At 38.9% G+C, this 243,926-nt stretch overlaps 3 protein-coding genes across 3 annotated transcripts; 2 read left to right on the forward strand and 1 right to left on the reverse strand.

Annotated features, from left to right (window-relative positions):
• Nucleotides 1-29,286: 29,286 nt before the first annotated feature.
• Nucleotides 29,287-52,488, reverse strand: APIP (APAF1 interacting protein). The gene is made up of 7 exons (XM_063094614.1): nucleotides 52,332-52,488; nucleotides 41,771-41,871; nucleotides 37,018-37,066; nucleotides 35,124-35,241; nucleotides 34,655-34,790; nucleotides 30,152-30,319; nucleotides 29,287-29,579 (listed from the first exon to the last, which is right to left on the reverse strand). The coding sequence occupies exons 1-7, from the start codon at nucleotides 52,386-52,388 to the stop codon at nucleotides 29,480-29,482; spliced, it is 729 nt and encodes a 242-aa protein (XP_062950684.1). The 5' UTR covers nucleotides 52,389-52,488; the 3' UTR covers nucleotides 29,287-29,479.
• A 205-nt stretch (nucleotides 52,489-52,693) lies between these two features.
• PDHX (pyruvate dehydrogenase complex component X) lies at nucleotides 52,694-129,807 on the forward strand. Its single transcript, XM_063093639.1, has 11 exons — nucleotides 52,694-52,909; nucleotides 69,430-69,510; nucleotides 84,188-84,288; nucleotides 99,502-99,701; nucleotides 103,057-103,155; nucleotides 109,922-110,096; nucleotides 111,907-112,054; nucleotides 116,064-116,122; nucleotides 119,400-119,558; nucleotides 126,258-126,322; nucleotides 128,743-129,807. The coding sequence occupies exons 1-11, from the start codon at nucleotides 52,750-52,752 to the stop codon at nucleotides 128,999-129,001; spliced, it is 1,506 nt and encodes a 501-aa protein (XP_062949709.1). The 5' UTR covers nucleotides 52,694-52,749; the 3' UTR covers nucleotides 129,002-129,807.
• Nucleotides 129,808-133,097: 3,290 nt separating this feature from the next.
• LOC134374692 (large ribosomal subunit protein P1-like) lies at nucleotides 133,098-133,445 on the forward strand. The gene is made up of 2 exons (XM_063092606.1): nucleotides 133,098-133,171; nucleotides 133,247-133,445. Exons 1-2 carry the CDS (start codon nucleotides 133,098-133,100, stop codon nucleotides 133,443-133,445), a joined length of 273 nt encoding a protein of 90 aa, XP_062948676.1.
• The last annotated feature ends 110,481 nt before the right edge of the window (nucleotides 133,446-243,926 follow it).

Genomic DNA, 243,926 nt, shown 5'->3' on the forward strand with positions numbered 1-243,926 from the left:
TTTACAGACAACAGCTTTGAAGTGTGGAGCAGGAAAAGAACTGTTTCTTAGCTGCAAAAGCGAGTCTCGAAACAGGGAACATGGCGCCAGGGCTGCTGTGGATGCAGCCAGGATCCCAGAGGCCGGGGCCGCGCTGAAGGCGGCCAGCTGCCCTATTCAGGATTCCAGGTTTCAGACCGGCATTAAAGAAGATTCCTGGGAGCGCCCGAGCCGCACCGCGACTGAACAGCCTGAGGCGGCAGCGGCCAAGAACTGGGAAAGGCGGCAAACCAGAGACAGAGAGCAAGCACCCGACCTGGCACAGCACTGTGAGTGATCCCTGGCACAGCTCTGTTCGGGGGGTGGATGCCCAAGCGGCTCCCGCCTGCACCACCAGGCCACTCACCGCCCGGTGCTTCCTCCATTTTCCCAGGTGCGGGCAGCTCCGCCCTGCTTGGCCATCATTGAGCCCTCCCACTTGCTTGGCCTGGCGCGGGGGCCTCCGCTCCCACTCCCTCCGCAGTTCTCTGGCGGGGCTGGTGGAGGGGGTGTCCCGGGCCAGTGTCGGGAAGGCAAGGAAGTACGGGCGGGCCGACTGTCACTCCACCATACCCTGGACTCCGGCCCCAGGTAAACTCCCTGTTACTGGGAGGCAGATACCATCTCTGCGGCCACCAGTTTGGAAAAAAGCCTAATGAATGTCTGGTTGGGAATAGTGTGGTAGGAGAGTTCCCAGGTCCGCTTGAACCGGCCGGAGACCAGGCTGCAGGTGGGCGCTAGACTCAGTTTATACTGGGGGGATACAAAGGTGAACAAGACCCGAGAAAGATCTACATAGTGCTACAAAGGCACCCAGAGAGACCAGTCGTCTGTGCCCAGCAGAAACCTGGTAGACTTCCTGGGCGAGGCGGTGACGAGCAGGGTCTTGAAGGCCCAGCTGATAGACGAGGGGTGCAGAAGACACGCCCCAGCCCAGCACAGTGCGCACAGAGTGGGGAGACGTGCGGCCAGGGAGGGGGAGACTCGACAGAAACCACACACCCGGTGGGGTCGCCAATGCACATCTAACAGCCTGGGCCAGAGCACACGGAACAGGGAGAAGTCCTGCACAGGAAGTGAAAGCTCAACAGAGATCACACACCCTGTGGTACGTGATCCACTAGCCCAGCAGAGTCCAAGCTGACCAGAAAGGTGGCTCCCCGGAGAAGCCCAAGACCCGAGACAACCACACACACAAGGCACTAGAGGCCAACTGAGCAGTCATGGAGGGAGCCATACGAAATTGGCAACCACAGCAACATCCTAGTTAGTCATTAGTCTCAAACCGGTGAACTGTGAAACCCCCGGCCACAATGAATAAACACCGAAAAAAAGATACCAGAAATACAAAAAATCAAGAAAGTACACCACCAAAAGTTAATAAATCTCAAACTCTAGATCCTATAGAACAAGAAGCCCTTGAAATGACTGACAAGGAATTTCGAGAGATAATTCTAAGGAAACTGAATGAGACACAAGAAAACTCAGCTAGATATCATGATGAAATGAGGAAAAGTATACAGGATCTGAAAGAGGAAATGTACAAGGAAATTAATGTCCTGAAAAAAGATGTAGCAGAACTTGCTGAACTGAAGAAGTTATTCAACGAAATAAAAAACACAACGGAGAATTTAACCAGCAAGCTTGTTGAAGTTGAAGAGAGAACCTCTGAACTTGAAGATGGGCTGTTTGAAATAACACAAGCAGACAAAAAGAAAGAAAAAAGAATCAAGGACATTGAAGAAAATCTGAGAGAGATATCAGACAACCATAAGCGATCAAATATCCGAGTCATGGGTATTCCAGAAGGGGAGGAAAATGGAGATTCCATTGAAAACATATTCAACAAAATAGTGGCAGAAAACTTCCCAGGTATAGGAAAAATCACAGATCTTCAGATCCAGGAAGCTCAACGATCTCCAAATGTATTCAACCCAAAAAGACCTTCTCCAAGACATGTCATAGTCAAATTGGCAAAACTCAGAGATAAAGAGAGAATCTTAAAAGCTGCAAGAGAGAAGCGTCAAATCACCTATAAGGGAGCCCTAATCAGGTTAACATCAGACTTTTCATCACAAACCCTAAAAGCTAGAAAGGAATGGGATGATATTTTCAAAATACTAAAAGACAAAGATTGCCAGCCAAGAATACTCTACCCTGCAAGGCTATCCTTCCGAAATGAGGGGCAAATAGTATATTTCTCAGACAAACAAAAACTGCGAGAGTTCACTACCACAAGACCACCCTTACAAGAAATCCTCAAGGGAGTACTGGGTTTGGTTCCTGAAAAATAACTACCACTGCCATAAAAACCCAAGAAAAATCTAAACCTGCTAGTATAATAAAAATGGCATTCATGAAGAGAAAACAAGCTAACAAAAACACTATCTGCAACCTAAGGAACCAACAAACACAGAAAACAAACAGTAAATCAGAAAGCAAGGAACAAAAGACACCTAAGACAACCAAACAACCAATAAAATGCTAGGAATAAATCAACACCTTTCAATAACAACTCTTAATGTAAAAGGCTTAAATTCCCCAATTAAAAGACACAGACTGGCCGACTGGATCAAAAAGCAGGACCCAACTATATGCTGCCTACAAGAGACCCACCTCACCCATAAAGATTCACATAGACTAAGAATGAAAGGATGGAAAAAGATTTACCAAGCAAACACAAAAGAAAAACGAGCTGGAGTAGCTATTCTTATATCTGACAAAATAGACTTTAAACTAAAAACCATAAAAAGAGACAATGAGGGACACTACTTAATGATAAAAGGACTGATCCATCAAGAAGACATAACAATCATAAACATGTATGCACCCAATGTTGGAGCAGCCAGATTTATAAAACAAACTCTATTAGACCTAAAGAAGGAAATAGACACTAATACCATAATAGCAGGGTACCTGAACACCCCACTGTCAATATTAGACAGATCATCTAGGCAAAGAATCAGTAGAGAAACACAAGATCTAAACAATACTCTAGACAAATTGGAATTGGCAGATATCTACAGAACATTCCACCCAACAACCTCAGAATATTCATTCTTCTCAGCAGCACATGGATCATTCTCCAGGACAGATCACATATTAGGTCACAAATCAAGTCTCAATAAATTCAAAAAAATTGCAATTATCCCATGTATCTTCTCAGACCATAATGGATTAAAACTAGAAATTAATAACAAACGAAACTCTGGAAACTATACAAACACATGGAAATTAAACAGCATTCTACTTAATGACATATGGGTCCAAGAAGAAATCAAGCAGGAAATCAAAAAATTTCTTGAAACTAATGAAAACAATGATACATCATACCAAAACCTGTGGGATACTGCAAAAGCAGTATTGAGGGGAAAATTTATTGCATTAAACGCTCACTTCAGAAGAATAGAAAAATGGCAAGTGAACAACCTAACACTTCACCTTAAAGAACTAGAAAAACAAGAACAATCCAATCCTAAAGTTAGCAGACGGAAAGAAATCATTAAGATCAGAGCAGAACTGAATGAAATTGAAAACCAAAAAACAATTCAAAAGATCAACGAATCAAAAAGTTGGTTTTTTGAAAAGATAAATAAAATTGACAAACCATTAGCATGGCTAACAAAAAAAAGAAGAGAGAAGACTCAAATAACCAAAATTAGAAATGAAAAAGGCGATATTACAACTGATTCATCTGAAATACAAGGAATCATTCGAGACTACTATAAACAACTATACGCCAACAAATTTGAAAATCTGGAGGAAATGGATAAATTTCTGGACACACACAAGCTCCCAAAACTGAACCGTGAAGACGTAGAAAATTTGAACAGACCAATAACAATAAAGGAGATTGAAGCTGTTATCAGAAGGCTCCCAACAAAGAAAAGCCCAGGACCAGATGGATTCACAGCAGAATTTTACCAAACATTCAAACAGGAATTGACACCGATTCTTTACAAACTATTCCAAAAGATCGAAACGGACGCAAATCTCCCAAACTCATTCTATGAAGCAAATATCATCCTGATACCAAAACCAGGTAAAGATATAACCAAAAAAGAAAACTACAGGCCAATATCCTTGATGAATATAGATGCAAAAATCCTCACTAAATTACTAGCAAACAGAATACAGCAACACATACGCAAAATTATTCATCATGATCAAGTGGGATTCATCCCAGGGATGCAAGGTTGGTTCAACATACGCAAATCAATAAATGTGATACACCATATTAATAAACTCAAACACAAGGACCATATGATCATCTCTATAGATGCTGAAAAAGCATTTGATAAAGTTCAGCACTCATTCATGACAAAGACCCTCTATAAGTTAGGTATAGAGGGAAAGTATCTCAACATAATTAAAGCCATATATGCCAAACCCACTGCCAATATCATCCTGAATGGGGAAAAGCTGAAAGCTTTTCCTTTAAGAACAGGAACTAGACAAGGATGCCCACTCTCACCACTCCTATTCAACATAGTGTTGGAAGTACTAGCCAGAGCAATCAGAGAAGAGAAGGAAATAAAGGGCATTCAGATTGGAAAAGATGAAGTCAAACTGTCCCTGTTTGCAGATGACATGATCCTATATATCGAACAGCCTAAAACCTCTACAAAAAAACTGCTGGAATTGATAAATGATTTCAGCACAGTAGCAGGATACAAAATCAACACACAAAAATCAGTAGCATTTCTTTTCTCCAATAGTGAACATGCAGAAAGAGAAATCAAGAAAGCCTGCCCATTTACAATAGCCACCAAAAAAATATTAATCAGCTACAATGTATATCGACAAAATAAAATATAAAAAAAAAATAAATAAATAAAAAAAATAAAATACTTAGGAATTGAGTTAACCAAGGAGGTGAAAAATCTCTATCATGAGAACTAGAAACCACTGCTGAGAGAAATTAGAGAGGATACAAGAAGATGGAAAGATATCCCATGCTCTTGGATTGGAAGAATCAACATAGTGAAAATGTCCATACTACCCAAAGTGATATACAAATTCAATGCAATCCCCATCAAAATTCCAAAGACATTTTTCTCAGAAATGTAAAAAACTATCCAGACATTTATATGGAACAATAAAAGACCACGCATAGCCAAAGCAATGCTGAGCAAAAAAAATAAAGCTGGAGGCATAACACTACCTGACTTTAAGCTATACTACAAAGCTATAATAACCAAAACAGTATGGTACTGGCATAAAAACAGACACACTGACCAATGGAATAGAATAGAGAATCCAGAAATCAACCCACACACTTACTGTCAGCTGATCTTTGACAAAGGCACCAAGCCTATTCAGTGGCGAAGGGACTGCCTCTTCAGCAAATGGTGCTGGGATAACTGGATATCCATATGCAGGAGAATGAAACTAGATCCATACCTCTCGCCGTATACTAAAATCAACTCGAAATGGATTAAGGATTTAAATATACACCCTGAAACAATAAAACTTCTTAAAGAAAACATAGGAGAAACACTTCAGGAAATAGGACTGGGCACAGACTTCATGAATACGACCCCAAAAGCACGGGCAACCAAAGGAAAAATAAACAAATGGGATTATATCAAACTAAAAAGCTTCTGCACAGCAAAAGAAACAATTAAAAGAGTTAAAAGACAACCAACAGAGTGGGAGAAAATATTTGCAAAATATACATCTGACAAAGGATTAATATCCAGAATATATAAGGAACTCAAACAACTGTACAAGAAGAAAACAAGCAACCCAATTTAAAAATGGGCAAAAGAGCTAAGTAGGCATTTCTGTAAGGAAGAGATACAAATGGCTAACAGACATATGAAAAAGTGCTCAGCATCACTCAGCATCCGGGAAATGCAAATCAAAACCACATTGAGATACCATCTAACCCCAGTTAGGATGGCTAAAATCCAAAAGACTATGAACGATAAATGCTGGCGAGGCTGTGGAGAAAAAGGAACTCTCATACATTGTTGGTGGGACTGCAAAATGGTGCAGCCTCTATGGAAAATGGTATGGAGGTTCCTCAAACAATTGCAGATAGAGCTACCATACGACCCAGCTATCCCACTGTTGGGAATATACCCAGAGGAATGGAAATCATCAAGTCGAAGGTATACCTGTTTCCCAATCTTTATCGCAGCACTCTTTACAATAGCCAAGAGTTGGAACCAGCCCAAATGTCCATCATCGGATGAGTGGATACGGAAAATGTGGTACATCTACACAATGGAATACTACTCAGCTATAAAAACGAATGAAATACTGCCATTTGCAACAACATGGATGGACCTTGAGAGAATTATATTAAGTGAAACAAGTCAGGCACAGAAAGAGAAATACCACATGTTCTCACTTATTGGAGGGAGCTAAAAATTAATATATAAATTCACACACACACACACACACACACACACACACACACACACACACACACACACACACACACACAAACCAGGGGGGGGGAAGAAGATATAACAACTACAATTATTTGAAGCTGATACAACAAGCAAACAGAAAGGACATTGTTGGGGGGGAGGGGGGAGGGAGAAGGGAGGGAGGTTTTGGTGATGGGGAGCAATAATCAGCCACAATGTATATCGACAAAATAAAATTAAAAAAAAAAAAAAAAAAAAAAGTTAGGTTTTTCTGTAACTAGAGTCCGTGTTCTTGCTAGTACTAAACTATGTGTTTTTACTCAGTTTTATTCTTGATGTTTTGGCAGCAGATGATCTTTTAGCCTCTTTCTCCTTTTTTGAAATTCTCACATCTTAATATAAGTGCTGTACTCTTCTAGTTTTGCACATGCTTCCTCTTCCTCCATTTCCTTTGCTGGTTCCTCTTCTCATACCCTCCAGAATGTGCTCCTGAGCTTAGTGTTTCTGCATACCCTTGGAAAGATCATCTATACTCATGGCTTCAACTAAACTTCCATGATCTCACCAGACTTTAAATTCCAGGACAACAGAGTTCAGATTTATCTTATTCACTGGCAAATCGATAGCATCTTGCAGAGTGCCTGACACATAGTAGGTGTTCAATAAATATTGTTGAATAAATGAATGGATAAATGGATGGGTGAACCATTGATCTGCTGAGAATTCTCAGATACTCCTTTTCCCAAAGTCTAGACTCCTATTTCTAGCTACCTACTGGATAGTTCCACCTTAGTGTCCTGCCACTGCTGTAAAATTGTAGTAAGAGTTTGGTGGAACCATTGAGTGTTTCAACAATTTAACAATTTGCTGGGGCTACCACCCCAGTTAGACTCTCTCATGTTTTCCCACTGGCGGCAGCTATACTAACAAGATGGAATATAGACCTCCTATGAGGAAGAATAGCAGCTAGATTCCAACTGATGACATGAGTTTGAGCTCTTTGGGGAGGGTTCCAGTGCAGCCACTGGGTGGAGTCCTTGCTAAGTACAAAGGAACAGAGAATACCTGGATCTGGAGCAGCTGGTAACTCATTGGGGGTGACAAGATCACCACATTCATTTGGGTAAATGCATCCTAGTATTGACTGCCCAGGGGAAATTTAATTCCAGGTCATGTCTAGACATGGAAGAATAATGAGCTCATAGCCATGAAGACTCACAGTCCTATTAGGGCCAGCAGATCTGTCTCTTGGTTGTCTCCTCCTGCTTCAAGTCCTCAAATATTCCCATAAAACTTGGTTGTGAATACCAAAGTTGGTGGTTGTCCTTAGTTATTAGGGGTGTGTCCACTGAGAATTTGTTCACTCTGAAGTAATTAGTCAAACAACTTCTTGTGGGAGAGGTTATTAGAGAGACCTAGAGAGGCTGGATGACCTCTACTGGTTGAGTCATCCTGTTCACCTAATTCTTTCACACTTATTCTATAGTATGTGCTTTCTGGTGGACATGAACATATGAGTCAAAGACATTCACACTTCATGCTTGCTGTCATCTATTCTCATGCTTCTATCCCAGATTATTTTGGTCCCAATTTTCTAATCTTTCTTCTTCCAGATTCCAGATCAGCTAGCCATTGCCACTGCCAGTGAGTCTGTATATATTTTAACCTTGGGCTATTTCTTTTGTCCTACAAAGAGAGTGGCCAGATTCATTACCCGAAACTCTGCTCACTGTAAGAATTTTTTCCTCACCACTCTTGAGGCCACCCCCCAGGGGGGATGTAGTGCAGCTGCTGACCATTTGGCTTGCCCCCACATACTGACTTGAACCATCCATAAACCAAGCCCAAGCTTTTTCTCCTCTGTCAGCTGGTTGTAAGGAATCCCTCATGTGGCCACAGGGAGGCAAGGGAGGGGTGCTGGTGCAACAATAATGAATGATGTGGAAGCCTGGGCTACATGCTATTGCAACTTGCTTGTGACCTCTGTCCTAGCTCGAGCTTGACTCCAGGTGTACTATTTCCATTTATGATGCATTGTGCCTAGGCCTGTCTCAACTATGACTTGGAGGTCTGACAAAACTCAGCTCATGATGTTGGCTGGATGCATAATCACTTGGTGTATTAGTCAGGGTTCTCCAGAGAAGCAGAACCAATAGAAATGCATATATGTGTATGTGTGTATACATACATACATCCATACACATACACATATGAGGGGGAGAGAAAAAAGGAGGGGGGAGAGAGAGAGAGAGATTGATTGATTGATTTTAAGGAGTTAGCTCATGCAACTGTGGGGTTTGGCATGTCCAAAATCTGCAGAGCAGGCTGGAGACACAGGGAAATGCTGTTGCAGTATTGAGTCCAAAAGCAGTCTGGAGGCAGAATTTCTTCTTCCTCAGGGGACCTCAGATGGGATCCCTCAGGGGACCTTAAGAAGGCTCTTTAAGGCCTTCAAGTGATTGGATGATGCCCACCAATATTATGGAGGGTAATCTGCTTTACTCAAAGTCTACTAATTTAAAAGCTGATCACATCTAAAAATACCTTTAGAGCAACATCTAGACTGGTGTTTGACCAAATATTTGGGCATCATAGCCTATTCAAATTGGCACATAAAATTAACCATCACCCTCGGTGTCTCATGGGCAAGTTCCATCTCTACCAGGGCCTAGTAGCACACTAGTATTTTTCAAAAGGCAAATAATTCTGTACTGCAGATGGTATGGCCTTTCTCCAGCAGCCCGGGGACCTGGATAGTGATTCCCCCACTGGGACTTAACATAAACTACACATGGCATCCTTTTCCAACACAGACTCTCAAATATCACAGGGTCTTCTGAGCTCCCTGGCCAAAATGTCAGGGAGCTGCTACAGGGCTCTTTCATGCTCTGGGTCCCACTCAAGGGTGGCAGCCTTTCAAGACACCCAGTATATAGACTGCAGCAGTATTCCCAAGTGTGGAATATGCTGACTTCAGAACCCAAAGAGATCTACAATGCATTGCGCTTTCTTCTTCCTAGTGGGAAATATAAGATGTAATAATTTGTCTTTCACTTTGGATGGGATATCCTAGCATGCCTTTAAAATTTTTCCTAATGTCAAGCCCTTGAATCTTCATAGGGTTTACCTCTCATCCACTAGTGCAGATACTAGCCACTTCTCAATCATTCAGTCCATTGAGCATAATGTCATCCAGGTAGTGGATCAATATGATGTGACATATACAGAAAGTCCAAATCTCTTCAGACTGTATTACAAAAATGAGAACTAACACAGCGCTGGGGGAAAACTATAACTGCTGCCTGTTTCATGTGAAGGTAAACTGTTTCTGATCTTCTTTTCTGAAACCAAGGGCTCTGTACTATGTACCCAAGGCTACTTAATCTGCTGTGGTGAAGATTCCATATCTGGCATGGCAGCAGCAGTTGGGTTCGTGGTAGTCTACTCTCGTCCTCTAGGATATCCATCTAACTTCTGTAGGGATCCAAACTGGTGATCTAAGTGGAGATAAAATGGGATCTCTACCCCTGCCTACTTTAGATCCTTAAGGGTAGCATTAATTTCTGTTATCTCTCCAAGGACATAAATTTGTTCTTTATTTAGTACCTTGCCTGGGGACAGGGTGGGAGTAGGTGGCAGTTTCAAAGGCTTCGACTGACTTAGTGTTCTCTGCTCTATAATAGATAGCTTTTACCCCACAGTCCAAGGACCCAATGTGGAGGTTGCATCATCTACCAATTATGTCTATTCCAACTATTCACTTGGAAATGACCAGTAGAAAGGTCCATGGACACAGTGGGCCCACTATGAGCCAGATCTTGGTCAACACACGATTTGTAACTTGGCCCCATATGACCTCACTCTAACAGGGAGGACCATTAAAACACTTTGGGTCTCCCGTTATCAACATCACCTCAGACTCTGTGTCCAACAGTAGCCAAATGCTTGGATATCCCCGCTTCCCCAAATGTAATGTTACCCAAGTAAATGGCCATAGGTGCCTTTGGGAAAGCACTGGAAGAATCAATATCTCTTGCTATGGTATTACAAAATCCTTTCATCTGACGACTGTCCTCTCCTTCAATCAATGGGTTCTGGGTCTATAAAACAACAGTTGTGATCATGAAACTGAATAATAGATTGCGACTTTTTATTGGGGCAACTGCCCTCAGCCTCCTGATAATCCATTCTTGATGTCTTCTGATGGTACAAGTTGAATGCCAGTCCTCTGAATCTTTGTAGGATTTATCTTTGGGTTCCTTTGTTGGCTGCTCATCTGTTTTGCTCCTAGGATGCCATGTTTTCTTTTTAATCATCTATATAACTCTGCAGATGAGACCCCTTTGGCTACTTTGACTTTGCCACTCATGAGATGCTTGCATCACCTGGCTTTTGATGGTGAGGTGCTGCCACCTGACCTCTATTGTGCCAAGGTCTCATCAGCATTGCTACCTGTGAGCTAAGTTATGTAATACAGTTGACCCTTGAACAATGAAGGTTTGAACTGTGCAAGTCCACTTTTATGCAGATTTTTTTCAGCCAACTGTGGATGGAAAATATAGTATCTGAGGGATGTGGAACTTGCATTTAGGGAGGGCGAACTTTTGATATCCACAGTTCCATAGGGCCAACTGCAGGACTTAAGCATCCATGGATTTTGGAACCAATCTCCTGAGGATAATGGGGAATGACTGCAGTATCTCCTACTATCACCCTAGGATACCAAAGTAATGTTGGGGTCCCTTTTGCCAGTGCTTTTCTACAGCCTTGGTAAGTAGCATATCCAGGCCTTCCCATGGAATGCAATAATCTGGTGTGCTATCTGGCCTTACACTGTCTACTTCCCTAACCTTGTAATCTATTTTTTAATCATCTGCTATGGAAATTCTTATATCTCAACTTCATTTGGCATGGACTTTTTCCATGCTTCCAGAAGCCATCATGTAGCTAGTGGACCCATCTGCTGGGATCCTAGCCAGAGTGTTAAGTCCTGTACCTTGGGAAAACAAACTCTCCCTAACTAGCCATGTGTCCCAGCTTTCTTGATCAAGCACCCTTGTAATTCATTTCCCTAGAACTCCCCTGGCTCCTGCTTATATATGCTAGCTAGGTGTTACAGTTTCTTCAGGGTCCCTTTCTTCCCTTATCAGGCTAGCACAACCCTGGCAGGATAGTCTGTGACTTAAACCAGTGCCCAAGAGGGGAAGTAGAAACAGTTGTCTTGAGCAGGAGACAAAGGTAGGAGTACTAGCTCTTAATAGGGAGAGTTTACTTCCAAGGTTCAGAATGTTCATAGAATCTGGGAATTAAGGATTTTCAGGGCCATCAATGTTGCTTTCCTCATCCAGTATGTCAGGGTCCTATTCTTTCCCAACAAGGGCCTTGACCTTGTCATGGTAGACCTGCCTTAGTTTGGAGTTTAACATTTTATTTTTCCTGATGATAGTACATTTTATTTTATTTTATCATTACACAATGTAAACATTTTCGGTGGCCCTTTACCAATTTCTCCCTAACCACCCCCCTTCCCCATTTCCCACCTCTGGTGGCCTCGGGGAAGTTCAACATTCTTTGAATCTCAGGTATTCTAATGATTAAAACCTGAGCCTGTTCTTCAGCTTTCTTTGCTCTCCTACTGCAGGAGATAAGAGCCTTGTGGCTACCAAGGAAGCCCTCTGTCTTTCACTCTTGGCTTTTAATTGCCTATTAATCACTCTCCGCTTTCGTTATCTTTAACAGAGCAACAATCACAGTAGCCACTGAATCCTACTGTCATTATAGTGACTACTTCCTCCATAAATTTCAAATGCCAGATATACTGCATGTGCTAGTGTTTTCCCTTCCTTGGTATACTATCTTCTGTGGTTTGAATGTACCCTCCAAATATCATGTTGAAACTTAATCCCCATTGTAACAGTATTAAGAGGGTGGGGAATCTGACTGTGATATTTGAAAGGTGATTCCTTGAATCAGGAACCTAATACTTGGAACAGTCTCTGTGGACAGGGGGATGGTCTGCCTTGATTGGCCAGTCCTGGGTCACGTGCTTATGCCTATGGCTAAAGGGCAGACAGGACACTGTGACTGTCATTTCAGAACCTCATGGGGGGACAGCCCATGGCTCACTTGGGAGAGTGTGGTGCTGATAAAACCAAAGCCATGGATTCAGATCCCTATATAGGGATGGCCAGTTAGCTCAATGGGGAGAGCGTGGTGCTGACAATACCAAGTCAAGGGTTAAGATCCCCTTACCGGTCATCTTTAAAAAAAAAAAAAAAAGAACGTCATGGGATGCAGGGTGAGATGGAAGTGGATGTAATGAATGAGAGAAACTGGGTAAACATCAGTGATGGCTTACTGCTACATATGTGCTAATACCTGAGTACTGAAGAAGTACTGAGTGTAAAAGAAAATTAGGTGATAATTATCCTGATTTGGTCATCACACATTGCACACAGGTATAGATATTCAACACTCTACCCCACAAATATGCATAATAAATTATGTTTCAATAAAAAGACAAGCAAACAAACAACAGATTACCTGAAATTAGGAATTCAAAGACCCTTAGAAAATGCCAACCAAAAAAATACAAGGTAAGTGATTCTAGTGTGGGTCAATGTATATTTTAAAAATGCAAAGGGCCGAGCCCGTGGCGCACTCGGGAGAGTGCGGCGCTGGGAGCGCAGCGACGCTCCCGCCGCGGGTTCGGATCCTATATAGGAATGGCCGGTGCACTCACTGGCTGAGTTCCGGTCACGAAAAAGACAAAAAAAAAAAAAAAAAAAAAAATGCAAACACGTATGCTGAGAAAATAAGTATTAAGAGAGAAAGCATATGTGAAAACAGAAGATTTCAAGAATAAAACAAAAGATGTATATTTAAAGAATAAAAGGAAGAGAAATAAGGAAAAGGAAAAAAAAATAAGTCAATGAATAAAATCTCCTTAATTAAGAATGCATGGGTAGAAGGAATTGAAAAGGAAAACCTCAGTCCCAGGTGTGAAAGCATTAAGAAAGATTATGAGTGATAATATACAATATCGTGAGTTTGGTTTACAGTCAAGTTTTTATTTCATATTGGAACTGTAGGTGAAGATTTGTTTCTTAAATAGCACAGTGCCTGAAGAATATGTGAATGGTATGGAATGACTGAAGATTAACAGGTAGAAGTAGTTAAGGCTTCTACTTAAAATCACAACTTATTTGTAAGCTGGATGAGTCAGAATCATTGTAAATGCTAAATGGTAATTTTTGCCTAGTTACTCAGGGCAAAAGTAATATCCTTAATGTTTCCCCAACACAGCAAGGTTTTTTAACAATGTCATTTTTGGCTGGGAAGAATCTTGAAATAAGAGTTCAATTCTGCTTTCTGGATAAAAAGAGGTAAAGGAGAAAATCATAATAGGTTCTGAAATTAGAAAGATAGAGGAAAGAAGTCTTTTTCAGAGTATTTCTATGAAAAGCACACATTGATTGCTGATATGACATTGATGAATGTTAATCAAAATGAGTTAATTCATTCTACTGTGTGATAAGATCATTAGTTAGAAAGGCCGTACAATTAAATTAGCTGCAATAATTGCTGAAAACAAGGGGATTTAAAGGGCAAAATTATAATGGACATCCTGTAAATGGCTTTGAAAGTGACTTTGGAAAGTATCACTTAGTTGCAAAGCCCTTAGAGATTTGAATTTAAAACAGAGGTTATCAAGATCCTCATACCCATGAAAAATTACTAGAACAAAGTGGAAAGAGGAGAAGTATGCAGGTTTATCAGTTTGTTTACATTCATTCTTAGAAATTGTAGAGGGATTTAGGGAAATAGCTGCTTCTTTGATAATATCCTAATATTCTAACATTGTAATATAAATAATCTCTATGAATATTGTTCAAATATCTGTGCAGTTTTACTAAAATGTCTGAGGGAATATGCCTGAAATTTATAAAAGGAATAAAAACAGATAAATCAACCTGAAAATGTCCCTATGTATATTATCTTGAACAATTTAAAAAATGCATGAGTCAAATGCATAGATGTGCATGTGCTGAGAAATATTTGTTCAATGAAGTTTGGCAAACGCCAAAGAATACAAAGCCAAAGACCTAGGACAAATTCCCAGCCTCTACTCACAGGCCTTGAGCAAGTTAACTTTTCCAAACCTGTGCCTTCCTTTGTAACATGGGGGCATATTCAAAAACAAATATATTTTGATTGTCTACTATGAGTGGGCACAGGGCTATGGAAGTAGACAAGATATGGCCCTGGTTCACCAGAAGCAGCTTATATTCTTTGGGGAATGGAGATAACACTGAAATCACAGGATTGTTGAGAAAATGACTAGAAGAGTGAAAGTGCTTGCTAAACTAAGATTTTATGCAATTATTATTAAACACATTCATGTAAAGTGATTCATAGTTTGCTAATAGGAAGACATAAGAACTCAAGACATTCGATAAAGAGATATCAGATATGCTTTACTGGCTCAACATGATTTTATAATCCTATTTTTCCCAATTCTTTCCTTTCAGATGTAATATATTACTAATTTGTTTACTTATAACCTCCCTCCCAATTCTGTTACAAACAGAGATTTAAGATTTTCCCAGACCTACTCCATTAATCATAATGACCAATTATGTTCCACAGCATAAAAGTTAACATGATATTCTTTCCTCTTAAGCTCAATTCTCTCACAGTGGAATTGGGAGGAGGAGGTAAGGTAGATATTTCATTTTATTCCTCATTCTCATCTGCTTTAATATTGCTGGAAAGCCAAGAGTCATTCAGCATTTCCTGACATTGACTTACTAACCAAAGTTTACAGTAATGTTATTTGAGGGGTAAAGATTTCCCACCCAGTCTTGGGTAGGAACATTGAGTACCCTGAGTTTGTCTACTCCCATTCTCTTGCCTCTTGTACCTTTCTTAGGGCATCCTTTAGATCATTTGTATCAAAGAGATAAGCTTACAGATGGCTGCTGGTGTTTTGATTGAAAGCCTTACATTGGACACCAACACAACTGATTGCTTTAAGAGCATACTTATTAAACTAATACATTGTATTTCCTTGGTCTAGGGTATTTTGCTTTTCACCCAGTTTTTATAAAATAATGCCAGCCTAAATGAGCATAAGATTACACACACAATTTTTTTTTTTTATATTTAGAGCATGGGAAATGAATGTTTGTTAATAAGAAAGTTGAGCCATGCATGAGGAAACAGATCAGATCCTAGGTAGTGAGTGAGTTCCAATTACAATGGTATTGAGTCATTTTAAAGAAAACCTAAAGGGATTGTATACTAGGACAACATCCCTTTTTCTTTACTTATTTTAAATGCAATGAGCTGAGGGAAGCCCCCACTGACAGCTGGCAGGAGCATGAGGACCTTCAGTAGCAGAGAGCAGCCCCTGCTGACAGATGGCAAGAGTGCAGGGTGCTATCGTGTGGGTGGCCCACCACAGCCACAGACACTGCTGCTGTGTGGGTGGTCTATGAAAGCCACCACCACAGCCACCACTGCAGCAAGGGTGGCCAACTACCACAGCAGCCACCACCACCATGCAGATGACCTGCCAACCACCTGAGTGCATTGGCATAAGGAGGGGGTCTCCAGTGGAGGCCAGGGAAAGAAATGAGTGAGCACAGAACTGTGACCCAGTGGACCAACCCACAGAAGGAATTATGCTACCCCCTGGGGTAGCATACCTGGGAGTGGGAGGTATGTGCACAGCCTATGTAACTGCCTTGATCCAGGGAGAGACATATGTGGAACTCCTGGAGGTTGCATAAACCCAGGATAATCAAAGGAAGTACGGAAGAAAATTCTAAACCACCACCAACCCATCTCCCAAATGGGGGAAGCAAGGACCCAGGTGGAGCCTCTGGCTGTAGGAAAGAGGAAAGAGAAACCCTGCTCAGCATCACCCATCCAAACTGAGGAGCTCCAGTATGCCCCAGTGCATCTACCAGGGTCATGGAATGCTAGCTGGGGTGCCAGCAAGCCCCCAGGGTCACCCACCCCAGCCAAAGAGGAACATGGCACCAAGGTGCTTCTCCCAGGAATTCAAGAGCTCACCATCATCCTTGATAACCCTAACAGTGTCACTACCCTCAGCAAGGAATCACTAAGTGCCTCAGTGCCTAGGCCACAGAGGCACTCACAGGTAAATCTGACACTGAATATGGCTGAAGTACCCACACAGAGACTATACTCTTATATCTACCTGGAACCAGTACTAAAACATCCAACTCAATAGTCAATATAAAACACATCTACAGGAGGAAGTCTCTCTCCTTGAAGCCCACTCCAGAACAACAGAAAAAAGCAACTGCTCTACCAGATGACCAGACATCAATGAAGAGATACTAGAAATATGAAAAAATAAGAAAATATGATACCACCAGAGGCATATAAAAATTCTCAAGTACCAGACACCATAGAGTGGGACATCCTTGAAATGACTAAAATGAAATTCTGAGCAACAATCTTAAGTACATTCAATGAAATACAAGACAGTTAGATGACACAAGAAAATGAGAATAACTGGGGCATAAAGGAGGAAATTTACAAAGAGATTAATACTTTTAAAAAGAATGTAGCAAAACTCTTGGAACTGAAGGATTCATTCAACAAAGTAAAAAATGCTACTGAGAGTTTAAGTAGCATGCTAGAGTTAGCATAAGAAAGACTTTCTGATCTTGAAGACAAGTCTTTTCAAAATAAATGAGGTGGACAAAAAAAAAAAAAAGAAAAAGAAATTTTAAAAAGAAATCAAAGAGAGCTAGCAGACAACCTTAAGTACACAAATATCCAAATCATGGGTATTCCAGAAAGGAAGAAGACAGGAAAAGGCATTGAAAACATATTCAATGAAATAATAAGCAAAAACTTCCCAGGTATAGGGAGAAACATGGATGTTCAGATCCAGGAGGCTCAAAGATCCCCAAAAAGATTCAATTCATAAAGGACCTCTCTCAGGTACTTTATAGTCAAACTGGCAAAACTCAAAGACAAAGAGGGAATACTAAAAAAGCAAGATAAAAGCATTAAGTCACCTACAAGGGGGTTCCCCTCAGGAAAACAGCTGAATTCTCAACAGAAACTTGATAAGCCAGAAGAGAATGGGGTGATATATTTGAAATACTAAAAGAAAAAACTGCCAACCAAGAAATCTATACCCACCAAGGCTTTCCTTCAGAAATAAAGGAGAAATATTGTGGTTCCCTGACAAACAAAAACTGCAGAGGCTCACCACCACATGACCAGCCCTCCCTACAAGACATCCTTGAGGGAGTCCTGCATCTGGAATCCAAAAAACAATAATCACCACTACAAATACACAAGAAAAAACAAAATAAAACACATTGATAGAACAAAAATGCAAATGACAAAGAGAAGGAAACTATATCTTATCACCTGAAAAAATGAACAAACACCAAAGACAAACAATAAAAGAGGAAGAAAGGAACGAAAGATATTTAAAACATCTAAATGAAACTGATAAAATACCAGGAGTAAAACAATATCTTTCAAAAACAACCCTAAATGTAAATGGATTAAATTCCTAATTCAAGGACACAGACTGATTGGATTAGAAAGCCAGACCCAATTATATGCTGTCTAAAAGAGACTCACCCCAACTGTGAAGACACACACAAAGAGTGAAGGGATGGAAAAAGATAATTTATGCAAATGGAAACCAAAAAAAGAGCAGGAGTAACTATTCTTTTATCAGATAAACTAGATTTTAAACCCCAAACCATAAAAAGAGACAAAGAAGGCCATTATATAATGACAGAGGGATCTCTTCAGCAAAAAGACATAATAATTGTTAATATATATGCACCCAACACTGGAGCACCCAGATATATAAAACAAATACTATTAGACCTAAAAAAAGAGATGGACCCCAATACAGTAATAGTTGCAGACCTGAACACCCCTCTCTCAACATTGGACAGATCATCTAGGCAAGAAATCAATAGAGAAACACAGGATTTAAACTACACATTAGACCAATTGAACCTGGAAGATATCTACAAAACATATCATCCAACAACTACAGAATATACATTCTTCTCATCAGCACATGCAACATTATCCAGGATAAACCACATGTTAGGTCACAAAGCAAGTCTCAACAAATTTGAAAAAAATTGTCATTTCAAGTATCTTTTCAGACCACAAGAGATTTAAAACTAAAAATTAATAATAAGCAAACTCTGGAAACTATACAAATACATGGAAATGAAACAATATGCTCCTGAACAACCTATAGGACTGTAGTGGATTGAATTTTGTCCACCCAAAACTCCCTGAAGCTTGAATTATGTCTCCCTAGTTTTATGTATTAGAAACTTAGCTCTCACTGTGACTGTTAAGAGGGTGGAAAATCATATTATGGTCATTGAAAGGTGGAGCCTTAAAGAGGTGATTAAATTGTAGGACTATGCAGTAGTGAATGGATTAAAAATGGTGGTCAAGGGCATGGTCCTGAGGGCTTTAAAAGAAGAGGAGAGTCTGTCTCTCTCTCTTGCTTTCTCTGCTTCCACCATCTTGCAATGTGAGACCCCTGGGTCACTGTTGCCACCAGCAGATGGACTTTGGACTTTCCAGCCTCAGAAACTGTAAGCAGTAAATTTCATTTTCTTTGTAAATTACCCAGTTCCAAATATTTTGTTATAAGCAACAGAAACAGACTAATACAGGGACTAAGAATAAATTAAACAAGAAATCAAAAAAAATCTTAAAACCAATGAAAATAAACACAAATTATACCAAAACCTGTGGGATACAGCAAAAATCAGTACTAAGAGGGATGTTTATTGAAACAAAGGCTTATATCAAAAGAACAGAAAGATTTCAAATAAACAACCTAACGCCATGACTCAAAGAACCAGAAAAACAAGAATAATCCACCCCCCAAATTAGTAGATAGAAAGGAATAATTAAGATCAGAACAAAACTAAATGAAATAGAAACCCCCCAAAATGATATAAAAGATCAATGAATGTATATCGACAAAATAAAATTAAAAATAAATAAATAAATAAATAAAAATTAAAAAATAAATAAATAAATAAAATAAAAGATCAATGAAACAAAAAGTTGGTTTTTAAACAAGAGAAACAAAATAGACAAACTGTTAGCTAGGTTAACTTGAAAAAGAAGAGAGAAGTCCCAAATAACAAAAATCAGAAATGAAAAAAGAGACATCACAACTGATACCACAGAAATATAAAGAATCAATAGAGACTATTATAAACAACTATAGAACAACAAATTTGAAAACCTGGTGGAAACTGATAAATTTCTGGGCACACATAAGCTACCAAGATGGAACCAAAAAGAAATAGAAAACCTGAACAGACCAATAACAAGCATTGAGATTGAAGCAATAATCAACTGTCTCCAAACAAAGAAAAGTCCAGGACTAGATGGCTTTACTGCTAAATTCTAACAGACCTAAAGAGGAATTAATACCAATTCCCTTGAAACTATTCCAAAAAATTGGAACAGAAGCCATTCTCCTAAACTCATTCCATGAGACAAGCATCACCCTGATACCAAAACCAAAGATACAACAAAAGAAAACTAGAGGCCAATATCTTTGATGAAGCTAGTTACAAAAATCCTCAACAAAATATTGGAATCAGAATACAGCAGCACATCAAAAAGACCATAAAAACGATCAAGTGGGATTCATCTCAGGGATGCAAGGATGGTTCAACACACACAAGTCAATGAATGTGATATATCACGTCAACAAAATCACGAACAAAAATCATATGATTATCTCAATAGATGCAGCAAAGGCATTTGACAAAATCCAACACTACTTCATGATAAAGACTCTCAGCAAATTAGGTACAGAAGGAAAATATCTCAACACAATAAAAGCCATATAAGACAAATCCACCATCCTGAATGCTTTCCGCTTTTCCCTTAAGAACAGGAATGAGACAAGGATGCCCATTCTTACCACTCCTATTTAACATAGAACTGGAAATACTATTAGGGATGTATGAGTACATATGTGTATGAGCCAGAGCAATCAGGCAAGAGAAAGAAATAAAGGGCATCTAGATTGGCAAAGACGAAGTCAAACTTTCCCTGTTGGCAGATGGCATGATCATATACATAGAAAAACCTAAAGACTCTACCAAAAAACTCTTAGAATTGATTGCTGAATTCAGTAATGTTGCAGGATACAAAGTCAATGCCCAGAAATTAAAATAGCATTTTAATACTCCAAAAACGAAGTCACAGAAAAAGATATCAAAAAAGCAAGCCCATTTACAATAATTCAACAACAAAAAAAAATATCTAGGAATCAATTTAACCAAGCAGGTGAAAGATCTCTACAATGAGAACTACAAATCACTGCTGAAAGAAAGAGGACAGAAAAAATTGGAAGAACATTCCATGCGCTTGGATTGGAAGAATTAACGTTGTGAAAATGTCCATACTACCCAAAGAGATCTACATATTCAATGCAATCCCTATGAAAATACCAATTACATTATTCACAGAAATAGAAAAAACAATCCTAACATTCATATGGAACAACAAAAGACCCCAAATAGTGAAAGCAATCATGAGCAAAAATAAATAAATAAATAAAGCTGGAGACATAACACCATCTTACTTCAAGTTATACTACAAAGCTACAGTAACCAAAACAGCAGGTACTGGCATAAAAACAGACACTTGAATAGAGAACCCAGAAATCAACCCACATATTTATAGCCAACTAATCTTTGACAAAGACAACACAATCACTGGGGGAATGACTACTTCTTCAATAAATGGTGCCGGGAAAACTGGACATCTATATGTGGAAGATTGAAACTAGACTTGTACCATTCGCCACATACCAAAATCAACTCAAAATGGATTAAAGGCTTACATGTAAGAGCTGAAACTTTAAAACTCCTAGAAGAAAACATAGGGGAAACACTTCAGGAAGTAGAATTCAGCAAATGACCCCCAAAACACAGGCAACAAAAGAAAAAAATCAATGGATGGATTATATCAAACTAAAAAGCTTTTGCACAGTCATAGAAACAATTAACACAGAGAAAAGACAACCTACAGAATGAGAGAAAATATTTGCAAACTATGCATTGGACAAGGGACTAATATCCAGAGTACATAAGGAACTCAAACAACTTAACAGTACAAAAACAAGTAACCCAATTACAAAATTGGCAAAGGAGCTGAATAGGCATTTCTCAAAGGAAAATATACAAATGGCCAACAGCCACATGAAAAAATGCTCAACATCGCTAAGTATCAGAGAAATGCAAATCAAAACCACATTGAGATATCATCCCAACCAAGTTAGAATGGCTATTATCAAAAAGACAGAGAATAACAAATGTTGGTGAAGATGTGGAGAAAGGGGAACCTTCCTACACTCTTGGTGGGACTGTAAATTAGTGCAGCCATAATGGAAAACAGGATGGAGGTTTCTCAGATAACTACAGATAGAACTGCCATACAATTCAGCTATCCCACTGCAGGGTATACACCCAAAGGAATGGAAATCATATCAAAGGGATACATGCATGCCCATGTATGTTTATTGCAGCTGTATTTGCAATAGCCAAGGCTGGAACCAATCTAAATATTTATCGATAGATGACTAGATAAGGAAAATATAGTATATATACACAATGAAATACTACTCTGTCATAAAAAAGAATGAAATTCTACCATTGGCAGCACCATGGATGAACTTAGAGAAAATTAGGTTAAGTGAAATAAGCCAGAAACAGAAAGAGAAATACCACATGTCCATACTCATAAATGGGAGCTAAAAAAACAAAGAAACAAATGAATAGAGAGAAAGAAAGATATAGCAATCACAATAATTCACTGAACTTTCAAAAGGAGAGAATAGAACTGAAGCCACCAATGGTGAAAAAGGGGGAGAATGAAGGAGGTTTAGCAGGAAATTGGTAAAGAGCCACAAAAAAATGATTACATTGTGTAATGTTGAATATACTAATTATCGTGATTTGAGCACCACACATTGCACACAGGTATTGATATTGAATGCTGTACTCTACAGATAGTACAATCAATTATGTTTCAATTAAAATATAATATAAAAGCAATGGATGAAATTAAATGTGAAACTAACAGTGAACCTTTGTGAAATCAATGGAAAACTGTGTGAGTGATTTTAAAACACATTGTTCAAGTAGTAAATAAGTGGTTGGCAATGGTTTGATGAAATCCTCAAGAAAGGAAACACAAAGTATGATCAATTGAGGACCATGGATAAACACTTACTATTGAATTGATGAAAGAATCTATATTAAATGCACAAGTCACAAATACAGTACTATACTTTATGGGTTATTTAAAGGATTTTTTACAGTAATTTTGACTGTTGGAGATTTTCACTTTACTCGAATTTCAAAGCTAAGATTCAGCTCTACTATATATCAAGAGAAATAATTCCCTGGTTTATTTTGCAAAGACATGGTTCTTATTGCAATAATAAATAATATCATGTAGGAAAAGTAAAAGGTACTTATTAAAAATGTAAGTAAAACGACAGAAGGAAAAACACTACATTTATATTTAAAAGTATAAAAATTTATCATACAGTTGAATAATCAATGAAAACCCAATGCATCTTCAATAAATGGTCCCCAAAGAAATTCTGGGAAATATTAGGTCTGTAGGGCCAAGATGCTTCTTTATAAACATATTAAAAATTCTGTTAGGTCTCTAAGTCCTTAATACCTATATTAGAAGCCAAATTTGCTTTCAGAACATATTTGTGTTTATAACTTATAACCACAAAAGAATACTTATTTCAGTGATTATCATCCAAAACTTGATGATTAAGTGCTTACAGATTACAGATCAGTGAAATGGAAACTAAAATATCTTCCTCTTGTAGTGCTGTTTTAAAGAACCTCGGTGGGAGAATTCTAACTGGTTCTTGAAAAGTGATATCACTATTAACAAGCGTACTTCAAAAAGTTCATGGAAAGATTAATATTAACTTCTAATTCTATTTACCCATGAACCTTTTGAAGTACCCTCATATTAATCCCTTATCTGGCCACCTTGATTAGTAGTGCTGATGAGACATGGCAAAGTCTCCTCCCTCAAAAAGGAAGTATTTGAATCAATTAAAATATATGATGAAATACTCAAGATGTGACTTTACCTTCCTGATTGGGACATTCTCTGGGGGACTATATGATTTTGAAGTACCTCTTACAGAAGAGTTGGATGGGACTTAAGTGTTCTAAAATCATTTGAGAAACAAATGACAATCTCTTGACTAAAATACATTAATCCCTTATTCAGTCTGAGTAAATGGCATGTCCTGCATTTAATAAGAAATGTGTTTGATTTACATCTCTTACCAGTTGAATCCTTCATTCATAACTAACCTTTCCCTCTTATTTAAAGCACAAATAACTGAGAAAACAACAGTTACAAGGGCATGCAAGGAATGCCTGTTGCTCCCTGAGCACCTATGTGCCGGGCACTGAGAATTAGCCTTCCTAGTCTGCGTTTGTATCCACCTTTGGACTTCAGTTCTGAGCAACTGCACAGGTGGGATCATATTCTCAAAAAAAAAAAAAAAAACCAAAAAACAAAAACAAAACAAAACAAGCAGCAGCAGAAAAAGAGAATTAACTGAGGGATAGAGACTTCCGCCAGCTGCTGTTCTCTCATCTCTAAACCAGGTTTTGAAAATCTTTTCTGCACTCCCAGAGAGGAAGAAACATACAGCTGGAGATGTGCTGCTGTGGCACAGTGTAAATGATTTACTCGAATGACAATTACCTTGAGGATAGCTAGGCAAGGGGTTTTTAGGAAAGGTTTTTTGAGGGCATACCTAGTATATGACAGGTACTGTATTAAGAAGTTTATATACCTCCTCTTATTTAAATTCTACATATTTTCCCTAGCTGAGCTTCAATTTCCTCATCTAAAAAAAAATGGAGATAATACCTACCTCAAAAGACTATTATGAAGATTAAATGGGACTTATAAAAAGGAGGTAATTAATATTTATTGAACACCTACCATGGATCAATCACTGGTTTGTTCTTTCACTTACTTTATCTCAACCATTAGTTCCATTTCTTTGTTTTTTTTTTTTTTTCATTTTGAGGAATAAACAGTCTTTATTGGGCTCACACCAGGAGTCCATGGGTCTTGAGAACCTCTGTGGATCTGCCAAATTTCTTCTCAACGTTCTTTTCATCCTGTCTCCATAGCCTCATGAGCTGTTTTTAATTCTGGTGAAGTAATGCCCTCTTTTCCAAGAGCAGGACCTACGCCACTTAAGATAGCCCCTCCATTGTGTGAAAGTTAGGCGGGAAAGTGGGGGTGGGATGGGAGGAGCTCCACTAACTGCAAAATTAGCTCATGTACTGTTGTCTTGCTTGCCTTGGCTAATACCTCTTGGCGTGGTGATCAGGCAACCGAGTTGCTGCACTTGCAGCTTTAAAAACCAAGAACAAAGACAGTTCGGGGCCGCACCTTGAATTGGCTGGTGCGGTCCTGGCTGCTGGAAATAAAAATCTTTTTCCCTTTTTCTATATCAGTCTCCAAGGGTGATTTTCTCCCGATGCCTATAACACTGGTAATAGAGCTTGGCCTTTTCTCTTCTCTTCTGGGTGGCTGTCACTGCCCCATTTTGAAAATGGGGATTATGGGGTTAAGCAAAAGTGACCAAAACAATTTTTCCCCAGTGCAGGAACCTCCATGAAGAATCCACAAAACAAATGTTTACTGTATGTTTGCAGTGTGGCAGGCATTTTTCTTGGTTGTTGTGAACAAGACAGTATGTCTCAAAAAAGTTTTTGGCATAAGCACCTAGAAAATGTTTGGGGGTGTGAAGAAGTAATGGTTTATAGGGAAGAACGGTGAATAGCACCGTTTTGGCCACGGTAGGTTCAAGATATCTTTCCAAGTGGTGATGTTGAATAGGAGCTGGAGATATGTCTGGAATGTAAAGGAGAGGTCTAGGCTAGAGATGAAACACTGAATCATCAACATTTTGGTAATATTTTAAAGCTATGGCACTGAGATTTCCTAAGAAAAAAGTAAAGGCAAACTGAGGCCCTCTAAAATTTAGAAGCCTGATAGAAGAGAAATATTCAAGAAAAGACCCACAGAAGTCAGCCATGAGGTAAGTAGAAAACTGCATGAGTCTGGTGTCATGTAAGCCTGGAGAAAAACGTTTTCAAGAGGAAGTAATCACTAGTAATGCTAAGTCAAGTGAAATACAGAGAACTGATCCCTAGTTATGGCGAAAGGGTGGTCTTTCATTCAGTAAAAATTTATTGAGTACCAACTGTGTACCAAATACTGCTCAAGGGCCTATGGATACACCAGTGAACAAAACATAAAAATTCCTACCCTCAGGGGATTCACATTCTAGTGGAAGGAAAAAGACAAATGATAGTATGTTAGCAGGGAAGAATGTTCTATGTGGGGGAGGGGTTATGATTTTAAATAGGGTTGTCAGGGAAAACCATTCTGTGGTGACATTTGAGGACCTGAATGAGTACAGGGAGCAAGCCATGCAGGTGTCTGGAGGAAGAGCATTTAAAGAGAGAAGAAAATGTGAAAAAGTGCCTGGAGTGTTTAATGACTCACGAGGATACTAGAGTGGCTGGAGCAGAGTAAGAGAGGAGGGTAACTGAATGAAGCAATAAGGGAATTGAGGTGGGGGGACTGTGTTGAGATTTTGTTCTGAGACATGAAGCCAGGGTTTTGAGCAGAGCAGTGACACTGGCTGACCTCCATGTTTACAGAATCACGCAGATAGCTGTGCTGATGATAGTAGACTGTTGGGGTCAAGGTAAGGGTTGGGGTGAGTGGGAAGGGTCAAAGCAGGGGAATTGGTAGGAGGCAACTGCAATAATTTGGGTAAAAAATGGTGAGCCTTGGGCCAGGTGGTAACAGTGAACACAGTGAGAAGGTTAGAGACTCTAGACATTTTGAATGTAAAGCTGATCAGATTTGCTAATTTAGTTGGATGTAATGTGTAAAAGAAACCATCAAGCATGACATCAAGATTATTGGCCTGAGTGACTGGAAGGATGGAGTTACCATTAACTGAGTTGGGGAAAGACTTCAGGAAATTGGGAATTCCAGTTTGGACATATTAAGATGTCTATTAGACATTCCTCAGAGCTATCAAAAAGTCAGATATATGAGTTTGAAGATTAGGAAACCTATGTGAGCTGCAGATGTAAATTCCTGATGTGCCAAAGTACAGCTGTTGTTTAAATCCATGAAACTAAACAAGATTACCAAACGAGTGAGGATAGAGAATAAACTGTCCAAGAGCTGACATGTGGAACACCTGACTTTGCAGAGCTGGAGAGGAACCAGCAAGCCTGGGAAGGAGTGGACAGTGTGTGGAAAACCAGTGTTGTGACCTCAAAGATTTGATAAACTATGTCAAATGCTGATAGGTTAAGATGAGGACAGGGGCTCATCACTGGATTTAACAGTGTGATCATCTTTAGAGGCCGTGGTGATAATCTTAGTGTATAAAAGCCTAATTGAAGTAAAGAGTGTGGGAGAAGAGGAATTGGACAGAGAGAACAGAGCAACCCTTTTGAGAAGCTTTGAAGACAAACACAGAGAAATGAGGCAGTAGCAGAAAGTAGGCTTGAGACTTTTTTTAAAGATATGAGCACATTTCTATATGCTGAAGGGAAAAATCTAGTAGAGAGAACGAACTGGTGATGTGGGAGGGGGAGAAATTGCTGGAATGATGTCTTTGAATATGAGAGTGGAGATCTACTGCAGAAATGGTCTGGTCTTAGTGGTCAGCGCAGATCATCTATACCACATGTACATGCAGGAAGGTGGGAAGTTCTCTTGATGGCTCCTGTTTCTTCAGTGAAACAGTAATTAAGGTCATCAGCCAACAGTGGGTACGCAGGGAAGTTTCAAGTTTGAGAAGAGAGAAACAGTTGTCCAGAAGAGTGGGAGAATGAATGGACAAGGGTAATAAAATTCCCTGACAGCTTTAAAGTGACGTTAATATGGTTGTGTTTTTTCACACTAAGGCACATATGTACAGGTGTGGAGTCAGAAGAGAGCTGGAATTAAATATGATCGAAGGTTTGCTGAGTACAATGGAACAAGGGAAGGGGAAAGATGTTAGTGTGCAAGGATTTCACTCACCCCACCCCTAGGTCCAGTGGTAAGAAAGTGAAGAACACCACCACTTGTCTTTGGGAAAGAGACAGCTTTCATTTAGATCAAGAAGGTAAGAGCCCCATTCAGAGGCTGAGAAAACAACAGGGAATTTGGTTACTCTTGGTAAGAGCTGTTTCAGTGGAGTGGTTTGGCATGATTGGAGTGGGTCAAGGAGCAAGTGGCAGACTGGTAAATTGGCACAAAAGTGGACAACTTTCAAAATTTTTTGATCTAAAGTTGCTGGTTTGCTGAAGGTTGAAGGCAAAGTTTGTGTGTGTTTTAAGATGGAAGATAGTACAGCAAGTTTCCGTGGGAAAGACCCAGTTAAGAGGGTAAAAATTAACAATACAAGAGAGAAATGAGATAAATGGGGGAGTCTTTGCAGAAGTAAAGCCCTTGAAAAAGTCAAAGGATAATGGATCCAAAGCATAAGTGGAAGAACTAATCTTAGAACTATCCTGGTAAGAAGGTTGGTGGTATTGAGTTCTCTTTGGAACGAATCTATTTTATCTCTTTAGGTATGAGGTGAGGTTATCATCTGAGAGTTGGTGGTGGTAGTGTATTAATATTGGAGATTCGATGAAAGAGAAGGGTGAGGAGAAATAGTCATAAGGTTGGGAAGATGAATTTACTAGGGTACTGAAGCAGGATTGTTTGGTAGTATTGAGTACCATCTGAGATTTGGGGTCATAAATTTGAAGTGAGATCAGTCAACATGGTTGTGTAATTTTCCCCCTCAGGCCTTGCTGCTTGGGTGCAGGTGCCAAGTAAGTGGCTTAACAAGGACTGAGGTCTTTCCCAGATGAGCCTGACTGAGGGAGCAAGATACAAGGGGATTAAGATGTTTGCAATGCACAAATACTGGACCATGCAATCTAAGCTTCATAAGGAAGGAAGCAAGGACGAGAAGTAGTAACAGATAGTGAAAAATCCTAAGAGCAAGGGACTAAGTCTGGAAGAAGTTAGAGAATTGCCAGAGCAAGACATCTGGGGTAAATGAGATCAAAAGATGGATGATAATAATATGAGATTAATATTTTGAAGATGGTGCATTATTGATTTTCTCCCCAAATTTAAAAAAAGCTTTAACCAAATAAAACCTTTATGATCAAGTTGATGTACATTTTGGCTATATTTGCAAAGCACTTTGTGATTACATTATGGGTTTGGGGTTTGTTTGGTTAGGAGAATTTCCATTAGTATCACCTGATTTGAATTTCACAATTGATCTCAATATAAAACAAGTGCCCCGATGTTATAGTATAGGGAAACACTAAAGCTTATAGGGAAAATTTATAAAACTTTTTTTTTTTTTAGTGGCTGACCTGTATGGGGATCTGAACATGTAACTTTGGTATTGTTATAAGGCTGTGCTCTAACCAACTGATCTGATTAATCAGCCAGCCCTATAAAACTGTTGACATCAACAATGAGGGATACATTTGGCTTTACTGTTTCACATAAGTTTTATGATACCAATATCAGAACAAGAAAATGCTCATTCCATAATCAAGTGGAAATTTTCCAATGAATGTTATTATCACCAACAGCTTTAAAGATTAAGAGGAATTCTCTGGGAGTGTATAGAAAAAGGAATTGATTTAAAGTCAGATATTTTGCTATTAATGATTTAAAAACAAACATAAGACATTGTGTATAAAATTTTATTTCACTGCCCTGTCACTTAAAATTATAAGAATATAAGCAAATATTATCCAATGTCAGAAGAGATTCAAGGTGACCATCTGCAATATTCAATGACGAGTTAATAGTGTTGTGAAAATTTTCAATTCATTTAAAAAAATAAAGTTTCCCTTAAGCAATAATTAAGTTTAGCTTTATCTGTCTATATAATTAAACTTCCACTCGGCTTATACAATTCCATTTTCTCCAACTGGGAGCTGTGTAGGATCAAGCCCTACTTTCTTCATTGATACAGCAATATCAAACAAATAGTCATAACATTCACACCTGTAAGAGAAAAAGCAAAAAGAACTGAAGGTGTTTACTGAAAGCGCTTCTCCAACCCTAAACAATCACATTTCTCCTCTCTATCCAGTTAACTCTTCTTTGTTCCTAGCATATTTTTCCCCTCAATTCTAGGCCCAAATTTTCTTATTTTGTCCCAATTATTTTTAAAATCATGGAAAGAAATCATTTTGAATCATGCAAGGATATTATATATTTCTCAGGAAATAAAAGGGAGTTTAAAGTATACTACTTATATAAATTTACATTTCTTACTATGTGCCACTTTTTGAAATAAAACTTAGTAATTTGGGATCTGTGTCTCCTTCCTCTTTGTATCAATGTCCATAGAGCCTTGCCGAATAACAGCTCACCCAATAAATTCTTCTTAATGAATGAACAATAATAAAAATCAAATAACTAGAAACAACAATAAACTATTTAAATATAAACCAATATGATCAACAAAACACACAAAAAAATCACACTTCATTTTAAATCATAAAACATACTCTGTTCTCTTTCACATTTAGAGTGTGGTGACTTGTCCCAAGGGTTCTTTGATTTACACTTACATGGTTTTAGCCTTCTCCCATGTTTCTCCCCACACATATACTCCATGACGTCTGACTAGTACTGCACAGGAGTCTGGGTATTCATTCATTGCACGAGCCATTCGTTCTTTGAGGTCTTTCTCCTCAGGCGTATTTTCAATAATGGGTACTACTAACATATCATCATACCTGTAAGATGAACCAAGCCATTTTTTTTACTCCATTACAACAAATAAAAATATTCATATATACAATTTGTAATTTTTCCAAGTAACCAGTGAGACATTCTTTTTATATCTGGAAAGCCACTCCGAATTATGAACAAGATGCTACCTTGGGAATCTGGCAGGCATTCTAATCCTACATGGCAGAAATTTGTACAGTATACCAAATCTTGACAAAGAAGTCATCAAGATCATACAAGCATTTCCTTGAAGCAGAGACAATAATAATTTTTAACAGGAGATGGGAAATGATAGAGAAGTAGGAATTTTCCAACAATACAAAAATCATTGTATTTCATGTCTGCAGGACTCCAGAATGTCTTAGATGGGCAAAGCAATAAATACAAATGTGGTTTGTGGCACTAGGATAGCAAGACCCTTCTAGAGATAACTACTAAAGGTATGAAAACATTTTCAGATCACTGCCAAGTCTATAGCTAGTGTTAGAACTTCCCTTACTTCCACTTTGTTATCAGTAAATACATGTTTTGAAATCAGAATGTTAATAATATTCAAGCAAATAACTTAGTCACTGGTAAAATTAAGTCTATTCTTGAGGTCATTAATAACCAACCAAAATTCGGACTGTTTTCCTTTTTACATGAATTTCCCTTGCACTGTGAATATAATATCTGCTTTTTTACTACCTCTGTAGTGTCTAACCCCAAAAAAGTTCTAGCTATAGTATTGTCAGAATTGCTACTGTAGGGCAGGTATAGACTAAGTAGCTATCATGTGATCAAGATTTGGCCAACCATTATCATTAACAGTGTGGAGTTGCCTATTATTTCACTTAAGTAAAACAGAGGTAATTATAAAATATCCTTAAATATGGAAGGAATGAGTTGCTAGTCCCAAATCTTTCCAATACTGGCCTGGAAAACCACAAACATATTTTCATAAAGCATACACCAAACAGACAGAAATATTTCCAGGTACAAAATGATTTCACAAAAAAAATAAGACCTGAGAGCTAATTCAAGCTAATCCCCTCATTTTACAGAAAGGATACTGATCCTTTCAAGTTAAATAAGAAACAGAGCCAGGGTAGTCTTTATCAGACAGTGTTCTTTTCATTCTACCATAGGCACACTACTTCCAAAAGGGAGGACAATTATATCTATACATGTTAACCTCCCCTGGTAAGAACTAAGTCTTTTAAAGTTGGATCTTTTTAAAGGTGAACTTAAAGAAAAACAGAGTGGAGAATATTAAAACTCCATCCTTTCTTTCTTTATCCAGCTTTCATTGACTCTTCATTTTTAATTCTTGAGACTCTTAAGATTCTCCCCAAATTCAGATAAAATATCACTGCCTCCTGAGCTGTGATAATGACCCTGTTATTCATTTCCCAGCTAAGCTCAAATAGAATTGCAAAGCGTACCTTAAAAAAGTTTTTGTTCTTCAAATTCTGAAACATTCAAAATAATATATAAAATGTATATGTTATGTATAACAAATGGCATCTTTTCATTCATGTCATTCTTTTTTCCACAAAATTCCAAAGGCTCTCTACTATGCTCTGTTCCTCCCCCCACCATTTCCCACATTCTTCCAACCTATTTTTATTTCTTCACCAAAGCAAACAAATGCATATAAAATTTATAGCATCCATAATATCTTTCTTTCAAGACTCAGATATGGAAAAGGCAGTATGAAGCTATTTCTTTAGTATGTATACTTTTCATAATTTAAATATTTAACTTGTGTAAATAGTGTTTTACAGTGCTGAGGAATGCCTTAGACACACAATAAATATTAACTGAAATTAAATCACATTAATTTTTCAGCACACTGGTTTAAACATGTACGTTCTATTACATGCAGTGATAATATATTGCTGTAAGAACACTTTAGTAAAACTGGCTCTGTTTTCTTCTAAAAAAGACAAGGTAGAATTAGGCCCTTTAAGAAATTAAGAAAAGTGAAGGTTCAAGAATAAGAATGCTAATAAATTCAAATGCAATGCTTAGCCTGCACCAGAGCACTGAGAACATGTTTATTCAGGCCATTATATTCTAGATTTATGAATAATTGCTACATTTTTCTGGGCTGGTGGATTTATTTAAACTCATTTAGGGGGCTTCTGGTCAAGACAGCTGAATAGATGTTCCCCAGTGTCACTCTCTCTCACAAATCAACTGATTTACAACTATAAAAAAGCAACAACAGCCAAGCTGGGGCTTCTAGAGCTCAGGGGAAGAGGAGGAGAGACCTATGGAGTGCATGAAGGTGGGAAAAGCCATAATGAGAGAAAGAAAAAAACTGCTCTGACCGTTTCGAGCCCTGGCCACTTCCAGGCTAGAGCTGCTGACCACACAGAGAAGGAGCCGACAAAAGCCACAGCTGTGCCCTTTGGTTGGAGTTGCTTGGAGGTGGCAGGGGAGAAGAGGGCCATGGTGACCTCAGGCCAGCAAGACCACTAATAGGGTTCCCGTGGACCCATACAGGAGCGAGGAACCACAACAACTGAAAAAAAGGAGCCACTCAGAGGCCAGTGAGTCATCACAAGGGACCATCAGTGAGTCAGTACACAGCCCATCCTGTGTGAAGTGTTTGCAGCACAGGCAGTTGGAGAGATGGGCCCACCAGGTGAATGCTGGGGCACAGCAAGGACAATTGATCCACCCCCCAATCAGTATAGGACCACTCAGAGGAGATCGGTCAGGAATATAGAACTGCATGGGGTACAGTTTGATGAAAAGATTCAGGCCCAGACCAGAGTGTCTACACAACCCAGGTGCACTGGATCTTTCAAAAGCCAGAAGTACCTATAAAGTCAACCATTAAAACCTGAGCTGCACAAAAAGCCTTCCCCAGGGAATCAGCGGCAAGGCAGCAATTTAGCTCAACCACAGAGCTCAAGTGCTGGTGGTCCCCACAGGAAGTTCGCCCATTTCAGAAGTGAGCAAAGGACAACAAATTAGTTCCAGTCAGAAATCAAATGGTGGGAGCAGCAAATAATCCAACACGGAAGTGAAAGAAAAAACAAAGTACCCACAACTGGAGACAAAGTTTCATATTAACTAGTAAAGGTCTCATTTCACCAAAGAACACCTATTTATTACACCTAGAAGGACTGGAAGTCCCCTGGGCTACCAAGTCAGAAAGGGGGGAGTGCTGGGGGCCTCAGCAATGCCCCCCAACACCTGCAACCAATCCCAAGCGTGGGGGATGAGGGCCTTGGCCACGCCCCCCTGACACGCACAGCCAGCCCAGCAGTGACCACCGAGCCACCAGAGGAAGTGCCCAGGGCTCTCCCAACCCGGGGTGGTGGGGGGCAGAGGGCCTCAGCCATGCCCCCCTGACAACTGCAGTCAGCCCAGTGGCGACCACCAAGCCACCGCAGGTAGTGCCCTGGGCCTCCCGAGCTGGGGTGGTGGGGGGGCCTTGGGCCTTGGCCACACTCTGCTGACACGTGCAACCAGCCCAGGAATGACAACTAAGTCGCAGCAAGAAGGGTCCCGGGTTCCCAAGCTGGGACGGAAGGGGGTGAGGGCTTTTGCCACATCCCCCTGACATCTGCACCCAGCCCCGTAATGACCAAGCCACCGTTGGAAGCCCCCTGGTCTCCCTTGTGGGAATGATCAGGGTGCCACAGGCCTCAATCCCGCCCCTCCTCCTTCCTCCTTCTTCCAATCCATTTTCTTCCCCTTTCCCCCCCTCCCTCCCAACTGCTCCACAACAACATCCTAGAATGTAAAAAATAATATTAATAAAATTACATTTTCTTTAAAAAATAAAAAATAAAAGAGAACTTTGTATCATTAAAAAAAACTTATCTAAAAGATTACTGTTCTATACTTACTATCCATGCCACCTTCTGTACTGAAAAATTCTAAAAATATAGAGATCTACTTACTTAAAATAATTATAAAACTTATAAATCTGAAAATATTTCCGAAGTACAAAATTATACCAACATAAAGTATAAACTTTAGTCATAGCTCAAACCTCCTGAAGACGAAAGGAAGGTGAGATCTTGCTCTTTGGGTACCTCAATACAGGAACATAATCTTTTCATCTCTATAGAAATCTCAGCCAAGGCTTATTTCATTTTACTCTAACAAACATTTCATTATTCATATTGCTAATGATTTACCATGACTGGAGTAGGGTTGGAGAAGGAGGGAAGCCACTTGATTGGTGTTACTGAGAACAGATGTGGAAGTTTAATATTAAGTGGAGTATTATTTAACATAGATCCCATGATATCTCATTACATGCATAGAAAGATCAGTATCCAATTTGTCAAGGAGAAGGAAAAAGACTTTCAAATTATGTAAGAAAAAGAAAATACCTATAATACCCTCCTGAAGTACATTTCCTTATTCCTTTTATCATCTCTTGATGTGTAATTTTGAACTCCCGTCCTGGAAAGAGAAGGGTGGCCATCACAGCAGCTTTAGAGTGGGTATGAATCACTGCGCCAGCTCCTGAAGGTGGAAGAACAAAGTCACATGCTTAATGAAGACTAAATTATACCTTTTAAAGAAAAAAAATTTAAGCCTATATTTTTACCTACAGTTATATGTGGTTACACACTTATTTTTCCTGGCATGGAATAATCAGTTGGCAAAGGGTAGGAGGGTGAATGGAATAATAATGGACCTTCCTCATAGGATGATGTGAGACCTGAATGCGTCAATACATTTATAATTCTTGCTCACAGTGCGTCTTCAAGAAATATTAACTAAAATAATAACTGCCATTATTTAGAGGAGCCTACTCTGCAAACATTCTTTAAGTTGAATACATTTTCTACATACCTCTCATTGTGTAAGCATTCATGAAAAGAGGAGTACACTGGCTTTTTTTTAGCTTCTTAAATGATGGAGGTCCACTTATGTCCTGTTCATTTATATCACAAACAAACATGTCTTCAGGCTATTCATAGAGGGAGAAAAAGCAAACGAGAACGCTTATGCAATATCAATTAGAAATGCCCCTTTTCTGGTATATATGTAGTATACACACAAACACAAACACATATTTAACTCATATTTTAAGTATAGTCATGCACCGCATAATGACATTTTGGTCAGTGATGGACCGCATATATGATGGTGGTCCCATAACATTATAATGGAGCTGAAAAATTCCTTTTCTGTGTGTAGATATGTTTAGATACACAAATACTTACCACTGTATTACAATTGCCCAGAGTATTCAGTGCAGTAACGCTGTCCAGGTTTGTAGCCTAGCATCAATAGGCTTTACCATATATCCTAGGTATACAGAAGGCTATACCATCTACGTTTGTGTAAGTACACTCAGTAATGTTCGCACGACAAAACTGCCTAAGGATGCATTTCTCAGAATGCATTCCTGATGTTAAGTGAAGCATGACTATGTTCATATAATTATAGTTTCTCTCAAAACATTTTAGCAATTTTGAGAAATAAAAATATTTTCTACTAACAAAAATATTTTTGAGAATTTTAAAAATCACCTTCCTTTAGAATTTGGAGAAAAAAATTGATATGGAAAATTAATATGTATGTAATGATACGGCTCTCATTTCATCAATTTAACTTTCCAGCTTTGCCCTGTAATTTCACAATTATATTTCAGAGATACTATATTAAGAAATCAGCATTCCCAGATAGGTGTTAATTTTTTTTCACATTTCATAAAAGGAAAAATTTAGAGTAAAATTTTCTTATCCCCTGAGAAACTTAACTGGTACAGCCAGCCTTCTGTATCTACAGATTTCACGTCTGTAGACTCAACCAACCATGGATAGCAAATACTGGGGGAAAAAATACAACAACAACAACAACAACAACAAACCAAAAAAAAAATGCAGTATAAAGTATAAAAACGATTTACATAGCATTCACATTGTATTAGGTATTTTAAGTAACCTAGAGATAACTTAAAGTACATGAAAAGATGTGCATAGGTTGTATGTAAATACTGTGCCATTTTATATGAGATTTGAGCACCTGTGTATTTTGGTATCCACAAGGGGTCCTGGAACCAATCCACCATGGATACCAAGGGACAACTGTACTGAGAAAGATCAATCTGAGTAAGATACATTATTCTTAAAGTTTTAAGAAATTATGTAGATCCACAGATTCTTCTTAGTAATGCATGTGTATTTCTGACATAACTTTCATTTGCCATGGTTGTACAAACTACAATATAAATGTTTTATTAATGAAGCAGCTTCTTTTTTTTCTTACCTTTGGCAGAACTTAAGTATTGTGTGTTTGTTTAAAATAGATTTCAGGTATTATTATAGAATTAATAGAATGGGACTTCTCAAAATTTTGAAATTGGAATAGCGCTATTATGAAATATGAATCAATTTGGTCCGTCTGAGACCATCAATCTGATTATCCCACTAGTCTGATAAAGATATTGTTATAAGTCTGCAAAGTTATAATCACTTTTTAATTAAAATTTAAGGCTGCACTATTCACTTTTCCAGTCTACAGGTTGAATGAGATTTTAAAACATACACTGGTTGCATGCAGGATACTTTACCACCTTAAAAAACTTTAATAGTTACTCAACAAATGTTTGTTTATTAGTTGTTGAAGTTATCACAATATAACCACCCTTCAAAACTAACATTTTCTTTTAAAATTAATTCCATTTCACAAAACAATAGTTAAGTAGAGAAGAAAAGACATTTGGATCCCTTTACCATACCTGAATTCGTTCCTTTTGCACTCCTGAAGGAGCAATGTAGATTTCATTGCTGGTAACACAAAATGTAGAAATTGGTATTTATATAACTAATTTTCTGCTTTTTCACAAAGAAAACTGTATTCTTGCAGTCCAATCACTAATGTTCTTTATAAATCAAGTCATACAAATAGCTGCTTGATTTAATTAAGGATTTAGGCTGCTTAGAAAGAATACCAAACTACTTTAATGGATTTGTAAATGCTTCTGGCACAGTAAAATGTTGGTAGCTGCTTTTTTTCATGTTTTCATATATATTTCTTTCTTTTTATGGTGCAAAAATCATTGGTAATCAGGCTTTTACCTAGTTAGGAGAAGTAAAAATCTGAAAACATAAGTCTCTAGCATTTTTAAACATAAATAGCAGAGTTTATCCTATTATATGTGAATTACAGTTATTCTTAAATACAGTCAGGAGAAAATACAGTCAATAGGAGCAGATTTCTGTCATGCAAAGAATTGGTTTTCATTTTATTGCTTGAAATATTGCTCTTATTATAAACCATGAAGTTCAGAGACCTCTGCTGGACAGTTTATTAAATTACAGCATTAACACTGGGCTACTTTTTGGATAGAACAATATGCTAACTATTTGAAAAGCACATGTATCTTGGAAATATTTGATAATACAACTAAAACAATTGCAAAAAGTTAAAAAGAAGAAGAATGGCTACATGTGGACATCTCTGTTACAGGATGTTCTGCTAAGGAAGATGCTATTTCCTACCCTTTTCCACAAGGTGCTCTCAAATTTGATCTGGAAATAACTTCAAAATCTTCTCTAAATCCTCTCCATTCTCAGCAAAGGTTCTTTAGCTCACTTATCAGTTTCTGCTGCTGCCAAAGAGTATTAATGAGCTTCCACTTACATGAAAACCAAGGAAATGCCAGCACCTGCACGCTCTAGCTTCTGCCACTGAGGCACAGACATAGGGACACTGAACAAATAGCAAATGTTTCCTGGTCAAAATGAGAATGGAGGCCTATCTCAATCCATCAAAGTTACTGGGCCAGCCCCATGGCTCACTCAGGAGAGTGCGGCGCTGGTAGTGCCTAGGCCGCAGGTTCAAATTCTGTATAGGGATGGCTGGTGCACTCACTGGTTGAGTGTGGTGCAGACAACACTGTGCCGAAGGTTGGGATCCCCTTGCCGGTCAAAAAAAAAAAAGTTGGGTTACTAATAAAGCTATAGACTTGGATCTGACAAAAATGTAAGGTGAAATGAAAGTTTCTTTAAGCCTCCACTGATAAAGTGTAGAAAATAAGAGGAAAAATTTAGAGTAAAATTGTCTTATCTCCTGAGAAACTGAACTGGTACGGCCAGCCCTCTGTATCTGCAGATTCCACATACATAGACTAAACCAACCACGGACAGAAAATATTCTGGAAAAAAAAATAACAATACAACAATAAAAAAAATACAAGGGAAAAAATGCAGTGTAACAACTATTTACATAGCATTTACACTGTGTTAGGTATTAAAAGTAATCTAGAGATGACTTAAAGTATATGGGAAGATGTGTGTACGTTATATGTAAGTACTATGCCATTTCCTGTAAGAAATGTGAGCATCTGTGAATTTTTGGTATGCCTGATAACATGAGTGAAATCCATGCACAGTGAGCTGTATGCAAGCATAAGCTTTCATGAAGTAATTATTGTTTTTGAGCCATGCTGCATAAGGACATCATAGAGGGATAATCCTATGGGAACCAGCAGAAATGAATGCGAACTATACTGTTAAAAAGGGCCCTTTACAAATACCAGCAATCCAAATCTTTGTCCATGTGTAACATGAGAGAAACTCTAGAATCATGGATGGTAGGTACACAGTCCAATCATCTCCACAGGTAAGTGGACTCATAAGTCTTCTTGCGTGGGGAGAAATTTATGAAGTCCTGGGAACAGACCCAAATAAAGTACAAAACAGTCTGCTGGTAAATAAAATCCATCTACAAAGTAGGAAAACCAAGATTATTTATTCTGTTCATTCAAGTGATAAGGTATGCTAAGCCTGTTTTGTTTTTTGGTTTTTTTTTTTACTACCTTTGTAAAATGGAAATCAATTTAGACTTTGATCAATTTTAGGTAATTAAGAGATTAGCTAAATAGGTTTAAGAAAAAAATATATTTACACCTATAAAGAAAGAAATATCTGGATAAAAATACAAAGATGACAGAGCTTTTATTTTAGGAGGGAAACATGCCAAAGTGAAGTACTTACTTGGTGCTGTAAGCTACAAACAAAAAGCACTCTGTATTTCCAAGTATTAAGTTTTGTAATTTATTTCTCTATACTTCTGACGCTTTCGCTGTATGGTAAGTAAGGACCAAAATCTAAGAGTTCATGATACATCTATGTTTAGTTGCTTCTATTTTTATTTACTTTCTAGTCACTAAAAAAATAAATCTTACTATGCCTCAATTATCTTGTCTACAGTATGAGTTTATTATTTGTAATCCTAATGGTGTGCAACAGGATTAGTGTCTCTGACACATATCAATATTACACTGTGAAAAGAGAAAATGCTAAATTTGAATGGTAGGGACCCAATCTGAACACAATGCCTGCTGAGTATCCTGGAATTGCTTTGATTACTGTTATTTTCTTGGTCCTACAGTCTCTCCTTCTGACTTCACTCTTTATTTGTATCTTAAGGTGTCTTTTATATACATCTTTTGGTTCCAAACACCATTAGCATAAGCTGGAATTGTATCATCTAAACCTTGGAATCAGTAAATAAATTTATATCCCCAAAGAGCTTATTGTCAATATTATTCTGGAAACATCTATTGGGTTTGTACTTCATTCCAAATTTATTTGTCCTAAGCATCAAAAAAAACCCAACCTTTCACTAAGAACATGAGAATGATATTGCTGATAAAGCTAGTGATGTGGGCTTCTGAAATTATTTAAATATTAGGGAAAAAATTCAACATTTCACTACAAAATACCCATTTTACTCTGTAAAGCACAAATTTAATAAGATTCTAGTGTCATAAAACTGTGGTTCTTTCCATCTGCGACCTCCAGGAGGAGCTCCTCACCCATTAGGAGTCCAAGCAAGGAGAAAGCATTTTACACACGATTGTGACTTTCCTATAAATTGATTGTAGAGCTATAAAAGCCATTTAATTTTAAAAGACGTGCCAGTGAGTGGTTTATGGTGGCCACATTCAATTGCAGCCAAAGGATTAGTAAAATTATGCTAGAAAAAAACACAGTCCTTTATGTCTTTTTGATCAAAAAAATTCCCTCTTGAATTCTGCATTCTCCTAATGTTAATTCTTCCTTTTTTTTAAAAAAAATAGCTAGTTATAAATGTTTATTTTAGCTCGGTTTGGTAGAAAGCTCTATTTTGTATATACACAAGCTACTTCTGCACATGAAATAAAAAGTAGCTAACTAAAGACAACATTTAAAATATGATTGATTATAAATAATACAGCTAGGAAACCAAATAACTGGAACACAACTTCCAAATGGATAAATAAAACAAGAATAAATGTTATCATAGGGTGTGCTATGAACAGGCCAACTTGAAAGTTTTGGCAAAATAATCTGAAAGCTTGCACAATGCTGAACTGACACGTTAGCAGCTGGGTTGATAGTAAGAGAAGAGGCACAGATGGATGTGCAGATCTACTATGTAGAACATGATGTTACTAAACTCTGAGTGCACATTTACACCCATAACTATATTAGTTGTTGACTAAGGCTCCTCTTGTCATTTCCCACTGTTCAATTAGTATTTCATAAGTTACTTGGTAATTTGAAGCAGATAAAATTACAATAGGATCATCTTGTGGTATGCCATAAAATCCCTTTTGTTCAAAATATTCTGTTTATATCTTACATTCCATTCCTTACTATGCAATGCAGCCTCCTTGGGGGCATGACTATATATATACCTGATAACATATAAATATTTTAATGATCCAATTTTGTTAAAGAAAGTGAATTAGGATAAAGAAATAAATCAACATCACTCAGTTTAACACTCAGCCTCCAGACAATAATATTCCTAAAACATTTCAGGAGGAAAAACATTAATCCTATTTCAGAAACCTTTGGGAGAATGACATTCCACAACCTTTATTTTCATTGTTAGTAAATTATTTATTTCTTCATCCTCCTGGAGGAAAGATAATAAATCTAATGAGCAATTAAATACTATGCATTCCTTCTTTTTCAATTTAAGTCCAGTACTACTTGTTTTGTCCTCTGAGTATAGACCAGCAGGTGCTATGTTCATTAATAACAATATACATGCTTAGGAAGGCATACAGTCTTTCTCCTGACTGAATAAAACACAATTTTTATGTTTTTTTAATGGTTAGTAATCTGTATTTAAGTGACTTAAAATACATACATTTTTGAACATTTGAAACAAATCCTGTCTACCTAGAGAGGATCTTTATAATTCCAGAATTACTGGCAGCATGTTATTTAGCTTTGGTACCCTAAAGACTGAAGACCACATTATTCTCATTAGAAATCACGGTTCTTAAATTCTTTGCTATATATTATATCTGCAACTTCTGCACATAGCTCCCATTCAGTTATGCACATATCCATTTTTCCATTTAGAAAATAAATACCTTCAGAATTACATAAAAATGATCATCAGTTGTTCTTTGGACATAACACATGTTAGGCTCCCTGTGGTCTACTCATATGGAGAATTCCCAGAACTTAAATCAGCCAGAAACTTACCCATGCTTCAAGCTAATTCCTCCTCCAGTCCCGGTGACCCAGCCCAAATGGTAAAACTGTTTGCAAAGTTCTGGGATCAGATATCTTGGATGTTCCTTGTCCTTAAAAAGAAGATAATGATTTTTAAAATAGACATGACTTTATCACATAACGATTCAAGCTGACATTTCTAATAAGAAGTCAATTTAAGGAAGTTTATGCAGCCACATAGTTCAACCCTATAGCACAGGCTGCAACAACAAAATGGGGAAATGCGAAGTATATACTGTAAAGCATCTACTGAAATGGCTGAAAGAAAACAGAATGTAATGCTGATAGAAAAATGCTTCAATCTGTCCAGAAAATTTCTTTATGCAAAGCACCTTATTCAAAGGTACAAAGCACGATATACATGAGATATTATAATAGTTACATGTTCAACACATACTAGGTGCTGGTTCAATTTTATTTTTATTCCAAAAATGTCCTATCTTTTTTCCATAGTAATTTTATTGTATTCTCTTATTACTAAAGCAACATATACTCATGGAAAATAAAATCAAGCAATTAACATAAGCACTCAAACAATTACAAGTAATACTTGCTGGACCCAAGTCTATGAAGATATGTGTTTATGGGAATATATGTACATATAATGAGATAAACATCAAGCCTTATTTTTATATAAGTCCGATGATTACTTAAAAAAAAAAAGTGCAATGTTTTCCCCCCCTTTTTTTACAGTTTAAATTAATGAAAAGAAATACAATAAAGAAGAAATACAATGAATTCCATTTTTGGCAGTATAATATACAACCCATACCTTGAAAACAAGTAAAAATGCTGAATAAATTATTTTTTAAAAATTTCAAAATAAATTGCTGAGCTGGCAAGAAAGTAAGGTTTCACAAGGGCTATCAAAGAAATGAGAGTAAGACTCCCTGGGAGGGAAGGAAGCAACAAAGCCAGAATTTTTCTGAAGGTATTTGCAAAACTCTCGGCTTCAATTTTGAAAGCTATGCAAGTCACTAGAAACATGAGATAAAACCTAGGTACTGCTCAAAATGGGGGCATCTGACAGAAAATCCCGACATATGCTTGAGACCACAAGGGAACAGATATACTCTCAAGGTAAGAATGAACAAGAAATAGACTCACTGTGCAGAAAAGCATAGAAAGAAAGCTTGCCTTTATTGACCTTGGCTCTGGGTAAAGGGAAAAAACATCTTTGAGTCCAAAGAGGAATCATCATTTCACAGACTGAATTTTTAGCTACTCAACTGAATATGTGAAATTATGTTATTTTTCCAAATTGACTGCTAATGTTATACATATCTATTTTATTTTAGGTAAGTATTATGAATGATGATTGACCAAGTAGCCTTCAAAATTTAAAATTATGGGAGCCCAGAAATTTTTAAAAGTTCTGATTTGACTTAGGCTTAGGAGTTAGACCTAGTGAAATCTACATTACACCTTTTATTGCTTACATGACTTTGGGTCTGTCCATAAAATGAGAACGCTGTGAGGGTTAAAATGAGATATGATGGATATAAAGCCCTCAGTACAATGTGTGACACAATATTAGTTTTGGATCTCATTTTGAAGAATTAAAAATGATTGAATTAAAATTAATAATAAAGTCACGTTGGCATTATATCTGTCCTTGCAAAATCTAGCCAAAATTATTGATGCTATTTCTTTTTTTAGAGATATAAATGATATTTTAATTATATATTAAAGTACAGCTAATGGGAAGACTCCTACAGTTTTCCAAACGTTAGAACAATCAATTTGTACAGCAAATTGCGAACATTACAGAAAATGGTCTCCCCTTTTCCTTTTGTCTTTTCCAGTTCTGAGGTATTACAGCAATTAGCCAACTTCATGCTATGGGAATAACAATAAGGCAGCTGCTGTTAATAAATTTTCATTCAATCATTCAGACCCACGAAATCACAATTTCAAGAAAATAATCACTTAGCAGGCACCAACAGAGATATATTTGGTGAAAATGCAGTCATTTATCAACACCACACTCTAACCAACTGAGCTAAATAGCCAGCCCTTGAAAATGCAGTCATTTAAACTGCCCAGAATAAGAAAGTAAAAATCAAAATATATATTTTAGCAAGAATTGATAAGAAGGAAAGGTTTAGTTAATATCTAAGTTCTCCCCTGAATGTCAATAATATTACTTGTCTGTTATTATTAGATGTGGTTTTCAGTTAGAATAAGAATTTTGAAATATATATCTAAAGATTGATTGCAATCACCTATTTACAGTAAAGGAGGGAGAAACATTTAATAGCATTTTGTATGTATTAAAAACATTAAAGTTTAAAAAGTTTTTGGTTCAATACTTAATTTTTTCAATTTTTTGTGTAGTTATTTTAAGGAAATCAGCCTTGTCACTGAGATATCTGGAACAGTCAATAATGGCTCTAATCCACTTCCCCACCTTTTCTTTTGAGCAAATACAGGTATGTATTACTCAGACATAGTTTTTCCTGGGAGACTCTTACACAAATATGAAATAAACATGTACCAAAGATATTATTTAACTCATCAATTAATAAGGAAACCAGTGAGATGTTATGAATGGTTCAAAAGAAAATTCACACGCACACACATAAGTAACCAGCAATCCTGAATTTACAAATAAAGCAAAACTGACCTAAATCCACAGGGTAATGATAAATGAATCTCCATTGAACACAACTTTCCTTTCTATGAAATACAATCATCTGCATTACTGTCAGTAGTCCACAATTTACAGAGTTGTAAAAATGGCTTAAAGATAACCCCAAAACACCCAGTAATCTTTTTTGCTCATTTCAATGTCTTTCACAATTTTTTCTGACAAGGTCCTTAGAAAGGGACTGGATGCTGGCACAGTAAAGTTGTCAGGATTTTCTCTTTGGTGTTTTGTTTTCTCTCTGCACATCTGTTTCATTCTCCTCTCTGTGCATATTGGTTTTCTTTGCAACTTCACCTTCACTCAGAAGCCCTCTCTCCCTCCCTTCCACCTTCACCTGCTTAAAGACTACTTCTTCATATCAGTCAAGTGTGGACTAGAAATCAGAAGACATGGAGCCTGGTGTGAGCTTTGACCTCCACTAGCCATATGCCATAAGGCAAGTCAGTGAAACTTTCTGGGTATCAGTTTTCTTATATTAATAATCTGGATCAGTAATTGCCAGACTTCTGAATTTCAAGACCAGCAGGGATTTTTCGTTTGTTGTTTTCTTCTTTTTTTAATTTTAGGGACTGACATAAGGTTGCCTAGTTACAACATTAATTATATTTAACCATCCACTATTACCTTCTTCAAAAAAGAAGGTACATATTTAACATCAGAGTAGGAAGGATAATCAAATAAAAGGTAGTCTTTTGAGCTGAATGCAATTAATTTTGTAAAAATTCACTTTTTCATTGTTTATTCTTCTTATTTTGCAACCATATAGTAAAAACTCTTTCAGGGACTGATATTTAGGGTATTAAGGTTATCTTTTCCTATTTGGTCTCCTTGCGTACAATTTCTCCTTCGACTTTACACCACGCTCCCCGCCCACTTCAGTCATGACACTTTCTCTCATTCCCAGCAGGAACTGATCACCCCCTCCTCTACTTGTGTGCCACAGCATGTGCTCTATGTACTTTCTTTTGGTATCTGTTACATATTCCTTTTACTCATTCATTCAACAAACTTTTACTGCTAAATACTGTGATAAGTTCTGAGGAAACAAACATGATTAAGATAAAATATTTACCCTTGAGGAGCTCACCATCTAGTAAAGAAGTTAACAGTTATAAGAAGACAAAGCAATATATAATACAAGGTGGTCCAGGGCATTATGGGAGCCGAAGCTACTGGTGGGAGGGAAGAGGAGTAGGGAAAAGGTCCCTAGAGGAAAGGATGACTGAACTAGGTCTTAGTGAAGGGTTGTGGGAGAATGCTGCTAAGTAGGTGGTGAAGAGAAAAGGCATTTCATCAGACACTGGAACTTGTTATAAATTAAGTTTCTGTGGGATGGAGGTGGAAGGGAGGCAGAATATAACGGATCTTCTATACTATGCACAGGAGTTTGGACTTTATGATCAGATTTTGTATTTGAAACATTTCTATAGTGGTGGTGGAGACATGAGACTGAAGGGTGGTGACCAGGAAAACGAAAGACTAACCTAGTAAGAAGGCTGCTGAAATAGTTTAAAAACGAAATTGTAAGGGAGGGATGATGCATATGAATTTGGAAGATATTTAAAAAGTTAAACAGAAAGAGAAGACTTCGGGTGAGAAAACTGAAGGAAAGAAAGGAAGCCTTCAAAGACTCCCAAGTTTTTGGTTAGCTGAATAGCTAAGTGGCTAGTGATGACATTCACTGGAATGTCAGTCATAAATATTTACTTGAGTGCTTCCTACATGAAGAGCACTATTCTAGGCCCTGGGAATTCAGCCACGAACAAGACAAAGTCCCTGCCCTAGAAGAATTTACACTCAGGGGTGGGTGGGAGGAGTGTTTAAAAAGTAAACAGAAAAATAGATAAATTATAAGAAATGTTAAGAAGGAAACAAACAAGGGACAGAGAAAAATAGCAGGGATGGACTTTGATTAAAGTGGTCAAGAAAGGCCTGTCTGAACAGGTGCCATTTATCTAAAGAATGTGAAAAAAACAGCGTGCTGAATAAAATGGGTGTGAACACGCAAGGTTTTGTGTTGGGGAGAGTCCAGTACTCCAGGCAGAGGAAACAACAGGTGTGAAGGCCCTGAAGTGAGAAAGTGCTTTACGGGCAGACCAACTGGCTAGAGCAGACTGGTGACATGCTTAAAAGTGGCAGAAGATGAATTTGTAGGGGCCAGGTTTGAAACTTGAAAGCCATGCTAATGAGAATAGTCCCATCAGAAAGAAAATGATTCACAGTAAGAGAGATGGGGAGAAGGAGAGAAATAACTTTAGAAGGTGAGATGGCCTGGAGATTCTAGTGAACTAGTGGAAGAATTAGGCTTTCATTTTACAAAATGAGAAGGAGAAGTTGGGTTCATATTCGGGCAGATTTGTAGGTTTTGTGGTAGGAAGGTGAGGAAGTTTATATCCAATGATCTCTATTTTCTTAAGTGTAAACAAAGTCATCAGCAGCTGAGTGAGAGTCTGGGGACAGGATATAATAAGCTTGACAAGAGAATAAAAGGTGTGAAACAGTCACTTTGGGGAGTGTGATAGCAAACTACCAGGAAAACACAGGAAGGTTGTTGGGCTGTGTTAAGTGCCAATTTGAGGTTGGAATCATGAATATGAAGTGAGGCCAGGCAGCACAGTTGTATAATATTCTCCAGCAATGTTCGGCTGCTCAGTACAGGCCCAGAAGAGGTGGGGAGCAGGGTTCATCCTGGCTAAGGGTTTTGCTAGGCCAACTACATTTGGAAATTAAGTCAACCACAATATTAAGTAACAACTGTTTCAAAAGATTGGATGTGGAAGCCAGATTGCTGTGGGCTTCACTCACTTTCATTTAAAAGTGAATGAAACTAGGAGGCATGAAATTCTGACTCTTTCAATAGTATTACTATGAAGAGCAGCTAGACAGGGAAATGGAAGGGAAAACTGATTAATAAACACAGTTTTCTATTACATGCTAAGGGGTAAAATTAGCAGACAGGGAGAGATTAAAGGCACAGGAGAGCAAAGGCTTAATAGGTCAGCCTTTGTGGAGACAGAGAAGCTGGAATTAGAACAAGGAAATATTTGTCTTAGACAGGAGGAAAAGAAAAGATGTGGGGAACTATGTAATAATATTATGATAACAAGCATTGCTAACATTTATTGGGTGCTTATTTTGTTCCAGGGACTATTCTAAAGGCTTTATATGACTACTTTACTTTATCCTTGTAACAACCCTATCATACTAAGAAAGACTGAGTAACTTGTCTGAGGCCACCCAGATAGAGAGTGGCAGAGCCAGGATTTGAATGCAGGTAGTCTCATTCTAGATCCCTTTACATTATACTATAGGTGGAATGAGGCAGAAATTAAAGTTGGAAATTTCACACCAATAGCTTTCCTTTTCTTTGCAATTTTGGAGGCAAGATCATCATCAAAACAAGCTTGGGGTAGAGAAAGAGGTGAGATGGTGAGGTTTTGGCATAGCCACTTAGGGGAATGTAAAAGGAAGCTCCCCAGAGAACTGCCATGTGGTGCTCAGGAGCTAACTGTGGGAGGACATCACAGTATTTGTAGAGACACCAATTGATGAATGGTCTCTCCCTTCCATCCCTTGTGACCAGTTCTCAGCAGCCTGAATGGGAGGCATTCAAGTAAAGGCAATTATTTGAATTACAGTGTTGAGGATCCTCTAACAGAGGGTACACAGAGAGAACTAAAGTAGCAAAAAAGAAAAGTCCCTTACCCAAAAAAGTGTGATGAAGGGGTAGGGGTTGAACAGGGAAGGGTATGACCTTGAGACTGGGTTGCTAGAGTAAGGGGGAGATAAAGATGAACAGAACTAATGAGGTCAAGGAAAACAGAGGGCAAGGGGATTAGTTGGCCTTGTGCTGCAGTGTATCAAAGAACAAATATTTATTCAGAGTGAACATATAAACGAAACTGTGACAGGTAAGATAAAATTTAAAAAATAGAAACAATGCCTACCTGGTTTTTCTCCCCAACTAAGCACAGCTCCCTAAAGGGTAGAGAACATGTTCTTGATATAGATATACTTACCACAGTGCTTTGCTCAATAAACATTGGTTGAATGAAGATCACATCTCTTACATCAAGAAAAGTCCCGTATCAGAGGTTATGACCTGGTATCTTGTGGACTGAATCAGGCTCACCAGAAGTGGTTTATTTGCTCTGGACAATGCTTAGAAAGAATCTGAGCCAACGCTTTAAAATCAAGAGATTTCATACAAAAATCCAAGTTTCTAGTTTCCCTTAAAAAAGGAGAACTAGACAATGTGCCCATATACCCATATAGCAAAAATGATCAGCAGTTGTATAGTGCTACCTCTTAAGACAGCTTACATGCCAGCCCTAGAAACATCTTTTGGTTTCTATCTTGAAATCTGGGCCAATCTAAAATGCCAGATTCTCCATTAGCCTTCCATGAATTACCATTTGAAATTACCTTCCCCTGTTCTGTACTTGCAAAATATTTTGTCCTTCTCTTAAGTAACTTAGTCTTCTCCTCTCCCCCACTGTCTGATATGCATTTATACTGCCTAAGCTTCTGTCTTAGAATGATTTATTCATGTTTGCATCTTTCAGAGTCTGGGCTTTGTTAATATATAGTTTCTGAGTAAATGCTTTATCTCTTAGAGAAATACTCCCTGACTTCTGTTGCTGACAGAAAAATTCAGTTCAAGAGCCATTAGTGATTGGGGATTTAATTTCAGAAGTGTTAAACCAGTTTAGAGATTACTGTCACAACCTGTATTTGACCTGAAAATAATACACTCAGTGCCTGAAGAATCTTCAGAATACTAGAAAATAGTCTATGAAACATAAATCAAGGAGCCAGCCCGTGGCTCACTTGGGAGAGTGTGGTGCTGACAACACCAAGTCAAGGGTTAAAATCCCCTTACCGGTCATCTTTAAAAAAAAAAAAAAGAAAAAGAAACCTAAATCAATTGGGAAAGTTAGAGCAAAGGATGATAAACGGCTATAGAGGGCAGCAAGTAACATAATATGGGTTCAGAAGACGATGACTATCAAAGAACAAACGATAAATACACAGGTTTCTAGAGGGAAGATTTTGGAGAGAGAAAGTCTTCCAAATCTTTACCTCCAAGTCAGTGCTCTCTCTCCTGAGCTTGAGAGCCATAAATACAACTATTGTTTATAGTACTGCACACTGAGCATGTACCTCAAACTCAACATGTCCACAGTAGGCTCATCATAAACTGCTTCTTTGTCCTGTGTTCTCTTTCTGGTAGACCGCCAGGCTCCAATCACGTAGAAATCTAGAATTCATTCTTGGTTCCTTCTCTCAGTACACACATCTAGTCAATAATCAAATTCTCCTAATTTTACTGCCTAAATCCCTCACTGCGGCCATGGGCATCTCTTGCCTGGATTACTGGCACAGCATCCTAGTTTGTCTTCAAGCCTCTAGTCTCCAACTCTAGCAAGCACCCCCTATATGTGGTTTCTTCAGTCATCTTTCTATCTCATTGCCCTTAGTATTTTGAAAGTTGCAGACAAAATCACTCTTGTGAGGCGCAAACAAATTGGAGCCAGGAAAGCACTGAAGAAGGAGAGTTCATGCTTGCATGTCTAAGATAAGGCCTGTTTCAAGGACTTTCTAAAATAACCCCATAAGAAATTCCTTCTTTAGGACTGCAGCAATTCAGATAAGATGCCCTCAAAAGAATACGTGCCCAGTTACGGCATCTCTACCAATAAACTGAGGCCAGCTCTGGCTTTGAGCTTCTAGAACCAATGAACTCTGTTGCCAAGCAGCATACATGAACTCCTTTTTTCCAAAAAACGCTTCCCTTTACCCTCCCCTCTTGGGATGCGCCTGTGGCTTCCCATAGCTGTGCTTCCCAGATCATAATCCTTTCTGCTTACTCCTGAATAAAATTATTATGTTAAAAGATATTTTTCCCTGATGTCTTTTTTAGGTATAAAAATCTATATTTCAAAGATCGGCTTATAAAGTCCTCTAGGTCTGGTCCTAGCTTCCTCTTTAGCCTCATTTCTTCCCAAGTTTCTGCTCCCTATTTTATGTTCCAATAACACCAAACATCTCTTGATATGATAACACATCATGCCCTTGTCTCTAAGACTCTGTACATGCTATTTCTTCTACATGGAAAATCCTTACCTTCATTTCATATGGTATGTCTTCCCGATCCTTTAAGCCTCAATTGAAACCTTCATTTCCTCCTCAGGAGTCCTCTAACCCATTCAAGTCTGTGCTCCTACGGTTCCCTGAACTTTCCCATCATAGTATCATGTCATGTCCTTGTCTCTTTACTTATTTGTATCTTCCACTATACGGCATGCTCTATGGCAGAAGGAATGAGATGTAGCTTGCACTATGTTAAATCCACGTCTGGCACATAGTAGGTACTCACTCAATATTTGTTGAATTAACTACTTACAATTGAACACTCCCCTTCCTTAAGGCTAAAGAGACTGTCTCTCAATTGTCCACAACTCCCCTAAAACCACAATGAAATTTTATGATTTCTTAAAACCTTTCTTATTGCTGTTTTATTTGTGTAAAACCAGGCAAACACAAATATATAGAGGGGCTAATGTATTTAAGTGCATATGCAAATCTAGAATGAGTAGTGGAAGCTGCAGTAATCTGATCGCACAAGCTCTGGATAAAGATGGTGCACACTGGTCAGCTCAATCCAGATGCAATGAAAGAATGAGGGCACAGTGCCACCAGATATTCTGAAGTATTAAGAGAAGTCGAAATTGTTCTGAATTTTGAAATGTTGGCTCAAATTTTTCATGAACATTGAGTGCAGCAAACAAAACATCCCTGTCCATCAAGTTGTCTGTAGGCCACGTTTGGTTTGAGAACCCTAGTTTATTCTCAGGTTCTGTAATTAAGGTTCTCTTTGATGCTCATTTAGAAGACATTTCACCAAGATTTAATTATGGAGGGCATGAACACGTGTGCTATTGAAACATCTTAGCAATACTTCTACTAACAGGTGGCTTTCACTTTCCTCATTCTGCATACACACCTGTCTAGGAACGATCTCCAATTATCTGTCCTGTATCCAAGATCTTCTCCCTCTCCATTCAATTTTTCCTATGGAGCATTCTATCCTCAGAGTCGTCTTTACTAATTTTGGGAAGGTCACTTATTCAAACGAGAGAATGGTTGACAAATGTTTAGCAATAAAATCTATTGGGACCTTCAGCCCTAAGTAAGAACAACGGGAGATACAAGGGAGCGAATTTTAGGGGACTTGCCTTGCCTTCTCAGCAGGGCTTATCACACTGTATACTGTTTATTCACCTAGTTGTCCTCTAGACCCTAGGCCATTTGTCTTAGTCACCATTATATCTCTGAGCACATAGGTGTTCCATAAAATTGTTGGTGTGTATAAGTGAATGAGAAATATATGCAACCTGATAGTGGATTTCCTTTAGACTTCAGCTTACGTAAGAATCGTTTCCACGATGGTCGCGTAATCAATCTAAATTGAGGTAGGCGAGGAGCAACTGCTCAAAGGAAAAGTGCTGGCCACCGAGGTACTGCTCCGGTTCGGCAAACTTCTCCGGAGCGCCTGTCGCGTGCCAAGTGTCCAGCTCGTCGCCAGGGCGCAGAAAATAAGCTGGAGGGCTCAACTCCATTCCGGTGCTTCACGGCTCCTTCTTTGGCCTGTGTTCCTAACCAACACCTACTTAAGTCGCCCAGCCCCCCTCCCCACTCCTTAATTTGTCCTTTCTCAAGGTTCGGAGCGCCCACACCTGAGTCACAGATGCGGCGGGCCGCAGTCTCACTTCCACCTACGCACGCCGCGGTGCGCGGGGGTCGCACGCAGTTCCCGCCGCCGCGCCCAGCCAGCGCCTAGTTTCCTAGGAATTCAGGCACCGGCGGCCCCGCCCCTACCTGCGCGCCGCGTCGCCGGGAGCAACAGTCTCCCTCGGGAGCGTGGCAGCCAGACATGTCCCAGGCGAGGAAGACCCGCTACTTCCAATCTAACCTCGGCTTTACTCCCGCAGCTTCGCCTGGGCTAATACGGCGAGGTCGCAAGTGCAGTCAGGCGGCGCTGAGAGCAGCCCAGGGGCGGGGCGGAAGGCGGGGTCTGGGAGGGCCTCGCTGGCTGGGAGATCCAGAGGCGCCATCGCCTGACCTGGAGGCGTGGCCAACAAGGTTGGAGGCGGGGCTAGGAGGCCTTCACACCAAGACCTAAAGGAGCGGCTGGCGTTCGGGGGGCGTGGTCAGTCAACGGAAGGTGGGGCCCTGGGGGGCCTTGAGACTCGGCGATCAGGCTGTCCTGCGGGCAGCCTGTGAGAAGGCCGGGAAGATGGCGGCCTCCTGGAGGCCCGCCTGTGACCCGCGGCTGCTACACTATCTCCTGGGCTTCGCTGGCCACCGAAGCCTGGGACTGGTTAAGAGGGCGTCTGTGTGGTCTGTCGGCCGCGGATCTAGTTGGAGATGGTTTCACAGCACGCATTTGCTGCGGGGTGAGTGGCCGGGGCTCGCTCAGCTTCTCTGCGTGCCTGAGCCATGGGCCTGGGTCAGGGACATGTTTGATTGATGGCCTGCGTCTGAGTGTGAAGGTGCCCGGGCTTCCTGTTCCCTTCCGCTTTTATCGGGGAGTGGTCTGCTGACTTGGCCTAATATATGTCGCAAAAGAGCTTTCTTGGGAGATGGGAGAACTTGACTCCGTCCCTGGCCCCCTGGTTTGTATGGCTCCTCTGTGACCTTGCCTTGGAATTTGGGGGATTTGTGAGGCGCGGAGATGGTTCCTAAACCCTTTTCTCGCAGGCCCTTTCTCAGTAAAGACTCAGATTTCTTCAGGGTCGTCAAGCATCTCGGGCGGGGAAAAGCTGTCCAAGTTTACTGAGGTTCGGAATTCACTGTTAGCCGTTCTTATTCATTCTCTAGGCCCGTTTCTGTTGGGAGATCTTCGAGGCCAGTCCGGGTTGCACCACGCGATGACTCGTAAAAGACTTAATTTGTAAATACCTAAGGCATCACAGACATAAGTCAGGGAGAATGTTTCAAACAAAACATTCGCTTGAGAGAGTGAAAATTTAGGAGGGGAATCAAACCAAGAAGTTTATTATAGAAAATGGGCTTTCAGTAGCGTTAGTGACACAATTAGCACAATTCTTCCAGTATTTACAGTAATAAAATGACATGCTGGACATTATTTTCTCTTACTTGGGGCGGGGGGTGGGGGAGGAGAGGCGGAGAATAGGACTAACATTTTTTAGTGTGACGTGTTACCTGCCAATCCTCATTACTGGCAGTCGACAGAATGAATTTTAATCTGAAAAATAAAGTGCAGTAGACATTACTTTCATATTCTGAGCCACACATAGTCCTGCATCAAAATGAGTGCATTGAGATTTCTAAAGATTCAGTGATGGGAACAATTTATTTCAGTTTCTTCAGTGTAATATTTCCTAAAATATCTCTTGGAGCAGTGATTTAACTGTGTGCACAGAATTCTCTCTCTTCCCTCCTCCCAGTTTGTTAAAATTAAACTTTCCTATAGCTTCTAAAGATTCTGTCTGGCGTGAGGCTGAGGAATCTGCATTTTACAAAAAAACATTAGAAGAGTTTTGATGTTTTATTTTAATGTTTGATGGACTACAGTCTCACTGCCTTAGAAAATTATGTAGTGTTAGAAGCTTAGTATTGGAGATAACCTAGGAAGAGTGTTCTTAAGCTAGTTTGCAAAACAGATTCTTTTGAGAACCTTTGAAAATGCTGTATACAGAGAAAGGGGGCATACATAAGTGGTTGCACACAAAAAATATGCATGCAGTTTCAAGAGTTTTCCTTAGACCCAGTTTAATGACTCCTGACTTTAGAAACTCACTTAGGCAATCCCTGTCTTTATCATCGTGACATTTTACCTACTCCGCATTCACCCAGACACAGGCCATGAACAATTTGCCTAATTCTGTTTGAACGTCATTTGTAAGGGAGAAGGTAGTGCATCCCAAGGCAAGCTGAATTAGTTTCCTAGTGCTGCTGCAACAAATTACGATAAATTAGTGGCTTAAAACAATACAAATTTATTATTTTATAGTCCTGGAGGTCAGAAATCCAAAAATGGATCTCATAAGCTAAAGTCAAGGTATCAGCAGGCATTGTGCTCTTTTCTGGAAGATTTAGGGGAGAATCTGTTTCCTTGCCTTATCCAGCTTCTAAAGGCGCGTCTCAGGTTCCTTGGCTTCTGGCTTGCCTCTATTTTCAAAATCAGCAGTGGCTGGTCCAGTTTTTATCACATTACATCTCTCCTGACACACTCTCCTGCCTTCCTTCTTCCACTTGTAAGGACCCTTGTGATTATATTGGGGCCACCTGGATAATCCAGGATATTCTCCCCATCTCAAGGTCACCTGATTAGCACCCTTAATTCCATCTTCAAGTTTAATTCTCTCTTGCCATGTAACATAACACGTTAATAGGTTCTGAGTATTAGGATGTGGACTTATGTGGTGGAGAAGGAAGGGCATTATTCTGCATGGTGAAGCTGTGTTGTTGGGCAGCTCTAAGATACTTGGAAATTTTGGACTTTTTCCCTAATACTAAGTCAAGATTTATATTCTCCTGACTTTCACCTACAGATTTTTGTTTTGCCATGCTGAAAAAACATGGCAATCCTTGAACTATTTGTTTTTTACAAAGCATGAGTTTACAGTGGTGTTTGTTCTTTATATATGGCCAGTTTTTCTCTGAGCTTGGTAGAAACTGTAGTTTCTTAAATCTAAGCAACTATTTGGATTACTGTAGACCATGTGAATTAAGTACATTTATTGAATTATTTCCTCTTTCACACATCTATCCGGGATTTAAAAATCTGTCAGTTGGAAGTACCCTTGGAGTTTTGTTTTCCTTCAGAGGTGTTGGCAGCATTTCTGTGAGCTATGACATATGCCATGTGTTTAGCACTTCCTAGAATTCCGTAATCACTTTTCACAACCTGGTAAAGTTGCTGTCATCTGCATTTAATTGGACAGAAGTGCCAAGTCTCAGAGAAATTGAGTGGGTCTCGCAAAGGCACACAGCTATGATGTTAATGAACTGAAGAGCATATATGTATGTATGTTTATCTTTAACAAATTCCTAATTTGTTTCATTCTTTCAACTAAGGTGTTAATTGAGAAGGCAGAAATTATATTATTCATCACTGATATTGAAGAATGAGTGAAGAAATTAACACCCAAGAGGTGCCAGCCATGTGGTAGCCTGCATGGAAAGTTGGCCTACTGAACAGAACAGATTCCCAGTATTGCCGCATGGCACATTTAATCATATTTAGCTTATGGACCTGCAATTCGAAATTCTGTTTAGGCCTTATCCTTAAGGTATTTATAGTCTGCTTGGGGAGATAAACAATAAAGGCAGTTAGTGTGTGCGGTAAGCTCTGAGGAGTAATTTCAGGATGATAAGGAAGTAGAATATAAGAAGGCTTCTTCCTAGAAGAAGAGGTGGCAGCCCTTCTAGGCTGAAGGAACAGCAGAAACAAAGGCCCAGCGACCAGATGTGATATTTAAATAACTGATACCGTCTTTGTAAACAGTTTTCAACCTACCCTAGGCAATTAACTTTGAAGGGTTTATATTGCTGTCCTTTCAGAGTAGGTGGCGTGGTCTGAAATTTACTTAGTAATTTCAGGTATTAATTAATAACATTGGTTTTAAGCTGTCTCCAAAGAATAACATGTTGAGTTTAAAATAACATGTGAATAGAAAAAATAAATGAGGTTCAACCTTGGCAATGATTTCCCTAATCTATAATTATAGGCCTTGCATACTATAGATGTTAAACATTTAGAGAAGCTAGAGATTTGGAGAGTTATAGAAGGACACTAACTGCTGTAGGATTAAGTTGGCAGCCAGTGTACTGACCCGCGTTGTTTCAGAAGAAAATTAAATAGGAGACTTTACATAAAAAGCAAAATTTTTGTCTTCTCTTGAAAATTTAAAGTTAGACCTTATATGTTAGCAGTTGCCTGAGACTGAGTAATAGTTATTCTTTTTAGGTAGGTAATTACTTCGTAGTTTGCCACTATTCCCCTCTACTCTCCATTCCCTCTTCGTCAGCAAGGCTGAATATCCCTTGGTATTTGCCATCACTTCTAGTTGTCATTCTTTTCTTGTACCCTTATCTCTATGGAAGGCAGAAGACAAAGATAGACCAAGAAAAGTGGGAGAGAACAGATGTGTGTGTGTGTGTGTGTGTGTGTGTGTGTGTGTGTGTGAAGGAGGAAAATTCTTAGCCGTTTAATATAAAAATAAAACATGTCTGAATCTAAAGAAAATACCTTATGATGCTAGCTCGCTTCTCTTACCTGCCTGTGTTCTGTTGTCATCTGAGTTTTTGAGAGCAGTTTTATAACAAGGAGCCAACTTCTTTGATAATAGTTGATGGTACAGTGTTTCTGCCAAAACATGGATACGCTTTTAGGCCTGGTTCTCAAGTGCTTCTACACTGATACTGATGAAATTGATCCTCTTCTTCGAATTCTCATTTAACTGTGGAAACAGAAACACAAGACTAGCTGAGGTGAAAACAGGATTTATTAAGATAAACCACCACATATATGAAGCGCTGCTGGGTCACAGGGGAACCGTAATGATTTCATCTATATCTTCTAGGGCTCCTAGAAGAAATATTATTTGTCTTCCTCTTTCTCTGTTTTATTTTGTTTCTCTTTACAGACTTGTTAATCTGTTCACTCGTGGCTTTTTTTCCTCTATAATGTCTGCTTGCCTTGTCTTAATGCTGATTCAGGCCTTAATGAACTTTTTCAGCGTACTTCAAGTGCCCACTATCATTTCTGTGATCTATTTCAAAATTCCCTGCATAGAGAAGAAGCTAATTGACCCAGTGTAGGTCATTTGTGGTATAGGGCACGCAAGGCTGAGTCTTTCAAAAGCTGTGATTTGTGTGTTTTCTTTAAGAAGGAAGTATGAGTCAGGAATCAGAGATTGATATGTCTGTTGACAACCTGATTAAAATAGGACATTAGTGCAGTAGTCCTTTATTTTAATTGTTCCTAGGCTAAGTAATGACTGAGCAAAATGTATCATATCATAAGCAAAGCAGATCTAGGCTACTCAGTAGTTGAGATGTGTGGACATGCAAGGAAAATGGGAAGTGGGTAAATGAGATCTTAGTAAATGCAGCAGCATGAGGAACTAAGAAGATCTAAATTATCAGGAAATACTTTGTACACATTTACTTTGCTTTACAACATTTCATTCTGTATATGAAAGTGGCCCATTAGAAGTAGCCATACTGAGCACTCACTATTCGCCAGGCTTCATTTTCAATCTTTATTTGCATTATCACTAATCACCGTAAGAACCCTGCAAGGGTTTGTTGGACTTTACAGGAGAAGAAATAGACTCAGAGGTTTAGCAGTTTGCCCAAGGTTGGTGAGTAAGTGGATGACTACTTTGGCACTGTGCACATGATGAAGTGCAGAGGAAGAAAAGGGCATCTTAAATGTCTGTTTTTCAAAACAAGGAAACTTCTTGGGTTAACACAACAGAATTCCCTTGTACTGATTGTATTGACCAGAATTGGATTGTGTGCCCTACATAAGCCAGTTGCTGGCTTGACTTTTCTGGTGTGACAAATGGATTGACTTTGACTAATCAAGGAGCTGGGTGATAAGGTCACTAACCCTGAGCACATGTGTGCAGATACGTAGCTGAACAAAACTAGGCCTCTGCCACCAAGAAAGAACTTTGGGGAGTAGGTTTGGGAGTAATTGGTAGCATTTATTGAGTGCTTACTATGTACCAGGCACCCTTTTAAGCACTTCACATGAATTAATCATTTAGTACTCATAGCAACTAATGCTACACTCTGGCGTAGAGTTCCAATTTCACCCCAGGTCTGCCTGACGCCGAAGCCTGTTTTCTTAACTATAGTCTACCTTAGTCTTAAATGGTAGCTTGATTATAGACATCAGCAGAACAGTATCAGCATGCCAAAGTTTTGTTCACCATATGTATATTGTAAGTGAACACCTATGGTTTTTTTTTTTTAATGAAGTAAGATATATTTTAGTAATAACTGTATTATGAAATAGTATTTCAGTAACAGTCATGATATCAGTATTATTTTAGAACAATTTAAGGTACCAAAATTCTAGACTGTATAAAAAGTGGCAGGACTATTTAAGAAAGTTATTTTATATATTAACTTTCTGCTATCTGAAAGTTTCTAAGATGATAAACTCTTAAATATGCCTTCTTATTGTTGTCTTGAGGTTAATTTGCCTTTTATAACAAAACGTGTAAATCTCCAAACTGTCATGTGTGTGTTCATTCTTTTGCTAAACTGTAAGTAGAGTGGTGGTTTCTTCTTGCCCTTCCAACATGGTGAAATAAAGTAGGATTCATGTAGAATTTTTATTTTATAGTTTAACACCAAGGCCAGTATTGCAAGCTGAAACCTCTTCTAAAGCATTTGGTTTATTTCACTCAGAGGAAATATATTCCCTAGCCATACACTACCTATTTCCATAAACATTTTGATCATTTCCTACAGAAAATAGTTGTGGTAGTTTGCAAGATTATTTAACATGTCTAAGAACAAGAAAGGTGTGTTTTAATATAGGGGTTTCAACTCTAAATAAATGACTAGTGGCTACATTTACATAAGTGACCACAACAAAGCCAGTTATTTGGAAATCATGATTCAGATCTGGGTGTGGATTAAATTTACGTGTGCAGTTATGCTCATCAGACCATTCACCTTTCCCTAAACAAATGTACTTCTCTCTCTTTTGCTCATACTATTCCTTCAGATTGAATGACCGTCCTTTTATATATGGTAGTTCTCATGCTAAGAGACGGGTAGGGATATAATTTCTACACTTGGAAGGATCAAGCATAGTTTCTCTGTATTGTGTCTATAAGCCAGTGCCTTGTGCAAGAACAAGCAGAGACTTTTTAACTGACCTGATTTTTAATGGGATTTTTCTGTCTTACGTTTGAATAGCTGAATAGGAGTCAATTCTATGTAGTTTATAAGGCTCCATGGGCACTTTTTATAGGAAGAAAGATTTTCTTTTTGGAGCTGTGGCATCTGGTTTTGCTTTTCATTCTTTCACTTGTGCTGCTAACTAGAGTCATTCTTCTTACTTTCATACTCCACATTCAGTCTATCAGAAATTCCTCTTGGCTTCACCTTTCAAATGTAATCTGACCATTCCTACTGCTCCCAGCTAGACTGGTCCAAGCTGCCATCATCCCTAATTTAGATTATTGCAGGAGTGTCCCAATAGATATCCCTACCACCATCCTTGCCTCAGTACAGTACTACCATGTATGTACAGTATACAGTGCTTGGTAATTTCAGTGCTAAAACTGAGATATAAACAAAGCATAATGACTGATGGGTATGAATTAGGTGGGTATGGGTGGTATCTTCCATTTGTTCTTCTCCCACACTACTGAATAAGCTACATCAACTGGACTCCTTGCACTTGGCCTTCAATTGGATTCAGCCATTGGGCAGCACAGGCAGGAGACTGAAGGGAGAGAGGAGCGTGAGGTCAGGGTATTTACATCCCCAGTTCCCTCCCTGTAGGGTTACCTGGGACTGGCTGCATCCTTTAGTGAAGGGCACAGCTTGAACAGTCAGAGTTCCTCCCCACAGTCTCTCTGTTCTGCACACAGCTTTCAGAGTGCTTCTTTTAAATTATAATGGAGATCATGCCACTCCGTGACTGAAAACCTCCGATAGCTCCCCATTAAACTCAGGATAAAATCAGAAGACCTTACTCTGGTTTACAAGGCTCAGTATGGTATGAATGCCTCCACTTCTCTGAATGCAGCTCTTCCCATGCCACTTCTTGCTCACTCCACTCCAGCATACTGGCTCGCTTAGTGTGTTTTGGACATCCCAGGCACTCTACTCATTCATTCTTTGTGCTTGCTGTTGTGTTTTCTCTGTTTAGAAGGCTCGTTCCATCAGATATTTGCATGACTTTCTCCATTCAGCTCTGTTCACCTTATCAGAGGAGGCCTTCCCAGATCAAATGATAAAATAGTTCCTCCTCTGTCACTTCGTCTACTTACCTTCCTTTCTTTTCTTAGTTCATATCACCGCTGAGCACATTATATTGTTTGTTTTCATTCCCTTCACTTCAGAATGTAAGCTCCATGAGAGTAGGGATTTTTGTCTGTTTTTATTCACTTTTGATCTCCAACTTCTGAAAAACTGCCCAACTAGCACCCAGTGGTTGCTTAATAAGTATTTAGCCAATAAATGAACTAGTGAATGAACTAACAGATCTTCTTGTTTGTTCTCTTTCTCCTCCACTATTCCACTCCTGTATCATGAAGTGATCTTCCAGAAATGCAAATCAGATGATACCACTTCCCAGCTTAAAGCCCTTGTATTTCTCTCTACCATTGTTACTTTGAAGGCCAGACTTTAAGAACAATCTGATTCCTAGGTGCCTTTTCAGTCTCTCAAGTCTGAGTAAAGGAGAACGGGTAACACATTTATAGGTATCTTCACTGTGTACTTAAAATCTGAAGGCTCATTATTTTAGCTTCTCTGGCAAGTTTGTAGTTGTGATATCCTCAAAGGATATCAGGGTTTTTTGGTGAATTACGGACATGTGAACGTTAACCATAAATGTGAAACTGCAAACAAGTTCATTTTTTTTATTGTGATTATTTCTCTTGTTCAAAAAATTTTTATAGTTTTCTATTTCTACTTAAGTAACATCAAACCCATTAGCTAGGTATTATAGAGTACCATAAGGTACCTTAGTACTATTGAGGTAGTCCTAACATACTTTTTGAATTTAAATGGCCCATTTTTTATTTTCATTACATCTACTCTTCAGCCAAACTAAGCTGTAATTACCAGTTCTGTTTCTTTGTATATAATGTTTCCCTTACCTGAAATGTTTCTGCTCATCCCCGCACTTTGGTCTGTTTGCCTGGCACAGATTTTTTTAAGTAAAGAGAAATATGGTAAAATATGCATTACAAAACTTAACCATCTTAACCATTTTTAAGTGTACAGTTAGTACATTCACATTATTGTGCAACCATCACCACTGTCCATCTCCAGAACTTTTTCATCATCCCGTACTGAAGCTCTACCCATTAAACAATAATTCTCCATTCCCTCCTGTCCTTAGCCGCAGATAACCACTGTTCTTTCTGTCTGTGAATTTGCCAATTCTAGATACCTTATATAAATAGAATCATACAGAGTTTGTATTTTTGTGTCTGGCTCATTTCTCTTAGCATAATGTCTTCAAGTTTCATCCATGTTGCAGGTATTTCAATTTCATTCCTTTTAAAAGTGATTATATTTCATTGTATATCTATGAGTATATACTATGTTTATTCTTCTGTTGAGCATTTGGGTTGTCTTTACCTTTTGGCTATTGTCAGTAATACTCTTATGAACATGGGTGTTCAAGTATCTGTTCGAGTCCCTACTTTCAGTTCTTCTGGAAGTGGAATTGCTGGATCATATGATAATTCTTTGTTTAGCTTTTTGCGGAACTGCCATATTGTTTTCTGTAGTGGCTGCAACCATTTTCCCACCAGCAGTCCACAAGGGTTCCGATTTTTCTAAGTCTTCACCAAGACTTATTTTCTATTTTTTGATAATAGCCATCCTAATAGATATTAAGTGGTACTAGCACAGATCTTTTTTTCTGTTTTGATCAACTAAAATAGGCACGTTAAGATATTAGTAGGTAGAAAATAATGCAAACCATGCACAGCCTCAATGCATTGCTGTCAGTAAAACACTGGAACACCAAATTCCAAAGTGAACTAGAATTAGGGCACTGTGCTTAAGGAAAATACACACACACACTCACACACACATACACATACTTATATTGTAACATTAGTGATGCATCTCCAAACCCAAACCATAACAATGCTACATTTAATTGCAATTATTCTTAAAAAGTGCTCAAAGCTTAACACACTAAACACATTTGGAATTAATGAAATAAGCTTTCTATTCTCCTGTATTATGTTGTGTGTCTATTGCCTGTTTCATTTCTTATGTGGTTTGATGAACAAATAAAAACATTGGCCTACAGAATGTATAGACAGCTCAAGCCTCAGCAATTATTTTATTTAAGGTCATAGTGACAAATGGGCTTTATGTAAAAAACAAACAAAAAAAACACAAAAACCCCCACCTATCTTCTATTTAGCATCATGGTAAGAGGCCAGCCTCTTCTTGAAAAGCATAGCTTAAAAAAAAAGTCCCAGTAAGTTGCTCTGTCAAAAAGTTCAAGCTTGGCATTACAAGATGGAATAGTTCATAAAAATATACATATTAAGTTTATATATCAAATAGAATTACACTTCAAAGAAGCAAAATAAATGAACCTAAATGATTCTACATCCAGATTCCAATTTATGACAAATACTAAATTGAGTTACTCAAAACAAAGTGTCTCTTCAATATTTTTATACTTTAGTTCTAGCTGCCACAACACAATTCAGATTTATTTTATGATTTTACCTCCTATAATAATCTGTCACCTAAGAGATCTTCACATTTCCATTATTCCTGACATTAAGGTCCATATTATAAAACTTCTGCATTTATTATTATCTTCTTTGATGGTCTCATGGTACTTTTACCTACTCTTCTCTAGTAGTTGTGTGTTTATCTTCCCATCTAAATTATAATCCTTTTGAGATCAATGTTCTAGTTTTGTCCAGGGCTAGGGCTAGAATAAAAGGCGCCCAGTAGGCATTTGTTGAATTCTTAATTTGGCCATTAGCTTTGATAGTTAGCGGTATGACAGTACCAAAGGCAAAAATTTTCCAGTGATTTTAATGAGAATTTGATTTTCAAATGTGAAATACAGTTACAACAGATCAAGCGTACTTTAGCTGTGAAAGCAAGGCTGGAGTAGAAAAGGGTGAGTGAAAGGGAAACCTTCAAGTTTAAGCTGGAAAGATAAAAGGAACCTGTGACTCCATCTCATTACTTGAAGAAGGAATTGTGACATCATACAGTATCGTGATATTCTACAATATCCTGTGATAGGTCTCGCCAACTATCTGGATAGTAGCTTCCAGAGTCTACCCATTTCTATGCTGCCTATCGATAGTAGCTAACATTTTTGAGACTTAATCTTTTCCAGGCTCTTGTGTAAAGACTTTGTATGTGTTCTTATGTAATCTTTATAAAAATCTATATCACCATTTTATAGGAAAGGAAACTGAGGCACCGAATGATTAAGTAACTTTTTGGTGGCAGATCTATAATTTTTTTTTTTTTTTTTTTTTTTTTTTTAAAGATGACCGGTAAGGGAATCTTAACCCTTGACTTGGGGTTGTCAGCACCACACTCTCCCAAGTGAGCCATAGGCCAGCCCCAGATCTATAATTTGAACCTAGGCAGTTTAGCTCCAGTGCCTGCTCTCTAAATCACTGTGGTATCCTGCTTCTTAAGTTTTTTTTTTTTTAATTAAGTATTTTATTAAGTAGTGAAATATTTCGTTTAACACATTAAAACATGCATATAGTTTAAATAGTCAAGTAGTACTGAAAGGACGTACTCCAGTATACAACTTGTATACAAGTTGGGCAGATATCATGATGTATACTGTTTGTGGGCCATCTTTTATACATTTGTTACTATGTCATAACCTGTAAATGCTGTTTTCATACAAACTGTTGTTCATTTACTTTTTATTTTGGGGCATTGATATTTTCAATCTATTTTTATGCCGGTACGATACCAAAATAGCTATTTGAACAAAGTAGATAGACTATATGATGAGAACTCATTTTAAAAAAAATGCTATTGCTGCCTTTATTTTAAAGCTGCAGTGTTAATGTTTTCCTGTGCCCTGGTGCTGGTTTTTAAATTACCTTTACTTCATTCTGCTTTATTTCATCTAGCCTGCAGATGGCAGAATTGTTTTATTTAAACAGCAATTTTAAAGGTTCAATTTTATTTAACGAATTCTTGCACTGGAACGAGAAGTGATTAAATGAGCAGTCTCTCTTCCTATTAGAGAAGAAACTAATGTTAGGGAGAGGGAGCCATACTAAAGAAGTATTGAGTAATTTACTTCATTTGGTCTGTCTTCATTTTATGAATTTTGTGTGCTTGGATTATAGTCCTGTAAGTAGACTAGAGCATGACTTCTAAACTATACCATATGTAAACTGCTGAATTTCCTTAATACTTTAGTCAGAGTAATTAAGTATGGAGCTTAGATCTGCTTCGTATTAACCACAAAGCAATTTGTCCTGCATTTGTATTTTAAGAGGTTACTATTTTAATTTTGTTTTTAAACTGGAGACCTTTTAGAATTCATGTATAGATTATCAAGTTAAAGCTTTCGTATAATTGATTTTGCTGAAATGTGAATATTTTGTTCTTAGGTAAAAAGAAATAGTTTAGGGAACAAGAAATTAGAAATAAAGTACTGTACCATATTTGAAATTGAAGTCAGAATAATGCTGTAGAAAAACTGGAAGAGCAGGTTTGAAGAAATACAGGAATTGCTTAGAGAAACTACTGTGTAATTCTGTGATTGATAGATTGCTCATGTCTGATATGGTAGGTAAAGCACCAATATATATACTAAGCAAAAAATTTTTAATTTATTGTGTCATTCATTTGAGGCAAAAAAATGACAGTTCTAATGATTTGTGAGACTTTAATTTTAAAATAAGTATGTTTAAAGATGAATTACTGGAAATATACATAAACTGTAGTGATCATAAAGTTTTTTAAATGTGTTTTATAACTGCTACAGAGGGTCAGACTTTACAAGCCAATCAGGTATAATTTGCTAGCTTTATGAAAAGGAACAGAACACTAAAGTGACTATAAAAAGCGTTAAATTCTAACTAAATTTTGAGTATTTTTTGAGTACCAATTGAAATAACCTATATAACCAGTGGAGCAAAAACCATATTTCCTTTATTTTTTTTTTTCCAAGTGCAAGGGGGAATTTATTGCCTTAATACCTGAGAATATTAGAATTCAGAATGGCATAAACATGGATGGATTCTAGGACTCACATGTTGCCATTGGGTCCCTCACTCACTCAACTCTCCTCTCATTTATGTGTCCTTCCACATTTCCTTTATTCAAACCATAGTTGTGCCTAGTTAATATTAGTAGGAAATATAATTGGTGCACATTTCAAGGCTTTCTCAATTTGACAAGAGAGTGGTAGAGTAGAGTGTACTGCATACTGAATGAAGAGGGAGGCTATATTTAATTTCTAATGAAAGTTAAATAATATTAAGTGCAGGTTAAAATTTCATTCCAGAGAGTCTAGAAAAGCTCAGATCACACTATATAAATAGTGTCGACAGCAACCGTAAAGGGCAGATATTACTTACGTGCAGCCCTGTCACTCAAAGCTGCCAATATGATTGTATAATTACTTTCCCATCAGAAAAATACATTTTGAAAAAATGTATACCATATAATGTTTAATCAAAAGAGGATATTCTACGGTGGACTGAAATATGTGCTGTTACTAATAACTTAATGCTTATGTTTTGACATGGTTTTTCTAGCAGGAAAGTCTGAGGATAGATGAGTTAGAGTAATCAGAAAATATATTGCACATTCTACTCTCCATAACAAGCCAGTATAATGAATCAAGAGATAGTACTGAATAATAGACATGTCCAAAATATCTTTCTTTGATTTTTGTCACCTTCATTTCAGAGTAAGGTTAGTGATCTGTTACAGAATTTTTATATTTTATTATCATTATTCAGAGAAACAATTTCAATTCATCCATGAAGGGTGACTTTATGAGGAATGACTATGTTCTTTTTATTTTTAAAATGTGAAAATTTTTGAGGTTCTTGATATAGTAATTTGGAAGATAATAATAAATGCAGAAGTTTTATAATATGGACCTTAATGTCAGGAATAATGGAAATGTGAAGATCTCTTAGGTGACAGATTATTATAGGAGGTAAAATCATAAAATAAATCTGAATTGTGTTGTGGCAGCTAGAACTAAAGTATAAAAATATTGAAGAGACACTTTGTTTTGAGTAACTCAATTTAGTATTTGTCATAAATTGGAATCTGGATGTAGAATCATTTAGGTTCATTTATTTTGCTTCTTTGAAGTGTAATTCTATTTGATATATAAACTTAATATGTATATTTTTATGAACTATTCCATCTTGTAATGCCAAGCTTGAACTTTTTGACAGAGCAACTTACTGGGACTTTTTTTTTAAGCTATGCTTTTCAAGAAGAGGCTGGCCTCTTACCATGATGCTAAATAGAAGATAGGTGGGGGTTTTTGTGTTTTTTTTGTTTGTTTTTTACATAAAGCCCATTTGTCACTATGACCTTAAATAAAATAATTGCTGAGGCTTGAGCTGTCTATACATTCTGTAGGCCAATGTTTTTATTTGTTCATCAAACCACATAAGAAATGAAACAGGCAATAGACACACAACATAATACAGGAGAATAGAAAGCTTATTTCATTAATTCCAAATGTGTTTAGTGTGTTAAGCTTTGAGCACTTTTTAAGAATAATTGCAATTAAATGTAGCATTGTTATGGTTTGGGTTTGGAGATGCATCACTAATGTTACAATATAAGTATGTGTATGTGTGTGTGAGTGTGTGTGTGTATTTTCCTTAAGCACAGTGCCCTAATTCTAGTTCACTTTGGAATTTGGTGTTCCAGTGTTTTACTGACAGCAATGCATTGAGGCTGTGCATAGTTTGCATTATTTTCTACCTACTAATATCTTAATGTGCCTAAGTCCACGAAGATTTATTTTACTAAGAAAAAAATGCAAAGATTTTTAAAGCTATATTCTAGTTAGGTTTTGCATTCCAAACTAGAGGTAGCTTGGGAATTAAATGAAACTGTTGTGGCAGTAGTTAATGATAGTCGTAGTGGATGGGAGTTGGGTGGCCTGTGTTCTCCAATCTCTTCTGAAATAATTGTGTTTTAATAGTACATTAAGGATTAGGAAACTCACTGTGACTATTTTTCCTCTTGTGCTTTCAGCATACAGTGCACTTAGAGATTACCTGTTCTGTTCCATGTTTGAAATACTCATTGTCAGCAGTAAAAGTGGCTTCTCAATACAGAAATTCTGTATGCCCAAGGTAGAGAAAGGCTTTATTAGGATATTGATTAGACATATGAAGAATGCTCCATGGAGTTGGTATGTCTGGTCGGCTATGTTTAAATTTCTAGGTGAATATGCTATAAATAACCAGTGATTAACTGATGACCCATATTTGTAAGGAACACTAAGACTTCGAAAAGAACAGTATAGTAGAGTACAGCCTTGAAAGTTAGGCAGGCAATCTGGAGTGTGATTTTCTCATAGAAATGGGCATGTTGACTTGAAGTTCGGTTTAGGCTCTATCATTTTTGCAGCATTAGGAGTGATAACTACTTTTCTAGCCTTCTTAGAATATGGTACCAATTGAGAGAGAGGAAAAGAGTCAGACAGATGGAGATCCAAGTAACAGTCTTAATGCAGATGGTTATGTTGAATTGGAGAATGTAACTTAGATCTGTGGCCTTCTTTACTTGGTCTTCCTAGTACAACCCTGTATTTAGACTTTGGGCTTTTTGTTTCAGAGGGAGGGTTTGTGTATACAAGTGAACACACATGTCTGAATTGCTGCTTCACACTCGGTGGGCCCTGGTAACAGAAACAGAGAGGTGGGCTTTTGAAAGGCAGGTGCATTTATGCCTGGCACATGGAAGAGCTGAGGGGAAAACGCAGGTTCTCTATAGGCAGGAAGTTCTAAAAAGAAAATGAGGAAAAGGCTGAGGCAGATATGTATGCTCAAGTTCTTTCCCCCAGTTCTTTAAAGAGGAGTAAAGGAAAAGTGGAGAGCAGACAAAAATTTTCTTCTAAATCTTTCAGAGGGATGGAAACACCTCTATCATGAAGCCATAGGAACGCTCCATCTGAAATTACAGTAAAATTAGTTCAGTTTCCCAGAGGAAATATTTAACTTCATTTAACGTTACTGCTAAATTCCCTTGCTTTTAGCCCTAAAACATCAATGGAGACAAAAGAAGCCCTGTTCTGTCTGTCCTCTTCCACATGTGGAATATGTTAGTTATGCCATAGCATTTTGGTTGTTTGTATCTGGAGAGTTGAATAATCTGAGAAGAGAATAGTAGATTCTATGGAAGATTTCAGGGAACGTAATTTGTTCCATGGTGTTTTGTTAGTATGAACTTTATATAAATTGTAATCTAAAAGTTGTGTGCTCTTCGAGTATGGTCCTGGACAGTGGGCGACTACTGGGAAGAGCAGCTAGACAAATATAGCATCTTCTTTTTTGATGTCAAATGAAAAAAGTAGTTATGCTTCATTGAGAGTCTCTGGTTTGAGGTCTACCTTTTTGGATCCCCATTTGAATTGTGGTATGGAACAGAATCTGAGATTAATTTAGCCACCTAGGTTCTCTTGCTTAATCATCCTTGACAAGGTAAATTTTTCCTTTTATACTTAACAGCAGGAAACTTTGAATCTTGAATAGTGTAATATTAGAGGAAAATGAAAACAACCAGCTTAAAATCTGATTTTGATTATTCTTTTATAGGTCATCAGAACCTTGTTACTTCTTTATTTTTGTTTGTTTGTTTTATGTTTTTTTCTTTGATCATTTTACCTGTGAATAATTTTTGCAAAGACAAAAGGGAGAGGAGGAGATGAAAACTAAATCAATTTTTCTTTTTATTAACTTGTAAGCACTGGGCTTGAAAGTATGCATAGAGGACTGAGGAAATATGGGAAGGAGTTGAAAGTATTCCAAAAAAGAGTTTTATTTTTTAAAAAAGTTGAGAATTTTATTTTTCCGTACTATTTACTAGACACAATTTACAGTTGGGAGTCTTTTAGACTTTGGAATATTCTTTCTGAAAGAGAATTTGACATTAACTTACTTGAACTTATATTGATGCCTCATGAGGTACTTTATTTTTTGTGGCTGATCTTTCTTTTTTTTAATTTCAGTTGACCCTATTAAGATACTAATGCCATCACTGTCTCCTACAATGGAAGAAGGGAACATTGTGAAATGGCTAAAAAAAGAAGGTGAGCAAGTACATTATTAATGTCTTGTGTGCATGGTTATTTGATTGTTTTGTTTTGTCTGATTAGTTATATATAATACACGATACAAATGAAATGAATTGTGTTCCTTTGCAAGTTAATGTAAGTTTGTATAAATAAAAGTTTCTCATGATAGTGGAGCAAAGGTTTTCTGGGTTCAAACTATGTCTTTTCACAAGCACAGAATGATAACATATTTTAAGGCTTTTTCCCCCCAAGCTTTAGTCCTCATACCTAGCTTTTAGTTGCAACATCACAAATTTGTCAGTCCCCTTAATTTATAACTTTATTGTGATTGTTCATGTGTGTATGTTCTTGGAGGTAGGCAAGTTGATTATAAATTTCATTGGAAAGGAAAAAGGATGGATAATAAGGAACACCCTCATAAGAGGAACAGTGGAGGACGGTTGTAGCCCCATAGTAAACATATGATTAAGCCTCTATAATTAAAACTATGGGATTGGTGCTTAACAAGACAAATTAATAGAACTGAATAGAAAATAAAAAAATACATGCCATTGTACATGGGTTTTTAGTGTATAATGAAGGAAGACAGTATTAGATTTATTCTTTATATTATGCTAAGGATAAATTACAAATGAATCAGACACAACATACAAAAATGAAACCATATAAGTAGTAAGAAAAAAAATTGGTGAATTCCTCTGACCCTGGAAGTGGAATAAATACCCTAACTGTAACTCAAAATCCAGATACAATAAGGGAAATACTGATAAGTTTGATGACAAAAATAATAACTTTTGTATAGCTGAAAACAAAAGTCAAGTAAAACAAACAAGTGAAATTGGAAAAGAATGTTTGCAGTTTATATCACAAAGGGTTTATATCCCTAAAAAATTGAGTAAAACTATCAGCTCAATAGGAAAATGTGTAAGATAACAGGTGGATTACAGAAAAAGAATTGCAAATGGCTCTTAAACATAGAAAAAGGTGCTTAACCTTTCTAGTGATAAGAAGTGTGCAAACACTGGGCTGGCTGATTAGCTCAGTTGGTTAGAGTATGGTGTTATAACACTAAGGTCAAGGATTCAGATCCCTGTACCTGCCAGTCACACACACACACACACAAAAAGTATGCAAACAAATACTACTACATACCAATTATATTGACAGAAATCAAAAACTTTGACAAGCTATTCTGTTAATGAGATTGTGTAGGGAATGGAGGGAAGCAGGTACTCTCAAACATTGCTGGAGGAAATGGAAAGTGGTATAAACCCTAGGGAAGAGAATTTGGCAATATCTAGAAAAATAACATTTATTTTACCCTATGGCCCAGCAACTCTATTTCTAGGGATCTATCTCTATGTTACACTGGTAAAATAAGAAAAGACATTTACATGAGGCTATTTATCACAGCACTGTTTATAATAGCAAAAGGTGGAACCGACCCAAATGTTGGTCAACACATGATTTGTTGGATAAATTTTATTACGTCTACAACTGTAGAAAGGACTGAAGGACTCTTTATACAGCTGTGGAGTGATCTTCATTGAAGGAAGCAGGGTAGAGACAAGAGGGTATAGTGTGTATCATTCATCAAAGGAAGAGGTGGCAGTGCTGATATTTAAAAAATTTAAAAAGAAAGGATAAAACAAATTTTAAAACAATAATTAATGGTTATCTTTACAGTAACAGAGGGAACAGTGTGGTGGAGAAAGGAGTAGAAGCTAGACTTCTTAGAATATATCTTGTTTTGTCTCTTTGACTTTGGAACTGTGTGCATATTTTACATAATTTTAAACCAAAATTAAAATGTAAAAGAGCCCTTAAAATTGAAACAAAATGAAACAGGTAAGTCTAATTACATATCAAGTTTCTGGCATAACCATACAGAGAGGGACTATTTCAAATGTCAGTAAACTTGACTACATATCCCCAATAGATTGCTAATGAAGGACAAAGCATCTCCACAAAAATAATCCTAAACTGTTAGAGTAATCATATTATGGTGGTTATGTTGGTATTGTTATTCTAAGGCTTTTGTGGGTATTTTATAGGGTAAAACAAATGCGTGGTTAATATGATATCATTGAGAACCCAGACTTTTGGTGTGGTCTAAAGGAGATCATAAGATAGCTAGGTTTAAGAAATGCCTTGTGATTGTAAATTTTCTAGCTCTTTCCTGATACATTGCCAGGAAACAAGGATCAACCCAGTAACAATGAGCACCCTTGAGACAGACTATAGTCTCTAAATACCAACAATGAGACAGACTATAGTCTCTAAATACCAATTCCTACTTAAGTGAATGAAGACTCCTTGGAGAATAGCTACTTTCAGTTCAGGCACAGAAATGTACAGATGAACTTGGTATATCTTGTCAGAAAGCAAGTAAGCTATCAAAAATTCCTGACTCAAGAGGTAAAGATGGGACAGTTTGAGGATTAGTAATGATAATAATTTCAGTGTATTGAGAAGCATTAAATGTATATGAACCCTAAGGTCACAGTAATACTAAAGAAAAAAAAAACTAATAATATTTGATCAGCTTTGAAGGAGGCTAGAAAATTAACTCATTTTGAAAATTGGTAATAAATGGAAAGACTCAAGCATTTTTTTTTTTTTCCTGTTGTTCCTATTTGAGCTCAGGGTAACCAAGTAATTGATGAGAAGAAGTGTCTCATTATTGGTGTATCCCAGCTGTTAATTGATGGAAGAGTCATAGAAAGTCACATATCATCATTTTCCTTTCTTTAATGATGTAATGGATATAGCCAGTGATTGTCATTGGTTACTAAACTCACAAAAAGAGAGACAACTAGATATTACATGCTTTCTGATGTTAATATACCCCACTTGCTATGAAGCAATCTTGCCAGAAAACTAACTAATATGCTCCAACCTGTAGCTCCAACTACCATATTCTTGGAAATACGGGGGAAAGTGGAACATATTCAGTGACACTAAGAGGGAGTATATCTGCAAAATCTGGACTGTAAGGAATTCTACAGACTATTTTCTTCAACAAATAAATTTCAAGGATGGGGGCAGGAGGGAGGGCAAACCTGTAGCATAAAAGAGATTTAAGAGACCAGTGCCAATGTATGGACCTAATTTGATTATGATTCAAGCAAATAAAACAGATGGGAACATTTGAAAACTGGCTGGATATTTAATGAAATTAAGAAATTATTGATTTTAGAGGTTTAATAATGATATTGTTGTTTTTTAAAAAATGATCTTATCTATAAGTGATATGAGTTGAAATACATATATGTAAAATGATAGTATGTCTGGAATTAGCTTCAGAACAACCCTGGTGGAGGATAAGAGGGTAGGGAGGATTATAGATAAAAGAAGACTGGTCATGAATCAGTTGACAATTGTTTAAGTTGGGTAAAGAGTTCATATGGCTTCATTAACTTTCCTCACTACTTTTGTGTATGTTTGAAATTTTTGTAATAATGTATTTTTTTAAAAATTGTACATATTGTCTTCATGATATAATATGAGGTGAGAAGCTACTCTTTCTTCAGCCTTTTAAAAACACCAGATGAGTTTGAATGTTGATATTATTAAGAGAATATTTGATACAATCCCACCTATAAAGCTGTATTAATCCACTGTGTATAGCAACCATTTTGCCAAATTTTAAGTACCTCGTGTGGTGCTTAGACAATAAGACTAAGAATATGAGGGCCAAAGAGGTAAGTATGCTGTAGAACTTATCATATAGAAGAGCAAAGGAACACATAATGTGAAGGAAGCTGGAGAAGGAGACTTTGTGGTTTTCTGATAGCTGCTTTTTTTTTTCTTCTAGTCACTGCCACATGTGGTGGAGAGTCACCCCTCCAAGTATTGGCTAGAGGACAGCCTCTTTTAGCACTGTGTAGCCATGTTTTCTTATTGTTTACTCATCTTGCATTGTGTTAAACTTTTGTGGAGGAAAGAAGACAATCTTTAGTCCCTATTAGGGATCATTAGACAGATATATAGAGAAATTATAGGTGACCAGAAGAGTCCCCATAGCAATTATTATGCTTCACCTGGAAGAATGGTAAATCCAGTGTTAGAAAAAGAAAGAGAGGAGGGAAGAGCAAGTTGAGAATGAAGGACATGGCCTGGGGAAGACTTGTCGGATTCCAGAGACTAGCCCTGGCAAGGACTTCAGGGTGTCCGTGGGTGGTTCAGTGGGCACAGATGTCATTCAGCCAAATTCCAATATTGAGTGGTCCAGTCTAGTGCTTATAAAACAGCATCAAGAAGGTTTAGGCAGCAGCCAAGAATTCAGTCTGGCAGAGTTACATTGCCATTCCGTGAGGTCTAGCCATTCCTAACATCACTTTTGCCAGTGATGACGGTTGTGGGGATCAGGAAGAAGCCTGAGAACCCCAGCCAAATGAGCTTGGGAATTTGGGACCAGGTCCCATTTCTTTGAGGGAGTCTGGGGTGCTAGGAAAAGCAACAACATAGACAACAGAATGGGCCTTACAGCCGGAGCTTGATGCAGTGGATTGGGTCAGTATGGAAATTAGGAGGTATGGCGCAGTGAGGCTATCCAGATGACCAGGACTGGTCAGTGATGTACCCAAGTCTGATTGGAAGCATTGCTTAATTCTGTTCCTTAGCGGGAATACATCTGAGTTTGTTAATATGTTTCCTTCCACCATTATGACTAGCCCAGTACTTAGAACAGACTGGGCAGCACTATATGTAGTCAATTAGTAAATATATTGGCAGAAAGGAGAGTAAGCCAAAAGCAGGGAATGTGACAGGGATCCGGGGAGGCTTTGCAGATGAACTAGTATTTGAGCTGGTCCTTGTAGAATAATTGGGCTTTTTTTTTTTTTTCCAAAAAAAAAAAAAAGTGAGAAAGAAGGGCATTCCAGGTAATGTGAACAATGTGGACAAAGTCTTAGAAGGAGGATGTCGTGAGACATACCTTGGCAACAGTGGGTAGTTCTGGCTGCATTGAGGGCATAGTGGGTGTGAGATAAGGTAGATTATGGAGAGGATCTTTAATACCAGTCTGTATCTTATCAGTCTGTGAGGGTCCTTATCCTAAAGCCAGATGTATCTGCAGTCATGGTTGTTTAATTGGAAGTGGTTTCTGTCTGCTCTCCCAAGAACTGTTAGTAGCATTGCACTGGATGGCTAGACCCTAAGAGTACTCTGGTATCAATCAGGAGCTAACTATAGGCAGTTTAAGTAGCCTCCTTTGCCTGCTCTCATTTGAAAAACCAACACGAGAACTTCTAGTCAATATGATCTATCATCTAAGCAGATGGAGTAAGGCTTCTGCTCACTACTTGATATAGTATTATAAAACAAATCTTTTCATTGTAATTTGAATTTATGTACTGGAAAGAAGAATCACCAAGTGTCAGTAACATCCAGAGTGGTAAGTGGGAGTTGAGGCCATATGTACCACTGAGCTTGAGCTGGATGGCTGGAGTTTCTGAGACAAGAAACATATTTTGGGGGGTTGGGAGTGGAGGTAGAGAGGGAGGAAGGGAAATCAGGAATTAGGTTTAGGTTTGGATGTGGTAAATTTTGAGGTGCTTATTAGACATTCAGGGGAAGGTATTCAATAGACGGTTATAGGAGTTGAAGTTCAGGAGTGAAGTCTGGCTTGGAGATAGAAATTGGAGAATCATTAGCATATGAGTGAAATTTAATGCCATGTAATACAGGTAGATTGTATTGTTTGACTTTGGATCTATATGGTGTAAGAATGCCTACTTCCTTAAAAATTTGCTCTCTTGGGCCTGTCCTCATGAGGCTTTGGCATTCAAATTTATAGTACTTTCATTTTCTGGGAACTCACAGGTAGAAGTAAAGTTGTCCTGGTAATCCCCCTAGGTTACCTGACGAAGACATTATTTTGGAAGGACACAGCCTCTAATTCAAGGTGACACAGGATTTCCAGATGATTACTAAGAGTTTACAGGCCCAAATTTAATAATGCACATGGAAGCAGTCTTTTAGGAGCAAAAGTCAGTAGGCATAACAAGCAGCAGGACTAGACCTCCAAGAACTTCACTAATTGGAATTACTAGGTACATAAAAATGTAAGTTTGAAATGATTAAACATGTAAGAGAAGAAATTGAAAATATGAGAAAAAACAGACACTCTCCAAAAAGTTCAGGCAGATTTTAAAAGGACAAATGAAACTTCTAGCAATGAAAAATATTGTCTCTAAAATTAAAAAACAAAAAACTCAAGGTTAGGTTAAAGGGGGATTAGATATGACTGAACAACAACAGCAAAAGATATGACTGAACAAAGAATTTGTGAACTGAAGAACAATCTGAAGAAATTAGCTTGTCTGTAGCACAGGGAGATAAAGCATTGGAGAATATGAAAGAGAAGTTGAGACGTGAAGGATAAAATGATAATCATCTAATAACCTAATAGGAGGAATTCCAGAAGGAGAAAAAAAAAGGGAATGAGAAAGAGGCAATATTTAAAGAAAAAATGGCAGAGAATTTTCTAGAATTTAAGAAAGACATGTGTCATATAAATGAAAGAGCCAGTGCTTCATTAGGAAGCCCTTTGAGCAATTGGCTCTGCATGGCGGCTGCCATCTTTTAAAATAATTATCAGTATCTAAGAAAATTTCACCTTTATAAATAATGTAATCAACTGGAATCTATTTTTAAGTTTCTTTTCTCTGATGAATTATAGAGCCTTGGCTATTTTCATATTCAATATGACAGGGTGTTGGTGTCATTAAGTAATGATTCAGACACAGAACAGTGTTTTAGGGATTATTTTTAAAAGATTAAATTTCTCTTCACGCTTTGAAAATTTATAGGCAAGTAGATAAGAGGATTCTTTGGAGAACATTTATCTCTCAGACTTCCAGCTCACTGGCAAGCTGATAAGTTATTCACACCCGTTAGAATATGGACAGTGTGATAAAGTGCCAGAACACATATGGTCTCGTTATTCTGCTCTTTTTTCTTTTTGATTATGATGTGCTGTTTTCATGTAGAGACAGGCCAGGATGTATTTTAAGCCCCTGGAGCACGTTTCCCTGAAGGTTGCTCTTAAAATTCTTTCTGCCAACTGATGGGAAAATTTTTACCAAAATATTTGTAAATAATTGAGAGCAGTCTTAATCCTTGGTTCTTAGTAACTCGCTAGCTTCTTTTTTAAGCTCATTACCTTTCTGATTTAATTGTGATCTTTTAAGTGTAATTTGCTTCTTTTCATTAACACTTAATGTACTGTACACATGGGTATGACTGTATATGTATAAGTATGCCTGGTGCTTGGTACATTTGTGATAACTTGGTTCAGATGTCTTATATTAAAAGCAGATTTATATTCTGACAGTACTTTTTTATAAACCTTTTTCTTTTATTACCTATGTTTTTTTGTTTGTTTGATTTTGAGATCTTTATTAGTGTATGGTCACCATTGTTAAAATAATGAGTTTAGACACGTTAAGATTGAAATTTTTTCGTGAGAAAGAATAGTGATATATCTAATTATAAATTTAGTTTATTTTTAAGCAAAGGCTAAATAATGATCCATTAACTTTCCATGGATAGCGGTTCAGTCTTACAAACTTTTAAGGCTAGGTAACACCCACAATTTCAAAATCTCTTAAAAGGTGACTTGAGCTGTAATTTTACATTTTATTACAAGTTTTCTGTTTGGGAGGCAGGGGCTTCAGATATTTTCATTTTAATTAAGCTGGACATAGTGTATTTTTTCATCAATTGAAAGGTCAAATAAATTAACCAAAATAACAGAAAGGAAGAAAATATTCTTGTCTCCCTTTTGTGAGAAAATATTTGAGGGTATGAAAAACATTGTTTTCTTTATTAAGATTTTCTGCTCTGCCATAAAGCACTGAGGAACAAAACCCAGCTGATAGTTGCATAAAGTACTTAGCCACAGTGCCTGGAACATACAGGATATATGTGCTTACCAGAGGTGCTTGCTGCTGCTCTTGGTGTTGTCCTTCAGATACTGTCATTCTTTGTGATCATTCCTTATGTCATGAGACAGGGGATATTTATTGCATATTTCAAATAGTTTTTGTGAAGTCTTAGACTATATTGAACTAATGTAGTTTTATATAATATAAACTCAGAAATAAAACCGTTCTGAAAGAAGCTTTATTCTGCATCACTAGGTTCCACAAGAGAGTTATTCGAGTCTCTGGATTCTACTGTAGAAGAGGCTTTGGTTTCTGTTATTTCTGGGAATATGCATGTCTACAGTGCTAAAATGGAAGGTTTTTGAAAGCTACATTTCGCAAATAGCTCCAATATTTTTTCAAAGTACTACTATTTTAATAGCTTTATTGAGGTATGATTTACATATCATAACATTTTAAGTTCACAATTCAGTGATTTTTAGTAAATGTATAGAGTTATGCAGCCACCACCACATACCAATTTTAGAACATTTCTGTCACCCCCAAAAGATTCCTGCAGCCTGATTGCAGTCACTTTCTTTCCCATCCGTGGCCCTAGACAACGCTGTTCTGCCTTCTGTCTCTTTCTAAAATTTTGGCTTTTCTTGGCATTTCATGTAAATAGAATTATAATATGTGGTCTTCTGTGACTGGCTTCTTTCATTTAGCGTGATTGAGGCTCATCCGTGTTGTAGCATGTATCAGCAATTCTTTTCTTTTATTGCTGAATTGCATCCCATCATTATGCTTTTTTTTCACTTATTGCTAATATTTGTATTATATCAGAATTTTAAAATTGGTAAATGGAATTATAGATTACAGTATTATTCAATAGAACTTTCAGTAGTGATGGAAATGTTCCGTGTTGAACTTTCCAGTACAGTAGCCATTGTAGAGTTGATGTTCTAGACCAGAGGGATGTATGGGAGGTTAACCTTGCCTTAACAGGCAGGCTCTTTCTCAAATTACTACCATGCCTTCAGCCTTTAGGGCAGGACTTCAACTGGCCTAACAGCCAGGTTGCATCAGGTCTTGGGCCATGTAAATATTATCCTATTTGTGTGTGTGATGAAAAGGGTGGACAAACACTGACTAGGGATCCTTGTTCTATATTCCCGTTCTGCTGTAGGTGCTAATTGGATGGGATTGGCATTGCCTGCTTGTTGTACTCTTCTTCAGTCAGATTAGGAACTTCTTGAAGCAGGTCTGTCTTATTTTATTATTATTTTTAACATAGTGTCGCACACAGTGTCATTCACATAGTGGCAGCTAGTAAATATTTATTGAGTAAACAATTGAATTATTTTTGTTTCTAATCATGGTTGCTGTTATGGTTCAACATAGCACTGAGAAGAGGCTTTTTTCTTTAATGTTCATGTAAATGTGACTTACTTGGTCTTACTGATAAAAACTACCTATCCTCCACCCCTATCCCCACATACACCTTTTGGATAAGACTTTTATTCTTAATTTTTGGCAGAACAAAATTATTTTGTGAAAGCCACAGGATATGTTCAGTTAATAAAATAAACATCACTTTAAGTGTTTGACTGAGACTGTACTTTTAATACCTAGAACTTAAAAAGAGAAAGGGAAGTGTCTGTATATTCCAGTCCCCAGCTCTGGCAGCTGCCCGTCTGCACAAAGGAACAGGATGATGATGCTGGCGTCGGTGCTGGGGAGCGGCCCCCCGGGCGGGCCTCTGCTGTGGCCCCTCCTGGGGCCCGCACTCTCGCTCCGGGCCCGCTCCACCTCCGCCACTGACACGGACCACGAGGAGATGGCGCAGGAACACACCAGGGCTGCCATCTCCTTCTGCAACCAGCTATCAACATGACAGCTGAGAAGCCGTCTGTCACCTCCTGTCATCCATGAGCCTCGGTCCTAGTTGCTCAGTCTTTTCCGTTAGTCTATAAACTCTTTGTGGACGGAACCATATCTTGTTGTTTTTATACCCGGTGCTTAGTATAGTGCCTTATACATTAATGTTTATTGAATGATCTGTTTGAAATGACAGAATATGGAATAGGAGGCTAGAATGTGTCCTAATTCATAATGGTTGTTAGTAATGTACCTGACATTTTATTTTCATTTTTACGTAAAGGTGTTATAAAGTGTTATCTAAAGATGTATGTTAAGTGTTAACCTGACACTTCCAGTTCAGTGATTTTTTTATGTAGCTTCACATTCAAAATCTTTCTGAGAGTCAGAGAGATTAAGTAACTTGGTCAAGATCACTAGTGTCAGAGCTTGGAGTCAAACTCATGTCCGAGTTGGGAGTGGTTCCTTGTAAACGACTCTGCATTTATAAATTATAGCACTAAATTGTTGATCGAAGCTGAAACTGAGTAGATTTGGAATTTTCATGACTCATGATTTAGTCTCAAGTTTCTCTTTTGGCATTTACATTATGTTTGATTATTGATAGATAGAACCATAGTTTTGTGATAAATTAGGGGTAATGGTAGCATACATAATAATATTGTGTTTTAAACTTTGCTGTGGTTCATGGGTAGTTCACCATACAATAGATTTTTTTCTGTTTCTGTAAGCATTCTTATATAGCTGACATATATGTCTGTGTTATGTGAGTGGAGATAGGTATAGTTTTTTAAAAAAAAGAAAATGGCTCCTTTTCTTAAATGTTAGAAGCATGCTGCAAGTCAAATGTTAGAACCAAAAGAAATATAAAGGACAGTTTGATGTATACCTTATGAGGAAATAAGTGCTTGTGAAATTATTGTAATTTTTTTTCTAAAGCATTTTCATCTAAAATTCATTATGCCGGGCCGGCCCGTGGCTCACTCGGGAGAGTGCGGTGCTGATAAAATTCATTATGTGTGGGGCACTGGCCTGAGACCTGCACAGTGGGAGTGAAATATAAAACACTTAAGATATGTCCTGTTCTTATTGTGAAGAAGCTCGTAGTCTAGTAAACACAGGAAAACACAATTTAAAAAAGTAATTAACAGAAGCAGTGCAACATTTTATAATGCAGTTTGTGATTCTTTTCAAATTAATTGTAACTGCTATAGGAATTCAGGAATAAAATCATATAGATTGAGTTACTGCGAGAAAGTTATACGAATGAAGTAGAATTTGTAGATGGTTCTTAAAGGGTGGTTGCAATTTGAATATGGGTGAGCACAAATAATATAACATCATTTTATTGTTTTCCTATGGCCAGAATTTATTTTCTAGGCATCTAAGAAATATTGAATTGCTAGGTTACCTAGTTCAATAGTTTCTTTCATGCATACAGCAGAAACATATAAAGGAGTGATTTTTTTTCCTTTCTAAATACAATCTGTTTTAGCTCTAAAACATGTCTCATATAAAGAAGTATGTGATATTATATAATCCGGCACTGTAGCTATCTTTGTATGGTATAAAAAGGTCCTTTTTGGTCCGTTTCTGTTTATCTCACTGGCATAACCTCTCATTGCTTCACTTGTGTACTATTTGCCAGTGCCTCCAAAGTTTCATGTCCTCTTTGCCACCAGGGCTTTGGGTGTGTTGTCTTCTGCCTGGCTTACTGCCCTTTTACTGTATTTTCTCCTCATCTTTTCAGGCTCAAATAGGTGCAGTTTGTTTTAGGAAGCTGCCTCTTACCTTCCAAAAACTGAATTAGATGCACCTCCTAAATGTTCTAAGAGCATCCTGACTTCACCTTATCTTGCTGTGATTTCCAGTTTACTCATCACTAGATATTAAGCAAACTTCTTGAGGTCAGAAATCTTAAATCTTTGTTGTTGTTATTATTGTTGTTGTTTTCCATTGCTGTAGCCTCAGTGCCCCAATACATTTGCAGTAAATATTTGTTGACTAGGGCTATCTTGGGGTTAGACAAGGCACTTTTAGGTGATCAATAAATATCATTTAACAGATAAGCTTATTTCTATTAAAATAACATATTGGTAGCTCTGGACTATTTTAACTTTGGATATAATATAACTATCTATTTGAATATTTTGGTATATAGTGAAGTAGTTTCTGTACAGTGAACTTTCCGAGCCTATTTGTTAACTTAGTGTTTTAGATTTTCCTTCATGTACTTTTATTGTTTGCCTATTAATATTGCTATTCTAGCTATTTTTGGTGTGTGTGTTTTGGGGAATGTATTTGTATGTTTGTATTTTTCTATCTCTTTATTTTTTACTCTTTTATTTTAGGGCTATCTCTTATAAGCTACATTTACCCAGATTTTATTTTTGTATTCATTTGGTATTCATTTTGATAATCTCTCCTTTTAATATGTAATTTAATCTATTTAGATTTATTGTGATTTTTGATACATTTGATCTACCATTTTTTTGCACATTTCTATTTTTATTCTCTGCTTTTTTCTTTTCATGTGCTTGTCTTCAGTTAGATGATCATTTTTGTTATTTTCTGTTTTTCTTCTGCTTTTTCAAATGCTGTAGATTATATTTTTGTTGTTAAATTCTTAAGTTAAATTTTTCCTATAAAGTCTAGAGATATTCAGTATTTTTTCCTCCTAACTATCAAAGTTGTTAGCATGCTTTAACTATAACCTAAACATTCCCTTATCAATCTTATTATTTTTTAGAGTTTGTTTTACCTTTTTTTAATCCCTCAATCATTATCTTTTAAATCGTTAATAGCTGACAGTTTAGCAATTTCTGTGATACCTTGTTTCTTCCATCCCGTGGGTTATCTCTGTGTCCAATTCATGAAGAATTATCCTGTAAGAGCTCTTTTAAGTGATCATCAATAGGTAGTAAATTTTCTTAGCCTTTATTTATCTAAAGAATACTTTTCCTTCCTTCTTAAATGATGGTTTGGCTGCATATAAAATTCTAGACAGTTATTTTTCCTCTACTATTTGAAAATATTACCTCATTGTCTTCTGACTTCTACTGCAGTTGCTGAGAAGTGTGCTCTCAGTCTGTCATTCCATTGAGGTAGTCTGTTTTTTCCTCTGATAGCAATTGAGATTGTGTTTTTATTGCTGATAATATGTAATTTCTCTGCAGTGTATCTAATGTGGATTTATGTATATATAGTCTAATACTCTTTTTTTCTGTTTAATTTTCTGTCAAGGTATAACTTGGATAAAGTGTAAGCTCAGTTCATTTTTATGTCCACATGTACACATATACGCGTGTAGCCACCAGCTAGAACAAGATTTAAAGTATTCCTAGCAAACTACAAGGCTCCCTTGTGCCGTCTCCTAGTCAATACACCTATTCTAACCTTATTTAGAACTCTTTCTTTACAAGGATATTTCTCTCCAGTTCTGTGAAATTCTCAGCACTTTATCTCTTCATGTATTGCATCTCCGGTTCTTACCTTGGAACTCCATTATACAAACATTGCAGCCTCCATCTGTGTCACTTAACTGCTCTGTCCTGTGTTTTTTCTTTTTGTTTGTCTTTGTTAAGTTCTGGTAGTTCCTTAATACCACCTTTCAATTTACTAATTTACTAATTCACTCTTTCACTATGTTCAGTCTAGAATATATCCTATTGATTGTTTCTTTTTATTTGAGTGATTGAATTTTTTATTTCCATGATTTCTAGTTAGTTTTTTTCTTTCTATCTGATACAATATTGTTTCATTTCTGTACTTTTAAAAATTCCTTCTTCTTGTGATGGCTCTTTTACCTTCATTTATGTTTTTGAACATACAAATTTCTGTCCCAGTTACTGATTTTGTAGCTTGCTTTCTTAGTGTTAGATTTCTTCATGTTTCAGAACTTTGTTTTGCCATTTACTTTTGAGTGGAAGTTATTTTTGTTTGTTTCAGTGTCTTCCCTCCTATTCATTTCCCCCCTACCGCCCTCCTCCAGGGATTTTGCTGTTGATATTGGGAATATTAGCAGATGCAGCCCAGGAGCCAGAGCATGGTTTGGCTCTGCTCCTGATATAGAGGCAGTGTTTTTGTCCCATACCTTCCTAGACTCAGTTTCTGATTAAAGCCATAGTCTCAGTCAACAGATTTTAATTGCCCATTTTATCAGCCTTCTGTTCTCACCAGAGGAACCCAACTTAGCCCTAGCTTCAAATAGTGGATCTGATTTAAGTTCCTTTTCTCCAGCAGGCTACTTTTAGTTCCATTTACTCCCCAAAGGAAACCAAACACTGTAGCTCTTTTCCCCTCTCCACCTCAAACCTGCTTCTAGATCTAGAAAGCAGTTAAGTTTGTAGCTTCAAGTCCTGTTCAACATTTTGGAGTTTCCATATCTTTTCTGTTGCATAAAAATGGTCCTTATTTGACTTAACTGTGTCTTTGATTTTCTCTTTTTGTGCTTTATATGCTTTATTCATTTCTACTGTGTGGTACTGTGAGGGTTTCTGAACTTGCCCTAAGATGTTAGCTCAGAAGTGCTATTAATTGTGAAACTTGTCTTGATGGAATAATAGTCAAAGTATATTAAAGGGGGAGAGGAAGATGAGGGGTCTGGAATTGATTTGTTCACTGGAGGATTTGCTTTCATTGCTATTGTCTCTAGAGTGTGGTTTCATTTTTAATTTTTGCTCAATAATCTTTGTAATAGCTTTTTTATTATAACAAATCATTTGTGTCCATTATAGAGGTTTTGGAAAATACAACATAGCATAACATGTGCACACACACACACACACACACACACACACACACACACACACACAATGAGACTTATAACTCCACAGCCCAGAAATAGCTCCAGAAGGTATTTCTTCATGATATACACACATACATACACATATTAATATTTATATTTTAAAAAACAAAACAAACGCAGTCTTGTTTTGTAGGTGAAGCTGTGAGTGCTGGAGATGCATTATGTGAAATTGAGACTGACAAGGCTGTGGTTACCTTAGATGCAAGTGATGACGGCATCTTGGCCAAAATAGTGGTAAGTTTTTATTTTGATTGTCTTCAACAGGATGAAGATTTCTTACTTGTAAAATTCCTTGAGATAAAGTTTCCTTTTATTTTTACCTCTTTATTTGTATGTATTATCTACTATATAATACATTTTTAATTTAGATGCTTAAAATGTCTTAGTGTTAAGGTCTAATAACAGCCCTATTTTTCTGTATTTTCTAAATTTTCTGTAATGTGTATGTTATTTTTATAATGGAGTAATAAAGCTTATGTGAAAAGAAGTAAAATAAAATGCTTAAAGCTACATATGATAAAAGCATGACTGTTTAGGGTTACATGGTATATTCACTGATGGAGCCAACAAGCATGTTTGTTTCTTAACTTCTAGAACATTTACTAGATAGTGTGGTGTAGCAGCTAAGATTGAGCTCTAAAGTCACACTGCTGACTGATTCATATTGCCAGAAAGTTCTGCCAGTTATTAGTCATGTAGGAATTAGCAAATTCTTTAACCTTCTGTGCCTTTTTCTTCATAATAAAGTGCAGATGATGATAATAACAACTACATCATGGGGTAGTAGGAAAGAGTGAGAGGAAAGAGTGAGAAAATACTTACGAGTATATTCTTATCTTCTTATCTACCACTTGCTCAATTAATGTTGCTGTGCCCATTATTATAATTGTTTACTCTGCTCTTGGTGACCATTAGCCGTCATGTCAGTCTGTGTGTTTGTCTAATAATTTGTACTGGTTGGTTGTGACTGGACGGTAAGTATATGTTTATGACTCTACCATTTGATTTGTACAGATAAGCTACACATCTATCAGTAGCCCCTTGTTGATGTGTTTTTAGTTCTGTGTCACCAGCTCACCTCTGCTTTGAGCATGGCTGTAACACCTTTCTTTGTACATTCTATCCAAAGAACACACTTTGGAGTGTTGTACTCTGATTAGACGTAGGTCTAGAAAGAGTTTTTTTGTTCATGTCGCTTACTAAGAAATTCTCTTTCCCCTCTTTTCTAGCCAGTATGTTTTATTTTTGACAATTTAGTGTGTCAGACTTCCTTTACTTGTCATCTATGATATTAACAGCTAGGTTGAAACACATTGTTGAAAATACGGTTAATTTCGTTGGAGGAAATATGAATTGAAGGCTAAAATTTCTGTGCCTTTATAACTAGGAAAATATAAATATTTGCACCAAAAATAGTTTCCTTGACTAATTTATGTAATATTTTGAAAAAGAAAAAGATTGCTTGAATTACCATATGTAATAAACCCAGTTATATTTTATCATGCGTGCTTTTGGCAGGCTTTGTTCTTGGCCCTGGTTCTGGACTGTTTGGCTGTGAAGGTCTTCCAGAATTGATAGCATTTTCCACCTAGTTGCTTAGTAGTGCATTTCAGATTGCTAACTGTGTCACTGGGTCAGTGGTGCCTATTCATCTGGCCCCCAGTAAGGTTGGAGAGGGGGTGGGTATAGTTGTTAGCAGCTTTAGTGGCACAGCTATTTTTACTGAGGAAGAGATAGTATGTATATTTTAGGACTTTATGTCTTTATTATTATTCTACATGCTTTTTGGATAATAGGAATGGAAGTATGCAATTTTACAGTGGAAATTTGAGAAAAAATGAAGGTGACATTACTGGGGCCCCCAACCCCTTCTTTTTTTTTTTTTTTTTTTTTTTAAATTTTATTTTGTCGATATACATTGTGGCTGATTATTGCTCCCCATCACCAAAACCTCCCTCCCTTCTCCCTCCCCCCCCAACAATGTCCTTTCTGTTTGCTTGTCATATCAACTTCAAGTAATTGTGGTTGTTATATCTTCTCCCCCCCCCCGTTTTTGTGAGTGTGTGTGTGTGTGTGTGTGTAAATTTATATATTAATTTTTAGCTCCCACCAATAGTGAGAACATGTGGTATTTCTCTTTCTGTGCCTGACTTGTTTCACTTAATATAATTCTCTCAAGGTCCATCCATGTTGTTGCAAATGGCAGTATTTCATTCGTTTTTATAGCTGAGTAGTATTCCATTGTGTAGATGTACCACGTTTTCCGTATCCACTCATCTGATGATGGACATTTGGGCTGGTTCCAACTCTTGGCTATTGTAAAGAGTGCTGCGATGAACATTGGGGAACAGGTATACCTTCAACTTGATGATTTCCATTCCTCTGGGTATATTCCCAACAGTGGGATAGCTGAGTCGTATGGTAGATCTATCTGCAATTGTTTGAGGAACCTCCATACCATTTTCCATAGAGGCTGCACCATTTTGCAGTCCCACCAACAATGTATGAGAGTTCCTTTTTCTCCGCAACCTCGCCAGCATTTATCGTTCAGAGTCTTTTGGATTTTAGCCATCCTAACTGGGGTTAGATGGTATCTCAGTGTGGTTTTGATTTGCATTTCCCGGATGCTGAGTGATGTTGAGCATTTTTTCATATGTCTGTTGGCCATTTGTATATCTTCCTTAGAGAAATGCCTACTTAGCTCTTTTGCCCATTTTTTAATTGGGTTGCTTGTTTTCTTGTAAAGTTGTTTGAGTTCCTTATATATTCTGGATATTAATCCTTTGTCAGATGTATATTTTGCAAATATTTTCTCCCACTCTGTTGGTTGTCTTTTAACTGTGTTAATTGTTTCTTTTGCTGTACAGAAGTTCTTTAGTTTGATATAATCCCATTTGTTTATTTTTCCTTTGGTTGCCCGTGCTTTTGGGGTCGTATTCATGAAGTCTGTGCCCAGTCCTATTTCCTGAAGTGTTTCTCCTATGTTTTCTTTAAGAAGTTTTATTGTTTCAGGGTGTATATTTAAATCCTTAATCCATTTCGAGTTGATTTTAGTATACGGTGAGAGGTATGGATCTAGTTTCATTCTCCTGCATATGGATATCCAGTTATCCCAGCACCATTTGCTGAAGAGGCAGTCCCTTCCCCAGTGAATAGGCTTGGTGCCTTTGTCGAAGATCAGACAGAAGTAAGTGTGTGGGTTAATTTCTGGATTCTCTATTCTATTCCATTGGTCAGTGTGTCTGTTTTTATGCCAGTACCATACTGTTTTGGTTATTATAGCTTTGTAGCATAGCTTAAAGTCAGGTAGTGTTATGCCTCCAGCTTTATTTTTTTTGCTCAGCATTGCTTTGGCTATGCGTGGTCTTGTATTGTTCCATATAAATGTCTGGATAGTTTTTTCCATTTCTGAGAAAAATGTCTTTGGAATTTTGATGGGGATTGCATTGAATTTGTATATCACTTTGGGTAGTATAGACGTTTTCACTATGTTGATTCTTCCAATCCAAGAGCATGGGATATCTTTCCATCTTCTTGTATCCTCTCTAATTTCTCTCAGCAGTGGTTTGTAGTTCTCATTATAGAGATTTTTCATCTCCTTGGTTAACTCAATTCCTAAGTATTTTATTTTTTTGGTGGCTATTGTAAATGCGCAGGCTTTCTTGATTTCTCGTTCTGCATGTTCACTATTGGAGAAAAGAAATGCTACTGATTTTTGTGTATTGATTTTGTATCCTGCTACTGTGCTGAAATCATTTATCAATTCCAAGAGTTTTTTTGTAGAGGTTTTAGGCTGTTCGATATATAGGATCCTGTCATCTGCAAACAGGGACAGTTTGACTTTATCTTTTCCAATCTGGATGCCCTTTATTTCCTTCTCTTCTCTGATTGCTCTGGCTAGTACTTCCAACACTATGTTGAATAGGAGTGTTGAGACTGGGCATCCTTGTCTAGTTCCTGTTCTTAAAGGAAAAGCTTTCAGCCTTTCCCCATTCAGGATGATATTGGCGGTGGGTTTATCATATATGGCTTTAATTATGTTGAGATACTTTCCCTCTATACCTAACTTATAGAGGGTCTTTGTCATGAATGAGTGCTGAACTTTATCAAATGCTTTTTCAGCATCTAAAGAGATGATCATATGGTCCTTGTGTTTGAGTTTATTAATATGGTGTATCACATTTATTGATTTGCGTATGTTGAACCAACCTTGCATCCCTGGGATGAATCCCACTTGATCGTGGTGAATAATTTTACATATGTGTTGCTGTATTCTGTTTGCTAGTATTTTAGTGAGGATTTTTGCATCTATATTCATCAAGGATATCGGCCTGTAGTTTTCTTTTTTGGTTATATCTTTACCTGGTTTTGGTATCAGGATGATGTTTGCTTCATAGAATGAGTTTGGGAGATTTGCGTCCGTTTCGATCTTTTGGAATAGTTTGTAAAGAATCGGTGTCAATTCCTCTTTGAATGTTTGGTAAAATTCTGCTGTGAATCCATCTGGTCCTGGGCTTTTCTTTGTTGGGAGCCTTCTGATAACAGCTTCAATCTCCTTTATTGTTATTGGTCTGTTCAAATTTTCTACGTCTTCATGGTTCAGTTTTGGGAGCTTGTGTGTGTCCAGAAATTTATCCATTTCCTCCAGATTTTCAAATTTGTTGGCGTATAGTTGTTTATAGTAGTCTCGAATGATTCCTTGTATTTCAGATGAATCAGTTGTAATATCGCCTTTTTCATTTCTAATTTTGGTTATTTGAGTCTTCTCTCTTCTTTTTTTTGTTAGCCATGCTAATGGTTTGTCAATTTCATTTATCTTTTCAAAAAACCAACTTTTTGATTCGTTGATCTTTTGAATTGTTTTTTGGTTTTCAATTTCATTCAGTTCTGCTCTGATCTTAATGATTTCTTTCCGTCTGCTAACTTTAGGTTTGGATTGTTCTTGTTTTTCAAGTTCTTTAAGGTGAAGTGTTAGGTTGTTCACTTGCCATCTTTCCATTCTTCTGAAGTGAGCGTTTAATGCAATAAATTTTCCCCTCAATACTGCTTTTGCAGTATCCCACAGGTTTTGGTATGATGTATCATTGTTTTCATTAGTTTTAATAAATTTTTTGATTTCCTGCTTGATTTCTTCTTGGACCCATATGTCATTAAGTAGAATGCTGTTTAATTTCCATGTGTTTGTATAGTTTCCAGAGTTTCGTTTGTTATTAATTTCTAGTTTTAATCCATTGTGGTCTGAGAAGATACATGGGATAATTGCAATTTTTTTGAATTTATTGAGACTTGATTTGTGACCTAATATGTGATCTGTCCTGGAGAATGATCCATGTGCTGATGAGAAGAATGAATATTCTGAGGTTGTTGGGTGGAATGTTCTGTAGATATCTGCCAATTCCAATTGGTCTAGAGTCTTGTTTAGATCTTGTGTTTCTCTACTGATTCTTTGCCTACATGATCTGTCTAATATTGACAGTGGGGTGTTGAGGTCCCCTGCTATTATGGTATTAGTGTCTATTTCCTTCTTTAGGTCTAATAGAGTTTGTTTTATAAATCTGGCTGCTCCAACATTGGGTGCGTACATATTTATGATTGTTATGTCTTCTTGATGGATCAGTCCTTTTATCATTAAGTAGTGTCCCTCATTGTCTCTTTTTATGGTTTTTAGTTTAAAGTCTATTTTGTCAGATATAAGAATAGCTACTCCAGCTCGTTTTTCTTTTCTGTTTGCATGGTAAATCTTTTTCCATCCTTTCACTCTTAGTCTATGTGAGTCTTTTTGGGTGAGGTGGGTCTCTTGAAGGCCGCATATAGTTGGGTCCTCCTTTTTGATCCAGTCAGCCAATCTGTGTCTTTTGATTGGGGAATTTAAGCCTTTTACATTAAGAGTTGTTATTGAAAGGTGTTGATTTATTCCTAGCATTTTATTGGTTGTTTGGTTGTCTTAGGTGTCTTTTGTTCCTTGCTTTCTGATTTACTGTTTGGTTTCTGTGTTTGTTGGTTCCTTATGTTGTAGATAGCGTTTTTGTTTGCTTGTTTTCTCTTCATGACGCCATTTTTGTTATACTAGTGGGTTTTGATTTTTCTTTGGTTTTTATGGCAGTGGTAGTTATTTTTCAGGAACCAAACCCAGTACTCCCTTGAGAATTTCTTGTAAGGGTGGTCGTGTGGTAGTGAACTCCCGCAGTTTTTGTTTGTCTGAGAAATATACTATTTGGCCTTCATTTCAGAAGGATAGCCTTGCAGGGTAGAGTATTCTTGGCTGGCAATCTTTGTCTTTTAGTATTTTGAAAATATCATCCCATTCCTTTCTAGCTTTTAGGGTTTGTGATGAAAAGTCTGATGTTAACCTGATTGGGGCTCACTTATAGGTGATTTGACGCTTCTCTCTTGCAGCTTTTAAGATTCTCTCTTTGTCTCTGAGTTTTGCCAATTTGACTATGACATGTCTTGGAGAAGGCCTTTTTGGGTTGAATATGTTTGGAGATCGTTGAGCTTCCTGGATCTGAAGATCTGTGACTTTTCCTATACCTGGGAAGTTTTCTGCCACTATTTTGTTGAATATGTTTTCAATGCAATCTCCATTTTCCTCCCCTTCTGGAATACCCATGACTCGGATATTTGAGCGCTTATGGTTGTCTGATATCTCTCTCAGATTTTCTTCAATGTCCTTGATTCTTTTTTCTTTCTTTTTGTCTGCTTGTGTTATTTCAAACAGCCCATCTTCAAGTTCAGAGGTTCTCTCTTCAACTTCGACAAGCCTGCTGGTTAAACTCTCCATTGTGTTTTTTATTTCGCTGAATAACTTCTTCAGTTCAGCAAGTTCTGCTACATTTTTTTTCAGGACATTGATTTCCTTGTACATTTCCTCTTTCAGATCCTGTATACTTTTCCTCATTTCATCATGATGTCTAGCTGAGTTTTCTTGTATCTCATTCAGTTTCCTTAGAATTATCTCTCGAAATTCCTTGTCAGTTATTTCAAGGGCTTCTTGTTCTATAGGATCTAGAGTTTGAGATTTATTATCTTTTGGTGGTGTACTTTCTTGATTTTTTGTATTTCTGGTATCTTTTTTTCGGTGTTTATTCATTGTGGCAGGGGGTTTCACAGTCCACCGGTTTAAGACTAATGACTAACTAGGATGTTGCTGTGGTTGCCAATTTCGTATGGCTCCCTCCGTGACTGCTCAGTTGGCCTCTAGTGCCTTGTGTGTGTGGTTGCCTCGGGTCTTGGGCTTCTCCGGGGAGCCACCTTTCTGGTCAGCTTGGACTCTGCTGGGCTGGTGGATCACGTACCACAGGGTGTGTGATCTCTGTTGAGCTTTCACTTCCTGTGCAGGACTTCTCCCTGTTCCATGTGCTCTGGCCCAGGCTGTTGGATTGTGCAGTGGCGACCCCACTGGGTGTTTGGTTTCTGTTGAGTCTCCGCCTCCCAGGTCGCACGTCTCCCCACTCTGTGCGCACTGTGCTGGGCTGGGGCGTGTCTTCTGCACCCCTCGTCTATCAGCTGGGCCTTCAAGACCCTGCTCTGCACCGCCTAGCCCAGGAAGTCTACCAGGTTTCTGGTAGGCACAGACGACTGGTCGCTGTGGGTGCCTTTGTAGCACTGTGTAGATCTTTCTTGGCTCTTGTTCACCTTTGTATCCCCCCGGCATAGACCGAATCTAGCGCCCACCTGCAGCCAGCTCTCCGGCAGGTTCAAGCGGACCTGGGAACTCTCCTACCACACTATTCCCAACCAGGAATTGGTTAGGCTTTTTTCCAAACTGGTGGTCGCAGAGATGGTATCTGCCTCTCAGTAACAGGAAGTTTACCGGGGGCTGGAGTCCGGGGTGTGGTAGAATGACAGTCGGCCCGCCCGTACTTCCTTGCCCTCCCTACACTGGCCGGAGACGCCCCACTCCACCAGCCCCGCCAGAGAACCGCGGAGGGACTGGGAGGGGAAGCCGCCCCCAGGCCCCAGGAAGCCCCGCGCCTGGCCAAGCAAGTAGGACGGCTCAGTGACGGCCGAGCCGGGCAGAGCTGCCAGCACCTGGGAAAATGGAGGCAGCCCCGGGGCGGTGAGTGAACCGGTGATGCAGGCGGGAGCCGGGTGGGCGTCAGCCCCCCGAACAGAGCTGGACCAGGGGTCACTCACAGTGGTGTGCCAGGTCGGGTGCTCACTCTCTGCCTCTGGTTTGTCGCCTTCCCCGTTCTCGGCCGCTGCCGCCTCGAGCTGTTCAGTCGCGGTGCGGCTCAGGCACTCCCAGGAATCTTCTTTAATGCCAGCCTGAAACCTCAAATCCGGAATAGGGCATCTGGCTGCCTTCAGCGCGGCCCCAACCTTTGGGATCCTGTCTGCATCCACAGCAGCCCTGGCGCCGTGATCCCTGTTTCGAGACTTGCTTTTGCAGCTGAGAAACAGTTCTTTTCCTGCTCCACACTTCAAAGCTGTTGCCTGTAAATGAGGCAGCCTCTCCTGCCGGGGGCAAAGTGGCGGCCAGCCCCCACGACCGGCCAGCAGCTGCGGTCTTCCCTTAAGAGATGGCAAGAGGAAGGTCCACAAGTTTCCCGGCTGCCTGAGGCCCAGTGGCCGCCTTTTCCACCTCAGCTACTCCGCGCCAACCACCGCAGCCACCGCCATCTTCCCCCACCCCCTTTTTTTCTGTCTTTTCATCCCACTCCATCTCCTACCACTAGCAGGATACACCTTTATCACCTTTTTCTTTCATTGTGAATAATTCTCATATTCTGATATAACAAAATGATTTTTATAGGCATACATAATAAAATGATTTTTATAAAAGACTTTTTCTTTCAGAATCAAGGAGTAGGATAATTGAGCTTATACGAAGCCAAAGTATAATATAAAACTAAACTAAACACTAAAAATAAGCACTAAAATATAAACATTAAAACTCTAGTGTTTAGTTTTAGCCCACATTTTTGAAAGGATTAGAAATTATAGCCTGTTTTACTCTTAGGGGTTTATTTCTATAGGCTTTGAGTGGTTTTTCTTCTTTTTTTCCCCACAATTTCATTGTTTCCTTTGTATGCAGTCTTATAATTTTTGCATCTGAGTTTCGTTTTAAATATAAAATAGCATTTATTACATTTTAATTAGAGCTAGAGAAAAGGTTGGACACTGCTAATACTGTTAATAAAGAGTAATTGCTCATCAGTGTAGATAGTTTTATGATTTATTTCCAATTTACTTTAGTTAATGGGAAAGTTTTTTAATTCCCTTTTAATCACTAGTAAATTGTCATGCAAAAACCTTAAATTACACACATGAAGATTAGTTCATCAGCTTAGTCTTAAATTTGGTGTCAGCAAATTGGACAGCAGGTGTCTTAAATGATAAATTAATCAAGTAGAATCTTAGGATGACATATTTGGACGGTTTATTAGAGGTTGTCTAATTTGGCTTATACCATATTTAGGGTTGCTGTATAATTTTTTTTTTTTTTTTTTTGCTTTCTTATTTTTTAAATTTTTATTGAATCAAAATTGGTTACACTTATTTTGGGGATTCAACATTGAGATATGTTGATCAAATCAATATTACTAGCGTATATATTGTTACAAATCATACTTATTCTTTATGCCTCTTATCCAATCTCACCGCATCCCCCTCTCTCTCCCCCCACCCCCCTCTAATTACCCTAGATTTCTTCTCTCCTTCTAAAAGAATAATGGTTATTTTGTTGATTTGTTACTTAGATGATCTGTCCAATGCTGAGAGGTATGATCAGGTCCCCCAATATTATTGTAGAGCAGATGATTCTTCTGTCACTCTGGAATGGGCTTTGTGAAGAGAGACATCCTCTTCTTTTTTTTTTATCTCTGCTGGTGACTCTCCTTGTGTCAGTGCACTCCAGTGGCTGATCTGCTTGGTGGTTGTGGCATCTACCCACTTTCGTGGCAGCCATTATTGTGGTGGCTGTGGTGGACCACCCACGTGGAGGTGTTGTTTTTGGCATGCTCCTTGGCACTGGCGGTGTGCCTGGTTGTTGGGGGGAGGGTCTACTCCCTGGATCCATGCCTCGGATCCCCAGGTGGGCACCTAGGTGCTGGCACAGTATGCCTGGTTGAAGGAACGGGGATCTGGTCCCTGGCTTCATGCCTCACATCCCAGGGCAGACTGAGGTGCTGGTGGTGTGTCTGAGCCAGAACTAATTTTTTTGTCTCCTTTGCTTACTTGTAAAGTGGGGGAACTTCCAGTTGGGACCAGTACTTGAGCTCTTTGGTTGAGCTAAATTGCTGCTTTGCTGCTGCTTCCCTAGGGAAGACTTTTTGTGCAGCACAGGTTTTAATGGTTGATGTTATAGTTACTTCCAGCTCTCCAGAGACTTGGTGCACCTGGGTTGTATAGTAACTCTGATCTGGGCCTGAGTCTTTTCATCAAACTGTACCCCATGCAATTCTATATTCCTGACCAGTCTCCTCTGAGTGTTCCTGTGCTGATCGGGGTACAGACCAGCTGTCCATGCTATGCCCCAGTGTTCCTCCAGTGGGCCCATCTCTCCCACTGCCCATACTCCAAACACTTCCCATGGAACTGGCCATGCTCTGGTCCCTTGCAATGACTCACCAGCCTCTGTGTGGCTCCTTTTTTTCAGTTGTTGTGACTCCTCGCTCCTGTGTGGGTTCATGGTCCTGGTGGCCACCAACGCCCTCTTTTCCCCTGCAGCCTCCAAGGAACTCCATCTGAATGGCACAGCTGTGGCTTTTGCCGGGTGCTGCTCTGTGCGCTCAGCAACTCCAGCCTTAAAGTGGCCGTGGCATGAAACGCTCAGAGCAGTTTTTTCTTTCTCTCATCATGGCTTCTCTCGCCTTCATGTACTCCATAGGTCTCTCCTCCTCTTCCGCTGAGCTCTAGCAGCCCGAACTTGGCTGTTGTTGCTTTTTTATAATTGTAAATTGGTTGATTTCTGGGAGAGAGTGACACTGGGGACCGTCTCTTCCACCATCCTGACTGGAACTCTCAGATTGCTGTATAATTTGTCTTATAAACTAGGGTCCTATTGAGGATGAAAATGATGTTTAAAATTATTTAAACTTATATAATTAAAAAATCCTGACTGGCATTATATCATTGGTAGATTTTTATTATATCAGTAGACCATTATTCAAAATTTTCAAAAACAGAATTATGAGGGCTGGCCAGTTAGCTCAGTTGGTTGGAGTATGGTATTATAACACTAAGGTCAAGGGTTCAAATCCCCATACCAGCCAGCAGCAAAAAATAAAATAAAATGAAAATAGAATTCTTTAGTGAAAGTAACATCCATAGGTATTAAAGCATATTTTTAAAAAATAAATATTTCCTTTTATTGAACATCTGAGTATTAAAAACAGCAGAATAATTATTCTTGGTACTATTCACATTCTTCAATTAGTTTCTTAGTGGTATCTCATTCTAATACTGTGTCACTAATGTTTTTGTAAAGAATGTATTTTTCAGTATAGTTTTATTTGTTAGATTCTTCCTTCCCCACCCTTATTTTCATTAAATTGCAAACATTCACCTTCAAAGTTGCATTTTATGGTTTAAAAGTTTATGGTTGAAATTTGAACTTGTGAGACCTTCAATTGATTCTTCTCTGTGGACCATGATAGTTTTAAGAAATGTTTTGTGAAAATACCCTCTCAAGACTCAGAGCAAATTCTACTAAATGGAAGCTGTTCTCAGTCCTATTTTTTCATATTGAAATGGGTGAATGACACATTCTGAGGAAAGATAGGCCATGTCCTCCATGAATTAATAGCACAATCAGTTATATCCACTTTATATCTTCTCTTTTAAGCTTATTTTTAAAAATACTAGCACCATCTTGAGTGCTGTGTGATAATTTTGATCAGGTGGATGTAAGTTGCAAATTTGGTACTGATTGTATATCTCTAATGTCAGCCTATATTTAAATACCGGCTCTGCTACCTACTATAGTAGCCTTGTGGTCTTGAGCAAGTTATGTGACATTTCCGTACCTCAGTTTCCTCACCTATAAATGGGAATTATAATAGAACATATTTCATAAGGTTGTTAGGAGAATTAAATGAGTTAACACTGTGCTAGAATAGTGCCTGGCACTTGAAAGCCAGACAACTGTTATTCAGGGACTTAATGAATATTTCTTGTTCCCTTCTGCATTTTATTTAGCTTCTCATTGATTTGTTTCTATCTTCAGTGTTTCTTATGTATCTTCCTTTTAGACTAGAGTTCATCGTGGTATATAAGTTAAACAGTATATATTAAAGAATAAAAATAACTTTAAACTGTATAATGGTTCAAACCATGATGGAAACCTGTAGTGCTGAACCAAATAAATCAGTCCTGTGACTCAGCTCATCTCCACTAACTCCTGCACATGCTCTGTCAGTAATCATTTAGTAGCTCTTAAACTCTTCTATTTTAAAGAATAAAAACACTCAAATAATTGCTTAACTTACTGATTATTTTGTCATGTCAGAATTTAAAGTCAGTATTTATCAGCACCTTTAATGGAGTGAATCCCCTCAAACAATTCCTCTGTTTGGAAATACTGCTATAGGTATTTTGTGTCTTGACTTCAGTATTTTATATCCTTGGATACACTGATGAGCTTAGGTGGGCTGTATTTAGCACATTTGCAGGTGATTAATAGGTCAGCCTATGGGAATGTCTCTGGTACAGAAGCCCCATACTAGGGACACAGGCCCAAGGATGGAATTCAGCTCTGTGAGAGTATTATGAAGACGTAGTTTGTCACAAGCCTTACCACCTATTATCTTACATTTTGCTCTTTTCCCTCTAGTGCTGCCAGCCCCATGCTGGTAACCCTTACCAAGGGTGCACTCCTCTTTAGTCTAATTTTGATCCTTGTTGAGTATATTTTTTGTTTTAAAAATCAGTAACTTGAAGGAAACCACCACCACATCAATAACAACAGAAATAATAATAATAATACCTTTAACATTTATGTAGTAGTTACTAGATGTCAGGCACTATTCTAAATGCCTTACGTATAACTCATTTATTCCTCATATAAACTCTGTGAAATAGCTACTATTATTATTTCCATTTTACAAACTAGAAAACAAGCATGGTGGGACAAAGAACTCTACTAGAAGGTAGTAAAGCCAGCATTAAAACCCAGGAAGTCTATACACAATTGGGAGGAAAGGTTAATACTTTGAATGACACACTGAAGATTCAGTATTTCAGCATTGAGGAGCCATAAGACTAAGTATATTTAATATTAAGAAATCAATGGCACAAGAATAAGAGGGCTTTGGTCAAGTAAGCCAAATGCATGGAAAGCCTTAGACGTTTGAGGTGTCTTCAAGCTTCAAACGCTTTGGAAGAGCAAAGTGCATCCACGGTTCTAACTCAGACAGAGGAGTTTGGTTTCTAAACACAATTTTGCAAAGAGTATTATTTACTCTTTTCTTACTAAATCTGTACCAGTTTTGAATATTTGCTGACTACAACATAAACAAATGTCTACAGGAAACTAGACACCTCTATAAGATTTCTTAATGCATTAAGGGAATAGGAAAGTTCTAAGAAATTGTCTTAAATTCATATAGTGATTTTAGAATGGAACTGTAATCAACATTATCTTAATTTCTGTTATGTATTCAAGTTGTGTATATCACTTGTTCTTGTTTATTGTATTTGGGTTTTATGCTTCGTGGTGTCTTTTTTTTTTAATGGAAAAGACGTGAATAGTTAAAAATAAATTGTATTTGACATTTAGATACGGTAAAAATTGAAATGATAATAAATGCTCATTATTGCCTACTTGTGAAGGTGTCAATGTCATGTTGGTAGGGTATATATGGAATCAATGAAACAGAAGGTGAGGTGTCAGTTTTAGATTCAAAATAGTGTTTAACTCAGATTCCAGAAATCTGATTTTTAAAACAAAACTTTTTTTTTTAAGAATGTTTTGCATTTTAATGATGTTCTTTGTTGTACTTTGATATGAATCCTGTTCCTGGCTCAATTTTGAAAGGAATTAACATCAAGTAGACTTCGTGTCACTTAATTATGCTTCTTTTTTTCTATCAATTTTTTAGAAGATTAACCATTTTACTCTGTGGTTTCGAGTTAGCTATCCACAAGCAGCTAATTAAATACTTTTAGAAGAAGAAAAAATGTTAGCTTAATAATAATCTTAACTCATCTTTTAGACATAGTAAAGAAAACTGAACAGCCCAAAGAAGTAAAACTTTTTAGTATGTGACAAACAACTAAGCAACTAAATTTTGGGGGGATTTAGTATTTTTCTGTAACTTGTAATTCATTAAACATTGTTTAATTTTATGTACACATTTCTCATATATATTTTGCTTCATCAAAGCATTATTCCTATTCTCTGTCAGTAATTAGTAAACTTAGAAATCTTTCCAACCCCCAGAACTTATGCCTTATTTTTTAAGAATAGTGCACACACTTGTTAGCATCAGAATTAGTGTTACTCTAAAATGTCAAACCTTTCTAAGAGTTAAGCTTTTTCTTATACTAATGAACATCCTACAGCCTGTTATTCTATTATGCATTAAGTACGTCTGCAATGAACCTTATTTAGAGTAACTGAAAGGGAATAATAGAAAATTTTAAAGTAGTGACATTTTCTTCCAGTGCTGAACTTACATGACGGTTTTCCAGGGACTTCTTTTAATAAGTAAATTAGAATCAGCCCTTTCTTTATAAGTTAATGTTGCTGAAATGCTTAAAATATATTTATCTTAATTTTTTAAAGAAATCATCTTTGTTCAGAGGTCAAGCTGATACCATGAAAAAAAGAGTTTGATTAACTGAGACACCACCATATTTCTGATGTACTTGTAAAAAAACCCATGATGTTTTATTTTATTTCTTAGATTTGTAAATAGATATACAGGGAAATAATTAAATATAGAGAAAGAGATAAACTATACTTAAAATTAACCAGTGTAGTTAACCATTTCTATCTATACAATGGAACGTTCTTTTTTCCAAAAGCTAAGTTTACTGAAAAGATTTTGCCTTAAATTAATTTTAGTAGATAGGACTAATTGGGGGAGTTAATCCTTTATTCTTGACATTCCAAAGCCATTGTATATAAATTTTCTGGGAAAGACAAATAGTTCAGATAAGTAACCACAGTGTCCCCTTTTGGATTTGTATTAATTGACATCAAAAAAGAAGATGGTAATGATAGATCTTATATAGTTGAAGGCTGTCAGAAAGAGGAAAGATTCTAGATTTTTTCTTTATGCTAAAGGATATTAGTAACTGAGAGTAGGAGAAGTGAAGGAAGGTGTAAGTGAGAGAAGGTGGGAAAGGAATGTGGAAGGTGGAGGCAAGCTGTCTGGAAAGTAGCTTTTAGCTCAAATTATGAGATGTTTCTAACCAGTGCAGAATTATCCAACAAAGGAATAAACTTATGGCGATCATGAGCCTTTCCATCTCTACAATTATTTTCTTCTTAAAATATAGGTAGAAGAAGGAACTAAAAATATACGGCTAGGTTCACTAATTGGTTTGATAGTTGAAGAAGGAGAAGATTGGAAGCATGTTGAAATTCCCAAAGATGTAGGTCCTCCACCACCAGCTTCAAAACCATCAGTGCCTCGCCCTTCACCAGAACCACAGGCTTCTATCCCTGTCAAGAAGGAACCAACACCGGGGACACTACGGTAAGTATGTTTGTTTGAATGATGACATAAAAAAAAAATTGTCATGGCAGCTCTCAGGGTATTTTAATCATTATCATATTCAAAACATATTTGTACATTAAGTAGGTAGGTACTGATTTTCCCTTTTTTCTCTAGGACACTGAGACCTAGGAATGATTATTTCACCATCATTGTTCATTCAGTAAACAAATAGTTATTGAAGATATGCTGTATTCCAGGTACTGTGAAAACCCTACTTACCCAGTGGAGAACAAAACAGTTTGTGTCCACATTGTGCTTAAATTAGGTTTTAGAATTCCAGAATGGAATTTGTCAACCTAAATAACAAGCAGAGAGAGTGTCTCTAAAAGAAAATATTTATTCATGAATAGGGCATTACAGTGGGAATACAAATGTCATAGTAAACTAGGTTCATATTTGGGGGGGTAAGGAAAGACAAAGGGTTTTAAGGGAAAAATGAGGATTACATAATTGTTTTGAGATAATTATCCTTGGCTATAAGTATAAATAACAAGGGTGATGCTGGTCAGTTAGACAGGCAGTTGCTGGGCAGATGTCCTCACAGAAATTTTTTTGTGTAAGTTTGTGATGCCTTTGTGCAAGGTTGTGGTTTTGCCAAATCCTTTGTGATAGTTCTTATCAGGCATTTATGCATGAGAACCCTTTCCTTCATGGACTTCCCTGGCTCTGTTTGTCCGGGTTTTTAATACTGACTCCATTTTGATTCTTACAACTTTCACAATTTCATTATACCAAACTTCATATTGTGTTCCCACTCATGGAATTGTTATTACTATAATGTGAATTCCAATTTCACACGTATAACTGATATAAAATGGAATTAGCATTTTTTTTTTTTTTTTTTTTTTCGTGACCGGCACTCAGCCAGTGAGTGCACTGGTCAGTCCTATATAGGATCCGAACCCGCGGCGGGAGCGTCGCCGCGCTCCCAGCGCAGCACTCTACCAAGTGCGCCACGGGCTCGGCCCTGGAATTAGCATTTTAACATGCATTCCTTTTCAAACTATCCTGCGTTTGAATTTCTGACACAGATTAGAGCTCAATTTTGTCTCATTGTTCTGTAACACACAGATACTTGATAAACATCATTTTACTTTAGCTTTACATAGCTTTAGTTGATGGACTCTGCAAATTTCTAAGTTTCATTTATTTATTTTAACGTTCTCTATAATTACAGAGAAAAAGTTCTATAGAGAACCTCTTTTAAACTTACAGAAAAATGCAGACCTTTTCAGTTTTTAATATTTTTTCCTTTAGTTTAACATTGTCTGTTCTTTCTCAGTTCTTGTCAGAAAAAATTCACAGTATTTTTTATCTATTTTTTAATTGACATGTATTAATTGTACATACTTATCCCCAGACAGTTATCTTTCAATACATGTATATAATGTGTGATGATGAAATGAGTATTTTTTGAAATACTGATTTTTAAATTTCATTTACAGCATGAAGTATTACTGACTCTATTGCCATGACTCCCCTTTATTTTCTCCTCTTTCATTTACCATGAAAATCAAAAGGCAGTCACACTGATGTTACATACATAATGATCTTCTCCCCTTGCAAAGGTAATGGAGTATACTCTAATTCTGTTAGGATCAGTTATCATCAGAGGCTCATGTGAGTCTGAGGCCCCACTGTGTAGGTTAAAATCCCACTGACCTATGAACCTGCACAGTTCTGGCCCACACAGTGAATTTTTTTAAAAAGTCTTTATTGAATTGGTTGGTTACTAGTTAACCATATATAAAAATATAAAATTTCAATTTCTCTTGAAAAATCTAAAGATTTTGGAACACTAGCTTATATCAGGTACCAGTGCTTTCCTGAAATGCAGCAAGTGCCAGATGTTTCTCTCCATTTCTTAGCTTTAAATTCTAGACCTAACCTCATTTTTTTTTATATCTTTGTAGTCATTTATGTTTGCTACCTTGCTTAGAAGTCTTAATGGGAGAGTAGAAACTTACTAATCATGTGACCTTGGGTGTGCCTCAGTTTCCCTGCCTGTAAAATCAATATAACTATTTTTATTTTCTTACTATTCTGGAGTGTATGAGTATGTAAAGTAGAAGTGCTATCGTGGAAATATTAAAGACTTTAAAAAATATATGAAGGATATAATTCAACAACAAAACAAACAACCCAATTAAAGGACCTAAGTAGACATTTCTTCCAAGGAGATAAATAGATGGCTAGTAGGGACAGGAAAAATGCAATATCACTAATCATTAGGGGAATGCAGATCAAAACCACAATGAGACACCACTTCACACCCATTAGGATGACCATTATCCAAAAAATAATAAAAGAATCCAGAATATAACAAGTGTTGGCAAGGATGTCGAGAAATTGGACTCTTGTGCATTGCTGGCAAGAATGTAAAATGGTGCAGCCGCTGTGGAAAACAGTATGACAGTTCATCATAAAATTAAAAATAGAATTAGTATGCCATCCAGAAATTCCACTTCTGGATATATACTCAAAACTTAAAAGCAAAGACTCGAAGAGATATTTGTACATCTATCTATTTAGCATTATCAGTAGCATAATTGTGGAAACAACTCATATGTCCAAAATGCTGTGTACACACGCAATGGAATATTATTCAGCCTTAAAAGGAAGGAAATTCTGATACATGCTGCAACATGGATGAACCTTGCAGACATCATGTTGAGTAAAGTAAGCCAATCACAAAAGGACAAATACTGTATGATTCCATCTGTGTGAATTACCTAGAGTAGTCAAGTGATAGAGACAAAGAGTAAAACAGTGGTTGCCAGGGATTGGGAGCGGGTGGGGGGAGTGGGGCAGAGGAATGGAGATTTCATGTTATTTAATGGATACAGAATTTCAGTTTGGGAAGATGAAAAAGTTCTGGAGATGGATGGTGGTGATGACTGCACAGCAGTGTGATGTACTTAATGCCACTCAATTGTACATAAAAATGCTTAATATGGTAAATTTTACGTATAGTTTACCACAATAAAAAATATATGAAAAACAAAATAGTTTCTTATTAATATGTGTGATGAGGAGCCATGAAGAAAGCAGCAGTTAGTCAAAAAAGAAGCTCTTTCTCCTAATGAATATTTACTTCTATTAAAAGAATATTTTGAAATAGTAACTAGTTAAATTTTTATGAAAATTTTTTGACAGTAATATAAACCAGATTAGTACATATTAACTTATTTGACTGTGACCATATTTGGGAGTCATTTTAGCTTTATTACGAGATATTATTTTTGTAATTATCAGCAAAACCATTGACATTTAGATCTATTTGAATCAATATAAGTGTTAATTGGTTCCATTAATCTCCATATTTTCTTCTTAGGTTCCGTTTAAGTCCAGCTGCCCGTAATATTCTGGAAAAACACTCACTGGATGCTAGCCAGGGCACAGCAACTGGCCCTCGAGGGATATTCACTAAAGAGTATGTGTCTGCTTTTTGTAATAACCAATTGCATTATTTATCGTGATGTTCTTTTTTCTAAAAGAATTTAAAAAGAGCCTCTTCAGTCTTAAGATTTAAAAAGAGGTACACTTCTTTTGTACTTTTAATTGCTTTTGTCAGTGTAAATTGTATTCTATGCAAGGGTTGTTCTCTGAATAATTGCAGCATTACTGAAGAACAGTTCTAATTTGGTAACTAAGCCATATCTTTAGAAATCGTGATAAATGCAGAACAGTGAAACTTTATATCATTTTAAGTTTGTATGAAATAACCAAGCAATCTCATTTAAATTTATAAAACATGGAAATACAGATTTTAAACAATTTCATTCGTGTTCATTTGGGTTTTATTAACTCATAACGTTACAAAGCGATTTCCATTATATAGTTGGGTCTGTTTTTAGATTTCCTTTTCTATCCCACAGATCCGTTTGTCTGTGAGTTAGTACCATACTTTTTTAGTACCACGCTTCTAATCATACAAGTATGTATTTTATAGTATGCTTTAAAATCTGATAGAGATATCCTTGTTCTTCTTTTTCAATAAACCAGTTTTCTTGGTTTATTTTTATTTTATTATTCTTCCAAGTGATTTCTGAGCAATTTATCTAGCTCCATGTGTGGGAGTGAGGGCAGAACTATGGTATTTTTATGGGATTGTATCACATTTTAAATTAACTAAGGGAGAACTGATGTCTTTATGATGATGAGTTTTCCTATCTCAGAACACTGGCATGTCTTTCCATTTGTTTAAATTTTTGTCTTTCAAGTGTGGTAAAACATGGCCCCTGCTCTATTGGCATTTAGTCTAGTGGGGACGACAAAGATTAATCACATAGGCTTATGAACTAATGTAAAAATCACAGTAATGATATGTGCTGTACTTCTACTGGCAGTAATGTTAAGTATTTCAATTTGAGTTGATACTTGGAAACAATATACTCATTCCATGTTTATCTAATACGGATAAGGAATAATCAATAATATTGGCCAGAATTTTTGTAAGTTTGAGAGGGATAGAGCAAAGTTTATATAATTAAGTGGCAGTGCTGGACCAGATGTCTTTTCTTTTTATTCTTTTTTCACTGGGTCATTTAAATCTTCTTTAAAGCATTGACTTTCTGTTGGGTGTTTCCTTTATAGAAAGCAGTACAGCTTTAATTCTTAGACATCCTCATTTATATATATTATGGCCTTGCTGATGTGTTAACCAAATATGTGTGTGTGGTACTGTTACACACTACCTGATCTGGAAATCAACTGTCTGACTGAAAAGACAATATCCTAGTTTGAGGGATTTTTAGTTAAAGGACTTAAAACTTTCACTTAGCCACAAAAAATTAACATTAAGAATCCTGATAGCCAATTAAACCTAGTTTTTCTCCCTTATCACTATCTACTGTTATTAGTGTCTACTATTGATATCTTACTTTTGTTAGTCTTCTACCAGTCTATGCCTTAGTAGACTCTCTGTAGAAAAGGGATAAAGCAACTATTTTTATAACAGGCAGACCTGCTTGCCTATAATTCTGAGGGGTAGGATGAAGAGTTTGTATTTAATTCATTAATCGTTAAAGATTTGGTGAAATGTTAAATAATAATAGCTGCCCCTTAGATCAGTTTTGCACATTTGTGTAAGATAAATTGGAGCAGAAAAAGATTTGAGGTAAGGAGATAAGTTAATAGGCTTATAAAGTAATCCAGGTGAGAGATCACGAATACTTGAATGTAAGTAGAAGTAAAAGGGAGATTACTTATACAGACAACATTACAGAATAAGAATCCAGAAGTCTTTGTCAAAGCTTGAATGTGGAGTGTAGGGTAGGATAGCAACAAGTCAAGGAATGAATTTGGGATTCTGGTCTGGTTGATGAAAATTTTGGCTCCAGAAGTAGAAATAAGGGATTTGGGGGAAACATTTGTCTTGGTGGAGTAAGTAATGTTTGAAGCTTATTGTGAGCACTTAGAAGCAATCCTGTTATCAGGATCAGTGAGGTGAAGATGTATCTCAGGAAATAGTTTGAGGTTAGAAACATAGGTTTGGTGGATAATAAAGCAATAGCTGTAATTGAGGTCAACATTAGATAAACTGTATAGAAAACAGTAGAATTCCTCTCTTGGAAGATAGCTGGGAGATGGATGAAAAGTCAGGGAAGATTCACTCTGAGAATGGGCTCTTGAATTGAATGATTGGGTGGGTGACTTTTTGGAGGCAGTTCAGTAGTATGACAGAAGTAGGATAAAGAAATAAAGCTTTCTTCCTTCTTTCTCTTTCCATATGTGCTTAATACATATAAAACACACAAATATCTTTCGTAAAAAAGATCTGAATTGCTAGTTATAATACTAATATAACATATCCTAAAGAGAACAAAATGGTATTATCTTCGGGCAGTATTGAAAGTTATGCTTTTAATATTTTTACCATCTTTCTCTTTTTTACCCAGTTTTCTGTCCTGCCCTTATTCATTAACTCCCTACCATAAAGGAGTCAACCTTTGGTCTTCAAAATATAAAATATTAGAAAAGATTTCATAGAAAAATGGATCCTTAACTCATGCAGTGTTGAGGAATTTTGCTTTTGTATACTACTGAAATGCCTGTGTTTTAAGTTTAACGTTAAGGTGAGCTTTGGAAAAACATTTTGGCTTATTGTCATCTATAGAAATGTCATTTTCTGAAGTGATTGAAAAATTGCAGACCTTGGCATAAGCTACCCCCAAATACCCTAGCACGCATTCTTGACATGGTGAGGGACATTCTTCCTCTGTACCTTGTCAACTAAAAGTGCAAATAGAGTAGAAAAATCAGTTCCAACTGCTGAGGAAGTGCCCCTGACCCATTGTATTTGTGAAGGAAATCATTGGTGTCAGAACTGCTATTTTAATTTTGCATTAAAACAAACATACTGCTCATAGTACATGTTGTACAAAAGCATGTAGACTTTGCTTCACCTGTACACGTGAGTATTTTAAGAAAGCAATTGCCAGGGCTACAGTTGTAGAATACAACATCGAGGTTCCTTGCCTACATCTCAATACCTTTGGTATATCTTGTAGTTAGTGTGTGTTCATATCACAGCATCAAAAATCTGGTAAGCATGGCAAGTGTCTAGTGTGTTTTTAGTGATATTTCTTTTCAAAATTAATTTATGGCACACCCAAATGAATTGCTCTCTGAGGGATCCTGGTAGAGAAGTTTCTACTTGAGTGAACTTTCAAAGCATCCTCTGCTTTTCTGCAGATATGTATTTTGTATTTATTTTTCTCTTAATTTTTACAGCTTTTAATGCCCACCTAATTCTTCGAGTTTAGTCTGATTAATTATTTAATGTGCAGAAATCATTGAGATTGTTCTGTGCATTACAGAAACTAAATTGTTGTCTGTTATTAAACAATAATTAACATTTACCTTTCATGAAGTATGTAAGTGTAAAATCAGCAGTAAAAGTTTACTGTGAACTAATGGCCAGAATTGATTTTCTACTGGCTCGCTTATGATTAATGACCCTTTTAAACTTTTATTCTTCACCAAGTGCCATTTTACCTGAGAATCATAATTACTATATGGATAAAACAAAACTGTATTTTCTTAATAAAATAATAAGTAATAATTATGTTGATCTTGAGATTAAAATGTACCTATTTAGAGTCATCAGCCTTTTTAAAAAACAGATGTATTCAGACATTAACAATATAGATTTTTCTAGTATCTCTGTTCATTTTTGTTTTTGACCAATGACTGAGAGTAAACTAGTGATCTCTATATAAGGATATCAACGTGTTTTAGATTTGCTGCTCTGATGCTAAATGTTAAAATCCAGATTGATAATAGATTTTATTAGGAAGATGTATTTAATCACCTTACATAAAATGGAAAGGGACTGGTAATGTTGGTCTGTGACTTCTAAGAGCTCTTAAAAGCTAAATTTCTTGTGTTGAAGACATTTTTCTGAAATAACAGAAAGCCTTATTTTGTATCAGTGCTCACACTCTTTTCTGTCTGGTTAGGATTTTGGCTCATGACGTATGTTAGCAGAGATTGTAGTCATTTACTAATAGGTTACGTGTAGATGAAATCACAATTACACAGAAAATGGTGCTTTTGGTTATAAATATCATAAATAGATTAAAAATTAATTTCCAAACAGAAGTAAGCTTGTCAAAAGCCTTAACAATACATGAGATCATTTCCTATGACACATACCTCCTCCACTCCCTCTGTTTTGCTCTCACCATCAACATATTGTGAGAACCAGCATTGCCTCCTGTTACTTTTTGTATGGTGGGTAAAAGGCCTTTGTTAGGAAATCCTACTTTTAGCTTTAGATCAGATAGATCCCATTTCTTCATTCAGTCCCAGGATTGCTGTGAATCTAAGATATTTTATTCTATTCTTATGAGAAAAAATTATTCTGACCCCACCTTAGTTTATATTTAATTTGCATAGTATGTGCATAGGTATTAGAAAAGCAGTAGAAAATGCATAGGCTTTGGAGTGGGCCATGCCTGGGTTTGATCCTGGACGTGGCACTTGGTAGCTGCCTACCTCTCCGTCTTTGACTCTCCCCACCTGGTTCATTTCACTCCTTCCATACTGGCCTTGCTTCTGTTCCTAAAAGACACATTTTTCCTGCCTTTACGTTATTGTGTACAAATATTACCTGCTCAGGCCTTCCTTGACCATCCTGTTTTAAAATAACTGCTCTTCTCATCTATCTCTCCCTATCTCATTACTCTTACTTCATTTTCTTCACAGCACATCACTATCGTAATTTGTTTACTTAATTAATTTATGGCTCCCTCTGTAGAATAGAAATCCTTGATGGAAAGTGTCTTGTTTAACATTGTATTCCCAATACCTGGAATAGAGTAGATGCTTAAGAAATACTGACTAAACATGGAATTTAAACCTTTTTGAGCCATTTACTCATCCATAAATTGAGAGTAATAATACCTCTTACACAGCTAGTGTAAGGTTACATGACATAAGTACTTACTTGACTAATAGGCTCCTTTTTTCCACTTTAACCCCATCCTTTAGTACTTAGGAATCCAAGATGATACAGCATTTTAGATCTCCTTGTCAATATGACCCTTTTTTGTAAAATAGTCAGTTCTTTAATTTAGAAACAATTAAGTTAGTTGTATTTATAGTTAAGTTCATACACCCCTTTCTGTCTCTGATATAAAGCATAGGCCCTCTTTCTAAAAAAATGAACCTAACAGTTCTGTAGGACAGCATGGCCAAGTTGTCAGCTCATGGTCTCACAAGGCTGAAGTATTGGCTAAGGCTGGGATCTCATGTGAAACCTGGGGTCCTCTTCTGGTATCATTTGGTTGTTGGCAGACTTCAGTTCCTTGGAGCTGTGGCCCATTTCCTTGCTAACTATCAGCCAGGACTGCTTTCAGGTTCTAGAGGCCACCTTCAGGTCCTTGCCATGTGTCTTCTCCATAGGCAGTTCTCAGCATGCCTGTTTGCTTCTGGAAACGCAACAGTTGAATCTCCCTCAATTCAAATCTCTTCTTTCAGGGATTACGTGGTACGTCTGGCCCCTCCAGGATAATCTGACTTTTGATTAAGTCAAAGTAAACTGATTTGGGACCTTACATTCATAAAATCTCATGAACTTTGTCATGTAATATAACCTAATCATAAGAATGACATCCATCTTGTTCACAGACCCACCCACTCTCAAGAGGGATTACACGGGGTGTCTATACCAGGAACAGGAATGTTGGGGCCATTTCAAAATTCTATTTAACCATGTTACCATAATAGTAAAAGATTTTGTTTGGGGAAGGATAATTGTCATCTCACATATGCTCAACAGATGCTGGGGATTTTTGTTTTCTTTTTTACCAGTTCTTTCGATAAGCAATGTCTAAATATTAACTGTGTTTGAGAAATAATTTGTCTTTGATTTGTATCACCTCGAAGTTGTTTTTAGGTTATGTAAAACAATTTTTATTAATTGGAAAAAGTACTTCTGAATTAATTGTTAGGTATTAAAATTTTCTAAAAGTCATTTTAAGAACATATATTGCTTTATACCCACTGTCACTTAGCATCATGAATTGAGGGTTTGGTATATTTTGTAGTCTAATTACATCCTTTTAAAAACAATTTTTAAAAAATTTAAATTAAAAAAATTTACAGAGTAATACAAAGGCAAGTTTGTACCTAGTTTATTTTTCATTCTAAATGATGCTGTGGGTTAGATTTACATTAGGTTGTACTGATAGCATATTGAGCAAAATTAAAAATGGCATGATTTCATGGCCATAAAGAAGCTGATTTGCACTAGAATAAACAATAATTTAGTAAATATCCTGATGAAAGCTGATCACTTTCTGAATGCTATGTGAAAATTATTTCGTGAGTATAAAGAATGAGGGTATAGTTTAATTAATAAATTGATCATCTACCAAGTGACATCCATTAGCCAGAAAAAAGACTAATTTCCTTTTTAAAAATTACTATGTATACCCAATACCTTGATAAAATTCTAATTATTGTTTGATTTTTGAATATGTACAGATATCATAGCCATTGTACAAATAAGATGAATCAGCAGACCATGTAAGAGACAGGACTTAATTTTCTAGCTCAAATCACTTTGTATTATAGCCTTCACATCTGTATATATCTATGTATCTCCCCTTCACATCTCCCCTTCATTTTCTGATAGTTTTCTTATATTTCTTGTTGCTAATCATGGTTATTTAACTCTATCTTAACTCTAGGGATGCTCTCAAACTGGTACAGTTGAAACAAATGGGCAGGATCACTGAGTCCAGACTGACCCCAGCCCCTTCAGCCACTCCCGCAGCACCTTTGCCCCCACAGGCCACAGCTGGGCCATCTTATCCTCGGCCAATGATCCCACCGGTATCAACTCCTGGACAACCAAATGCAGTGGTAATGCCCTCTGAATAGATTTATATTTTTCAGATGTAAGTGTGAGAGAAAATAAGAATTACTGTATGTTTTACCAGTACTTTTACCAATCCATCTTAGTAGTAGCCAAAAGTGATAAAGAAAAACATTCCAGATTCTTTGTTTTGCAGATTTCCTAGCAGTAACTAAATTTGTTTGTAAAGCACTAACTTCCAAATAAAACATTAGAACTGTGACTCAATTTAAATTGGCACAAGTTCCACAACTTTAGTACCATATGTATACTCTATAATTATACTTTTCACATCTTTGTTTTTCTCGAGCTTCATACTAATAATTGGTAGCTGACACTAGTTCTCTTTTGTGGATATGTTTTATATTTCACCTAGGGAATTGATAGTCTCACTACAAAGAGCTATATAGATGATAGAGCTAGTCATCCTTTCCTTCGCATATACACGCAGTATAATAGCCTTTTTTTGTTTTCAAATTACTCCATTTTGCCTCTCTGTCTCTTTTTTCTAGTAACTTTCATGTCATTTGTTTCTCATCAGAAGAAATGTGGTATAATCAGGTTTATTTAAAATTTAATGTGCACTTTAAAAAGTAAAAATAAAAATAAATAAATAAACCTACAGTGGTCTTTCTAATGGAGAAGTGTATTCCAATGTAATATTTTTAAAGAGTTGAAACAGTACAAGTTTGATGGGAAACAGATTTTTTAATGTGCATTAATGTTTCATGATTACATACACAAAAACTGTATGTGTAGTCAAATCTTATTTCTTTAAAGAGTAGGTTATTCAAATTAGGAAGGTAAACCTTACTTTCAAATTCTTATGTTATGTAGAGAACATTTATTCTATTTGATAAAGTACTTTGTTAACATAAAATATTTAATTCCTTAACAGGGTATTTGTAAAAAACAAATCATCTGTACTTTTGGCTGTTGTGTATTATCCTGAAGTGATTATAATCAAGTCCCAGAATGGAGTGAAGGACAAGGAAGGAAATTAGATGTAATTTAAAGTCTGTCATGCTTTCATGAGAGGTTCAAGGGAACAGAATGGAAAAGCTACAGTGACATTACAGGAAGATGTTATTATCTCATTGTACTCTCTGTTATTAATTCCTAGGAAATAAGATACTCGTGTTTTTTGTTTTTTTTTTTTTAATTATAAATCAAAATAGAAATGATTTGGCAGTTTATCCAGTATATTGGATTATCTTTTTCTACCATATACCATCTTAATAAGAAATGCCTGTAGTTGGTTTGTTGATATATAGGTTGCTTTGAGTTTTATTGAGTGATGTTTGTTAAAAAAAAAAAAAAAAAAAAAATGCTGCTTACAGGTGGTACATACAGTATATGTAAATGTCTGTCCTCTATCTTTCTCTCTCTCTATATATATATATGTATGTATACACACACATATTCATACACACAGTATATAGTATCTGTGTGTGTGTGTGTGTATAACGTGTATATAGTATGCATACATAGTATACAAATACCCATGAGGGAATTATTTTTTATGTGGTAGATTTCTTTTTAATCATCTTAAACATAGTAATATAAGATGTCCCATTCACAACTGAAAGATGAATTTTACCACTTTTTTTCCTTCATTCATATACTATAAAGCTTAAACTACTCAGATTTTTCATCTTCCTCCCTTATACTAAGAATTTTTAAGAGTACTTTTTCTGTATTAGTCTTCAATTAATATCATAAGTCACTGAGAATGAATTTCAGTTATGAAATTGTTTTCTGTTTTATTTTTTCCCATTCTACTTATGGTTTAATGGACAGGTTGCTATTTTTTTGCAGGGCACCTTTACTGAAATCCCCGCTAGCAATATCCGAAGAGTTATTGCCAAGAGGTTAACTGAATCTAAAAGTACAATACCTCATGCATATGCTACTGCTGACTGTAACCTTGGAGCTGTATTAAAAGTTAGACAAGATCTGGTCAGAGGTTAGTAAAGTTGAATGTTCTTAATACGATACACATGCTAATTTAAACTATCATGAAATAATTTATATATATAAGATTCACATTGTATATAACTTTTTATTTCAATTTTATAATCCACTTGCAACTCTACTCTGGGTGTATTTTGTGCTGAGTAAAGAATTGGTTGTTTTCCTATAAGAAATAAATTGGTTTTATCCTATTGAATAAATTATGGATGGATTACCTTTATGTGGAATAAGGGATTCTGTTCTACCTTGCTTTTATTCCCCTTTTGTCATATTTGAATAATGTACATTTGGTTGACATTTACTCAGCAGGCAGTTATTGAGTCCAACTCAGTCACGCAGTGAGCTCTACAAATAATACTATGGTTTGGTTGGTTGTTTGTTTTTGTTTGTTTTTAAAAGCAAAGAGTAGGCTTAATTTTCTGGTTTGCTTTAACTTTCACGTATGCAAATTTTTTTATTAGGACATATGAATGATTTGCTTAGGCTAAGTGGTGTTTTTAAAAAATACTTTTTGGTATGATATCCAAACAAAGCAGTCCTTACCATTTTAGCGAGATTAATATTCCAAACTGATTTAAAGGTGATTTAAATTGTAAATATATTTTAGATATCACTCTTCTTTCTTCAAGTTGTAATTTTATATTTTTTCTTCAAAATGAATTTCCAAGTTACTAAATTTGTAATGTTTCTCCCAAAAATCTATTAAAAATAAGGTTGCTGAGAGACAGCTTTGGAATTGCGGGATGATATGGTAAATCTATTTTAGTCTTTTGAGGAACTGCCATGCTGTTTTCTATAGTGACTACACCATTTTACATTCCCATCAGCAGCGCACAAAGGTTCCAATTTCTCCATATCCTTGCTAACATTTGTTATTTTGTTTTTTTGATAGTAGCTATCCTAATAGGTGTTATCTTCTTCATTTTTGAAATATATTTGTGCTGGGTGTAGCATTTTGAGTTAACAAGGTTTTTGTTTCAGTACCTTAAATAAAAATATCATTCCATTATCTTCTGGCTTACAGTATGTCTGCTGCCATTCTTAATATTGTTCCCATGTGTATGAAAATTTTTCCTCTCTCTGGATGCCTTCAACATTTTCTCCATTAGCAATTTGACTATTATATGTCCAGGTGTTTTTGGTGTTTTGTTTCCTATCGTATTTTTCCTATTTGGGTTTCTCTCAGCTTCATAGGTTTGTTGTCTGTCTTTAATTTTGAAAACTTCCCAGCTGTTATTTTTAACTATATCATCTGCTCTGTGTATTCTCTCCTTGGGACTCCAATTATAAATGTTAGACTGAATTGTTTAAAGCCCTTTTTTTCCTTTTGTGTTTCAGTTTGGACAGTTTTTGTTGACCTAGTTTCAAGTTCACTGATTCTTTTCTCTGTTGTGTTTAGTCTGTGAAGCTTGACAAAAATATTTTTTATCTTTGTTAGCATGGGGCTTTCTCCCTGGATTTCCATTTGAATGTGTTTTATAGTTTCCATCTCTCTGCTGATAGTCCCCATCTGTTCAAGCAAGTTGACCATACTCTGTCCTCTTCATTCCCATTCCCTGACAGTGGGTAATCAATTCCTGTGTTTGTCTCTCCTCTGCACACATTATCACCCTTGGGCATTCAGTTTGCCTGTTTGCTTTGTAACCTCATCTCCCTAATGGGCTCAAGAAAAGCTGACTTTATAGTTTACTCTGCTTTTCTCCCACTCTGGTATGGCAAGAACAACTTTCTTTTGCAGTTTTCTATCTCTTAAGTAAAAGCAGGACTGATAAATCAGTTTATATACGGACTTTAAGATTTCGTATAAAAACAACTTGACAGCTTTTAAAAGTTCAAGGAACCGAGTGGAAGGCTATTCCAGAGAAAGTGGTAAATTTTCAAAACATTAACCCTTATAAGTCTAACATTATACTTGCTTAGTTATGATGTAGAGGTTAATATGGGAGTAATTTTCCTGTTTTCTCAGTATTATTTTAATGGCAATGTGGATTAGTTTAGTATCTTTGCATGGTCCAGGTGTAATATGTCCCTATAATTAGGAGTTTTCTCATGACTCTTTAGAGAGCCAACATTGTCTATCTGTTTTCACTCCTCTTTCTTATGTAAGGTGATAATATGTAACATTTTATAAGCACTTTCTACAGTTTGCTTTTGTAACTTAATACACAAATGAGAATGTTTGATTTTCCCTTAAAAACTATATCCTACTCAATAAATATTAACATCTCCTTTCAATACGTTTGAAAATTTTCATAATAAAGAGTTAAAGTAATTTTAAATCTCCTTTACACATGTTAGATTTGAGATGCATATTAGCCAGTCATATAAGAAGTTGACAAGTCTGAAGCTCCAAATACATTTGGATTAGAGGTAGAATTTGGACCATTATTTAAAGGGCTTCAAAACCATGGAACTGAAAGTTCCTGCCTGGGGAAATGCCAACATTGAGGGGAAGGGACTAAAAATGAGTGAGTGGACAGAGAGTGAAAGAAAACCAAGGAGAGTGTGGTAACATAGGAGCCAGTATGAGAAAGTGTCTCAAGATGCAGAAAGTGGAACTCGAGAATGCGTCTCAGTGTTGGAGTGTGATGAAGACAGAATTTTAGGTGAGGACTGTGGACTTATGCATAGTCTTGGGGGTCATAAGCTGGTAGGTGGTTTTGGAAGTCTTCATGGATAGCTATGCGTAGTAGATAAAATAAGAATGAGGCTAAGGGAGCCATGAGAGATAAAATAAGAATGAGGCTAAGGAAGCCATGAGAGGCAAGCAGAATGAGTTCATAAAATATTGTGTGCACATATTTGAATTTGTGCAGACCAACTCTTTTTTTATGTGGTTATCATTAATTCTCTGAGCATTGGAAATCCATGTATATTTCTACTCCTAAAGAGGTTTAAACAAACAAAAATGTTTATGTATTTCTAGAAATCTGAATTAGAAGAGCTATGATACTGTGCAGCTGACAGTTACCATGACAGTTTGGCTGTATTTAGGTTTATGGTAATTCATCTAATCTCCATCTGAAGTCTACTGCATGCCTTTGGAATGAGCTGCTATTCACATAAAATTCCATGATACTGTAGTAACAGGATGTGTGTTTCTTGCCACATACCATTGAAGAGATCTTGATCTTCAAATAATTTTCTAGAAGCTCTTGCAAGAAAGAATCAAGTGTAGTTACATTTCCTGACACTTTCATACCCATTGGCAAAAGCAAAAGTATAAATCAAAAGCTTTAGTTATGATCTGTTCTGTGGGAAGGGAGGGGACCCCAGCTTTATCTTAAAATCATTATGTATATTGGAAGGAAATAGATTCAAATGGATTCACCATAAAAGCAGACAGAAAACCTCATTTTATTCATTGCACTAGGACCTACACCAGTATTGCTTCATCTCTGGCATTTGCTATATCCTGTTTTGTTATGTTAAATAGCAGCTCTTGTTTAATTCCCTGATCTTAGATTTTTTCAGTATACACTCTATTAGTAAAAAGAACACACCTCCATATATATAATTGTTTATTTAAAGTTCCTATGTGTACCACTGTTCTAATATAATCAATATATTACAAAGCATTCACAGAATAAGGGTATTTCAAAAGGTTGAGGAAAAAAATGAATCATGTAAATTTTCTGGCTACACACAACACAGAGAGACCATTTGTTTTTTTAGAGACATAAGGGTTGGTTTTCTTTTCGGTTATGCTCGTAATATATCCTTCAAGTTCACATGTATGGTACCTGAGTAATTTTTAAAAATTGTAATCAAGGCCCAGAAGTAAACTTTTATATTCATGTTTAATATTATTTACCCAGGACCTCATATAATGTAAATTTTTCTAATCAGGGGAACCTTACTGACTAAGCAAACAAAAACCTATAATTTTCTTTTGTCATTGTTTGTCAGTGCAGTCCATAATTTGCAAGTTTGGAATCATAATGATCAATGTTAAAGTTATATTATGAATACTAATTTTAATGTGCTTGTTTTTCTTTTAGAAGACATTAAAGTATCAGTAAATGATTTTATCATCAAGGCGGCAGCTGTTACCCTTAAAGTAAGTAGCAAACGCCAAATAATTTTGTTTTCTTAAAGTAGCTTTATGTCTTGGGACTTTTATAATGATAAATAGAACTCTTAAGTCACAAAAATTGTATAATTTTATTGCTAAAAATACCCTGTTATTTAATCTTACTCCCTTGTTTTGCAGATGAAGAAACTGAAAATCAAAAGGGTTCACAACTAAACATAGCAGTATAAAAAACATAATTGATCCCATATCTTTTGCTAAATACATTCTAGGCATTAAATATATAGCAGTAAACAAAAAACTGCATAATTTCTGCTCTCCATGGGGCTTATATTCTAGTTGGGGAGTAAAACAAACATATGTGAGATGGTGAAGTGCTGAGGAGAAAAAGAAAGGAGGGTAAGAGGACAAAATAACCAGGGGTGCCTCTTCCAAAAGTGAAGCCAGGAAGGCCTCTCTGGCAAGATAGTAATTGAGACATGGCCTGAAAAAAGAGAGGGAGTAAGCCAGACAGCTCTCTGGTAGAAGAGCAATCCAGACAGAGCAACCAGCAAACACAAAGACTGTGAGGAGTAGATGGTGTTACCCAAAGACATCTGCCAAGAGTCCAGTCTGCCTGGAGTAGAGTTAGTAAGAGTGGAAGGGGTAGGAGATGAATTTTTTTTTAAAAGGGGACGAGTTGAATGGGGACCAAAGTACATGACGCCTTGTTGGTCTTGGTGAGGACTAGGGATTTTATTATGAATGAGAAGGCCTCTGGATGGTTTCGAGCAAAAGACTAATGATATCTGGCTTACACTTTTAAAAAGGAAAAGAGGAGACCTCTCTGCTGCTGTGGGTGGATATAGCCTGGAGGGAGGCAAGGGTGGAAGTAGTGAGCTCTCTTAGGAGGCTGGAGAAGATCACAGTGGCTTGGACTAAGGTGGTAGCAGTGGAGCTCGAGTGAAGTAGAGATTTTGGCTACATTTCAAAAGTAGTGGCAGGGATTTGCTGATTGGATGTGAGGTATGAGAGATAGACGAACAAGGATTTTGGCCCAAGTAATGGTAGGAATGAGATTTTCCATGTACTAAGATTAGTAGAACTGGGAGAGGAGCAGGTTTGAGGTAGGGAATCTAGCATGTTGAGTTTGAGGAGCCTAATAGATGTCCCGGTGGAGGTGGCAGGAAGGCAGGTGAACATCTGAGTCTGCTGGTCAGTGGAGGTGTCTGGCTGGAGGTGTAGGTCTAGAACCCAGGCTTCATGCCTTCCTGCCTTCCAGCTCAGCACCATGTTCCATCATGCCTTCTTTCTGTAGTGAGGCAATTTTCTGAGATCACTGCTTAAATAGTATATTTAAAGTACATTTATAATGAATTTATTTTTATTTCTTAAAAAATACAATAATGGAGAACTTTAAAGTTATGCCTTTCCAGCATGTGCCTAATGTTTTATATGGATTTTTTCTTTTGACCAAATATTTTTAATCGTATTCTTGATTCTCTAATTGTGAATCATTTTTGCACTCCTTAAATGAACCTCTAGTGGTCATGAGCTGTTTGTTAATTTTTCGTTGCATAATTTTCTATCAGGAGCTGTAAGTAACTATAATTTGAATTTTGTGCTCGCTTTATCAGGACTTTTTTCCTTTAATCATTGGCTTCATTAAATAAATTTGGAATCTTTTTTTTTTTCCTTTCTCTGTGTCTGTTTCAATATTATAAGTATTATTATTTCTTGAATTTTTTAGAATTCACCAGTAAAAGTATCTGAACTTAGTTGTATTTTGAGGAAGAGATTTTGGCAACTTTCTTATTTTTTCCCCCATAATAATTGATCTGATTAATTTTCAACCTTTTCTTGAATCAATTTTGGAAGCTTATGTTTTTCCAGAACATCACTCATTTTATCTGGATTCCCAAACTTATAAGCCTAGAGTCATTGAAGTCTGTTTCATAAAATTCTTTTAATGTTCTCCGTGCCTGGGACATTAAAAGAATGTCTTGCTTCTATAACGCATATTTGTGTTCTCGGTTTATATTGTTTTATTTTGTATTTCTCCCTTCATTATTTTAGATTCATTTTGGTTATAAATATTTGGTTAGAAAACTTGAATGTGTAATTCATTTTAATGTTTTTTATTAATAAGAAGGTTTAAGATTATGAATTTTCCATTGAATACACCGTAGACCGTGTCCTGTAGGGTTTTGTTACATAGTTTTCTAATGAAATTTATTTGCAGATATTCTTCATTTGTGAGATTTTTGTGTTTTTTGTTTTTGTGGATTTTTTTTTCCTCTTTTGCTTTAGTGTTGTCTGTGAAGAATTTAAAATCTGAGGGGTTGGGACTTTGTTTTTTACTCTTTTGACATAGTGACATTTTTGCATGAATGAACAAGCCTGAGCCTTGAAAGATGGAGAATGGAAAGAGCAATTGGAAAGTGATGTGAAGGTGGTCTTGAAATAGAAATGAGCATGACCTTGAGATGCCTGAGTAAAGTGGAAAATTCATCTTAGGGGAGTGGTCACAGTAAAATTAGACAGGTGGAGTGGAATCCAGTTGTGGATTCTCATGCTTAAGTGATATGCTGGGAGGCTTAGATCTTGATCTGTAGAAAGCAAAGAATTTTTGAGGAGAAAAATTATTTTTTGATTCGTTTTTCAGCATCATTTTCTCCAGTGATATTTGGCAACGTTATCAGTACATAGTGTTTACAGGTATTTAGTCATTTCATCTGTTCTTTTCATGCTTAGTGTAGTTTGTATGTTAAATGTATACATGCTCATATATAGTATATGTCACGTGTTTATGAAGCTTAGGAAATCTCTCTTCAGTAGGGAAGTCATTTACTGAGGGCCTGCTAATACTCATCTGTATCCCAAGGCTGTGCTAGAAACTCAGGCTTTGTTCATGCCAGAGGAATAATGTGGTTGATTATCAGTAACCTGTTCTGCTTCCTCCTTCTCCTTGGGGTCATGTTGGTCATCATATGAGGCAGGAAGTATAACAAACATTAAATACCTTCTAGCAATCAGATTTAACAAAAGAAGCCCTTTTTTAAAACTGAGATAAAAGAGATCAAAAGATGTACATCATCAGAATTTCCTCAAGCTTCCTTCAAAAAGATGGTATTTTTGATTATTCTTCCCAAACATAAAAGATATTTAACACAGAGATCCAAACCATTTGTTCAAACTGAGTTTTTATTTATTTCCTTCTGTCTAGCTATATTCACTTTGGAAAATGTATAACAATATTAGTTTTTTTCTGTAACCACCTTGGTCTAAAGCTGCTTCCTTAATCACATGTTTTTTCTGTTTCTAGCAAATGCCAGATGTTAATGTAAGCTGGGATGGGGAGGGCCCAAAGCAACTACCCTTTATTGACATTTCAGTGGCTGTGGCAACAGATAAAGGTTTAATTACACCGATTATAAAAGATGCTGCTGCTAAGGGCATAAAGGAAATTGCCGACTCTGTAAAGGTATGTCTTAACGTATACTGTGCTTTCAAAATGTTAGACTATACTTTTGGATAATTACTTTCTGATAAAGACTTGAAATGATCTGATCACACTGATTTTTTTTGTGAGTGGGACCATTTCAAGTGATTGTCACCTCTGTATTAAGTTTTTAAGTTTTTATCCAGGTATGACCCATTTGAAGAAAATTTAATGTTCAAAAATTCAAAAATAACATATAGATAAATTAGGGTCCAACTTCACTCAAGTTACAGACAAAATCTTTATTTGCCAAAGTTCAGAATTCAAGTGTAAAGATGCTATTTCAAATAGATTTTAAAGTTGAAGTAAAGCTGTAACTATATTTCTATGGAAATGGTAATGGATATACCTCAGTTTTAACATTTTATTCTTAAAAGAAAGTTCTTTTTATTCATTTCTTGTCTAAAATTGAGACCACTAAAAGTACTTAGCATTCCAGAAGCAAAGCTTCTTTATTGTTTCTGAATTTCTTGAAAAGCAGTTTTTGTAGCCTCAATGTGGAAGTATCCGGTTTCACCAAAAAATAACACATTGACTAGGCAGGGACATAGGCAGTAGTAGGTCAGCTTTTAAAGTCTCAGTAATTTCCATTGGTAGTTTTTGGCAGAAGTATCACAGGCCTTTGACGTGTTTGCATTGAAAATTTTAGATTTATTGGGGTAAGTGATTCTTGCCTTTTCCGTTTACCATGGACCTGTTGTATGTATAGTGGTAGGACAAGTTATGTTATACAGTGGTAAAAAGTAGAAGATAAGACTTTTTTGTGGAGTTGACAATAAGTAAATGCATAGACCTACTTGCCTAAAATACAGAAATGGATGCAAGTTAATTCGATTTTAAAAACACCCATAGGGATGAGTTTCTTGAAATTTTAGAGTGAAATGTAAGTAAAGGTGAACCTGGTGGAATTGACGTTTAGGTTTTTCTTCACTCATCTTTGAGAAGATTGCAGTGTGTTTGTATTGATAAAAATGCAACTGTTTTTCTTAATTGAAATGTATTAATTTGGCCAATTCCAAAGTCAAAGTATTAGAAATTGGTTTACTGAAATATAGTATATGCTTTTTATATTCATCAAGGTTTTTAAGCGGCAATGAGAGTATATGTATTTCAGTGTTTTTGTGAGGTCAAATGAGATTGTGTTGATAATCTATAAATTTTAAAGTACTATGTAAATGTTATTGAACTTAACTGTAGAGCTGAAATTTCCTTCTTTTTGTGTACAGTAAGTTTTTTAAATTAACCATCATAGGAAAGTTTCTTTGATTCCCAGCCGTTTACCAATTTTAATACTATAATACGTAATTTTTAAAGTAGCTATGTTCACATTCTCTACTCCTTCCGTGCTAAAAGAACTTAAGTTTAAGAGGTAAGAAGGCAGTCTCAGCAGCCTTTCAGCTGGGCCTCATGGCAGTGAGAAGAAGGACACTCATAACCCTTTGGAATATAACAGTCTCTGGTAGTCCTTAAGCATTTCTTCTAACTCTTAAGGTTTGCTGGGCTCTGGCTGCTCCTGTGTTCCTTCTCATTCTACCTCCTCTCTCCTACCCTGCCATCTAGGATCAGCACTCCGCTCTTAATCTTATGACGTGCCAGACACTGGGCTTAGCACTTCATTTAATCTTATTAAGCCAGTATTATAGTTGGAACCTTATCTTCCCCATTTTGAATCTGAGGACACTGAGTTTTAGTAACTTTAAGAAATTTGCCCACGGTGATAGGGCTAGAAAGCAGTGGAAGTGAGGATTTTATTTTATTTTTCTGTCTAATTCTCTACTTCTTTACCACCCCTTTGTCTTTCTCTCCCTCGTAGTTACTGAACAGGAAGATTTGATTTGGTTCACCAAGTATATTCTTGTATGAATTACTCTTGCTGGGCAGGTCTTCCATGCCAGGCCAGTGGGTCATGTGGTACCAAGCATAACAACCTTTATGAATATAACCATCTTTGATTCTATTCAGAAGGAATAAGAGGGCATGGAAGCACACTGAGGCTTCTCATGAGAAGCAGGCACCTTGCATGGCGTATTCAGCATAGTAGTTCTCTAATTTCCAGAAGCACGTGTGTGTACGAGAGAGAAAGACAGACTGACAGAAAGAAAGAGATATCTCTGAGTTCCTGCTAAATTAGTTTCTTGGTGAAGTGGTTTAGAATATGTGAGAGCAATTTTTAAAAATGTTAAATCTTAGATCGTATTGTTTGCCTCGTTTTTTAGCTATGGCTTAGAAACTATATATTTTAGATATTCTTTGTGAAGATAATGTTCATTTAGCTGTTGTGGACTAGCAGTCATTAAAAATATTTATGCACCAATTAAGAAACCCTGAGTATATATACATCTTTCATATCTAGTAGATTTTGACTCAATTCAAACAAATAAGGTTTTATTGGAATGTTGTGTGCAAAAGAAACAGCATCTCCCTTGGTATCCAGGTATAGTTGTGGGTCTTCTTTTGGTAGTAAATATATTTGCTCTCCTATGCTTTAATGTTGTTATGTATCGACCCCCTCTCCCCGAAAAGGTAGACAATAAATGTTCCATTTGTGGAAGAGTACCATTTTTACACAATTTGAATCTTGTCAGTATTTCTACATCAAGCTTTGCAGTATGGCTTATTTAAAAATGTGATGTTTATATATTTGAACAGATAAAATTTAACGTGGTTTTAATTCTAGGAGTAAAAATCTGCTCCAGACTAGGTAGAATAATATGGCTAATTTATATAAGAATATGGTATGGTATTTGTAATCCTCTTGTTTTTAAGTATTTTAAAGGTATTGTACAATTAACAATTATAACAACTATAACAATAACAGCAGGTGGCATATTATTTGCCAACCTTTGTTGTATCCTTTTATATATACTAATTCTTTTAATCATCTTTACAACCACCCTATCAGTACAAGATAATTTGATCAAGTTGAGGAAGAAACTGATGAGGAAAAATTAAAGAGGTTAAATAATTTGCCCAAGATCTTACACCTAGTAAGTGGTTGAGCCAGCATTTGAACATAGTCAATTAAGTTGTAGACTAGAGCCTGTGCTCCCAGTCACTAGGTGTATTAGTCCGTTTTTCTTTCGCTGTAACAGAGTACCTGAGACTGGGTAATTTATAAAGAAAGAGGAGTATTTGGCTCACGATTCTGGAACAGCTGCATCTGGCACAGGCCTCATGCTGCTTCTACTTCTGACAAGCAGCTTCCAGGTGCAAGGAGATCACATGGCAAGAGGAAGCAAGAGAAAGAGGGAGGGGAGGTGCCAGGCTCCTTTTATCCACCAGCTCTTGCAGGAACTAATAAAGCTAGAACTCATTCACTACAGGAGAGCATTAATCTAATCTTAAGGGTTCTGTCCCCATGACCCAAACACCTCCTGACACTGCCACATTGGGGATCAGATTTCAACAGGCTTTGGAGGATAAACATATCCCAACTATATCATGAGGCTTTTCTGCATCTCACTTAGTAGTTACAAAACTATGGTATGATTATAGTGGTCAGATGATTATCCTTATAAAACCAGTAGGGTTTCCTCTCAAAAAAATATTTGAGAAGCAGCTCCTGGACTTGAAGAAATGATCAAGTGGAGAATAGCTGAATACTCAACAATTATACCAAGTGCTCTGTAATCAGTTGATTCATTACATAGAAGAAAAGGAATACAACTGTTGGGTATTCTCTGTCTGTAAGACCAATCTTTTGATTCAGAATTTGAGATACATGACTGGGGCAAAAAGAGTTAAGAAAGTCTGCCAAAGAAGCAGTGAAGATTAGAGCAGGAATGTGAGGTTGTGGCCTTAGCAGACAGGCAGTGGACAACAGAACCTGCAGCTCTAAAGAGACTGACGCTCTCTACCTGGTGAGGCAGGAGCAGTCTTTTTGAGGGGACTGTGAGAACATGTTGAACTCAGTAAAAGGCGAAAGATTTATATGATCTGAAGAGAAAGCAGAGTATATTAGAGAACATGGACAGCTTGAACTCCGAACCTTTGTTAGCAAAGCATACCATCCAGCACACACCTCTCCTTGATCGTCACTTGGCTGGCTTCTTTTCATCATTCAGTTCTCAGTTCAAATGCCAGTTTCTTAGGCCTTTTGTAGCTTCCATAGCTTAAGTAGCTTCCTAACACTTTCCCATTACCCCATTTTATTGTCTTCAGGTGGTTTATCAGTCTTTGAAATTACCTTGTTTATTTATTCATTACCCTTCTGTGTTCCCTCCTGATGTTGACTGTCTTGTTCATCACCATATATCTAAATTAGAAGAGTGATTGGAATATAGTAGTTGCTTGACAAATTTATTTATTTTTTAAATTTTCACTAAAAACTAAGAAAGGAAGGAAGGAAAGGAAAGGAAAGGTAAAAGGGAAAGGGAAGGGATGGAGAGGGGACGGGGGAGGGGAGGAAAGAAAGAAAGAATTTTCACTAAAAACTATCTTCTTGACCTGGGGGTCCCTGCAAATCCATTCACAGACCCCAGGTTAAGAACACCTGCACTATATATTTACTTCTTGATCCTCAGTAATCCCAAGGATGTCATTGTGCAGAGCTAAAGGCATGCCCAGCCAAGTTCAAGTTTGTATTCCTGCATAAAGCAATACAGTAACAAGCCTTATCTCATGCTTTTCTTAATTCTTTATTAAATATTATAGTTCTAAAAGGCAGAGGCCAAGTTTACCTCAAGCACTCAGTAAATTTATTTGAATGAATTAGCAAGGCATGTGATATATTGTAGAAATATTTGCTAGTCATCTTTTCTTATATCCTTTCAGCTGGATGCTTTGGGTTACATGTATTTTGGTTTCAGGTTCACATTTCCAGGAGATCCCAGTGAGAATTACAAATTTTCAGTATGAACAATTCTCCTTAGACTTTATACTTTATTCCAGATTTTTATTGGAGTTTATTGACAGGAATATTCAGCTGATATATTTAGGATCAACAGAGATTGTTTTGTTTTGTTTTGAGTATAGTATATGTGATTGCAATCTGTTCTTAAAATTAATTTTCATTTTTGTTTGTTTTAGCCTAGCAAATCATCAGGATATGTTGAGATCACCTGCCTTTAAAAAATGCCTTTCAGAGTTCATATGATATGTGTCGGTTCAAATCATGTGAACAATTATATTGCCTAAGGCAGGGAAAATACATTTATAGATTGTTTACTTCTGATATTCCAAGGACTATACTTCAAAAAGTTCATGGAACAGTTCATATTATCTTCAAATTCTATTGAAACTTTTTGAAGTACCCTCATATAAGTCAAAGTTCATTTCTTAATTTTTCAGTTTGGATCCAAATAGTTTTATAAGTAACTATATCCAAATAGTATAAATTTTAATTGTTTCAATTGGCAGTAAGTCACAGTAATGTGTTGAAATCATTTTTAGATTTTTGAGATTTTTAAAGAATGTTTTAGTTTTCACAAGTTAAATTACCCATGGTTTAAAATTAAATACTTCAAAAAGTTCATGGAAAGATTTGTATTGTATTTTAATTCTGTTTTTCTACAAACTTTTTGAAGTACCCCCTGGTTATCAACTGTGGTTGTAATAGTGCTTATGGTGGCTATATAATACAAAATATTAAGTAAGCCCTCGATTTATTTCATCTACTCAAGTGACAGTGGCTTCATTTATTTCTGCCTTTTTCCTCATAAATTAAACCATTATTACTTTTTTATTTATGATGACTCAACCTCTTTTTTTTGTTTTTGAAGCATTGAAAAATTAAGATTAACAGAAGTGTGGTTGATTACAAGTGCAAGTGAGAGGAAAATTTAATTACTTTTTGTAATGCCACTGTCATTGTCATGTAAGTTTTTAAATCAGTATTGTCAAGAGTGATATGAAACTAGTACATTCTTATATTCCTTGTGACAGTATAAGTTGGACTAGCTCTTTCAGGAAATGTTTAAGCTATAGGATCAAGAACCAAAAAAGTTCATTCTCTAGGGCACCATAATTCTATTTCTGAAACTTTATCTGAAATAATTTAGAAGAACCAAATCATAACACTCGTAAAATGACTGAGTGAGTTATAGTGATGCATTCTTTAGAATGTTAAGCAGACATTAAAAAATTATTTATAAAGACTAACAACATGGAAGATACATATAATAATATTGAGATGTGAAATATAAAATTCTATTTTTTACCATTGTTTGAGTTTGTATGTATGTTGTGGATAAAGACGAAGCAAACGCTGAAAGATGAAAACTGATTTGTTGGTAATGAGATTATGGGTACACTCCTTCGATTGCCATTGGCCATTTTAATTTACTTAAAACCTACTAGATTAAAAAGAATGGTTTCTTCTAATATTTTATCTTAGCAAGAAAAGCTTTTATAAGCATAATAGAAAATTGCATTGTGTACAGAGAAAACACTGAAATATTCTGCATAGTAATGGTGCACAGGCAATTTCAGTATTTTGAAAACTCTTAAGGGGAAGTGATTTTTCCAGAGTTTTAATTAACGTCTTTAGCTTCTTGGATTATCTGTGCTCTAGCTTTTCTTATAATTTTACTAGAGAAAATTATTCTTACATATATAATGTCTTATAAAGTCAAATCAAAGCTTATTGGAAATGAAAATGTACCCTGTACAAATATTTCAAGTGAAAAGATCAGCTGTATAATAATATTGTTGGTTGTCATGTTTGGTTTGTATTTTTCTCAGGCTCTATCAAAGAAAGCAAGAGATGGAAAATTGTTACCTGAAGAATACCAAGGAGGATCTTTTAGGTAAAATTTAAACGCTTAATTATCAGTAGCATCAAACAGATAATTGTAAACCTTATTAAGTCTGTTTCATTTATTTCTTTAAAATATTTTTAAATTTTAAGCTAAATATCACATACTTTAGACAGTGGAGTATGTGAAGATATTCAGTGGTCAGGCTTTCATTATCAAAGCTAGTAAGAACCTGTTAGTGTTGAAGTAGACATTCTTTTGAATGAACATTGACCAGCATTGAATGGCATTTAGGTTCTTTAACTTTAACTTTTTAAATAAGTTTATAAACACAATAGGCTTATAAACCTCAGCTATTTTCTTTCTACCTTTGACCTCTTTTTTACTTATTTTTTATTACCTGTATTTTTTGTCATTGGCTGGCTGGTAAAGGGATCTGAACCCTTGACCTTGGTGTTATAACACTGTGCTCTAACGAACTGAGCTAACTGGCCAGCCTTATCAGGTCTATTTTTAAGTATAACTTACATACGGTAAAGTGCACTGAATGCAGCTTGAAGTTTTTACAAAGTAAAGAAACCTATGTAACCACCCAAAGCAAGTTATAGAACATAAACAGCATCCCAGAAGCCTCCCTTTTCCCTTCCTAACCATCACTCCCACAAAGGTAACCACTGTTCTGAAAATGATCACCATAGATTTGTTTTGCTCGTTTTGATCTTTATATGAGAGTACTTCAAAAATTTGTGGAAAGGTTCGTATTAGCTTTCAGTTCTCGTATGTATTCTTTAGTGGCTGACTTTTCGCTCAACATTAACATCTCTAGGATTCATCATATTGCTGTGTAAAGCAGACATTTATTCATTATTGCAGTTTATAGTATTGTATAAGTATACCAGTGTTTATTTTACTCTTAATGAGCATTTTTTTTATCCAGATAGGTGCTGTTACAAATAATCGTGCTACGAACATTCTCATTAGTGTCTTATAGTGAATATATATGTACATATTTTTGTCATATAAACCTAAAGTTTTGATAGATGCTGCCATACAATTTTCTGAAATGGTTATACAAATTCATATATCCATCAACAGTGCATTAGAACTCCTATTGCTCTACGTTTTGCCAATATTTAGTAATGTTAGGTTTTAAATATTAATGATTCTTGGGGTGTGTAGTGGTACTCTTTGTGGTCAGGGAAATGCAAATTAATGATGTTGAATACTTTTTCATTTAGCCATTTGGGTATCTGGTAACTCATCAGAGAGAGTTCTGATTGAAGTCTTGTATTCATTTTTAAAAATGATTTGTAGGAGTTATTATTTCCAGATACACAGACCTTTGTAGGATATATACATATTATTTCAAATGCTTTTCTCCTTCTGTGGCTTACCTTTGGAACTCTATTGGTTATGTTTTTAATGAACAGAAGTTCTGAATTTAATAAATTCCTACTTATTAGTATTTTTCTTTATCATTGGTAGTATTTGTCTTTTGTTAGGAATTTTTGCCTATCCCAGAATCATGAAGTTATTCTTCAGTGTTATCATCTAGAAGTGTGTTATAAATTTACTTTTCACATGGAGATTACAATCCATCTGCAGCTGGATTTTGTGTATGATGTGGAGGTCATTTCCTTTTTTGCATTCCCAAATGGATATTAAATTGACCGAGCATCATTTATTGAAAGGGCTTCTCCTTCATAGCATTGAGAAGGTGACTATGTATGTATTGGTCTGGCTCTCATTTTCCACTAGACTGTTTGTCTATCCCTCACTCAGTACCACCAAGCTATAACTCTTGATATCCGGTAGTGAAAGCCTTCCAATTTTGTTCACCCTCAAGATTATCTTTTCTGGCTCTTAGTATTTCCAAATGAATTTTAGAATCAGTTTGTCATTTTATACACACACACACACCCCTACTTTGCTGGAATTTTGAGTGGGATTGAATTAAATCTTTTGACTGGTTTGAGGAGAATTGACATTTTTACAGTACTGAGTATCCTAGTCATGAAACATAGTAAAAACCATCATTTATACAGTTCTTTGATTTTTTTTTTCCAGTTATGTTTTGTAATTTTCTGTATAGAGATGTTATATATGTTTCATTAGACTTATTCGTTGGTGTTTGTTTTTTGATACTATTGTAGATTGTATTGTTTTTAAATTATCTAATCATAGCAACTTGTATAAGAGGGTACTTCAGAAGGTTCATAGAAAAATAGAATTGAAAGGTAATATGAATCTTTCCATGAACTTTTTAAAGTACTCTCATACAGAAATAAAATGAATTCTTATTGACCTTTTTATCTGATGATTTAGCTAAATTCACTTACTAGTTTTACTAGTTTATCTGTAGAGTCTGAGATTTTTCTTTGTACTCAATCGTAAAGTAAAAATATATGCTTCAGGGAAAAGGTATTTTGGTTAAGGACATGTCACCTTCAGATCTTTTTTCTTCCCTGTAGTATTTCCAACTTGGGGATGTTTGGGATTGATGAATTTACTGCAGTGATCAACCCTCCCCAGGCCTGCATATTGGCTGTTGGGAGATCCCGGCCTGTGCTGAAGCTCACGGAGGATGAAGAGGGGAACGCCAAACTGCAGCAGCACCAGCTCATATCGGTCACAATGTCAAGTGACAGTCGAGTGGTCAATGATGAACTGGCTACCAGGTTTCTAGAAAGTTTTAAAGCAAACCTAGAGAATCCTATCCGACTTGCCTAGTCCTCAAAGATGAGAAGTTGATCTTTGACTTAGTTAATTGAAAGACTGTTGCCAAGAAACATACACCATAGGAGAACAATTGGGTATTTAAGTATGAAGTGGATCAAACATTTATTTATTTAAGGTGAAAGTATTTGACCCAAGTTGTCTTCATTTTCAGTTTGGGTTCAGTGTTACAGAAACTGATGATAATAAACTGTAACTATTAAAACAAAGAGAACATTTGGTTAGTCAGATCCATTTTTAACCTCTGGTGCTGTACAAAACGGTTATTAAACTTGTGTATATCAAATTATATGTTTGGCTCATTTGAGCATTTTAGAATATTTGAGAATGTATGATGCATTGTAAAATTTAAAAATTGTTAGAATTACCTTAATTGTGTTGAAATTAGAAGTGGTCTTCAAAGAGAGGTACCCATTAATTTAGCAGTGGGACCTTACTTTTACAAGCACTACTCTAGATATACTTGAACAATTTAATATGTACAGAAGTTTATTCTGGATAATAGTAAATAAATAAGGATCACTTATATTAGGGGTTGTGGCAACATTATTGAACTTTTATGTATATAAAGCCATATGTTTAGAGTGGTTTCTATCAGTCTTATTTTTCACTTCTTTAACACTGTGAACTTCTCCAGAGGAAGAATAAAAGAAACAAAAATGAAGAGAAAGTGAGACCAAAAAAGTAGTGTGGTTCAATGAAAATCTATAGCTATAATATCTAAAACTTCAGAAATACACTGCTCAACCTTCATGCTGAGTTGGAATATATTTAAATAAATTGTGTTATCTCCTACTAAACATTTTGTTAGTGTTGATTTAAGTACAGAATATTCTTTCTTAGTGCCTTTTAATCAAGTTTGTATTGTGCAATAAAATGTGAGAAAATAAAAAAAATTTCTATTGTATTTTAAGTGTTAGGACACAGAAGTTTAGTAAAAACTTAAAGTAGGATAGTTCAGGCGTACCTCAGAGATATTGTAGGTTTGGTTCCAGACCACCACAATAAAGCAAATATTGGAATAAATCGAGTCACACAAATTTTCTGGTTTCCCAATGCATATAAAATTTGTGTTTACCACACACACACAAAAAAACCGGGGGTCTGGGGGAAGACGATATAACAACCACAATTACTTGAAGTTGATACGACAAGCAAACAGAGGGGACATTGGTTGGGGGGGAGGGAGGAGGGAGGGAGGTTTTGGTGATGGGCAACAATAATCAGCCACAATGTATATCGACAAAATAAAATTTAAAAAAATAAATAAAAAATAAATTTTAAAAAATAAAATTAAATTTTTTAAAAAAATTGTGTTTACACTATACGGTAGTCTATTAAGTGTGCCATAGCATTTTGTCTAAAAAAATAATGTACATACTCATTAAAAAAATACTTTATTGCTAAAAAATGCTAAAGATCATCTGAGCTTCAGTGAGCTCTAATCTTTTTGCTGGTGGAGGGTCTTGCCTTCATGTTGATGGCTACTGACTTATCAGGAAGGTGGTTGCTGAGGGCTGGGTGGCTGTGGCAATTTCTTAAAATAAGACATTGAAGTTTGCCACATCGGATTGACTTCCTTTCATGAAAGATTTCTCTGAGCATGTGATGCTGTTTGATAGTATTTTACCCACAGTAGAGCTTCTTTCAAAATTGGAGTCAGTGCTCTCCAACACTGCATCTGCTTTGTCAACTAAATTTATGTGATATTTCTAAGTCCTTTATTGTCATTTCAACAGTGTTTACAGCATCTTCACTAGGAGTAGGTTCCATCTTAAGAAACCACTTTCTTTGCTCAGCCTTAAGAAGCAACTCATTTGTTCAAGTTTTATCCTGAGATTGCAGCAATTCAGTCATGTCTTCAGACTCCACTTCTAATTCTAGTTCTCTTGCTATTTCTACCACATTTGCAGTTACTTCCTCCACAGAAGTCTCAAACCCCTCAGAGTCATGAGGGTTGGAATCAACTTCTTCTGAACTCCTGTTAATGTTGATACTTTGACCTCTTCCCATGAATCACAATGTTCTTAATGGCATCTAGGATGGTGGATTCTTTCCAGAATATATTCAATTTATTTTCCCTAGATCCATCAGAAGAATCACTATCTATATGGCAGTTATAGTCTTACAAAATATATTTCTTAAATAAATAAGACTTGAAAATCAAAATTACTCCTTAATCCATGGCTGCAGAATGGATGTTGTGTTAGCAGACATGAAAACATTAGTCTCCTCGTACATCTCCATCAGAGCTGTTGGGTGACCAGATGTGCACTGTCAATGAGCAGTAGTATTTTGAAAGGAATCTTTTTTTCTGAAAGGTAATTCTCAACATTAGGCTCAAAATATTCAGTAAGTCATGCTGTAAACAGATGCGCTGTCATCCAGGCTTTGTTGTTCATTTTATAGAGCACAGGCAGAGTAGATTTAGCATAATTCTTAAAGGCCCTAGGATTTTTGGAATGGTAAATGAGTATTGGCTTCAACTTAAAGTCATCAGCTGCGTTAACACCTAAGAAGAGAGCCTGTCCTTTGAAGCTTTGAAGCCAGGCATTGACTTCTCTCTAACCACAAAAGTCCTAAATGGCCTCTTCTTCCAATTTAAAGCTATTTTGTCTACATTGAAAATCTGTTGTATAGTGTAACCACCTTCATCAATTTTCTTAGCTAGATCATCTGGGTAACTTGCTGCAGCTGCTACATGAGCCTTTGCTGCTTCACCTTGCACTTTATCTTATGAAAAAGACGGCTTCCTTCCTTAATCCTCACGGACCAACCTTTGCTGGCTTCAAACTTTGCTTCAGCAGCTTGCTCACCTCTCAGCCTTCATAGAATTGAAGAGAGTTAGGGCCTTGCTCTGGATTAGGCTTTGCCTAAAGGAAATGTTGTGGCTGGTTTGATCTTCTGTCAAGACCACTAAAACTTTCTCCATATCAGCAGTAAACCTGTTTTGCTTTCTTAGCACTCGTGTTCACTAAAGTACTTTTAATTTCCTTCAAAACTTTTCCTTTGCATTCACAACGTGGCTGTTTGGCCCCATAGATCTAGCTCTTGGCCTGTCAGCTTTTGACTAGCCTTCCTCTCTAAGCTGAACTATTTCTGCTTTTGATTTTTAGTGAAAGACCTGTGATTCTTCCTTTCACTTGAACACTTAAGAGACCATTGTAGGGTTATTAATTAGCCTCATTTCATTATTGTGTCTCAGGGAATAGGGAAGCCCAAGGAGAGCGAGAGAGATGAGGAACAGACAGTTGGAGCAGTCAGAACACAACATTTATAGATTAAATTTGCCATCTTATATGAGTGCAGTTCGTGGCACCCCAAAACAATTACAATAATAACATCAGAGATCACTAACCACAGATTACCATAACATAATAATAATGAAAAAGTTTGAAATATTATAAGAATTACCAAAACATGACACAGACATGAAGTGAGCACACGCTGTTGGAAAAATGGTGCCAACAGACTTTCTTGACAGGCTTACTTACCACAGACCTTCAGTTTGTAAAATACACGGTACCTGCAAAGCACAAAAAAGTGAAGTGGGGTAAAATGAGGTATGCCTGCAGTTTCCTGGAAATATCTTAAAAAGGACTCTAAAAAGGAAAGAAGGGATTTAAAATTAATATGACATCAGGTAGGTAACTGATAGGGAATGTAAAACTTTGTAGAGAGTAGAAGAGAAGACATCTGAAGGAGAACAGAAGAAAACTATCCTTTTTATTCATCAATGAGAAATTTTCACTAATTATTATCAAGGTTAGAAGAGCTTATTTCTGTCTTTTGGCAACTGTGCTATAACTGGCAAGACAATTGTATTTAAATTGGCTGATAATGAGTGATACAGTAATTAGCCAGTCACAGAGAGGCTTGTGTTAGTGTTGGCTGGTATAAGTTGTATAGTATGACATGATGAAGTATAAGCCCTAGTGAAAGAACCTTCCAAAATAATTAGCCCTTTCCTCAGCTGCCACCAAGTTGCTCAGTCCTTTGAGAGAGCTAAGGCTGTATTGGGGTGAGGCCCTCACTGCATCTGGTGACTAGCACCGAACCAGGCAGCACCAGTCCCACACTAGTGTACACAATGGCCTCCATCTCTGAGCTTGCCTGCATTATTTACTCAGCTCTTATTCTGCACGACGATGAGGTGACCATCACGGAGGATAAGATCAATGCCCTCATTTAAGCAGCTGCTGTAAATGTTGAACCTTTTTGGCCTGAATTGTTTGCAAAGGCCCTGGCCAATGTCAACATTGGGAGACTCATCTGCGAAGTAGGGGCTGGTGGACCTGCTCCAGCAGCTGGTCCTGCACTAGTAGGAGGTCCTGCTCCTTCTACTACTGCTGCCCCAGCTGAGGAAAAGAAAGTAGAAGCAAGGAAAGAAGAATCTGAGGAGTCTGATAATGACATGAGCTTTGGTGTTTTTGACTAAACCTCTTTTGTAACACATTCAATAAAAAGCTGAACCCTAGAACCCTAAAAAAAAATACATATAAAAGTAATGAACACCCAATATATCAGTTGTTAAAATGCTTAATCCAGTTACGGTTTTAACAAGCTGTTTTTTAAAAACATCTTCAAAACTTTTGTCATACTAAGTTATACTGAAAATTGTAACTAGATGCCATTTTCAAAATAACTTTTTTAAGTTACATTATTTTCAGGATCAGTTTTATCTGAAATTTTTTTTTCCTAATTTTTATATCTAAGCAATAGAGACAGCCATAAATAAACCATGGCTTAGAGTTTTATTTTCTATGGTCTGATGTACATGAACAGTAATGCATCCATTTCCCTGTAGGTGAAACCAGTGTTGATGTTCATCCCAGCGTGCCTTATGGAGATGTGAGCTGCACAGGAAAAATGCTATATAAACTTAAGACATTTTAATTCTTCATGGGTATCACCACCCGGTTTTTCATATAAACAATTGCTTCTCATGGTTTGACATCTCAGCTTTTGATACAAATGTTTGTTCATTCTAACTAAAAATATTTTCTCTATCATTTCTTTACTGACCAGTTTATGTAAGGAAATTGGCATTTCTAAAAAGAATTCTGTTGCGGTGTGAGGTCAAAGGATAACACTGATTTGGGAGAGGAATGTCATATACTTAGTTTGAACTGTGCTGCATCAGCAGGTTCCTCCCACATCGCACTATTAATTTGTTTGTAGTAGATGAGTATCACACTGAGAGGATATGAAACAAATTTTGTACCCGGTCATCTTTTTTTCTCATTTAAACAGGGAAAATGACTAAAATATTGGGAATACTTCCAAGGAAAAGGCAACATACATTCCATTAACACTTGGGCTTGAAAATATCAATGAATATTAGAAGCTATAAATCAGACTGGCTCTGTTCTCCCTGATTGCAATTTCTAGTTGACATTTACAGACACGGTTTGTTCACTATTCTGTGATAGATTAAAATCATTGGTATCCTGCTGGCCAGACTCTCTCGTTTGAAACATTACCAAAAAATTCACCCATGGGTACTTCAAAAAGTTCATGGAAAAATGGAATTAAAAGATAATACAAATCTTTCCATGAACATTTCTCTCATATACTCTTACAGATATTTTATATAGTGTTAAATGGAACTCCTAATTTTAGATTTTTTCTTTCTTTTTTTGCACTCTGAACTTAATTTCACACTAAATCATATAGACCAATCATATGGGCATTATGCTAAAAGTAAACCTAGTTTTCTAACCTTTCATTGAAAGATAGATAGGTGGTGCTGTGAGTATATTGTGTTGAGAGAGTGGGAGAAAAATTTAAATGGCATTTAAATCTTAGTTTTCAGGGATAGTTTGCCCTCATTACACATTGCATGAGGCTGACTTTGTCTCACGAAAGAGAAGAAATGAAAGAAGCAAGTATGTTGCCGGGAAGAATTAACTATTAATTTAAATATGATGTTATTAATGGGAAACTTTTGTTGTTTTTTGAAGAAGCAAGTGACAGTGCAGAATTAAGATTAGTCTGGCTATAATATGCAAGGTAAGTCAAAACAGGGTGGCAATCGGCTGGAAGGTTTTACTAAAATGAAAGCATGACTTGATTAGGATCTGCAGCAGGTCATTGTCTTTCAAGAAGGGAGACAATGAGGAATATTTGACGTTAGCATGCTGTGTGTGGTATACTATGAATGTATGGTGTGGGTGTGTTTAGTCAGACACTGCAGCAGCAGCGATAGAAATTCCCCTCCAAAGCATAACCCGCCGTGGCTCATAGGCTCACATTCACCAATTATCAAAAGGAGTAAGATTCTGGTAAGTTACACACAGCAAATGGTGCATTTCAGAAGACATTTAAGCTTTTTATAGAGAAAGCAATAGTCTTCAAATAGAATTATTTGAAATAGCTTTATGTTTTTTAAAATATGTCTACATTAGTTTAAGAAGATGGAAGCAGGAGGAGTTGGAGGGAAGATGTGGTTTGCCTAGACTTGTAATACTGAAGACACTTCTTGATTGAAATTATACACAAGTGTATTTTGAAAAATGGTTATCAGCCTGTTAGTAGCAGTCTTTTGTTTCTTTTATCATATAAAATTTATTTTTACATTTTATCGCTTATTTTTTGCAACAAGTCCAAAAAGTCTTTTTCTTCCTGGGAAAGTAAATATTTTTAAACCTCTTAATTTAACTTCTACTATATGTGATAAGTACAGTTAAGAGAAATTTGGGTTTTTATTAAAAGTTTAGAAATTATTAGCAAAATCATTTATTAGTAATGATTTGTCTTTTTTCACACCTAAAATGTATTTCTTGAAATTTCTTAGTTTAGAAATTCCTTATTACTCCTATCACTTTAAAAAATAAAGGTGTTGTGATCAAATGAATAGCATTGCTCATAGCACTTTATAAGGCATGAAATATTATTTAAATGAAAGATTAAATTTTTAATCACATAAATTACACTTATTCTACACTTCCATCAGTGACTCTTCATTAGTTGTTTGATAAGGAATGTTTTGTATCAGGCAATTATAGGATGGTACTTAATAAACTGAACTACTGATCCTTAGTACATACTTTGTTTCCCAAGTTTGAATACTTACTACAAGAGTATTTTAAGTTTAGTTTCAGCATTATCTATAAATTACAGTGCTCTTGGCAGAAACCTTATTTCTGTGCGTCCATGTTCTTACAGAAAAAATTAACCACTGTAGTGGTTGCTTATCTTTTTTAATTTCCTCAATTCTATGTGGGAGTATATTCTACTCTGCAATGATGATTACCTACTCCCTACAAACTTAGTGATTACGGGAGTTGGCCAAAGCTCAGAAGAGCTACAGCTGGTATTTGAACCTAGGCCTGTGCAATGCCAAAGCTCAAGCTCACTGCATTGCAATATGCAGCCCTTTAAGTTGTGATATTGCAGCTGAGATAGTTCTGTATGAGGAGGTAGAATTTTCCACCTACAATAACTGAAGTTCCTGTTCTTCAGTAACAACGCTAATGTGTTTACTACATACCACTCTTAAATTTGTGTTTTCTCTGGTGGTTCTCTTTGTGCTTTTCCGGTAAAAGAGCGCCAAAGTACTGAGGGATTTTTTTGTTTTCATTATGGACAGCTACTGTTAACCTGAAATGCTAAAGTTAAGTGTTAATGACTTGTACCTCTGAGTGAAAGGCTTAGAAAAATAGAAGCTTAAACATGTTAGGAGCTCAGCGCCTCTAGGGATAAAAATACGATATAGAACATTTTACCTTTAATAAATAGCTTTAAGTCAGGTTCAATTTCAGAACCAAAAGTAGTTACCTTCATTTTTATTTCAGAGACTCTAGGTTGCTATATTGATAACCATATCAATCAGGGTCCAGTAGTTAATGGTGGGGAAGTTCATTCGTTTGCCCAGGTCAGATATGTCCATAGCCACCAAGCAAATAGGAAGTAATCCAGAGCAGGGGCGGGATGGCACACTGAGGGTGCAGGGTACTGCTGCTGGTGGGTAACCTGCAGCATGAGGTGTTTGTGTTGGGAAGATGACAGGAAGGTGGTCATCAGGCCAATCTAGGGCTGCCATTCTGGGTACACGGCAGGGCCAAAGTACCACTGGACGTCCTACACCTGCTAACCAGCCGTGCTAGATTGTCCCTCAGGCAACTTTAGTGAGAAAAAGCCATGCTTGCTGTAAAGGAGAAATACTTAAAAGAATCACATTCATTATTTTAGAGCAGGCGTTGAAGGGTAAATTTGAAGCTGAGAGGGAATAAATAACTGGCACAAGAACCCAACCAGAGATGCTGGGAAGTAAAGTGTAATCAACTCATAATTTGGAATAAAATCAAATGATAAGACAGCTTAGAAAGGTATAGCAATTATATTAGACCTGCTTTGTGGGTAAAAATCTCTCTAGACTAGAGGTATTATTTTGAAAATATTGTCACTTTATTTCAAATAAATTACCTGGTTTATGGATGGGACATTAAAATGGAAACAAAAGTAAAATTTTGAAATACATTATTCATTCAACAATTGTGAACATCTACTGTGCATACCCTCAATCACCTTAAACTGTTGATAAGTGATATTTACATGCCCAAATGCAATTCAACAAGTTTTATAATCAAGTAGTAAGTAGTTGAGAGGAAAACTTCATAGAGGAGGTGACATTTGAACCAGGTTTTTACATTACTGGTTAAAACCATCTCCCTTTTTTCTCTGAGTTTCTCTAACTTCAGCAACCAAATACTTAGCAACCAAATATTTAGCACCCAAATGCACAAGCTCACCATTTCATGTTCAAAGACCTTGACTTAATAACTGTATACATCACTACAATAACTTTAATTCCCAGCAAAGCTTGGACACTTCAAGCTGGGATGAAACCTACTCACATGGGGAGTTACTTGGGCAGAGAAAGCTTTACACCCTACTACTCACAAAGAAAATGCTCTTTTCCAGATCATCAGGCCTAAAAAAAAGTAATTTAGGATTAAATCCTCATTCTTTGCCTAACAGAAATGGATTCCAATTCCTCCACTCTCTCCTACCTCTTCTCCAGCTCTTACTTTTTTTTTTTTGAGGTATGCTGTGTACAGATGCATCTTTAGGTATCTTCGTGCCCCTTGTTTTGTTCTCAAGAGAGCCTCTCAAATTTATTTTCAGAGAATTTAGCTCACTGAGCAAAGCTATAGGAGTGAGTGAAAGTCAAGTTTTATTATTAGCATTCAATATCTTTAATGCTAAATATCAAGTTAATGTGTTCTTTAAATGTATTAGTTCAAGATGAATATTTGAGATGTGGAGAACATCTTTATTCACCATGTAGTTCTCATGAGTTACACAGCTCCCACAGTTAACTACATTTCATTACTTACTACAAACATTATGTTATTTGTGGGTGTTTCATTTTGATAATCATCAATTAATTATTGATAATAAGAATGTATTTTGTCTCAGCCTGTTAATTAAATACTCATCAGAATATTATGTTTCATTCCAAGTAGTCTCTTGATACTTTTAATGGTTTGGTACAACTTTGTAAGAATGAGAATGGATACTAAGTTTTATAGATGTCCCAGTTCCTGAGAGCAAACTCTAACCCTTCTTTTAAAATTTTCAAGTTTATTCCTATCTTAGAAAATGCTTGAAGTCATTGTTCCTATAAGCTAAGGGTATATGAGCCTATGAATTGGGCAAAATGGAAACTTAATATTCAATGGGATACAAGGTTTTTTATATTTGTTTTCTTGTTTCCCAAATGAGTCATCACAACTTTGGAAAATATCGAGAGGAATAGCTTCATAAAAAGTCTTAAAAATGGGAAAACTGGTAAAATAAATATAGCTTAATAAAGAACAAAAGTATTACATGGGAAATTATGGGACTTTTGTTTTCTAGGTAGATATTTCAATATAATTTTTCTAGTTACCTAATTACTTAGTTCTTGTTAAGGATATAGACCTTTTCTTCAAAGTATACATATGCTGACCATGAAAATATAGTAATGCGATACTAATAGCTAACTTACTTTGCTCCAGGCATAGTTCTGAATGCTTTCTATGTATTATTAACTTATTAAGTCCTCACCACAGCCTGGTAAAATAGGTATTAGTATTATCAATATTTCACAGAAGAAACATTAAGTAGTTTGTCTAAGATTGCACAGCTAGCAGGTGGCAATGATAGATTCAGGGCAGGCAGTCTGGCCCCAGAGCCTAATAAGAGATTACTCTTTTAAAAATATCAATTTGCTAGGAAGTTCTGGAGTTCAGACCAGCATATTAAAGTCTTTTATGAGTTGGGGATATGCCCCTCTTGATATAGTGAAAACAGCTTGTTGAACTTATCGGTAGCATCTCCTCCAGGAATTGCACATATAGATATAAATCTGTGGCTAAAGCCTCAGTAATCTGGTATTTGGTTTCCTCTAGACTTTAATATTAATGAATGATGTATTCTTTTAACCTTCTGATTCATGAAGGGGTGGTAGCTAGTGTAAATTAATAATTAAGGGTCAAACAGGAAAACACCACCTCCATGTTCTTATTTAGAGGACGAGTTATTGGACGATGACTAAAGAGTTCTTTAGTTTTACTCTGAGACAATAAGTTACAGAAAAGGAACTGCCTAATAAAATTTTAAAGAGCAAAATGTTATAAATGTCTTTGTGGTTGAAAGTGCATGTTCTTTCTATGCAGATATCTGAGCCCAGTAAGTAGAAATACCTTTTGATTTTCCCCAGAGTGTTTTGCAAGTTTAAAGTATATTGCTTCTTCACCCCTCATCCTTTACTGTCACCAGCACAATTATTATTTGTAAAATATTAACACAGGGCTCTCACCTCGTAGGATTCCAGGCTGATTGGGTTTCTCCTCTTCCCCCCTTCCTAACCTCCTCAATGTGTCAGTCTGACCTTCACCAAACATTCCTTTTCTAAGGAGCTGGGGAAACCTTGCTGGAGCACTTCCGCGTCTAGCATTCAAGACTACTGATTAAGGAAAAGCACTATCATTTATCAATACTAGCCCAAAACATGTTTTTTTGTAAGATGTTCTGAGGCCAGTTTCCCTTTTATGGTGGGTCGATAAGTGAACATTTTATGGTGGTAGCTTTGACTTATCTCTTACTTGGACACCAGAGAAGTCTTTTTGTATATTTACTTTTTGCAATACCGTAAATAAGACATTCAAAAGCAACTTCCTGAAGACTCTTTTTTTGTCCTTACCTGCAGCAGTTGTGTTTTTTTATAAATGAAAAATCGCACTTTCTTTAATTGGGAGATGACTCTTTAGCAAAGGCTTACTATCTCATGATACTCAGTTAATAACAACAGATATTTGGTGGAATTTTACTTTTTTTTTTTTTTTTAAGAGAAAAATCATTAAGGAGAATGTGGGGGGAATAAGAATAACAAAATGGAAAAAAGTGTGTTTAGCGGAAAATATAGAACATGAAATTTTTGTATATCATTGTCAGTATGTAACAGTTATCTAATTTGATTAGAGACAGGACTGGCCATTTTTTAGAAAAAGAAAACTTTCACTGCACTTTTTTTTTTTTTTTCCCCCTGCATTAAAGGAAACTCCTTAGTGTTTAGTATTGGTTATTGGCATTGGTCTAAATTTAACAAACAACAAGACCATCAAATAACAGGATTTTTAAAATTTCTATACTTCTCTGTCTGGTAATTGTGTTTTATTTCATCCTTACAAAGACATTTTCAAATCACAAGCAGTGGTGACTTTTAAGTGACTGTGTAAGAAGCTGTGATGTTCACATGTAGTCCATTGGGTGGAAGGTGGGAATGCTCACTGATCTTTTGCTGTATACCTTAAACATGTATCAAATTTGACAAGAAGATTCAAAGCTCCTTTTGTTCCCTGCTTTTACTCCTCTCGTCCCCTCTCCTTGGTCCCCAGAGAGTCAGCTGATGTGCAGTCATCAAAAGGGAGGGTATTTACTAGCCGCTGATGCCAAGATCGCCATCTGCTAGGATTTGCTTATTTCTTCTACATGGCAGGTGTGGTCAGATCAGCCTAAAGTTGTCCCTACTTGAGAGGCTGCCTTCTTAGGGCTGGATTAGGCAGATTAAATTATCTGCTTTGGGTCTTAAGGAAAATATCTATTCCTTTTGATTTAATTGTACAATTCTTCATATTTTTCTTAACAGTGGAATGGGAAGCTAATGGGTTGGGATAAGGGTGTGGACCTATAGAACAGAAGCCAAGGAGGCCGTTCAACCTGTTTTTGTTCTTGACTTAGGCAGTGGTGTGCTGGTAAATATTCAACAACCAGCTCTCTGGGGAAGAAGTGTATGTGCATATATAATCAAAAGTCTATAAATAAATAATAAGTATAAATAAATTCTACTGATATACAAATAATAAAATATACAACTAACAAATAATAATAGAACATACAACACTCTTTATTGTAAATTTTTTATAGCTGATTGATTCTCACAGAATGCTCTTCCTGATTTTATAGAGTTCTTGTATCTGTAGCCAAATTGTGGTTGCAGTGGATGAATAATATGATTCCTGATTTTATTGTTGGTTGATATTTCCAGCGAAAGAGTAAGATGAAAGTTGAAACAACAAAGACATATGTTGGAATTTCACTTGTTTGTCAATAAAGTGAGTACTTTCTTTACTGAGTCAGACAATTTTTGAATATTGGAAGAAAATTTCCTCAGTTGTTGTGCTATTGTGCCAGCTGTACGCATGACATGTTTTTAAGTTTAGTCTGCATTGTTTACATTTTCTCCACCATTTTTTTAAGTCTAGAGACAATCAACAATAAATCAAGCCCTGATTTGTCACATTTGCTAATTTCTGTGGTATAAATACTCTGATTTTGGGCTTCCGGTGTGATGTCACCAAGTGTAGAGCTGGGAAGAGATGCGTAGCCATGCACCATTAACTACCATTTCCACCATTATGGATACAATAGACATAAATACCTCAAGAATGCAGACAATAATAAATGATCAAGAAGTCATGAGCTTTGGGTATTTATTGTCTTTGGTTTTGATATAATTTATTTATTCATAAACTTATAGAATTTAACTTTTAGTAATAGCTGTGTTTAACAACCAGCTTGCAAAATTCCTGAAAATTTAACTGTTGACTCTCACAAGCTGGTATGAGCCAGCTTCAGCACACCACTAGTTTTAGGCCTTCCAGCTTAGATCAGTGGTTCCCTAATGCCGGTGGTGGTGGGGGCGGGAGTGGGGGGAACATAGGCCAATATGCCAGACTTTTTAAAATATGGAATCCAGGGCCCCACCCTTGTAGATAAGTCTGACATGAATTTGAACTACAATTCAAAACGTAACACAAACCTCCCCAGGTGCTTGTCATGTGCAAGTAGATTTAGGAACTGTTCCTTGGCAAATGGAGAGTTTATAGTCCAGGCCAGCTTACCTGACCCACTACATCAGGGTTTGCGGGAGGAGGAGCCCCCTAATGATACCTCTTTCCTTGCCATGACTTGTTCTCTGCTTTTATGTTGTACCCCTTTGGGGTCTCATGGGATAGAGGGTGGAATGGGGGGTTGGGGTGGGAAACAGTTCACATATTCCACATTCTGGGATTCAGCCATTCTTCCTACCATTGTTAACATGGGGTATCTTGGTTAGCACCGCTAGTATCCTGCGGAAGTGAAAATCAACCCAATTTTTCAGTTCCTAACCAGAAATCAGACTTTTAGAGACAACTGAGAAAGCAGAACTGAATATGAAAAGCTGTGGGCTAGTTAGTTGGAACCATGAAATCTTTTGTTGGGGAGGGCTACTGACTCATGGGGGAACTTTTCTGTCTCAGTAGCCAACATTTTCAAATGTCATTATTTAGCTTAAGGGCAAAGTGTGGTTGGTTCTTGTGTTGGTTTGGAGTTTGCTCAACAAATAAAAAAGAATAGTGGCCTACATAATTTTTTTTTTTTTTTTTAATTTTATTTTGTCGATATACATTGTAGCTGATTAATGCTCCCCATCACCAAAACCTCCCTCCCTTCTCCCTCCCCCCTCCCCCCCAAACATGTCCTTTCTGTTTGTTTGTTGTATCAACTTCAAATAATTGTGGTTGTTATATCTTCTTCCCCCCCCCCCCCGTTTGTGTGTGTATGTGTGTATGTGTGTGTGTGAATTTATTTTTTTTTATTTTTTTTATTTATTTTTTTTCGTGACCACCGATCAGTCCTATACAGGATCCGAACCCGCGGCAGGAGCGGCGCCGCGCTCCCAGCGCAGCACTCTACCAAGTGCGCCACAGGCTCGGCCCTGTGTGTGAATTTATATATTAATTTTTAGCTCCCACCAATAAGTGAGAACATGTGGTATTTCTCTTTCTGTGCCTGACTTGTTTCACTTAATATAATTCTCTCGAGGTCCATCCATGTTGTTGCAAATGGCAGTATTTCATTCGTTTTTATAGCTGAGTAGTATTCCATCGTGTAGATGTACCACATTTTCCGTATCCACTCATCTGATGATGGGCATTTGGGCTGGTTCCAACTCTTGGCTATTGTAAAGAGTGCTGCGATGAACATTGGGGAACAGGTATACCTTCGACTTGATGATTTCCATTCCTCTGGGTATATTCCCAACAGTGGGATGGCTGGGTCGTATGGTAGATCTATTTGCAATTGTTTAAGGAACCTCCATACCATTTTCCATAGAGGCTGCACCATTTTGCAGTCCCACCAACAATGTATGAGAGTTCCTTTTTCTCCGCAGCCTCGCCAGCATTTATCGTTCATAGTCTTTTGGATTTTAGCCATCCTAACTGGGGTTAGATGGTATCTCAATGTGGTTTTGATTTGCATTTCCCGGATGCTGAGTGATGTTGAGCATTTTTTCATATGTCTGTTGGCCATTTGGATATCTTCCTTAGAGAAATGCCTACTTAGCTCTTTTGCCCATTTTTTAATTGGGTTGCTTGTTTTCTTCTTGTAAAGTTGTTTGAGTTCCTTATATATTCTGGATATTAATCCTTTGTCAGATGTATATTTTGCAAATATTTTCTCTCACTCTGTTGGTTGTCTTTTAACTCTTTTAATTGTTTCTTTTGCTGTGCAGAAGCTTTTTAGTTTGATATAATCCCATTTGTTTATTTTTCCTTTGGTTGCCCGTGCTTTTGGGGTCGTATTCATGAAGTCTGTGCCCAGTCCTATTTCCTGAAGTGTTTCCCCTATGTTTTCTTTAAGAAGTTTTATTGTCTCAGGGTGTATATTTAAATCCTTAATCCATTTTGAGTTGATTTTAGTATACGGCGAGAGGTATGGATCTAGTTTCATTCTCCTGCATATGGATATCCAGTTATCCCAGCACCACTTGCTGAAGAGGCAGTCCCTTCCCCAGTGAATAGGCTTGGTGCCTTTGTCGAAGATCAGATGGCAGTAAGTGTGTGGGTTGATTTCTGGATTCTCTATTCTATTCCATTGGTCAGTGTGTCTGTTTTTATGCCAGTACCATACTGTTTTGGTTATTATAGCTTTGTAGTATAGCTTAAAGTCAGGTAGTGTTATGCCTCCAGCTTTATTTTTTTTGCTCAGCATTGCTTTGGCAATTCGTGGTCTTTTATTGTTCCATATAAATGTCTGAATAGTTTTTTCCATTTCTGAGAAAAATGTCTTTGGAATTTTGATGGGGATTGCATTGAATTTGTATATCACTTTGGGTAGTATGGACATTTTCACTATGTTGATTCTTCCAATCCAAGAGCATGGAATATCTTTCCATCTTCTTGTATCCTCTCTAATTTCTCTCAGCAGTGGTTTGTAGTTCTCATTATAGAGATTTTTCACCTCCTTGGTTAACTCAATTCCTAAGTATTTTATTTTTTTGGTGGCTATTGTAAATGGGCAGGCTTTCTTGATTTCTCCTTCTGCATGTTCACTATTGGAGAAAAGAAATGCTACTGATTTTTGTGTGTTGATTTTGTATCCTGCTACTGTGCTGAAATCATTTATCAATTCCAACAGTTTTTTTGTAGAGGTTTTAGGCTGTTCGATATATAGGATCATGTCATCTGCAAACAGGGACAGTTTGAGTTCATCTTTTCCAATCTGGATGCCCTTTATTTCCTTCTCTTCTCTGATTGCTCTGGCTAGTACTTCCAACACTATGTTGAATAGGAGTGGTGAGAGTGGGCATCCTTGTCTGGTGCCTGTTCTTAAAGGAAAAGCTTTCAGCTTTTCCCCATTCAGGATGATATTGGCAGTGGGTTTGTCATATATGGCTTTAATTATGTTGAGATACTTTCCCTCTATACCTAACTTATAGAGGGTCTTTGTCATGAATGAGTGCTGGGCCTACATAATTTTTTTAAAATTAATACACGAAAACTTGAACTTAGGACATATGAAATAAGGATGTTATTTTTTCTAAAGCGCTTTTGCTTTATGAAAGACTCACAGAAAGTTACTTAGAAAATACCCTTCAGATAGTTTTAAATGGTGCTTACAAAATCCTCATTTATGTACATGTTCACAGGAATATAGCTATTACATTAAACCTGTATTCATTGTACATTATCCAGAGCCTGTGTCATTATAACTGTAAAATAGGAAATGTGACCCAAATGGAGAGGACCAGTGGTTACATACTAGTGCATAAGGGTGTGTTCAGGACAGTAACAGCACAAAACCTTTTTCTTTTCTTTGCTAGACAATTGAGGGAAATGTGACAGCCAATAAATTGGAAATTGCTTTTGTAGTCCCTGTAACACAGACTGGACAGTGGAGTCACTAATGAAAATCAAGGCAACTTAGCTTGAGTGAAAGTGTTAAGCTTTTCTTCTAAGTGCCTGAAAAATTAATCATAAAACATATCTGTGAGGGAAAAGATTATGGGTTGTTACAGAGCAAGGAGGCCAGTGTGCCATGAAATCAGATAAACCTAAAGTGCCATGCACTCATAAAGTTCTTTTATTATTTATTAAGTAATTTGACCCAAATTTCTCACGGAAAAATAAAAAGGCCAATGTCTAGAGGAAAAGATTTTTTTCTCTGAAAAAATTTTTCAGGGATCATTAGGAATCCAATTGTTTTCTTGAACAGTTTCCAAGTCCTATGATAAGACTTAAGTACATATTAGTGCACGTGAGTTATGCCATAAATATAAGTGACAATAGGAGATAATTAGAGTATTACTTGAGGGTGTTTTTTGAGTAATGACATTTCCATTTGAAAGCTTCCTTAAGCTGTGTGAATGCATGATTTCAAAGAGAAAATGTCTAACTTGGTATGACAGGCTGCTCTTAGGCATGGGGAAGAGATTGGAAACAGAAGCATGTGATTTGTTTCATTAATCTGTCACTGCCTCACATTTGTGCTTAGACAATTTACTCTTTCTTTATACCTTAGCTTCTCCAACTTGGAAATGTGTAAATTCTGAGCAGCAACATTTTCATGGAACAAAGGGAACCAGTGGGTCTTCGGATCCCTTGTACCATGTCTCCCACCTCTTCCCCGACCTCCCTGTATTTGACATATCATGCATGAGGCCTGCTGAAGTGTGTCTCTGCCTCTTTGCACACACGATCTTCCCACTTACGAGTGCCATTTACACTGCTCCGCATTCGTCATCTGGATCCCTCATTTCATGGCTGTGCAAAGAGATCTTGTTCCAGGAAGACTTCCAGGATGATCACTATTCTTGAGCCTTCTGCAGACCAGAGTACAGAACAAGCACAGCTGTCTCTGAGAGCTTGAAGAAGGTCATTGCAGTAAGTCTCCTGGAGGGGTAGACTGGCTCTGGGAGTTGGCGCTAAGCCTGAACAGGTCTCCCCATGCTCTCCCTGTGCTGATCCACTGTCGCTGGGGCCAAGAAGTAACGTCAGATGAAGCAAATGGGGACACAGAATCTTACTAACTTTTAGGAACTTAGCAGAGATTTTGCCTTTTCAATTCAATATTTAATTCTGCTGTCTCTCCAGAGGCTCTTCTCTATTTTAAGATAAATTTCAAATTTTTCAGTCCAAGGGGCAAAGCCCTTCATGATATGGCCATAGCTCTCTTTTCAGCCTCTCCTTTAATTATGCCTTTTGCTGCATCCACATCAACCCATCCATTGTTTGGGGACAGGTAGATGCCCCAAATGTCACTGAATGACTACTAACTAGTCTTTTAAAGTTCAGCCCAAGCATAACCTCTTCTTGGGATCTTCCACTGTGGGTCAAGCACTCCTTGGCACACCTATAAATGCCTTGCTTACCTTTCCTTAGAGCACTTTCTGCTTTAATATGACCTTTCTTATCTCATTCATTATATTGCACACTTCCTGAGAACAGATCATGTTTTTTCAGCTCAGTATACCCAACACCCAGTAAAGTGCCCAACAAATGGTAATTCCTGACCTAGTGTTTGAATGAAATCTGTGGCATTACTTGGAAATTAAAACGAATGGGTAAGAAGTGTGTATGGAGGGGTGTGAGGTGGTAAGAGACTATCTCTGAGCTCCACTCCTAAAGAAATCAGAATTTGAACACCATTCAGTGATCCCATGGAATAGAGGAGAGAAAAATAAGAAAATATACAGCCTGCCTGTGATTGGTGAATGCAGGAAATCTAATCACAAGTGACTCAGGTATTCCCACGAATTCGAAGCCTTGAAAAAAGGCAAACAGACACCCAGGAAGAGCTTGAAAGAAAAATTATCATTAAACAAACACTGAGGGAGTGTGGTGTTCAGTAAGAAGTAATGCCCTAAGAATGAATCAGGGTTCAGAACAAATAAATCTAGATGAAGAAGAGATTGTATCAAAAGTAACATGTTTTGTTAAGCTGAAAATTTAGGAAGGATGATTCATAGCTCTCCTGAGTTACATGATATAGAAGGTAAGTCAATGGCATAGCAGCAAAGAATCTACAGCTTCTTATGGTGTTCTTTTAGCTCAGGGGAAAGAAAGGCATTTCGTTCAGTACAGTAGTGTGTATGCTACATAGCTGTTTGGTTGATGGGATCAAAGAAAGTGTGAATATATAGAATTCTTTCCAAATTGCCAGTAGTACATATCAGTGACCAGTACATAGCAGCTTAAAGCTGCATCAAATGGCACTGTTGTGTTGGTTTCCCCCAAAAGGTGGTGTTAACCTGTGGATATGCGGGGTTGCATAAGGACAGCTGCAACCAAAGTTATACGGTGTCGTTCCCAGCTCAGCCCCACCCTGCTCCAAGAGGATTAATGATGGAAAAACCCTGAAGGGCACAGAACTAAATGACACTCAACAATGTTTTTATGAAACTCTTCTATGGTAAATAAACATTGAGAAGAGGCCCCGTTCAGGACTGTGGGCTTTAGCACAATGAGCTTAGAATCAAGATGGAATTACAGGTTCTCACTGCTGCCTTTCTGTAATGGACTGGCAAGCAACTCTTCTGGTAGGGAGTCTTGTTTGGTTTGGGGTTCTTAACGGACCTATTTTTAAAATGAGCATGCATGTTGTCCTTTCCTCTGCAGAGATCTCACCCTGTTAGGTGAAAGGCACTTACTTCCAAGGAGGCCCATGCCAGAGATCAGAATAGGGCAATCAGGACCTCAGAGTCACTGTTTTGAAGACCCTTGGCATCAGCTTAGTTCTCCAAACCAGTCTTAAGAGTCACTCTCTATCCAGCCTCTTGTATTCCCTCATACAATATCATGTGAGTATTTCCCAACCCAAAAACTGCCTCAATACACTGACAGGTCAGTAGGTGGCAAAGAGATCCCAAACTGATCATTTTGTCTTGTCTCGGTTGTCTGTAAATGTTGATGTCTTGTCTTGGTTGTCTGTAAATGCTAATGATTGGCAGATTAACTGTGATGCTCACACTCTCTCTCTAACCTTCTGAGCATGCAAATGTTGAGGAAGAGCAATCCTCAGATCTGCTTATTACCCTGTACGGTGGTGAAAATACCCCAGCTCTGCAACTACTGCATAATGTAGGTCAAGTCACTCAAACTCTCTCTCTGCCTTTTTTCCCTCATCTAAAACATAGGGCTTATAATTATAATACTTACCTCATAGGGTTATTGAGAGGAATAAATAAGTTAATACATGTAAAGGGCTTGAGTGTTAGGTGCTATTATTTTTAATCCCCTTTGGCATGCACAAGTTCTCAAATCTTCAACCTTGCAGTTGCAAAGCCTGGAACAGAGAGCTGAAAGATACATGACTAGTGGTCTATCCAGCTTCTTATTTTTAAAGAGGAGAAATCTAAAGTCCAGAGAAGAGACAGTGGCCCAGGGTTATTGGGCAATGAGAGAATCAGATTTCCATAGAGTGAATGAACATTTTCTAGATTAATCAGTCTTGCTTACCTAGGCTTTCTGAATAGGCATAAAGTGGAGGACTTTGTAGTTTCAAACATTGTGCCAAATTCTGAGTGTGTGAATTCAGAAGAAAATATAAGGATTTCAGAGGGCAAAATGATAGCCAATGACCAGAGCTCCCGTACTTCAAGGGCCATGCAACTTTGCTTTGGAAGTAACATCTTGCTGCATAGTGACCAAGGGAGGCTTGAACCTACTAAAGAGCAGGAATTGAATTTGCCAGCTGGGGCTAAAAACAATTAAAAGACCTGTGGTTCATATACAAGTTCGGTACAGCAACACAGTAAAGAAATTGGCTTCACCAGCCAGGCAGCAAAATGGATACCTTTATTTTATAGTCACATCTCACATATTGTCTGCACCAAACCCCCATCATCCCTCCCCCAAGATCATGACTATCCTTACCAGCCAGCCAAAGTAAGCTTTATGGCCCCTCTTTTCTGCCTCTTCTTCCTCCTTCCCCCATTTGTGGCTTCTTTTTGACTATCCTCAAAGTTCATTCTAGTGTGATATAAAGATTGGGACTGGGCACAGTGAACTGCCATGATAGGAAGAAAAAAATTAAAACTCATCCTTAGAGTAAAACCAATCCACAGGGCCACATCATAAGTGGAGCAAGAGTTATGCTTTTTTGTGGGTAACTGTCAACCTTGCTGGTAAGGTGGGATCCTAGAGCCAGGGACACAGAGGCACCCCCAGGAGGAAGAGAGTTCCAAATCGTCAGAAAACATCATTCCTTTACTTTTGTTGCATCAAAATAGACTCTCCATCTCCCTGAAATTTGAGGACACCTCTTACTATTTGTCTCTTGGATTCCTAGTAACTGGCAGTTACCAGACTTTGTCAATTAATATGTTGAATTTATCATTTATGCCTCACGGAGCCCTGGCAGGTTGAGAAGTCAGTGGTGTTTTCTTCTAGAATTGGGCCTGTTGCCATTGTGAAGTAGCCTAGGGCTGCCAGGAAAAGAGGTACCTAGGAGTTCTCTCTCTTTGAGGTCAGGACAACTTCCAGTTGACTTGTCACCTCCTTTCCTTCAAGCTATGATGTTGCAGCTGGAGATGAGGATTGGGATGAAAATGAACAGCCTGAGAAAGCATAACAGAATGTGAGTGCATTAAAGAATTGGGTTTTTTCACCTTTGGTTTTTTTAGGTAGAGGGGAACATGCCTACTATAAAAAGGTAAGCAGAAAGTACCAACATGAGTGAATGCACGGGCAAGTCCAAAGCCAAGATACCATTTTTGCTCTAAGTAAATCCACTGAGGGAATCCCCTTCCTTAAAAAAAAAAAAATATTATTAGAAACTACTGTTTACATCTTTCTTTCTATGCCTAACTCTCCACTGTCTTCGAAGTTAATCCGGAATACTGTGATTGGGTCAGATGGTTGTGGAAACTAATGACTTGGCACTTGGAGCTTTTCTAGAAAGGTGCTGCAATTGACACAGGCCACGGCACTAGAGTGCAAGGCAAAGGTGACAAAATCAGGACTGAGATTGCTGTGGGGGAAGTACACCACTATGTCAGTAATCAAAGGTGGTAGCACTGATATCTCAGAGGTAGGGATCCAGCTTTGAAATTGCCTGCCACCAACACTAGAAAACCCAACCACCTAGAGTATTTTACATGCTGACTCTGTCCTGAGCCATAGAGCTGGCTTAATATTTCAGTGTCCCAAATTCCAGGTCCCTGTTTGTTGAAAAAAGTCAACCAGCAGTTCGACCCTGATTTGGTTCTTGGTTACCTTGAATTGGGTGGCCTGGAAAGCCCCATAGATTTCACTGTCTGATTGCTGGAAGACAATCGAAAGAGAAACTTAGCAGCAGGAACCTAATAGAAAATACTAAAGTTAGCACCTTCTAAGAGCAGCTTCTCGGGTCTCGGGTCAGTGTCTACACATAGCCCGCTGCATTAAGAGTCATCCCCCTTGGTTGGGGAAAAGGTAGATAGCATTGTCTACCTAGGGCTGTATAGCTTTTATTCTCTAAGGTTTGGCTGCTTGAGAGAGATGTTGCTTCCTTTATTGTTGTTGCTTTCAAACATAGTAGCCTTGTATTTTCTTCTTGCCATGGAAACTGTAATAAAAAGAAGCATGATTTTTGAATGGTCTCCAGCTTTAGGTGCATTGTTGCTTTCAAAACCAGTCAATAGGCACTTCTCTGTCCAATCACCTGAGAGAGGATATAGCTATTGGGAGTGAAGAAAAAGGGGGAGCAGGAAGGTGGGTATGGGCAGCGCTGGCCGATAAAAGTCTGGCTATCACGGCAATGTGCTCTTAGGCCAGTTTCTAACATTTGGTGTTGCTCAGTTTACAAAAGGAAGGAGTATGCAATTACACTTTTTTGTTTGTTTGTTTAGAAAATTGAATTGAATCCAATGGTTTTCTTTGTTTGCTTTTTTGGCTATCCTTCATGTAACTTTCTTTAGGGTAGTTATTTACAATGACCTCAGCATGGTGTCACACAGATTCATTCCAGTGGAATCCAGCTAGATGGTCCTGATGCTTCTGTTCTAGCTATGGACATGTGTTTTCATTTGCATTGTGCTTGGATGGACCATGAGTATGCTTCATTCCTATGGAAGACATAATCTGCAATAGAGGATTTGGAATAGCAGCATCATGCCTGAAAAAAAAAAAATTCTTTTTAAAAGACTTCCTGATTAATTCCAAAATCTTAAACTGTCCTTCAGGTAGGTACCATTTCAAGTAATTTACCCAGTGTGATTCTCAGCCTGGGTCCATGACAGCCTTGCCTGGATGGAACATGAAGCCCTCCCACGCTCTATTCAACCCCTTCATTCCCAGAGATTCTCAGTATGTCTTAGGTAGGGCTTTGGGTATGTGTGCATGTGTGTATGTGTGTGTGAGTATATGTATACACATACACATACATGTCTTAGGTGGGGTCTTGGGTGCGTGTGTATATATATACTCATAATATAAAGATACAAAAATGCAAAATATAAAAATACAAAAATAAAAAAATATATATATGTTTTAAAATGTGTGTGCATATACATAAAAATATATAAATATATATTCTTATATTTATGTTTAAAAAATGCGTATATATGTATGAAAGTTCTTCAAAAAGCTCGTGGAAAGATTCATATAATCTCTTACTTCAATTTTTCCATGAACCTTTTGAAGTACCCCCATATATATCTGAAACACCACAGGTGAATTAGAAGCTCAGTCATTGAGGGAAAACGTCACCTCCAGGTGTTTAAAAAAAAAAAAAAAAGACTGCCATTTCACTGGGCTAAAATCTGGCCTCACAGAGAAAAAGTGACACGTATCAGAGAGTCCACAAATAAGTTGTTCATTATCTGAGTAGTGGTTAACTGGGTCCTGGTAAATACAGCTTCAGTTGGAGATGGACCCGAGCTTTATAAGGGTTGTGGAGCGTACACAACAGACACACAAGCCAATAATATCACTTACTAGGTATTGTTCTCATGCTTTGCTTAGATCGCTTCACACCATCTCAACAATAAGGCAAGTATTATTATCCCTGTTTTATAAATGAAGAACTGAGCACAGACACTTGCCCACATTTGCTCAACTAGCAGGCAGGAATTGGAACTCAGATCTGTGTTGTTTCAAAGCCATGCTACAACTACACCATCAGCCTCATGCCTTGCCCTGTGGAGTGACCATATTGGAGCAATGCAGACCATGGAGCTGACAGACATGCAACCACTTCAGAGAAATATGGAAAAGACTTACATACAAGAATGGGTTCAGAAGACATGTTACAGCAAAAGGCCAAGTATTCTTGTAAATGTGTCCGTGATGACTGAAGAACTTTATTAAAAATATATTAAGCATGTATGGTAGAGGGTTAACCTCTGTTAAATCTGGGTGGTTTTGTTTACCTCTATTTTTGAGTATGTTTGAAATATTTTATTGCTAATTACTCTTGGACAAGGGAACATGGAAGAGAGGTGATAAGCTCCTCTGCATCATGAATTATTCAGGAAGTTTTACATAAACTGCAGGGCAGATAATTGCTGATATGACTTCAACAAAGAGATAAAGTGAAGAAAGGAATGTTTGCTAATTAACTACAAAGGAGAGAGAAATGTGAGAAATAATTAAGTCATCTGGTTTTCTGTACACTGCTGTTATGTGCACCTCCAAAGCACTCTCCTCTATATATCTCTTCCAGTTTAGTGACTGAGAGCAATTAGCCAATACACTCTAGCAGAAAATAGATTGTGTTAGTTTTGTGTCTGATACTGGTTGTGGGTATATTGTTTTCAAAAATTATATTACTGCTCATGAGCTGGAGTTGCTGCAATAGACACTTAAAATTATGAGACCAGATGTCCCCAGTGGTAGCTCAGGTTTTGGAATGAACCTAAAAGCAGATTTGGGGTAGGAGAAGATCCTTCCAGATTCCAACAACTTTTGTTTGAAGCAGGGCATATCTTATTTACACTTACTTCCACAGTTCAGTGTGACACAGAAAGTTGTCCTTTGATTTGACTTTTAGTTCATGGAAATGTGTAAGTGAAATTTAACTTGCTAATCTTGCGCTTCAGAACAGCTGACACGTTCTCAGCCAACATTCATTGTGTGTGCATTATGTAAGGAAGGAGTAGCCATTTTTTCATCATGTATTTGGCTGTGGGGCATTAACCTATATACCTTGTTAGTGGAAGCTGTTGATTTTAGGAAAGCTACTTATATAAATAAGCTATGACAGAACGAGCTCAGCCAAGTTTTAATGAGACATCTCAAGTTTCCCTTTGCTAAATTATAAAATCTGCTTTGAGATTTTAATCTCCAATAAAAATGACAATAGAAAAAGCATTTTAAGAAACACTCCTTGCATATGCTCATGGTATTAAATTTTGAGAAACCAAAGCAATATGAATATATACAATATAGTTTAACTTTTGTTTTCAAAAAGTATGTAAATGCAATTAAATAAGACTGGAAGAATATATAAACCAGAATGTTCACAATTGTTAATTTTCTCTTGAAGGTGATATTTTAGATGACTTTTATTTTATTTTTTTACTTTTCTGTGTTTTTACATTTCTCTGTATTAAGCCTATGTAGCTTGTTTAACAGGAGAATAAAAGCACGATAAATATTTAGGGGTCACGTGGTACAGCGGGCTCACTGGCTAGCCATCAAAAACTCCCAGGGAGACTTAAACATACAGATTTCTGGGTTTCACTCTCAGAAATTTGGGTTCAGTGTTTGTTTAAAGCTCTTCAAGTGATTCCCACAGACTGGTTTGTGGACTCTAGGATTAACGCTTTCCTTTTACAGACAGAGGAACTGAGTCAGTGGGACTGACTTTTCTTTTTCACATTATGCGGGGCACGCTACATGAGTGTTGTACCTTTTCAACTGTCTCTGTTTGGAAATTCCATGGTTATTCTGTTGCCTTTGCTTAAAACACTGCTGTAACTCCTTTTTAAACACTGCTTTCGGAATACTTAGAATTCTCAAAAACATGGTGACAGCACATTTTTGAAAGCAGAAAGGACTGCTAAAATAACTTATGTATTTTTGAAATATTTGTTGACTGAGAAAGGTATTGTTATATTGGTGGAACGACAAAATGATAGTTCTATTAAAAATATTTTCAAAACTTATTTCTAATAAAGTGAAAATAACGCACATCCTTGTACCTTAATGCAAAAAATTTTAAATGTCTATACTATATATTGACTACATGACCATTAAAAATTACATAATCAGAATAATTACTCTTGTTTTTTTAATCAATTTCTCAGTCATCTTTCCTAGAAAGATATTTTATTACTTATAAAATACACTATGTGTAATTGTGGTACATAAGTAACAAAATAAGCTTACAAAAATATTATTTTTGGTGTCAAAATTTTATACACTACAGAAAAAAAGAGTAAAAGAGTAATTTTTTTTCATGTGATATATTGATTGATCCTAAAATTTTTCTAGTTTGTATTTTTTGCAAATTCATTTATTAGGTCATTATACTTTTAGCAACTTTATTTTTTATGCTTTAATATTTTTAATAGATTTTATTCTTTTAGAGCAGTTTTCACAGCAAAGCTGAGGGAAAAGTACACAGATTTCCCTTCTCCTCCCTGCCCCCACACATGCACAGCCTCCCCCATTACCAACATCCTGCACCAGAGTGGTGGATTTGTTGCCGTTTAGGAAACTACAGGACACATCATTAAACCTGAAGTCCATAGTTTACATTAGGATTCACTCTTGGTGTTGTACATTCTGTGGGTTTGGACAAATGTATAATGACATGTATTCACCATGGCACGTATCTACTAATACAGAATAATTTCACTGCCATGAAAATCTTCTGTGCTCCACCTACACATTCTTAGCCTTTTTTTTTTTTAGATATATATCCATATATATATAAATACACACCCACACACACACAGAATTTATTTAAAGGATGTACACCAAAAAGTAAGCCATAATTACCTCTGGAGGGCAATACCACTAGTGATTTCTACATATTTTCTTATTTTTGTTTGCCAGCATATTTGAATATTCTACAATAAACATCTATTTCTTGTGTCATTTTGTATCCTTTCAAGAGGTGCTCTTTGTTAAATACTTTTTAATAAAAAACAATTTTTTTCCATTTTGGCAGAAGTACTTTATTTTGACTTGTCAGTCATCTCTTGAATTACTTTTCTGTGGAGCATGCTTGGGTAATTTTTTTTAAATTGTGGCAAAATACACGTAATATAAAACTTACTATCTTAACCATTCTTAAGTCTACAGTTCAGTGGCATTAAGTACATTCATATTTTTACACTACCGTCACCACTATCCACCCACAGACTCTTTCACTGTGCAAATTTGAAACTGATGTCTATTAAGCAGAAATTCCCCTTTCTCCCCCTCCTGCAGCCCCTGGAAACCACGATTCTGCTTTCTGTCTCTATCTATTTGACTACTCTAGACCCTTCATATAAGTGGAATCATACAGTAGGTGTTCTTTTGTGACTGGCTTATTTCAATTAGCATAATGTCCTCAAGATTCATCCATGTTGGAACACGTGTTGGAAGATTCTTTAAGGCTGAATGATATTCCATTGTAAGGATATACTATACTTTGTTAATTCATTCATCTTCCAGAGGACACTTCCACCTTTTGACTATTGTGCACAATGCTGCTGTGAACATTGGTGTACAAATATCTCTTAGAGTCCCTGCTTTAAGTTCTTTTAGATGTATACCCAGAAGTGGAATTGCTAGATTATGCAATAGTTCTGTATTCAATTTTTTGAGGACCCACCATACTGTTTCCACAGCAGCTGCACCATTTTACATTCCACCAACAGTGCACAAAAGTCTCATTTTCTCCATGTCTTTGCCAACACTTGTTTTCTTTTTCTTTATTCTTTTCAGTAGCCATCCTAATGGGTGTGAGGTGGTATCTCATTATGGTCTCGATTTGCAGTTTTCTTAAGATTAGTGATGTTGTGCATCTTTTCATGTGCTTATTGGCTATTTGTATATCTTCTTTGGAGAATGTCTACTCAAGTCCTTTGCCATCTACTCAAGTCCTCAAGTCCATTTTTTAATCAGGTTGTTTGGTTTTTGCTATTAGTCATCAGAGTTCTTTGTATATTCTGGATATTAATCCCTTATTATATGATTTGCAAATATATTCTTTCATTCTGTGGTTTGCCTTTCAACCCTGTTGAAGTTTTTGATGAAGTCCAATATACCTATTGTTTTCTCTTGCTCGCTGTGCTTTTGGTGTCATATCTAAGAGATACTTGCCAAATCCAATGTCATGAAGCTTTTCCCTTGTATTTTCTTATGAGTTTTATACTCTTAGATTTATGCTCAAGTGTTTCAGCCATTTTGAGTTAATTTTTGTAGATGGTTAAGATAAGGGTTATTGAATTGTTTTGCATGTGGATATCCAGTTTTCCCAACAACCCAAAGGCTGTTCTTTCCCCATTGAATGGTTTTGCACCCCTGTCAAAAATCATTTGAACATATACATGAGGGTTTATTTCTGGGCTCTCTATTCTATCTATTGGTCTATGTGTCTGTTTATGCCAGCACCACACTATTTTGATTACTGTAGATTTATAATAAGTTCTGAAATGGAAGTATGAGAACTCCAACTTTGTCCTTGTTTTTCAAATTTGTTTTGGCTAGTTGGGGGTCCCTTTATATTCCATCTCAATTTTAGGATGGATTTTTCCATTTCTGGAAAAAACATTGAGATTTTGAGAGGGATTGCACTATGTTTATATATTTGTAAATCACTTTAGGTCATACTGACGTTATAACAATATTAAGTCTTCCAATCCATGAGTACTGATGTCTTTCTACTTATTTTCTTTAATTTCTTTCAACAATGTTTTGTAGTTTTCTGGGGATATATTTTGCCTCCGTGATTAATTTATTCCTACATATTTTATTCTTTTTGATGTGATTATAAATGGAATTGTTTTCTTAGTTTCCTTTTCAGATTATTCATTGTTAGTGTTAAGAAATGCAAATGATTTTTGCATGTTGATTTTGTGTACTGCAAGTTTGCTATATTTGCTCATTAATTCTAACAGTTTATTTTTTGTTTATGAAATTTTGAGAATTTTCTACATTTGTTATCTGCAAACAGATAATTTTATTTCTTCCTTTCTAATTTAAATGCTTTTTGTTTCTTTTTCTTGTCTAATTGCTCTGGCTATGACTTTCAGTAATATGTTGAATAGTAGTGGTGAGATTGGGCATCCTTGTCTTGTTCCTGACCCGAGAGGAAAAGCTTTCAGCCTCTCACCTTTGAGTACAATGTTATCTGTATGGCCTTTATTATGTTGAGGCATTTTCTTCTATTCTGATCTGTTAGTGTTTGTTTTTCTTGTTGTTGTTGTAATCATAAAAGGTATTGAATTTTGCCAAAGGCTTTTTCTGCATCAATTGAGATGATCATATGGGTTTTTTTCTTCATTCCATTAATGTGATGTATTACACTGATTGATTTTTGTATGTGAGCCATCCTTGCATTCCAGGATTAAATACCACTTAGTTATGGTATATAATCCTTTTAATGTGCTGTTGGATTCTGTTTGCTAGTATTTTGTTGAGGATTTTTGTATCAATATTCATCAGGGATATCAGTTTGTGGTTTTCTTTTCTTGTAGTGTTTTACCTGGCTTTGGTATCCAAGTAATGCTAGCCTCACAGAATGAATATGGAAATATTTCCTGCTCTTCAATATTTTGGAAAAGTTTGAAAATCATTGCTCTTAATTCTTTAAATGTTTGGTAGAATTAATCAGTGAAGCCATCTGATTCTTGATGTTTCTTTGTTGGGAGGTTCTTAGTTACTGATTCAATTCTTTACTATTTATAGATGTATTCAGATTTTCTATTTCTTCATGATTCAGTCTTAGCAGATTGTGTGTTTCTAGGAATTTTTCCATTAAAGAAAAAGTTTAAAGGAAAAATTAATGGTATGTAATCAGTGAGAGATTTGCTTTTACTCCTCTCCTTATCAAGTCAGTTCTCTGGTTCCTCTACAGATAACCACTTGTGTTCCTTCCTTGGTTAGTCTTCCAGTGTTTTATATACAATTTCTAGCAAGTTGAATATATATTCACAAAAATACCTTGTTTATTTGTTTAACAATGTATCATGATATTCTCTCCATTGTAAACTTCCATTGTGTGGACAAATTATAGTGTAATGTTGAGCGAAAATTTATTGGGGTTCAAATTTCCAAATAACACAACTGTTGCCTCAGCACTTTGAAGATATTATTTCATAATTTCCTGGCATGCATTATTGCTGATAAGAAGTCTTCAGTCATTTTGATTTCTTATTACTTTTCATATAATCTTTTATTTTCTTGTTGTGTTTCATATATTTTTATTGTCTTTTTAAAAGTTTTTTAGCATATTAATTATTACAAATTGTACTTATTCTTTATGCCCCTTATCCAATCTCTCCCCTTCCCCACCTCCCCTTCCCCATTCCCCCTATTTTTATTGTCTTTAATATTTTTTATTTTCCTCACAAATTGGTTAGGAATGCATTTATTTTTATTTATACTCTGTACTTTTTAAGTCTGAGACCTTGGGTCTTTCTTTAATTTCGGAAATTTTTTAGCTATTATCCTTTTTTCACTATCACTTTTCCCATATCTTCTCTATTCTCACTTCTGGAATACTTATTAAATAAAGGCTGACATGTTATAAAAATCCAAGAAACACCATTTAGGTTGGATTCCTTGTGAATGGTAGCTCTTAGAATTGTGCACCATGGTGGCCTGTATTCCTATCTGCTGGATTTTCTTCATCTAGCCTTTTCTAACTGTTCATTTGTATTTCCCATCTGTTCTCTGTGATATAGTCTAGGTAATTTCCTCAGTTTTATCTTTTGTTCACTAATTTTCTCAGCAGCTAATATCCTGTTATCTAATATCTTGGTGTGTAATATCCTTTTAGTTCTTTATTTTATTGACTGTATTCTTTTTCATTCCCCCCCCCCAATCTGTTGATTTTTTCCTTACACTGTCCTCTTATTTCACTATGGATTTTATCCATTCCTTCCTTTCTTAAAACTCCTTTTATCATTTGATGCCTCTATTACATTGTCCTGCTAGGTCCAACTCCTAGGGTTTTAACTCTATTCTTTACTGTGCCTTATGATTCTCTCTTATGGTGGCTTATTTCCTCTAATTTTTCTCCTGTCGACATTCTGAGCTTATCTCCAGCAGGAGGCCCATGTACCCTGGATTTTGGAAGTGTCTGTAAGGAAATATTTTGTTGTAATTTCTGTTTCTAGTGTGTTCAATGGTCCTAGACCAGTTTTAATGTTAATTCCTGGTATGGAATTTTTACACAATACAAGTAGTATAAACTCAGTCACCACACTTGTGTTTTCTGTAGGCTCAAGGACACCTTTTTTCTTTACCTATAACCTTGGCAAGTGACAGGCTTCCTGTATTTTACCTGAGTCAGAAGAAAAAATGTTCTCTACTCTCCCTTCATGGATAGGGCAGCTCTTTGAAGCTCCAGGTTTAATACAGAAAGGTTTTCAATTCTAAATCCCCACTTCTTGTGGGTCAGGCAAATCTCCCCTCCCTGTGTGGGCATTACAATTTTGGCCCCCAGTCACTAACACCTGTGACTGTGTCCAAAGTTATGTTTCCATAGACTACAGTATCAGCTCCTGCTTACTGCTATGTCTTTGCATTATCCTTATCTCGCCCTTTGAGATTTCCTTTGTTTCTTTTGAACTTGGCCATATATTTCAGCCAGCATTTCTTTGGGCTTATACAGGAAGAGACCCTGTCTTTGTTACCTTAGTCTGCCATAGTCTGCTTAGTCCCTTTTTTAATGATATAGAAAACTCACGTATCATTTATCTATTGCTGTGTAACAAACCACTCAAAAAATTAGTAGCTTAATACCATGATCATTTACGATTTCTCACAAGTCTAAGGATGAGTGGGTAGTCTTCCAAGTTGATCTTGGCTGGACCAAATCAGGCATCTGCATCCAGCTGATAGTTCAACTGGGTGCTGCCTGGTCTGGGATGGCCTTATTCACATGTATGAGTATTAGCTGTTTATTGACTTCATAGAAGGTTGGGGAAATGAGGTTAAATGTTTCTCATGAACCAGCAGGCTAGCCCAGACCTAGTCACATGGTGGCGGAAGGATTCTAAGAGTAAGATTTGAAGCTGCACGGTAACAGGCACATTGTCATTTTTGTACGATTGTACTGCCCTAAGCAGGTCACAAAGCTGGTTCAGATTCTAGGAATGGGGAAACAGATGCCACTTTCTGATGGGAAGCGTTTCAAAATCACATTGCAAAGAGCTCCCTACAGAGAAGAGAACAACAGGGCCATTTTTGCAAACAATGTTCCTCACCTAGAGAAACCACAGTTTTAGATGTATGGTTATTAGATACTATGTAATGATCTTTCTTTTAGCCAATCAATCATGAATGCAGAGTTTTCCATTTTGAAAAACTGTAATTTTATGAAATATTCATTAATTTAGAGGGATGCAAAGATAGACCAACAAAATTAATTCAAGAAATTAGTACCAGGACTATTTGGCAAATGTAAAGGATTAAGGATTACTTTAAAAAACAATCTAACATTTTATACTGCACTACAGTTTCCTCTGTACTTTCATTTACTTCATTGTATTAGAACCCTGCAAGGTATGTAGGATAAGTATTCTCTCCACTTTATAGATAAATCTGTGAGGGTTAAAAACTTCCCCCAAAACATACAGTAAGTAAGTGAAAAAACCAGCACTTAAATCCTGGTCTTCTGACTGTAACCCCATGCACTTTCTACTTTACTCTGCTGCCTGCAGGCCAGAAGGGCTAATCTAAACAAAATCACGCCTATTTTTACACATTGGATAAATTCTTGAAAATTTTCATTGAAAATGACAGTCATAACTTAAATGCTATGGTAGATGTTTCCAAAAAAGTAAATAATCACCTTCTAAATGGCCCAGCAGTGACTTTCAGCTGTCTTTAAATGCTGTGGATAGAAATTCACAGAAAAAAAAAAAAAATGAACTAGGCTCTTGGGTTTGCATATGAAGTCAAAGGTAGCTTGGGATAGCTAGGGAATTTGGGGTTTCCTAACTGTGGGTCTGCTGAGCCCTCTTTTTTGGTAGCACTGACATCTTCTTGGGAAAAGTCAAAACGCCTCTGGTTGGGTGTGACTCCCGAATTTTCTTCTGTTAAGTAGTGTGACTCATTTGTTAGGCTCATTTAATGCAGAGTGGTGGGAAGTGGTGGGAAGTGAGATACTTACCAGGAGAAAAATATAGTACTTTGGGGGTTTCTAATGGCTTTCTTGAGATGAGGTATCTGCTGAGCTGAAACAGCATTGGCACTTTTAGGGGTGTGTTCTGTGTCTGACAGGAAACCTGGAGTTAGTATCTGATGACTTATACTAGGAAGGAAAGAGACCGACATTTATTGACCACTGATTGTTTGTGGGATCTTTGGCCAGGTGCTTTGCATATATTATTATTTTTTTAATCCACATAAAATGCTTGTTTTATAAATAAGGAGACTAAGGTTTAGAAAGTTTGACAAACTTGTTCATGGTCACATAGCCAGCAGCGAGTGGAGCTGGGATTTTAAAGCCCACACTCTTTCTGAATCGACCAGTCCCGGGAGGATGTGCAGTAAAATCATAATTTCAAGTCACTGCTCGGAAAATGTGTGCAGGGCTTAAATTAGCAACTGTGCCACCTTAAGAAAAATTAAAGAGAAATTGTGTGAGGTGAAGGGAGTTTTTTTTCCTAGTGAAAATTTTTATCACTTTGTCTGGACTTCCTGTGTCAGATGCTACATCTTCCTGGTGAGGCTAGACCCAGCATCAACATCCTTGTGCTCAGTGAATCCTACTCCTCTCTGAGATTGCCTCATTCCTTGTACAAGGCTGAATTCTGACGCCCAGGATAAGCCTCAGCAGACGTGAAATTGGTGTGTCATTTTATGAGTGAGGGCTTCTGAGCTAACTCCCATGAGCTGTGACTCATTAGCCTTCTAATTATAACTTGTCCTGGCTTCTCAGATAATGGGTTTGTCTCAATGGTTTCCAGGGACTGATTAGATCAGTCCTATATTTTGTGGGTCTTGGGTATTCAGCCAGCTCATTTTGTTCCTTGTGGAAAAAGAGAAGAGACTGACATGCCGTTAAGAATTTGAGTGATGTCTCTGAAAGTTTTCAAAGCAACTTGAGCCTCTTGGCTAGTGGTCTTAGGTTCAGATGACAGTGGCAGAGTTTGGCAGTCTTGCCTCAGGATTCAACTCTAGAGTGTACAATTTCTAAAAGAGATTTGGCACCATGAGGATATTGTTGTCCCATGGCTGTGGTGGTGGCAATGGGTGATAGAACCAGCTCCCCAGGGAACCCCACAGGTAGTAACAGTGGGGAAAATGGGCAGAGCCAGAGAAGGAGAGGAAGGTAAGACAGCAGATGACCTATGGAAATTGACAGAACTCCTTCAAGTGCTTGTGGGACATCTTCCAGTGACTCCTAGATTTAAAAGCAGCTGAGGACAAGAGCTTTTGAAACATGGGCTACGCTGACCCACAGTGTTAGGACTGCAAGGGGCTGAGAGGTCCTAAGTGTAACTGGCACACTTCACAGACCAACCATAGCTCAGAGAGGCTAAGTGATTTTCCAGCATTACACAGCCACTTACTTTCCATTTCCCCAATCTAGCATCTTTAATGCACAACAATATCTTTTTCTCCAGATTGAAAGATTTTCTTATGATTATGATTCAGTTGATTAAAATTGAGGGGTTTTTTTCCATTTAAAAATACATTGATAGCATCATTCTGTAGTGTATTTCCAACTGTAAGATCTTTAGAATTTGATGCCACATTTAAAGTTCTGTATCTACACTGTTCCCTCAGAAATTTTTATAGTGGCTCAAAGCTCGGGATTCTGAGGATGAATTGCTACTGGGACTTCCTTTTCTGTTCTACCTATTACTGCTACTTTACCCGTGCATCTCAGATATTCATCAACACCGACTGAATCACTGAGCCAGCTCTTGATGGTGATGGGATGAGGAAGAGACCAGGAAAAGCGCAAGAGGGACCTGCAGCCAAGTCTCAATCTGAATCAGACTTGGAAGGGGTCAGGACTAAATGCCAAGGGTGGAGGGCCAAAGCAGAACCAGTCTTTGGAGTAGAGCAGAGACAAGGTTTGAGGCAGAATAGGAGCAAGCAAAGGAGGAGGATCTAGGGTGAAAACAGCAGAGAGATTTCCTTTCTAGTGCCAACACTCATCAACTGGTAGGAGCTCCCAGAGCAACGGATTAGTGATTAAACTTGGTAGGATTGTTCCGTGATTGAGCAGTAGTGTCTGCTCTAGATGATGAAGCGAGAGTAAATATATATGTGCTGCATATTTGCAGAATATTGCAAAATGGTTAAGAGTGCAAGCTCTGCAGATGGTCTCATCTTTACCCCTGATGGCTGGTGACCTTGGACAAGTCACTTAATCCTTCAGTGTCTCATTTTCTCTGTTTGTAAAATGGATAAAAGCCCATAAAGCTTTTGTGAACATTAAATGCAATAATGTGGGAACACTACCTAGAACAATGCCTAGGATACAATCAGTGCTCAATAAATGTTGACCATTATGACAATGCTATCCCTGATCTCAGACACTTGCCATGAACAGCTATGGAGCAACTGTGTTATGCAAGGATAAGGGTCCAATTTAAAAAGCCATAGCAAACTTGGAGTTAATTGGACAAATTCTCTTTTTCTGATAATATTATAAGGTGTTTTGAGTCTAGAGTATTTAAAACAAAATGTAGAAGTACGTTTTGAACCTGAATGCTGGAAGGGATGCTCTCAAAACAATGTGGATTACATAAAAACAGCCTCCACCTAATCCACATTGGCGCTGTGTGGGCTTTTGTTTAAACCACTCATACCACTTAATTAGCTTGCTCTATCGTTATTTTTAGTCTGCAGACTTTTGACAATCCTCCCCTTGCACTGGAAGTGGGGAATAAAAGGGTGGTGGCAGTGAAAGACGCTCTGGCCGAGCAGGCTCGGACCTTGTATTGTGTGGCTGACTGTGCTGTGTGCCGAGGGGGCTGAAGATGGTGTGGGCTCCTCTCTGAACTCTACCTCGTTGTCCTAATTGGGACCAGGCAGCCCCTGAGTCCACCATGTCACTTTCCTGCCTCTGTCAGAGGCTGTTCATTTGCTCACACTCCATATCTGCATGTTCAGGAGGTGACAGAAGTGCCCTATCGTGCTCCTTGTCCTTCCCGTCCCTTTAAGATGTATGCTGCCTTGCTAGCCCTACTCTCTCTCCTTCTGCCCTCAATCCCCAACCTGCTGGCGACACCTCCTGCTTTGGGGACCTAAACCCGTGTCTTCCTTTCTAGGCCAACCCCATTGTCATTCTCAGTGACTCAACTTTCAGGTGGACAGTAGTCTGGTTCCTTAGTGCCTCAGTTCTTTGATTCTCTCATGTACAATCACCACCTCTCCCTACCTCATATCTCAGCCACCCGCTAATCTGCTCATATTTGGGACATTGTCATCACCAGAAAACGTGTCACCTTTGAAATCTGGATGTAGATATTTTTTCTGTGACTGTCACGAACTACCTTCCATCTCATGTCCTCTATCATTCTACTTTAACTCAACAAAACCTTTGACATCACCCCCCACTCTCTGCCACTGTCTCCCTGCACATCAGCTCTTTTCTTTACTCCCATTCCATCTCACCCCATCTGAGATTTCATGGCCCACCACTGGGATCATTCTCTTGCAAGTACCCTCAGCTCCCTTGCCTTTTCCTGTGTTCTATTGACATGGCAAAACTCCAAATCCTCAATGAATCCAATTTGTTCAGAGGGTAGAGAATTCTTCCTTCTCTACCCTCTGAACAATTGAAATTTTGCAAGAGAAAAGCAAATAATGAAGTTCTCTGGTTTCATTTAAAATTCATGATCATAAGTCTCAAAAGATGCCTAGCAATCCTACTATTTTTCTCTAGAAATTTAGCCTTCCCATTTCCAAGATGACAATTGGTGCTCAAACATATACCGTCTTCCTCCACTTGTCTCTGAGAGTATCTCCCCCTACACTTCACTAAGAAAATAGAAGTGGCCAGACGTGGACTGCCTTCATTTCCCTAACGCAGAAACTATAGACCTGTCCAGGTGGCGCTGATCTTCTACTTACCTGCCATTTCTAAGCACAAAGCATCTCTCATCCAACTAAAGGCCAATCTCTTCTATCTCCTCTTATACTCCCAAGGACTTCGATATCTTACCTCCCTCTTTTCCCTCCTGTATCTCTAATTTTTTCCTTTCTACCATAGTATTGCCATCAGTATATAAATATTGTATAATAGAATTTATTTAAAAAAACAAAACTAAAAGAAAAAATATCATCCCTCATTAACTTAACAGTCCTCTACCAGGTCTCTCTTCTTAGCCAACATTTATAAAAATTTCCCACAGACTCTGTTCCTATGTCTTCTCCCATTTAATCTTCAACTCACTTGAGACTGGCTTCCATCCTGTATCCTAACTAAAATCACTTTTGTCAAAGTTACCAATGACCTGGACATTCAGGAGATACTTTCCTGTCTTCTTATTCAACCCAGTCAAGCATCCCCTTCAGGAAAAGCTTCCCTTGTTGACTTTCCTCTGACCTCACTGTCTGATCCTTCTCAGTCTCCTTGTCTGTTTCTTCTCCTTCCCTCAGTGTCCTAACCATAGAGTGCCCAACATTCAGTTCCAAACATTTTCTCTCCTCTGTCTACACACTTATCTCAAAGCTTTACATGCCATCTACTCATGGCTCCCAAATTCATGTGTCTGACCTTGATAGCACTTACGAGGTCCCCACTCTAAAAACAGACAACAACAAAAGTAACTGGCACACCACATGCCAGGCCTATTGGAAGCACTTTACATGATTGGGAATCACTAACTCAGTGCAAGCCCTCAGCATTTCTTACCTGAGCTACAGGAAGAGTCTCCTACCCAGCCTTTTTGCTTCCGCTTTTATTTTTATTTTATTATCCACAAAACAAACAGAAAATAAAAATGAGGATATGTTATTCCTCTTTCTAAAATGCCTTAATGCTTTCCTATTGAATTTAGAAAAAAAAAAAAACAAGTTTGGAGAGAAATATTAGATTTTGACAAAGGCTTTGCATGATCTGGCCTCTACCAAATTAATTCACCAGTCTCATCTCAGATAGTCTCTCCCTTTGCTTCACCCCATGGGACTTCTTCCAGCTCCTGGAGTCAGTCGAGCTTCCTTCCTTCTCAACTGATTTTTCCTTCTGCCAGGAAATCTACTGTTTTCTCCTGTCCTCCATGTGCGCGTGCACACACACACCACACACACCCACACGCCAATCCTACCCCACCCTGCGTTTTACAAAACTGGCTTCCTGTCATCCGTCAGGTCCCAGCTTGAACGTCACCTTTATGGGGAGACCTTCTCTAATCACTCTATCCAAACACGCTCCCTTTTGCCCTCACCTCATTATTTCCCATCTCTGTACTTCACCATTTCTTTTTTTGTACCACTCGTATTTACATACGCATTTGTTTTCTCTGTGTGTTTTCCTTCTCCCACATTAGAGTGGAAGTTCCATGGAGCTTGGTCATGTCAGTCTTGTTTACTGTGGGGTCCCTCCCTCTTGGCACAGTGCCTGTGCATAAAGACACTCAATAAATTACTTAATGAAGAGGCTGATAACTGCATCCCACTTAGAATGGTTGAATAATTTCAAAGATTTCCAAAAACACACGTAATGATGGAATGCAATCTTGGTAAGAATAATATGAGTAAAGGAGGGAATTTAGCCACAACTAGGAATTTGCTTAGAGATGACAAGGTTTGTAGCGGAAAAAAGGAAATCCTTGCTGGGCTGCCACTATTCATTCTTGAGCTATGAACTGGTCTGTTCCAAGTCAGGCTTGTTATTTCTGGCCACAGTTACCCACTACTGGATAAGACCAGGGGTAGCATGGTTTTCCCCTTTCAGTTTGTGGTTATAATTTGGGGGAAGTACCCTCACTATCAGTTGTGCTGGGCTCCACATTCAGGATGTTAGGAAACAGGAATTAAGTATAACTCCCTTGGGGCCATCTCAGCAACTGTGGTTTTTGAGGAAGTTCTCATTTTACAGAGCCAGCTTCAGGGGAAAGGAAATACACAGCAAGGATATAGTGTAGTGTGACTTGCTTCCTGGAACACACTTAGAGCATCACCCCTGGGGGGTGTGTGTGTGTGTGTGTGTGTGTGTGTGTGTGTGTGTATGTGTGTGTGCCTGCACACATGCTCAATACCTATAAACCCAGCCAACACATCAGCCCATTTCCTAAAAGCTCCCCTATCAGCACAGAGTACCTCCTTGACCCACCTACAGAAAACAAGAGCCCAAGCTAACCCCATCTTCCTCATTTGCCTCCCACTGCCCTGGAAGTACTGATAGGAGTGACCATCATACAGAGTCCAAGGGCATTTCATGTAGGTACAAGCTGTTCTGTTTTCATTCTTCATTGAAGCGTTTTATAGTTTGTTAGATTTTGTGAGCCACCTCAAATCCGTCTAAGAAGGAATAGACAAATATTCCTATTTATCAAGAAATGAATAGATGCAATTACAAATGATAGAGTAACTGTGACAGAATCTGCCAAAGAAGACCAAATAATGTGAGAAGTTTTGACTCAGCTCAAAACTGAGTTCTTTGAGCTAAGAGTATTTCTTATGCCCAATATTGGATCTTTAAAAGCAGATAGGAATTGGAGAGACGTGTATAAGGAAAGAACTATAGATTTGGCTTTTTTGGACAAGATTGAAGTACGTGGTGGATGCCTCCCCCCCTTTTTGGCTGTGCAACGTCTTACTCCATCTGGGGAGGTTTCCTTACTCTACTGTGTTTTGTGTTGGTAGAACTCAGTGCCTTCCCTCCTCCTATAGAAGTTGAAAGAGGGGACTTCTCTCTTCTCTTGAGTTCTGGCAGCCTGGGCTTGTAACTTACACTTATCCAATCAGATGCCTCTACGTAGGACTTGGAGTCTTTCGATTGTGACACAGTGCCAGAGGTCCACATGGAAACAGGATCATCGCAGCACTAATGGTGTTGACAGCAGCAGGAGGCAATAGCTGCAGTGTTGGCACTATCCATTGCACATCTTAAACAAGTTCCTCCTGAGATGTGATCTTGGTCGTGCTTCCCTACATCCCTGGAGCTGCTCTGCTCTTGCATTTTTTCCAAGCCCCATTCTCCTGCTTTCCTGTCTATTCTGTGAATTTTCCTAAATTCTTCCAATCAACTTATTTTCTGCTCCAGTTAATGTAGAGTTGATTTCTGTTGCTTGTGCTTAACGGCTTTGGATCATACCACATGGGTGAGATGCATTAACCCTCCCCAGAACTCTTCTAGATTGGACACTAGAAATTTTCAGTGGTGCACTTAGATAACTGGTTTTAGAAGAAAAAAAATGGTTAGAGAGTGTTTGTATGTTCTATGCTCTCCAGAAGATAAGAAGAGTCATAGGCATCAATGACCGTTAATTCTCAGATCATCACAACAACAAAAATATTAAATGAATGAAAGAAAATATTTTTTCAAAGAAAACTTGGCTCATCTTTGAGTTCCTGTCCAGGTAGAGAACTTAAGTTGGAAACAATGGTACATACTACTCTACGTCTTTATGGTGCCATTTAACTAAGGGCCTCGGAGTCTTAATTAATAGCAAAAATACTCTGTCTGATAAATGTCTTGAGATGCAGAAGAGAATTGGATCCTGAAAGCCCTGATTCCTTAAGCTCTGCTTTCTTCAGATGTTCTGGAAGGAAGACATCAGAAGAGGAATTGGTTTGCCTCTGGTTACTTGGATGGATGTGATTACCAGCATTGGGTTTATGTAATATTCATGGTTCAACCCTGAAACAGCTTTCTGTACTACTGGGCAACTCCCCAGAGTAGGAAGCTAATTCCCAAATAAAATCGAACATGTTGAGAAAGGACCTTAGATGGTCTGCAGCACATCATCTGGAAGCCACATGGAGGCCACATGGAATGCAAGTTCTTCTTTGAGACCTGGTGACTGATAAGCAGACTACTTCCAGGTGTCCTGTCCCAACTATAGTCCCAGTAGCATCATTTCAGATCGAACATCTCCATTTCATTCACAGAGGACTGTTTCACATACCCTCTTTCTTTCTTTGTTTTATTTTAGTAGTTTTAAAATGGGCATGGAAGGAAATCCCTTACTAAATCCTATAGATAACATTTTCTCTAAAATCTAAGCCAAGATATGGAGGAGTTTCAGAAAACAAGAAGGAATTTCCTCTTCCAGAAAGTGAAGGTGAGGTGGACAAGAATTTTCCAAAAAATTCCTTCAGGAAGGCCGGTGCAGAACTCATCACCTTTGTGGAGTTTTAAAGTTTGACTATCCCAAATTAATTCTGCATTGCCAGGACACTCTGATTTTCCAGATGAGGAAGGATCTAAGAATCATTCCACAGAAAAGAGTGTCTGGAGGTAGGAAGACCCAACTAGAGCCATCGGAGATAGAAATCTGGGAATAGATGTAACACGCCACCCTCAAATTAATGACTCTTACCCCACTGTATCTCAAAGGTGCTGCCTTGCATAAATCTGATGGAAGGATAAATATGGTTGCATTTAACGTAAAATTTTGAGAATCTTCATGTCCTGTTTATTCAAAGATATGAATTATGCAGCTCCTGTTCAACTATCAGTATTTAAATCTCTTCCTGCTTCTCACAGAGGCTAGGAGAGCAGGGTTTATAAACTTACTCAGCTACCTGATTCAGATAAAGTCTTGGCTCACCTTTAGGAGATATCTTTCCTGCCCAGGTGATGAAGATACGATGGAATTAACTGCACTAATTGTCTGTTTTTACAGTGCTGTTTCTCTAAGAGTCTTGAAGACTTCTTTTAATAGAACTATGTTTTCCTTTGTTGACCAAAATTTGAGATGCAGAAAAGAACAGACTCTGAAGGTCCTAGTACCTTAAGCTTTGCTCTCTCCAGAATTTTTGGAGGGTAACCATCAGAAGGAGAGGGAGAGAGTGTTTGAAAGATGAGGAGGGAATCCCCTCTTGAGTCTGTTTACGTACATGGTGGCCCAGACCTACTGAGATATGCTTAGAGACAAGGGTGAAATAAGACTGTATTTTGGAAACTGTGGTAGGAAGGAGGCAGTGAGTCAGAGTTTACCATCCCCAGAAAAAAGATATTGCTCACTGGGGAGGCTTTGAGGCAAAGCCTATACATGTATCTGGGGGTGGGGTTGGAAAGACAGATTGACATATGGGAATTTGGAGGAAAAGAGTGGGGGAGAAAGAATATGAATGAATGAAAGATGGGAAAACACAATGGGGAAATAGTACTGAAAGTGGGTCTCCAAGGCGGAAAGAGCCGTCAAAGCAGAAGCAGAACTCCTGTGTCACGTTGATAGTAAAGGGAGATTTGCAGATTGGGTGGGAAACCCACAGATGTTCATTTCGTTTTTTCATGCTTCTAATTTTAATTTCTTTTCAATGCAACACATGTGAAATAATTGTAGCTTAGAGCAACGTAGTTTTGGTAACCTTAGGGCTATACTTATTGCCCAAATTTACGGTATAACCAACTATAGCATACCTGGAAATAGTCCTTTATTTATCAGTAGCTGAAATAGAAGCTGAGTCACAGAAGTGACACACACACGGCTGGTGTCTGTCTCGTAGCCCCTTATCCCCTGGGTGTTGATGATTTTGCTTTTGTTTGCTTAGGCCTTGAAATCTCCCCTCTGTTGATATCCACTCAGCTTTCTCAGGGCTGATGCCCCTCAAACTATCCTTCACGAGTTCTGCTCCCAGATATCAGTGACTTTGTTTTTATGACTGACTTTCAGAATTGAGCTATAGGGCATTAAATTTCCAGTGTACCAGAAATTTCACTCATTATTCCAAACATTGGTTATTAAATAGGGCTCATCTTTGAAATCTTAATTATGCTCAAATTGGATTTCATTTGAGGTGAAAGGGAAGAAGGAGGAAGAATCTATCTGGTTTGAAAAAAGACATGTACCCTTTTCCTAGCATGTGGAAATCAACTTTAATCACTATACGTTCTACCACCAGTCTCTAGCCCTGGTATGGAGGCAGAATTAGGCTAGGATGGGGAACACCACCATCTCAGTGGCTCAGAAGCCACTAAGAAAAGGGATGGATTTCCATCTCTAAAGATTGGTAGGGCATTCCTCATATTTCCAATTTCCATACATCTTTTCTATCATAGACAAGACTATGAGAATCCTCCAATTTAAGATGTGCCTACATTGGGAGAAATCATATATTTATTTTTTATCTCATCTTTTCAAATTTTTTATTTTTGTGTATATGTTATAATATGCATTATATTTAGTATATTGGTAGATGTATAATATCTATATATCTATTCTCTCTCTCTCTATTTCATCTGTCATCTATCCATCCTTCTGTGAGGAAGGACACTGAGTGGCTTTTTTAGAAGTACAAATTCCCAAGAGATTCTGTTTCAGTGGGTTTCAGATGAGACCTAGGAAACTGTAGCTAGTTGACTCATTAATTTTTATTAAAGAACATTTTCTTTTATGTCACCTTGCACGAAATCCTACCATGCACATCAGATAAAGATGGGCTGTTCTCCTGCATGAGGGCTGGAGGCAGGGGTAGGGGCTGGTTCAGCCCCCTGGGGTTCTCCTTTCATTTGCTCTCCCCTTTGTTCTCCTTTGTCAGTGTCAACTCCCATGCAGAAACTTCTGCAAGTTGTTTCTCTGGACTTGAAACTGGACTAACAGGACATGGGTAAGTTCTCAAATTCGATCTTGTAGGTATTTCCCCTAGCTTAATGCATCCTAGCCTCTTCTTCATGCCACAGCTAAACATTCCCTCACAGCTCAGGCTAAGAGAAGGGACTATAGCTTTTCAGACCTGATGCTTGGAATAGACTCCTTCCTCTTCCTAAAAGATGCTGTCTTCCCTAGGCCATCTCCTGACTTCCCTTCCTGCTCATTTTTCAGCACAGTTTACTTCCTCACAGTGAACAGTCAATGCTCATGACAATGTGCATTGCTGAGTATAGCCAGACTCCTGCAGCAAGCATTTCTCTGATCCCATTTCAGACTTGCAATGAGCTCTCTCTGCAGAAGGAAGTTCTGCTTAAACTAAATGCAATCCCATATCCTAGGAGCACATCAGCAGTGAGCCAATGCAATAATGCTCATATGTGGTTGTGATTTTCTTTCTGATTTTGATGGTTTGGAGATGGCCTATTTCCCAAAAGTACTTCACCCTGTCATTTATAGAGTTAAGATGTTTTCATAAATAACTGTAAGGGGCAAAACTGCCTTGTAGAATTAGGGGGCAAGGTGGGGTGTGGCAGATGGAGATATTGCACTGAGATCCCCTTCAAGAGGACTCAATGCCCAGCTACTAGGAGAGTAAGTTAGCTGACAGCCTCCTCTGTTAGCAATTTTTGAGCCCAAGTTATACTCTGCTCAGAATGGCCCCAGCTGATGACTGAGCAGGACCATGGAATAAGGGCCTGGCCACTTCCATCTGATGGGGACTCAACTCCAACAGAAAGTCTTGCTGGCTAGCAGAGACTGTATGGTGAACCCATGGGCTCCCACATCCCCAATCCTCCTTCTTCTTATTTCCTTTCACACACATTACTTTCCCCAAACCCTTATGCACTCTTAATTCTGTCTTAGCATCTGTTTTCCAGAGCACAAAATGTTAGGGATGAGGAGGAAGAAAGGAGAACCAGATAGGAGTATAGGTTGCCCTATGTTCCTATATTCCTTAAGTTTACTGTTCTCAGCCTGTGGGTATAAATGGCCCCTGGGGAACCTCAGAGTTACTGCAAGGAGTCTGCAAATATACACTTAAGCTTAACATGGCCTGTAGGCTGAATATGTAATATGTCTAAATATATTGAATAATATATGTGCTAATTTCAAATTTAGAATAACAATTCACTAAAGTAATTTTTTTTAATAGTGCATTTTCAAATCAGTGGGCACTAATAGCGCAATACACACACGTCCAGGGACAGCTTTTGCTTTGAAGAGGTATCCTCGTGTTGAAAGGGCTGTGAACCACTGTTTTAGATGATGTGTCTCTCTTCTCTTTATACATTAACTGGAAATTTTCCCAAAGACAAACAAACCTTTGAGAAAGACTGCCAGATTCCCAAATTCAACAGTTGTAATTTGACAAATATTGATAACCAACAGGTGTTAGAATAACTAATTCCAAAGGATAATAAGATGTTGTATAGCCTTTTAGTACAACCTCACGCTGCCTAAAACATGTGCTTATTTACTGGCAACCTGGGATCTTGATCTTCCCAGAGACAGACGAGGTAAATAGATGAGATAGAGAGATGACAAGGTAAAAACTGTTTGGCTTGGGTTAAACATCTCCATTTGTTTGGGGACAAATTGCTTTGTCTTAGCACACAATAGTTATCTTTAGGGAGCAGTTTCCATGCAATTTTGGATTGCCACATAGGTAAAATCTTATACCTGAAAGAGAACAGCCCCCTTATCCTACAGAGGAGGACACTGAGACACGTTCGGGGGAAGTATAATGACTTGTCCAAGGCCACACAGCTACTAAGTGGAACATGTTTCTCTTAACAGTAGACAGGAACAAAACTATGGATTGTGATGTGAGGTGATCGAAAATGACTAGCTTTATCTGTCAGGACATGCTAGATTATTTGCTATAACAAATAACAAAAAAAAAAAATTTTAGTGGATTGACATAAAGGAATTTTATTATTGTTTCACCCTAAGTTCATGGCAGGTCTGGATGATTCTCTAGGACACTTGTCCTCCTTGGTGATGAGGGGATCCAGGATCTTTAATCGTATGACAGCTCGACTTCAACAAATGACTTCCCATAGTCACAACAGAAGGAGAACATACTGTGGGTCACTCACTAGCAATTAAATGCCTCAGTCTGTATGCGGCACACAGGCCACAGTCGCATGACCCCGTCTAAAAAGAGAGGAGAACGGGGTAAAAGTAAACACTAAACATCGCTACCTTACCAGCCTCCCAGAGTGCCAGATAATTCCATTAGTTATGGTGTGGATAAATTTCAAAAGTTCTCTGAGAGTATTCACTTATTAAGTCATTGCCATCCAGTAGCATATAAACCATGAATTAGTTTATCAGTTTTGGTTTTGTCACTAATACTTCAAAGGAATGGACATCTTTTGGGGGAATACACTTTAAGATCCCTTCTCTAATGTAAAACAGCCCAGGGGCATGGTCAGACAAGACAGAGTTGGGTGGGAGACTCTGGGGGAGCCCCAGCTCTGGGGATGGATGGTGGCCTGGGGGAGGGTGTGTCTGAAGGAGAGAACTTTCCAGGGGAGGAAGGTGCTGGAAGACGGTGGAGGCTGTCCATGACTGCCATCCTTCAATCCACCACTTTGCCCCAGGCTGTCCATGTGAGCAAAGCACCTTTCAAGTGCCTGTGAGTGAATGTCATCTGAACGATACCAAGTCTGATCAAACTTTGATCTTATGTTTGTCTATGATCTGCCTTCCTGCCCCAGCCCCCAACACTGCTTTGAAAATAAATTGCTAGCCTAGACTCCTGGGTTTCCTGCCATGTTTTAGGGTCTGCAGTGCTGGGAGACGGAGATGGCAGAGATACGTGCTGCAGAAGGAAATCAAGCTTGGTTTCAGTGTCAAACGATTTATTACGTGCTTGGTATCTCCCAGGCTACCACAGGTACTTCTGCTGGCTTGACACAGGCTGTGAGCTTTGCTAGTATTTAGAGGTGAGTGTTTACCCAAGTCCTTTAAGCCATCTGGGCTTATGGAAAGGACCTGGACCCCCCTCTCCTTTGACTTCTTCCACCTGTTCATGCTGAGCTGAAAATATTAGTTAAGAGCTGCTTCTGCCTCTGTCAGACTAAGAAGTGTTGTAAGTGGGAGTCAGATGAGAACAGAATAAGGTCTCAGGGTCTTGTCAATTTAGTCTAATGGAAGTTTTCTTCACAAATAGGCTAACCGAGGTGTAACTTACTAATCCAGTGCGTGACTTTGGTGTCAGACTGCCTGGATTCATATCTTGGTTCAACCACTTAGTAATTATGTGATTACTTATCTTTTTGATTCTCAGTTTCTCTGACTTTAAAATAAGGATAATTGCATCTACTTCAATATATTTGAAGCTCATGGAAAAACAGGCAGTAAATATTTATTATTGTTTTTTTTTGTGCTTTAACGAGATTTTGGGAGAGAGGTCTAATAATTTGATATCTGTCGCTACCACTGTTATTGTCAGCGGCAATACTGCAAGATCTAACATGACGCTGCTGGCACATACTTCAGTTTCCACATCCATGAAATGGGACTGATGTTGCTGGCCCTTCCTCCCTTACTGGGTTTAATGGATATCAAATGAAGTAAGTGAAGTCTTGAAAAATAAATTTATATGATGGAGATAGGAGATATTGCCCATTGTCTTAGTCTGTTTGGGCTGCTATAACAAAATACCACAGACTGGAAAAAGGAAGGGGAAAAAAAATCGCCAATGCTTTCATCAAACCCAGCACGCTGCAGTTCCTGTTTAAGGGGGAGGACACATTTGTCCCTTAGTTGAAAATATCTGGGGGAGAAGAGTGTCCATCTGTCCAGAGCCAGGCACAGGTTTGCACATGCAGCGAAGTATGGAACTCGAATTTTAAGTGGAGGTCTTTGGTTCCAAGCAAAGGAAATCAACTTTAGCTAATTCAAACAAAAAAAGAAAAATTAAAAAAAATCACGGCACACATCATACCATACACATTCATATTAGAAGGCTACACATACAAAAAGCCAAAGAATCTGGCTTTGCGTAGGACAAGAAATTATGGAACCTAGGTAGGGGAACTAATGGACTCTCCATTCGCTAGGGACACTTTGTATCTCTTCGCTCAGGACTTTTCTTCCCTGGAGAAAGTTAATTGGCCTTGCTTGGTGGCATGCAAACTACTTGCCCAGCGGAAGGTGAGACACCACTTCATAGGTCCATAAATGCCAAAGAGCATAGACAGCAGCTCCCCAGTGAATCCTGAAGCCTGAAGGGAGAACAGGACGCTGAGCAGGCCGTGGGAGCAGAGGTCTGTCACAGTCTCTCTTTATCAGCAGCAGCCTTGTTGCTGTAAGTGGTTCCCCAAGGCTGCCTGGGTTTACACTTATCCAAATGCAGTCAACGTGCTTCTGTTTTACAGCATCTTAGATAAAATGGAGCCATGTAAAAAGTGGATTGTAGTCTTCTCACCCAAGATAAGATCTCTGCCTTGCCTTTCTGGCCCACCCTGGTGAAAAGGGGCTCGAGCCTTCCCCAAGAGTTCTAGTTGCATCACTTTTCTTTCTCTTTCAGAGGCCCATGCTCAGAATTTTGGAGGTTTGGGTCCTAAGGTCCCTGATTACCCAGCCCAGCGCTTGCTTAGACAGTAAACTAAAAATAAGTGTCCCTAAGACCGTTCATGTTGGCAGTGACGGTTGGGCCATCACCTCACCACAAAGACACTTGTCATTTGGGGGTTTGGAAAAGGGAAACACTTAAGTGCTAGTTTATCAGCCAAAAGAAGCTATGATAAAAAAACACAGCACCCATCCCACCCACAGACTTCTGGTCAGAGTATCCACTTACAGGGGAAAGTTTAGCCTGTTATAAATGAAAGGCAGAGAGGCGTTTCCTTATTTACACCTTTGTGGGGAAGGGGGGATGAAGTGAGCCCACAGAGCTGCTTTTAGAGATTCCCAGGGAAACTTTAAGTGAGAACAAAAGTGTTTTTAAAAAAGTGTTAGAAGTTTTGCAAAATACAAAGGAACAAAGAAGAAAATCCTGCAATGATGCATAGTTTTAATATGTCGGTGTGTTTCCAATCCTGGCTTTTAGATGAGCAGGAAGATCTTAGGGGTCAAGGGCATTGGGCCATGGATCAAGAGGTCCCTGAGCTGTTTCCAAGATTGCCCTGTCTACTCTCAATTGAGAATGACACCAACTAAAAACTTAATAAAGCATGGTGATATGTTTTAATGAGTGTCATTCATAAGCCTCATTTGTCTGCTTAATATTATAAACATCAGGCTTTCGCATGTTTTAAAATTTCTTTGCCAGTATTATTATTATTAATAAAAAAAAACTTTTTTGGCAGCTGGCTGGTACAGAGATCTGAACCCTTGACCTTGAAGGTTCCCACACTCTAACTAAGTGAGCTAACCAGTCAGCCCCTAATTTTTTTCTTTTTTTATTCCCTGGCAACCGGCCAGTATGGGGATCTGAACCCTTGACCTCGGTGTTACAAGGCAGCACTCTAACCAACTGAGCTAACTGGCCAACCCTGCCAGTATTATTTTAATGGCTTTATAACATTCCTTCAAATGGCTGTTCTATAACTTATTGAACCAGGCTCCCGGCATTGGACGTGAAATATTACAAGTAATGCTGTGATGGGTATCTTTGTGCATAAATCAGGGCACCATTTGTCAAAGAAGAGTCCAGCCTCGAACCCTGTTAGATGTGAGGCCATGGGACTGTCACCTCTATCTCTGTTCAAAGGCAGCTCTTAACTGGACAAAATCTAACGATCCAGTTCACAGGTTATTCTAACCCAATTTATCTTCACTCTTTTTCTTCTTTTCATGCTTTTGGAAGTCATTTCCTATCTTGTTAGCAAAGAGACTAAAAAATTAAAAAGAGGACAAATTATTTATTTTGGGTACTTGTTGCTAAGTCATAGGAAAAAATGTGATGGGAGACTATCAGAGCTGGGGCAAAACCTAGTTAGGAAAATCGATCAGACAAGTCTAAACATTGTTTTAAAAAGTATATTAAGTGTTGTTGTATTTTTCAAAAAACATTTCACACTGCTATTGTAAGACACGCTTCCACTGAGCACATAGTCTTTGTGTTTGTTACAATAAAACTAATAATACTTGTTTTTAAGGCAGGAAAGAGGATTTACAAGCCCTCATTGTTTTTCCTCTAAAAATATCTAATCTTCCTCTCTTGGAAGCTCTTGGGCCCCACAATATTGACATTATTTCTTTTTTCTACTCCATTTATCTCATCATCCAGGCATGCATTTTTGGAGTATTTGCTATAACAACAAAAATCAAAACAATAGCAACAAGAACTAACAGTCATTGAGTATGTAAAGTATGTCAGGTGTTAGTCAAAGACTTTGAAGGGATGGATTGATTTATTTAATCTTAATAGAGGAATGATGTCAATTTCAGATTCAGTGGACCTTTTGGAGGAGGTGACAGGTGCAGGAAGAACAGGGGAGACTATTCTGGCATGGGCAAAGGGTCCGAAGTGTGGAAGAAGAACATGACCTATTCCACCATGGCTGGGGATTAGTGAGAGGACAGGCATCAGATCCAGCTGGAAGAGTCTTTAGTAAGAGAGAAACAAGGTCCGGTTCTTGCCTTAAGAAGCTCATACAGGTCTTCTGCATGGAAGTTGTACACAGGAGGTCACGTTGATGTAGTCCAGGCAATGCATGGCAGTGGCCTGGACTCAGGGGCTGCTGGAGGGAGTGGACAGAAGTAGATGGACTCGTGGTGCACTTTGGAGAGAGAATTGACCATGCTCGCTGGGAAATTGCAGAAAGGAGATAGAATGAGGGAGAAATAAAGGCCAAGTCCTGGCTTTCTGACTTGGGCACTTAGGCTAATGGTGGTGCTGTATTCTAAGATGAGAAAATCTGGGGGAGTAAATGATTCGTGGGTGAGGAAATGGAAGGTTCTATTCTTACCTTGTCATTTGCCAAAATTGACACTGCGACCAAAAATAAATAACACCAAAACTGGAAGCTTTAACCTTTCATCACTCAATTTTGTGTAGTGAAAGACCAGCTGTTGGGTTCAGCATGACCGGGAACTATCGTTTTCAAGCTGTGAGACTTAAGTCAAATTACTTAGCTACTCACCACTTGGTGCTTCAATTTCCTAATCTCTAAAAGAGAGTTAATATTGCTTGCCCCACACTACTGTTGATAAAATGCATGTACAGCTCCTGCACAGAATCTGGAACATAGTAATTTGGTTTCCTAAATGTTGCAGTTCTTTGAAATAACCTGCACAAGATAGAGCTGTTATATGCAGTAAATCCTTCCTTGTAGGGGTTCTGTTCATACCTTAGCCTGGGTGACAGGATATATATGCATAAAGAATACTCGGAAGGCAATGGTACTCCCAGATATACCTGTCACTTACTATCTGAAGTCCCACATCTAAATATTTCATTCTTTCAGCTGAAGGCTTTTTTCTTACTAAAATACCAAGGGCCTTGGAAAAGAAAATAGTTTAAGGCACATTTGTTAGTAACGGAAAGTCATCATCATGTAGTCATTAAGAGCATGGATTCTGGAGCCGACTGCCTGGGCTTGAATCTCATCTTTGCCACTTATCAGCTGTGTGACCTTGGGCAAGTTGCCTGACTTCTCTGTACTTCGTCTGTGAAATTGGAACATCAATAATTCCTACCTCATTGGATTGTTATGGGTTTTGATGGAGCTCAGGTATATAAAATCATGAAACAGTGCCTGGAAAATAGTAACCACTACCTAAGTACATGTCAAATAAAATACAAATAGTTAAGGTATCAGAAAATAGATGACTTTGAGGTTAGAGAGGGGCAAGGCTGGGAGGATGGGGAAGGCTAAGGCGGTGCTGGGCCTCCGGAGCAAGTGGAAACAAGAGCATGATGATATAGGCAACCACGAGAGGAACTGAAGACAGACTTCTCTCCTTCTCTATTTTGTCTTGTCAATCCCCTGAGGAATGAAAATTCCAAGATGACTCCAGTTCCAAACATTAAAGCTAAGTTTTTCCTTCTTAGAAGCAGCCTTTAATCCCAGTTGGGCTCAGGCAACGTAACATGCATTAAAACATGCATTTCTGCTGTTGCCAGTTCCATCTGCAGAATCTCGCTACCTGGAGTTCATAAAGAACATGGCCAACGTATCTCCTACCTGCCCGATTTGGACAAAGTGGGTGACTTCCTATGGCTTTTCAAGGTTTCAAACTGGATCCCACCACATACTATACTTCAAAAACCTCAAGGGATGCTTTGTCTTTTCTGGCATTATTTAAAATTGACTATGAATTCCAAGAAGCCTCCAGGTTTCCTTCCTTGTCATCTTAAAGGAAAATGCTTGAAGGGTTGTTTTATGTAGATAGCAGTTGGCTTTTATGATGAATGCGATCCCCAATCTGAGCCAAACTAGGGACAGAGCATCAGTCTTTTTAAAAAATGAGGCAGGAGAAAGGCTGTTAATGAATCCCCAAACTCACCTGGAACTCTAGCAGGATCTAAATAATGTGCCTCAATTTTTCTAAATGTGATGTGCATAGAAACTGGATGACTTCTATATGCTGATGGGAATGTAAAATAAAACAGCCACTCTGGAAAACAATATGCAGTTTCTTAAAATAAACATACCACCACCGTACAGTCCAGCAATTGCCCTCTTGGCCATTTATCGCACAGAAATGAAAAGTTATGTTCACACAGAAACCTTTTCTCAAATGTGTATGGAAGCTCTACTCATAATAACCAAAAACTGAGAACAATCCAGATCTCCTTTAATGAATGAAGGGCTAAGCAAACCGTGGCACCTCCATACCATGGAATACTACTCAGCGGTACAAAAGAATGAACTATTGATGCATGCGACAACCTTGATGAATCTCCAGAGACTTATGCTGAGTAAAAAAGGCCAATCCCAGAAGGTTATATAATATTTTGAAACTTGAAAATAGTAGATATGAAGAACAGGATAGGGGATGCCAGGGTTTAAGGGGGGCTAAGGAAGGAAGTGGGTGTGGCTACACAAAGATAACACGAGGAATCTTTATGGCGATGGGATGTCCTGTGTCTTGACTGTGTCAATGCCAGCATCCTGGTTGTAATATAGTATCACAGTCGTTACCAGTTGTACCACTGGGGGGAAGTGGGTAAGTATACAAGAGTTCTCTCTGTATCTTGTGTAGTGTCAATCTACACTTTCCTCAAGATAAACGTTTAATTTTAAAGAATGGGGGCAGATAAAAGGCTGTTAACTGATTCCTAAACTCATCTTGAATTATAGCAGGACCTAACCAATATCCTTTAATCTTCTCATATTCCCTGCTCTAAAAAAATTTTTATTTGTAGAAAGACCTAACCAGATGAAAAGCCAGGCAAAGAGATACCTTTCTTGCCACACAGTTAATCCCTTAGTTTAAATATAGTTCATTCTGTCATTCAGCCATTCAACAAACATTGGTGGAGCTCTTCCTGTGCACCCAGGACTTTGCTAGGTGCGGTGGATATAAGGAGACAGATAGACTTCTGTGCCTTAGTGGGGGCACATACCTAATAAAATAATTTCAGAGACTGGTGAGTACTAAGTGTGAAATAAAACAAGTCAGCAAGAGAGCATCAGGGGAGGGGAGGCTGTTTTGATAGGGATGTCATGGAAAGCCTTTCTTAAGGGGTGATTTGATTTGAGAGCTGAGTGATGGGACGAGCCCTGGAGCTGGGGAGAGGAGCATTCCTGTCTTCCCTTTAAAAGGTCACTTTTGCTGTGTGAAGAATATATTGAAAGGAAGCATGAATGGGAGTGAGTGGACCAGTCCACAGGCTGTTTCAGTGGCCTGAGCCTGAGCTGCTGTTGTCCTGGCTAAGGTTTAGCACTGGAGACGCTGGTGCCATTTTCTGGGATGAGGAAGACTAAGGGAGAGGGAACCAGTTGGGTTGGGAGAAGGAAGTCAAGGGCTCTGTTTCATCATCCTGACTCGGATCCGTCTCCCAGGATCTGCACTGGGCCACGACGTGCTAGAGCTTCACTATCGTTCTCTCACTTTTGGCCAGTGCTTCATCAGCTCTGCGTCACTCTTCCACTTCCAGACTTGAGTGACATATCACCTCATAAGGTGGCTTCCTTGCGTGCAACAAGAGGTCAGGTTATGTACACGGGAAGTATAAAGTTAGCTTTCTGAGGTGAACCTCAGGGGAGATGAGAGCTAAAGGGGAGCCAGACAGATAAATTCTTCATTTTCCCCTCCCCTATGACTACTCAAAGTTTCCTTATCTTCAAGCAACTCTTCCAGAGAAGTCCCATATGCTGAGTGAACACCACTTCTGGGTGAGCTGTGGGGTCCCTTGGCAGCTCCCTGTGAAGTGGCAGCTGGGATGGAAATGCAGCACATCACATTATATCACACCTTCCCTTGCCTCCTTCTCTTTCTCTCCTACACTCAGTACCTTGGTCTTGCACCTCCTAGTTAAACTGTTAGTAGCTTAATCCTTGCCTCAGGCTCTGCTTTATAGAGAACCCAATTAAGACAACATCCAAACAGAGACATCAAATAAGAAGTTAAAAGTCTAGAACTTAGAAGTCAGGATCAGAACTATTAACTTGAGAAACATCAGAAGATATATGGGATGTAAGACTATGGGACTGGTACAGTCACTTTGAGTGTGTGGATAGAAATACAGATCAAGGCCAAACCTGGGCCACCCTAACAGCTAATGTTCATTAGAATTGAGAAAGAATAGTCAATGAGATGGAAAAAAATTTGAGGGAGTGTAGGGATAGATACAGAAGGGGAGAGTGTTCCAAGAATAGTGGGAATAGTGGGGTGGGGCAAAGCTAGCTGAGAGATCAAAGAAGATGAAAGAGAGCAGACCATAGGTTTGGGCAGCATGGAACTTGCAGATGGCCTTGATGACAGCAGTTTCACTGAGGGAGTAAGACTGGGGTGGGTCAAAGAGACAAAGGGATGAGGAAGTGGAAATAGCTAATATCATAGACAAGTCTAAGAAATTTAAATGGAAACAGGAGGAAAGAAATTGGGCGGCAGGAAGGCAGTCTGTTTGATGGGTGCTGCAGCTGGGAAATGTGTGTGGGAAAAGCTGTCTTGAGGGTCAAGAGATCTAAGTTCTAATCTTTTTTCTGCCACTAATCAGCCAAAGAGGCCCTAGGTAAATCACTTCCCTCTCTGGGTATTCATTTACTCTTTTGTCAGATGAAATGTTTCTCAGGTCCCTTCTAGCTCAGAAAAGTTATGTTTTATAGAAACATTGAAACTAATAGAGAAGGAAAAATGAGTGGGGAAATTAGGATCCTTGAGAGGATGGGGTAAGTCCTTAAGGGGCAGAAAAAGGGTACCTACTTCATAGGGGGTGGTGAGGATTAAATCAGGTAGTACATGCAAAGCGCTTGACACAATGCCTGCCATAATAGCAAGAACATGGTGCACTTTGTTTATCACTAGAAATAGTGTAGTGTTAGCAGCTGAAACTTGCAGGGTATTATCGTGCACTGATCTGTTGCACACAAGAAAGTGCCATTCAGAGATAAAGAAGTAAGAATGAGAAGAAACGGTGACGGACCAGGCACAGTGAGGATCGCAATAGAGGCAACCTGTAGAATGAAGTGTAGATACGACTTTGTGATGTCTACCTAGAGCTGGTGGCCTGGATGATGTGAGTGAGACACCATAATGAAAAGATATTTTACTTTTAAAGATGCTTTCTATTCCATATAAAAGTAAGGCAGTGATACAAAGAATCAAAAATAGCCTCAAAGAAGAGCAAAGTTGGAGAACCTACTTGACCTGATGTCAAGATTTATTATAAAGTTATAGTAATTAAGACAGTGTGGCACTGGCACAACAGATAAAGAAACAAATGGAAAAGATAAAGAGTTCAGAAACAGACTCATGCATATATAAGCACTTAATTTATGAAAAAGATGACACCTCAGAGTAGTAGGGAAAGGATAATCTTATCAATAAATGGTGCTGGGTCAAATCAATATCTGAATGGGAAAATAAGAATAAAACTCAACCTCTGCCTTTTATCATTGCCAAAAGAAACCATAATTTTATGTGGTCTGTAGATTTAAATATAAAAAATTCTAGAAGATAACATAAGAGAATAGCTTCTTGACCTTGGGATAGGCAAATACTATTAAATAAGACACAAAAATATTAACCATGAAGAAGAATATTTATAAATTGAATTTTATTAAAATTAAAAACTTTGGTTCATCAAAATATGCCATTAAGAAGATTTTTAAAAAGGACAAATTATAGAGTGAGAAAAGATAGTCACAGTATATGTAACTAATAAAGAAATCAAATGCAGAATATATAAAGAACTCTTACAAAAGAAAAGACAGACAGCCCAATTTAAAATATATGGGCAAAAGACTTGAACAGGCACCTGTGAAAACAGAATGGCCAACAAAATAGAATTGCCAGCATGAAAAGGTGCTCAACCTCACTAGTCACCAGGGAAATACAAATGAAAATCATATTGAGATATCACTAAACACCCACAGGAATGAAAATAATTAAAATGGCAGATAATACCAAGTGTTGATGAGAATGTAGAACAACTGAAACACTCACACAGTGCTGGTGAGAATTTAAAATCATACAGCAGTTTAGAGAAAAGGAGGAGGTGACCCTTATTTTAATAAATGATGAAATGTTTCCTCCTCCCACTTCTGACACCCGTCCTAAATTCAAACTCCCCACTATATGTGGACTTGTTCTCACTAAATGAGGCAAAATGGAAAACATTTTAATGGATTTCAACGCTTTCTTTTTAAACCCAAATATAGTGCATACAAAACCTGCCAAATCCATTCCTGGGTATATTTCTGGCAGAAGGGCTTATGTTCATGAAAGACATGCATAAAAATGTTCATTGCAGCATTATTCATAATAGCCCCAGATAGAAAGAACCCAAATATCCATTAAGAGTAGAACAGATAAATAAACTGTGGTATATTCATAGCATGGAACACTATACACAATGAAAATAAATTAACCACTGCTACACGTGACACTGATGAATCTCAGAAATATAATGTGGAATGAAAGAAGCCAGTTACAACAGAATTCATATCCTCTGATTCCATATACGTAAAGTTCAAAACCAGTCAAAACTATGGTGTTACATGTCATAATATGGTCCCTTTAAGGAGCAAGGAAAGGGGCTGGAGGAGCGTAATTTTCTGTTTCCTGACCTGGGTGGTGTGTACATGGGTTTGTTTACTTTGCAATAATTCATTAATAATTCACTTAAAGTTTGTGCAGTTTTTTATATGTATGCTCTATGTTTTTTTAAAAAGGCTGCTCTAAAGAAATGAAACGGGATGGGTGATCTTCATTTAAATAAATGATCAAATGTGTCTCCTTCCCTGCTTCTGATACTTCCCCCATCTGTATTCCCCACTGCATGTGAACTTGTTCTCATCAAATGAGTCAGTCAGAATGGAAAAAATTTTAATGGATTTCAACAATTTTCTTTTTAAAGTTAAATGTCTTCCTTATAAGGTCATTAAAAAACTCTACCTTCAAATAGAACCACCAAACCTCACCTTTCCTCCCTCTGTTGTTAAGGATATTGAAATAGTGGGTCCGGTAACAATAATAATCCTGGGATTAGACGGTAGGAGGGGATCAGAAATGCATTCATTCATTCATTCATTTGAAAAATATTTATTAAGCATTTGTTATATCTCATGGCCTGATTCTAGGCACTGCAGATAGAGCCATGAACAAAAGAGAAAAAGTCCATGTTCTCATGGAACTTACATTCCAGTAGAGACAGAAAATATACCATATTGTAAATATTTTTTAATTTTCTGCATTTATGATGTTTTGACATCTTAAAAAACCTTTCTGGCAGGGGAAAGATTCTTAGAGATAGCACAGGGTCTGGCCTGAAGCAAGCTCCCAGAGCTATACCTCCCCTGTTTGGCCCATGCCCCCCAGGAGGCAATATCCTTCTATCTTAATCATCCCAGGAGCAGAAACCAGGCAACTAGGGACCACCCCTATGATTTAGAGCCACTGGAATGCTTCAGACTAGCCAATCCTAAACTGTTCACCCTGCCCTGCCTTGCCCTTTCCATGGAAGCCACAGTAAAGGCTCTGGCCTGATGCTTTCCCCTCACTCCTGTCTTCTACCTCCTGGTGCTCTCCCACATGGCCATGTGGAGTGCCGTGCTTCCTGTCTCTAGGTCCTGTGAGTATAATAAACTTTGTTTTCAGAATCTCTCCTGTGCCTTTTCTTGTGGTCATACTTGACTGGCCAGCACGTAAAATAATACAAAACATACATAAATGAACAAGTAAATGCCATGGAGAATTCTCACGCTAGGGGGTGTGGGATGACAGGTACCATGGATATGGTTTTCCTGTCATATGCGGGATGCTCAGGCAAGGTCTCATCCAAAGGTGAGAGGCCTGAAGGAAAAGAGGGAGTGACCATGTGAGTACCTGAGAGAAGATTGCTCCATGCTGAGGGAAACTGAGAAGGGACCATGCTTCTGTGTTTGAGGCACAGCCAGGAGGCCAGTGTGGCAGGAAGGGAGTAAGCACAGATGAGAGTAACGGGAGATAAAGTCAGAGAGATCCTGGCCAGGGCAGAGCATTCCTGGGCAGGGCGCCTCCAAGGCCACTGCAAGGGCTTTGGCTTTTCCTCTGAGATGGGAGGCACCAGAGGGTTTTGAGTGGAAAGAGTGACATGATTTGACTTAAATTTTGAGTCACTCAGGCTGCTGGGTGAGAAGGGACAGAAGAGGGGTAGGGACAGAAGCCAGGGAAAGACAACAGAGCCTTGGACCAGGGCAGTGGCAGTGGAGATGGTGAGAATGGGATATATTTTATGACAGAGACAGACAGGATGTACTGTTTGGAGATGGGTTGTGAGACAAAGAGAGGAGTCAAGGTTTCTGGCCTGAGCAACTGAAAGAATGAAGTTCTTGTTGATTGAGATGTGGGTAGAACAGGTGTGGGTGGAAGGTTCTGTAATGCTGCCTGCACATGTTTAGCTTGCAATGTCTGTGAGATATCCAAATGGAGATGGTGAGGAGGCAGCTGGAGACAATGAGGCCAAAGCTCAAAAGAGAAGTTGGGACTCAAGATATAAATGTGGGTGTTGATGTTCCAAGCCATGAGACTGGATGAGATCACCTTGGGAGAGGACACAGACAGAAAAGAGAAGTCATCCAAGCAATGGCCCTCTGAGATCAGCCCTGCCCTAAATCCTTCTTCCACTGCTGGAAGGGCATATCCTCATCATGGAGGAATTGGCCCCTGTTAGCCTTGAGCCAGATGGCTGATTCTTTACAGGTGTGAGGATAAATGAGGCGACGCCATGTCCTGGAAATTGACCCTCAGTGGAGACCAACAGCCCTGGGAGGGAAACAAGCAAACATCCTCAGTGAACGTCCCCTCCTCTGCTTGTCTCCAGCTCAGCTGGGATTTGAACTAGCAGCCTGGAGGGCAAGCTTCTCCACGCTAGGACTGGTTTTCCAAGCACCCCCAGTCTTTTCCTGCTGGTTCAGCCTGGGGCATTCTGCTTCCTTAGTCCCTGGGCCAGCAGGGCATGGGGAAAGGAGGCCTCTGAGGCAGCAGGGGCCGGGATAGGCACTGTCCCACACATTTTCCCCATTAGCTGAAAGTCTCTCATAATGTTTTCCATTCCCCTTATAATGAATCATCAAATGAGCAAGGCCCATGCTAGAGAGTTAATAAAAACCGTACTGATTTTACCATTTGAGCAAAGAGAAGCATGGCTGGCTGGGCCCATGGAAGGCTGCAATCACAGTCAATCTTTATTTCCAAAATTAGATTACAAGGGGAAATGGAGAAGAGTGTGGGGAAAGATGCTTCCCAGTGTTCTCCTTTCCTCAGCTTTTCCGTCACCACTCAGGCTCTCCGAGATCTGTCTGAGGAAATCCTAACCATGAAAAGCACACACAGAAAAGGAGAGAAGTTGGAGACACGACAGCAGCACAGATAGTATTTATTGTCCTAAACTTTCCAGTGCCCCAGCTCTGGCCAGAGACTCCATCATTTTCCCACCTAGGTTGTCATTCTTTTAAGTGATCCTTCCATATACCTGGTTTCCCTACGCACTCCCTCCCACTCTCAGCTTGATCCTTTTTTGCTTCTCTCTTGCCCTTTGTGGTAAATGGGCAGCAGACAGACGCAGCTATTCCAGGGTCTTCAAAGCCTCAATTGCTGGTACCTGTCTGAAAGCCTCCCACTCTCCCCTCCTCTCACATTCTCTAGAGACTCTCCTCTTTGCTTTCCCACTTAGAAGGAAAAGTGGTCCAAGCATCCCACATCTGAAATCTGAGGCAGTGTTTATGCAACCGGTGTCCACCTGTTTCAGGAAGGGGCTCCTCCAAGTCAGCTCTGGGAGCTTGGCACCAGCAATAAAAAATGGAAATGTTGAGAGCCCTTGTCAAGTTGGAAAGAGGAAACTTTTCCTCTTACCTTCAACCAAAGTCCTAGAGCACAAAAATGACTCTCTGCTTCTTGTAGCTAGTGTGATAGCAGTTAATTTTGTTGTAGCCGAACTCCACATACAGTGACAGAAGTCAGCGGACACAGTGCCTTTCTTGGCCACCCTCCCAACGGTGTTTCCTACTGGGCATCAGGGGGACGCCTCAGCAAGACCCATGGAGACGAGCATTAAAAACAATCTTTTGTGCTCAATAAAAATGTGAAGACATTGATGGCACTACTTGCTTTTTCTGCTCTAAAGATCTGCCTCACAACTTACCCATCCAAGATTTCACTCATTCTTTTATTCATTCCCCACCTTTTTACTGAATGACTATTATGGCCCAGGTTTGGTGCTGCATCCTTCAGACAGAGTGGCAAACAAGGAAGATGAGGTGGTGGGAGAGGCAAAGACATAGACAAACAAATCCATCAAATACATATTTATGTGAGTGCTATGAGATATTTGCGGGCTACTAGCCCAGAGGGTGAGGTTTGATGAATTGCAGGCTAAACATAGAAGTAAAAGCAAGTTGCATTTTTTAAAATGGTTTGCTTTGACATATAACTTAGGAAATGTTTTTTGGAGAGTCACGGTAGGATTTTAAAATGGAACTGCTTGCCCCTGAGCTGGAACATCAACAATATCATGATCTCATGAAGACAGATCACATCTCCTAAAATGCCTTTCAAGTGATGTGGCTTTGCCTCTGGGAGGGGGATGAATCAAAGGCTCATCCCATTGCCCCAGCAGCAGACACTGCTGGTTGTCTATCCAACAGCTGTTCTCTACTTACTCCTCCTCCTTCCCACGATTTTTTGTAATGTCTGTGGAGGTCTTTGCAACACTGTTCCTGAGAACGTGTTCTCTTGGGCACTTATTTGGGGAAAAGTGGATCATGTTATCTCCTTGAGAGAGATGATATTATGGAGATGGTTTTAGTCCATTTCTGTTGCTTATAACAGAATACCTGAAACTGGGTACTTTATAAAGAAATGAAATTTATTTCTTACAGCTTTGGAGGCTGGAAAATCCAAAGACCAGGGAACACTTCTGGTGAGGGCCTTTTCCTGATGGTGACTCTATAGTGACACAGGGTGTCACATGGCAAAATGGCTAAGCAAGAGAGAGTTAACCTCGCTTTCTCTCCTTTTAAAGCCATCAGAACCATGCCCATTTTTCCGTGAATGGATGGATCCATTCAGGAGGGTACAGTCCTCACAATATAATCACTTCCCAAAGCCCTTCCTTTCAATTACCCTAACAGGATTTCCCACCCTCTTAATATGGTTACTGATGGAGTTTGGATGTGTTGCCCCCTCCAAAACTCGTGTGGAATTCTGATCCCCAATGTGGCAGTGTTGGAAACTGATTGAGTCATGGGGGCGGATCCCTCATGACTGGATTAGTGCTCTCCCTGGGGGAGGGGGGATTAATGAGTGAGTTCTCGCTTGATTAGTTCCCGCGAGAGCTCATTGCTTAAAAACACCCTGGCACCTTCTCTCTCTCTTGCTCCCTCTTGCCACGTGATCTGCTTGTACCCACCAACAGCCTGCCACTTTCTGCCATGAGTAGAAGCAGCCTGAGGCCCGTGCCAGATGTAGCGGTCCCAGAATCGTAAGCCAAATAAACCTCTGTTCTTTATAGGTTACCCAGTCTCAGGTATTTCTGTTATAGCAGCACAAAACGGACTAAAACAGTTACAGTGGGGATTAAGTTTTAGTGAGCTTTGTGGAGGCATTCAATTCACAGCGGAGATGATATTAAGGAAGCAATGTGGGTTTATGCTTGTCCTTCTTAAGTTGCTTTGCTGGAATAACAGAATGAAACCTGCACCACAACGCTTTGATTTCTCGGTGCCTCTTAATAGGACCTTGAGCCATGAATCCTCTTCTGTAGCAACCCAGACACGTGGCAATTCTTCTCCTTTTTGGTAAGTTACAACTAAGGTTCAATCTGGTGAGAAGAAGGTGAGTGATCATATTTTTCAGAGGACCCGTAAACCTGGTTGCCTTCCTGAGGCTCCCCAGTCTGACCGCACATGTTCAGAGTCCTAAGCGTGGTAAAGGGCTCTTGAAAGATTTCATCTAAATCTGACTTGATTTTTGATCAACGGCAAGTGTATATGTCCCTTTCATAGAACCACCAAACTCATTTTTGGGTAAATCAGGGTAAGAAAGCAAAACTAAAGCTTCCCTCTGTTAGAGTAGAAAGATGGTCTCTAAGAGTTCCTTTTTTCCTGCTCCATTCCCAGTCCTTAAAACTTTCCTGCCAGCTCAACCCACATCTCTACTCCTACTTGTCCATAGTTCCAAACCAGCAGCACCCCCTGATGTTTGAAGAGTTTGATTATGACCCTGCCTTATTGTTTTCAACCTGCTTCCACTTAAATCCTATTTCCACCTGGTTCAACAGCCTCAGTATCTGGTTCTCCTCTGGCCCCTCCAGGTTTGCTATTCTTCAGTGACTCTGCTTTCCCTTATTTTTAGGTCCCTGCTTTATCTCTCAGTGAGAGCTCTACACCCCAACTTGACCCAGCTTGACACAAATCCCATCAGCACAGGACTTGCTGACCTGCTCCAAGTCTTTGCCTTTCCTGCAAGTCACCACTGGCAAACGTGGATTCACCTGGGTGGTGCTTCTGCTAACAAAGCACATCAGGCTCAGCATAAGAGGGGTGCCACTGTGGTTAGGCCATGATTGTAAAGTTAGATCCCGAACTGTTTTTCAATCTGTCCACTTCTCACCTCATCTCAATTATCTCTTTACCACTTGTTCCTGCCCTACTCATCCTGTCTTGGGAAACGTCATATCAACTAACTTCATTCTCAGTCAGCCTGCTCTGCCTCTCAGACTTGGAATAGAATTCTACCTCCTGACCTAGTGCAAAGTGGACTTTTGTGTTTAACTGCTCAGCATCCTTTGTTAGAGACAAAGCACGTTTCTCTCTCTGTCTTTTGCTTAGTCACAGGGTCTAACCTACCTCCAGACACAAGAGTGGGACTCAAGCCAATCATACAGTTCAAATTTCAATCTATCTGATCCCAAAGTTTAACCAGTACATAGCCGTGACTCTGGGTGTGAAACTGGGTAGAAATGGTTAGAACAGGGTTGGGCTGATAAGCTCTGTGGTTGGAAGAAATGAGGAAAGAGCCCACGGAACATGCTGTAGATGTTACAGCAGCCAGTGGCCAATCCACTTGGAAAGGTCAGTGGGGTTGGTGCTCCATGGTGGAGCAACTTTGTGTCTTAGTAAAAATATCTTTTTGTATTTCCTGGTTATCTAGAATCTCATCTGGAATCTGCTGTTGATGCACACTACTAATTCTATGACTAATTCTCATTCTGAACAATGGTCAACACCTGAAGAATGTTCTTGAGGAGTTATACAGTTAAGTAACCTCTTATAATATATTGTCTTTGTGATAACTTTCTTTCTGGGCACAGGTATATAATGCTTCAAGAAAATCCAATATAAAAGATTTATGAGAAAAAAAGATTAGTGAGCTAGGAAGTAACTATTTCCTTCTAAAATGGAAGTCACTGTATAATTCTTCATACCTGACCTTAGCCAAAAGGCAGAGAAGTGATCACTGTGTAATACTGTGTAATTCTTTTAAACTGGGACAAAAATATTACCTGCTGAAACATGTTATTTTTCACAATAAAATTCAAGAATAACTCCAAAAAAGCAAACGAGTGAATCTATGCCTGAGAAGGTGTTGTAGATTTACCTTTCTCTAAACTTCCCACTAATGGAAAAGCCTGGACATCATATAGAAACCATAAGCAGACTCTAAAGGGAAGAGAAGAAGGTAGGTTGGCTGGAAAGTTTGGTATCCATGGATCAAAATAGTGATGAGTTCCCTGGATTTTCTTCTTGCCTCAGATATGTCAGACATGGAAATGAAGAAGCTGGCACCTAGAAATGCCAATGGGCACAGATAAAAAAAAGCCACAACAAAAGTCTGCTCTCTCTAGCCAAGGGAGCAGGAAATGAATAGCCCAGCAAGAAAGAGAATGTTTAGACAATAACTGCTCTACTCCAGCCAAACACCACATAAAAAACTGCAGCTCCACCCGCACCCATGCCAGGAAAGACCTAGTGAGGAGTCCAGTCTTCCACCCTAACAAGGCTGTCACAAGGCCCCGATCACTATCCCTTACCCCCACCTCTACCCTAGGGTGGTGTCAGTAAACACTAAGTAGAAAACCAGGACTTTATTTTTGCCAGGTGATGATAAGGATCCCCACCACAGTATCAGTGGAGACCACATAAAAGCCTGGACTTCCTTGCCCACCTAGCAGTGAAGAAGCACCAAAACCTCCCCTTTCTCCTCCCTGCCAACTGGTGGGGTGTCAGAGGAGACCTAGTGTAGAGTCAGGACCTTCACCATGGTAATAGTGTGGCCACCCTCCCATGGCACCAGTGGAGACCACAAGGAAAGCAGTAATGAGGCATTCGTACTCCTCTGGCCAGGGAGGTGTGAGTGGAGGCCTATTTGGGAGCTGAAACACATACCCTCAGCCAGCAGTATGAGGAGCCCTCTTGAGCAACAACAAAGGTTAAGTGTAGAACATGGACTTCTGTCCCCATCTGGCAATAATGAAGCAGTGACCCTGTTTTTCCTGCCAAAATGATGTGAGAGGAAATCAGCTAAAACAAAGGTTTAAATAAGATCCTGAGTCTCATAGCATTATACCCCAAATTTTCAGGTTTCAATTAAAAACATCACTCATCATGTCAGGAACCAGGAAGATCTCAAACTGAATGAAAAAATAGAAAAAAAAGATACTCTCACCAATATGACAGAGATGTTAGAGTTATCTGACAATGATTTTTGTAGCAGTCATCATAAAAATGCTTCAAGGAACATTTAGTAGCATACTTGAAAAAAATGTAAAAATAGAATGTCTCAGAAAAGTAATAGGAAGTCTCAGCAAAGAAATAGAAGGTATAAATTACCAAATGGAAATTCCAGAACTGAAAGATGCAATAACTGACGTAAAAACTCAGTGGACAGACTAAATAGCAGAATGGAGTGGACAGAGGAAAGAATCAGTGAACTGGAAGATGGAACAATAGAAATTACCCAACCTAAACAGCAGAGAGATATATGTTGGGGGGAGGAGGGATGAACAGAGCCTCGGGGAACAGCAGACTACTACAAAAGATCTAAGATTTGTGTCATCAGAGTCCCAGAAGAAGAGAAAAAAGGTAGGGCAGAAAAAATACTAGAAAAAAAATTGCTGAAAATTTCCCAAATTTGTCAAAAGACATAAATCTACAGATTCAAGAAGCTGAGCAAATCCCCAAACAGGATAAACCCAAATAAATCCACACCAAGACACCATAGTCAAATTTCTGAAAACTAAAGACAAAGAATCTTGAAAACAGTGGAAGAGAAAGGATAACATACCTATTAGGTGAAAATAATTTAAATGACAGTGGATTTCTCATCAGAAACCATGGAGACCAAAATGAAGAGACATGACATTTTCAAGTGTTGAAAGAAAAGAATTGTCAACTCAAAATTCTATTTAACAAAAATAACCTTTAGGAATAAAGAAGAAATCAACACATTCTCAGATGAAGAAAAATAAAAGAATTGTCACCAACAGAACTACCCTAAATGGCTAACTGAATCTCTCAGAAATGAAATGATAAAAGAAAATAAATGATAAAAGAAGGAATCTTGGGACATCAGGAGGGATAAATGAAATGGCAAGCAAAAATATGGGTCAATATAATATACTTGCCTTCTCCTTTTGAATTTTTAAAATTATGTCTGATGGTTGAAGCAAAAATTATAACATTGTTTGGCATAGTTCTAAATATATGTAGAGAAAATATTTAAGACAATTATATGATAAAGGTGGAGTGGTAAAGGGAAGTAAAGGGAGGTGAGGTTGCTATGCTTCTTTTTCTTTAGCTGGCAAAGTGTTGACATCAGTAAACTGTGATAAATTATGTATATATAATGTGAAGCCTAGAGCAACCACTAAAAATACTATACAAAGAGATACACTAAAAACACTGTAGATAAATAAAAATGGTATTCTAAAAAATGTTCAAGTAACCCACAGAAAGGTAGGAAAAAAGAAAACAGAAATTAAAAACAGAAAAGAAACAGAAAACAAAACATACAATGTTAAGCTCTAACATATCAATAATTATACTAAATGCATATGGTTAAATATATCAATTAAAAGACAGAAATTGACAGAGTGGGTTAAAAAGCATGACCCAACTATATGCTGTCTGCAAGAAACTCATTTCTTAAATATAATGATGTGAGTGAGCCAAAAACAAAAGAATAAAAATACATATATCATGCAGACATTAATCAAAAGAAAGAGGAGTGAGTATATTAGTATCAGATAAAGTCAACTTTAGAGCAAAGAAAATGACCAGAGACAGACATAATTATATTATATTATATTATATTATATAATAATATATATTATATTATATTATATAAGGATATTATATAATGATAAAAGATGCAATTCACCAAGAAGGAATAGCAATACAAAATATGTATGTACCAAACAAAAGAACTGCAAAATACGTAAAGCAAAATTGATAGAACTGAAAGGAGAAATAAACAAATCCACAATTATAGGTGGATACTGCAACATCCCTCTCTCAACAGTTGATAGAATACATTAAAAATTGGCAAGAACATAGGACTCATCAACATCAACCAACAGGGTTGAATTGACTTTTATAGAGCACTCCATCAAACAATCGCAGAATGCACTTTCAAGTGCCTGCAGAAAGTAAAGCAAAAAAACTATATCCTGGTCCATAAAAACAAAACAAAACAGAAACTTGACACATTTAAAGGAATTGAAATCGTACAGAGTGTACTCTCGAACCAAAATGGAATTAAACTAGAAATCAATAATAGAAAGTTACGGAAAATTCTCTGAACACTTGGAAACTAAATAACACATTTCTAAACAACCCTCGGTTCAAAAAGAAACCCTCAGGTTCAAGAGAAATAAACACACACACACACACACACACACACACACACACACACACACACACACACACACACACACACAAAAGCAGTGCTGAGCAGTAAATTTATAGCACTAAAAGCATATATTAGGAAAAAGGAACATTCTCAAATCTCAAATCAATAATCTAAGCTCTCATCTTAAAATCTAGAAAAAAAAGAGCAAAAATAAATGCAATACAATCAGAAGGAAAGAAATAATAAACAGCATTAATCAATGAGGATAAAAATAGGAAAACAATAGAAAAAAAATCAATGAAACAAAGAGTTTGTTCCTTGAAAAAATTAATTAAAGCCAAACTTAAAAAATAGAGAAGACACAAATGACCAATATCAGGGATAAAGAGGGGAACTCTCTATAAACCTTGCAGACCTAAAAGGGCTAAAAGGGAATACTATGAACAATTTTACATGTATAAATTCAACAACTTAGATGAAATGAACCATTTCCTCAAAGAACACAAATTACCACAACTATCCGTTATAAAATAGATAATTTAATAGATCTGTAAAATTGCCCTTATTTGCTGATGCCATGATGTCTATGTAGAAAATGCCAAGGAATCAACAAAAAAATTCTAGAACTTATAGGTGAGTTCAACAAGGTCATAGGATACAGGATAAGCGTAGGAAAATCAGTTTTATCTCTATGTACTAGCAATGAACATGTGGGTATCAAATTAAAACTACAGTATTATTACAATCACTCAAAAAAATGAAGTACTTAGGTGTAAATCTAACACATCATGTGTAAGACTTGTACACTGAAAACTACAAAATGCTGATGAAAGAAATCAGAGACTTAAATAAATGAAAAACATATTATATTCACAGATTGGAAAACTCAGCATCATAGAGCTGTCAATCCTCCCCAAATTCACAAACAGGTTTAGCACAATTCCTATCAAAATCTCTGAAAGATATGTTGTAGATATAGACAAGATTATTCTAAAATTATATGGAAAGGCAAAGCAACTAAAATAATTAAAATAAGTTTTAAAAGGAAAAATAAGTGGTAGGAATGATTCTGCCCCATTTCGAGACTTATTATATAGCTATAGTGATTGAGACTGTGCAATAAACAAAGGAACAGAACACAGGACCCATAAATAGACCTACACAGATATGCCCAACTGATTTTTGACAAAGGTGCAAAAACAGTGTAATGGAGGAAGGATAGTGTTTTCGAGCAGAAACAATTGGACATTCATAAGCAAAAACAAAAACATAAAAACAAAAAATCTCATCTTAAACTTCATGACTTATAAAATAATTAATTAAAAATGGATTGTGGATTTAAATGTAAAATGTGAAACTGTACAACTTTAATTAAAAAAACAAAAGAGAAAATCATCAATATCTAAAAGTAGGCAAAATATTCTTAGACATGACACTAAAAACATATCCATAAAAGGAAAAATTGAAAAATTGGATTTCATCAAAAATAAAACTTTATTTGTGAAAGGACTTGTCAAGAGAATGAGAAGACAAGCTACAGACAGGAGAAATATTTGCAAATTACATATCTATGATATGATTTGGATCCAGAATATATAAAGAAATCTCAAAACTCAATATAAAAAAAGAATTAAAAATTTTAATATTTGAACAGACATTTCACCAAAGAAAATATCAGATGTCAAACAAGCACATGAAAAGGTTCTCAATTATTATACATCAGGGAAATGCAAACTAAATAATAATGAAATACCACTACACACACATTAAAATGGCTAAAATCAAAAAAGACTGACCATATCAAGTGTTAATGAGGATGTAAAAGAACTGGAACTCTTACACTCAACTAATCGGAACATAAAATAGTCTAAACACTTTGGAAAGCAATTCAGCTATGTCTTAAAAAGTTAAGCACATAGCTAACATATGACCCAGCCATTCTCTTTCTAGGTATTTACCTAAGACAAATGAAACATATGACTACGTAAAGACCTATTAATGAATGTTCACAGCACCTTTATTTTCAATATCCCCAAACTGGAAACACCCAAATATCCATCAGCAGGTAAATGGATAAACACACTGTTATTAAACAGTTATCAAACAAACTGGAATATTACTCATTAATAAAAAGGAATGAATTATAGATGCACACTTCAACATGGAGGAATATAAAAGTAATTTTGCTAAATGAAAAAGCCAGACAAGAAAGAGAATACAGTATCTGATTTCATTTATATAAAATTCTAGAAAATGCAAACTAACCCATAGTGACAGAAAGCAGATCAGTGGTTTCATGAGGATGGAAACGGGGGGCCAATAGGGAGGGATGAGGGGGAGGGATTACCAAGGGACATAGGGAAACTTTTGGGAAGTGTGAATATGTTCATGATCTTGATATTAGTGATGGTTTCATAGATTTAAACATATCTCAAAATTTATTAGATTGCATGCTTTAAATACAAGGGGTCTTCAAAAAGTCCATGGAGAGATTTGTATTATCTTTTAATTCTATTTTTCACAAACTTAATGAAGTACCCTCATATGTGCAGTCTATTGTATAACAATTATACCAAATACACCTGTTAAAAAGTTTACATTAGTAAAGTTTTGACCATTGATCACAATTATTACAGAAACCCTTACCTCAGTTAGTATTTGTTGAGCACATGTCTAATGCAGTTAGCTGTAATCAAACTACAAAATGGTAGTAATGTAAACATCTGATAGTTTTAGACTTCTTCCAGAGTCATCACAGTTGAATTATAATAGTTGACTGGTCTGAAAGAGCTCAGATTATTCAAAAAGTATTCTTCGTAAGCAAGTATAGAGAGTGTCAATTTAGAAATGCAATGGTTACTGAAAATCTGTTATAATGAAAGCAAATGAATAGAAAATGAATTTTTTAAAATGAGAGAAGGAAGGTGTATTAGTCTGTTTGTGTTGCTATAACAGAATACCTTAGACTGAGTAATTTGAAAAGAACAGAAGTTTATTTGGCTTATGATTATGGTACAGCTGTATCTGGCATGGGCCTCAGGCTGCTTCTATTCATGGTAGAAAGTGGCAGGCCTGGCGGGTACAAGCAGATCACATGGCAAGAAGAAGAGAGAAAGAGAAAGAAACAGAGAAGGTGCCAGGGTCTTTTAAACAACCAGCTCTCGCAGGAACTAATAGAGCGAGATCTTACTCAGCCTGAGCATTAATCAATTCAGGATGGATCCGCCCCCATGACTCAAACAGCTCCCAACACTGCCACATTGGGGGTCAGATTTCCACATGAATTTTGGCAGGGACAACACATCCAAACTCTTATCAGAAGGCTCTAAAATTAAAGAGTAAGCTCTCTCTCTCTCTCTATTTAAAATAGGATTTAGCTTACAAAACCTTTGATTGCACTTAACTTTTGAGAGAAACACTTATCCCATAAAACAAAAGGATGTCTAAACAGGTGGTCAAATGGGGCCAGGCAGAGCCATTATGTTAAAATCAATGTTTTAAAAGGTTTGTGTGAAACTGTTTTTAAGATCGTTGTCTTCTTCTAATTTAAAATTTTAGTTTTGAAATTCCTTCATTAATTTCCAAAGTCTTACCCTCGTGAATAAGTGAATGTATTCATATGCGTATTTAGTTGCTTGTGTAATCTGCTTTGCATTTTCACACCATAACAAGGTCTTTCTAAGGTCAAATTATTGCTTTTATACATCAATACAATTCATAATTCTTGATTTTTCTTCATGCTAAAGCACTTCATGTGTGGCCCTGAAGCCATGCACTAGCTGCCTTTGCCTGGTTCTTCAAGGTTTTTGGGTTTGTTTTTTTTTTTTTCGTTAATGATTCTTTTTGTTTTAATTGGTTATGAATATTCATGAGATACAAAGCTGATTGTCACCCCTCGTGCCCAAGATGTGAAGGCCAGATCCATACTGACAGCATGCACCTTACCACAAATTGTGTTTGTACCCCGTGTCCCCCACCCAATTATCCTCCATTTCCCTCCCCCTCCCACATCCCCCCCCCAACTCTGCTTTGTAGCCCAAGGTATGTTCTCTCCCTCTGCAAGTCCAACGCACCACTGTGGACTTTCTTTCCTTCCCTCTTTCTCTCTTAGCTCCCACTTATGAGTGATTACATGTGGTATTTATCCCTCTGTGCTTTGCTTATTTCACTCAACATAAATCAGTGAGATTACCCACCAGGGCTAGGAATGGTTTGCCTTATTCTCTCTATGGATTTAGAGAAAACCCTCTCTCTTAGATGCACCTTACCATAAATTGTGTTTGTACCCAACGTCCCTCACCCTGTAAGGTTTTTATAATTATTTAAGAGAGAGGGTTTTCTCTAAATCCATAGAGAGAATAAGGCAAACCATTCCTAGCCCTGGTGGGTAAACTCACTGACTTTTTATGCAAAGGAAATCACATCAGCAGTGATAAGCAAATGAAGATTCCTCAGATAGAAGTCCAAAGAGGAGATGGAGATAAAATCAGTCCAAAGCATTGGCAACCAAGTCTCGAACTAAGGCAGTGTCTGTGCAGAGAAAGGGGTGGATCCTGGCTATAGTGTGGAAGCAAAGGCAGAAGCTGGCCCACCTGAGAGTGCTCACCCTCAAGCCCTGCTGGGACCTGGAAGGCTGGTAGAAGGGAAATGAAGAAAGCTGGGAACTGCCAGGTCCAAGACAAGGGTGCCAAGACTATAAAACAGGACTGTCCCCTGATGGGAGCATGGAGAAGCTGTCAACATCACATCAAGGAACAAATGTGAGCTAATAGGCCAGCATACAAATCTAAGGGGAAGTTTTCTGACAGAAAGAGCAAGATCACAGGATCTTCTAGAGCAGGGTTCAGCAAACTATGGCTGTTGGGCTAAATGTGGCCCACAACCTGTTTTTGTGAGTAAAGCTTTACTGGAACACATCTGTTTGTATACTACATTGGCAGAATTGAGTAGTTGTGACAGATACTGCAGGGTTTGCAAAGCCCCAAATATTTTTTATCTGGCCCTTTAAGATAATGTTTGGTGATCTCCGTTCTAGAAGATGGTAAGGCTTGGGGTCAGCATTGTGGTTCCAGGTGATGTGTTTGGCTTGGAGACACACCCTAGGCATGGGCTGAGGGGAACCTCTGAAAAGAGGGAAATGGGAAGGTCTGGGCAGTATGTCAAGACCACAATTGAACAGTCTAGAGTTCAAAACCTCAGGTATAGGCAGAAACCAAGACAAAAGATCAGTCCTATTGATAGGACAAACATGATGGGGATTAAGGTAAGAATGAAGTTCAGTTGACTTCTGAGATCCAAGCCCATCTTAGTCATGGAAAATGCCAGAGCAAGGACAAGTCCGATATCAGTGATTTGAGCCAATGGTCAGTTTGAACCGCTCAGTGCTGAGCAGAGCTGGTAAGGCAGAGGCTGCCCCAGGAGGAAGGAACTATGAAGTCCAAATAACGTGGATCTTTCTGCTAGAAATAGGAGTAGGGTGCTATTCACTCCATTTCCTATTTAATATGGTAGCTTATCACCTTCATTGACCAAAGGTGGTATGATTGAAACTAAAATATATCCCAGGTAGTGTTGCCAGATTTAGCAAATAAAAATACAGAACACCTAGTTAAGTATGAATTTCAGGTAAACAAAGAAAAAATTTTTAATAGAAGTGTGTCTGAAATATTGCATTGGAAATTATTATGTTACAATATTTTTTTAATTTGAAGTTCAAATTTTGCTGGGAGTCCTGCATCTTGTCTGGCTACACTGTTCCCAGGAAACTGGCCACCTCTGTGATAAATTATGATTAAATTAAGTAATGTTTTGACTCCTGGGCAGCGATAAACTTCTAGACCTCTTGTCCTTTTTGCTTCTTCCTCCTTCCACATACACAGTATCACTTTTCTCAACTCCTTTTATCTCCTATCACTTCCATCCCAAGGGCTGTCCAGAAGAGAGGACCAATTGCATTTATCAACACATCCAAGAACTATAATTTGGCTTTAACTGCCATTGATTAAACCATAGAAGTGCTGGAAACTAAGAAAGAAGAAGTCAAGCATCTTAAAATGACTCACAGGAAGGAAACCTGGTGAACACACAGTTAGATGATTGGCTTCTGACTCATTGCAGGTTTCCTTGCAAGAGATTTGCAGCCGTCTGTCACCATTAGTTTGCTATCAACAAACCACTGAAATTTCTCTGACAGCACACAGAATTCTGTCTTGGTTAAAACTTGGGGTTAGATTAATTGCTGGGTCCTTGCTGGTTCAGGCATTGAATTTAAAAGGACATTGGGGGTTTTACAGAAAGGCTCTCAGATAAAAAGCAGAAGGCTCTGTCAGGGCCATGATTGTGATTTCAAAGCACTATATCAGCACAATATTCTGTGAAGATATTCCTGAGAAAGGTTCAAGAGAATTCAAATCTGTGTGACTTGCTCTCAGCTATGGTCATGGCAGATAAACGTCACCTGCAGTGAAGAGGATATGGCCGAAGATTATGTTCAGTGATGACTGTAAGAGCTTGGCTAATATACAAAAAGCCTAGAAAATGTTAAATCACATTAAACTGATGTGATTTACATTATTCCCCCCTATCAATCATTCTCCAACAACCTTTCCATCATTGAAGCAATATTGGAGATGCCCATTTGGATCTCCCTTCAAGAAAGAACTTGCTGTTCAGCTGTAAGGAGTACAGTTAGCTTACAGCCTCCAGCTGTTAGTGGCTTAGTATAGCCTCACATTGTAAGCTGAGGCTATCCTCTTCCTGGGCAACCCCAGACAATGGATGAGCACAGAAGGGGTGCTAGGGCCTGGCCATTTCTTTTCAACATGGAGCTCTTCAAATGAGCAATCTTTGTTCTGGAATTCCCTGTTGGGTTGGCCAAAACTTTGTCAGGTCTGCAATTGTGGTCTGAGGCTCTCCCTGTCCAATCCTGTTTCTTACCCCTTCTGTCCTCACAAGGGTGGGCTGAATGCTTGTGCTCCCCTAAAGTTTATATTTTTTAATCCTAACCCCCAGAGTGATGGTATTAGGCAGTGGGCTTTTGGGAGGTTATTAGGTCATGACAGTGGAGCCTCCATGAATAGGATTTGTGTCCTTGTAAAAGGAACCCCAGAGAGCTCTTTTGCTCTTTGCACCATGTGAGGACACAATGAGAAGATAGAGTCTGCAACCCAGAAAAGGGCCCTCAGTAGACCCAGCCATGCTGGCACCCTGATCTTGGACTTGCAGCCTCCAGAACTGTGAGAAATAAACCTCTGTGGTTTCAGCCACCCAGCCTATGGTGCTTTGTCATTGCAGCCAGAACAAACTAAGACACTCAACAAACCTCTTGCATTCCGATTGTGCCTCGGTGTCTGCTTCCCTGCGAGCATATCTGACATACTCATCACAGGCCACAGGGAAGTGGGCAGGGCAGGTGTCACTCTAGCAAGGGAAAAGATATTTTGAGGCGAAAGTTCTTACTAGAAAGGAAGAGGGGTGAAGGACAAGCTCACTCCTTCCTGCCCGAGAATGGGAATGAGAAGAGAGATGGAGGCAGGGTAAGACCTTCAAGTATCAGGGTCTTGCCTCCCCTCTTCCTGAGGGCCAAGCCTTGTTGGGGGAGGAAACTATAGAAGCATCTAGAAATGTACTGGGAAACAACGAACATTGGGACAAGTGACCTATTTTCCCACATGTAGCCTGGAGGAGGCTGAAAGCATCGAGGAGAAGCCCCACATTTGTCTTGGTGCCATGTCTAACATGGCTTGAGTGAGACAGTGCAGCCTCAGCAGGTGGAGGACCTTCGTACTGAGCAATGTGATGTATCCCTACGTTTCCACCGGCCCTGGTAAAGGTCAGGGAGGTTCCAGAGGGATCGCTGAAAATACCAAGGCCTAAAGTTGGGAAGTGAAGGCCACTGAGATCATGTGCTTTGATTTCTAGGAGCAATGACAGTGTCAGTGTCCCATGGCTATGGATGCCATTGCATGACAATGGGCAAACTAGACCAGAAGCAACTCAGGGGACACTAGCACAGGACCTAACTGACCCAGTCACTCAGCAGGGGAGCCCACCAAGACCAGAGGTCACCATCCTCATTCCCACTCCCATAGCACATGGTAATGTCACTCCCACCAACCATAGACACAGGTGCTAACATTGGGGGCCCAGGAGATACTGGAAGACACCAGGACATGCTAACTGACCATGCAATTCCATTCTTTCCTCCCATACTCCACAGGGTTGGGGAGTACAAGGAAGGTTTGATTACTTACAGAAAACTAAGGAGATGCATAGTTTTGCACATCTGAAAGTTTATGAATCAACTGGTGACCCCACTGCACTTGAATAAAACATTTTACATTTTGAATTTTAGCACAAGCTATTGAGGAGTGTCAGCCTTGGGGTCCACTCCTGCACAGCAGCTGCCTACAGAGAATCTCCACAGGCTGAATAAATGATAGCCTCTCTGTGTGGTGAACTTGCCTTCTCTCTAGACTGCATTTTCTGAGGGGTGTGAGATGAACCACCAGTGATAGCCGAGATGACTTTAGGTGGTGTGTGGACACCGTTAATTAACACTGAATCACACCCAGAGTACACCATTTCCAATTTCTCCAGTCCTTCTGATCACATAGGAGACAGTTTTGGTAGTACTGTCATCTTTGATATAACACTTTCCAGTTCCCCTTTTCAACAGAGCAGACTTAAGACTCAGAGTATCAGCAACACCCCTACCACAATCTGCTCTCCATGCAGCAGCCAAGATGATCTTCAGAGAGAAGTCAAGTCACATCACGCCGCTTCTCAACGTAAGTGGCTCCCCACTTAACTCAGAGGAGAAGCCTCTGAGACCTCCCTCTCTGCTCTGACACTTTGCACTCCAGCCTCACCCCGTTCATGCCCCTCTCACCCATCGCTTCAGCCACAGAAGCCTCCTGATGGGTCTGGGAATGTTCTTTCCCCAGACACCAGAAACCACAACATCCTCATGTGGCAGGACTTGCCCCAGATGCCACCTGCACGGTGAGAGCTCCCCAGTCCTCCATCCCGAATTGCAAATCCCCTCCACACTCCCTACCCACCTGCCGGGCTGGAAGCATGTGTGTGGGCACAACATTGTCTACTTGCTTGTAATTTTGTTGTAATTTTTCAAATGAATCTGTAATATCTATTGCCTGCCTCTCTCACTAGAATGTAGGCTCCAGGAGGTCAGCAACGCTTGCCTAGTTGGTCCACAGCTGTGCTCCCAGCACCTAAAACAAGGCCAGGTATGCTGAGGATGTTCCCACCACCTCCGCTCATGGAATAAACGAACGTTCAGGCTCCCACTCGCCCTCCTGCTTGTTGCTGTCAATAGCTTGTCTTACCTCCCTCAGGGCTCCCTTTCAAATTCCTTCCTTTCCTTGGCAAAGCAAACACAAACCAACAAAAACAAAACAAACAAAAAACTGCAAGATGCGATAGCTCCCTTCCAACTTCATGGAAATTCTGATACACATATTCTTTATTTTTTCCTTCTAGATGGGCCGATTGGGGCGTGGGGCGTGCAGGGAAGAGAACCAGGGGAGTGCTGGGCTGGCCGGGCCCTCCGCCCCCTCCCACCTCCGGCCCGCAGCCCCAGCTCACATTCCTGCGTGGTGAGCTCGGGGAGCTGAGCTCGGGCCTCTGCACACTGCAGCTCGGGCTGGGCTGGGCAGGTGCCAGCCTCCTCTTACTGACTGAGCGTGCAATCCGAGGAACATGTGTGCTGGGCTGCTGCTTCCGAGGGCCGGACTTTGAGCGGCTGTTACATCCGATTGAAGGATGAATCACAGGCACAGATCTAGAACCCCTGGATGGGGAGCGGGTACGACAGAAGCCTGAGATGCCCAGCCCTGCCCCACCCGCGGGCTGATCGGGTTTGCAGAATCAGTCACCACAGCACTGGGTCTGGTTACCACGGAGATGGGAAGGAACATTCTGCTGAGACCTCTCCAGAGCGTGGGTGGCGGCAGACAATCAGTCAGCGAGGACAACACCCGAAGCCTTCACTCGGCCCTCCTCCCACACCCTGAAAGAAGCCACACAAGGAGCTGGAATTCGGGGGGCTGCCTTCTGGATGCAGCCCAGAGCTTGCCCACACACACTGTCTGGTTCTCTGCGCTTCTTTCAGGGGGTTCTTGCTGCTGGGTCTGCTGGCTTCTCGGCCTGGAGGGGGTCTTATGAAGAAAACACCTGGCTTTCTTCAAGGATCGAAGAGATTGGTGGCTGAGCTCTTCTGCTGTCATTTGGATGCCAGGCTGTGAGATGGGGCCCCGATCACCCAAAGGCCCTGGTGCATTGGAAGGAGAGGTGCCAGGAGCAAGGCCCCAAGGCCGGGTTCCTCCACCTCTAGCTCGCCTGCCTCTGGTGGAACAAAGCTCATGACATGGAGGGACCCGCACCAAACGTTGAGAAGGAACAAGGCAATCTAACCGCTAACCCTGAAGACGGGCAGGCCCGTTTCCACATGTCGATGCCCAAATAAGACCACGGTATGACGAGGCTTTGGGAGTATACAGTAATTACATAATAACACTCCTCAACGCGCCTGGGGCTTTCATCTTACAAAGCCTGTGGTGTCCGTTCTCACACGAGTTGGTTCTTATTTTCTCCCCCGCATGAAGAAGGTGTTCTTTCCCCCATTTTACAGATGAGAAGAGGGAGGCTCAGGGAGGTAGGGTCACTTTCTGCTACCAGAAAAGCAGCAGAAAAGAGTTTCAAATCCAGGTCTCACGACATTAAAGTTCAGGGTGTATCCCAGTCCCTCATGGTAGATGAGTTCCTTAAAAATGAACCCCGCCTAGTCTGGGGCCTGAAACCACAGGGTTTACTGATCGGGCTGCAAACTGCAGCTCGAAGGCAGAAAGGGGAAAGGCAGGGAGAAAAGGAACCACACTGCGCTGGAGGAGCTCAGCGTGTCTCACGCACGCTCAATATTTACATGTGTTCCCACTCGGTCTCCATAGTAACTGGCAGACATGCAAAAATGCTTCCTCTGTATTTGTAACAGGAGGAGAGAAGAGCCCTCCCAGATCCTCTTTCTCCCAGTGGCAGTGCTATTTCCATCCACTGGCTGCCTGACTTCTCCCAGCAGCCCATTGGCCTGAGGGCTTCAAACAGCAGGCAGCCAGGGAATCCACCCAACAGGTATTTGAATGGAAATACAGAATGGAAAGGCCTCATCTTTTGCTCCTTCTTCCAGGCAATTATTCACAGAGTCAGGAAAGGATTTTGTCATTAAGAAGTCTCAATAGTAAGGGGCTGAGAGGTTGTGGTTTCCAGCTATAACCACTACATTCAAGGCGTGTCTCCATTTTTCCTATAATTTCCAAGTGTACATCATTACCTAATTCTCCCTGAAGAATCTAAATTGCTTTATGATGCATATGTATCAGTGATGTGAGCTGAGGCTCTAAGCCAGCAAACAACATCTTTTCAGAAATCTCCCTCTTCAACTTCCTCTCCTACATTGCTGGAGACCCTCAAATGCTGCATTGGGCTTCTTAGTCAGAAATGAAGTCTACGTTGCTGCGATTAAAATGGATTCAGCTCCATCTGTGTGCAGCAGAATATTTTATCTCTCAGCATCTCTGTTTGTGACTTAAAATACGTGGTTTATGTGGTGTTTGTTATGCATAATGGGTCAAAGTGCTTTGGGAGAAACAAGAATAAAAGCATTTCTAATCTCCCCCACAAAAGATTTTACAATCGGCTTTAGGTAAGCTCTTATATAGCATTCAACCACGCATTTTTTACTCAACACATGACCAACACATATATTGAAGCCTGTATGGAAAAACTGAGCCCCTATGCAAATATCCCAGGCAGGGCTGGATTCCTGGGATGGTAACCCAAGCTGTTGCACAGGAACCCATGATCAGAATGTCTTTTTACAGTTTAATATACTGCCAATGCTGCATTGTGTTTCTTAATTTATTCAATTTGTGTTTTGTAAGTGAAGTCTCACGGGACAAGGGAGCTCACTTGTGGTCCTGCCTCCTACTGACTCCTTTGGGCCCTTGGTGTTCCAGGCCTCACCCTATTGCCTCCCCACCCTCCCATCCCCTCCATGACTGCTTCCACTCTTCACCCAGGGTGGCTGCTAGGTCAAGTTGGCAGGCAGAGAGGTGACATTCTCCTTTTACACTCTGGCCTCTGCAGGGGCCTGGGCGCAGGTGGGGGGTGTCTCAATTGATCATGCACCCCACGGCATATTGGGAAGGAACATGGCAGTACTGTCCCCTGCCCTGGGTGCATTTGGCAGGCAACTGGGGGGGGCCCTCTCACCCACCCCCATTCATGTAACCAGCACGTCCTAGTGTGGAGGTTGCAATCCCTTGGGGGTCATCATGGGTTGAGACAACAGGCTGTGGGAAGGAGTGATTGACTTTCCTGTCTGGGATGGACAGCATTTTCATCTTGCATTTGGGTCTCACAATTATGTAACTGGCTCTGGTCCTGGACCAAATGTACTCAGCAGCTCCCTCTGATGTTGGAGGTAGGTAGGGACCGGGGGTCTGATAGGCCTCAACCCACCCCTTCTTCTTGACTCAACCACAGGAAAGAATTCAAGAGCAGAGTCACAGTAGAAAATGAGAACATGTTTTATATAATGAATAAGAGATACAGATTTCACAGAGAAAGAGCAGCATAGCTCCAGAGACTGAGCAGAGCCCATACCAAGTTTAATAGAAAAATAAGAAATACGTATTCAAAGTTCAGTACAGAGTGCAGAGAGCAAGAGAATGAGCGTCTGCTTGCTGAAAGTAAGTTTGATACAAAAAGAAATACACACTCCACTGGCAAAGTACAGGCTGGCCCCAGGACACTGAGCAACAGCCCCGCTTTCTGCTGGGGTTTAGCTTTTATAGTTTGGCTACCTAATCAATATTCAATCAAGGGGGTGGTTTCCAGTTATGTAACATAGTCTTGCACATGCTCACTTCATCTCCTCTTGGACCCTATTGATTGGTCATATCCCATCACATGCGTCGGGCATATTCAAGAATATTGTGTACCTCTAGTGGAAGGTCATTCAGTTATCAGGGTTTTATAACCCTCTCTACTGAGCATGCCCAGCCACTGGATTTGCATAAGTCAGAGCCTTGTGGTCTCATTTCTCCCCTGTTGGTGCTGAAAGTAGGTCTAACTGGCAACAGTAGCTTTCCTCTAGGGGAGGGTCTAGAGGAGGGGGACTGAGACCCCGGGGAGTGGCTTGAAACCCAGAGGCATGTCCTGAAACCCAAGCCCAGGGAAACTGAGTGCCTCCTGTCTCACCTCCTTTCAATCTAAGCAGATCTTGAACAAAGGTCATGAATGAAGCCTGTGTAAGCCATCCCTGATTTCTTATCAGTTCAATTTTTAAAAAATTGTACTCTGTTCCTCAGAACCCATTTCAACCATAAAAATACCAAAATTGATTCTGATCTGAGTATAGCAAAGTCACCTCATAAATAATATCTACCATAATCATGATCTTCAGAACGTTCTGTTTAAAAATGTGTTCTACACCTAAGCCCTTGCAAGCATTAGTTTATTATGGAAAGTCAAGCACAATATACAACTGACAGCATGTGTGCCTTATGGGGGATTTTCCTGCAGGGACTGGCTGACTGAGGCTTTGTTCTCTAAACTCAGGCAGACACTTTACGTGTTGAAAAGTGTCGTTTTGATCATGATTTCTTTTCAACACTGTTCCAGCTTTGGAAAGGAAGAGTTATAAATAACAAAGCACGAGATTCCCCGGAAGGTGTATTTTTAGCAATTTAACACCTTGTTAATTTTCCTCTCCTTTTGCTCAACAGCTAAGCAACTGTATAGGAGATTGGTCCAAGCCAACACACACGTTCACTGGACGTATCTGCCATGACATGAGCCAAACCTTGGGTCCCAGGCAATATAGAAGATGTAGAGATAAATTAGATGGTCCTTTGAGGGTCCCTGCCTTTAAGAAATAGATAAGACCCTAATCTGGGGAAGAGATATCTGTAGCTGCTGAAGGAGATGGCCAAGAGCTCATGGGTGGTTGGCAGGCATTGCTTAGTGGCTTGCTCCCCGCTGAGCACCATATTATCAGCAGAATGCAGCTGCTTGGGGCAGGCTGACTGTGGACAGGGCTTGATTATTTGCAGTCCGTTGGGAGTTGCTGTCCACACCCTGACACATAGAGAGCCTTGCTTTCTCTTCTCTCTCTAGCATAGAAGTTGCTTTTGGAAAAGCAACATTCTTGGGTTGACATGAAAATTTAGCTTGTGGCATACCTGGAAATATTAACTATTATTATCAAGTGCTATTGAGGGCTTGCTGTATGCAAGGCACCGTGCAAGATTCCAAGCATACAGTTCCTGCTTTCAAGGCGTTATGGTACATTAGAATGATAGATTTGTTAGCAAATGACTAAAGTGTGTGTGGAAATTGAGCATGGGGAAGTGACTGTCAAAAGTCTGTTAAATCTCAGCTCTGACCCAGCTAGCTCAGTGACTTTGATCAAGTCCTACAACTTCTCTGGACTTCGGGGTTTTAAAATTAGAAAATGGGTTTGTGGCTGGGAGTAGAGAAGTTGTCTCTCTAGTCTCCATGGTGCCTTTCTGTTTTAAAATTCTCTGACTCTTTGAATCTTTTAGAAATAATCTGCACCCCATAGGCGAGATTCTCTTTGATCTGTGTATCAGTTTTCTAGGGCTCCATAACAAAGTTCCGCAAACTGAGCAGCCTAATGAACAGAAACTTCTTGTCCTGGGGGCTGGAAGTCAGAGATCAAGGTGTCGGCAGGTTGATTCCTTCTGAGGGCTGTGAGGGAGAATCTATCTGTTCCATGCCTCTTTCCTCACTTCTGGTTTGCTGGCAATCTTTGGCATCCCTTGGCTTGCAGAGAGCTCTGCCTTCATGCTCACATGGTATTCTCCTCTGTGTGTCTGTGTCCAAATTTCCCCTTTTTATAAAGACACCAATCATATTGGATTAGAGATCCACCTTACCTCAGTATAACCTCATCTATAACCTCATCTATAACCTCATCTTAACTACTTACATTTGCAAAGACTGCATTTCTAAATAAGGTCACATTCTGGAGTATTGGAGGTAGGACTTCAACATACAAATTGTGGGGGGGGGGGACAAAACATAACCCACAGCAACCTGCTTTACTCATTTCTACCTTGAAATTTTTGGTTTGTTCTGATCCAAGATGGTACTGTAAATAGTTTTCATTTCAGTTGCTAGTTCTGATCAATTACAGTGATAACCTGGAGTGTGGTGCAGAGAAGGATTGTGAGCCAATATCCAGGATTAGTAACAAAGGTCGCCGGAATCGGTTCAAGTTCTGTTTTTTGTTGTTACTGTTGTTTTTGTTTTTGTCTTTGGTATGGGATATAAGGAACAGGGGTTTATTATTTGACCGCCTGAGGAGCAGGAGACTTCAAAATTCCACTGATCATCCCTGACACAGGGACCTCACTAAAGAGTGAAAAGCCTGCAAAAGAACTGCTTTTTTTCAGATCTCTCCAATTGAGATGATTCCCAAAAAGTGATCACCAATTTGCAGTCTTGCTAGAGTTAATAATAATCCTTCAAGCCCAGCCAATGAGAACGATCAAATCTCCATGGTGGGAGTGAAGGGAATTAAACATTTAGAAAGACACAATCATCTGAATTTTCTGAGTGTTTTCTCTGTTGAGACTGAATTTGAGAACCCGCTTTGGCTGAAGAGTTGCAGCTGGAACCAGATAGAAAGTAAGATTCTGGAAGCACTAAAAATGAGTCCTCACTCCCACTCTTGAAACCTACAGTGTCAAAACCACCAGATGATGACAGCTGCTGTGGAAATCTAAGCAAGCAGAGGGATGTCCAGCTTGAGTTAGCCAAGTTTGGGACAAGAGCTAAGAGACTGAGAACAACAAGAAGCCAGGTGTCTCTGTCACTGTGGACACAGAGGAATGCTTTCAAGACATAGAGGGAAGTGACTGGGGACCTTAAAGGCAGCTTGGACTATACAGGGAAGGCCTTCATTCTTGTTTCATCTGCCAAGGCTCTTAAGGGAAACCCGGCAGACTGACAAAGGCCAAAGCCTACTCACTACCAGAGAAGATTCGACTGAGGTCTTTGACCTCAAGACGTTCACCTGAAGCATGATTGTCACTGGCTTGAAACTTTTCCCATCCTAAGAGAGGGACTGGGTCAGACCCAGCCTCTATTTCAAATGTTCCCACTGTGGAAGCTACATTCTCTTCCATAGTGTGGTAGGTTGATTGTATTAATGGCCCCACTTTTTCATTCTTCTTGTATCTCCCCCTTTGGTAGTACCCTCCTACCCTGATTCTTGGTTTAGTTGTGTGACATTCTCTGACCCCAACAGAAGCTTGAAAAGCACTTGCTCATTTCTGCTGGTCCTCCTTGACCCTTGCCCTCCCCATGAGACCATTCCCAGGCTAGTTTGCAGGAGGTAAGTCAGAGGCACATGGAAGCAAGCCAAGTCATCCATCCAAGGACATCCTAGACCAACTATGCCCAGTCACCTAACAAACTGACCACAAGCACATGAGCAAGTCCAGCTGACATCAGCCAAGCCTAACCCAGATCATCAGAACCACCCAGCTGACCTGTAGAATTATGAGAAATAAGGAGGGGTTGTTATTTAAGTCACTAAATATGGGGATGGCTTGCTGTATAGCAATAACTAAGTAGAACAAATGATCTCCGTCAGGTAGGAATAAAAAGAGAGGGTCATAGATGGGGCATAAGCTGGGTCCACTGTTGGAATTCAGTCATGACAGGGAATCTTTGAGAAACTGATGGGGCAGGTATATTAGAAGGCTATTTGCATGTAATGCCTACAGGGAGAGAACTCATCCCTAAAGAAGAACAAGTCAAAGAGAAGATTGGTCTACAAACAAAGACTTAGTCATCAGAGGTTGTGAAAATCCATCATAGTGACTGTCATTCTAATGGGTCTTCTGGCTTAGGCTCAACGGATTCTTGTCTGACTCTTTTGATTGAAGGTACAGAGAAGGTATAGGTAGGAGGATTATTTCACTAACAGTTCTGTAGGACATGGGGGCCCAAGCTCCCCAGCTTTAGGATCCACACAAAACATTGTAAAGCCAATGTAGCATGAGAGCATCTCTGTGAACAAAGCACATGTTTAGCGCCCATGGATTCCAGCACCTGAGTCAAAGACAGGGCACGGCCTGAGGAGAGAAGCTGGTATGCAGAAGAAGAGAACTTAATCACATCTGTCTAAATAGCTACATTAATTCATTATTACATTCACTTATGCATTCAGCCAACACTGAGGGCTATGCTGGTTACATTGTGTTAGGCTATGCAGAGGGGAAACTAATGCATTCATCAGGCAGGGTCTCTTCACCTAAGGATCCCACGGAATGGTTCACATCAAAAAATAGGTTTCATCTTGTGTACTCTGGTTGACTGGTAGTAGCTGCCTAGAGCACTCTGTTGAGGAGCATTTGAGAGGCCGTGTGCTGACCCAGAGGAGTGCTGTGACTGATTAGCAATGTCTGATTTGGCCATGTATTGGTAATCCTGGCGGTCTAGGCTTATGTCTGGTTCCATCATTAGCATTGAGTCAGAGACCCATGAACCAGGCCACTTGCATGTGTTCTTTGAAAAATCCCTTTCCCATTTCCTCTTTTGAGGCTGAATGACAAAGGGACAAATGCATACCGAGGAAGGTGGTTCTGAATTGGCACTCTTGATTTCTCACAAAGGGGCATGACATTCTGTCTGTATTTCTGCTTCTCCCCTATAAATCAGAAAGATAATCCTCAGAATGGAGATGGTGTGTGGAGGGGAAACCAATGCACAGTGACAAAAAGTACTCCATCTTCCTCCAGCCAAATGATAAAGGGTTTAGGGATGTGGGAGACCATAACCCAGCCTTGAAAATACACACTGAAAAGTACCAGCCTGTACTGACTGGGCACCTTATAGGCAACAAGAAAAGGAAATCTGACCAGTCAGTTTTCTTGTGTTTATCTAGCATGACTGTGGTTAGTCTGCTGACAGCCTTGTGAGCCTGCAGGAACTGGAGAGTGAGGGGCTGATCTCTCAGCAGGCATTTAGCAAACACTGTGGGTGACTCTTCAGTCACCCTGCTGAGAAGCTCAGCCTGGATTTGGAGGCACAATACTCAGACCACTGTGAGGAGACAAAAGATTTTAAATTCACTTTTCTGCTCTGTTCTTGCATGTTTGTTTTGAGAGCCAACTAGAACTCAAGAGGCTGAGTACTTGGTTGAATATGGCTTTTATAGTCTGCAAGGCCTGTTCTCAAATCCCTATACAATCATTCTTTATTTGTGTGACTTTGAGAACACGCCTTAAACCTCAGGGTCTTCCTCTGAAACACAGAAATAGTAATAGTACTTGTCTCAGGATTTTTGTGAAGACTGAATGAGTGTGTAGCATGTTTAACAGAGTCTGGTATATAGTAAGGATCAATAAGTGACAGCCTGAGTTCTTAGCAATAAATTTCAGGACTCTTTGGGATCATCACCCCCATCTCATCCCCTTTCTACCTTCTTTCTACTCACAAGCAGTATTGGTGCTACGGACCGAATGTTTGTGTCCCCGGAAAATTTCTATGTTGAAATGCTAACCTCCAAGGTGATGGTATTAGGAGGTGGGGCTTTTTGAAGTGAGTAAGTCATGAAGGTGGAGCCCTCATAAATAAGATTTGTGTTCTTATAAAAGAGACCAAAGAGAGACCCCTCATCCCTTCAGCCATGTGAGGACCCAGCAAAAAGATGGCTAACCATGAACCAGGAAGCTAGCCCCCACCAGACACCAAATCTGCTAGTGCCTTGATCTTGGACTTCTCAGACTCCAGAACTATAAGAAATAAATTTCTGTTCTCTATAAGTCACCTAGTTTATGATATTTTGTTACAGCCGTCTGAACAGACTAAGACAGTTGGGTTCTAACTCCCTTTGGCCAGAAGCTCTGGGCTCAGGCCCTGAGCGGGGCTGAGTCTCTCTTCTACCTCCCAGCCCTGCCTCAAGCTGCCTGGTGATCACAGGCCCTGTGATGGTGCAGGTGCATTTAAAAGGAGATGCTCTTTCCTCAGCAGCCCAGCTCCTATGTTCAGGCCCCTTGTGCCAGGGCACGTATGGGACCCGGGCCATTGTGGCACTGCATAATTAGAGGGATGGGCAGGGGAGGGGGAAGTGGAGCTGCTCCAGCCAAAGCCAGCAGCACCCTGGGAACCAGTCTGCTTCTGGCCCAGGGCTGTGTACACTCTGGTGTAAATAGCCAGCACCTGCCATCCAAGGGAGGAGGACTTCAATACCTGAAGCCACAGGCTGCAAGCAGGGCCACATCTGTCAGACTGCCCTGGACAGGGTGGCAGGGGCATGTTTTGGAGAGAAGCTACACTGGATAGGGAGGCAGGGAAGAAGTGCTCTGGTTCTTGCTCTCTGGGCTTCAGTTTTCTTTCTTTATTCTTTGGGAAAACAAGAGCAGTAAACAGAGTGCCTGCCCCATTGTGTAACAGAGTGGGAAAAGCATAGGAGTTGACGGAGACAGCTTGGCTTCAACACCTGCCTCTGCTGCCTTTCCCCCACATATTCTTGGTCAAGTCTCATAGTCTTTCTGGGCAGCCTTAAATTCTACATCTGCAAAATGAGGATGGTCACAAGGCTGACATGAGGATTGTGTGGAATAAAATATATCTAGGCTTTTTTTTTTTTTTTTTGTCTTTTTGTGACCGGACCGGTGCACCGGTCATTCTTATATAGGATCCGAACCCGTGGTGGGAGCGCCGCTGCGCTCCCAAGCGCTGCACTCTCCCGAGTGCACCACGGGGCTGGCCCTGTCTAGGCTTTTTTAAGGCAGGCATTTATGTGCCCAAATATTTCATTTGCTTGTTTGTCTTTCTTTCTATTCTTTTCCCCTTGTCCTGACTATGTCTTATTTATTCTTTATTTCCTTTTTTCCATGCCTATATCTTAGACCAGGAATTTTTTAATGTTTCCACCAAAATGCCCCTAACAACCAAAATAAAAAATAAAAAAAGGTTTAGCCTAAAGTGCCCGATATAAGTGTGAAATTTTATTGACGTCTCATGTTTATTTCTAAGATTCATGTGAATCTTGAATTTGATTCCATAATATGTTCTTGTGAATCAGTTACCGTTCTTGGTTGAAAACAACGGAGTTCATTCTAGCTAGTTCCTGCAGAACAAGAATTTAAGAGCAACTGTGGATTTTCTAGGAGATCCAGAGTGTTGAGCTTCCACATACAAGAACTATGGTGAAACCACCCCACCCACAGGGGCTGCCTCAGCTAACACCCAGCGATGTTGGCCTTGGACACAAACACCCCAGCCTGCCCCAGACAGTGCTGCTCGCTCTGTCCCCACTGGGGACTGGATAAAGAGTCTCTCCCACTGCTCCATGTGGACACCGGTGCCTCTGCTGCCCAAACTGAGGATTCTACAAGGCCTCTTCCACATTTCACATTTGGCTGAACTGAAGTCTTTCATGGTTGTGTCTGCATGGTGCAGCCTAAGACACGCCTACAACTCAGCTGCAGGGAAGATGGAAGAGTGAATTCCAGCTTCTACTTGGTGGAGGCAGGACTCATGATGTAGAACATTTTCCCAGTAGAGAAAAGACTTTCAAAGCATATTAAATGGTCATAAATAAGTCTCACCTAGACATTATATACCTTAACACTTTTTAACCACCAATCTGCAAGTAAAATGAATGTTCCAGAAACATATGCCCTGTTTCCCCAAGCTTTGCCTACCTTTCACAGTCTGTGTAACCCCACGGGTACATGTACCCAGTTTGAAAGCCAGGCAAGCCTTAGGCCCTTGAGAGTTATTGCACATGTTCATGGAGTGTACTGCGGGCTGAAGAGATGAATCATCCCCAGAAAGAGAGTACTGTTCTCATCTACTGGTGTGGAAGCACGTTGGAGACATTTTGAACGGTGCCAGGTACATAGCTGTCATATTAGGCCAATGGCACTAACGCTCTTTAAAGGCTTTAGATTTCCCAGTCCCATTGTGAAGACCCACCTCCTCATGTTTCAATCCATGTTGGTTTGCATGTCTTCCTCCCACCCTTTCATCCTGCAGGCTTGTGAAAGTAATTCAGGCCCACTCAGCACATCTCATGTCCACCTTTGTTCACAGTAAAGCATCAAGCCCCTCCTCTACCATGGTTAATAATTCTTGTTGGAAATAAAATTCATTGGGAGAACGTGATGAAAGGACCAGCACTCTTTTCTTGAAACTTTGACATTTCTTATTTGTATGCCCTGAAGTTTCATTGTCTCCACTAGCAGAAAACTCCTAGGATAGAATTGAATCTTTGAAACAAAATAGGATTCAAACTTCCCAGTGGCTGGAGGTAGTGGGGTTGGCACTGGGGGTTAATATCTGCTCTACAAAAGGCGGGATAACAATTTCCTAAAAGCACAGCCTTGTCATGGTTTGGAATTGATTCTCTCTTGCGAACACTCTTCAGGGAGTGGACTCTAAAACCACTGGCCAGATTTCAAGTATGTGCATGCACAGTGAGAGATATTTTTCCAGTCGGTCACTAGAAATAGAGCCCAGGCAAGAGCTCTAAAATTGGAAAGCACGGTTCATAGCAGTTTTTTTTTTCTTCTAAAAATAGAAAGGTATATTTGCTGTGCAAAAAGAAGCAGGATATTGGGGCCCTAGCCCAGGAATGGGAAGAAAGTGGAGCAGCAGGGTGTTAACCTGGGGAGACCCCACTTCCCCACTAGGAGGCAAGGTGAGGGGAAGCCCCCTCTCTTGCGATCTGATTTCAAGACCCTGAACATGGCCCTCCTGTTGCTCAGCCCAGCAGTATTCCACATGACAGGTGTGACCCTTCCATCTCTCACTGTCCTGCCCAGACCAGAGTGCTAGGTTACCAAAGCTTGCTTTTGGCACAGACCTGAAGTCATTAATCTTATCTGTACTAGCTCTAAGAATAAACGTTGTTTTGGAAGAGGCAATGGATAGATGCTTAAGGTGGTGCCAGGAGTATTTATGAATGGACAGGGATATGGGTCCATACATTCTCGCATGAATTTGAAATGTGACTTGTGTTTGCTGAGAGCACACTAGGCAGGGTGGCGAAGATGGGGGCAGTCGACAGCAACAAATCATATTCACTGGTCCCACCTGCTATGGCAGACTTCTGCTCTTCTCCCAAATACTCAAGTATTTCTGAGCATTCTTAGGGGTAGGTCAAATATGCTCATGAAAAAGCCGTAGTCATTTCTATTTAGTGCCGCATTTTCCTCTTGTCCACCTCTGGACCCCCTTCAGTGGAATCTCATGCCATGATTCCTCAGCCAGCACCCACTGGGGGAATGCTCAGGCCCAAGGCTTCCTCTGGGTACTCAAAGTAACCACTCAGCTCCATGGTGCCTGGAAATCTTTGCTGCTCAGGTTTCTCTCACAGCCTGTCTTTATTGTTTTCCCTCATTTCCCCTAATTTTATTATTAAACTTCCATGAATAGCAAATAAAATTCCATCAGTTGTGTAAAAAAAATTATTCCTTAGCAATCAGAAGCCATAAGTCATATTTAATTTGAGGTTTAAAACATTTTGTTTTTGCTTTTAGTGACTCTTTTTTTTTTTTTTTATTGCTGTTTGTATATTACCTGTGGGGTGCAGAGTTGAATATCAATACCTGTGTGCAATATGTGATGCTCAAGTCAGGATAATTAGTATATTCAACAATATACAATGTAATCATTTTTCATGACCCTTTACCAATTCCTCCCTTACCCCCTCTCCCCCTCCCCCTTTCCTATCTCTGGTGACCTCAGTTCTGTTCTCTCCTTTTGAGAGTTCAACATATGATTCTCATTATTGTATCTTTCTTTCTTTCTTTTCTTTTTCTTTTTTTAATTTGTTTCTATTTTAGCTTCCTTCTGTAAGGGAGGACATGTGGTACTTCTCTTTCTGTGCCTGGCTTATTTCACTTAACGTGATTTTCTCCATGTTCATCCATGTTGCTGCGAATGGCAGAATTTCATTCTTTTTTATGGCAGAGCAGCATTCCATTGTGTAAATATGCCACATTTTCCTTATCTAGTCATCCACAGATGATCGTGTAGGTTGGTTCCAACTTGGCTTTTGAAAACAGACCTAGCAGCCTGTCTTTCTCTAGAACTCGCACATTGAGTCCATATGAGGCTGGACTCAGTAGTGACATAGCCATGACATCACCATACTGGATCCAGAATCATCCTGCCCTTCCCACAATGACTACTTTGTTGTCAGGCCAAACTTCTCTGCTGCAGTTCTCCTTCCGCTTAGGGTTGCAGTTCCAATTCTGCTGCTGACTTGCTGAGTGATCTTGGGCAAAGCATTTAACCTCTCTGGGCTTCGATTTACTTATCTATAAAATATGAGAGATGTGCTAGATGGTTTCTATTGTCCCTTCTATTCCAGGATTTGATGACCCTTTGGAAGCACAATGCTTTATCAATCAAAACTCAAGAAGATATTAAGTACCTCCATGTGCCAAGCACTGGCTAGATGATCTGTAAATAAGAGATTGCTATTTTATTTCCCTTTATGACAAGAAACAGGCCTCCCTGCTCCTCACTGCTTACAACCTTCCAGTAACTTCCTGTCACACTTTGGAAAAAATCCAGAATATGCGGCATCCTACCTCAGTGACATCACCTCGTACTTCTTCCACTCTTGCCTGACATACTCCAGACACACCAGCCTTCATTCCGCCCCTGGAATGTGCTGGGCCCCTGTACCCCAGGGCTTTTGCTAGGGTTCGTTGTCCTCCCTGGAAATGCTCCTCTCCTGGGTAACCCCTGCCCAGCCCTCTTCTGTCATTCGGGTCCCCATGGTGCCCTGCTTGAGCCCCTCCCCAATCCCTGCCAGCTTCCTCTGTCCCAGGGGCTGGCAAATTATAATCCGCAGATCAAATCTGTCCACACCCATTTATTTGCATGTTATCCATGGCTGCTTTTGTGCTATAACAGTTTAGTTGAGCTCTATGTATGCACCTGTACTAGCAACAGAGACTGCACGGACCACAGAGCTGAGCGTGTGTAACATCTGACTTTTACAGGAAAAGTTTATCAGCCCCTGTCTACCCCATGGCATCTTTTATTCACACCACATATCAGTATCGAAATTGCTAATTCAATCTACTTCTTTGTTTTTTATTTTTCTCCCCCAACTAACTGCCTGCAAGTGGAGGGACCCATCTATCTTGATCTAGGTGCTTTTGTTAGTTCTTAGCCTAGTGCCTGGCACAGAGTCAATAAATAATAATGGGCTGGATGGATTTAGGACTATTTCCTTCTGCTCTATTGAAGCAACAATGGAATTTGGTGGAAATCCTAAAATAAACCCCACAACCTCCACCGTTCTTACTACAGACCCCTGATCCACCACCACACTCCTCTCTGTTCCCACATTTTACCCTCATTTTATCCTTTTCTTATTCTGCTCTGACACTCCCAGCTGCCAGTGCCTTCTTGCCTTTCCCCCTGCAGACTCTTTGACCCAGCTCTCCGCACTCAGTGCAGCCAGCAGCCCTCCGGAGAGTGGCTCACTGCTAGAAAGTCAACACAAGGCAATGTCACATTCCTCTCAGATATTTCTGAATGGGGCTGTGAGGTGTGATGGACTCACAAACTCAGACACAACTTTGAGGGAGCCTCATGTCTTCTCAAGTTGAGACTTTCTATTTGTGGCCATTTGAAAAATGAATACAGGCTCTCAGGGAATAGAACTCAGGGGCCAGGAGAAGTTTGAATCTAAGAAGCTCTGGGTGTCAGATATGGAGAAGCTCTTAGGAGTCATTTAGCATATCTTAAGCTTAGCCCACCTAAGGGCAGGTGAGAATGATGTATTTCCCCGGGAGGAAATGAGGTCAACACTTAAACTACACCTCCCTAATTCATTTTATTTCAATAATTTATTAGAACACTCTCTTCTACTTCATATAAACTTTTTTAAAAAATGATTTTTTTTCTTTCAAATGTGTGGCTACTGCAGCCACACATTGTAATCCCCAAGCAAAAGTCATGGCCCGTATCCATCTTTTGCACACTCCTGCACACACCCATACCCTTGCTGGTCCTAAGGCAGCTTTGGAAGCGTGGAATCTAATCCAATGTCTCCTTTAACAGATAAGGAAACAGAAGCCCCAACAGAGATAGCAATAGAAATGAGCCCCTGCCCTTCAGGCCAACTATGTGTCTGTCTTCGTGGGAGGATGAGTTACACTGTGATGGGATTAGGAGTGTGATAAACGGCCTCTGTCTGCCTCTCCAGATCCACCTGCCACCCTTCTCCACCTGCTCTATGACCCTGCAGGCTGACCTCTATGTACTGCATCTCCAATCTCCTTTGTCCTCTGACTTCTGGCTGGGTTCAGCCAATGGCAGACAGGGGAGGGGATTGCAGGGCAGGATGAGAATGAGGTCGGAGAGTTTATTTCCCAAGCTTCCCCCAGCCAGGCCTCAGGTTGGCAATGGCTGTGCTCCTCTACCAAAGCATGCTGTCCCCTGCAGCTAGAGGTCCACTGGGTTCTGGGACCCATTCCATTCTCTTACCCTCTCCACTCAGGACTGATAGTGGCTTCCGCATTTGTTAGCCCCAGAGTGCTTTATGATCCCAGCCACACATTTGTAAAGAATGCCCTTGTTAGACTCTCTTCAGTCCCATTTATCAAGGTGTCATTTGTTTCCTGCCAGGATACTGGTAGTAAATGGTACCAGAAGCAGCCCAAGGAAACACCCTCTCAAACTGGGACTCTGAGACTGGGTTGCTCACACATTCATTAAGCACACGTATAACTATCTTGTAAGACGGGGAGAGGCACTGGCTTAATGATCATTTAAGTCATCACCAGTTGTGGCATGGGACAGAGTGGAATGCATGCAGAGAGTGTTATGTTTTGAGATTGGGGTGTGGGTCTTTAGTCACTCTAGTGACAAGGATGATTACAAAGACTGTGATGTGAGCTGGCTACCCCTGAAGACCCTAGAAAGTATTCACAGGGAAGAAAACAAATTAAAAGCTTTGAATATCCAACTGAGAGCACAGGTAGAAAATTAGAAAGCCTTTGTAGTCTGAAAGGCACAAGGAACCTATGTAAGCAAGTGGCTCCAATTCCCATGGCACTTACTTCTCTTTAAAGGCGTGCCTATAACTTCACGGAAGTTTCCAATGGCTTGTTAAAGAAGAAAAGAGAACAACAGACGAGTGTATGGGTGGGTCTACATGGTACTCTAGAACCAACCAGAAGTGCTGACCACTATTTACAGACATATTCAGGAGTGGCCCTAAAAGATGGTGGTGGTGGTAAATTCTCCAAATGGGTAGAACTTTTTGAAGTTCAGGGACTTGGAAAGAGAAGAATTGGAAGATTGGTGACAAGGAGGTCTGGGGAGAGGTATGTGGATGGATCACTGAGAATGGGAACATAGTATGGAGATGTCTGTGTCCTATGTCTGTGCCCACTGAGGGTATTTACCACAGATGAGGCTCCAAATAATAAGATGGACAAGATGATCTGTCTAAGACATGCCAGTTTCTCGTTTAGATAACTCTGCACTTGCTCCATGTGCCAAGTGGTCATGGCAGCAAAGATGGATCATATGCATGTACCCACCAAGATGTCCCCTTACCAAGGCTGATCTGGCTATCCCTGTTGCTAAGACTACGCTGCCAAAAAAATAATAATAATAATAGAAGCCAATACAAGCGTCTAATGTGGCATGTGGCACCATTCACCAAGGAACCAGCCAACCACCTGGTAGCAGGATGATTACATTGGATCCCTCCTGCTATGGAAAAGCCATAGGAAAAGATATTTATTTCACTTACAAAATTTGCTTTCCTTACCCACAATGCTGCTATCAGCACTACCTTTTAGGGCTATATAGAGAGCTTTATATATTATCATAGTGTTCCACACAACACTGGCTCCAAGCGGGGAACTTATTTTTTAACAAAAGTATAGCATGGGGCTCATGACGGCAGAATTCCCTGATGTTTCCATATACCCTCTCATCCAGAAGGAGCTGACTGGATGCATTGTTATCTATTGCTGCATAACAAATTAGCCCCAAACTTAGCATCTTAAAACAACAAACATTTATTTCCCAGGACAGGAGTTTAGCTCAATACCTCTACCTCAGGGTCTCTCACAAGGCCACAAGCGATGTCATCGGCCAGGGCTGTAGTCATCTCCAGACCTGACTGGGGGAGGATCTGCTCCCAAGCTCACTCACATGGCTGTTTGCAAGCTTCCAGTCCTTTCCGGCTATTAGCTGGAGATAGCAGTTTCTTGCCATGTGGGTCTCCCCAGAGAGCAGCTCACAGCAGAGCAGCTGGATGTCATCCAAGCAAGCAAACATGAAAGTGAGAGAGAGGGAGAGGGAGGGAGAGAGGGAGGGAGGGGGGAGAGAGAGGGAGATAGAGAGCAAGACAGAGCTAGAGTCTTTCTGTGACCTAATCTCAGAAGTGACATCTCACCACTTTTGTCATATTCTATTCATTAGAAGCAAGTCACTAGTTCCAGCCCACATTTAAGGTGAGGCAAATACACAAGGACAAGTAGACCTGGAAGCAGGGACCCTTGGGAGCCATTTTAGAGGCTGTCTATTACCCTGGAAAAAATGGTAAGACAGCCTGCCACAGCCTCAGTTACCTGGAAGATGGCACCCTGTGAGGATCAGGTGCTATCCTAGAGTCTGCAGTATCCAGCTAACAGGCAACATGTGGTACTATCTTATCCATCTGGAGAATGCACAGGTCTGGAAAATGAGGAACAGAGGTGGAAGTGTCCACTCTCACCATTGCAAGAAATAACCTACTTAGAAAATTGTTGGCTTTCTTTCTTATGTCCTTGAGCTCAGTGGATTTGGAGGTCCTAGTGCCCACTGATAGAATGTGTCCCCTAGAGACCACGGTCATGGTTCTAATAAATTATAAGCTGAGCTTGCTGCTGGTTACTATAGGTGCCTCGAATTCCTGAACCAATAGACAGAGAAGAGTCACTATATGACTAAGGGAGAATCGGGGTGCTGCTACACAATGCAGGCAGGGCAGACTATGTTCAGAACTTGAGGGATTCCAAACAGAAGAGACTAGGGGCATCTTCTAGTACTCTCTGCCTTAGAGTTCTGACCATTGAAAAACTATGGCATCTGGATGAAGAATACCTGGGACTCAGATCCCGTGGCTATGAAGGTTTAGGTTACAACAGGTAAAAACCTCATCCAACCAAGGTGCTGATAGAGGGTACAGGAAGCATAGAATGGGTGGTAGAAGAAGGACAGTGTGGTTGCCACCTTAGCCCCAATGGCCAGGAATAGAAGTGCGATCTGTAGAAGTATATTTAATGTTAGTTATTTCTTTGCCTCTGTTTTCTCCCACTACCTTCTACGGAGAGCACAGGGGTGACTAAAGTTTTAGATTTCAGGTGACAGTACAACTGAATTCATTATTCTGACATGACACAGTACTTGAGGGACCTTACAGAGGTTGAGAGGCAAAAGGGGTGGACTGAGATGGGCAGTTACTATTTGCTCCTCTTGGTCCACTTTACTCTTCTCCATCTTCTCTATGCCCTGAAAGACTAATCTTTACAGACCCAAACACCTGGGTTTTCTCACCTCCGGCTTTTGAGAGGAAATGGCAAGATGTCAGTGGGTGGAGGGCGATAGATGGGTTATTTTTACCTCCTGTTTCTTTCATAGCAAGCTGCAGATTGGCCGGGGCTGTGTTTCACTGTCAAAGGTTGGCTTTCTGTGACTTAGCTTAGGTTCCCTTGAAAGCAGTGCCTGAGAAAAAAACTTGAGTGTTGGTAGTTGGTCATTGCACCTGAGTTGGCCAAATGGACTCCTGCAGCTTTGAAGAAAGACAAAGGAGCAAAGTTGAGAAATGAATAGTCTCTCTTTGCCCTTGGGTGGTACCCAGACGATGTGCATGGAACTGTCCACCATGTGTTGCTAAGGCCAGGTGGACTGAGGGTACGTGCTGTGGTACATCACTAGCATCTTCCCACTCTTTTGCAGATCCTACACTCCTGGCTCTGCTTCTTCCCTGTGTCCCTTCAGACCTAATTGTCATAATAGCTTCCTGTCCTTACTAACTCTGGGGTATTTCTTTATCCCTTCTTTGTTCCCACTAAGGAGGTCAACACATTTGCAAATACCCCTCCATCAACTCTTTTCAATCATCCTTTAGATCTGTTTTGTGCCAAAACTCTAACAGATAAAATGAGTGAGTCTCCAGAAGTGAACATACAATGAACTAAAATCCAGATAACTAGTTTAGACAAGGTCTAGTGTTTCTCAGCCACTCACCATCCACACACTAGTTTCTTATTAAAATATTCAGAGCCACAGAATCAATTTTCTGGACTCCTCAAGATCCACAGACTTTGAGAAAGCGTTTTTCATTCCAAGGAAACACAGGTTTTCTTTCTAAGCTAGCATGCAAATTTATTTTTTTTAATTTTCTTTATGACTTTGAAATTTGAAGAGTAGAATTTTTTTAAGAAAATAAAAATTGCATAATGTTTCATTTCCTAAAACTAGCAAGATGGACATCTGTCATTCTGTTTGACTGCCCAGCATCTAAATCCTCTTGCTATGAATTTCCCAACATGTGAATCTTTGTGGGAGGGAGAGACCACTTCCGAGCCTCCCTCACAGCGAGAGCATTCACATGCAACCCAGCTCCACCAATCAGACATACCCACACTGGGCACTGGCCAGAAAGATGGCTAGGTGACACAAAAAACAAAAACAAAAACAAAAAACCCAGGAATCTTTGCAGCAAAGATGGTGGCAGCAGAGGCAGCTTCATTTACTTCCTCAAAGCAGCAGGACCAGAGTTATAGCAGCAGCATCCCATGCCCAACACTGAAGGAAGAAGCAGTGCAAATGCCCAGTGTTGGCAGTGGAGGTGTCTGGTCTGGACCAGTTATGGGCATGATTTTAGATGTCATCCTTGGTAGGGTAGCTTCTAATCTTGGTTCATTGGCCTTTGCAGAGTTTTGTGAGCTAATCAATCAATGTCTTTTGATAAATTTCCCTTCAATGCTCCCCCCCACTTTTTTTTTTTTTTTACTATAATAGCCAGAATCAGTTTTCATATTTTGTAAATATGAGGGGTTCTCAAAAGGTTCATGGAAGGATTTCTACTAAAATCAAAGCAAGAACAAACATCAAATTTAAGGCCAAGCCTGGGCGGAAGAATGACAAAACAATGGATGCTTAACAAAAAGTCTGTGGAGACAATGCCCCAAAGAAATTAGCAGTTTACAAATGGCTAACTCGTTTTAAGAAGGGAAGAGACGAAGATAAAGCCCACAGCAGCAAAGCATCCACATCAATTAGTGAGGGAAAAAGTAGTCTTGTCTGTGCCCTAATTGAAGAGGACTGACGATTAACAGCAGAACAATAGCCAACATCATAGACATCTCAACCGGTTCAGCTTACACAATTCTGATCAAAAAATTAAAGTTGAGCAAACTTTCTGCTCAATGGATGCCAAAATTGTTGTACCCAGATAAGCTGCTGTCAAGAGTAGAGCTTTCAATAGAAATTGTAAATAAGTGAGATCAAGATTCTGAGGCATTTCTTGGAAGAATTGTAACAGGAGATGAAACGTGGCTTTACCAGTATGATCTCGAAGACAAAGCACGATCAAACCATGGCAACCGAGAGGTGGAAGTGGTCCAGTCAAAGCAAAAGTAGACTGATTAAGAGTGAAGGTCATGGAAACAGTTGGGATGCTCAAGGCATTTTGCTTCTTGAACTTTCTGGAGAGCCAAAGAACAATAACATCTGATTATTAGGAGAGTTTTTGGAGAAACTTAACCAAACCTTTAGCAGAAAAATACTTGGGGAACACTTCACTGGAGAGTCTTCCTCCAATGACAGTGCACCTGCTCATTCCTCTCATCAAATAAGGGCAATTTTGTGAGAGTTTTTATGGGAAATCATTTGGCATTCACCTTACAGTCCTGATTTGGCTCCTCCTGACTTCTTTTTGTTTCCTAATCTTAAAAAATCTTTACAGGGTACTCATTTTTCTTCAGCTAATAATGTAAAAAAGACTGCATTGATATGGTTAAATTCCCAGGACCCTCAGGTCTTTAGGGACGGACTAAATGGCTGGTATCATTGCTTACAAAAGTGTCTTGAACTTGATGGAGCTTATGTTGAGAAATAAAGTTTATTTTTTAAATTTTTAATCTATTCCATTTTTCCACAGACTTTTTGAAGTCTCCTCATAAGTACCATTCAATAAGGACATTTTCATTGATAGCCCTTTATAGGTATATAGTATTTTATGAAAATAATGATTGGAATTAGAAGTGGAATTAATAAGAGTAAAATAAAGTAGTAGTAGCAATGCTAAGTGCAAAGTTGTCAGTTCCACTAAATTTAAAACCTTTACTGCCGTGTGAATAGCTTATACCATATGTGTGTCTGTATATATATATGTGTGTGTGTGCATATGTATGTGTGTGCATATATATGAAATTAAATAAAAATAATAAATATAAAATTTATAAATATGAAATTATGTGTTACTGAGGTCTGCCTATGTGGAAAAAGATTGTAAGCTATGGAAGATGCTCCATTTAGAGCTCTGATTGGAGTTGTGTCCTCCTTTTGGGGAGACGGCGGAGCTCCAGGTGATCAAAGAGTCACAAAGTTGATAATCACTGGATTATTAGACCTTCTTATTTCCATCCACCATGGTTTTGGGTCTTCTTGAAATAACAAATCCAACTCTCCTACTTTTTCTCTAGATAGTGTGTGTGCACGCACACGTGTACGCACATGTGTGTTTTTACATGTGATGATACTTTTAGGTCATCCCTTATGCTAAGATCCTCCTGCCTCCATCTCACTGAGTGCTACTGCTCACAGTCACAGGTGACTTAATAAATATTTGCTTCCACATGCCAGCCCAAACCCAAGTATTAAATTCCTTCTTGCCCAAACATTCTCCCTTCTTCCTGTTCCTCTAGAGTGTCTTGGTTAGATTGCACAACTATGCAAACTCAATCTGAATCTGTTGAAAAACAGTGTAAGAAAAGGTGCCTTGTTAAGTATAAAGGCCAATTAAATTATAACTCAATTATTGAGTGACTAGTGTTTTCTAGGCATAACACCAGCTACTGTTATTGTTATTGTGGGGCATTTAAAGGTCTGGACCATTAATTTTCAACGTGTGATCACCCAACCAGCAGCATCAACCTCATCTGGGAATTTAATAGAAATGAAAATTCTCAGGCTGTACCCCAGACCGGCCTTAGAATCAGAAACTCTGGTAGTGGAGCCTAAAATCTAACAATAATCAACCACAATGTATATCGACAAAATAAAATTTTTAAAAAAATAAATAAAATAAATAAATAAATAAATAAACTCCTTCCTCAACTCTACAAAAAAAATAATAATAATAATAATAAAAAAAAATAACAAGCTCCCAAGGCTCTGATACACACTCAAGTTTTTAAACCCCTGCTCTAGAACAGTGGCTCTTAACTCTGGTTACCCTTTAGAATCAGCTGGGGAGTTTGTTAAAAATAGCAAAAGTTGGGTCCTATCACTGATCAATTGTATGAGAACCTTTGGGGGTGAGGCCTAAGCATTGGGAGCTTTTTAAAGCTCCCCGGTTACTTTCTGTTGTGCAGGCAGAATTGACAGCCACTCATCTAAACACTCACATTCAAGATAGCCATGAATGTAAGAAGCTGTAAAACAAAGCAAACCGTGACAGTATTGTAGCATAGAGACACTAAAACAGTGCTGTGAATAAGGAAGGAGTAATTTTTAAATAATGCTAATTGCTATAATAAATAAACTTCAAAAGCACTGATTTGGTGCCATAAAATTTATTTCTTGCTCCTACAATGTCCCAGTGCAGGTCTGCAGGTCTCTGTTTCATACAGCTACTCAAGAGGCCCAACCTCCTTCTGTCTTGTGGCTCCTTCCTCCCCTAAGTCTGTGGTATCCTCCCTATTCAACTGGTAGATGAACAGAGAGAGTAAGGATCCCAGATCACGTGGCCCCACCTAGCTTCAGAGGAGGGCTGGGAGTCCAGTCCTGACAGGAACCCGGAAAGGCTTTAGTAGGCAGCCTTAGAGCACAATCTGTGGTTTTCTCCAAGTGACTGTCAATAAACATCTTGAACAAATGAATTCCAAGTTTGTTGGAAATATATAGACTTTTCATTCTCATTAGTAATATATGGACCCCCATGTTTTTCAAAAGGAAGGCAAGTGAAGAAGTTACATTCAAGTTGGATGCAGAAAGTGTGCAAATGATTTTGGGACAGTAAAAACAGGTTTTGAGGAGAAAGTCGTGAAAAAGGAAAGAGGAGGAGGAGACTGTAAGAACCTTCCAGAAGTCATGGAGAATGTAATTTTCCAAGTCTAAAAATGACTGAGGGCTGTCTGGTTAGTTCAGTTGGTTAGAGTGCAGTCTTATTAACATTAAGGTCACAGGTTCAGAGCCCCATATTGGCCAGCTGCAAAAACAAAAAAGGAAAATTAAAAATGACTGAGATGCTTAAGATACGAAAACAACCTGACAAACATGTCTGTGAATGTTTCCATATACACATTTATGTATAATCAAGCAAGCTCTCCATATGTTGTGGGATGTATTGTTTCTCAGCATACTTGGCATCAGAATCTGCCAAGCGGTTTGTGTGAATTTCCTTCTGGGTCATGTAGTGGCAAGTTAAGAGTAGCCCTGATGGGCTGGGGATGGTTGGGAAAAGGCAGTGTTCTGTGGGAGGCTGGGAGAGTTGTTTAAAAAGCTCGCACCCCATGGTTTTAGGTATCTTAGGCAAACCTTTTCAAAGCTGACTTTTTCATGTATCACCAGATGTTTCAACAGAGATTTAAAAATTGGCCAGATGATAGTTTCTAGGTCTAAGGCAGGTTAGCAACATCTCCTGGAATTAGAAGTCAAAGTGTTCATTCACTGATTCAAGAAAAGCACTAATGTTTGCCAGAAACTGTAGTGTTCTGGTGAATATAAGAGTGATTAACACAGAATGTGTAGTCCCTGTGGACTGAGCTTACAGGCTGCTGGGGAGTATGTTCAAGTAACTGGCTCTTACAATGCAGTGTAAGTCCTTTGATGGGGGTGTAGAGGGTGCCCAAGGTGGCACTGACCTAATCTTTGGAGGAAATGGTATATCAGTTATGTTTGTGCTTGTTTACAAATAGCAGACTACACCCCCACCCTGCCTTCCCATATAATAAACAATGACTTAAACCATTAGGCATTTTATGTTTCTGGAAGTGGGTGGTCTATGGTTATATGACAGCTCGGAGATGCTATCAGAGCCTTTGCTCAGTCATTCTCTGCATTTGGTTCTTATCATCACGGTTGGTAAATGGCTCTTAAAGTTCCAGGTATCAGTTCTACCTTTCAGGCAAGAACAGGAGGAAGAACAAATGGAAAGTTGCCAGATGAACCTCTCAGAAGTTTTCAGGAAACTCAACCCCAATGCCTCCTTATCTTTTTGGCCACAATTGTGCCCCATGGCTAATCTGGTTGCAAAGGTGGTGAGAAATACAGCTTTAGGCTCTAAACTTTGCCAACTCAGACTGAATGGGACTTCTGCTAATCAGGAAGAAGGAAAATGGCTGTCAGGGAGGGCAATTACAGCTCTGGTCAGGAGAGATGGAGGAAGCAAGCGCCGGATTCCTGGGCACTTTGCTGTTGCCCCCGTGGTTCCTTTCTTGCTCTGGACCAAGTCTCACTCCAGCATTGCAGGTGATCACAAGGCTGGAGCAGGTCAGGGGACCCACTGAAGCCTGACAATCATTTCCTCCCACCCCCACCATTTCAGGCAGAACCTCCTCCAAGTGTGCTCGGGAGGTATGCTCAGTGTCAGCATGCAGCAGTGAACCAGACAATCCGCCCCCCAGGAAACTCACATTAAGGGAAAGCAAGAGTGTGGTCCCATCATATGGATGAGGAAATGGAAGCCCAGAGAGGGCTGACACTTGTGCAATTCACACTGCTGGTCAAGGACAAAGACTGATCTGGACCCAGGGCTTCCGCTTCCAGGTCCAGTGCTTTCTCCCCTCCAGGGCCACGTCCTGCCCTGCCTCACCCTCCTGGTGTGCATACCTGAGCGCCACCTGTGTTGAACAGGGCTGAGCTGAAAGTCTCGTTCCAGCAAGAGGGAGCACTAGAGAAGGAGAAAATGTGAGGTCCCAAGCATCAGAGCAGCCAGACATGCTCTCAACTGGGAAGTCGAATCAGTACCCACTGCTCTGTTCTCACCCTGTTCTTGCAGAGGAAGTGGTAGTGGTTTTCCTGCAATCAGGGGCTTGAGGAAAGAGTTCTTCCTTGGCCTGCTAGGGCAGCACTTCCCCAAAACAGTTCTCTTTCTCCTCCCAGCTAGGCCTGGCTGGTTCCTTTCCCTCCACCTGGGGATTGGGAAGGTTGGCCTTACTGTGGCCCCTTCTTGCTCTTGATTCCTGCAGGCCAGTTGGCTTGGTGCGGGGTGGAGTCCCTCTGAGCTACCTTGGGAGGGAGAGGCTCTGGCCTTGCCCTGAGTGCTCTCACTTTTCCTTCTTTCCCTCCCAGTGGTGGTGGCATTGGCAGGGTTTCCCTCCTCCCACCCAGTCCTGGGTGGCCATGACCTTAACGTTCAGTGTTAAAAGGAACTTTCATGCTTCCCCCATGGACCAGCACCGGGGCAAGCTGGGACTACCCAGAGGCTCATGAAGGGGGCTGGGTGGACAGGGTACTCTGCGCTGTGCCTTTGCACCGCTGTTCGGGCTGCTTGAAATGCGCTTCCTGCTCCTGCCTGCCTGTGGAGGCTTACATAGGACTCAGCTCAACTTCATCTGCTCTGGCAGATCTTCCCTGTTCCCTGTCCCCTCCAACACCACATCCCCAGTAGAGTTGTAGGACCCATCTGCACAGCACATGGTCTCCGAGCTCTTAACATCTGGCTCCAGTGTACCTGTCTATATGTGTCTCACCTCCCTCCCCTTGATGCCCAGATCTAGCGTTTTCACAATGCCTAGCACTTAGTAGGCCCTCAGTACATACTGCGTGAATCAAGGATGCATTCTAGTGCAGAACATTACAGAAGCATGTGGGGAAAACTTTTGTCATGTTCTTGAGGTTCCTTAAGCTGAAGCATTTGTGGAGAGGAATAGAAATAATAACAGCCCATGTTTGATGAGCACTTAATATAAGCCAGGCACTATTATAGCCTCTTTGCACATATTATCTCATTGAATCCTCACAACAACCTTCTGAGGTAGGAGCTCTCTCCGTTTCGCTCATGAGAAAATAGATACATAGAAAGGTTAAATAACTTGCCCAAGATCCCACAGCTAGGACATGGTAGATGAATTTTAGGCTCAGAGCTCAAGCTACTAATCCTCTGCTGTGCGTGCTATGTCTTTACTGCCAGCTCCCCACCCTCCCAGCCACACAGGAACCCACAGCACTGGCAAGGCATCTTCATGGGGATCAATTAGACAAAAAGGCAAGACAGAGCCTGCCCCAACCCTTAACACTCAATTATCATCCAAATGCTAATGTTGGAGTGAGAGGCGGGGGAGAAGTGAGAAGGACTGAAGTGGGGAGGGCTGGGAAGGACTTCCATAGGAAAGGTGAGCCTCATCTAGCTTGAAGGACATGGAGGAGCAGAACCAGCCGATGACAGGACAGGGAAATGGACTGAGCAATCTGTTTCAGGTTTCTGCCAAGATGTCTGGAGGAGCCTGGCTAGACTTAGCCACAGGTTCGGGGCTGCTCAGAAATGAAACCACCAGAAGCACTGGGCTCCAGTTAAATGTGGGGCCAAATGGAGCTGAGACCAGCTGAGGAACATGAGCTGTTCACCTGCCATCTTGCCAAGATGGGAGAGGGAGCTGAGACTGGGAGGAGACCCAAAATCAAGGTGGGAAAGTTGCCATCCGCTTCCTGGCCACATGGGGAGAAAGGTGACACCTGTTGATCAATCAAAGATTGACTAAGAACAGGTCTTAACAAGACACTCCTTTGGCTTTGGGAGTAGGGCAGGTTTTTTCTCTCTTACCCTGGGAGAGGAAATAGAAACCATCCAAGCAGAACTTGCTATCACCCAACTGGTATCTTCTCTCTATTCAGGTGCTGCCACACTGTCTGAAATGCCACCATTAGTGAGAGATTTATCTCTTCCGCTTCTTTCAAGATGAAAAGAGTTTACACAGCTATAGACGTTGACAGTTCACGAAAAAGTATTCAGATTCCTGGAAAACAGTATGAAGGTTCCTCAAAAGATAAGAATAAAGCTACCATATGATCTAGCAATCCCGCTATAGTTATATATCCAAAGGATATGAAATCAGTATGTTGAAGAGATATCTGTACTCCCGTGTTCATTACAGCAGTGTTCACAACAGCAAAGATATGAATCAACCTAAGTGTTCATCAACAGAGGAATGGATAAAGGCAGTGTGGTATATGTACACAATGGAATACTGTTCAGCCTTAAAAAAGAAGGAAATCTTGTCATTTTCGACAGCATGCATGATCATGGAGGACAGTACATTAAGTAAAATAAGCCAGGCACAGAAAGACAAATACTATATCTTCTCACTTACGGGTAGAATATAAAAAAGTTGAACTCATAGAAACAGAAAATAAAATGGTAGTTATCAGACACCAGGGGTTGGGAAGATTGGGATGTTGATCCAAGGACACAATGTTTCATTTAGAACGTTTCATTTAGAAACAGGAGAAATAAGCTCAAGGGATCTCTTTTACAGCATGGTGACCATAGTCAATAACAATATATTGCATATTTGAAAATTGCTAAGAGGGTAGATTTTAAGTGTTCTCACAACAAAAAAATAAGTATGTGAGGTAACACACATGTTGAATAGTTTGATTTAGCCATTCCACAACGTACACATATATCAAAACATCATGTCATACACCATAAATATATACAATTTTTACTTGCCAATTAAAGTAAATAAAGTATCCTGATTTCTTATTCAGTTGAATCTCCCCAGTATGTCTATAAAGTACACAGGGTCCTATAATGCAGTTGTTTAAGCACCCAAGTGATGAAGCCAGACTGAGTTTGAATCCCACCTCTGACTAGCTATGAAATCCAGGGCAACCTACGTAGCTTCCCTGTGCCTCAGTTTTCTTTACCCATAAATGGGGTGATGCCAGTACTTACCTCGTAAAACTGCTATGATTAAATAAGCTACTGATACAAGTGATTGGGACAATGTCTAGCACACAGCAAGGGGTGTGTAAACATTATCCATTATCATTATTCTATTTTATAGGAGAGAGAAACTAAGGTTCAGGGAGGTGAGTGACTTTCCACACAGCACACAACCAGTTGGTGGCAGAATGAAGATCTAATCTCTGCAACTTAATCTTCCAACTTGGAGCCTAAGGAACACAGTGAGGGAGGATTTCCCTTTTCTCCCACCTTTTTGATGTTCCCCGTCAAGACCCTTTCTTGTAGAGAAGACAAAAAGGATGGACTCATGGATGAGACAGTGAGACCCCAGTTAATGCTTGTTAACCTTCTGCCATGTGCCTGACCATTCAGATCTGAGGCCGGCAAACTTTTTTTGGTTAAGGACCAGACAGTAAATATTTCAGTCTTTATGGGCCATGTGGTCTCTGTTGCAAATACTCCACTCTGCTGTTGTGGCACAAAAGCAGCCATAGGTAATATGAAAACAATGGGCATGGTCTTGTTCCAATAAAACTTTATTATGCACTGACATTTGGATTATATGAAATTATATTTCATGTATTGTGAAACATTCTCTTTTTTTGTTTTTCTCCATCAACCATCAAGGGCTGAAGTTTGCTGACCCCTGATGTAGAGGCTTAGATTCATTTAATGCTGCCAGCACTACCAAGACTCATTTTACACACGAGGAAACTGAGGCTCAGGGAGGTTCCATCGCTGGCCCAGGAGCATAGACTGGTGAGAAGCAGACCTAGGATTCAGTTCCTCTGCCCATCTGCTCCGTGATGCCTTTGGATATGGTTGTTCAGGTTCCCTCTGCTTTTGTTACCACTATGTGAAGATGTTGTAAGACCCACTCTTGTGGGACAGGAGAAGCTGTCCAAAGGGAGGTGCCCCATCATTGTGTGAGGATGGCATTTCCCTCCTTGGGCCCTTTGGGGAAGCAGCATCAATCAGCCAACACTAGGACATGTTACTCCAAGAAAGAGAAAATCCCAGCCAGGGCTCGGGCAGGTGCCATAGTCCTGATTTGGGATGTGGCATGAGGCAATGATTCTGTCTATACAAATCCTCTCTGAACTCTGTGGCTTTGGTGACAAGACCCACCATTGCCTGGCCTGTAGTCAGTGAGAAGAAGGTTGAGAGGTTTCCACATGGCAGGTAGCCCTCATGGGATAACCCAGAAAGGGGGTTGGTCTCAAGGGCCTTGGCATCATATAGGGCAAAATGTGCATGTCTGAAAGGTAAAAATGGGCTTTCAGGTTTCTGGAGGGTGTGACCCGGGACTGGAAGGTTTCCCTGGAGGGCCATCTGGGCTTTATCTTCCTCTTCCTCAGATTCTGCATCTGAGACATCTACTTGTGACTGCCAGACACACTCTGAGTGGAGCCAGCTGTGAGGCTGGGGTCTGGCGTCCAGCCCTTCCTCCCCGGTGCACAACGGAGACCCAGGAGTGCCCTGAGCCGGAGCTGCTGCTCCCAAACTGCAGCCAAACCACAGCTGTGGCTGCCTGCTGTCAGGTCCAAGCTTGTTTAGGCTTCACCGGAAAGGAAAACGCCCCCACTTCTTGCAGTGGGTGCAGTCTGTCCTGGGAGCTGCGGCAAGCCAAGCCTGTCTGAGCAAGGGTGACTGGGACCCAGGCACTTATTTATTTTGTATCCTGTTAAAATTGTTGTTGCAGAAATAAACACTCTCAAAGTAAAAAACATTTAGAAAATATGGATAAGACAAAAGAAAAAAAAAAAATGAAAGCCACTCATAATCCTGCCTCTTAGAAGCAAATGGTTTTCTTTTCTTTCCAGTCTTTTTTCTATGAATGTGCATTCTCCTTATCCAAATGGGATCCTAGGATAAATCCTGCTTGGGGAATGTTTCTTTTTCATTAACACTCTATGGTGAGCATCTTTTCATGTCAAAGTGCTTTTTCTTTGCCATTGTTTTTGCCCATCATTTGTTTTTGGCAAGTCCTCTTTCGAAGGTGAGGGGCACTTAGAGGGGGTTGTTGTGTATTTGTGTCACAGGTCCCAACAGGATCACTGGATCCAGCCCTTTGTAGGGAAGAGTGCTGGGGCAGGCTTTGTGGTTTGAGTAAGGAAAAAGCCCCAGGCTCACTGTTTGCAGCCAGCGTCCTGGCCCAACCCTGCCCTGACTCATGGTGCCATCTTAGACTAGTCACTTCATCCCTCTGGGCCTCAGTTTCTTCACCTCTACAACGGGATGGTTGGATTGAGGGCTTTGCCAGCTCCAGTGTTCCATGACTAAGTACTTGCAGACTTATAGGCAGCTTCCAGAAGCCTCTGGGAGCATTGGCTGTTGAGGGGAAGTTGCTTCTCACCAGTGAGTGAGCCAGCATCTGCCTCAAGGCTGGCCAAGGAGCTGGGGGTTTGGGGGCTGGGGGATCTGACACTCTCTTTGGGGTGGCCATTGCCCTGTGCTGTGGTTCCCAGGGCTTTGCAGGCCACTGAGTTCTTGCCACCTTCCCACTCCCCACCCCCGTGGGAGGGAAGCAGCCACTCCAGTGCCAGCACTGAGCTTACAGCTCCACCACTTCTTGGTCATGGTATTAATAGCTGGAACCAGTGGCCAACAGCTGCTGGTAACGTTCTGAGGTGCAAACCACGTGACTGGACAGAAAGGCAGTGCTGGGGCCAGTGCTTGGGGAGCTGGGTGTCGCAGGGGTCTGGGGGCTCTGGGGATCTGGGAAGGGCCTAGGGGAGGCTTCCTTGGGGAGCAGGTCTTCCTCACTTTCCTTCCTTTACCCCCTTTCTTCTTCTCTCCCTCCTTCGCTTCAGGAACAGAAGCTGGCTGTTGTCAATGAAGAGTCCTGCTGTGCAACTCGAAGGCCAAGGCAGCTGCTTTGTGGAGGCTTCAAGTGTTAGGGACATCAGGAAATAGAAGCCACAGAATCTCTCTACTGAAGCTTGGACTGTTTGTCTTCCATATTCTCTTGTAGAAACAATAATAACAACAACAGTAATAGTAATATAGCTACCAGGTAATAAGCATTTGCTATATGGTAGGCGATGAGCTCAATGTTTTCCCTGCTCCATCTTGTTCATTACATTGTTTTCACAGCTCCTCAGAGTGAGGTCGCTAGTATTACCCCCATTTTACAGATGAACAAATTGAAACTTAAAGAGGTTAAGGGATTTGCCCAAGGATCCTTAGCTAGTGAATTGCAGAGCTACAACCTGGGCTCAGATCTGTCTGCCCTCGAGCATGTCTCTTAGTGACCCCTCCCTTCCACCTCCTCAAAGCTTCCTGCCTCAGTTGCCCATGAAGCAGGAACCTCCCGCAGTACTTCAGTCTTTCCGAATGTGAAGATTCCCAGAGGCTTCGAAATACTATCAGTTCCACACATGTATGTGCTAGGTCCCATACTCACCAACGGTATACCCAAAATATGTAACTTAGTCTCCAAGTGCTATACGTTTAATATTTCATTGATGAGACAAGTGATACGGATCCCATGATCTAGGATGCATCTATTTTTTTCATGGCATCATGGAAAGAGTGCATATTTTTGAGCCATGCCTTCCACAATTTGAATCCCACCTCTGCCACTTACCAGCTGTGTGACTTTGGGCAAGTCTTTTACCTTGTCTGTACCTCAGAATCCTCATCCCTAATACAGGGATAATGCCATCCATTTTTATAGGGCTGACTCTTACGGGTTAAAGAAAAGGTATTTAAAGTTCTGTCACATAGTAGGTGTTTAATACATGTTAGCTACTGTTATAAAGACTAAAAGAATATGATCCTGCATCAGACAACCTGGGTTTTATTCTACCTTATCTACTTACCAGTTGTGTGACCTTGAATTGCTTACTTTTACCACTCTGTGCCTCATTGAATAATAGGATTGTTTCAAGGAGTAAACACACATTTGCTAGGCGGCAAATATTTACTGAGTATGTGCTATGACACTTTTCTGCCTGAGAGCACTAAAACATTCAGCTGTACAGCATGCTTATCTGCTCCCTGGCTGGACTGCAACCTCCACGGAGGCCGTTTCCTTTTATCCTCTTTGAATCCTTTAGTCTGGAACAAGATGAGATCTCTGTAAACTAACATAGTGAGGAAATGTTCCTTAGGTCTTCAGATATGACCCCAATGGATGAGTAGAATTTGGATAGGTGGGTCTGTGGGGGAAATCCTTCCCTGGAGAGGGCCAAACAGGGGCAATGGATCTGTTTCTCGGTTCCCCTAGTCATTGCAGTGTATTTGAGAGTTCTTTGTAACTGTTGGGAAATGTGTTCTAAGAAATTAAATTCTGGTAGGTGGAAGAGGAAGAAAGTAAGTTGTGTCCAAGTGAAGTGACGTTTTTATTTTTTCTATGGTTATAAAATGAATAAAGAATGGGAGACAGTTGGGGATGCGGTGGGAGTATCCCAAGATGGTTCTCTATAAGCCTAACCAAGTATGGGCTGTGGGGGTGGGGATGTTTCATTCATCACCACTGTATCTCCAGGTATCCAGGCTTAAGTGTCCAGGCTGTTATAAAGAGGGTTGTCCATCCATATAAAGTACAGTAGGACTTTTTATCTGTGGGGTATACATTCCAAGATCCACAGTGGGTGCCTGGAACGGCGGATAGTACCAAACCCAATTGCCATCACTCAGAACACATTTCTGTTCATGTCTTGCACCCACAAAGTTAATACCTTTTCCATCTAACTAGGCACTTATCATGCACTGTGGCCATAACCTTTGCAGTTTGAGGTGCGACAACAAAACTAGCATGAATTTCTTTTTCCTTGTTCACAATTTTAGGGCTAGAAGATTTGTTCTTAAGGTAACTCTTAGCAACATCCTAGGTAGATCACAGTTCTAGCCAGATGTTCAGCAAATGATGGGCAAGAGGCCTTCACCTGATGGCCATGAAAATGACAGCTGACGGAGGCCCTCATTACTGGAAAGATTTTGTGTGCACTCAGTGACGAGGGATGGTTTGCTGGGGAGAGTTCAGCTTCCTAAGGTTGGCTGCAAATGATGCTTGCTGGGCAGAGGCTGGGCAATCTCTGGACTCTGCCTCCTTTCCTGTTCTTGAGGTCCTGCCTTGTCCTTTATGTAATGGCCCTTCTTTTAAGCCCCAGGGACCTCCTCCCTGAGAATGCTCCTCTGATTTTCCTCCCTCCTTTACCTTTAACTTTGAGAGATACCGCCAAACCTCTTTCCTTAAAAAATGAGCCCATCTGAAGTCCGGTCAACTGTTTGCAGGGTTGGTGTGAGCGCCTATTTCCCTACCTACTATCCAGCACTGCATATTATCAAACCTGAATTTTTAATCTTCTTTAATTAAAAAAAATTATTGTGTTAAAAAATGAATAACATAAAATTTACCTCTTAAACATTTTCAAATGTACAATTTAGTAGTGTTCAGTATATTCACATTGTTGTGCAATCAATTCCAGAACTTTCCTATCTTGCAAAACTGAAACTCTGTTCCCATTAAACAACAACTCCCCATTTCCTCCTCTCCCTGGCAACCACCATTCTACTTTCTGTTTCTATGAATATGACTATTCTACATACCTCATACAAGTGGAATCATACAGTATTTATATTTTTGTGACTGGCTTATTCTAGTCAGCACCACATCCTCAAGGTCCATCCATGTTGTAGCGTGTGTCAGAATTTTCCTCCTTTTTAAGGCTGAATAATATTCTATTGTATGTATATGCCACGTTTTGTTTGACTATTCCTCCATTGATGGACACTTGGGTTGCTTCTACCTCTTGGCTCTTGGGGATAGTGCTGTCATGAACATGGGTATACAGATACCTCTTTGAGATTGTTTTCAATTCTGTTGGATATTTACCCAGAAGTTACATTGCGGGATCATATGACAGTTTTATTTTTAATTTTTTCAGGAATTGCCATGCTGTTTTCATAGTGGCTGCTGCATTTCATGTTCTCACAAAGAGCGCACAAGGGTTCCAATTTCTCCACTTCCTTGCCAACACTCGTTACTTTCTGCTCTTTTTATAGTAGCCATTCTAATGGTTGTGAGATGATTGATATCTCACGCACTTTTGATTTGCATTTTTCTAATGGTTAGTGATGTCAAGCATTTTTTCCTATGTTTGTTGATCTCATATGCTTTGATTTTTTATTCATACTTTTCCAACATATTTGGAGGTTGCTGTAGATTGGATGCACCCCCAACCTCACTGAGGCTTAATCCCCACTGTTAACTGTTGAGGGTGGGAAATCCTATTATGGTAATTGAAAGGTGGGGCCTTGAAGAGGTGATTGGATGGTAGGACGATGCTGTAGTGAATAGGTTAATAATCGTGGTTGTGGGTGTGGTTCTGAGGGCTTTAAAAAGAGAGTGAATGAGAAGTTTGCTTTCTCTGCTCCATCATTTTTGCAGTGCGATACCCTGCCATCACTGTTGCCACCACCAAGACTTTCACAAGCTGTGCTTCCTGGACTTTGGACTTCCCAGTTTCAGAAACTGTAAGAACGGGCTGACCCGTGGCTCCCTTGGGAGAGCGTGGTGCTGACAACACCAAGTCAAGGGTTAAGATCCCCTTACCGGTCATCTTAAAAAAAAAGAAAAAAGAAAAGGAAACTGTAAGCAGTAAATTTCCTTTTTTTATAAATTATCCAGTTCTGTGTATTTTGTTATAAGCAACAGAAATGGACTAATACAGAGGTCAAAGAGGAACCCTTATCCCAGTGATGAGATGCTTCCAGTTCCCGGTCTTATAAGGACTATCCTAACTTTTCACACAACTGCTCATATATGGAGTGAGTTACACCTCAGTGGTGGTAGGAATACTCATGTTCTGGTCATCATGCTCATCAGATACAAGGTTTACACAGCACATTGTAGTTTACGCAGGTTATCTCACTTGTCATCATAGCAGCCTTGCAAGGTGCAGAAGGCAGATGAGGAAATTGGGGCTCAGAGATGAGAAAACTCAGATAGAAGGAAGCAGGCTCTTTAAAATCATAACCACTGAAGCAAATGCTAGTGATGCAAAACAGACGTGGCCGGTTGCCTACCCAACATCCGTTCTGCCCTTTTCCTTTTGTCAGAGCCCTGATTCTGTTAGGGTACCCACCCTATCTATTCATAACTACGTGAAGTGGTTTAAGACAATAATGGTAGTTCCATCCCCTTCCTTATAGATTGGTTTAGCAGTGGCCTATACAATGCGAGGGGTATTTTTAGAGAGTTCTTCATTTAAAAAAAGTAAAAAACAGATGGCATGGTCCCTCTTCTTCCTCTGGATGATGTAGTTCTGGCTGGGATGCCTGGAATTGCAGCATCTATCTTAGGACCAAAAGGGGAACCAGTCTTAGGATGAAGCCAAGGGGCAGATGACAGCAGGAAGACAGGAAAAACCTGGGTCCAATATCACCGAGTTGTTGATAGCAAAACACTCGAATTTTCCCTTGCTTCTTGTGGTGTGAAATGATAAATTTCCTTGTTGCTTGGGCCAATTTGAATTGGGATTTGGGGGTTATTTTTGGCAACTAAAATAATCCTATTATATGAGGGATGGAATTATAAATTGACAGAAAAGCAATGTGAAAACATGATTTAAAAGCTGTGATTGTCAGAACCCTGCATCCCCATCTTGGGGGTCCTCGGGCACAGGGACTGGTCAGGGGGACTATGAAGAAGACCCACAGAGAAGGAAGGGGAGAGTGGGTCTAACTACAGCTGCGAGAAACCACTAAAGCTCCAAAAGGTGAGAACAAATCTGCTGTCACTGTGCCCATTGGGATCAAATACTGGGTCCTAAAAGAAACCTGTCATACCCAGCCTGATATTTTCATGTTGAAGAATGTCAGCTAAAAACACTCCTGGTCTTTCTGAGCATCCCTTGCCCCTCCTCCCCAGGAGAGGAGGAAGGATTTCTCTTTTCATTCAGATACACCGGCTGCAGTGAGGGTCCATTCTGGGCTACTATCCACTCTGTGGCTAGCAGGGAGAGCCAGGAGGTTTCGGGGGGATGGTGATGCGAGTTCATTTCAGGGGACAGTATTAGGAAGTCATCTGCAGCTACATAATTAAGCCATATTCCTTTTTTCAGCTCTACCAAGTAATAAAGCCGATATTTTGTTCTTCATCTATCTGACTCCTGAAAATATTTCTTATTTGGCTCTGAACTCAGTGAGGGAGGTGAAATGCATTATTCACTGAACACCTAAACCCTAATCCAAACCACAAAATCAAAATTGATAAGTATAATTAAAAAAATTAAAATTAAAGTATTAATAATTATGTGAGGCTAAAGCCTCACATCACATCTACTAGTCTACTGCTCCTATATAATTTTATTTCCTGTAGGGTATGGGAGGGGGCATGTTTTAATATGCCTGGTGAGATCTGGAATGTGGTTCCCAAGATGAAGAGGGCTTGGGTCCTACAAAGACCTTTAAAGAGGCTTAAAAGATATGTCGTAAGAACTGAGTTTTGACTAAAGTCTCCAACCTAGGACAGAGGAGAGGTATGAGTAGAATAAGAGGTTCTAAAGTAATTTCTCCTTTTGGATTTTTTCAAACCAGGCTGTGTTTGCCTCTAGGAAACATTTTAGGTTCCAGCCACATGGTGCTGATTCAGCTTAGTCTAAAAAAATAGAAAAATCATGTTAGTGTTAGTGGTAATCATAGCAGCTGTAGTATTAGTAGTAACTGAAATAATTTGGCTGTACATTATTTTATTCAATCCTTATTACATTTCTATGAATTAAGTATTATATTAACTTCGTTTTACATTTGAGGAAATCAAAGCTTAGAGAGATTAAGTAGTTTGTCCAAGGTCACACAGCTAGGAAGTGCCAAACCTGGGGTTTTAACCCGGTCACTGGGAATCCACTTTTAATACTAATTTCATATTGCAATCGAACTCTTCATAACCATTCCTATTCTTGATCAATTTTCTGAGGAAATAATTTAAGGCAAGCAAAAATTGCACACATAAAAATTTTTATTAGAGTGTTTTATATCATTGTGACCGAAGGAAGAAACTTAAATACAGGGAAATATTTTAATAAATTATGCTAAATACAGTCAATGGAATTCTAGAAAAAAATTTAGAAATAATAATTCTGGAACTTAACACTGAAAAATGAGCAATAGAGAATATAATGCTAAGGGAACAAAGCAGAAGAGAAAATGGTGTGTCTACCATGAAAGTAAGTGTAAAAACAATTTGCCCACCTGTGATCAAACACTGAAAAGAAATATGCAAAACCCAAAATAACAACTTTTAATAAGTGGGATCTGAGTGAAATTTATTTTTCTTTCTAACAAAGTTGTTTTCAACATTGCAGAGGGACTATCTTGTCAAGAAAAGCAGAGCAGATCTGTAGGGGGGTGCTGTAGGCAGAATCACATGTGTAGGCACCAGCTAGTTCCTTGGTAGGGAGAGGGTCACTGGGCAGATTTCCAGGGAGTTTTGTCCCTGCTGGAACATGGCTCAGCATCATCTGACCTGCAGATATTAGCTTGACCTTCAAGAAGTCTGCAGTCAGGTCAGATTCTCCTCCTCTCCAGCATCGGGGTCT

Source organism: Cynocephalus volans, chromosome 4 (genome assembly GCF_027409185.1).
Source record: "Cynocephalus volans isolate mCynVol1 chromosome 4, mCynVol1.pri, whole genome shotgun sequence".
NCBI classification, from domain to species: Eukaryota; Metazoa; Chordata; class Mammalia; order Dermoptera; family Cynocephalidae; genus Cynocephalus; species Cynocephalus volans.

What these genes read in the sequence shown, in the direction of transcription:
- APIP (XM_063094614.1), bottom strand. Translation starts at nt 52,388, where the DNA reads ATGTCTGGCTGCCACGCTCCCGAGGGAGACTGTTGCTCCCGGCGACGC. An exon ending in CCCGGCGACGCGGCGCGCAG is followed by an intron (nt 41,872 to 52,331) that starts GTAGGGGCGGGG and finishes CTTCTTTTTAAG; the next exon opens with GACAAGGAACATCCAAGATA. An exon ending in GAATGCTTACACAATGAGAG is followed by an intron (nt 34,791 to 35,123) that starts GTATGTAGAAAA and finishes TTCCACCTTCAG; the next exon opens with GAGCTGGCGCAGTGATTCAT.
- PDHX (XM_063093639.1), top strand. Translation starts at nt 52,750, where the DNA reads ATGGCGGCCTCCTGGAGGCCCGCCTGTGACCCGCGGCTGCTACACTAT. An exon ending in CAGCACGCATTTGCTGCGGG is followed by an intron (nt 52,910 to 69,429) that starts GTGAGTGGCCGG and finishes TTTTAATTTCAG; the next exon opens with TTGACCCTATTAAGATACTA. An exon ending in CGAGGGATATTCACTAAAGA is followed by an intron (nt 103,156 to 109,921) that starts GTATGTGTCTGC and finishes TCTTAACTCTAG; the next exon opens with GGATGCTCTCAAACTGGTAC.
- LOC134374692 (XM_063092606.1), top strand. Translation starts at nt 133,098, where the DNA reads ATGGCCTCCATCTCTGAGCTTGCCTGCATTATTTACTCAGCTCTTATT. An exon ending in GACGATGAGGTGACCATCAC is followed by an intron (nt 133,172 to 133,246) that starts GGAGGATAAGAT and finishes ATTGTTTGCAAA; the next exon opens with GGCCCTGGCCAATGTCAACA.